Consider the following 234,354-nt stretch of genomic DNA (forward strand, 5'->3'; position numbering starts at 1 on the left):
GCTATGATATGAGCCGCTATAATAACAACAAGCTTTGAACTTCTGTTTAAAGTGCAAATCAGCTTTCCTTCCTGGAGCTCAGAGGCTGAAATATCCCGCGTCTGGCCTCAAAACTGTGAGTTACTGAAATAAATGGGTCACATAGGCCACAAAAATCGAGACATTTTAGCATTTGATGGCTGGAAACAAGAAAAATGCATACCAATTTATTTGGTGTTAGCTATGTTTGACCAAGGTAATATTAGTGGCTGGATGCTAATAGCATCAGCATCAGGTACTGGTTAGCATAAGAATTAGCATCTGCAGGTACACCACTTCCAAAATACTTCACGGGCACATACAGTATTCTGCACCTTTGTAGCATATTTATATTTTATATTTTTTTTTCCAGAAAAGCCACAATGTCCTCATTTATAAGGGTGCATTATGGTTAGCTGTATATTCTGACAAAATCATTTTAATTTTTTTAAATGAACACAAATAAATTAAATCACAAATATTTTATTTTATTTTATTCTTACATGTTTTTGGTTTGGAACACATTACTTTTAATTATTTATTTATGTATTTATTTATACAGTACATACATATGTACATACATACAATCACTGGGAAAACACAAATGATTTACATAAAATCATAAATAAGGGGAAAAAAAAACATAAATGAGGGGGGAAACACTGTTTAGTAATACATGCCACTCCAAAGTTTTATTTTGCTGCATAATTTTCACACTTCCACAAACCAGCCAAAAAGCATTAATATTCAGAATATTTTAATTTAGAGAAACAATTCAACATTTTGCAATTGTATTTATACTAATAGTACTTCTAATAGTAATTATTCATTTGGATGCCAATTTAATTAGACAATAATTCGTTTTAATAGTTCAGTTTAAATAATAACATTTACTAATTCATCAGTAATTGTTAGCCAGCTAATTAGACTTGAATAATTTTGGACAGCAAATTGTTTCAGGTCCCACTGACTTCCATTGTATGGGAAAAAAATGACTATAGAACCCAGGGGAACCCAAAACTGTTCTTCAAAATATCTTCTTTGTGTTCCACAGAAGAATGAATCCATAGAGGTTTGGAATAACAGAACTGTTATTTTGGGTTGACTCCTCCTTTAATCTAATAAACTGAACATAAATTTTATAAGTTATTTTCTTCAGTTCAGTACAAGTTTAAAAGTCTAATTAATGCCTGTATATGTGATTTTTCCCTGTCCCCTAAAACTTCATCATTAATGATGCTGCTTGATGTTAGGCTGGTGCCTGTGGGTAGGACTACATACTCATGGGACATGAGCATTTCAACTCTTGTTCATGCTTCAGCTCTTATTAGAAGCTTGATTAAAACTTCCTCCCCTGAGAGTCTTGAAAAAAATTATTTTGCCAGGATGTAAATCTCAGTACGGACAGAATTCATTCTAGAAAGTTCATAATCGCCATTACAACATGTTTATTTGCAGAAATAAATACCACCCCACAGTAACATGATCTGTAAAGATTTTGGTTAACTGATGTCATTGGAAGAAACAGCCGAAGAATGATGTTGTGTTTCCACTGTGAGTGTATTTGAATTGGTTTTATTCTTCTTTCACTGAATATGGAGTGTGCTGAGATCAACATTGCTGGAGCTTTTGATTGTCCATCTGATTCGCCTGTAGGATCTCTGATGGAGGCACTTGTTTGTTTCAGAGCAGCATGAGGGTAAAGTGTCCTCGGGTCTTGAAAGTAGCATTTCCATTGCCTCCAGCTGGACCAGAGACTCGGATCGCTGAGTCAGATGTCAGTACCCAGCTGCATATCCTCCCTTACGGGGGTCTGACTCAGCGCTGAGGCCAGCACTGTGCCGCACCACGGCCTGAACCACTGCGCCCATGGACTTCAACACCTCTATCACATGGTTCTTCGCGGCAAGACCCTCCAAAATGGCCTGTGGGTTGATAGTGAGTGGGTTGTGCTTAGCCGAAACCACATGTGTATTCAGAACAACCAAAGAAAATATCAAGAAAATATCCGGGTGATGTTTCACTCCAACAGTAAAATAAACTGTGGTTACAATAACTGAATTTTAGAGCAAAATGTGACCATAAATATGTGGTTACACTCAAAAACACTCACCACTGTAAAAAATGTCAAATCTATAATATAAATTTACCCACTTTGTCAAAGTCAGGCTCTGCTTGCGTGGTGTTTGGACTCAGCTGATTGTGAATTCTCGGGTCTGCTATCGCTTTCTTCAGGTCATAGTCAAAGAACAGTGCATTTAAGATCACCTGAGCAGAAAATGTCAGTTATGTATGAGTTGATATGGTCTGGCACAACTATCTAGACTGAAATAAAATGAAAATGCACCTTGGCCACTGCTGTGGTGATCTTTGTTCCTCCAGAGGCTCCCACAACCATTTTAACCTTATTGTTTTTGTCTAGCAGGATGGCAGGACACATAGAAGACATAGGCCTTTTATCTGAGCAAAGATGAGAAGCAACAGAGTTACCAAACATTTAAAGTAAAATCTTGAAAGACACAGTAAAGTTCATGGCTGTGTTTGAAATATTGTACTAGTGTAATGCATACTGCAGAGTATACGTGGTATAATGCTTACTAAACGGCATAATGTAATTGTGTAAAATTTGTGAGTGCCATTCATCTCAGAAATAAGCATTTTGCACTTTTAATCCAATTCTGATCTTTTGAACTCACTTGAAAAAGTCGAGAATAAGAAATGAAAATAAAATTATTACATTTATTTAAAATTACCATTCCACTTTATTATTGCTATAATAATTACTATATTAGATTTTTGATCATATGAATGTATTTGATATATATACGTTTAAAATACTGTTCATATTTAATACTTTTTAATATTATTATTTAATATTTAAGCAATATTTGAATACTAATTTTGTAGTCATTTAAAAGTAGTAATTTGCTTACTATTTGTAAAAAATATATATTTGAAACAATATTGCTAATCATTTGAGAAACAATTGTACTTATTTTTCATTTTGAATAAAAAAAAATATTTTTAACTGATTTGAACAAGCAAAGAATGAGATGTTAAAATGATAATAATTATTATTATTATATTTGATATTTATTATTATATATTTTCTTATATTTAAAATATTGATTCTATTTAATATTACTACTGTATTTTAAGTTATTTTGTATTATTAAATAAATATATAAACTAAATATTAAATTACTATGTAATATTTGAGCATTAGAGTAGTAATTTTGAATATTTGATCTGACCTCCTGTCAACAACAAAGTCACAGTAATAATTATTAGGTAAAGGTGAGATATTCTTAACATATATAAAAATTCTTACTATAATATTGTGTTTTTTTTTTTTTTTTATAAAATTGTTGTGGCTTCATCATATTGTTGTTACAGTGATTTTACCATAAGTAATTATGTTAAGAAATGCATAAGAGATGCATAAAACTCTAAAATCAAATGTAAAGTATGGCTTCACTTTGCTTTAAGTATACATACTACAAAAATAGCATGAGTAGTATATTATCGCCAAGAGCTCACGTGGGATGATGAAGTTGTTGGGAGAAGGAGGAACTCCAAAGTTATTGGTGATCAAGGGAGAACTGAAGTCATCCATCTCATTGTTCAGTATAATTCCTGTTGAATTTGACATGAACTTGGAGCCAAAACTGGGAGAAGAGAAAGAATATGATGCTATTTACAAATAATTATTATTAAATTATGTTAAATATTCAGTTTTTTGTTAAATGAGCTTCTATCCCAGCTTGAGTAGGCTAATCATAAGCTGATTTTGCTGAAAGATGTCAACTCTGTGACTAAATAATGACAAAATTTTGTCATTTTTCCTTTAAATATCAAATTAATGTCTGAATCAATCTATAATGCCTAATAGATACCTATGTTGGAGAAAACAACTAACTGGCAAAGAAAAACGCTTGAGATGCAAACGCTCACTATAGGTTGATGGTGCTGGTGGCGGCGACCGCGCTGCCGTCCTCTGCCACCACTGACACATGTGAGGTGCCGTGATCGTCGGGAAGGTAGAACTCGGGTTGGTAGTAGCTCTCTTGCTGAGTCGTATTATCTGTGATCTTCTGGAGTATCATGTCAGCGTAGTCCTTTGAGGTAATGTTCTGGATGAACTGCCAGCAAGAAAGAGGAGGGGGCAAGAAGGTCATTATTGCAGACCTGCTGGCGGCACAATAATCTACAGCTTGAAAGAAGCGCTGATCAAAAGGGTGAACGCACAATGAGCTGTTCAATAGCGCACTATTTTCATGCTCTGTGATTAGTGTGAGATGCAGCACGCCGGTTTCAGTAATGGCTTTGATCACAGCTGGCTAACATATGCCTGTGTCAGTGTGAACAGCTGCTGAAGATACATGGGAGCATTTTTACATAAGATAATGCATGTTGGTTGTGGTTTAGAGATATATATAAAGGAACCGTTTGCCTAAAAATTCAAATTCTGTTTCTCACCCTAATGTCATGTTGTTTCTAACCTGTATGACTTTTACAGAACACAAAAGAAGATATTTTGAAAGACATTTCAACTATTACTTAGACCACATAATATCAATCCAGTCCAAAATGGATTTGTTGTTAACTAAACCTATTAAGAATCAGTTTTTATTATTGAAATAAAGCTGAAATAAAATAATTGGAATAAATTGGAATAAATGAAAATCTTTAAAAAATAATAATAATAATGTTGCCTTACACTTAAGAAATGTTGCATTGGCAACTAATAAAATAAAAGAATAAATCAATGTTCTAAAATTACTAAAACTGAATTTATATTAAATTAAAGCTATATAAAACTATATAAAAAAAAAAAAAGTATAAATGACATGATACAGGAAAAACATGATACAAAATATCTTCTTTTGTGTTCCATGAGAAAAAGTAAATCATACAGGTTTGGAAAGACATGAGGATGAATAAACATTACTGAATTTTCCATTTTTTCTAATGAAATATCGCTATAATCACAACTTACACTGGAGATGTTGAGAAATTCTGGATCCCCCAAGACGCTCCTCTTGGCATACGCAAACCGGAACGCCTCTACTATGCGATGATAGGTGAGGACTTTATTTTCAGTGGTGGAGACACTCTCTGAACTGAAGTTGTAACCTGAGGAAAGAGAATGAGTGCTCAGTTACATTCCCTACATGCTGTGATTATTCAAACATGCTAACTGTTGTCATATAAATGACAGAGAACATTCCAAAGTAATACTCCTATAATGTTTGCAAAATGATACAATGAAATGTTCGCATAACATTAAAGGGGTCATCAGATGCCCATTCTCAACACAAGTTGATATGATTCTTTAGGGTCTTAAATGAAAGCCTGTTACATAGTTTGGTTAAAATTTCTCAATGGTAGTGTAAAACAACACCCTTTTTACCCTGTCAAAAATAAGCTCTTTTCAGAGCAAGCTGTTTTGTAGTATTTTCCTTTAAATGCAAATGAGCTCTGCTGACCCCGCCCCTCTCTTCCAGCTGCTCTCAGATGGACTGTTTACTTTAGCCGCATTCATCGTGAAACTTGCTAATTAGCACATTATTAGGAAAGGCAATTTGCAAAGATTCATTAAAAAACCTCAAAACAAACATAAACCACAACCCCAACAATGAATCATACACCATAACAAGTAAACAATAAATTACATCAAAGAACAAATCAATTCCAAAGCAAACATAATTCACTACGACTTCATCGGCTCAGATGTCAGGAGTAAATGATGACTGCTATGTTCATTATTACATCCAACAACAGAACACCTCAATCACATAGGAGTCATTCTTCTCTACATCTGCTCCGGCAGTGAAATGATGGCTCACTCACAGCGGGTCTAAGGTAAGACGCCAGTCCAGTCTGTGCTGAAATGCCACTGTCAATCAAACTATCGTGGGAGGGGCCTGTCTGTGTGATGTTACACAGACAGGCATCTGAGATCGGCTTGATTTGAGGAAGGGGAAATGATTTAACAAGATAAAAAAAACACTGGGTGGATTTTTATCATTATAGGGTGGTTGTGTACACACACTGCCGGCACACATTTCTGTTCAACTTGTAAAAGTGCATAGCATCCAATGACCCCTAAAAGTTCTAAAAACATTCATAAACTGGATGTTATAAATGTTCTGAGAATTTTTTTTTTTTTTAGCTGGGTAATCAATGTGTTTATTTATTGTGCGGTCAATGAAATGGTTTTCTTCAGAACATCTCATTTGTGTTCCTTAGAAGAAAGTAAGTCATGTGTGTTAGGAAATGACATGAGAGTGAGTAAATGGCGACATCATTTTCATTTTTAGGTCAACTATTATTTTAATGTTGGACAACTGACCCAGTTTTAGTCTTCCCAAAACTTCCTAAATTGTCTCGATCATTCATGCCAGACCCGTCTATTTGAAATAATTGAACAATTATGAGTGATTCACCATGGAAGATGTTTCATAACTACAGAATAAGTTAAGCTATATTGTGAAAAAAAAAACAGTGCTAACAGTGTTTATCGACAGCCGTGCCCTGTCTGGCTGCAATTTAATGACTAAGTATCTCATCAGTAAAGCTACAGAGTGGGTGTCTGAAAAAACTAAGACACAGAGCCGTGGAGAGCGTCCAGCTCGCCGAAAGAAAGCAAGACTGATGAATCTCAGATGACAGGCTGCTTCAGAGTATCCCCTACTGGTGGAACCCCAAGGAAAGGGTCTTAACATGCTGACTGCATGGATTTTTCCATGCTTGGTTTGTATCCAATTAGTGGCAAACAGCCCACGTTAGTGTTGGTGTGAGAGACAGGAGGACAGGCGCGAGGGAGCGAAGGGTGAAGGGATTTTTAATAGCTCATAGCAAAGAAAAGTTGAGACATTCTGAAGTCTCATCCTCCCCAAAACACCATTCACATGAGGAAACAGTTAAGAACATTAAAGATTGACTAACGGTCATCCTGTAATCAGTATCAACTAGATGCTTCCTCTCGCTGCTTAAAAGACCAACTTAGACCTGTAGTCATTTTCAAGCTTGTCCACAACTTGTTTTCGCCTCAGAGGAGGGTTGATTGACCAATAAAAAAATAATCATTATAATTATATAATAATGATCTTTAATATAATGTTGCATTTATATTAATGTACAGTATATACATATTAATATTTATTCATTAATTTAAATATTTTTTGATAATGCAAACATGAGTACTATGCAAGATTTATATATATTTTTTTATTTTAAAATAAAAATTGTTTACATTGTGAGATATAATGTCAGATATAAGCCCTATACCTATGTTTTAATAGTGCCACAAAAATAAATATACACTTTATACAACTATAAATTATAGTATTTAAATGTAAAAAAATTAAACACATAACCCTTAATTACTTAACACCAGGTAAAGTATTAGAAACATTAAATAAGAGGATTTCCTTACCAGGTCAAGAAAATATGATCATATTACCCCAATACTACAGTCTCTGCACTGGCTACCTATTAAGTTCCGTATCAGTTATAAAATATTATTACTTACTTATAAGGCCCTTAATGGCTTAGCTCCTGCGTACCTAGCTAGTCTTCTACCACGCTACAACCCATCACGCTCCCTAAGGTCACAAAACGCTGGACTTTTGATAGTACCTAGGATAGCAAAGTCCACTAAAGGAGGTAGAGCTTTTTCCGCATTTTGGCTCCCAAACTCTGGAATAGCCTTCCTGATAATGTTCGGGGCTCAGACACACTCTCTCTCTGTTTAAATCTAGATTTAAAAACACACCTCTTTGGCCAAGCATTCAAATAATGCATCTTATAATTTTGGACTGCAGTTATATCTGATCAAATGCGCATTATTATTCTTTAGCTTGGGTTAAAACGAATTAATTGTACTTGGCTGGAACAGCAGCTACGCTAATTATGTCTCTATTTGTTTCTCTGCTTTGCCACGGGATTTACATCCCGTGGTAACTAGGATTTACACAAGCTCCAGTCTGGATCCAGAACACCTGAGAAGAGATGATGCCAGCCCCTCAGAGGACCTCAGATGATGCTAACCCAGAGACAACATACAGAACTACCACATTTTGCTATAAGTCTGATTGCATAATTGCTGTTAATAGTGTTAATCGTCTGTTTGTTTACGTCTTTTTTATTGATTTTTCTGAACATTTCTGCTATATGCACATGAACTGACAGTCACCACTGATAAGCTACTACTAAATATTGTAGAAACTTAATTTTCTGTAAAGTTGCTTTGTAATGATTTGTATCGTAAAAAGCGCTATACAAATAAACTTGAATTGAATTGAATTGAATTGATTTCGTTCATCTCAGGGCTCCAGACTATGGCTAAAATTACTACAAAAATAAACATTTATAATAGTAAAAATGACATACAACAAAACATAATAAGCATATGTGTGACAATAATTTAAAATCCAGCATGGAAAGCTTTGTATGCATTCGTAAGTCACCTATGATCTTGTTTGAATGCATTTCAGTTATTCTTGAACACAATAAACAGCGTGAGCTGTGACGTCTGATTCGCGAATAAATGACTCTTATGAATCGGTTCTTTTAAATGAGTGAATCAAAAAGATTCATTAAACAACTTTGAACTCGCTAGCGGGTGAATCAGTGCTGTATCAGAACAGCGAGGCATTTTTTGGATATGTTTAACTTGAATTAACAGAGAACCTACTATAGGTTTGTGAGACTTCTGTTTACTGACTGGTTGATTATTTGGCAAATGGAAAAATAAAAATCAATATTCAGTTTTAAATAATAGTATTTTTTAATCAAATATCTAAACCACACAAAGAAATGATATTTGTTTTAGGGTTATTTTAGTTAAACTTAGATAAACATAACTGAAATAATTTAAAATATTAAAAAAATAACTTTTTATTCCAGCTAGTTGTCACAGCAACATTTCAGCTAAAACTAAAAATAATAAAAACTATATATATATATATATATATATATATATAAATATATATATATATATATAATATATATATATATATTAAATATATATATATATCTATAATATATAAATTAACTAAAAATGGAAAAATACAGAAATAAAAATAAAAACTGTAACAGTATCTCAATGATACTAAAATAAACTTGGTTTGGGTCAGATGTTGGAACCATAATCAAATTTTTTTTTTGTTTTTGTGTTTTTGTGTGTGTGTGTGTGCGTGTGCGTGTGTGTGTGTGTGTGTGTGTGTGTGTGTGTGTGTGTGTGTGTGTGTGTGTGTTTTCTAGCAGACAGAAATATTCTTTCAAAACAGACTGACATTTCTATCGAACATAAATTAAATAGATAATCTAGAAACCGTTTAGTTTAGGCTATATTCTGTATATTAAAAATCCTTATATAAAGCAATCCATTTGTGTCTAGGATAGGCTGCCCAGTGTTTGAACTCTGTACCTACCGCTCAGGATGTTGAGTATCAGTGTGAGGACTGGGCCACTGGCAGGCGCGTTTGGTGTCACCATTGTGTATTCACCCACGGTGGCAGTGAGGGGGGATTCATCCAGCAAGGGCTTGTAATCTCTCAAGTCCTCCAGAGTTATAATCCCCTCTGCAACACACACGACACAGACTCCCATATGACGCATGATGCTAAGCAACTTAATAAGATCAAACCTACTGAGTTATTGATTTAGTCATTAATAACCAATTGTGTGCCATCCTTCAACACCTCTGCATGGGTGGACTATTGGCAGCACTGCAGGAATTAGTGGGATGTAAAATATTTGGAAATCAATGAACCAAAACACCTCAGCCACAACAGAAGCTTAGAAACTGCCCAACTTAGCATCTTTAACACACTAATATGGGCAGTCAAGTCTATCTGACATGAAATAAAAAATGTGGCTCTATGCTTATTGTGATTTATCAAAGCAGAACATATCCTCGAATCAATATTTCAGGCAACCAATCAGATTTTGAGTTAGATTACCATGTCCAACCATGCTTTTGACTTAATTTAGTCTGTTATCCAGATTATAAATTATTGATACCAAATAATGGAATAGACATGTGTGAATAAAAAACCTGCAGCTTGGATGTCCCTCACAAGGTTCTCAGCTAGCTGTCCACTGTAGAAAGCATCAGGCCCATTCTCTGCTATGAGCTCATAAGTTGCAGCCAGTTTTGTGAAGGTGATGATGTCGTTTTCCCGCAGGATTTTGCCAGTGGAATCGCAGAACACAGAACTAAATAACCAAACAATAAGGAGAAAATCTTAGTGCATAAAAGTAATGGTTGATTATTGATTATATAAATGTTTTATAATATGAAACCCCCTAATATTACCCCACTGTCATATCAAGGACAGATTTTTTTGTGTGTTTAACATCTTGGTTGAAAATATCCATGCATGCTCACCATAACATCTTATCATCCATAATGATGTTTCTGTTTGAGTTAATCGCACTTGCCAATGCGCTGCCAATAGGAAAGCCCTTTCTGGCCAGTTGTATGCTTGGTAAAAACAGCTCTTTCCATGGAAGCTTGCCGTGCCGTTTATGGGCCATTTCATACCCCCGTATCTCTCCAGGAACAGCGATAGACAAACCACCTGTGGATGAATTTTTACACACTTCATTCCATGTGGTACTACCTAAAACAACCAACAGATCTGAGACAGCAAACTTATTTTAAAGATATGCAATGAACTGAAATACAGGTTTATGGATTTCCTCGAAAAGTTCTACAGGAACCATATAGAGCCTTATCTGCTGTGAGTTATTGATTGAAATTGTGTTGATAGTTTTGGATGCTTATCTCTCCATGCTGGCACTGTATCACGAGGCCACTCATAGTGTAAATCCTGTTTCACTAATGATTTTCCCAGTTACTGTAATGTAGTCAATAAATACCTTTCTGGGAAAGTTCCGTACTATTTCCAAACATGTCTCTGGTTGCATTTGCAGGAGCCGTCTCACGTGCATTGATGGTTTCGACTTTTCCTGCAAAATTAAATAAATAATCTTTGAACATAAATAAATCCAAAAATATAAATTATAAATAAAAGTAAAACATAAATAAGTAATATAAAATAGATTAAAATATTAAAATGTGTGAATAAAAATATATAACAATATATTTTTTGCAAATAATGCATATATACCTATCTATCTATCATCTATCTATCTATCTATCTATCTATCTATCTATCTATCTATCTATCTGTCTATCTAAATATATATATTTTAATAAATGTGAATAATATTAAATATTTAAAAATAAACATAATATTATAAAAATAGATCATTCTCCATGCAGACTGGTATATATAAAACTTACATTTTATATATATTATTTTATATTAAATTAAAATTATTATTATTATTATTTATTTATGCAGTGTAACAAATATACACACACATATATACATATACTGTATGTATAAACGCGTGTATGTGTATATAAATATATATACATATATATGTGTGTGTGTGTGTGTGTGTGTGTGTGTGTGTGTGTGTATACGCATTACATTTTACATGATTTACAATTATTTACATTTTATTCATGCGGTGTGCATAAAAAATCAAAAATAAAAGTTGCAAATATAATATAAAAATGCACTACTTTAAACACAAAAGTTGCAAATATTATTAAAATATAAATAATATTAAATATTAAAAAATAAGTTTTAAAAATAGATCCTTAAAATATGCACAGAAATTCTTTATATACACACAGACACTGCAGACTGGAGTGTCAGGTTGAATCAGACAGGAAATACTGACTGCATACCTGTTTTGGCATCATAAATAGTGAAGAAGAGCCCTCCTCCGATGCCCATGCTGTGGGCATTCATCAATCCCACGCACAGCAGAGAAGCAATGGCAGAATCTACAGCGGAACCGCCTCTCTTCAGGATATCCCTGGAGGACACACAGAGAGGGCATTTGCCATGCAATCCTGGATTTATCATTTTAAATATCAGAATGTACCAACAACTAAAAAAAAAAAAAGAGTACAAATATACTACAAATATATTATGCTTTGACAAAAATGTGCAATATGTGTGTTCATTTTATTACAATTTATCTTTATCATTAGCATCTGTAGATTTTAATTACACATCTCCAAAGTTTTTTTTTTCTGTTGCACAAATCTGAGATCTATATTCCTAATGTTTTTACAGAGGGATTTGTTCATATATCATTCACCTGATTTATAAAACATTTCATTCCTTTATTCCTGGATCATGACAATATTTTCTGATTTATGGAGTGATAAAAAGAGATATTGAAAATCTCCTCCGTAAAAACCTTCAACTAATATGCCTACAAAATGAAACAAGAATTTTGATCCTGGCTTTTCCCAGTGTTCAGATTTCTGTTCTGGAAATGTATGCAAATGAACGCATATATAATTAATTAAGTGATGCCTAATTTGCATGTTTACTTAACATTAATCAATAGGGAAGTATGATGATACATATTAGTTAATATTTTTTCACCTCTGGTGTCGTGTCTTAAGGATCTATTTCTACTGGATGTGACCTTTAAAATGATAATCATTGGTGTGCTCAGTTTGATTCAGTGGTATTAAATAATAGTTTTCACTTACACAAAACCAATTAAAGTGGATTTCACTTCATGCAGCACATTTTTAAAGTTACCTGACAAAACATTTTTACATTTTATCTTGGTTGGCTTTCCACAGAACTATTATTATGCAACACACAAAAAATTGTTTGGTGAGAAAAGTGTTTATTTGCAAGCGAACATTGGCACCTGATTCCTTTAGGACCAATTTCTGCATGATGTGATCTTTGTGAGCATAAAGTGAGGATGATTCAAATCTCTGATGTAAATAAATAGGTTACCTAACAAACATTTAGGTGTGCTCTTCATATGGCCTTCCTTACATCTTTGCTGTTTATTTACAATTATATAAATTCTGATGTAAAGGGATCTTAATGGATTCATTTTATTTCAATTTCTCAAAAACCACAGGTCATAGATGGCAAAAAGTGAATGTGCATTTCAAGAGAACAGAGCTCAAACCTGCCGATCTCTGAGCACGTCCCAGCATCTGCTGCCACAGCTGCCTTGAAATAACCATTTTCAGGTTCAGGTTCAGGAGAGGTCTTCTTGCCCTGCACCGAAAAGAAAACAGCCAAAAACGTGCCAATTGCAGCCAGCAGCAGCAAGGTGAGGCCCACCACAGTAGACTTCTGCACCATTTTCCTGCAACATGCAACAACAAATGTCTAGTTTTCTGTTGCTGATGTATATAGACTGCCTGTTGATGTTTTCATGCCACCTTATCTGAAAGTAATCATATACTTAATTAATTTCACACTATACATTCCTAAACCCTGGGTCAGTGTTCCTATTTGCATATTTGCTATCTCAAAGTCAACAATGGACTTTTCAGACTATAAAGATAAGAATTAAACAGTCTTGGATTCAGACATACCCTGATCCCGTCCAAGGTAGGAAAGCATCATAGAGCTTTTTTATATGGATGCCAAGGTGGTCAGGTAGAATTTGCAATCTCTGACCCAGTTCGTTGACTGGCTTCCATAGATGCAAATATATGGTGTTTTCAGCTGGCAACCCAGTGTGTTCAATAACTATTAGGTAAATTGGCAGTGGGCGGAATAACACAGACCAAAACAAAAACACACATTCCGACACAGAACACACATTTCAAAAGTAAAATAACTGGCTGCAGCATTGTTTTTCGTAGTAAAAAGTATGTGAACTTAGCATGTTTCCTAAATATCTGCGTGCATATATGTTCATCCAATAAATGACACTGACACCTCAAATATGCAAATAAGAAAATAACCTGGGTTCTAGCCATATACAGTGTGAAATTTGCAGCTTAAGGATACCCAGGGTTCATTGTTAACTCCAGGTCAATTATGAGCAGCGGGAATCGTGACACAAGTTAACCCAGGATTCCCTTTACCTGGGGCTTAGAATTACCATGGGTTAACTAGGTGTAAAAAGCCATTAACACTGCTTCGTTTCACACTGTACAAGTTTGACATGAAAATGTGTGGTTAACACTGCAAAAGAAGGGTATCATAACCTGGGGTTAAATGTTGGGTTTTGAACAATTACCCAAGGTTAAGCACAGTGTAAAAAAAGCCCAAGCTGAAACAATCAAGTGAACCTTCAAGTGAACAATCAAGTGAAACTGAACACAATAAATTACTGTATTTAAACAAATAGATTAGTTTTAACTGCTAAGTGAAATGAAAAGAACATGGACTAATTGCAATTAATTCCTTACATTTATATAGCGCTTTTCTGGGAACTCAAAGTGCTTTACATAGAAGGGGGTAATCTCCTCAACCACCACCTGGATGATGCAACGGCAGCCATATAGCGCCAGAACACCCACCACACACCAGTTTATTGGTGGAGAGGAGACAGAGTGATGAAGCCAATCAGTGTTTGGGGATGGTTAGGAGGCCATGATGGTCAGAGGCCAATGGGCGAATTTGTATAGGATGCCGGGGTTACACACCTACTCTTTTTCAAAGGACATCCTGGGATTTTTATTGACCACAGAGAGCCAGGACCTCGGTTTAACGTCTCATCCGAAGGACGCTGCTTTTTTACAGTATAGTGTAATTGTACCTAACAGATAAGATAAATGGGGCTTGTGTATTCTCATGTAACCATGACTTGGTCATATTAACTTTTGCAATCAATGATTGTTCAATGTAAGTTGCACTTAAAATTGCCCTTCAACCGTTTCTAACCTTTATGTAACACAATATAATTCATAAAGCAGAATACTAACAACAGATCTAACAGTTGGAGATTGAATACACTTACGTTTTCTGCTTTCTGGCTAAATACATAGTCTAGGCATAATTTCAAAAAAAAATAAAAAAAAAAAAAAAAAATAATAAATTTTACTCTGTTACCGTTAGCAATCCCCTTAAGAAAACCTCAAATAAAAATAATACTCCATTACTGCCTTACTGCTGTTTCTAGTCTAGTTTTGTTACTAAAATGCTTGTATTGCTTATTTGATCATTATACACTTGCTATTTGGTTCCAAGTGTAAATCAACTCCTGATTCTGTATCATCTGAGAACAAAATGAGCACTATAAAGAATTATAGAATGCATCCTTGCTCTTTCTTATTCTACATTTTATGTTGTTTAATGTAGTTTTATGTATCCCTTCCAAAGGCAGCAAGATTTCATGCATTTATAATTTGAAAACTTGGAATAAAAAAGCCTTGTATAAAGTGAAATCCTCCTCAGAAAAGCGCCTTTTCATAGTTTCAAAGCCCTGCTACTGTCCACATTAAATCCTGTCAGACTGTGCTGTGTGTGGGAACGAACTGCAGAACATCTCAGAGAAACCTGCTGTGACTGCAGCCAACAAAATTAAACCCGCCACACAAGAGACTAGAATTTTCTCACACACACAGAAAAGACTGTGTTATTTCCTCCTACAAATCGTAACAAAAGAGCACAAATTATAATCCATGGAGTTCAGTGTGTGTTCCAACAAATAAGACACAACAACGGGAAGGATGCTGCACAACATTTCTGCTTTTTCTCATATTTTTCTCCTTGCTTTGTGTGTGAAAATAATCTTGTGATGATTCCGTTAATTTCATAATTCATGAGTTTAATGTACATTGAGGTTTTAGTATAGGTAGTATCACCTACCTAAAAACTTCACAGGCCTCTTGTAGAGTCTCCCATAGAATGAGCCCTCTTTCCGCAGGCTGACTGACTCAAAGCTGTGAACCTCTGGCTCTCAATGTCTAACTATAATAGCCATCAAACTTTAACCAAATCAACCCGTGAAATCCTCCATAATTGTTTTATTGACACTGCAAAGGGCACAGGTTAAGTGATGATTGTAAACCACACCTGTGCCATAAAAACAGCAGAATGATGTCTGCAAAAAACAGCACTAGAAAACTTTTCACATGGTGCTTTTTGTTGTATTGATGTATCACTTGTATTCACGCATTTAATCTTTGAATTTTTAATCCATTCATGCTTTTCACATGGTGCTTTTTGTTGTATTGATGTATCACTTGTATTCACGCATTTAATCTTTGAATGGTTAAGCCGTTCATGTTGTAATCTATTATATTTGCCTAGTTCTAGTGAATGATTAACTATGGAAGTTAATGTTCCATATAATGTAGAAATCAAAATAAAAAAAAAAATTTACTCAACACACACATGTCCAGAAATCCAAATATCTCGATTTTGAATCATTAGATCTATCTTTAATAATTATATCACCCTGTACTAATCTAACCATACACAAAAAAATCCAGAAATCCAAATATCTCGATTTTGAATCATTAGATGTCTCTGTACTATTTTTTGGCAGCTCCATAAGGAATGATTTGTACTGTATACATTTAGCTGCTAACAGAAATCTAACCATACACAAAAAATAAATAAATAAATAAATAATTACACATAAAATGATAGTGCTGATACATATCCATAGTAGGCCTACTTAAAAAAAAAAAATCCTGAAATATTCCAAAGTTATACTTTGAAGGCCTGTCTTTAGCAAACTGCTTTAGCCTACTTAAGCTTAGTTTAATATAACTGATTATCAACTGATTAAGGCCGACACGAGAATAATTTTCACAGCAGCTAGTCGCGTGTTCGTATTTCCTGTCCGCTGTTTAGAATCGCAACTAACCTATTCGCGAGTGAATCACTGTAATAAATCGGTTCTTCATCGTGAGTTAAACGATCTGAATCGATTCAGTCTGAATCATTCGGACGTCTCACTAACACGCCGAATTGTTTGGAGCGGGTTTTTCGGTAAAACACATACAGAAAACAAAAAGAAAAGCTAACGCCTAAAATTAAAAATAAAAATTAATGTATTAAATAAAACACAACACATTCAAAAAAATAATAATAATAATCTACAAAATAATAAATCAATAACTAAAAAATCAAATGCTATGTAGGCTACGTCTTTTCTGAACAACCATGCACCGCATATTTTAATACTGTCATTCAATAACAAGTTTGTGTGTGTGTGAATCACTAGAAATATTTCTGTTAAATTGTTAGTTTTATGGTTGTATTGATGGTTATTATTATATTATTTTTAGCAAACCGATACCAATGCAGAACGTGCTGACAGGACAGAAAGAGCTTCCCATCATAAACACTGAGCTGTTGAAAGTGGGCGGAGCCTTGTCTCCTGTAAACACATGTGGAAATCGAGCGCTCTGATTGGACAGCGATTGAGATATGGGCGTGGCATGTGGGGAAGCCTGGAAGAACACAAACACAGCGGAGGTGCGCAGGGGCAAGAGAAACGCAGAGAAAGTGACATTTAAATAATTTCGTGCGCTCCATGTGAATTGTACTTGATTCATTTGATTCTACATGAGCAAATGAACACGACGAAGTGTAATGATGAGCGCGCACTCACTAAAGAGAGCTTATAAGATTTACTTTACACATGCTTTATGAAAAAAAAAATCTTTGTATTATTTGATACTGTGACTGAAATAGGGAAGTTGAAGCATGGGATCGAAGTTAACCAGACAAAGTAGTTTGGACAGCCAGGCGACTTTCTTTCGGAAGGGACGACAGCATCATGAGCGGGATGTGGAGAAGAGGACAGGAGGAAGAGGAGAGTTTGTATTCAGTTCACTGATGCTCAAGTCCGACAAGCTCCCCGGAATGCTGCGCAAATCCAGTCCCAGCCCATATGTCCGGAGAGTGGCTTGGGTTCGGGAGATCCAAACCCTGCTGAAGGAGCAGAAGGTGGAACAAGCCATCGATGTGTTAAAACTGCTTAGAAAGGTACAATACCTCATTTATTAATAAAGCAGATTATCTAGTTCTTACTCAGCACTACAGGTTGTTGTTGCTGATGCTGCTGCATGATGTTTTCACCTGAGAAAAGAGAAATCACAAATGAGATCTCTTTAATATCTCAATATTTAAAAAAATAAACTGAGAAATTCTAGAGTCTCAAACTGCGATCATATACTAAAGTCTGCAATGAAAAATGTGAGGTTTCATCACGAATACAATGCGAAATAGTTCTAATAAATACGTATGTATTAACATTTTATCTGGCTGTAATAAAGCATTGTATGAACTAAATAATTTGAAGTCTTACAAAAACTACTTTGGAAGTACCATGGTACAGTGTTGGTAAAACCATGGTGCTTTAATATGTGTCAGGGTACTAAATGATTACCATAATAAACCATAGTATTTTTAAGGTAAATTAGTATTGTGTATTATGGTATTTACATGTAGCCTTTTCTGAAGTAGAAGGTAATGCAATGTTACTAGTTGTTAGTATAATAGTATAAAGATTAATAAGTTTATTTTTATTAATTCGGTTATGTTGGCTGTTATCAGTTATAATCATGTTCCTTTTAAATTCATAATATGATATAAACATGGCCACTCATTTGTATCTAAAACAGAAAAGCATCATGGTATTTCCATGTTTTTTCCCATACCATATTATCATTTACCATATCATGATAGTGAGATTTTTGTACATGCGTATTTTTGTATTAGAAAACTCCTTAAAATCTCTTCTATGTGATTAAACATTTCCTCTAGGTTGATGTTAAAACAACATTTCTGATTCTCATATGATTCTCCATTATGTTTTATATCTTTCTTTTTTTGCTGTATGTTAGATCATGATGGACAAACCGCCTTATTAGCTTTTCTCTACATGACTGACAGAACCTGTCTCACATCTTCTTCACAGCCTAATCCGAAAGCATCACAGTTGCTCAAGATTTTCCTTTACATGAGTGCTTCATAAATGTTCTGATTTGCATTTACTGTAATTGTCAAAAAGGATGAGCTGGACCCCAAAAGCTGGATGTCACATACTGCTCAGAGCAAAACCAACCTCTCCAAAGCTCTTCACGTGATGTCTCGATCGCAACTGAGAGTTTTGATAGCTGTTGTTGATGAACAGTTCAGCTCTTGAGGTCTAGGTGTAGTGCTCAAATATTACAGCTGATGATTGACAGGCAGCTCAGTGCTCCGTTAGTCCATCATTTTATCCTGATGGCGAATCAGATCTGTGCAGTAAGGTCACTGGTGCAGACTCATTGATCCAGTGTATGCTAATGGAAGCGCCACAGTTCCAGCCTGAAGTGTTTACGAGAGAATCAGCACATATTATGGACTTCATGAAGGCATTGAATTGTGTTTATTGATTAGCTTGTCAAGAGGGATGTTCACAGGAACATCTCAATTTATGCAACCTGATGATGAGGGTCCTCCAGTTCCACCCTCACTGGATAAAAGGTGCTGAGAAAACCTTCGTTTATGCAACAGGAGTAATTTTAATGTGATGTTTTGTAGCTTGTTGAACATCTGGAGGGAGATTCTGGACATCTGGATCAAAAGATAATTGGAACAGAATGAAATGATGGGAGATCTGATAGCTTGAAAACAGTAAATTGGAACAAGATTGTCAGTAGGGGTGCACGATAAATATCGGCCAATAATTAATGCACATCTCGTCAGTGAAGCCAGTTCTCTAATCAGCGGTAAATTCCATCAGGTACATGATTCCACACAGATCAGCTATTACTACAAAAAATGCTATATCAACAAAAAAGTGGTTTCTAGTTCTGGGTGTGCGATATTGACAAAAAATGGTATCTCAATATTTTGGGTGTGGGTGGGGGGGTCCTCCCGGTTTTCATCCAAAATATCTTAAATTGTGTTCCAAAGACGAACAGAGCTTGTACATGGTTGGAACGACATGGGGGTAAGTAATTAATGACAAAATTTTCATTTTCATTTCACTTCTAATTAATATAAAAAACCCATAGGTAACCCAAGGTATTTTTTTGGTTTTCAACTTGAATTATAGGGGCATAAAAACATATTTTTTGGTTTTCAACTTGAATTATAGGGGCATTTTAACTGCATTCTGATAAGCTTCATCTTGCAGTGAATGCTTTTGAACAAACATGTTCTTGTTTGTTTTTTTGCAAATGATATCGATAATGTCAACTCGCATATATTTTAAACAACAATTACGATGTTATTGTGGACGATAAATATCGCACACCCCTATGGTTGTTTAGGCTAACCTGAATTCTCATGGCATGAGTCCCTTCTTCAGTGTTTGTCCATGGGAGGGTTTTTTTTATCCATTTGATTTAAAGTATCATTTGTGACTGTTGGTAGATGGTAGTTTGTTCAAATTCTTCTAGCCATTTAAATATTTGTTAGATGGTTCGGCTTTAGTCATGGTTAAGTGCATTTTCAGTCATCACTTTTGGCCCTGTCTAGATATGGCACTTTATCACATGGATGCCCAGCCAGTCGAAAAGCTTTCCAAACATGGAGTTGTCTCACTCACCCTGGCCCTGGAAGCCCTTAGTACCCTGTTGGAGGAGAGAGGGGTCACGTCAAGGCAAACCTTGCTACCTTTTAAGACTGTAGATTGCTGAAAGAAATTAATTTCTGCGCGTTGAAAAGCAGCTTTTCTGTTCAGGGAAAAATGGATTGGATGTTAATCAACTAGGGGTCAAAATGATGGAGCGGGATGCTTCCTTTTGCCCCAGAGAGAGTGAAAAAGAACCAAAGAGAGGAGGACAAAAACATCATCCCTTATCTCTGCTGTAGCTCTTCCTGTGCCCTAATGAGTGCAATTCATTTTCCGCCGTTGACTCTCATTGAGCAAACGCAAGAAACAACTCTGCTTACATGCTTTACTGAGCACATGCAGTGGATGTCAATGCTGTAAGATTTTGTGGTTGTATAATAACATTGAATTTAAAATGATGTCTCTTTGACTTTAATCTTCCAGATATGACTCTGCTTTGCCTATATTGTCTGGGTCTGGGTCATATATTTTCATGTCCCCCTCATTTATTGGTCTTAATATGCTGGATAAAGATGGAAATCAAATGAGTTAGTTAATTTTTATCACAATCAGTGTTGTTATTCTTAACTAAAACAGAATATATGAACAGTGTTTTTCGGTAATTGAAGCAAAATAAAATGTTAATATTAAATTAAAAGCTTTAAAGAAATATTACAAAAGGAAAAACTAATACAAATGACATAAGCACATAACAAAAGTACTAAAACTTAAACTAAAGTAAAATTGAAAATATAACAAGCTATTTCAAAATGTAAAAAAAAAAGACTATAATAGTTTCTCTGATCTAAACATCATCAAATAAAGATACAAAGAACAAAGACCCCCCACCCAAACAAACTCTGATCCAAAAAATTCCAAACACAAAAGCATTGTAAAGATACAAAGCACAAAGACCCCCCCCCCAAAGAAATTCCACTAAATGCTTTACACAAAAGCGTTTTTTTTTTTTTTTTAATTTCAGTGAAATTAAATATTCAAATATATTTAAATATTATATTAAATATTCATTTGGTTACAGTGTTGAAAAAGTACTGCAGAACAGAAATGACCTGTGCTAATGCTTTGCAGATGGAAAACAGAGGGCTTGGAGGAGCTTCCAGATGTCTGGGAATCCCTGAGAAACAGAATATCAGTGTGAAACCCAAAGGGAGGTTTCCACTTCCCTGGACTCAGCAGCTTTCCTCCTCCTGCCAGTTTCTTCATCAATTTCTGTGGGATCTGTCTTTGAATCGATTCACGGGGTGGTGTAGTCGTTGCTTTGTGATGCTGACGTTTGCCTGGAGGCATCAAATGTGTTTCGCCTTCTGTATTCACTTCTATATGTTCACTTTGTCCCTATTAATTGGGTTAAACAAGAAACGTCGTCTTCAGGGAATTTTTTTCTCAATTCTCCTACTTGATTTTTTTTCTTTCCCTGATGGTCGTATCAGACTCGCTTGCCTTGGCTGTTCAGTGGGGGGGAAACACTTTAGCTTTCTACGATAAGCCCAGCTAATAAGCTGTCACTGTGTCTGCACACACTTTCTCTGCCATACTAAAAGAATCTGGACTTTAAGGTTAGCAGCGCTATAGTACAGCAATAGATCAAGAAACTTATCGACTGCTATTTAGAGTTTACTTCCGAAGCAATAGCGAAGTAAACAGGATGGAAAGATTACTTTATCTCTGTGTCATTCAAAAAAGCCCCTCGATTAATCTCTCGAATGGAGATTGGAGGGGTAGGATGAAAGGATTAAGTTGTGAATATCGAGGTTTATCAGTGACCTTTACTCGCTTTTGGAATCCTACATGCTTAACAATCTCTCTCGCTCTTTCTTGTTCTTTCTCGACAGGACCTGGGTCTTGAAGGAACATCTCTCAACGAAATCCTCTACAAGAACGCTGCCTTCCTGAACCTAGTGGATCCAATTTCCCATGAGCTTTTGCTCAGTTTGGCCCGAGACATGCAGTGTCCAAAGAGGGTAAGCCACCAGCGCTAATAAACAAAGATAAACACAAACTCATGAGGTGGCTAGTCGAAAGGTTTGACTCGATACCAGCTCACAGCTGTCAACATTAACTCTGGATCCCTGCTTTAGCTTGAGCCAAAACCTGTGCACATGTTCATTACTCGGTCTCCAGATATGTAGAGCGTTTATTTTTAGCTGGCGGTAAGAGGCTTGGCGGTACAATTCTACAGCTCCGCCGCCTGGATAAGACCACAGACAGCTGTCATCCCATGGTCAGGACTGGAGTTTGGGCGCTTACGCTTCAGTCCCGTCCTAAATTAGTTTGCAAAACATCAGAAGTACAGAAAGATGGCACTGACCTTTATTTTGCTCAAGAGAGCCATCAGTGATGTTTTCATTCCATGCTGAAATTCCACAGTTCTGTTTGGACTTAATTGGACAGAAAGGGCAGCAAGAGGAGCACTTTCCAATATTAGATCCACTTGAATGGGCATGGCTTGTCCTTTTCTGTCAAGACTTTTTTTGAATAACAAATTGTATCAACATGTCATGTTTTCCAACATAGATTCTTTAGAAAAATGCGCAAAACTCCAAAAGCATAACTATACAAACAACTGATTGCATTTGAAATTAACACTAGTTGCAGTAAAACACCAACAACTTTTATTCCTTTTCACACAAATTATTATAACAGGGGCAGATTATTGCTTTATATAAAACATCTTATTTTTGTGCAGTTCCTTGCACAATACTATGCAATGACCTCAAAACACTTTTACCATAGTGCATGATTTTTAAATGAAAAGTTTTGACCGTTGTATCACATAACCAGCTCCATATGTGTGGCTTTGCTCACACAGTAAACCTGCTCAGTAGCTCACCTGGTATTTGTGTTGTATAACATTAAATATGAGTGCGTGTGAAAAAGAGCTTGTGGAAGCAAGTTAAAATGACATGTTAATTCATCAAATGCATTTTTATCTCATGTTTGCTTTTTTTAACACTATTGGTTGGGTTTAAGGTAGGGTTTAGTGTTGGTGGTGTTCTTTTCAAACCTGATCTTGTAGCGCATCTCATCTGACCTTTTATATCCAAACTAGTGTGATATGCATAACAACCAACAAATTAAAACAGATTCACATTTTGGATAAAACCAAATGTGCCTTCTGCGCTATTAACTGGACATTTCACTTTGAAAATGTTGCTCAACATGAAAGAAACAACATAATGTCATTTTTCAAGCACAGTCACATTTATCCAGTGTACCTAGGCTGCATATTTCTCATATAAAAAGTAGTGCAGAGTAAACTTTTTATCAGTCAGTTTGCATGTCTGATAAAGGAAGATTCCCAGTAGCTGACATTTTGGGTAGCCTAACGTAACCTAACACCACTCCCTGATTAAGCATGAAAGCGAGGTCACCGACTAAATGGCTCTGACTCTGACATTGCCTTTCGATTCCCTGTCACGTATTGCAACGGCCCATTTTGACAGTAAATCAATGTGATGCTTGCTAAAGTAAGAACAGGACCACATCATGAGCATAAACAATTGTAATAGACTAAATTAGGATGCAACTCATTGACTTATTTAACCTTGTAAATGTGTTGATATAGAAAGCAGGGTTGTGCGCTGTTCAGAATTGAATTAAGAATCAAAATTCCCATTTTAAATTCCAGTTCAATTCCTTAATTTGTATTTAATTTGAAATGAGGTAGCAAACGATGCAGAATTGCAATTCAAATTGGAATGGATGTAAATCAATTGAAAATCATTTAACTGTAACTGGAAAAGCAAGACAAACTTTAAATATTGGACTGACAAATCTTTGTTTAAAAGGATTGATAAAAGACTTAAAATGCCTTTAGAAAGTTTACAGGCATTATGGACAGAAGGAACAATATGACATAGCCTAGATAGATAGATAGATAGATAGATAGATAGATAGATAGATAGATAGATAGATAGATAGATAGATAGATAGATAGACTGTTCTGCCTCTGCTTCTTATTTTATCCATTTAATGTAATACAATCCAAGAAAAACATTCGGTACACAAGCACCATAACCAAAAATTTGCATTTGCACTGTAGCTTTGCATTTGCTGAGGAAAAAAGTTTGGATCAGTTCTGAGCCGGATGGTGGGATTAGAGAGAACATTTTAACATCGCAAAAAAAAGTATTCAGACTGGATTTGTAGTGAAGTTTTCTCTTATTCCCAACTGGACTCTTAGCAGGCGGCTGTAAAAATGCTTGCTAGCCTCCTTCAACAGCAGAAGCCTTGAGGAGCTAATCATGTAAACCCAGAAAACGAGAGCGAGGGATTGAATGGCTCTCAATTTTCTCTGCTTCTTTTCTTCCTCTCTGACTTAATAAACATCCAGTTACCTGCTGACAGGTAGAGCAAATCCCATCCCACTGAGCTCAGAAAAGCCACCTTGCTTCTAAAAGAAATGGATTCATGCCATTCAGATGTCTTGCCCATAAGCCAAACCGCTTTGTTATATTTATATAATCAGTATTGAGGGATACTTACTTTTATGTAGAGTTGGATTAATTTTAATTAATCCATTTGGGTACGTGAAACGGATTAAAAAGAAATTATTTACTGATTGAAAACTCACTATGTGGCTGCTTATATGTAGCTGCAGAAAGTCTGATTCATTTTAATGAATCAATTTATTCAGACAGTTTGAGTCACATGAACTGGATCAAAAAGAAATGATTCAGTGATTGAGAACTCACTAAACTCTGTAACACTTTAGTTTAGTGACCAATTCTCACTATTAAACAATTGTTTATTAGCATGCATATTACTAGCATGATGGTGGCACATAATAACGCCTTATTCTGCATTACCATATTTTAGATCCTTTAATCCTACCCATACAATTACATACCTTATTAACTACTAATAAGCAGCAAATTAGGAGTTTATTGAGGCAAAAGTCATAGTTAATAGTTAATAGTGAGAATTGATCCCTAAACTTAATTGTGACCCTAAACTCATATGTACCGTCAGAAAGTTTGATTCATTTTAATGAATCAGTTCATTTAGAAAGTTTGTGTAAATAACTGGATCAAAAAGAAACTATTCACTGATTGAAAACTCAATAAATTAATATGTAGCATCGGAATGTCTGTTTTTACTTAATTTTTTTTTTTTTTTTTCAATGAATCAGTTTGTTTGGACAGTTTGTGTTAATAAAACAGATCAAAAATTAATGATTCAGTGCTTCAGACTCAAAATAGTCAAAATACAGCAAAATAGTTACTGTTTCCCACTCATTATATTCTTTCTTTTATTTTATTAGTGTTAATTTATATGTTTAAGTTAAATGTTGTCATCTTAATCAAGATTCAATCATTTAAAAACTGCAGATTTTTTTAAAATGATAAATAATAATTATTTCTTTTTAATTCATTAAATTATATATTTATTTTATAAATAATAATACATTATTTTAAATGAATTTAATTATTTATTTTATTTTAAAGTAATTTGCCCCCTCAACTTCAAATAAGAAAGATGTTGTCATTGCAATAATATATTTCAAAACAACATTAAATTCTGATCAAAAAATCATTGTCTTTTTTTGCTTGTATCACTGAAACGCTGTACACAGGTGGCTCTGTTAACTGGAAAGCGGAGCTCTACAGCTGCGTGTGGTCTGTTTTTATGAGAGGTCTGTCTCTGGTTTAATGTCATCTACAGGGGAACATTGTAGCTTAGCTTAACTTCCCCAGCACTGCTTATAATACTGTCACTACACCAGCAACTAATGAAGTTTTGAGTCCCAGGAGTGAGCTGATGGGGATCCTCAAGCAGCAGTTATTCATGATGGGAATCATGGGAAATATGAAAAGGCATTTTAATGAGGTTTTGTTTGTGTGTAGCACATAGATTTTGTTTTTCATTGAACTGTCTTACAATTGACGGTTTTTCATTAAACTGTGGCAGTTGCGTATTGAGCTATGGCTAATGTCTTAATGTTCAGTCCCTGAATGAAAGTCCATGTAAATCCTTCCGACAGTAAAACTCCCTTTGGAGCACACGTCATCGAATGGACGGCGTCTTTATTAAGGGAGTTCAATAAAACTAGTCCGATAATTGCTGTCACTCACTGCTACCAGAAACCAACTTTATATATATTAAAGATTCAACAAACAGCTTTGTTTTGACTTAATAGCCGCCAGGAGGCCACTAAGAGGAACATGTTTATTTCCTGTAATTTCTTAGACTGATAGTACGAACAAGTTGACTCCTGTCAATGGCTTGGCCCAGTTTTTCGTGTTTTCCTGCTTCACTCGTTGTTGTGCTTTAGCACTGATTCGATTTACTCAGCTCTGCTCTGGCCAATCCGTTTAAAGAGGGAGAGGTGAGCAAAGCCTGTTTTGATGCAGAAATGGCTTTAAGCATTGATGACCGAAGGCCTTGAGATCGTTTTAAACCAACCTCTCACCCAGTAGTTCAAAATGGCATGAATAACTAAGACATTTTAATTAAACTCTCAAGCTATATGTTAAGAAAGAGTACCGCTCTTTGAAACACTAATTGCTGCTTTTGAATCTGAAGTTTTTAAGGACCATTTTTAGGAGCATAAAGATTATTTTAACAATATGACATTCTTTTCATGACAATTAAGTACATTTCCCCATCAAATATTAATTTAATGTCTCCATACATTTCATTTTAGATTTTTATTTTATTTATTTATTTTGTAATTCCCACTCTAATTGGATTCTCATATGACTTTATTTATTTAAATCATTGTAAATTCAAGAGAGTAAATTCACTCTCTTGTAAATTCATATATAGTTGTAAATTCAACAATATTTTACAAATGAAAATGAAACATATGTATTAATATACATATAGTTAATAGGATTTCCCTACTTTTTTTAAGCTAGGATTCATTAAATTGATCAAAACTGACAGTAAAGACATTTAAAATGTAACAAAAGATTTCTATTTCAAATTGATGATATGTTAAAAAAAAATCAAAGAATAATACCACTATATATATATATATATATATATATATTATATATATATATATAATATATGTATATATATATATATATTAGCAGTACAACTATGTTAAATTATGTTGATAATAATAACTCCAAATCAGCATATTAGAATAGTTTCTGAAGGATCATGTGACACTAAATGCTTGAGAAGTGATGCTGAAAATTCTGCTTTGCATCACAGGAATACATTACATTTGAAATTACATCCAAATTGAAAAAGGTTATTTTAAATTGTAATAATGTTTCATTATATTACTGTTCTTACTGTATTTTTAGCCATATAAATGCTGCCAAGGTGAGCATAAGAGACTAACATTAAAAAATCTTACCATCCCCAAACTTGATAATGAAACTTAGTTAAATATCAGTATCTTCTTTCATACCATTTTATGCAAGCTATAAACCTCTGCCATGTTGTTTCCACATTACAGTGAATTTATCATGTTAAAGGGGGTTTTAGGCTCTTTGGCTTTATTTCTTATTTAATGACACTAATCATAATCACTGACAGATTAACCTGAACAGTTTACCTCTCTGCAACCCTTAAACATTCAAGTTTTTTAGGTTCTCTGTCAGTGACCATAACCCCTCAGATTTGTGCTTTATTTGGCAGCCCGTCTCCCAGAACAGCTCTTCATCACCCGCTTCTCCTCATTCTGGCTTTTTCAGGAGTCTGATGCTCTCAAGTCCTCTGAGAAGATCTGCAGGCAGCTGATCTATCACCTGACCCCTCACTCCAAGTGGAGCAGACAGAACGTGCCCAGGAGGAAGTCTCAAGCCTGGTAAGAGTCTTGCATCTGTCCATCTGTCCCTTATTAGGATACATCTCCACAGCGAGGTCAACAACTGACATCAGAGCTTAGAAAATTCTGTGCTGACAAATTGAAATAAATACAACAAAAAAAAAACAATAATACCCAACACCGACATAAGAATAATAAACATAAACAAAAATTAAATTTTTAAAATGTTTAACTTCTAGACTCATATATATATTATATGCAACAATATATATATATATATATATATATATATATATATAGAAGGCAACATTTTCATTTCGTATAAATTGATGTACTAAAAAACAAGAATGACAAAATACAAAAAAACATTCTAACACTAACTAAAATTAAAATGAAAACAGAAAATATAAAAAATAAAAACAGATTCACAATATTAATCAAAATAACTACTTATAAAAATAACTACTTATTTACTAATTACTAAAATAACACTGCTGCTAAACACAAAAGAAGATATTTTGAACAATGTCTCAGTGTTTTTTGTTGTTTTTAATACATACAATGGAAGTCAGTGGGGTCCCATGTTGTTTTAAACTCTATTAGCTTTCATTGAATGGACAAAAAAAACAAAAAAACAATTTTCAAAATATCTTAAACCATGATCATTTTTTTCTAGAATTCTTTTATGTATAGCAGAATTGAATCAGACCCATTTCTTAATACTAAAGTTTTGAATGAGGATCTGACAATAAAAACAGATAATATTGTGAAATATTATTACAATTTATTCTATTTGAATATAATTTTTTCTAGAGCTGTATTTTCTTTACTGTATAGAAAGTCATCAATTAGCTGCTCAAGAAACATTTCTGAAAATAGTTGTGCTCCTTAATATTATTGTGGAAACCATGATCATACTGTCACTTTTGAACAATTTAATGCATCCTTGCAAAATAAATGTATTAATTTCTTTTTTGAACAATTTAATGTATCCTTGCAAAATAAATGTATTCATTTATTTTAAAAAACAGTAGTATTGGTTGTCAGACCCACAATGTGATATACAAGTCGAGCTACAAGAACATACTGCAGATTTTGTCTACCGAACCTGACACTTTCCATTATGTAGAAGTGCAGAAGATGTTATCACAGGTGCCTGCCACTTCCCAATCAAGGGATACTTACTGCCACGACTCTTGATATCACACCACATGATTGGCGTTTGAATGTTTCTCTCAGATGAGTTCTTTTATCAGATATCGTGATTTCCCAGCAAACAGCATATGAAACAAAGGAAACATCATTCCCTCTGGGCGTTGGGCAGGTATGGTGAGGAAATAATTACGAAAGGGAAAGTCTTTTTAATGATATCCATGTTCTCTCATCATCCCAGAGCAATTAACCCAGTTTGGGAGATTTCGACAGCTGCAGTTTAGTTCCTCTGCTCCTTGTTTTATCACCAACTCATCTCCAAACAAGCCTGAACAATAACAAGCCATCATTGCCATTGCTCACGTAATTCGTGAACCTCTGCTCTTTCAGTCGCTGTAATAAAAGCCTAATCTGCAGAAATGCCTCCTCCGTTAGTCTTGTCACACCCTCGGAGATGGTCGTGAGGAAAAAGATTGAATGCTTAAGCGGAACAAGGCGCCTGTTCGAGTATGAAGATATTGTCAGGCCGACCGTAGTTCTATTTAAAGGGAACACGAGGAGAGGAAAGATGCTGTGTTGCTGATGCTCTCAGCTTCTAAAGACATCCCATCTCTCTTTCTTCTGTCTAATATTCTTTAGGAGAGCTTTCAGGCTCCTTTAAAGCACATTGATTTTTTTCCAGCCTAGCACCTCTCCCAGAAAAGCTTTAAAGAGAGAGGTTAGGTGGCCGGAGGGGACAACCTGAAAGACAAAGAGTATCAGAGAAACTCAAGTAGAGAGAGAGAGAGCTGAGAAAAACTGTGTTTGTTAGCATCTGTGCTGCTAGAACCGAAGGGAAAGGGAGTCGAAGGGAAAGTTCATCCAAAAAGGAACATTCGGTCACTATTTACTCACCCTCATGGTGATCCTAACCAGTTTGTAGTTACTTTTTGAGTTTGTTTTTTCCAAAAACGACTGTGACAACTAAATGATTTATGAAAGTGGTCTGTGTGCTTTATTCCGAGCCTTAATTAAAATTTTCAATAGCTTTGTGTAAAATTTAACTTATCCTCCAATGAGCTTTTGGATAGCAGCACGTGTGGCATCAATGAGCAAGATGCAAGAGTTTCTGATGGGTGTTTTTTTAGCATAGTCCCTTCACAGTTTTGATAAATAAACTTACCCTTTAGTGAATGCATTGTAGTTCATCACTGAGTATCACTGAGCATAATTTAGTTTTATATTATTTATAAATACAGTCACTAGATGTAGATTATTTTTATGATATTATAATAATTTTATATAAATACACATATTTATTGTTTTATATATAATATATATTTATATAATAATATTACAATGCAATTTGTATGTTTTATAGTTTTACATAGTTTTATATTTTATATTTTTGTGTGTGTATATATATAATACAATTATTATAATTATATTATATATTAATTATTACAGTTAATTCGCACACAGTATATTATTAATTAAATATAATAATTATGTTAAAGATTTGGTAATGTGTGTGTATGTAAATATAATTATATATATAGTGTGTGTGTGTTTGTTTTATATATAATTATTTTATATATAGTTGTATATATATTATAATATATTATTTATAATATTTAAGACATAATATATTATTTATATAAAAACATTATATACAATATTTTTTACAGAGTTAATAATTATAATTTTTATATGTAATTATTTAAGCAGTAATGACAAATAATTAAATATAAAAATGTTTAATTTTACAAAATGTTAACGAAAATATTGTGTGTGTGTGTGTGTGTGTGTGTGTGTGTGTGTGTGTATATATATATACATATATATATACATATATCAATAAATGAGATAAAAATGTTTAGATTTTTCATACTTGTATTATTCATTGCAGATCACGTCTCTCAAGCCTCTACGCTTGAGATGCTAGTGTTCTTTTGTGGTGTTTTTTAAAGTCTGTTCTCGATTCCAGGCTAATCACCCACATATTCTTGATAGCTCCTGGAAAAGCCCCTCGTGTGAGAGCATAAAACAGCACAGCGGTGGTTGTTATTTCATCAACCCAGCACTCCTGCAAGGCAGCCGTTCGCCTCTCAGCCATAACGGCCTCCCAAACGAAATGGAATGATGAATCTGTTTAATAAAGCAGTCAGCAGGGGTGAAGATGAGCCAGCAGCAGCCCTCTGCGTAATTTTCCCCTCTCGTATGGAGATCTTGGCTCTGCTTCGGGATCGCCTGTGACGTGTTGATGTAAAGTTTATTGGGGGAGCTTTGCGCTCGCATTAAAAGCAGCGAGGAGTTAATATTTGTCAGCTAACATCCTCCTCATTCTGATAAGCATTATGTGGAGTGTGTTGGCTGCCTGCCACTGGGGTAAAACGTACACGACCCATCGCTGCCCGGTCAGCAGAGAGCCACAGTTAAGAGCATGATGGGTTGAGAATTCACAGCAGAGTGAGTCTGACCCAAATGAGGACCAGCGGACGGTCACGGTGGCCTATAAAACGGGCCTGTTTTGGCTGGTGCGTTAGATGACAGATTGAGTCGAACACATGTGGGGCAGTTTGGGTTTCAGTTTACGTGATGCATGTGCCCACTGCAGGCAGACTGTAACCGTGCGCTCACAGGCACATACGCACACATGTCCACCCGAGAGCGGGTTGACGTTTTAGCCCACATTTGAAGATGATGTCAGCCCGAGCAGAATGATTTGCATCTGATTTGTTCTGCATCCCACATCCATGTTTTGTGTCCCATATGTTCCTGCGGGCATTTACTCACTGTGGGGCTTTTAGATTATAGAAGAAATACACTTTGAGGAGAAATAACAGTTTTGCTTTTCACTTGAATTTATCTTGTTTAGATTTATGTGGCATTTTCCTAAATTTGATGTGATTTAGTTCCTTCAAGAATTGAAGACAATTATTTCTAGAAACTTTAAATTTTTAATTATATCCTTCCCAGAAAGCGCTGAGGCAGTACCATTATTCACCGGTGGTATCAAATGGTACTACAATATAATTTTAATATACACCTTGATAATTATGATTATCAGATTCATATATCATGGTATTTATTTGTGCACTGTGCGAATGTTGCATTGCAGAATAATAATTAAACATATTTGCTTCCCCCGATTCCCATTTCAAACATCTAGGTTTCATTATTGTAATACATAAAAAATAAATAGAGATTATTAAATAAATAGAAATAGAAGTTATTAAAAAGTAAGAAGTTATATTAAATAAATTTAGAAGTTATAAAATATAATATATAAGTTCATATAAAAGTTATAAAATTGATGAAGTTATAAAACTTATATAAGTTATATAAATTATAAAATAAATTAAACATAAATTCTACATTTATTTAAATGTAAAATGTAAGTTTATTTGTACATAACTGGTATGTATGGTGGGCTTGCCCTTAACTTGTGTTGATTTTACTGTAATTTTTAATTGGAAAACAAGACAAAAATACTTTAGTTTAGATTAAGTTTGTAGCATAAGATTCTTTTTTGTATCAACCAAACCTTATGCTACAAACTTAATCTAAACTTAAAGTATTTTTGTCTTGTTTTCCAATAAAAATTACAGTAAAATAATAATGTGTAAATTATATCTGTTTTTGGGTAGTACCATAATACAGTGATGGCATCAAACGGCACTACAATGGGATTTTGAATTTAATTGTATTTTTTTTTTTTTTTTTTTTTTTTAAGATGGATTAAAATGATTTTTTGTAGTGTACACTCTAACCCTCATGTCTCTGCTGTTTACTCTCCCTTTGAATCCCCCCCCCCCCCATTTCTGCTTGCTGACCTCCTTGTTGACTGTGTTTAAATGTGTTTGACCTACATATCATGTCTGTTCAGCCCTGGAGAGCTGAGGTAAAGGTCATCAACAGGTCTGACTCATGTCTCCTGTTTCTCCCTTCACTCTCCAGTCGCCATGCTTTTATTTAACAAACTGATGTTATCACTCTACTTTGTTCTCGTCCCCTTTGCCCTGGTTGAGGTGTAGAGCTACTTCACTTCGCTCAATTTAATCCTATTAGATATGCCATTCTGCAAACCTTACCTTGACAACAGTGTTAAGCAGGCATCATTAAGTCTTATCCGTGATAAATCGCCTGTTGAACCCTACATGGGGAACTTTTGGTACAGAACATTTAGCTTGTTGTAAATAACTATATAAAGACTGTTTTCCGCCTGATGTCATCCTCGTCAGGCCTGTGTTGTTTGACTGTTGTAGACTGTATAATCTTAATCTTTATTTGTATTTGTATCCTTAAAAATAAAAATAAATATTTATCTATTATACCTAATATACATAAAAAAATAATATATATATATATTGTGTGTGTGTGTGTGTGTGTGTGTGTGTGTGTGTGTGTGTGTGTGTGTGTATGTGTGTGTGTGTGTGTACATATATATGTGTGTGTGTGTGTGTACATATATATATATGTATATATATATTATATTTTTTATATATATATATATATATATATAAAATACATAATAAAAAAATAGATATCAATTAAATCACATCTCTTTCCCCAATTTAAAAATCCAATTTTCATTACTATAATGCTAATAAATGATAAATTAAAAGTTTTTTACATTTTAAGATGTATGCATGTAATATGCTTTTATTTTTATTTTATTTTATTATTATTTAATATATGTATTATATACATAGTATTATATATAAATAATAAATAATACATAATAATTAATTAAACCATCTCCTTTCCCAATTCCTGTTAAAAATATCTCATTTTCATTACTATAATATATATTATATAGATTTATTTGTATATATATTATATATTATTTTAATATATCATACATATCTGTTAAAGTGTAACAACAATAATCAGGGGCCATCGCTGATCTTTAGTTAGATCTAAGGGGTTAAAAAATAAACATACTTTTTAACTGTACCATAACTACATTAAATATTAATTAATTACAATAAAAAGAAACATATATTAATGGCAATTAAACACATTTTCCTGTAAACTCTCATTACTGCAATGCCTTAAAAACATTAGTATTAAAATTGTATTAATATTATATATACATAATATTATATTTGAATATATTTTTATTATATATTGTATGTTATGTATTTTATTTTAAAGCGAAACCATGTGCTTTTTGTAAGACGTTGAAGTCTGCTTAACAGAAATATTGAAAGACATTCAAAAAGATATGTTACAGTATTAGCATGAATACAAACAAGAGCCATAAAATCTCTGCCTCATGTTGAAAGATGCATTTGCCCTCCAAACGCTTTGATTAGCATAAACATAACATGACTGTTTGTAACCTTGGCAGAAACCAGGCGAATTTGCCGACACATAAATTCCCAGAGGGCTGACGCATTAAAAAGGCCGAGCAGACAGTCCGCCGTACATAGAGTTCAAACCGGCTATCAGCCGCTGGGGTGCATCCCTTCTGAAGTAATACATTTTAATGCTGTTTCTGTAGCTGTTTTGCAGTGACTCTGCTGGCTGGGCGCCCGCCATGCTACTGTTATATAATCCATCACTTCATTGTAGACAGGCCTTTCCAATAACTCAACTGTCACAGCCTTATACAGCCAGATAGAAAGGAGGTGCAGGCATTAGACTCTTGGTAACAAATGCAAACAAGCATGTAGCATTAGCGGCGAGCAGGTTTTGAGCTTGATCTCTGCTAAAAGCTGCACTGATGTGCTTTAGCAAAGCTTTGAAGTGTCTTTTTTTAAGGGTTTCTGCAGATATGAAGAGAGCAGTGCTCCTCATCAGCCATTTTAGGAGCACCATGCTATCACACACATCATGTTCTATTATCATCATTATAATTATTGCTATCATTACTCTTGCCCTGCCATGCGCTCTTATCAAAGGGGAGCTCTTTCAATGGCTACAAATATAACACTACACTACTACACTTCTAAAACGGGCAAGGGTATGTTTTATAATCCAATTCAGATTGTGCATAATTAGACAAACCTTTCATCAAAATTACTGCGCCATTGAAAGCACCCCACGATTATACTGGAAATGGGTCTTCCATGAAGATTCTAGGAACAATCAGTTTGATGAGTAATATGACATGCATAAACCTTGTTTATGAACTTTTATATGAATGTATATCTTTTCTGTTTTATCTATTACTTCTTATATGGTTTTTAATCCTTTTTTCTCACATTAGCAAGTACCATGTTTTGTCCATTGGCGTAGCTGGTTAAGCAAATTTTCCAATAAATTTCAGTATTTTTATGGTATCACAGAAATGAGAAAATGTCTTTAATCACTAAACTATATTTTTTAATTCAATAAAAAAAATACCACAATATAATGTTTTTATTTATTCATAATTGTTCATTTACATTATATTTATCTGTTTATTTTCTTTATGAAAATATGATTTGTTCTTTTTTCTTTTGATTTTGGAGTTAAATGTGAATAATAATTATTTATTCATTATTATTATATTATTAATTATTATATTATTTTATTAGTAGTAATTATTATTATAATTTATTATTAATAATATGTTAATTATGTATTTTATTTATTTATTTCGTATTTTTAAAAGTATTACAGTAATGAGAATTTATATGAAATGTTTAATCGTCTTAAAAATAACATCACAAAAAAATCTTAATGCGATTTGTGCAATATATATATATATATATATATATATATATAGATATATATATATATATATATATATATATATATATATATATATATAAAAAATATCACTCATTAACATAGTACAGAAACAAAAAAAGCATCATTTATCATTGTGTTTTTCTGATTTCATTATGTATTTATTTTACAATATTACAGTAATGTGAATTTAAAGGAAAATATATTAAAATGAATGCCACAATATAATAGAATCATGGCTTAACTTTCTTTATGCAAAATATAATTTCTTAATTTGTTTTTTATTTTGATCCTATTCCTCCCTATGTGCCTCTAATCCTTTAAAACATTTGTTTCACGTTATGATGTAGCATGAGTTTTCTACTGGCACAGTTGGTGAAGCTGCTGCTCAGATCCACGTGGGTGAAACCCCATGGAGAGGCACCAATGTCCTGAGATTCCTCTTGTTGGAGGGATCTCACATGTGATAGTGTTTGTGTTGATTGAGTGTTGCTATGTGTGTTAAGCAGGATTAACTGCTCCAGGAACTGGCACTACTTCAGTCTGACTCTCACCGTTAAGCCCACAGTGGCCTTCTGACGGCTAATTAAAGCAGGATGGCATCAACTCACGGTGCCACACAACAAGCGAGAGGTGGGATGATTTAGAGATTGAGGGCAATGGGGGCTGTTTATGGTAGATGAGCATTATATGGCAGGCCAGTATCTTACATGATAACTTTTAGTAAACATCCCTGGATATCCTCAGCTATGCTGATGTGACTGGAACATAAACTAAAGCCCACAGTACTGTTTAAGCACTCTTTTGATTGAACAAGTCTTTGCACCAAATAAGAATCATCAAGGGTCAATTAATTTCATAGCATAGGTCCTTGTATAAATTCATTAATCAGTTCAAAGGTATGTAGAGTGTTTTCCTGCAGGGAAATTTGCATGCTGTGTATAATTTAAATAAAGAGTTATTTTTGTGTGATTCAATAACAGTTCACCTCATTTACAACTTGTTTTAAGTTTAGTTTTTATTCGTATGTGTGTGAGTACATGTATTTGTATATATGGCTTTAATATTTTGAGAATTACCACAGCAGAACTGCAAATAATACAGAAAGCCCTGGCAGAATAGTGCTTTTATACTGAGTTTTCTGTTTACTATCGGCAGTGATATATAGCCTCAACTATATCCCACCAGTACTGAAATGGGATTAGCCAACTGGAAAGTCATTGTTCTGTGCAGTTTACATTTAAGATGGCTGGGAAAATGTGTATGTATGTGGCACTGAAGAGAGACAAAACCTGATTACTACTTGCAGAAGGCTCACAGAATGACCATAAACATCATCCCAGAGGAGATTCAGAGCCTATGGAGAAGAGGGAGAGATCTAAAACTGTGACTTAGACTGTCCATTCGACACATCGCATCGCATTACATCGCGCCTTTAAATCTAAATAAAGTCTCAGAGACATAAGTTTATATAGAGCCTATGTCAAAGTGTCAGTATGGGGCAATATTAATGCAAATGGGCCTTCAGAAATGCCACGTCATCAGGGCTTGGTAGAGATATCACCTGAAGAGAGTTTTGACAACGTTATTTTGAGTCATGGTGGCATGGTATGTAGATCTGCACTGACAGGTTTTTGAAAAGACTTTACCCACAAGTCAGTGTCTGTTGAGAAGCACTACTGAAGCTGTGCATCTCAGGTTTACTTAGTCATCCAATTTTACCTTGCAGAAAACGCAATGTATAGCTTTAGCAAATTAAACCATGTGTTTTGTGGAAATTAAGGTATAACAGTGAAATATAAGTATTAGGGCTGTCAATTTAGTGCAATTAACTTTTTGTAATGATATTGCCTGCCATTATAATTAAATTTTTTTAATTGTCTTTTTGGGGAGGCTTTCCTCAGCAATTATTGATGCATGTGATTCATTTGATTAATTTTCATCTTGTCATGTAATTAATTGTTCAAATTCATCAGAATGTGTCTTATGTAACAGCCTCCTATATTTTAATGCTTTCCTTGTAGTATCTGTTTTTGAGGTTACATCTGATAGGTCATGTAAGCTCTTGGAGAAAACATGTCAATATCCCAAAGGGCAGAGTAGATGAACAATGCAATTAGAGCCTGCAGATCTCTCATTAAGCAGGTCAAGCTCCTCCATGGATTCTAGATTGTTCCACAGTTAATTTAATCAATGCATTGATTGGTTTTGTCTACTGAACATACATATGACCCTAGAAATCACCTTTCAAATTTCATCCTTTCCCCTTAATGTAAAATTTTTAGATATTTCATGGAAAATAGGAGATAATACTGATAATACTACAGTGTATTTAAATGCAAGGCAAAAATGTGCACATCAAAACTGCCACATCACATATAATTCAGTCTTGAATGGTTTGTTCCTGATGATCAACATTGTCAGGAGATCTTGTTAACAATGTCCCTGAGATAAAGGGTGCATGATCTCAAGTCTAATCCAGGATTAGCACTGCCGTGTTACCTTGCAGATGGGCAACCAATTCTGGATTGCAGTCTGCTACCTACCCCATCCATTCCACCCCCATCCCACCAACTCCAGGAGCTCTCAGCACCCTTCCTCACGACTATGACACCAACACACACTGTTGTTTTTGAAAAGGGCTGATCTGTGCAATTTGTTTAACTGGACCTATGGCTCCTACGCAGAAAAGTGCTAGCGGTGTGCCAGCCAGCCCCTGTAGGAAAGACCTTAATCCAATCAGACAAGCCCAAACTCACAACAATAGAGCACACGGCGTAGGAAGTCCAAATCCTGCAGTCACAGCAAAATCCCCTCTGAATGTAATGCTATCATGCAAAGCAGAGGAGAAGCAGATGGACTTTCCCCGCTGCAGAGAGGTAGGGTGCTGCGGGGTGATTGAAGGAGGGAGCTGCATTGCTGTTCAGTTGTCAGCTCTCTAATTTAAAGCGTAGTTAGTGCACAAGGAGCCGTTGCTCATGCATGGGAGTCTTTATTACTACCCATATATTCAGTATATTTTATGTCAATGTAATGCAAAGAACTGTTCTGTCTTCCATAAATATGTAACAGAAGCTGATTTACAGTTATTTTCAGAAAAAAGCCAACCTTTCCCCCGGCCACTGTGTCATTCACTTCTTTATCTGCAGACCAGTTAATGGGGAGCTGCAGTAGCAGTACCTCAGAGCACACCACACACAATTGCAAACATCTCCGTGAGTCCGAGTTGCCACAATTTTCCGTTTTTGTTGTGTGCACTCATTTTTTCTGACAGCTCTGACTTGCTTGTCAACGTGACCGCTCTGGGCAAGAACAATGACTCATTGAACCCCTATCAATCCATCCTTACATCCAATTTCCATGTTTCTCTCCTTTTTTAATGAGTCTACGAGAGAATCTAATCTAAAACCCACAACATTGAGCATGGCTCGATGCTTTGAAATAAGCTTTCAACTGAGTGGCCATTTCTGTTGCTCTGGCTTTGCAGGTATGGATATGCGGCGGACGGGCTGATTGGTGATGTGCGTTGAAAGAGTGGGAAACCAACGGCATTGGTCGTCATTGTTAGAAACAGTTGCCAGAGTTAGATTTAAATTGCCTGTCACTTTCTGACCTTTATCTGAGAAAAAAGAAATCTGGTTTGAGATTGAATGATGAATGATTGAATGATGACTGATGTTTGAATGGCTAATATGTTTTATGGGAATCAAGTCAACTGTAACATACGCTCATATATTTAATGTACTGTAATAATTGTTAGAAAGGTGAAGGTGTGTTTTTGCTTGTATGTCTAAGTCTAATTTTATATATTATATATATAGGTAACACTTTATTCCGATAGTCCGATTAAGACATTCTACTAACAGTAAGTAACTTTGCAGCTTCATGTCAACTAGCAGTTAGTAGAGTATTAGAAGACTGTCTGCTTAATATCTTATAACATTTTCTTTGTCAACTTATACTAACCCTAAACCTACCCCTTACACTAACCCTAAACCTACCCTAACAGTCTACTCTGAGAGTTAATAGACATGTAGTTGCAAATGAATGAGAATTAGTTGACATGTAGTTGACATGTAGTTACAAAGTTACTTATAGTTAGTAGAATGTCTAAATAAAGTGTAACCAATGTATATATAAATATTAAATATTATAAACATGTTAAAATGCTAACGCTGTTTTTTTTTCTTTCGCAGTCTAAAAACTACACTGAAAAAGAAATTAACAAACGATACCGTGGATCTGTCTGGTATCCCTCTCTCTAGCCGTGATCTACATCGTGTGGCATACTACCTTCAGAACAATGGTTCATCTGTGACGGCAGTGGACATCAGCTTCACAGAGCTCCAAGATGAGTGCTTGCGACTTCTTTTACCATTCTTAGGAGTGCTACCCAAACTCACCACGCTTGCAATCAACGGTAACCGACTGACTGTAGCTATCCTTAAAGACCTGATAGAGGTGGTTAAGGACCCCAAAAAGTTTCCCAGTTTGGCCTGGGTGGACCTGGGCAACAATGTGGATATCTTTACTGTGCCTCAGCCGTTGCTGGTCGCCCTACGCAGACGCTTTGGAATGAGAAGCAGCCTACCTACCATCTACGAATACAGTGAGGGTCAAGGCAGCAACTACTTCCTAGAGACTTCTACTGAGGAAATAAGTGTGTTTGAGGAGGAAGAGGAGGATGAAGAGGGTGAGCTGGAAGACCATCTGGTGCTGGAACCCTGGAGTGTAGAAGAGAAAAACACGTTGCATTACTGTGAAAGGTGATGCACTCTGCTGTTCCTTGTGGTATTGTTCTTTTGTTATTCTAACACTACAAATAAAGGTTCAGTGTATCAACATTGTAAAAGCATTAAGCACCCGTTTGCCACAAAACCTAAATGGAGTGCCATGAGACAAAAACTGGTTATGTAAAGTTGGTTCCTGGAGGTGGGATTTTGAAAGAATGGAGAGGGGGAGAAAGGTCAGGACCTGTTCCTCACTCCCACAAACTTTATTCTTTAGTCCAAATGCTACAGAAAGCACGAGAGAATCTGTTGTTTACAACATTAAACTCAAAATTAGGGTCTGACCACACATAAAAAATAACAGAACAAGACAAATTTGTAAGACATAAAACATCTACCAGCCACATCAGTAACTTTCAAGCTTCTGATGTGAAACGTTCACGTTTGGCTTGTGACAGATACGGCCAAATGCTCCCCTCTGAGAAAGCTTTTGTCCAGGGTAGATTTGCCTCAATTAGATGAGCACAGAGAGCGAGAAGAGGTGAGAGAAGAGAGAAAAAAGGCTGCTAGAGTGCCTTCGGGCTAGAAGAGATACTGATGTCTGTGTGTTTGCATGTGTGTGTGATGTTTTTCTGTGGAAGCTTATGATGCAAATGTAGCTTTAGCCAGAGCTCATTAAACAGTACACACAGGCAGCTGCTTTTTTTTTTTTTTTTTTCATTAAATCGCATCCAGGTTGCAACAAGGGATGGCATTATAAGACACATAAGCAGCTGGCAATGTTTCATCAGCGCAAAAAAAATTTGTAATGTCACAGTGAAATTGATTTTAGTGTTTTTATAGAAAAATTTAGTTTGGTTCATGTCAGTATTTTGTATTTTTTAAACAAATTTGATGTAACAGAGTTCATTTATTAATTATTAATGCTGTGTGTGTGCAAATGCACAAGTGCACATAAATGTGTCTTTTTGAGTTGTTTTGTGATGCCCTTTGCTCCACAGGTGGTTTTTCCTTTACAGACGCATGTCTGATTTGTACGTTACGTGACAGGCTTTTCTAGTTGGTTGGTCATCTCCAGGTTTTTTTTTATGTTTATGACAATTTTCATTGTAGTTCAAAGATAATGTGTTCAGTTATAGTATAAATATCACAAACAGTGTGACGCTAATAGCTTGGAGCACCTGGATGTTCTTTTCCTTTCTGTTTTATAATAAACACTAATGAATGATTGTTCTTGCTGTGTGAAATAAACTCTGTTTGTAAAAAGACTGGACATCATTGTGTTTGAGATGCATTTGACAACATGCTGTTGAGATACAGACTGGACAGGAATATAACCTGTTTTTTTACCTGCCAGATGTGTTTTCCTCTAATTTGTTTCCCAGAGTTAATGTACAATAAGTAATTACAGGAGTCAGCAGTACTGTCACTAAGTATTGGGATATATAAATAACTGTTGTGGGAGTCTCTTACAAAAACAGTAACACCGTGGTTTCCATACTCATACACGATGATATTTTACTATATATGGTATTAAAAAAAGAATATCAGTGTCTGTTTTATATTCAAAACATGGTATTACCACAGTATTTTACCTAGTGAGTATATGCTTTCCAGTCTGTAGTGCTGGCCCATGCTAAACAAAAGGCTCTTTTTGATGAGGGTTTTCTTCCTCTCTACATTTCTCATCCTGGTGTGATCAATACCGAGGGTTTCTGAGTGTCTCTGTTTGCTTAATGAGAACAGTGCTCTGTGTTAGCAGACAGCACTTTCTTAATGAGACTCCATAAGTCATTTCTACAGCTGGCAGCTTTCACATGCAGCCGCTGGATCTCCACACCACATACAGAGCTCTTATTCACTAATGTAGCATTCTCATTATCTTTTTATTTTAGCTTTTCTTTTTTTTTACATACACTCAACTTATTCTTCTTCTTATACTGCTGTACAGGATTGTTTTATTCATATAGCTCCTTAATCATATAACAATAGAACAATGTTAAACAAGTAACTAAATACAAAAAGCTTGTTCAAAAAATTACAAAACCGGGAATGATTATATTTGTTTTGAAGCAAAATGAGGCAAGATTGTTACCCCTTCATAATTAATTTGCTTAATAATTTCATTAATCATTCATGCATCATATGGTTAAGTAGATTAATGGCAGTTCGAATATATAGAGAGGTGATTTAAATGAAAATATTATAAATTATAATTTTTTAAATTTGGTGTGGAATTAAACTCTCATATGTAGTAGGTTTGGATTAGTTCATTGGTTTAAATAACCCTGAAAAAGTAAATAACCTTTGATGCGTTCAACTCTCTAACTGCACAGGAAACAGCTGGAGTCATCTGAAGTGCAGATGCGCCGTATAATTGATGAGAGTCCACTGCCCTTTGTAAACTGTGCCTTGAGACATAAGTTAGAGCACTTGTGGTTGCTTTGCTCCTTGTGTTTGTAATTTGACTTTCTTTATCTTTGTTGGGAAAACATCTTTTTTTGGTCAAGGCCTGTCTCTGGGGTGCATTTCTTTATCAGTGTGTCAGTGTCTTCCGGTTTTATGTGCACCTTTTAGGGGCTTAATAAAAACAACTCAAGAAACCCAGATCTTAATGACATCAGGGAATTTCAGCATGAAACATTGCATGCAAGTTATAGTTTCCCTGGAAGACCAGAAAAGTTCTGGGGAAAAAAAATGTAGCTAGACTGGTGTGACTCTTCTTGCTGTTTCCTGTAACATACATTGTGTCATTCTGTTTATTCAGACACAACATGTGCACATGAGGTTTGAATTTACACCGTGAAGTTACTAATGACGATTACATTAAAAATGTAATGATTAAATTAAAATCAATTTAAAAACATGAAACACTTAAAACTGAAATTAGATTCATATTAATAATGGAAAAACATTTCAATGAAAAAGCAAAGTTTAGTATTAAGGTTTAAGGTACTTACAGTAGCCTCAATAAAAGAGTAAACTATTATTAAAATCTGTCTATTAAAAACACTGTCAAAATGTTTTATCCTGTCATTTAGGCTACAGAGGTTCATGAATGTTTTAGGTAAGTTTTAGGCTTTTGACTGATCGGTAACTGTAAAACTGTATCCTTCCATTCATTAATCCAGTTTCCAGTTACACTAAAACTCACAGTTTGTCTCCTGAAGGTTCACGTTTTATGGTCAATGTCGCCCCCGATTGGACAACAGTTTGAATTGCTTTAACATGCAAAGAAAATATTTTAAAAAACTGTAAATACATTTTAGAACGTCCACACATACAAACATAAATGTCTTTTAGAAGTATATCGTTTTTTTTTTTGTTTTATTCCTAATTAGTTTCCACTAAATCATTTAGTTCTCACTGAGGTTGCTTCAAAGCTGAAGGCACTTTCAAGTCTAGTCAAGTCACCTTTATTTATATAGCGCTTTATACAATACAGATTGTGTCAAAGCAGCTTTACAGTGTTAAACAGGAAAAACGTCTGCTGATAATGCAAGAGGACAATAGAAAAGTTTTCAGTTAAAGTCAGTTCATTGTTGATTCAGTGATGTCATCATCCAGCTCAGTTCAGTTCTCTTCCAATAGTGCAATCAAGTCAACATTTTGCATTAAATTGTGTTCCCAACTAAGCAACCCAAGGGTGACAGTGGCAGGGAACCAAAACCCATCAGTGACAGAATGGAGAAGAAACCTTGGGAGAAACCAGGCTCAGTCGGGGGGCCAGTTCTCCTCTGGCCGGACGAAACCAGCATGGTGTGGTTTAATTCCAGGTTGCAACGCTCTCAGATTGAGCAGAGGACTGGTCTGATTCTCGTGGACTTGTGCCGAAGGCCGTCATAACGAACTGTTAGGAATTTGTGCCTCAAGTCTTCAGATGGAATCAAATTTCATTAACTTGCCCACTTGTTTCTCAGGTTTGTTTACTTTGACAAGTACATCATGCATGACTTCACTCTGACAGATGGCAAATGTTCTGCCTTCTTTCACTTGTATCAGAAACAATCTTGCTTGTAATCTGACACTGCATTTGAATGGTATGAACTTTGTTTTTGTTTTTCTCTCTCTCTCTCTCTCTTTCAGACAGACAGACAGATGAATGTGGATGTAAACCACTGAATTTTCTCTCCCTGTGGTCACTGTCCCATGTAACACTGTGGCTCATTTGCATAATAAAGATCACACATGATCCCCAGCTATTTTCTCATTAAAACTGTACTGTGTATTTAAATGTGAGCGTACACATTCTACATGTATGTTTTAGAGATCATATCAAATATATAAAATAAACTGTAAATTAATCAGAGATGCTTCTAGAAGAAATCTGGTTCCTTAAATAATTTTGAATTCAACAATATGCTGTATCTGTACGGATTGTCTTTCACTTTTCTGGCCACTAGATGACCTGCTTTCATTTCAAAACAGTGACGTGTTGCAATGCGACGTCGAAACGTAGAGCTGTTCAGCCCTGAAGGAACTGAAATATTAAATTCATTTTAATTATGAAAGTTGATGAGCATGCTGTATTAACTGTATTAATTTATTCAAAGCATGTTATTAAATATGTATTTCTAAATACATTCTGAGTTCAAGTGGTTTGTCTTGACATGTTAAAACATTAACTGTCAGCTAATATGAGTTTTGAAACATACGGTGTTTGAGTATTAAAGTATTAAGAGCAGCTGTTTGTGAGGATTAATAATTGTGAAATACCTCGTCACTGCTAGAACATTCCAGCACGTTCCAGTGTGGACTGTAGAGCGAAGAAACTGCCACAAAATTTAGATTAAAAGTTAATCAGAGCGCGCTAAATAAACGCTAGCGGAAATAAATCGCGTTCTCCTAAAGAGGTAACCATAGCAACAGCACGCCATCGACGGAAGTTAAGCAAATAAAAACAAAACTTTATCATTTATCACAGGAACGTTATCATTTAATACTTTTTTTTAATATTCATATAGTATTGTATATGTATATATTTATGCACGTCGCAGGTATATCATAAAAAAAGTTTGTTTAAAACGTCTGACGCCAATTTAGTTGAGACACATTGAGATAATTTCCTTATTAATGAAACTGAGAGTGGAGATTTAATTATCACGCGTAGGGAAATGCTAATTAGAGCTGGACATAATTATCATCGTTTTACACAATCTGTTTGCAAATATGTTGAGAGTGAGAAACAGTTGAGGGTCACGCTAGTGTCGCTGCATCAAACCAAAGCCTGCCCACGTGAGTGTCGCTAAGACACGCCCACTCGCCGGCGAGAGCGACGCCGATTGGCTGCTATACATACCAGCGGGTCTTGCTATTTCAGGATTGGCTGAGACGCGCTTGCCATTACGTTATCTACACATACAGAAGGAAGATAGAAAGGGAAGACGTAATGGAGTGTTCCTAAGCGTCCTTACGATGAAAATCACTTTAGTATTCGACAGTATTCGCGGACGGGAGTTGCAATGAAGGTATGTAAAAAGAAACAGATGCCACATTTTTATTGTTATCGGCGAGATTTGTCATCTGCGTGGAAACAAACAAAAAAAAATCCGTAGGCTGTTTGATGTTTAATATGACAACAGCCTGACTTCTTAAGAGTTGCATTAGATTGGATGCATCAAATGACGTCTGCAAATAACAATTCTGCACGCTCTTGCATTAAGAGTGTTTGCTTGGGTGACAGCTGCATTGTATTTATTATCGTTTAGCAGGAGCTTCGCTGCTATCGGAGTCAGCAGATATCAGGACAGGTGCAGCTCGGTTTGTCCAGCGGACGCTAGGAACAGAGTGTACATCCAGCAGTGCTCATCATAACCCAGTTTATCGCAGCACTAATGAGATTGGAGGATAGACTATGCCAGCAGTCGCTGGATGAGCTGATATGAATGGACAAGCAGCTCAGACAGTCATGAGTGACAGAAGTGATTTCCTCAACTATAATGTCACAAAAAAATTATAACACAGTGAAAAAAGTCAGGATCATCTTAATGGACCAGAAACTCAGATAGATTCTCCTACAAACATGTCTCAGTTTAATTGTGTGTATGGTGATTATGATGTCAGCAGAGTTAGGAAAATGAGTGTGATTCTGATTTTGATGATTGCTAGAATCTTCTTAGAATTTTATAATGCACATTCAGTTCAGACAGTCATGAGGGAATGGAAGTGATTTCTGTAATAAGATGTCACATTCCAAACATGGCAAAGTGATTATGACATCACCGTAGTGAAAATGATTGTGATTCTATTTGTGATGTCTGGCGGAGCTGTTATAACTGGACCAGGAGTCCAGACAGTGATGGTTAAAATGTCTCCTTTTAATTATCACGTAGTGATTATGACATCACAATAGTGATGAAAATGTTTGTTATGCTTGGCTAGGCTGATATGAATGGACACTAAAACATAATTCTAACACTAAAACATCACGACTGAACTATATGATGTCTTAATAGTGGAATGTTAAGCATGAAAATAAAATGATTGAGTTGTGTTGTGATTCCTCTCATTAAAGCCTCCAAACTGAAATATTGCATAGTGATTATGATGTCAGAATAGTGGCAGGAACAAGGAGGGACGATTGTGAAAATAATTGTGCATGTGATTATGATCGTTGTGATTGGCCGAGGTGTTATGAGTTGATATGAAAAGTTGCTCAGTCACAAGGAGAAGTTGATTAGAGAAGGTTTGTTTTGATTGTGATTGCATTTGCTGATAATGTGATTTACAGTACTTGCAGGCGAGAATTGATCAGATGATTGCGATTTTTGTCAGCAATCAGCTTAAGTTGACCACATAGTGACGAAATTCTTTCAACTACACTCTTATCTCCATTAAATTATGAAGCAGTTTTTTTAACTTAGCATTGACCTCACTTCTTCAGGGAGCAGCCATGAAGGAAAGCGTGAGTGGGTATAATTAAAGGGTTAATCTCGTGTCAGATAATTCAGGTTTATGAATAATTCCTCTCATTCATAAGAGCTCACTGTCTGGCTTTGTTTCTCCCTGTGGTTTATGAAATGACACTGTGTGTTAAAAAGCACAGATTCTCCCCGGGAAGCAAAAGGAAGAACAATCTTCTGAAAGAAAGCTTTTTCTGAGAATAACCACTCTTCTGTGACAGTGCTTTGTTTAATCTGAGTAGAAAAGCTTTTCGAATCAGACACAAGACAGAAGCATCTGGGGTTTTATATGTGAATTATTCAGTTAACTAAATTAGGAATTGTTTCTGTAGGTATTTTGGAACTTTGATATTGTGTATTTATACTCACAGCAGGCAATGATGTTGAGTCTGTTCATTCATATTCTGGGTTATTTTGCTAAAAAAATATTTGATATCTGTCCACACTATAGCTGAAGTCATTATTTAAATATATGGACAAGGAGTTGAACACAAGTCTGGAAAAGTTTCAGATGGAAATAATCTGCTTTCATCTGTTTAATATTAAAAAGCGGTGGAAACGAGATGGCATATCTCCACCAGATGATCATTATTGGAAATGCCAGTCATTCTGACGAGCTAAAAAAAAAAAAATCCACTAATGATTATGAAGATTTTAAAAAAAGTACATTTAATAAAAAAAAAAACAGATTTGTTAAAGATGTCTTATTAGATCCCAGCAAGGTTCTTACACTTCTTTAAAGGAATAGGTCATCCAAAAATGAACATTTTTTCATTATTTATTTACACTCATGCTGTTGTATCATGAAAAGAGATTTTTTGATAGTCAATATGCTCTGTTGAGCTCCTATAAAACTGTAAAAACTATAAAACAGACTTTTATTCTATATTTAGTATAATTTGGATTAGTTTTATGGCTTGATTTTTTTTTCATTTTTAAATGAACTGTTCACAGCTAACAGGCAAAGTTATGAACAAATGTTCTTCCAGTAACGGTAATAGAATGTTATCTGGTCTTAATGCTATCAAAACATCAGCAAAAAAAAAAAATGTATTTATACATTGTTCATGGAATGTTTTTCTTCAATATTTTAGTTGGACATTTTACTAATTGTTTCAAATTGTTAAGAGAACATTCAAATGTAACATGAATATTAATATAAAAGTAACAAAAGTAGCCATCATATTTGCAAAATGATAAAATCGAACATTCTCTTAATGGTTTCTCTTCACATAACCAAGATTTTTTTTTTTTTTTTTTAAAACATTAAAAAAAAAAAAGAACATTTTGAATGTACTGAGAACATTCAGAAATCTTATTTCCATAACTTAATGGGAATGTTTGGAAAGCGTTTTTAGAACATTTTTGTAAGCTTCAAAAAACATTTCTAAAACCAACATGTTCAAAGCTGCCCATGTCTGCTGGTGTAATTAGTTATGCTCTCTCATGTGAATGATTATTAGACAGAAGTCATCAGAAGTCATGCTTTTCTGAAGGATTTCTACACTACTTAGTTCTTTCTGAGCTTTATACAGCCCTGTAGCTGCAGGTGCGAGGAGAGACGGAGAATTTGCTTTTCCATCATTCCATTGTAAATCAGAAGTGCTGATTCATTGTTTTAAGAAACACCAGGCTCCAGGGGAACGTACTGTACCTTGCCGAGTTGTCTTATTCCCAGTGCTTAATGCAGTTGTAAGTTTCTAGTACATGTATTACTAGATACATTACTAGATTACTAGATTACCGTGAGCGGTAAGTCTGAATTCAGTTCTCTGGAGTCAAAAATAAGCATTTACAGTAAGATTCGCTTTCGAATGAGTCCCAGTGTAGCGAATCATGACTAAAGGGGAACTGTAACACTCTGTCTTCCTTAAAGGACGTGGAGCTCTCCAAGCGCTCTTGGTCTGATGTGAGAGAATAGGTCATCAGGAATCAGACCTCTAAAAGAAACTACCAGCGCTGGTGCTGCTGGGTCAGATGTACTTTTGCAAGCCAGACGACATATGCATTTGTGCAGTTATATAAAAAAACACTCTGGAACGTGAATGTCATGGTTTTTCTTTCTATTTGGTCAGCCGTTTCTGTCATTTCTTCTTTGAAGCCTTTATATAATGCATTACAAATATATTCTTAATGCAGATACAACTTAAAAATAATCAGTTGCATAGTCTCATAAATAACCCTGATGTTCTCTGATGCATGATGTTGAATCTTTAAAAGCCATTCACAGTGGGTGACTTCTTTTGACCTTACCAATAATGTTTTTGATTTAGGACAACAAATTCATCATAGCTGATGAAAGTGATAATGCATCATATCTACTAGGCTTACAGTTGTTTATTGCACTATTCTGACATCAGTAGTAGTGCAATTATTATTATATCATTGTTGTTTCTTTTATTTATTGATTTTATTGTTTTTAAATAACACATTTTTATTTAATAATTCATCCATCAAATTATGAGAATAATTGTATGTTAATTTATGTGTAATTTGTGATCAATTATGTGTAACTGTAATCTCAAAATACATCATTTGGAATTATTATTATTATTATTATTATTATTATTATTATTATTATATTCTTGTTGTTTTATTCAGTATTTTTCATTTAATTTATATTTTGCATTTAATAATTAATGCAAAATATAACAGGGATAATTGTAACCAAAATTATAATACATTATAATACTTAATTCAATTCTACAATGAATAAAAATATAAAATGCGTTACAAAGTTTAAAAATAACACATTACTTCATTTTTTTTTAAGGTTTTGAAAATAATTTTTATTTAATAATTTTTATTTTTTTTTAAGTAATGTTTTTTTTTTTATTGTTCTAGTTTTAGTTAACTATGATAAGCCTGACAACTAACAAATGCATAAATACACAGAAAATGCTAAGAAGAGAGATGTGGTGTTTCTCTCAGTGGTTTTGTGATGGAGGTGTCTCACAGGGCTCTAATTGAAGTGACAGAGGGATGCTGTGGCACCGGCTCTCTGCCAGACTGAAGCACGAGCAGCGGCTTCATACCCTGACCTTATGTTACGCAACACGGAGATCACGCTAACTGCCATACTGTTCAAATACTGAGCGCACTGCCAGAGGGCCTCCACTCAAACCCAGCCTGCACTTCATGAACAATCACCATTATTTAGAATCTGAGAACACAGGAGATATGAGTGACCTGCCAGCACAGGTTTCAGCATGAGGGATTGTGGTTGTTAGACACTGTGTTTAGTTAGACAATGAAAATACAAATTCATTTGGTATGCTTATTACATAATAAATATGTTTGTTTCTTATAATTATAGTGATGGTTAATACCAAGTTGCCACAGTTTTGAGAGAAACTGTGATAACTACGGTAATTTGTTTTGTGTCTATATGTACACTACCATTCTAAAGTTTGCGTTAAGTACATAAAAAAAAAAAAATTAACTCTTTGATCCGCTCTAAGCCCATCTCTCTGCGTCGCTCTGCACCATAGGAGGCATGTATGCTCATTTCAGCTCATCGATTGTCCTGTTCTTAAACAGAAGAAGCATTCTTCCATCACTGACCTCCCCCCACCCCCACTCCGGAGTGTTATTCTGAGACAAGACATCACGCCATGTTGGGTCACAAGCGCTAATGAAAGCCGCCGGTCAGCAGGGTAGCCTGTCTGTCTGCGTTTGTATGTATGTATGAGGGTTTATTGATTAAAGCAACAATGAATGTTGTTGCCTGTAGAAAGTTTTTATGTTTGTTTTGAGGTCTTATGCATGTTTTTGAGCTTTAATGACCAAGCATGAATCTGATTTGCTGACTTTACACAACTGAAGACAAGGTAACAGTGAAGTAAAGTGTCCTGGAAAGTGATTTTGTGCCTCTCTGGTTGGTACCACAAGTTGTTTTGTTTGAGACACTTAAACCCTGGTGTAGTTGCTGGTTTAATGTTTTGTAACATTATACACTATACCATTCAAAAGCTTGGAGTCTGTATAATTTTATCTTAATTTTTTTTGGGGGCATATACCTATACCTGTTGTTATGTTGAAAACTCAGCTGTTTTCAACATAATAATAATAGTAATAATTGAAAAATCTTTGTGTGCGATATATATGGTCTGTGATAATATCATAATTGTTGTTTTATTAATTTGACATTATTGGCTATATCGCAAAAACCAAACAAAGCAGACCTACAGAGTGCACACATACATTACGTGATGAAGTCTAGTAAGCTAGATTAGTGCACATGCGCATTTAGAGTGCGTTCTTTCACTGCATGATTCAGTCTATTAAAATGATTTTAAAGTGATCACAAATTTCAAGAGATGGGGGCAGAAAATGTATAAATATCACATGAAGAGTGCAGTTTGTTTCCTCCAAAAATCAGCATGATTACAAATGTAATATTGATTTCAGTTCAATAAACAAGATCTTAATATTAAGAGACTTATGTTTTAGACGTTACGTTTATATTTCACCTACAAAAATTATTCCAAACAAAGCCACAGCACTGTTTTGAGTTTCTCATGACAGTGTTTCGTTCCTGAATGAATCACCCATTTAAATTGTTCGGTTCAATCACAATCAGTATCTTTTAATTTTTATTTGTACATTTTTTTTTTTTTTTAAATATCAGTATTCAACGTTTTATGTTTAAAATATCAAAATATTATTTATGCATTTGTAACTGCAGGTTAAAGCATTACATGTCCCTCTGAGCTGCATCAAAGTCCTATTCAGGGATATATATCTGTATAGTCTTTGGCTGCATTAACAGTGTAAATACATCTAAATGACACTTCAGATGCAGCTTCTGTGTTTCTTCAAGATTAATTTTGTTGATACTTATTTGATAACAGCCCAAATATATTTTTATTCTGACTGATTAAATATAAGAATTAGATGTAAAATATGATGCGTACTTTTAGAAAAAAATAGCTTTACAGTAAAAATGCCCATAAAAGGTAAAAATCAATTTTTGTCGTGACAACTCTCGGAGGGATTGGTTTGTTTATTTACATTGAGACAGATCACGATTTTCTCTAGCTGGGAAGATCATCAGGCCGTATGTCAACAGTATTATGAAACATCCAGCCGAGTGAAAGCTTACTGACTTAATCAACATCTTCTAAATTTACACCTTAAGAAAATGAAAGCTCTTAGAAAGCCCAGACCATTGAAGAGCAAGAATAGGCCTGGTAATGTCTGCTTTTTATGAAACTTATGAAAGCATTGTTTGGTTTGCACATGCATTTGGCTGAAACCTGAGAGATGTCCATTAATCTCGGCTGTTTAGCTCTCATGGCTGTTTTGCTGTACTGACACTGCTTTAACGCTACAAATGCACGCTAAGAATGAGTCGGGTCTTGTCTTGCCCTAACAGCCATTTACACTGTATCATGTTTCTTGAGGATTCACTTAAGGTCTGCAGAGCATTGATTCATTTAAGTTGATCACTAGCAGAGTTTATGAGTGTTGAAGTTGAGTGCATTCAGTTGTTTATGATGGACAAGTTACATAATGTGAAGCTCAGTGAAATATATGTGCCTGATTTCATCTGTGTCCGGCAAACAAATCAGCCCTCTGGGTAAAGTACAGGATAGTTTTTGGCTATGCTTCATAACACGCTCCATATCTGAATACCCAGGGAACAAACTTAGGTTTTAAAAACGTTGTGGGAACATTGTTTTGAAATGTTTCTAAAACATTTAAATGTTTTCTTGTTGTGATTAGAACATTATTTAAATGTTACAAAAACAACATTCTAACAACTTTATGTTCACCCACAATATAACGTTATTTGAATGTTTGTTTTAATATTCTAAGATCGTTAAAAGGTCCTGTTTTCTAGTTGTCATTATAACATAATTTAAAGGTTACAAAAATATTTCTTAGGATGTTCAAAGTAAAATTAACATAAGGATGTTTTGAGAATGTTCTCAGAATGTTTTCACAAATATTAATCAAGTTATAAGAACATTCCTTAAACATTATTTAAATTTTTTTTTTTAAACATTTATATAACTTAAATACAGTTTTTGGATATATTTTTTCCTTGAGAAAATTTACGTGCGCTTTACCTGGTATATATCCAAATAAATGGAACTTGAATTGTGAAATTTATCTCAATACCTGCCCCTATATCTGAACTTATCTTTATTAACATATCATTCTTCTCCAGGCGGGGGCCTCCTCCATGTGGGCGTCATGTTGTGGGCTGCTGAACGAGGTGATGGGCACAGGGGCGGTCCGCACTCAGCAGCCGGGCTTTGGAGCCGGAGCCGGGCCGTTCCGCTTTGCCCCCAGCGCTGGTTACTCCACCTACCCACCCAGCAGCACCACCTCAGGAAGCGCAGGCCTGGCGTGCAAAGCCTGCGGACTGGCCTTCTCCGTGTTCAGACGAAAGGTAGGACGCCTGGGGTTTGTGGAGTATGATTTTAGGATTTTTCTGATAGTGAAAGTAGAGAGATGACATAAATGACAACTGATTTCAACGCTGATAATAATAATAAATGGAGCAAATCAGCATTTTAGAATGATTTCTGAAGGATCATGTGACACTGAAGACTGGAGTAATGATGCTGAAAATTCATATTTGATCACAGAAATACATCATATTTAAAAATATGTTGAAATAAAAAAATATATTTTAAATAGAAATATTATGAAAGTTTTTACTATATTTTGATTAAATAAATGCAGCCTTGATGCGCATAAGAGACTTCTCTCAAAAACAAATAATCGTGTGTGTGTGTGTGTATATATATATATATATATATATATATATATATATATATATATATATATATATATATATATATATATATATATATATATATATATAATGTTTATATGTGTGTATGTGTATATATAGCACAGTATTGCTTGTGACTAGAGGTGGAAGAAACACTGATTTGCCACTTCAGTCTGGCATTCCTCATTTCGTTGGAAAGGACTGAAGTGATGAAAGATCAGAGCATTAACTTTTTTGAACTGATATCAGCACTTTTACACCTGTCTGCAGACGCTCCGATGTCAAGACAGTGTGATGCATCTGCAGCACACATATTCTCACATATTCAGATGTGATGGATAGAACTGACATTACGCTAAAGTGCAATGGTTTGATTGAGCAGCTCATTCATCAGCATGGTGGCATTTGATAACCACCACCAAGCTTGCCAACAGAGACTCCACAGCTGCTTCAGAGAGTTAGAAAGTGTCTTGAAAAATTAAGTTTATGCTGCTTCTGTGTCAATCAAAACAACTAAAGTATGACGTAATTAAATCGCCAGTCTAATGCACACCTATTAGTTTGCTGTTTAATGATTCATTATCTTTCTCTCTTCGCAGCATGTTTGCTCAGACTGCAAGAAGAGCTTCTGCTCGCTGTGTTCTGTGCTGCAGGAGAACCTGCGGCGCTGCACCACCTGCCACCTGCTGTGGGGCACGGCCTTCCAGCGGCCCAGGTTAATGCGGCTCCGCGTTAAAGACCTGCGGCAGTACCTCACGCTGCGAAACATCAACACGGACACCTGCAGGGAGAAAGAGGATCTGGTGGACCTCGTGCTCTGCCATCTGAGCGCCGAGCTGGAGATGGGGGAGGATGAGGAGGAAGAAGAGGAGGCAGAAGCAGATACAGACAGTCTGCCCTCACTTCCGCGCTCTCTCTCCACGCCGCCCGCCTCCGCGGCACGATCCTCCTCCCAGCAGTCGGCGCTGTCTGTAGCCACGTCTCAGGGAGAGGCTCTCAGTCACAGTGATAACTCAGGGACAACCAATCAGGTGAGGCGCTATCCGGAAGAAACGTCATGTCGGCAATGTGTTCCCTTGCATTTCAGTGTTCGTTTTACTTTGTTTATTTATATTTACTTTTAAATGTATTCATTTAGCGGACACTTTTTATTCGAAGTGACTTCAAAATAAGGAAAATAAATATTTTTTTTATTATATTTTATTTTCATTTACTTTTAAATGTATCAATTCACATTTATATTAATTTAACAGTCAACATAAAAATAATCACAACATCACAAGCAAATTGTCACAAGAGCCAAGAATATGTGCAGTACACAGTGCCAAGCATTTTGTTTTGTTTTGTTTTGTTTTGTTTTGTTTTGTAATTAAACGTATTACCTATTGTAATGAATTTTAATTAAAAAAATATGTATACATATATTTATTGTTTACAATATTTATTTATTTATTTTACATTTATTTTTTATTTTTAAATAATAGAAGTTATCTTGGGTTAGAAGTTATCTTTTTTTTTTATGTGATTTATTTATTTTTGAATAATTTTATAATTTCTGTACCACTAAATTGAGCAATATAAAAAAAAAAACATTTTTGGCTGTTCAGCTTACAAATGGCTAATGTAAAATGACATTACGTTACAAAAAAGCATTTTGACATTGAACATTTTTTTTCCAAAAATCTTGATTTCTAATGTATTACTTTACTGTATAAAATTACTATAAATGTTCATTGCATTTTGTCACATAATTTAGCATGCTTACTTTTAACATGCGCATTGCATTTTGCTTCTTATACATGCCAAATCAAAAAAAACAAACTAATTTAATTCCTGTAAATATTGTTAAATATATCTGACCATATTGTTTGATTGCTGTTATTGTTTTAGCTACTTCCGTATTGGGAGATTGGACTGTTTTTTTGCACAAGTCACGAGTTGCACTTCGTTGTTTTCACTTTCTTGAAAAAGTAGCATGTTTCTGAATACATCAAGTGAGGATTTCTTCTCAATTTTCTACATTTCTACACCATAATCTATTGACTCCTGTTGTCTGGACAGTTATTAAGCTGCTTACAACCCTCAGTTACTAAAGATTCATCCATACGTGCGTGAACAGCTGTACCCCACGAGACTAGCCGTGACGTTTAAGCCTTGCCCTTTTTTTTTTTTTTTTTTTTTAGATCTGACATGCTGAGCAGGTTATATAATGCTGGAACAGGTTGTCGGATAATTCCTGCTTGATGCGACTTAAAACACTTACACTTAAGTGCAAATGAGTTTAAGAGGCAAATGGCTAAGTTCGATAACTACGTAAAATTGGCCTGAAGTTTTAAAGAGCATCTGCGTGTGTTCGAGAAGAGACTGTGATGGTCCAGTGTGACTTCAGAGCCTGAATTGGCAGACTGACCCATTCATTATTAATACGCAGCCAGCCAGCGAAGCTGCACGCCGTCTGTGTGTGGCCCATGTGTGAGATCAGTGCATGTGCTGAGTCTTCTCATAAAGACAGCAGACAGGAAGAACACAGGGCCATTAGCTAATTGTTCTGAATGCGGCAAATAGAGAAAGAGAGAGACCAAACGGTTCTTGTGTGAGTGACACAGGAAAGGAACTCTGTAATTTGGCGTTATTTGATGTGCAGTTTACAGAACCAAGAGAAGTGATGGGAAGATGCTTTAATTAAACTGTACCGACACACACAGAGGTTACTCACAGTTGTAAAAGAGATTTAAAGCGAATGTTGATTTTACTTTATTTTTTAAGTGCCCTCAAGTAATTTCATATAGGAGATTATTTGTGTAACATGGTAAACACTTCCCAATTCCAGAAGAATGGATAATATTTTTCTGATTTACTTTAAGATTAAATTAAATTTATAATGTAATTAGGCGATTTTTAGTACAATATAAATCGAAATATATTTAGATATTTAAATGTATTTATTATTTACAATATTTTAAATATTTTGAAATGTATTTTGGGACTTTTTATATTTATTTCTGCATTGTATTATATTGTTTTATTATATTATGTATTATATTAAATTATTGAGCAGCAGAGCAGCATATTAGAATGATTTCTGAAGGATCATGTGACACTAAAGTAGTGATGCTGAAAATTTAGCTTTGCATCACAGGAATAAATCACATTTTGAAATATATTAAAATAACAAAAATGTTATATAAATATATTATGGTTTTTGCTGTATTTTTCTGTATTTTTCTTTTAAAAGTAATAAAAGATTTTACCGACCCCATACTTTTGAACGTTTTTAATATTTATAATATTTAATGTTTTTTTTTTGTTTTTTTTTAAGTAAAATGTGTTGTTTAATATGGCTTGTATTCTGAAATTTTCATAAAAATATTTCATATATTAAATCAAGTAAACTTTTATTTACATGTATTGAATTTATTCATTTAGCATAGGCTTTTTTTATCCATAGAATTGTTTTCTCCATAAATACAAACACTAAAGAGGAGAGATGGTGGAATCTGGACTCACATCCCGGCTCAGTGTGTCTGAACATGCACTCTGACTTCAACCAGGTTTTAGTCAATGAATCTGATCAAAGTTCTTGATTCTGTGTTTTGTCTCCAGGAACATGCAGATGCTGCATCAGTTTCCCTCCTCCACCTGGAGCCTCATGACGACATAATGGAGGTGAGAACAAAGCATGCCTGTGTTTCCTTCTGACAAAATCTGCATGCGATGAGTGTTTGTGCCACTTACTGTGAAGACGACTGGGTTACTGTAAAACCTCTCGATTCTCACTGAGCATCCATTATCATTAATAATTCAGCATCATCCCATAACTTTGCTTAGTGTTTGGCAAATACTTCTGCAGAGTTAAAAATGAGCAGTCTTGTGTAATATCAACGTGGACTGCAGTTAAATGCTATATGTCTACATCTGTCCCCAAGCAGGGCAGCCCAGCGACGCAGAGATGTGCACGTGCCTCCCTCTCGGACCTGTCCCACGAGGATGACATCGAGAGCCTGACGGTGCGACAGCTGAAGGAGATTCTCGCTCGCAACTTTGTCAACTACTCAGGCTGCTGTGAGAAATGGGAGCTGGTGGAGCGCGTCCATCGTCTCTACAGAGAGAACCAACTCAACAGAAGATCGAGTAAGACCCGATGTGACACAGAAAGTGTAGATCTCTCCCCTAAGTAATCCACTTGTGCTCTAGTTGTCACCCAAAAATATTCATAGGCAAAAAAGGATTGTAATTGTTAAAGCTTCCAAAAGAGGGTTTTTGGATTCTCAAAAGAACCCTTCAGTGAACAGTTCTTAACAGAATAATTTTTCTTAATGTGAAGAACATTTTAGTAATCTAAAGAACTTTTTTTTTAGAATAAACAATCTTTTGTGCAATGCAAAGTTTCTTCATGGAGCCATACATGCCTATAAAGAACCTTTATTTTTAAGAGTGTAAGATGTTGTTTTTTTATATATAGAACATGATTTAATAACATATTACTTTACTAAGCAACTTCATCTTTCTCAAAGATACTCTATATGTTGAATTATTAGAGTAGTGTGAATTAGTAGAATAGTGCATGAAAGGTTCATTGGGTGCTTTATATGACCATTTTATTTTCTACTGGCTGTATAATCAGCAGAATAATGAGAAGAAAGCTCTGGGCAGCTTTTGTAGATCTTTAGGCTAAAAAGAGCACAGCTGACAAAAAAGCTTACAAAACCAGTCTTAAATCGCTGGGGTATATTTGTAGCAATAGCCAAAAAAAAAACATTGTATGGGTCAAAATTATTGATTTTTCTTTTATGCCAAAAATCATTAGGATATTAAGATCATGTTCCATTAAGATATTTTGTAAATTTCCTACCGTAACTATATCAAAATTACATTTTTGATTAGTAATATGCATTGCTAAGAATTTATTTGGACAAATTCAAAGGCAATTTTTTTAATATTTAGATTTTTTTGCACCCTCAGATTCCAGATAATCAAATAGTTGTATCTCAGACAAATATTGTCCTATCCTAACAAACCATACATCAATGGAAAGCTTATTTATTCAGCTTTCAGATGATGTATAAATCTCAATTTCGAAAAATTGACACTTAAGACTGGTTTTGTGGTCCAGGGTCAATAAGAGTGATGGATGACAAAGAATGCAGCCATTCTATTACAGTCTCCGAATCTTTTTGACTGACTATGAAATTGAATCAGTCAAGGATCAGGCCAAGATCAGCTGTGGCTAATGTGATTTTCAAATAGGCTTCTGCTCTCCATAAAATTTATTCTTTTCATTTTCTTTTCCTTGCAGTGGAAAATGTTAGCAACAGCCTAGCTGCAGGTAAGCAGACCAATATTGTGATACATTGTACAGTGTTATTTATATACTATTATAGTAGTATTATAACACTTTATTTTAAGGTGTCCTTGTTACACATTACATGTACTTACTATTATAATAACAATTAATTATGCATAATTACATGCAAGTAACCCTAAGCCGAACCCTAATCCTAACCCTAACCTTATAATAAGTACATGTATTTAAACTGTATGCATGTGAGCTTACGTTAGCTATCCAGTGCTAATAATACTAACTCTTCCACTATTATGTTTGTCAATCAAAGTCATAGCTTACCCTCCTCCTATATGTAATGGAGGTATTGAAGGTAAGACTCTGCCTTTTTTTTTAATGTGGCTCCAACATTATCATTACCATCAATTCATTACCATGAATGAAAAGTGACTCCTCCCAATGCATGCTGGGAGAGTTTGATATGTGGTTTCCACGTGCATGATCACATTTGTGTCATGAATTGTGCTCCTAATAGGATCTGTCTGTCTTTTTATAGCTTGTCACATTACTGTAATTGCACCTTGCCTTCATTAATTATATTAACACTGCTTGGAAAACCGCCCAAAATGATTCAAAGATTATAGCTATCCGGTCTCAGACAATATGTTAAGTGGCTTTTTGGAGAAGGACCAAGTTTCATATGCTTGAGGGATGTGCACCTTTTTGTTTTGTTTTTTTTATAGAGCAATTAATAGAGATAATAAAGCAAATACTGGTTTAGTCTGCCATAGAGGAGAGTTGAAAGCACATACTGTTTCTCATGCATTAAAAGGTTTGACCGCTGATATCGACCGGTTAAAAGGATATTAAATAAGAAAGACAGTGTCTGTCCAGGTTCAGTAATACAGAAAATATTTACTTTTTGCTGAGTTTATTTTTAAAACAAAAATTACAGTTTTATAAGTAAAATGATTAAATTAAATTGAAAAAAAAGTTTTTATTAATGTCTGAATTAATTTCCTTTAACAAAAATTCACTTTTAGATATTTCTGCTTCTAGATATTTAATGTGCATTTCCTTATTTATTTCTATAACTGCTTTTTTTATTAATCAGGGATGAGCACATTTTCTGTCTCATTCTGTTTAATATAAAAATATTTCTGAATTTTCTTTTATTTTTAAAGAAAAGAAAATTGCAAATAAAATGTTTTAATTTATTGTCTTAAGTTTTAAAGAAGAATTAATGTTCTTTAACAAAAATGAACATTTCTTCTTTTACATATTTCATGCACATGTCCCTACTTATTTCCATTATAACTGCTTTTATTAAATTATGGGATGTAATCAAATCTATAATCAAAACTTTAAAATGCTTTTGATGTAGTTTAAAGTTGTATTGAACCCAGAACATTTCTTTAAAGCATTTTAACATATAAATTTTTTAACTGAATTTAAATGTAATTTAAATAATTCAATTTTTTTTTCTTTATTTTTAAAGAAAATAAAACTGAAAATAAAATTCCTTAATTGATCTTTTTTTAAAGAAGAATTAATGTCATTCACATTTTCGTGACATTTAAATATTTAACATGCGTGCTCTCATTTATTTTCACTTTTAAATGTTTTTATTAAATGACGTGACAAGTCGAAAACATTTTCTCTCATAATCAAAACATGCTTATGATTAAGTTTCAAGTTGTATTGAACCTGGAACATTTCTTTAAAGCATTTTAATTTAATTAATTTAATTAAATTTAATTAAAAAAATTAAATGTGAAAATGAAAATTATCACATTTTACTGCTCAAAATCTCTTGTGTATTTTTGTAAATTTCTTGTAAAATGTCATTGCATATGCAACTATGTACAAAAATCTTTCCCAAGGTGAAATGAAAACCTCATTACACACAAGCAGAACAGAAAAACAAGATCGATAGACTATTAAACAAGATCTCAAACCTTCTATATATTATATACTTCCAGATGGTGTGCAAGTAGCTCAGCTGGGCGGCGTTGATGAGACCCTCTGCCGTATCTGCATGGATGCCGTGATAGACTGCGTTCTGCTGGAGTGCGGTCACATGGTCACCTGCACCAAGTGCGGCAAGAGGATGAACGAGTGCCCCATCTGCAGGCAGTATGTGGTGCGGGCGGTGCATGTCTTCAAGTCTTAACGGGTGAGCATCACCTCTACTGGAAGATGCTTCCTGCTTGACCGAGCAGGCTGGTGCCACGACTGGACCAATGAACTGCCCCTCTATAGTCAAAGTGGTGGAAACCAGTACTGCGCACACCTTCTTTACAGAGCGGGCATTTCCTGCTGCCCATTTTTATTTGGTCATTCATTGACACGTTTGAAATAATTTCTGCGGTCACTAACCCAGGGAAGAAAGTGATTTTAGAGGAATAACGTATAAAAAATATGAACGTTTAAGTGGTTTACAGTACATTGCTGTAAACTTTTTGGAAATGTCTTATTGTATGTGCAATATTAGAAATCTTTACGTGTGCGTGTAGAGAAACCGATTGCCATTAAGATGCATGTTGTCGTAGAAACAGTGAAAACCATTGCCGTGAAAGGGGAAGGTACTGTAGGTGCCAAAGTAGAAATGTGCAGAACGGCTTCTGGATTATGTTTTTACGTGCTATATTATTATACAAGCGTGTTGTTTTCATGTATTAAATCGGCTATTGCTATACCACAAAATCAGCATCCACCACACCGGATCAAATGACCAGCTAGCAGAAGAGTTATTTATAGCAAGTTGATAGAAACTGTATCGTATTTTTTCACAGTGTCACTGGAATCCAGCATCTGCCACTATGTAGCTTATTACTGGATCCTCAATTATTATTTTTTTTTACCAAATTTTGCAGAATCTGCCGAATGTCAGGCGTGTGGTTGGTTTGTCTCCATTGTGCTGTGTATATAAGATAATTAAAGGTGTGCTAAGTCATTTTCGATTAATTAAATTATTTCGATAATAGGGTGGTTACTAAGGTAAAGGAAGTTAGGCTGGTCATGTGATCTCAACATTAAGAAACCTTTCTCACCTGAGTGTACAATATTAAAACATTTGTCAAAAGCACTACAGAAGTTGGTAAAAATTTCTTAGTTCACCTTTAAACCCTGGTAGGTTTTATTAGCAAAATATTCAGTTTTCAATGTTGGTCAAAAAGACAGCTTTGATTTCAATGTTCTTCATCTCCAGCAATACCATGAAAGATGTCTGTGTTTTGGTGTGTTGTGTTGATTTCCACAAGCGGTGCTACATGGATTTACGTATCACAGTTCTCTATTGCATTCGTGATTTTACTTACGTTTCTTTCCCTTTTTGTGCATATTTACATTTTCTAGATAACGATAAGATGAAGAGGAAAATAAATGATTCCTCTAGATGCCCTTTGTTGCTGTGAATTCTGTAGACAAATTCAAGTTATGATGTCTGTGGTACTGGCTAGACAAACAAATATAAAGGAAAATTTGTATCGATGAAACGTATATGATTTTATATACATGTGAAAAAAGATGTACACAAAGTATGCTATATGGATATATTTTCCTCTGTTCAGTTTTTCTTGCATTTTCTTTTAAATGTTCTTCAGCGTTCCAGTTTTTTCTTTGAATGTAAACAATATTGATTTAGTTGTTTATCATTTTAATCGGTCACAATTAGAATTGGTTACATTCTAGTGTCACATCCATGTATTTCTATAATCAGACTTTTTAATTTGCTTCTAGAACATCTCCACACCCGTCTGCCCAACACTGACACTGTGCTTATGTGTATTATGTGTTTCTGATGCTGCTATCTCTAAAAGATGTCACTTGGTAGTAGGCGACTACTCTAGCTGAGCAGACCACAGACACGATTACAGTCTAAACGACTTAAACTGAGCGCTGGAAGGCGTTTTGGGATCTGGTCTTTGTATTTTGGAATGTTGAACTTTTTATTTTGGTACTTCAAAGATGATTTATTACATTTAATAAAACATGGTACCTTGAACTAACAAAATAAGAGTTTTGTCATTTCAGTTTTTATTTTTTCCTTGGTTGCAAACGATGAAATGCTGATCTGCGCCTTCTAGTGGCTGCTAAGTGCAACACAGTCAGTCAGACGCAAGCGGATGAAAATAACTTATTCATAGCACAAATTCAAAACACGGATATGGTTGCTGATTATCCTGGAGAACAGATTCGCTGAGGTAAGTCTGTCTGTATGTGATAACCTGTCCTATATTTACTCAATTATAAGTCTTAACATGAGCGTGAGGAAAAGAGCGGCAAAAAGGTAGGTGGGAAATCATAAATGCTTGAACTGTATCTTAATTTATGAATAATAATCCGATACTCGGTGTAATTTTGTGCACCAAGTTGTTCACATTCAAAATTCCGTGAAGCAAAACATCGATACTGGAAAAAATATCAGTATTTATTCAGGTCAAACAGTGCAAATACGTTTCCCCCAGATATATACATATTAAAGAAACCCAGGTAAGTTATATATTCGTATGGAAAAGAGAATGTACCTGTAGAACATCTTATAACATTTAAAGACATCACATCTTAAATTAACATTACAAAAACATCTGCACAGTTATGTTACTATAGCTAGTATAGATAGGATCTGCTTAACTTCCTACTGTAGAAAAAAATAAACTTTGTACTGACTGAATACTGTCAATAAAGTCTATATGAGTGCATTTAATACTGCACATAAAGTGTGAAATCCCTTCTGATACAAAAATTAATACTGCATGACGCTTAACGTTTGCATGGTAACAAAAAAAGCACATGCATTTTGAATTTTTCTTTTCCGAGAAAGAAAATAACAGTCGGTTTTGTCACTGCAACACTGCACTGTGACTATAAAACCTTTTTTATAACATTTATGCAAAATATTAATAAACATGCCTTTCAACAGCATTTTAACGGCACGCTCTGCTAGCTGTGCCTTGTAAACGTAAAAATCAATAAACGTTTGCCTTAGTAGCACAACTAAACTAATTGAGAAAAAAAAAAAAAAAAGACAAAAAAAAAACAGATTGAGAGGCTGAATCGGCCACCAGAAATGAACATTTCTTCACTTGTGAGCTCTGTTGATGAAATCAGGCATTAGCTTGGAGTGTGTTTTTTAGCAATGTCATTTTTGTCTTTGCTGGTTTTCTGTTGAGTGTGTTACACTCCACCCATCCTGTGTTGAAAAAGTGTAGAAAATGGAGGGCGAGATTGTTAGTTCCCTGGGTTCTAGGTCAAGTTATTGTCACTCTCTTTGTTGACTAGCTCAGTTTGCTCAGTAGTTTTTCTTCGTTCAGTCTGAACTGCACACTGACGGACATCTCTGCGATGAACTGCTCACAACCCTCTTTGGTCACCTGTTTGCAGCACCGCAGGTCAATGTGACAAATGTTTCCGCAGCGCTTGAAGTAGGTCAACGACAGGTCTGTAACTCTGTTACAAACTGTGGAGGAAAGGAATAGGGATTTAGAGCCATAGCCGCTCAGATTTATATTAGTAGCAAGTGAAGAGCAGTGGCCTTACATCATGCTTTTCCCAAGATGCAAATGCATAAAACAGCAAGATAGCAATCCTATCAGATTAAGATAGGATACATACTTGTTTTTCAGCCCACCCCACTGTCCGTTAGCTTGTCTAACCTTTTATGTGTGGGGTTTAGTATTACCTGCATACCTGAAAGGTTGATGTGAGTGAGAGAGTCTCTGGTCGTGGTGCCGGCTGCCGTGAGGATGTTGACACTTTGGTCGGTGATGTGGTTACAGTAACTAAGATCCAACTGGGACAGTGAAGGCATATGTTTTATGATCAGCTTCAGGGACGTATCTGTGATGTCCAGACCAGCTAGACAGAGATTCTCCACATTCCTCAGTTTACTTCTACTGTCCAACTGACCTGAGAGACAGCAATATGCATCTTTTACAGTCAATTTTTACACAATATAACAGAAATGTGCCTGTACTATTTCTTGAGTACACATGGGGGCGCTATGAATTTTCAATATAAGAAGATAAAGAACTTCTAAACGGGTCAAGAGTACATAATGGACATAAACAGCAATTAATGCTATCATTCAGTACCTGGTCTGTTGTCTGTCGGCAAGGAGAGTAGGTCTCTTATATGGTTGTCCTTGAGTCCCTCTACCCATTGCACATCTAAAGTTCTTAGCAAAGGACAACTGGATGTGCATAAAGCTGATACAGCTGCCCACGAACAGCCTGCCAGCAACAGATTCCTCAGACCTGCCAGGACACCAACACAAAGGAGTCATGCAAGTATTGGACACAAGAGTGAAGTTTGCATACATCAGGGGAGCCCAATCCTGTTGTTGGAGATCTACTTTTATGCAAGAGAGTTCAGTTTCAACCCTGCTCCAAAACATCTGTTTATAATAATCAAGTGTTCCTAAAGATATTAATTAGCTAGTTCAGGTGTACTTGATCAGGGTCATAGCTACACTTGGTAGGACTATAGATCTCCGGGAACAAGACTGGAGTGTCAAGTACATAAAGGCTACACCATTAGGAGATACACGTCAAAACAGCTGGAAAGGAATCCATTTATACAGTGAACCTGAGAAGCACTGAAATAAAACAGTTTCCACCATTAAACAAATTAGCTGGTAAGTAAAAGTGTGATTGTACCAGGTAATCTGTTGATTAGCCAGCTGAGCTGCTTCTTAGAGATGTTGGTCCAACTCAGGTCCAAGGAGACTGGCTGTCTGCGGATAATGCCGCTCAGCATGAGTGGAGTGATTGACTTGCACCGGTTCAGATCAATCTTGGTCCAAAGTCTTTTATCACAACACCTGAGAACAGTGGACAGAAGACTTGCGTCTTACAAAGTTGAGTTTGCATGTTTAGAATATACATAACATGGAGGACCCAACCCTCAAGGATCTAAGTCACAATTTTTCTTTAGTCGGGACAAAGGTTAAAGATGTGGTTAAGTCTGAGAGCAAGGTAGTAAACCAATGAAAGCACCAATGGAGGAAAAGGATGCTCATGTAGTACTGCAGTATAATGCACATTCTCTACAACATATTATGATGCTTTCTTTCCTAGTTTCTGGAAGACGTACCATCTGTTCCAGGTCTTGCAGACCTGCATGCAGACACACAGGTCTTGGTGTGTGAGGTGGCTGAACACTGCCATCCACACCTCTCTCCGCATGATGTGATTCTTCCCATCATCTAAGGGCAGCCCATCCGGAGGGGGGCTGATCGGAGGGGGGCGAATAACATGACGCTCCATCTGAACACATTTCGGTGGAGAGCGGCAAGGTGTTGGCCGAATGACAGGGGTAGGTGTAGTCCTGATCCAACTAACCGGGAGCTGCTCTCGCAAGGATCCATTTAGTTCCCGCTTAGGCCCCAGCCAGTCTCTCAGATGGCTGCTTCCATTCCTCAGTGGTTTTCTGTCCTCTCCATCACTATCTGGTTCTGTTTTCACCACTCTGCCATTTTGATGTGCTAGACGATCCTCTGTATTCTGGATCTCCTGATTGAGTTGTTTGCTTAGTACTTTGCTCAGTTCTTTGTTGGGCATGCGAGGCTTACGTTTGGTTTTTCGCTGGCTCCTCAATTGTGCATCAACACCTGAGTCACTGCTGGGCCCTGCCTGGGTAAAACCGCCCTGTGATTGGTCACCTTTCCATGCAGCGGAGGTTTTGTGTTCAAGCTTCCCATTCTCCTCTGGGCTACTCTTCTCTTTCATTATCTCCTCTTCTTCTTCCTCCCCTTCATCAACTCCATCCTCCTCTTCTGAGGTCACAAAACTGAAGGCTCTCCTCTCCAATTCTTGTCTGTTATCCTCATCATACTCCTCATCATTCTCTCTTTCCGTCTTAATCTGTCCCAGGACATTAGAGGTTGAGAGATCTTCAGGCTTTGAGCGCTTCTTCTGTGGATTTAAAAGAGGGTCAAAATACATGCTTTGCAAAAAATATTATTTCATCTCTTATTTGCTTTTACTTATTCTTTGTCTTGCTACCTTTTTCTTAACATTGAAATCTGAGTCTGAGTCCTTTTCAAAGAGTTTTCTCTTCTTGCGGAGTGGGTTATCCTCCAATTTGGGAGAACGTTTCTTAAACGCGTTTTCTGACTTGCAGGTAGGATTGTCCTCTCGTTCTGTCTTCTTCATGACAGGTGAAACAGTAGAGGTGTAGGACTCTGCAGACATGTTTGATTCCAGCTCTTCCTTTACGTCCCGGTTCATTCGTTGCTCTTTGAGCATAGAGCCAGGGAGATTGGAGGCGTACTTAAACCCTGGGCCTCTTTTTTGCTTTGAGACCAAAAGGTGTGAAAGAAGACAAGACAAGTTTATATCTATTATGTATTATATCAGAAATGTAATATCTTGTTATCTTGAGAGTTAACATTGTCATCACCATTTTCATTATTTAGCTTATTTTATTTTTAATTTTTTAATCATGTTGTTAGGTAGGACAGTGATGCTTACTTTCCCTGTCTTTCCAGCATGATTGCATTTCGGACACTCCCAGCAATTTGGCAACTCGTCATTTACAACACCACCAGAATCCTTCTCCTGAACAACAGAACAGAATAAGTTTCTACTCAACAGAACAGTAGACAGACAACATTGTATGTCAAAAATTAGACTAAATATGAAAAATTGTTGATGCCATTATGGCTCAGATATCACAGTTTCCAATTGTTTGGTGGCCTAATTAGAAAAAACAACCTTCAAGCATGCTGGATGGAGGATCTCGTTGCAGATAGAGCACTCCATAAGCGTCATGTTGAACTTGTCCTCCTCGTTCTCTACAGTGTCTTCTTTCCCAGCCTCTCCACACACCAGACACACAGCAGTGTGAGGTAGAACAGGCTGCAAAACACAGAAAGTGTGGCAGTTAGTTCCTCCAGACATGTCATTCAGCAGAACAAGGGTCAAATCTGATGCCGTGTTCCCAGACTGACCGCTATGCACTGTCTCAAGATACAGGACTGCTTCATGCGGCCTGGTCCACCAAACTTCTTCATGTCCTTGCAGAAGTGGCACTCCCCACACTCTTTACGCGTACATGCCTCACACTTCCTGCAGCGTGTCCGTCTGCGCCGGGCACTAGATGAACCGCGGCTGGACGAGAGCTTCACTCCTCCCGCTGGAGCAGCCGATGGAGATGAGCCCATCTTTGATTTTGACCGATTAAGCGGTCGTGGCTGAAACATAGAACCACAGAATTATTTATACAAGAGCCAAAAGGAAACCAGATTAACTTTTCTCAACCTGTTTTACATGTAGTAAACTGAACATTTTTGGAAACCAGAACATGATGAACACGATCTGTTCATGAGCTGCTTGCTGACTTTAACAGTAATGCAATGCAATGCCAGATAGTCAAGGGAATGCAAACATAATGAACACAAACCTATCTACTTTCAGACCCCACACTCTGAGAGTGGGTTCATATGGTTCAGATTTAGTTGTATGTGCAATTATTCAAATTGTTTATATGCCCTCAGGGCACTTTAAAAAAAAAAAAGGAGAACAGCAGCACTGAACATGAGAAAGCATTTTTACTGCTCTTTGAATACCAATAAAATCTGCCCACAGTGTCAGTCAAGTAAAGTTGGAGGACATTCCCTGTTGTTATTAATTCTGAGTCAATTAAAGAACAATAAGTCAGGATACAGCTGCAGGAACATGCATTAAACCAGCCAACGAATATTATTCCTAACAGCATTTCTCATAAACGTAAACTGTGTTTCCTTAGAAACACAAATATTCCAGCACTGATTTAGCCGTGTTATGCAACAGAGGAGAAACGGCAGCAGTAGCAGGGATGTCAGAATGAATATAAGCGTGTTTTATGTTTGCCATCTGATCTCCTGAGCTTCCTTTCTGATAGAGCTTTTACTCATCTTCTATGTCATTCTTGGCCATCAGTCCAAAATGGCAACAGTGTATTGAGACTATTAATCATAAGTAAGCTTAATACATACACACTTATATACTCTCAAGAGAGTCAAAGGGAATTATTCTTTAAACAGCTATATGCCATATCCCATGGGCTGCAATGTCCCCATTACATCAAGCAGAAGCCATGCCTGTCCCAGCACCCACAGCACGACTTTCCTACGGCACCATGGGACACAGGGTGATTGATGAGAATGAATTTGGCCTCCACCCTCATTAGGAACCTTCAGTAATGGAGAGGAAAACACGAACAATCGCATTAGCCAGAGGGGGAAATTCAACCCAACCTCCTCAATAGGTACATTGCTTTTAAAAAGCCTAAGTGGATTTCTCTGCACATGAGAGTTGAAATTAGCTCTTCAGTAGGACTCAAAAATACTGTTTTCACAGAGCTGTGAATTCGATGCTTGTAGTAGACTTGATTAGTTTTTCCTACATGGATGAAATGACAGAAAGAAAAAAAATAATTAAAAAAAGACAAACACATAAATACTGTTGAGTTCTTGAAATTGTCCACAAATATCAGAAAGCAGAAACTGCTATTTCACAACATCTCAGATGTGATGCGTTATGAAACTGAGACGGAGGAAAACAGAAGCACAAATTCAAGCATGTGGTCAGCAGAGCCGGGGAAGAGGGAGACAGTTATGTGGCTTCCAGTGGGAAAAACATTCCAGGCCAAATCTAATGTCTCTTGTTAATGTGTTGGATGTTGTGAGTTTGTGTTTGTAAGAGCTGCTTTCACCCAGATTATAGACAGGACCTTCAAACTCATTAAAAGTCCCACAAGACCACCACCCAAAATCAAAGGTTCCAAGCAGAGAATATCAAATTGTTCAGAGGAGATTTTAGAAGCCAAACAGAGACTTATCAACAGTCACAAAACGGATTTCATTGTTAAAATTTAATCTTGTCAAAGTGAGGAAATGTTTCACTTCTCATTGTGAAACCACTGAAATAACAAGAACTTTCCAAGCCAACCATCATCACAGCATCTGAGTGTGTGCATGTGCTATGATTTGCTTGACATTGTTAGAGCGGGTTGCTGACAAGGTCAGAAATTAAAGAGTGCATTCATATAAAAAGTGCTGCAGAGATGGAAGATCTCTGAGACAGGATTACTGTAGATATTAAGGGCAAACATGGATTGTAAAGCTTGCTGTCTGGTATAGGTGTATGTGCAGAGTTTAAAAAAAATAAAAATACATATCCATGGTAAACATACACAAAGCTGACTCAAGCACTTAGTTTGTGATACCATCATTAAACCAGATGCTTTTTATGTAATTGTCCAACTTGTTAAGAACATTATCCAAATTAATATTCAATAAAATTATACTGCAAAAACAACAGCAAAAGTCACAAATTACACCCAGCTGTATGGACAATGGCAGGGTAAATTTAATTGGTAGGGTGTGAAGATACACTTGATATTTAAACACAAAACTGGATGAGGCAGATATCAGCAAAATAAAGCCTTTTCACTGGGGGCGAATAATATCACAAACATTTTTTTTTTGAAAAATGCTGACATTGCAAAGCCAGTCCTAAGAAGAGGTGACCAAAAAACTGGAGATTAACTGATAGAAACCAAAAACTAGCTACGGCCCCAAGAAAGTCACTTAGCAAGTAATTGTGTTTTCTTATTTTCTTATTATAGGTCTAAATAGTGGTTTATCAATATTACAGCAATACACTGTCCAATAGCATTCAAGACCAAATCTATTGACGTATGTAAGATCTAATTTCCAAAAAAAAAAAAAAAAAAAGTCTGATTCAGTATACACCTACAATTTTATAACTACAGGTCCAGGATAACAACAGGAACATGTCTGAACTGTTTTTACTCACGTTGGTTCTTTGTCCCGCCCCTCCCCCATGCGCTCATCTTGTAGGACCGGCTCAAAGAGGCCCTTGTTGGGCTGTGGCCAAAACAGTTAAAAATATCCTGGAAATTGAGGAAGTTGAATAACACCATGATCTTTACAAATATCTGGAACGAGCGGTGAGAGTAAAAATGTACGCAAACAAACATACTTTTGTACGTTTTTACAAAAGCCACAAAGATGGATTTCATCCTAATGATGGATGATTAATCGAGCAGCTACATCCTTTCCTCAGTGGCGACAGCATTTGCAGCGAAATGCATTTGTATGTTTTCAACAGAAGAGGAATACAAAAGGATTCCCTGGAAGAGAAGCAAAGATCCGCCCAACCGCAAGCATAAAACAAGCGATGGGAGAGTCTCACGTGGGCAGCCGCACAAACAGACATATGCAAAGTATTCAAAGAACCCACACGCCTTTGAAACACTGCAGTGTGCATTAAAACATCAACTGTGACTGTTAGCATTTGTAGTGACTAACACAGCATGACTATCATATGACAAAGTAATATCACAGCTTCTCCACAAATGAAGTGTCACTGATTTCACTTTCATCTGCAACTTCTGAAAGTACCTAACAAGATCTTACACCATCAAGAAATGCTAGTTTAGGTTCATGTTTCAACAACCTGCTGATATATTCATTCAAGTTCAGTGAGTAAACTGGCAAAAATGTGACCTTGCTATTGCAAATTAAACATCAAACAATGTCTAACTGAATCAAAATGAGCACCAGGCTCAAAACGGAACTCATGTGTTAGTCATATGTAGTTATCAGCGGTCACCATAAACATTTCTGACAGCTCACTTATCAAGTGTACTTCAGTTACACTTGCAAATACACACAAATAACTGCTACATGCAATCTATTGCATCTTTTGTTCTTAAGACTAAGGACCCATGGGTTTGGCTCAACGTTACTACCTGCTCAGCATCCGAGTTCTCATAATCCTCCTCGTCAGCGATCAGAGACATGGCCATGGCTCTTAGAGTCCTCTCAGCACTTAGCTAACTGACATGGCTGCAGCTCCGGCTTGCTACTGGCTGCGAGACGGCACAGCCCTCCCTTCTGTTCCTTAGCCGCTAGAGCAAGACATGCTCATGAATATGCAACAGGGGAAGTTCCAAAAAGTGGGAGGGGAGAGGAGAGCGGCAGAGCCAATGGGTGTGCAATATGCAAAACATGCTCTTTAATATGTGCCAACACAGCTTGGACACGACCACTAGGAAGCGAGCATGCAGAACAGAAGTGTTCAAACCGGGTCATGGGGTAAAGAAGAGAGGCCAGTTGGGGCAGTATAAGAACAGATGGTATTTAATCACAAAAGACAGACACAATGGAGGCGAAAATTCAGCTGCTGGGCTTTTAGTAGTCGAGACAGTTTTAGTGTTGGGGGGGGGTACAAAAGCCAACAACCAATCACGTGTCACAGTCAATAGGGAAATAAACTAAAACAAGTCTATAAACCCAGATTTGCATGTGATTGGCCAGGTCTAATTTTGGGGGACTGCCAACACTTCCCTTGTGTGTGAAGCTGATTCATCATTTCAGTGAAATACTAATGCAAAGTTCCGCTTTGTCTTTGCAAATAAAGACATTGCACAATATTTCAACTGAATCTACCTCACAACACAACTATTTTGGTAATACTACAACAACAAAAAGGGCTTTTTAAACAAAACTCATCTAAACGTATTCTTAATTTCTACATCAACCATGAATCTGAAGGGGGAAAATTAGGAAGGAATGGAGACAGCAAAACCTTTATAACATGTTTTGGTCCTTATCTGTCTTACTCTAAAGTACAATTAACCGATGACATTGCAATATGTAAATCAAATTAATGACCTTAAAATAGATGAAAATCTTGCTCAGCCACATAGTAATGTTTCTAATCACTCTACATAAACATTCATACCTTGCCTGTCTTCTTTGGCCAGCATACAATAGGAGAACCAGAGATGGCCAACTTTGGATTGTCATCTGCATGTTCCTTCAGCACAACCTGTTCAAGAAGCAGACAAAAAACTAAATTGAAAACACAAAGTACATACACATACATACATGCATATACACATACATACACACACACACATATACATATATATATATATATGTGTGTGTGTGTGTGTGTATAATTTAAAATGCATATCAAGTTAGATAGAGATACCATGTTTTTAAAAAAAATAAATAAAAATAAAAATAAAAAAATTAAAAAAATATATAGATAGACACACACACACACACACATACACACACATATATACATAAGTTCAGACACTATTTTTATTGTATTTTATTTATTTTTATTTATGGAAATCAAAACATTGAATAGTTTTGGTGTGCGAAAATATACAATGCACTTTTATACTTTAAAATATAATTAAAATATTTTAATATTCTAGAACTTATTTGAAATATTTCAATCAAATAATTGCCTACAAATAAGCCTACAAATTTAAATAAAACAGATAACCCAAAATCTTGTGCATGTTTTTAATGTTGAAGACTTAGACTTGGTGTACCAATGCCACCGTAAGTTAATGCAACAAAAACCTTTAAGTGCATTGCAATGCTTTGTTCCTGAACCTACAAGTCTAGGTCTGCAACTACACCGCACCCAGCAGGTGCTTACTTCCATTTACTATTCCTTATGAAAAGAAAACTGAGTCAGGCAGCAGCAATAATGATGTCAATTCAAGGCACTGAGTGAGAGACAAAACAAATGACACATGGAAAATGCATAAAGACCTTCACGTCATCAAGCAGTGCTTGTGGATCCTCGATGCCCTCTGGAACGCATCTCTTTGTCTCCGGAAGGGATTCCAGCTTCTCCACCAAGGCCTTGAGTCCACTCAACTCAAACTCAGTCAAGTGGGTCCATTTGCTGGAATGTTCCATTCCAGGTGAGCCAGACGGAGTCTTGGGACACTCTGAGGGCAGGGACTTGAAGCTGTCTTCAGAATCATTGGCCGGGGATTTGAAAGTCTGATAGGGAGGAACAGCTGAGGAGGGCTGGGTCATGCCCTCTGTCCTTTCTAACCGTGACTCACACGAGTCCTCCTCCATGTCCAGCCGAGGAGCAGAGACGAGACACTCAGTTACAAGCTTGGGTTCAGCTAAATAAAAATCAGAAGAGAAAACAAGAATCACCAAAAATGACACAAAGACCAGAGAGGCCTTGAGCAATCTTAGGAATCATGTTGATGAGTGGTATGACTGAAATAAGGAAACACGGGAACTTGCATGTACTTTCAGAGATTAGAAATGCAAAGAAGGGCTCACTTAGTAGATTGGCTCACTTCTGGTGGAGTTCAGTAAGAGTGATTAAAATGGATATTTATAAACCCTCTCCAATACAAATTTATGGATTGTTTCTGCAGCTTACACTACAGACCTGCACTCCCGCGGGACTTTATGGGCGGGTAGAGACTTATGTGTGTGCAGGATGCAGGGGAGTAAAATGATTCAAGGCACTTCCGCAAAATAGAAATATCTTAACATACCATATCTAAAAACAAATAAATTGTTATTCATCTATTGCAGAAAAGGCAACAGAAACAACTAATATAAAACAAAAATGATTAACAGGTGCAAGCACAGGCAGAGTTTCCTTTTGTAACGTGTTTGCAGTGTTGAGCAATGTAGCCAATCACAGACATATCTGTTGATTTCTGGAACACAATGGCCATTCAGAGATGTTTAACTTCCTCCTGCAAAGACTATAGAATACCCAAGACGTGTCACTCCTATATAGTCGTGGCCAAAAGTTTTGAGAATTATATAAATATTAGTTTTCAAAAAGTTTGCTGCTAAACTGCTTTTAGATCTTTGTTTCAGTTGTTTCTGTGATGTACTGAAATATAATTACAAGCACTTCATATGTTTCAAAGTCTTTTATCGACAATTACATGACATTTATGCAGAGTTAGTATTTGCAGTGTTGGCCCTTCTTTTTCAGGACCTCTGCAATTCGACTGGGCATGCTCTCAATCAACTTCTGGGCCAAATCCTGACTGATAGCAACCCATTCTTTCATAATAACTTCTTGGAGTTGTCAGAATTAGTGGGTTTTTGTTTTGTCCACCCGCCTCTTGAGGATTGACCACAAGTTCTCAATGGGATTAAGATCTGGGGAGTTTCCAGGCCATGGACCCAAAATTTCAACATTCTGGTCCCCGAGCCACTTAGTTATCACTTTTGCCTTATGGCACGGTGCTCCATCGTGCTGGAAAATGCATTGTTCTTCACCAAACTGTTGTTGGATTGTTGGAAGAAGTTGCTGTTGGATGGTGTTTTTGGTACCATTCTTTATTCTTGGCTGTGTTTTTGGGCAGAATTGTGAGTGAGCCCACTCCCTTCGATGAGAAGCAACCCCACACATGAATGGTGTCAGGATGCTTTACTGTTGGCATGACACAGGACTGATGGTAGCGCTCACCTTTTCTTCTCCGGACAAGCCTTTTTCCAGATGCCCCAAACAATCGGAAAAGGGCTTCATCTGAGAATATGACTTTGCCCCAGTCCTCAGCAGTCCATTCACTATACTTTCTGCATAAGATCAATCTGTCACTGATGTTATTTTTGGAGAGAAGTGGCTTCTTTGCTGCCCTTCTTGACACCAGGCCATCTTCCAAAAGTCTTCGCCTCACTGTGTGTGCAGATGCGCTCACACCTGCCTGCTGCCATTCCTGAGCAAGCTCTGCACCGGTGGCACTCCGATCCGGCAGCTGAATCCTCTTTAAGAGACGATCCTGGCGCTTGCTGGACTTTCTTGGACGCCCTGAAGCCTTCTTTACAAGAATTGAACCTCTTTCCTTGAAGTTCTTGATGAACCTATAAATTGTTGATTTAGGTGCAATCTTAGTAGCCACAATATCCTTGCCTGTGAAGCCATTTTTATGCATGTTTCTTTGCAGGTCACCATGGTTAACAATGGAAGAACAATGATTTCAAGCATCACCCTCCTTTTAACATGTCAAGTCTGCCATTCTAACCCAATCAGCCTGACATAATGATTTCCAGCCTCGTGCTCGTCAACATTCTCACCTGAGTTAACAAGATGATTACTGAAATGATCTCAGCAGGTCCTTTAATGACAGCAATGAAATGCAGTGGAAAGGTTTTTTTGGGATTAAGTTAATTTTCATGTCAAAGAAGGACTATGCAATTCATCTGATCACTCTTCATAACATTCTGGAGTATATGCAAATTGCTATTATAAAAATTTAAGCAGCAACTTTTCCAATTTCCAATATTTATGTAATTCTCAAAACTTTTGGCCACGACTGTAGTTTTGAATGGGGTAAAATGCAAAGCTCAATATGGCCGCTCTATTGAAGGAAGCCCCACCTTCTGAATAAAAGAGCCAATCACTAATTGGTAAAGTCATTGTGTCACTCCCGGTTGCTATAGAAACAGTCAGTGTTCCGAGATGCACGCTTAGGACTGCGCATGCGCACTGGCCGGTCTAGCCTAAAAAAGCTTTTTATAACGCTATTTGAGCAAAAAGACATATGAGACTTCAAATATGAAATCCGCAAAGTGAAATGACTTGCCTTAAAGGGACTCTGGTTCCTGTGCAGAGCTGAAATTTGCGTGCTCAAGAATCCTCTCATTAAAATACACGAAGTGTAAATATTATGAAAGATTCATTGTGCATTTATTCATTGTGGTATAACAGATCTTTGTGAGATCGCGACAAACTGAGATGTCAGCTTTTTAATGGTTCTTTTCAAAGAGCACTCCCTTTATAATCAAGCTGCTGTTCTTTTGGTTGCTAGCCGACATTCTATAACAGGCGGTGGATTGCGCAAGCTTTACGTCTGCGCTCCCGTTAACAGCTGGCAGATCACATTACTGTGCATTTGCATACACTTGAACTTTGTTGCTTTGCCAACGCTGTCCGTCACTTGAAAATGACTTCTGATTACGTTTGTCACTGCAAATAGCTGTCAGTTTAGCCAACTCACCAGCGTGAACGCCGAACTCCAGGCTCATGTATGAACGTCTGGTCAAGCAGTTCACATACCTCTCCAACACATACCAGCACATCTCATAGAAGAAAGGGTAGCGGAATTTGGAGTGCACCTAAAACCGATATGCAATGAATTAACACTATGACAAACCTTGGAACACTTTACAGTAAGGTTCTTTTTGTTAACATTAGCTAATGCAACTAACAATGGACTTTTATAGCAGTTATTGATCTTGGTTAAATGTTAATTTCTACTAGAACAGCATGATTTTTTTTTTTTGTTTTTTTTTTGATTTTTTTTTATGTTTTTGGGGGGGCGGGGGGTTCTAACTGTTGAAAAGCTCCAGGTTTGGTTTGTAGGGCTGCACAATTTGGGCCAACATTTTATGATTATCTATCATTTTAACTATAATAGTAATAATTAAAGTCATAATTTATTATTATTATATTATTTTCATTTTTTGTAGTAGTAGTAGTAGTAGTAGTAGTAGTAGTAGTAGTAGTAATGTTTATTTTATCATTTTAAATTATAATTATTATTATTATTATTATTATTATTGTTACCATCATTATTAAAATACAATTAAAATTATATTATTACTGCTACTACAAAATAACAAATATTAATATTGCAATATCTTTGCAAATTATTAAAAATCATATATTTAAAATGATATAATATTTTTAAAAACAGCACCATGCTTCAGTGTGATGCGCAGCATGTATATTGATTTAATTTGATTTGATAATAGCACTAAACCATTTTGTGATTATGGTTTTTTTGAAGCCCTAACTTCTACAAAAACTAATAAATTGTTAAGATTTCAAGTTGTATAAATTACCATGAATTAACATTATGAATAATAAGTACATTATAAATTAGCATTAACCTACATTTTAAAATGCTGTAAAAACTGCTGTTCATTGTTAGTTTGTGATACCGAATGCATTAACTGATGTTAAGAAATTAAACCTTACTATGAAGTTGAACCTAAAACCTACATAAAAAAACTAATATAACTGGCTTCATAATAGATGGCTCTTGCAGTATGAGAAAAACGACAACATGACTAAGATGCTTCTCATGCACATATCTTTCCATTCCGGCTCCTCTCCAGGGAGGAAACTCACATTCTCAGAGTTATGGAGGGCTTGTGCTCTCATTCCCTCATACCTCCTTCAGGCAGAGCTAAATTTAGAGCACTGCAATAATGCAGCCCCTGGAACAACACAGCCAGTGCCACGATCCATCTTCATTTCTGGCTGCTCTGTCTAGCAAATATAAAAATAGCCCAGCCCACCGGCTCTAAGCCCTGCAAAGCACATCAAAGTGTCCTGGAGCTTCTGCTAGCAGAAAGTGAGCGACCAGAACTGGTTTGTCACTTTGAAATGTCACAACACTTCAAAGGTGTCCAATGCTGTCACTAAAACATCCTTTTTACTGTCAGCATCCGAGCCAATCAGAAATCTTGTTTTAGGCTCAGTCCTCTCAAATTTATGCAGTTTGGGTCACACTCTAGTGGGAAAAGATGGTCCTTTTTGTCTCAAAAAAACTGAAACCACATCTATAGCATCAAGTACCAGTCTCAATATAAAAAGGCATTTGCAATCAGATCTGATTACATGCAATCTGGTTTACGTAATCAGGTTCTAAAAATGAAGTAGTTGTAATTAGATTATATTACATTTTTTAATAATTGTAATCAGACTACAGTTCAGCTGAAACTCTTTCTTGAGATTTTAAGGTAATGAGCTAATAAATTAAGTATGACAATTACAGTAAATGTTTATGGTTCTCTGACGTTGGTTAATGGTCACATGGCATGCAGATAAACAAATAAAACATTTCATCTTTTTTCATAAGTGCTTATTTTAATGATAAAATAACTTAAATTCACTACATAACTTAAAATACAAACACTAAAAAAACAAACACAAACCAATTTCTTCAAAAACCCAAGTTTTAGAAACAATCACTAAATCACTTCATCTCTAAAAAACTTCATGTTGTTAATAACAAAGAACAGATTCTATTTTTTTTCTCTTTGTATTTTTTATATCAATATGGTACAAGATTATCCTATTTAAAACAATGTAATAAACGAGTTAGGTCAAAAACAATCTAAAAGTAGTCTGATTATATTATTTAAAATGTGAAATGTAATGGATTCCATTATTGACTACAATTTTTGTCACGTAATTTGTAATCAGTAACGGACTACAATTTGTGAGTAATCTACCCGGCACTTTGTACTATATACTCATAAATATTATAAATGGAAACAACTTCCGAAGGATGCACATTGATCAGAATTTCCTTCCACATGCATCAAATTAAAAAGACAGATCCTTAAACGCTGACTGATAAATCATCAAACTATCTATATTTGTAAATAAATGCTTTACCTTTGTTCTGTTCTCAATTTCGTAGACAGTGAGCTGCATGGGAATGTTAAAACTGTGTAGAATATTCCCGCCAAACACCAGGGTGTCTTCTGGAGTGTAGACGGCATGGATCCAACCTACACACACACACACGAGCAAAAATATGAATGCCCAATTTCAGAAAATGGCTTAAAACTCTTCTGCTCTCATAATGGCATTCTCCGTTCTTCATCTTATTCACGTCACTAAAGTCAAACCTGACGCTATTTTCTTGAATCCGAGCGCAAACATGAATGACATTTCAGTGGAATAATTACTTACATTTCAGTCTGACTTTATAGATCATGGAATACAGCATAAATGTCATAGGAATGGCTTTAATTGTGCTTCTTTGCTTGACAAACATAATCAATGACCAACAACTGTTGTTGCATTGAAAAGAGTTTTGTTAAGATTCTTCAGAATTTCTCCTTTTGTGCTTCACAGTAAACAGCATGAAGGTGAGCAAACAAGAACAGAATTGACATTTACAATTCAGTATTTGGCAGAAACGTTTATCCAATGTTTTTATCACTGGATAAAAGGTACACATTTCATCAGTTCATGCAATCCCTGGGAATCGAAGCTATGACCTTGGCATTGCCACTGACATCCTCTTCAGTTTTTACATTAAATATATGCACTCAAGCTCAGTGCGTCACCTGAAGGGATGAAGAACGTGTAGCCTTGTTTCAGCTCTACTCGCTGGCAGCTGTCTGAACGGTCACCCAGGAAGATATCACTCTGTTTGCCTGACAGCACCCAGTCCTCATACAGAGACAGATTGTGTGGGCTTGGAGGAATCAGCCAGAAGACCTGAAGAACAAGAGCGAGAGAAATGCAGGTGTGATTCTAAACTGGGATATGATTTTTCTTCTTTGAAATGAATAATTCACAAACTCATGTCAGCATTCATCCTTTATGTGTAAGTTATTTATCTCTTCAATATATTCAAGAGCAGATAATGTGGTCCAAAATCTTGGTTTCATTTATACCAAGAAATAAATAAAGTACAAAGTTTACAAAGTTGTAGGACATTAAACGTTAACATTAAATCAAAGAAACAATATGACAAACTTAGGGGGATTCTGTACTTTGTGAAGATTTTTAGGTGGCAACTGAGAATTTTTATCTATATATCTAGAATACAAAAGTGTATTAAATAAAAAAAATGCTACAAATTGAATTAATAAGCAGACATACAGTTGGGTCAAAAAGTTTTATTTTATTTATACTTGGAAATCATCAGAAAGTTTCAGGATTTCTAAAAAATTAAAAAAAAGAAACTTGACAAAATGAAGATAATGCTTTACTATTTATAGTCTGCAAATAAAATTTCTTAGATTTTTTTTATTGTTACTAATAATATTAGCAAATAATAAAATGTGGGTAACACTTTACAATAACCTTCCTTAGTTAACCTTAGTTCATAATGCATTAACTAAGAATGAACAATGCCTTTATTACAGTATTTATGAATATTTGTTAATGTTAGTTAATAAAAATACACCTGTTCATTGTTAGTTCAGGTTTATTAATTAATATTAACAGACAAGTTTTGATTTTAAAAATGTATTAGTGCATGTTGTGATTAACATTAACTATGATTTATTAATCCTTTAGAAGAATAAACTAAGAAGGTTTATTGTAAAGTGTTACCAAAATATGTATTGTAAAATTGTATTAAATAATAAACATGCTTAATAAAAGCATTTTACTAATGGTCTCAGACATTTGGACCCCACTGCATGTATGATTAAAAACTACTAAGCTCATAACTTTGCAATTTCTTTGCAAGAGAAATTGGTTCAATTCTCGTGAAAGGAGGAGGATTACATAACAGGCATAAACTCCTACAACTCTTCCTAGAAGTTCCCCCAGACATACATGTGTCACTCATCTTTCTTGCACAAGCCACCACTCGTTTGACCTTTCAGAGAGGATATTATTTGATACCCTCCACTTACACACACACAAACACAAGCAGCATTTCTGCTGACACTGCAGCCCCAGCAGGGATGCAACAATGCAAACAGGGAAGAGATTCATTTACAGGGCCTCTAGATACCTGATCTTTACAGATCACAAGCAAAGACAATGCTGCAGAAAATCATAATAGCTGTGAAAGTAATAGCATAAACAAACCCCTACCCCAAGTATGGCCAATAATAATAATAATAATAATAATAATAATAATAATAATAATAATAATAGCACCACTAACTACCAAACACTTACCTTCCTTCCTTTGAAGACATGGTACCATACCGATGTGCCGCCAAAGTCAATGTGGAAGTCAGTGAAACAGCCTTTTACACTCATCAGACAGTATCTACAGAAAGATAGAAACAGGGGAAGTACAGGGTGATTCGCAACATCTGCATAAATGGAGAAGAACGATAAATCTTAATGCGGTTTCTAGGTCCTGACAAAAAAGACTGTATTTGCAACTGGGAGTGACCACACCATGGAAATGTTCAACTCCCAACTCAAAATGAATATTTCCTTAAACCATATAAAGTGGAATTTCCCCTTCTCAATCAACAGCAAAATATTAGGATTTCAACAACAACAACAAAAAATTGTTTCAGCATTAAAATTAAAGCTAATTTCTCTCTCAGAACATACAGAACGACAGTCATTGACATGGGTTTGTTTCAGATAAAGCCATCTCAGCAGCAGAACAGGGATGGAAGCTATTTGCGGCTTATGCATTTGTCATCCACAGCGTTTATCAAGGAGCGAAATTAATCAAACCCCAAACTGCCTCAGTGTCTGGTTATAATCTGTCCCACTGAGCCGGGAGAAGAAGAAAGTGAAGAAATCCGTTAGCTCTAATGAGCAAAACGCATCGCTCACCGCAGGGCATCATGAACTAAAAAATGATTAGGCATCAATTTAGGCAAGCCCAGATGGTTGAGGGCCTGAGAAACGAGATTTCAAAATTTAGGGTCACCAAAGTAAGGATTTCACAATGGTTAGAATTGTAATTACCAGACAGTTTTGCATGTTTTGCACATCAGACTGTGCCAGCTGAAGTTCTGGCAGTGTAAATGTCAGATGATGTCACTGGAGATGACATCATGCCACAGCATCAACAAACAAGCACATTGAGCACTTTGATTCCAGATGTTTTCCATAATGCAAACATGGCAAAATCTTTCTTAGACTCATTAACTGAAGGCTGCAGCAGGTAACACTAGGGTAATACTTTGCAACCTGAACTCTCAGAGGTTACAACCTATAATTGGAGCTCTTCGATGAAAGGTTATGAATAAATAATCAGTGACTACATAGTACCCTCACAAAAGGCCTAATAACACAGTAATAATGACCCTTTTTAATGGATTAAAACACTTTATATTGTCACGGAGGTCATGACGTAATTATTGTGACTATTAATATAAAAATGTAATATTAATAGATTTTTTTATATAAATAAAAGAAATGTATTTTAGAAAATATTAATACAATTTTATAAAATAAATCAAATTTGAAAATATTATGAACATAACATTATGAAATATTTTTTTTTTTTTTTATTTAGAAAATGTATAACATTGATGTTAACATTACCCCATGTGAAACATATTAATAAAATTTTGATAATATAAGAATTTAAATATAATTTAATATTACATGTTTTAAAAATATGTAACATTAATATAAAAATTGCCCCTTGTGTAACATATTAATAGAATTTTAAGATTTAAAGTATTTTTTAAATAATAATAACGTTAATCAAAACAAATTTAGCATTAATATAAAATTGTATTTAAAAAAAAATTATCAATATAAAACCCCATGTGAAACAGTAAACAAATATAATATTATACATTATATTTAAATAATATAATATTTAAATCTGACTCTTTATTCATGGTTGTTCACATCTCCTTCCACATCTTATTTTTGTGCAGAATTGCATTTTCTGGCTACTGGAGCAGAATTTCATATTCTATAACTGTATACATGTATAACGACACCAAAGCAGAAAGAAATGCAATCAATAGTTCTGTTAGATGAACATGGATAACTCATACTGTATTTAGTAACAAAAACGGTGACTGTTGCAGCCCGTGTCATCCATCTCACAGAGCAGTCAGTGAGGGGGATGATGCACCAAAGCAGCCAAAACAAAACTAGACCCTTGATGTGCACAAACATGCTGAGTGAGCTTATAAAATTTCAGACCACACATGCAGCCCCTCAGAAAACATGTATTTTACCAGACCGCATAATCATAAGTGGAATGACCACAAATTACTGGTCACACTTTCATTAAACTAGCAAAGAAAGTTGAGCAGACTATACCAAACCTTAAAGGGACCTCTAAAGGATTCTTTAAATTATCGCACCATAGTATTCAGTGAAAAAAAAGACACATACCCAGAAAATGTTCATCCCCATTTGAAGCACTTTGCCGTTCTGACATCTGCCCATGTAATTCAAAAGAGGAGAACTGAAGTGATTTTAGCGCTGAATTCTTCCTTTATAAAGAGCTCAATGAATACAGAGAGTCGGGAGGAGGGAGTCAAAGGCAAAGTGAGATAGAGAAAGAGAGAGAGTGGGCTTTCCTGTGCAGGAAATACTGCTATGTGATATTCTGATTGGCTGAGCAGGATTCATTGGGATGCTGCAGCAGCCCGTGAAGATCCGCCTCTTCTCCGCATTAGAAGTGTGCTGCCTAGCAACTTGATGGAGTCACAGCCAGCTGCAGGCAAAAGAAATGCGCAGCAAAACAAGGGACTGTGGGAAATGAGCAGACCTCATCTTTGACTGACGCAGGATGTCAGAGAAGAGTTTTGACTCAACAAGCTCGGAGCTGTGTCAGAAAGCCAAAATATTTCCTAAAGGAAAGTCGGAGCAGACAGGGGAGCAACAAAACCTTTATGGGCATTGAAACACGCACATAAAATTGAAAAAATAATAATGATCTCCAAATGGCAAATTTGCTTCATCTATCCAGTTCTTTTTTGCCATTTACAGAGCCTAACTCATCAGAGAGCCTGTGATTTCTCAGGACACACTCAGAAAAAAAATGGGGGACACTTTTCACATTTCTGGGATTCTCAGAAGCAGAAGTAGTCAAAGTCGGGAAGTGGTGAACAGAAACTACAACAAATATAATTTTTGCGTGCCCATTTGCTCTAATACTAACAGAAACAAAATCCACAATAGCATTTCTGTTACTTTACAAAAGAGAAAAAATACTGAGCGATTGATTACGTCACTCCCTCAGCCTCTGTATTAGAAAAACCCCCACAGCAGCATTAACTAGTATTTCACTGTAAATTAATACCAAGATAATATATCACAAAGTATAGTGAAATAAATGTACATAAAATTAAAAACAGGCAAAAAAAAACCTGATTACTTTTTTTTTCATGGTAATAACAGTAAATGCGTCATCACAGTCTTTGGAAAAAGGTCTATTCTTAATTGTTTTCCAAAAACGTACTAAAATATTACCTCTGAACTTTGGGATATTTCATCTCAGACATGACGTTTGTGGCTTCGGTTTGTTTCTGTTTAAGATGCCGCGGCCACATATTGTCCACCCAATCCACCAGATCCACCTAAAGACAATCAGAAATACGTTAAAATAAAACGACGGGCATAATAAACATTAAAACCCAAAGAGACCAAGGAAGTTTTTAAATGCTTGACAACTAGATTAATTTACAACAATAACTGAAATTCTAACTTCCACACTTTATTATTAATATTAACAGTCACCCTTTGCATGTGACAATAACAGCAGAACATGTGCACAGTTATTATTGATATACAATACTATTATAGCTGTTATTAAAAATTGTAAGTAGCTTTTATTTTTATACTTTTAGTTTCATAATAATTCTTTTTAAATTTATAGTCATTCTGTTATTTGCTTTAGTCATTTTAATTAGTTCTGGTTTAATTTAAATATTACAATTTAGGTTTAATTTGTTTTTATTTTTATTTTAGTTTTTATTTATTTCCAGTTCGTAATTTTAGTGACTCAACTTAAACTAAACAAAATTAGAAATACTGACTTGGCAACTAACTAAAATAAGCTCTTCAGCTAATATTTGTATTTTATCTTTATTTCAAATATTCATCACATACTTTTTTTTTTATATTATTTCTACCAAATAAAACAAACATTAACTTTTATATAACTTTTTAAGGAGAGATAAGTGTGATTTTTTTTTTTTTATTGTAAATAAAATACCCAAAAATTGCATGAAGGCATTAAGATTGAATTGCATTCGCAAATATCACTGGGCCATAAATTATTACTAATTTATTTGACCTGATATTACTAATTCATTTATTGAGCGGAGCATTACTAGTATCCCTGCTCTCATGTACCCAATTACTGACATGCATGATACTTTGAAGAAAAGTCACAAGTAAGATTTGCCTTAATGTCATTTTAAATCATGTTTAAATGGCAACTGCGCAAATGAATGTTGAAAAGCGACAAATCAACCAAAAAAAAAAAAAACTATCATGTTTCTTACCACAGTTGGTCTCTTGATCAAATTCTCCAGTTTGGTGTGACTGAACTCCAGGCTGATGACGTTGAACAGCTTGTCACGTTCATCCTCAGGCGTCTCAAAGTAGCGGACGAACTGTGCCATGCTCATCTCTGAGCCCTTCTGTGTGCTAACATCCATCACGTCAACAGCTCGCCTGCTGCCTGAACATCCATGCAGTGACAAACACTTTACCACTTGATAGGCTACTCCTCTCAGTTATAAGAAGTAACCAAGTTTAAACGTTTTGGTTCTAAACTGGAACCTTTATTTTCTAAAATGCACAGCCAATAAATAATCCTCACTGTTCTGTATTCATTACCCTCTTAATACAAGGATAATTCCAAAGTTATTTACCAGCATCATAAATCAATGTACAGGCCATGAATCTGTGAGTAAATATGAGGCTCAGAGAGCTTATGTTCTTCCTCAACCCTAATAAGGAGTAAGATGGACTGTGTATGTATGTGCATGACATCATCAATTTGATCAGCCAGATAAACTAATGCATATGTACTCTTCAAAATACCAGCACACAGAACAGACATGGTGCATGCGTTTAGTTTCATAATACAGCAGCAGAACATTGTCCTGTTCATGCATAATGCAAGACCTGATTAGATATTAAACAGAGAAAATGCAATAAAAGTCCCAGACAAAAGTATGGATTAACAATGTTATCAAAACGTTTTACTGCTTTTCATCTGATTACAGTCAAACAACTTTGCCTGTTCATTTTAGATGAAAAAAAAAAATAATTATTAGTACTTACCAACCAAACCCTTGATTTCACTTACAGTAAATTCTGGATCCGGCATTCTGTAGTACATTAAACAATTCAGATGAGTGATTCACAATGTAAAAAGTATGAATCTAGCTGAAATAAAACTGTTTTACTTGCTCTTACCTAATTCCCAGTCCATCTTTGGCTTTAAATATGAGTGGAGTTCGCAGTGCCTCTCTCTGAACATATTCATATGTAAAATCTAGGATGGTACAAAAGATGTGGTTGCTAAAAGTTACACTGTGTTGAAAAAACAAATCCCTGGATTTTAAAATAGAGAGTATATGAATGACCCAAGTATTACTTGTAAACCAAGACTTTAGACACAACTTCTCATTCATTATGACAGTTTCTCACATTTTAAAATAATTGTCATCAAAACTATGAAACATCTGAAATGGCAGATTGGGAACATTGTAGTGATCAATCTTCTTATATATAAACCCACACTAAAGAGGTTCATATGAATGCACACTTTCCACTAGAACAAATCTATTAAAATATAATACAATTCTAATTTTGTAAAAAAAAAAATAAAAAAAAAATAAAAAAACTGTATGTACTGTAGGCAACAATTTATATAACACATTTGATTATAGCGATGTGGATGTTTGCACAAACTCTGAAGTTCGGCACTCCAGTAAAGAAAAGTCCAGTCACATCACGTTTATTTATATAACAGTACAATTCAATAGATAGCCTTAAATCAAGCAGCTTTGCAGTATTAAACATGAAAAACCAGAGTCAGTGTCGCTTTCAGTTAAGATTATAACTTGATTTTCTGTTATAAAGCAGCTCTCCAGTGTGAAGCTAGCTAATGATACAATAATTTTATTAGTCAATTAAAAAATTAATTGTTGAAGTTTTAGTTTGGTTGATCTACTGTAGCTCAGGATTGTTTTGATTATCATAACCCTATAAAGGTATTTTAAGAGAGATTATGTTAGAATAAAATGTTTAGCCAAAAATAAAACATCCTATCACTTACCTTTATTTTGCTGCTTAAATCAGTTAAATAATCATCGATTAGTCAACTAATTGTTAGATTAATCGATTATCAAAATAATCGTTCACTGCAGCCCTATAATTGACATAATAGATATTTACATATATTCCACAAGACAAAACTAAAAAACAGAATTTACACAAATTATCCTGTTCAAAAGTGCTTTGTTATATATATATATATATATATATATATATATATATATATATATAGAGTACAGGTCAAAAGTTTGGAAACATTACTATTTTTCATGTTTTTGAAAGAAGTTTCTTCTGCTCATCAAGCCTGCATTTATTTGATCAAAAATACAGAAAAAAAATGTAATATTGTGATATATTATTACAATTTAAAATAATTGTTTTTAAATTTATTATACTCTAAATTATCATTTATTTCTGTGATGCAAAGCTGAATTTTTAGGGATCATTATCACATGATCCTTTAGAAATCATTCTAATATGATGATTCATTATCAAAGTTGGAAACAGTTCTGCTGCTTAATATTTTTTCAGAACATGTGATACTTTTTTAGGATACTTTGAATAAAAAGTAAAAAAAAAAAAAAAGAAGCTATGTTTTTAAAATATAAATATTTTGTAATAACAATATACACTACTGGTCAGTAATTTGGGGTCAGTAATTTTTTTTTCTTTCTTTTTTTTTTTAAATAAAATCCATACTTTTATTCAGCAAGGATGTTTTAAATTGATAAAAAGTGTTAGTAAAGAAAAATTTATTATTAGAATATATATTATTAGATTTTTTTTTTTTTTTTTTTTTTTTAATAAATGCTGTTCTTTTTAACCTTTTATTCATCAAATATATTAGACAGCAGAACTGTTTCCAACACTCATAATAAATCAGAATATTAGAATGATTTCTAAATGATCATGTGATAGACTAGATGTTACATGTGACACTGAAGGCTGGAGCAATGATGCTGAAAATTCAGCTTTGCATCACAGGAATAAATTATTTTTTTCAAGTATATTCACATAGAAAACTATTATTTTAAGTTGTAATAATATTTCACAATATTACTGTTTTTTTCTGTATTTTTGATCAAATAAATGCAGGCTTGATGAGCAGAAGAGACTTCTTTCAAAAAAATTAAAAATAGTAATGTTTCCAAACTTTTGACCTGTACTGTATATGTGTATAAGAATATAATACATAAAGAATATAAACACTAAAAAGTAAAAGAACATGTACCTTCTCCCTCCATAAACTGAACAAATTCACTGTTGTATGAATTGCTCTCAAGTTTGTCCTCCACGCTGAAGCCCCTGATGTTTGTAATTTCCTCCACATCTGACAAGTCCTCGTTCTCATCGTACATCCTTCTGCAGGTCGAGCGCTGGATGAAAACAACACATGATGAAGATGAAGAGAACCTGCCTCATTCTGTGCTCGGATGTGAGATATAACGCTGGGCTGGGATGCTATATTATTTGCACGAACGTCAAATTCCATAATTAACATCCAGGCCTTAATCGTCGACCATCTTGCAGCTGTTATATAATTAAAACATGTCAAATCAGCGTGAACAAGTTAAAACTTCTCGATGAATATTAGACACGAGGCTCGCGGGGCAACAATGTGTACTGTCTCGCACGAGCGTCTGTATATGGAGCATCTTGCTCTCTTTGTAATATTATGAAACATGTGCCCTTTCCTGTTTACCATTACGAGCCGAGAGTTATTGCATTTAAACTACTAGTGTGGCGTATGTCGCTCGAATTCTCGTATTACAGTGATGCGCACCGATTTAGGCCACTAAACACAATGCATATCGATGTGAGGCTGAAATCCGCGATTTAAAACGAGTCTTTGAGAGGACAGCTTCAACTACAAACCAGTTTGCGTCCGGATTCCGCACACGCCTCCATGTCCGAGCCTTTCGTCCGTGTTATTTCCCCCAGCGCTTTATTTGGACCATATTTAACGCGTAAAGTTGTGCACACTTTGATTGCTTGTATAGAAAACTATGGAAGGCGAACGGGGCCAAAAGTCTTGAAACGGAACGCGTGAAATTTGACCATGTCAACACACAATTTGCTCGCGTTAAAGGGATAGTTCACCCAAAAATGAAAATGTGATGTTTATCTGCTTACCCCCAGGGCATCCGAGATGTAGGTGACTTTGTTTCTTCAGTAGAACACAAACGAAGATTTTTAACACAAACCATTGCAGTCTATCAGTCTTATAATGGAAGTGGATGGGAATCACGGCTAAAACAGAATAAAAAAAAAAAAAAAAAAAAAAAAAAAAAACAAAACCAAATTAAACCCTGCGGCTCGTGATGATACATTGATGTGTAAAGACACAAACTGAATAGCATTTATATGTTAACTTAACAGTATTTATATTGTTTTTTATATTTACCTCTGATTCACGCAATGTCCAAACTGTTAGAAGTATCCTGAGCAAGTTCTCAGCAGCTGGCACATGAGATGTTTTCTTCTTCTTGCTTTATGGCGGATCACAGACTTATAAGTGCATTACCGCCACCTATCTCTCAAGTGGACCATTGACAATCTATCTACAATCTCAATTAGGATTGCTCACCTGCCGCGCATCTCTCCGATTGAAAATAAACTCGGGGTTGTTGTGTACACGGTGTTTGTACAGAAGATGGAGGATTAAAGGGGTGTTTCAGGGCCGCTCACACATTTGAAACAAATAGTAAGGCATAATCTAATTTTTTACCCATGAAAAAAAAACAGTTCCAATGACCAGAATATACACGGACCTGGGAGTAAGAGTAATAACTATCAAATGAAAATAAATAACAAAAGGTATTAACTAACTAGCTACAACACTAATTAATGACCATAAACTAAATAAATATGAGGGTAAAAAATATTACATGTTCAAAATTGCCACTTTAACACGGCCAAAATGTGTGCGTTGAGAAACACGTTCAAATTTGTCGTCTTAATTCAGTCAAACTGTGTGTTTTCACACGTACCAAATAAACATAGCAAAAACTGACGCTTTAACACGGCCAAAATGTGCGTGTCTACACGTACAAATGAAATGTGTTAAAAATTGCCGCGTTAACACGGGCAAATTGTGTGTGTTGATGCGGACAAATTTCAAGCGTTCCTTTTCAAGACTTTTGGCCCCATCTGCCTTCCATAGAAAACTAAGTAGGAACCATTTTTGTGTAGTGGACCGCGTGACGTCACGGTCAACAGAATCAAAACATTGCATACACATCACGTGGATCATTGTTATCATTGTTTATTTATTATTTACTAATTACTTTAACAAGCTAAAAGTAACCAAGTTGACATCAAAATGTGCATATTTGCTAATATAGTAAGGAGAAAAAATTTTTTTACAAATAGAAAAGTTTTTTAATAATGCATAATACTAACTAAAATTAATTTAGATTTTTTTAATGAAAAAAAGTTTTTTTATCAAAATGTGCATATTTGTTAAACTTAAAAAAAATATGTAGTGTTAATTAAAATAAAATTATATTTTTTATGAAAAATAAAAAGTGAATATTTGCTAGTATAGCTGTTAATGCTGATATTTGCTATTATAGGAGAAACAAAAATACATACAGACAATATATATATATATATATATATATATATATATATATATATATATATAGAAAATGCTTCCTCCTGGCAAAGTAAAATTTCTTGTTGTTGCATTCAGAAAACGCTTAAGATATTAATATTTTATACATATGAAATTACATTTTTAAAATGAGCCATTTACTAAGAATTTTACAAAAAATATAATAATAATAATAATTTTGTTAAAGTATTCAATACAAAATATTCACCTACATCGATTCTGTTCTGTTCTCACACTAATAAGCGTGTAAACAAATGTGTTGTCGCGAAGGCTTGTGGGTAATGCCTTCACGATGCATCCAGTTTCACTTGAACCAGCCAGCTGACTGTCTCGTGCAGGCGCAGCGCTGTAGATTCACCATTAACCCAGCGCAATGCCTCGGTTCAGCTGAATCTCTCGGATAGTGTCTCATAATCTCTGCTCGGATGAACATGAGTCGGAACGAGCATTCGCTGCAGGCTCTGTCCTGGAGAAAGCTTTACCTGAGCAGAGCCAAACTCAAAGCGTCCAGTCGCACGTCTGCTCTTTTATCCGGTTTCGCAATGGTGAGTTGTTTTTCGCGTCTGTTTATTTAGTGCTGTGGATATTCAGTTCGCACCGGCAGTATAAACACCGAGTTGTTAGAGAGAAACCGCGTTTAACAATGTTGTATAAGTTTAAGCGAATATTTTGGCTTCAAAAGGCGCATGACTCGCGGTTTTTGATGCATCTGCAATCACAAACTGACAGCCACAGTTGTTTAGCTTGTGCTAATGCTCAACTAGATACTGTACTTACATTCATGACCGCAGTTTGTACTTAGTAATGTTAATGTAGGGCATCACGAGAAACACGGATATTACCCGGATGCAGCCAAGACCTCAACTTCTTGATTCGTCGGGTGCACTTTAATTTGGTGCCAAACCGATTCTTGAGACGTTTTAATAATAATAATAATAATAATAATATTAATAATAAACTTTAAATTAACATTTTAATCTTCTTAAAACCTAAATGCACATTTTGTTTCATGTAAATATTCTTTGTTAAAAAAAAAGCTAAAAACATTTAAATAGATTTTAAATAGATGTTTTTAAAATAGTTTATAACACTTCCCAGATAGATAAATAGACAGACCTACAGATAAGCTCTAAACAATCTGATCACATTTAAAAATTAAATTTTATATGTTTATATATATATATATATATATATATATATATATATATATATATAATGTGTTATTTATTATAGATCTACAGGTAGATAAGCTATAAACATTTTTTTTAATAATTTTTATAACACTTCCCGGATAGATAGATGGATACATTTTAATAATTAAATAAGTTTCCTGTCTAATGGAGTTATTATATGATATTACAGTAAAATTTTTGTTGGGTTCAAAGACTATATGATGCATTTATACTGCATTATACCTGTGTTTTCCTTCCATTCAACAGGTGGCCATGGTGGAAGTACAGCTGGACACCAGTCACGACTATCCCCCAGGACTGCTGATCGCTTTCAGTGCTTGCACCACTGTGTTGGTGGCCGTCCACCTGTTTGCCCTCATGGTGAGCACCTGCATCCTGCCCAACATCGAAGCTGTCAGCAATGTGCACAACCTCAACTCTGTGAAGGAGTCTCCTCACGAGAGAATGCATTGCCACATCGAGCTGGCCTGGGCTTTCTCCACAGTCATTGGAACATTGCTCTTCCTGGCCGAGGTGGTCCTGTTGTGCTGGGTCAAGTTTTTACCCATTAAGCCGAAGGACCAGAAAAACGGTACTATATCCGCTGGGGTGGCCGCTGCGATCACGTCTACCTCCATCATGGTCCCTTTCGGCTTGGTTTTTATTGTCTTCGCTGTGCATTTCTACCGCTCACTGGTCAGCCACAAGACCGACAGGCAGTTTCAAGAGTTAGAAGAGTTGGAGGACTTACAGAACGAATTGGACCATCGAGGGGAGTCGTCTACGTTACAGTCTCCCGGTTCCCTTTACCCCTAGTTTTGAGTTTGGGAAAGAGCTTCTGTTAATGTTTTAGGTTTGTCGTGTATTGCAACACATTGTATTTTTGACCATAGTATTGATATATTTGTTGCATGTGGTCACCAAAGCATCTAGTTTTATATGTGTTGAGGATTTGTCCACTGTTTCTGCTAGATTTACTTATAACAGGCTGTGATAAATGTGAAAGCATGCACTGCATGTTTTATAGATGTTTTCTTTTCAGTTTTTTTCTCTTTTTATTGGAATAGTTTGCCCAAAAATGAACATTTTCTGAAACTGTACTCACCCTCAGGCCATCCAAGATGTAGATTTGTTTCATCAGAACAGATTTGGAGAAATGTAGCATTCCATCACTTGCTAACCAATGGATCCTCTGCAGTGAATGGGTGCCGTCAGAATGAGAGTCTAAATAGCTGATAAAAACATCACAATAATCCATTGTTAATACATTTTTAACTAAAAATATGGCTAAAATATGACTCCTATCCATAATATTGCTTTATCCAGTGAAAAAGTTATCTCATCTGAATCAGGAGAGAAATATGAGGACAACAGGGGATGGACTTTATCACTGGATGAAGCATTATTATGAATTATGGACTGGTATTTTGGCCAGAAGTGAAAGTTTAAAGTGATTTGGTTCTTACAAACACACAGCGTTTCACTTCACAAGACGTTAATTGATGGACTGGAGTTTTGTGGATTATTGTGATGTTTTTATCAGCTGTTTGCACTCTCATTCTGACGGCAGCCATTCACTGCAGAGGATCCGTGTTTTGATGTAATGCTACATTTCTCTTGTCTAAATTTCTAAAAACTGCTCCAAACTCATCTACATGAGTGACCTGAGGTTGAATAGTTTTTGAGCCAATTTTCATTTTTGGGTAAACTATTCCTTTAATTCACCACAGGGAAAATCCTTAATTTCAGTATGGCAGCTGTGCCAATTTTGTTACTTATAAGGTTTTTATTTTCACACAAGGCAAGCTACATTCTTACAGACATTAGTGTATATTACAACAACACTTTTTTTAAATACTGATCAGAGGCTGTGTTTGAAGTTATTACAGTACATGGGACATTTTAATGTCCACTTGACCAAATAATTTTGATGCTTTCTGATTCAGGGCTTTGCTGTTGAACAGCTGAATCAAAACCAAAAAAATTATAGTCTTATTCAAACTCAAATATTAACTGTTTTCCTAAATGAACCCCCTGAATGAGCACATCTTAGTAGAAACAAAGGCACTTTATCAACATGTTTATCTGACCTTTTTTGGTAGTATTTGCAACCGCTTCCCATTAAAGGGGCCTCTGTTCACTCTGAAGGTGGAGGGAAGTGATTAGAGCCGTCACAGTTAAAGAACTGGCAGGATTGTGTGATTATGCTAGCAAACAAATTATAAAGTGTTTATTAAGCAGAGGACCGTTTAAGCATGTAGTTACATTAGTAGCACTGACGAAAATGATTAAAACAACATTAAATTAATATGTTCAGTATTGCCAAATTGAAACACAATGATTTTTTTTTTTTTTTTTTCAGAAGTATGTGAAATAATATCCATCTTGTGCAAACAGCTTGTGTAAAGTTTGATTAAGAAGCTCTTTTTATTAGTGCACAGCATGTGCTGGAATTTAAAACCCCACAGTTTTATACATTTTAATTAAAGTCTTAATCAGACCAACTTCAACCAGACATCTTTTTGTGTTATTTTATATCATGTATGACATGCATTTCTTGCCAAAACAAAATCTTGCCATTTTGTTCAATACTAGTAGATGCAGAATGTACCAACAGCTTTTATGTATTGTGTGATAGTCTTTTTATTGTGCGTGAGCGGGGTTGATAAAACGTATTTCACTGCACTAGTCTGCTTTTTTTGATTTCAGGATATTGTCAAGGTACATATTGCCTAGCAACTATGTGACTTGGAATCATGGTCTCTGTTGATTTCTCCTTGTCCTCAGTGAAATACGCTTGTGCCTCCATCAGCACAGCCTGTGAATCCTGTAGGCAAACCTTTGGACATAAAAGCAGAGTTGTAATCCACAGCATTTCTGAATCTGCATTTGGTAAGAAACCATGCAAAATGATGAAACATTTTGAGCTGTCACAGTGGTCAGAACCTATGACTGAAAGCTTATATTCTCTGAAAGCTTTATGCATTACTATTAAAATGGAAATCATGCAAATGAGCAAACATCAGCGTTAATCATTTACCTTGGGAATTGGATACACTGTTGGTCTAACCGCTGCTTCCCTCCCAAAATCAAACACTGTTCCACACTTAGCAACACCATCAACCCAAAAGCCTTCATACAGCTGACCTCTGTCCAGGTAGTAGAACTTGCCGTGTCCGTTTTTCTGTCCATCACTCCAGGTGCCCACAAAGCGGTTTCCATTAGCTTTGCAAAAAAAAAAAAGATAAAAATGTCTGGATCATAATTCACAGCTCAAACTTCACTGCTTTCTTCTGCGAGAAATTGAAGCCAATTTTTTAGGACCATTAAGATTATTTGCATTACATCATTATTTTAATTAAGAAAATTCCAAATTCTCATTACTATAATACAAAAAATATGATTACTATCATTTATATATAATAATTGTATTATATAACAAATGTCATGATAAATAAAATCTTATTGTTCTTTATCATATATAAATACCAAATTACCATATTGCAAAAAATAGATAAATACAGTATGCATTATGTTTATTTTATATATATAAATAAATATATATATATATATATATATATATATATATATATATATATATTTATGTGTGTGTGTGTGTGAATTTTTTAAATAATTTTTATAATTATTACTATCATATATATATATATATATATATATATATATATATATATATATATATATATACTGCATTTATTTATTATTTAAATAAAATAAATTGTAATGCTAAATAAAATAATTTAGTTCATTGGTACTTATTGTATGTATGATTTATAAATACCAAATAATAATGCATAAAAGATATGTATTGCTTAATGTTTAAATACATATTATATATCAGTGGTTCTCAACTCCAGTCCTCGGGACCCACTACTCTGCACATTTTGTTTGTCTCCCTTATTTATCGCACCTGATTCAGATCATCAGCTCATTAGGAGAGAGATCCATGAACTGAACTGAGTGAAACAAACTCATAAACAACAAAAACATGAAGACCAATGAAACCGTTTATTATAACGTCACAACACTGTAACTGTATATATATATATATATATATATATATATATATATATATATATATATATATATTTTATGTATGTATTATAATGTTTAATTTCTGTTTATAGATATATCTGTAGTGTCTGTGGTAATGATTTTATGTGGTCTTTTTTTCTGTATGCAGAATGAGCACTTTTGTCATAAAAAGTAATGTTACAACGCGATGTTAATTTTCCTAAAAACAGGCTTCAGTTTATTTATGCAAATATTTTTTATATATTTTTTGTTTGTTTAATTTTGTGACAAATGTGAGTGATCTGGGCATGTTTTAGTGAGGTCCACCATGCAGGCTGGCTCATCTGAAAACAGTTTTTAGTCCGTACCTAGCAGAAGCAAACCCTGTCCGTGATGTTTGTCCTTCAGCCACTCTCCCTCATACAGCTCCCCGTTCTCATACTGCATCCGTCCCCATCCACTCCTCTGATCTTCCCTCCACTGCCCCTCATAGAAAGCAGACGGACTGTAGAAACATGTCCCGGCACCCTTTGAACGAAAGGCTGACAATGTATTTGTGTTAACTACAGACCATATGATGGCAAAGTGTTTGATACTTACTTCCTTCTTGTCATTTCGCCAAGAACCAACATAAACTCTCACATACTCTTTTGTTTCAGGGTCAGTCTTGCTCAGGGTCCCATAGCCTTCTCTCTTTCCACACCTCCAGTCCCCATCATAGATCATTCCTGTTTTCTTCCAAACCTGTGCTCCTTTTCCTTCAGAGTAAAAGCTATGTTCAGGAACATTTTGTTAATGGAGGGAAAATCTTTCTGCCAGATCCAGCTTTGATAAGCAGCGTTTCCAAGAAACAAATAATGTAATCTGCAGAACACATCTAAATAACAAATTAAATTAAATTAAGGCTTGTCCATTAAAATTGCCCGGCTTCTTACTGTGATCCTCAGGGCCTCTAAAGTTTAAAACATGCCATTAAATATGCAATCCAAAATAAATATTACCATGTTTCTTATTATCCATCCACTCGCCTGTGTATTGATCTCCATTGACAGAATACACAGTGTGATGAGGGCCACATTTTTGGGCCTTTTTGTCCCAAAGTTTTACAAGTGGTTCTGTAGTCTGGGGTCTCTTCAAGAAGGGCATACTGTACATAAAAAGCTGACTATTATCATTAAAATATTGTTAGCTTGAGCATGCTAGCATGCTAAAGTACTTTTTGTAGGTTTGTCTGCACTAAAAAAAGTGTAAATACAATAAAAGTTAAGTAAGGTGATCATAAAGTAGGTCTATTAGCACCTGCTCAGACCTTACCTGTGACCAAATTCACCGTCCAAATCACTTAAAACAAATTATATTTAAACTGCAATCGTCAAACTGCTCGATCTCGACCGACCTGTCAAAAGAATTCGTGTACGGTAACCTAGCAACAAGCCTTCTATTCGCGGACGCTCCAAGTCATGTAGTGGCGATGTAATCCTCGGAATCTTACGCTGGCCTGTGATTGGTGGACGGGTGAAGAAGCGGAGCTGATATAAATAGATGGCGCGCCTACTAGCGGCAGTGAGCGGCAGAGCAGCGCCAGCACAGACGGGTACAATGTCACTGGAGAGATGTCAAAGTGAATGGACAGAAATAGAGCAAGAATATCAGCAATTACAGGTTTGAACTGAGCGGATATGTTTTATATTAGTGGTCCGATAGACGAAGGATGAATCTTGTGTTAGTAAGGAAGAAAATGTGTCTGTTTTGGATGTTTATGACACGGCTAACAGGCTTTAGCTCATCAGATTAACTCATTTCCTTTTGTTACTGTACATGTGTATTAAGCCGGCATCAGTTCTCAAAAACATTTGACTCATATATGACTCAATATATTCGTGTGTATATTTTATTCTTTTAATAAATTTGGTGCGTTAGTAAAGAAGATCTGATAATGATTCGCGGATTTAACTGGTTAAACCAGGTTAGATGTTAACCAAGAGTTGTTACTCAACTGTAAAAATGATGATATCTATGTTTCGTGATAGACAGAGGTAGATTACAGGATGGCGAAGCTCTAGACTTTGAAGTTCATGGAGCTCCAGGGGTTTGAATATTACTAAAAAAGTGCTTTTTTTAGGGCAGGATACCATGGTAATACTATGTTGTTGTTGTTGTTTTAATACATACCATGGAGTACCATGAAAAATTATTCAGTACTGTGGTACAAATCAAAGAACCATAGTATTGCCATCATTTATAATTTAACCGTCGTAGGTGAATATGGTAGTCATTCAGTATTCATCACCACTCAGCTGTCATCTGTCACCGGGGCTGGTAAGAGTTGTTAGAAAGGATCGGCCCATGTTTAAAATGTCCTTCTCATGTTTGAAATACCTCATGCTTCAAATGGAGCATCCAGAGGATGCCACGTGCCCATTGAAAGGTCATGCATGTATCAGGAAATGACTCTGATTTTATTTTGACTTGCAGTGTGTTTTGTGTTTTAGGAAACGCACAAAGTCTACAGACAGAAGCTGGAGGAGCTGACGAACCTGCAGGCCATATGCAGCAGTGCCATTACCAAACAAAGAAAAGCCCTGAAAGACCTCAAGCATGGTCTTCATAAGTATGAGCCGAGTTTCAGATGTTACTAAAGATCCTGAGGACACATTCACAATGATGTAAGCGGATCTTTCTTCTTTTATGTTTAAAACAGGTGTACGAAAACTCGCAGTGACAAAGAAACGGAGGTGATAAATGACCTGCAGGTCCAAATTAAAGAAAGGCAAAATGTCTTTTTTGACATGGAGGCATATTTGCCGAAGAAAAATGGGTGAGTTGTAGTTCTTCCGTCTGAGTGTGTTATTTATAATACCACAGTTGTGAGGTTTGGTTTTGAGGCTTTTCTACTATCTGAGAACTACTGTCTTCTTTCAGATTGTACTTAAATTTAGTACTTGGAAATGTGAATGTCACGCTCCTCAGCAACCAAGCCAAGTGAGTCAGATGTGAGCATGGCCATTGAGCAGAGAGAGATTTCCCAGTACAGAATTGCTGATTTTGTGTTTTACACGACAGGTTTGCGTACAAAGATGAATATGAGAAGTTCAAACTTTATATGACTATAATACTAATGTTTGGTGCCGTCACCTGCCTCTTCCTTTTCAACTACCGGTAAGATGAGAGATCTGAATAATTTAATGTTATTAATTTAATTTAATGTTATTAATAATTTAACGTTCCATTCGCAGGGTTATCGATGAAATCTTCAACTTTTTATTAGTGTGGTATTATTGCACATTGACAATAAGAGAGAGTATCCTCATGAGCAATGGGTCACGGTGAGTTCAGTTTAAAATACATTTGATCAGTGCTATGACTTAATGGTTAGCTGTGGTGCTATTGGGAGATTCAGGTTTGAATCTCTTTTCCCAGTATTTTCCTGTCCTCCATCTATTCTACCAGCTAAAAATGTGTTTCGGGGCAAAATGCTCAAAATAAATTTAAATTAACTTTGGTGGTATTATTTCATTTGTTTGTTTGGTTGGTTGTAGTATTTTATTTGTTTGTTTATTTATTTATTTGGTTTCAGTGTTTTCTTTATCTGAAATTTTTAATAGTATTTTGTTTGTTTGTTTATTTATTTGGTTGTGGAATTATTATTTATTTAGTTAGTTGTAGTACTTTGTTTGTTTTTACTTATTTATTTGGTTGTGTTTTTTGTGTTTATTTGGTTGTAGTACTTTGTTCTGTTTATTTATTTGGTTGTAGTATTTCATTTTTATTATTTATTTATTTATTTATTTTATTTGGTTGTGGAATTATTATTATTTATTTATTTGGTTGTGATATTTTTATTTTTCTGTGTGTTTATTTGGTTGTAGCACTTTGTTCTGTTTATTTATTTGGTTGTAGTATTTCATTTTTATTATTTATTTATTTATTTATTTTATTTGGTTGTGGAATTATTATTATTATTATTATTATTATTTATTTATTTGGTTGTGATATTTTTATTTTTCTGTGTGTTTATTTGGTTGTAGCACATTGTTCTGTTTATTTATTTGGTTGTAGTATTTTATTTTTATTTATTTGTTTAGCTGTAGTATTTTGTTTGTTTTTACTTACTGTATTTGGTTGTGTATATTTGTTTTTTTGTGTGTTTATTTGGTTGTAGCACTTTGTTTGTTCTGTTTATTTATTTGGTTGTGGTATTTTATTATCTTGTTTGTTTGTTTGGCTGTGATATTTATTTGGTTGTTTTTGTTTATTTTAATGTATTTTATTGATTTTATTCAGTTTATGTCATTGTTTAGTGTATTATGAAGCATGATTATGATTTACGTTGTATTTATTTATTATTTCTTACTAGAATTAAAGGTTGGTGGGTGTCACATCACTACGTCTCAACCTTTTTATCAGGTGTTATGTTGACATGGTAAGTGTTCTGGCCACAAATCATATAATGTAATAATTTTTTCCCATCACCGGCTTGTATTTCATCAACACTCTCTGTTTCTGTCTTTTAACCAGAAGGTCCAATGTATCAGATGTTCAGAAGTCAGTTCCTGGCTTTCTCCATCTATCAGAGTGAGTATAATCTATTCATTATTTATTTGTCTTGTGTTTGTTGTTAGAACGTTTAATGTGATGGTTTATGTTTCTCTGGCAGGTTGTGTGCAGTTTCTTCAGTATTATTATCAGAGAGGCTGCTTGTATCGGTTACGGGCTCTGGGGGAAAGAAACCAGCTGGACCTGACAGTGGGTAAGAATTGTGACTTTGATTTGAATCCTGGGAGAAATGTTGATCTGGATGATGTCATGGTTTCACACTGCAGATGTTACATGTTTGGCCTGAAGTCAGACCCCAGACTGACCTCTCGTGTTACTCTTACAGAGGGCTTTCAGTCGTGGATGTGGAGAGGGCTTACATTCCTCCTTCCGTTTCTATTCTTTGGCCACGTGAGTACCAGCATTTAACTGTTGCCTTTCATTTTTGTGTATCTTTTTTATTTTTTATGTTGATTCTTATGCAACCTTAAAGTCGTCTTAAAAAGTTTGTCTGTGAAAATTGTTGTGCATTTGACAGTGTAACATCTATGGAGTTCATAACATATGACTGTGTGGATTTTTAAAAGTTTTTTTTTTTTTTTTTTTTTTTTTTTTTTTTTTTGAAAGAAATCAAGACTTCTGTTTGGCAAAGACACATTAAATGGATCAAAAGGGACAGTAGAGACATTTATAATGATACAAAAGGTTAAAATAAAAACTTTTTATTCATGAAAGAATCCTGGAAAAATCTATCACGGTTTCCACAAAAATATGAAGCAGCACAACTGTTTGCAACATTATAAGAAATGTTTCTTGAGCAGCAAATCAGCATATTAAATGTAATACTAAAGACTGGAGTAATGATGCTGAAAATTCAGCTTTGCATCACAGGAATAAATTATATTTTATAATATGCTGAAATAGAAAACAGCTATTTTAAATTGCAATAATATTTTGAAATATTACTGTTATTACTTTATTTTTGGTTGAATATATGCAGCCTTTGGTGAGCAGAAGAGACTTCTTTCAAAAACATTTAGAAGATTTACCAACCCTAAACTTTTGAACAGTACTGGTATATATTGATTCTATTGACCGGCATGTAAGAGAATTGTGTTGTTTTCTCTCCTCTGGTCAGTTTTGGCAGCTGTACAATGCTGTGTGTCTTTTTAAGTTGTCTGCCCGTGATGACTGCAAGGAATGGCAGGTAAAGAGAGCAGCTGAAGTTGTCAGACATCACTATTATTGCTCAAAACCCCAAGTATTGGTCTTCTGCACATTTCTCATCCAATACTGTTATTAATTTTGCCAGTATCGCAAACTGATTTTTGCACTTAAATGTTTCGTTTTCCAGGTGTTCATGTTGGCCTTGACGTTTCTCGTCCTGTTCTTGGGAAATTTCCTCACTACTCTGAAAGTGGTCCACCAGAAGCTCCAGAAGAACAAAGAAAAGGTTAAAAATAACTGACGAGACGCCAACTGGAAGATTTCATACGCAGCGAGGCCAGTGTGAAAGTCACAGAACTGAACTTCAAAGCGCACAAAACTGTTTCGTCTATAAGTGTCTGTTTGGAGAGGGTTGGAGGAAGATGTTGACGTCTCCGCGAACTCGTTTCAGCAGCGGCAGTGAAACTCAAGATTTCGTGTCACGTTGCCCTATCGCCTGCCATGTTGTTTTTGCTTTTATTTATGCAATCACAGCAATTAGAGGGTAATGTTTGGGCTAGAAGCCACTGACAACCTTCAGACACTGTATACTCAATAAGTGAGGAGACTTTAGTTCACTTTTGTTTTGTTCCTGTGCATGAATATGTTTACAATAAGCCACATTTTAAAGTTTATGCAATGCAGCAGAAAAGCTATAGAACTGTAGATGCTCAGTTCATTGCAGCATCTCAAAGGGATTTGTTATGAGGTTTTTTTTATTTATTTTTTAAAGCTGGATATTGATTAAAGTACTTGTTCTTATACAAGGCATTTTAGCTGAAGCATATTCAAGATTTTATGTTACGGGAAAGCATTGATGCAATGCAACTTCAAGGGAAAGGTGTGTTTTGCATGTTGTGGCTTGTTAGTACAGTGCTTGAGCAAGGCCAAACTCTTGAACTAAAGAAATAGTTCACCCAAAAATGAAATTTGATTAGAACTTACTCACCCTCAGGCCATCCAAGATGTAGATTAGTAGTGACATAAGTTGCATTTGGTTACTGGATAATTTGTTTGCCTTAATGCTCTCCTTTGCTTCTTCACACCTGGTTTAGTTTAGCCTAGAACCCAAGTGTTACAAGTTGTTTGGAATTTCATAGGCTCAGTGAACTCTACCTGAAGCAAAAACCTGTAATTAAATGCAATTCTCATGCTGGGAAATGCTTTATTGCACAATTAACCACTGCCTAAATCATGTGTAATAGTTGTCACTCTTCACAGTGTGATTTTGTAAGTGTTTTGTGTTGAAACAAATAACTGCACCTTTTGCTTGAACCTAAAATAAGCCTTGAGACTGGAGGAAAAGAAGGTTTCCAAAGGGCCGATTAGATATTAAGCTGGATTTCTATTGCCCTTCTGCTGCTATACAGCAAATAAATGAAATCTGATGCAATGGCCTCGTGTGGAAATCTGTTACCAGCAGAGGGAGCAAGAGTGAAGCATGTGCTTCTACTTATGTAATATAAAGATGCTATAACAGCGATTGTATTTATTATTTACTCGTTTATTTATAAAGCTCTGTGTAGTCTAGTGTCTAGCTATTATTAATATTATTATATCCAATTTTAGAGCTTTATTTAATGGTTACTGTTTTATTTGTTATTATATTAGTGTTACAAATATACCGTATTTATAGAATACAATATTTAAACTATATATTATAAATATTTATAATTATATATTATAATCATAATTTATGTAAATAAAATAAATTGTTATTATATTAGTGTTATAAATTACCGTTTATAACGCTATAATCATAATTAATAAAATATTTTAAAACGGTGCAGAGAATTGTCAATATGAATTCTCCGTAAATTCATATTGATAATATTTTCATGCTTAAGTAGCTTTTCACTCTTGCTTAGCTTCGTGGCCGTGACACGCTGCAGTGTTTGGAGGCTTCCGTTACCGCAGTCACATCCTGCTAAGCAGGAGTATTTGCGCTAACCACAAAAAGATCACTCTTGTATTCTGACCAAGTTCGTTTTGCTAAAGAAAGCAGAGATTTTCACTCATATGTCTGCCTAATATATCTGAAAACTGCATTATGAAAATGAAAAGTGTCTGTGTGCAGATGCAGCTGTAGATAGGCTATAAAAGAGCGACTTCATCCTGTTCACACATGATTCACTTCAGTAGGCAAAACACCTATGTGCACAATAACTTCAAATAGCACGGGTTTATTTGTGAGAGCTACACTTAGGCAAATGGTTTTCAAATGATCCAACACTTTCTGACGTCTGTGTGAGATTTGAAGAAGTTATCGAGATATAGCTACATAGAAACAAAAATGAAATTCTAGTCTATAGTTAAAACGTTGTAGCCTAAATGGTGGTGGTCTACACACAGACTGATATTTCTACAAATCTCCAGGATTTTTTTTTTTTTTTTTTTTTGCACACCACAGTACTTTTTTGTTTAGAAGGCTTTATATAATATATGGACAAAAATACTGTAACTCAAGGTTTAAAAAATGCAACTGTAACATAAATTGCACACCCAGTGGCTGTTACTTCAGTTAGCTGTGCGTTACCATTATAAACAACACAGACCAAATTCAAAGTGTGACCATGTGATGTATAGTCATCCATGAGACATCAGCAGCAGTTGTTCCATCTCCTGTTGGATCCACGATCATGCAAGACCAAATTCCATCAAGTCATATCAGTAACACCAGCAGAAGGATGTGGTGTGGACCACTACAAACTTATCACACACACCCTGGTGACCTCTGTCAAAAACTAAGCCTTGCTTGGTGGGGAGATTATGAGAAAACGCACACCACATGTCCTGAAAAATATTCCTCCGTGAAAGCTTAAACAATGAGAAGCTTTGCAGAGGGTTTTGGAATTTTTAGAAAATATCCTTGTTCATATATACAAAACTTGAACAGATGTGTTCCTTCTGGTAATGGTCACAGGATGGTGCAGCGTTTCTTCTTCTTGCGACGATGTCTTGCTTTAGCCCTGGCCGAGAGCGCTCGCTTTGTTGCCTCTCTGAAAATGTCCTCTACGTTTTCTCTATATTTAGCTGAACACTCCAGGTATATCTCAGCGTTCATTTGCTTCTTGATCTCTTCACCCTAAGAAAGAGATATGAAGGTTGCTTACTCAGTAAACATATCTATATACATACACACTCTTATATGTGTGTGTGTGTATATATATATATATATATATATATATAATGGAGAACGTTAGCTATATTTAATTATAAAATGTGTATATGTGTATGTGTGTGTGTGTGTGTGACAGTAAATTAGTTTTCACCAACATATAAAAAATACATAAATATAAAAGTAAAAAATAAATAAATAAAATTCTAAAAATGAAATTAATACTTTTATTCAACAGGGATGCATTAAATTAAAAGTCACAGCAGAGACATTTATAATGTCTTAGATAATTTGATAGATAGATAGATAGATAGATAGATAGATAGATAGATAGATAGATAGATAGATAGATAGATAGATAGATAGATAGATAGATAGATAGATAGATAGATAGATAGATAGATAGAACTGCTCTTCAGACAAGATGAATGTGATAGATAGAAAGATAGACAGACAGACAGACAGACAGACAGACAGACAGACAGACAGACAGACAGACAGACAGATAGATAGATAGATAGATAGATAGATAGATAGATAGATGTTTTTATGTCGAATATATTTATAGTAGCATTAAAAATAACAAACTTAACCCAAAAAATTGATTTTCTAAGTCAAATGTCTGCCAAATGAATGAATGTAAATGTAAAGCCAACCTGGAGGTAGGTGATGGGCTCCAGATCTAAAGCTTTGAGCTTCCTCATCTTCTCTTTGTCCTTTCGCAGGTCCGTCTTGCACCCTATCAAGATAATGGGGACGTCACGGCAGAAATGACGCACCTCTGGGTACCACTGTAGGGGAACAGGGAAAAAAAACTTTTAAAAGTGAACTTCTTCTTTTATATAAATACTTTTTCTGGTCTTTCTTAATGACGTATTGGTGTTCTGTATCTATCTTTAGGCCATAAATCAACAGTCCCTTTGCTGTGTCTTTATTTAAACAGGGCTCAACACATTCATTTGAACTGACACGACAGGAAGCTTCAAAGAAATACTGTTTGTTTTTTTAGAGGTGGTCCACATGTAATCATCTACCGTTCAGGTCAAAGTTTATCAGCTCACAGTTGCCAGCAAACAAGGTTAAAACAGACTTTCACCTGACGAACACTTCAGTTTCATTCTCAACTGGAGGTAAATGATTTCACCTTTATCGTGACATTGTCGAACGATGTCGGATTGGTCACATCGTAGCAGATGACAACAAGGTTTACTTCTTGATACGACAGAGGCCTTAAGCGATCATAGTCCTCTTGGCCTGTCAATAAACAGATTAGAAGGAAACGATGTCATTTTATCACACTGATACCTGAAAACAGCGCTGCATTATGTGGACTGTTTCTATGGCGATGCTTCTAAATAAGTCATTGAAGCCGAGGAGGTGGAGACCTCTGACCGTATACAGCATCTTCCTGTATGTCGTATTTTATGAACAAAGTATTTTGACGAAAAACAGAGATGTGGTAGAAAACCACATCCTGGCTTCAACATCCTGTTCCTGAGACGCACAGAAAGTCTGGGCAGCAGTGTGGGTCTAATAAGCAGCTTGATTACTGAAGATGCAGTTCAATTTAGTCAAAACAAAAGTTATATAGATCAAGTTATATAGACATCAGGGATTCACCGAGGTCAGTGACAGTAAATGAGTAAATGACGATTAAATCAATACGAGAACATTCCAAATAAGGCATAAAATATCTGACGAACAGTGTGATTAATAAAAATTAAACTTCCTTTTTCTATGAAAATATATTCACTGTAAGAATAAACTAAAAATGTAAAAATATATCCTAGTTCCTGAATGTACAGTTCTGAAATGTATGAACTATAAACAAACTAACTCAAATATCCAATTTTCAATCAATTTGAGTCTTCAAAACAACTATAATTGTTTTTTCTGTAATAAAATCTTTGTATATATACATATAACAAAAAAACAACAACAACAACAACTACTGTTCAAAAGCTTGGAGTCGGTAAGATTTTTTCTCTTTTTGAAAAAAGTATTTTATGGTCACCAAGGCTGCATTTATTAAATCAAAAATACATTAAAAACAGTAATATTTTAAAATATTATTATGATTTAAGATAACAATTTTCTATTTGAATTTATTTTAAAATGTAATTTATTCCTGTGATGCAAAGCTAAATTTTCAACATCATTACTTCAGTCTTCAGTGTCACATGATCAGATATCAAATGTTAAAAACAGTGGGGCTGCTTAATATTTTTTTTTGTGGAAGCCGTAATACTTTTTTTTGTTGTTGATGACTAGAAAGCTCAAAAGAACAGAATTTATTTGAAATAAAACTATTTCATAACATTAAAAATGTTACTTTTGATCAATTTAATGTATCCTTGCTGAATAAATACTCCATCCAAAAAATAAATCACACCGACAACTTTTGAACAGTAGTGTAAATGATAATCAAAGTATTACATTTAAATATTTCAATTATTAACATTTTTAAAACATGCAGTATTCATCCACAAATTTAACAACTGCGTTACACATTCAGTAGTGGCTTTTAGCATGTTGAACCACATCTGCAGAGAGATTCTGGCACAATAAGCCACAACTTACAAACTGGAAGGTGATACTTAGAATACGAATCTTTCACATTGGCTAACATTTCATTTATTTCAAGTAAACACTGTAATATACTGTAAGGAATTTATACAGCATGGTCTTAGATGTCAACGATTCAAAATTAAATGGAACACAATGCCAAAGGGAATTTGATTAGATTTTTTTATTATTTAGATAATCATGCAATGATCAAAGTGTGTGTGTATGCGGCCTGACCTAAGGGATGACAGCTGAGAAAACCATTACTGATTGCTTCACACCCATTTCACTCAACATTCCTGCCTAAATAGTTAATCAATGAAGCATGTCACTAGAGAATGGGGTGTTTGGAATCTGAGGTGTGTCTGGCGTCTGTAGACACTTACCTGCTGTATCATAGAGATTCAGCTGAATGTCTTTCCCTCCATAGGATACAGTGGTGACATATTTGTCGAACACAGATGGAGCATATTTCTGTTGATTTTCAACATAAAATTAGACAAATACAGGCATGCAATGGATGAGGGTGCATAAAAAGTTCAGGTTTCTACAAGACACTTTTGAAGTACGGTCAAGGCGTAGGCAGAAACCAAAATTGCTGTCTGGGAGTGGAAAACCTTGCTGAGGATGTTGTGCAAATGACTTTTTATACATTTTGCAATGTTTCCTTCTCTTTAAAACTGTAATTTCTGTAACTATATTTACAACTGAAGTAAATCTGGTTTACTTACACAACACACATACACACACACACACACACACACACACACACAAAACTGTCAAGCAAGCACAAGAAAATTTGTACTTTGCCAACATAAAACCCCTCAAAGTCATAATTTTGAGCTTACTCATCATCTAAAAGCTTACCTCTGGGAAATCTCCTTTGGCGTACACCATAAGCAGGGAAGTTTTCCCACAACCCCCGTCTCCGACGATCACAATTTTGAGAGAATCAGTCTGAGTGCCATTGCCGGCTACAGTGCCGTTCTGTGTCATGTCCTTTCGTGGGCCTCACCGGCCAAGTCAGTTGCTCCAACAGGTGCCCAAGTGCACAGAAGTGTCAGGTAAATTCATTGGTGAGAGTGGCGGGTGAGTATAACGTGAGACTAACACTCTGCCAGGTAAGCATGCTGCTATCCGGTCCCAACTTCCTCCTCCTCTCGCCTTTTTTTTTTTAAGTTTCAAACCATGTGACTACGTTTTCAAGAACCCCAGATCAGAGCATGTGACTGTAATTGAGGTTGTGTGACTCTTTTCTATGCTGTCTGCACATGGTCTGCACCATCACTAGGCGGGGTACATGAAGGCACTCCCTCCAGCCGGTCAGGAGAGTTTACTTCCTAACTACATGTTAATTGAGACAGTCCTCTGAAAACCTTCTCACATGTCTCACATTCTCTCATCCACAGAGGGTGGAGCAGGACAGCATGTTGCTCTGAATGGTATGCTTGAGATGATATTACAAAAAAACAAAATAGCAGTAATTATTTTAGCAATTTGTTGATAATTAAGTGAATTATGTTAGAGTGTTTCTTTGTTACTAATAATAATTACATAACTAAAAGTGTTATTAATTGTATTACTAGATTTACCCATCTATTACACGTGTTAGGCTATTTTAGTATCATTCACATATTTTATATATTTTTAATTTAAATTTTTTTGTATTTTCTGTTTCCGTTACAATTTTATATATTTTTTTATTTTATTTTCTGTTTTTGTTATTTTTAATTATTATTTTTAATATTCCTTTATAGTTTTTGTTAATATTCATTTCAGGTTTTGGTTATTGTAGGCCATCAAGTTGAACCAATGGAAAATAAATGTTGCCTCACCAGCTGAAATAAAATAAAGTTAATTTTTTATACTTTATTTTACTTCAGTTAATGTTTATTATATTTCAAGTAACAAAAAAAGTTTTTTTTTATGGTTTTAGTTTTAGTTTATGTTAGCTATAACAAACCTGCCCATTACAAAATAAATAAATAAATGTGTATAAACTAACTCATAAGCACATATTTTACTATTTTATTTTTCTCTTTAATTTAAAATTTTACTCTTTAATTTAAAGATGTTTGAATTATAATAAGAATTATCATTAAAAACATTAAAAAGAAAAGTGTTACAATGTCACATGCAAAATGATTCAAATTCCCACTTTATAAAGATTTGCATATATTATTTTGAGATTTTAAATAATGTTTTAGTAGCACATAAGTAAAGTAATGTAAGTTTATGGGCCCTGAATCCTTATACTTTATTTGTTATATTAAAATAATAATAATAATAATAATAATAATAATAATAATAATAATGGTCCTGGATACCAAATGGTCAAAATAGCATTGCAGTTGTGCTAAAATGAACAATTCAGCAACAGCTATGATGCAATAAACACCTGATTGTGTGTGTGTGTGTGTGTGTGTGTGTGTGTGTGTGTGTTGTCACTATTATTTATTTTGTTTACAAATAAAGCTTCAAGTTCATGTCTCTTTATTTCCTTATTATTATTATTATAATTTCGTTCTTAAACGACTTTAAATGGACTTTGTCTTAAATTGTTTTTAATTATGAATACAGCATAAACACTATTAGCATATCAAGGACTGAATCTTCTAAAATGGCACGTAATCACTTTGCTCAGCAGTGCCATTTCAATGAGAACGTATTGTCTTTAATATAAAACAAATTATATGAGAAGCCATGTAGAAGCAGTTCAAGGCTGTTGTTTAGCAAAGCACCTCGTTGGAGTAGGCCTATAACAACAAACCCGTATTTCTTTGACCAATGTGTGTCAGTTAACGCATCTCCCACAACATCACAGCCAATGAGAAGCTCGAAAAGCTTGTTGTTTTTCTCCTCATTCCTCAGATAGGAGGCGTCGTATTGTGACTGTGTCTGTCACAGAACTCTGAATATTACTGGTTCCAGTGGCAACCGAGAGGAATTACTCAAAATAACCCACCATGCTCTCATAAAATCAATTATATAGATTGTTATGGTACATAAAAAAGCATCATTAATGAAGGACAAAAGCGGCCTACAGCAGCAGCCATATGGGCCCGTTTGATTCGGTTATAAATCAGTTCACACACAGCGAAATGTAATAAAAATGTAGGCTAAATGAATCTTACAACAGAAAGTCAACTTCGTTTCGAGGAAACAGCTAATTAGGCGAAGATAAGAAGAAGAAAAAAATGTGTCAATGAATACAAGACTACATTAATGAATTTAAGAAGTTATATTTATTGCAATATAAAAACATTTAATTGGGTGCAACATCCCTTTGTATATATACTTACCATATGATTATATATGTTAAAATCCATCTTTATCTCAATTCTAAATAGGCTAATAATAAAAAAGCTGGAGTGAAATGTTACAAAAATAATTGTCCATGGTGAGAAATGCAATTGCGAACCGTCGTCTGGATCTGTTGAGTGCTTCCTCAGATTTAATATAAAACGGAATTTAAAAAAAGGAATATTACACACGTTACTGTCATTTAAAACCTTTTGTAGGCTAATTTAGATTTCAGACGTCTTCTAGTCTTCACATAAATTACATTAAAATATACAAAATATCACGTATAAAAGAGTGCCTCAAGAATGAACTTTTCAAGAATGTCCTTTTAAGAACTAAATAAAAGCTAACATATGTTATATGATTAATGGCGAAGCTGAACGTCGAAATCTGTCGAGGATCCACTCCAGCTGTCCAGAGCACAAATGGAGCTTTGCGCACACTTCTGCATATCGGGTAACAAACCAAGAGACTATTAGATGACAACACTGTCGACTGAGATCTCTGTACTTCTTTTCTGCCCTTCTGTCCTCGCGTTAGAAACAGCTTGCGTTCGCAGGTTAAGAAGATAAAGAGGATTTTCCTGATTAAACACACGAGTGCCAGAAAATGGCCTCATGACCCACTTCAGCTTTGTGCGGCAGGAAACGATGTGGTCACCACGTCTTCATTCCTTTTTTTTCTGGAATATTCGGACATCAGTCCTACTTTAGACTATGGCAGAGAGACAAAATCGTTTTGATGTGCATGCAATAACAAGCGTGAATCCTAAAAGCGAAAGACAGATGGTACGTTTCCTTGCGCAACACCATTCTCTGCTTGATAAATTGAAACTGACGTTGCGCACAAGGGGAAAGTGAAAAAAAAAATTACAAAATACAATGCTTGGGTTATAAATATGCCCGTTCTCTACACATTTTAGTGTTGTGGAATAAGCTACATATACAAAATTACAAAGCCATAAATTGTGCAAAACACGACAATCTGCATACCACATACCGGTATGTGTTGCAACAGTGTGGTATATTCAGCAGAAGATCTGTGAAACCTAAGTAGTGCGCAATCCTGCATGCATCACGTCAAATGATCCCCTGAATGGCTGGCGAATAAACTGCACCGAATGTTCTCGAAAGGGGGACGAGAGAGAGCACAGAGGACTGGATATTCCCTTTGTACTTGCTGATTGAAATGCCACACAGTGTTTGAGATTCTTTCTCCGACCTTAAATGGTTAGGTTGGGTGCAGTCATATCCCGGACCCGTGGCATGCGTCCAAACTCTCAGATTACTGCTGGGTTTTTGTGCCACAGGGTTTCCAGCGCTTTACGCAGCAGCGGCGTCGAGGGCGCGTTTTACGCACGAGAGATATTACTGCTAGTTTAGTGCAATATCCTCGCTTTTCAAACGGCGAGCCCCACCGACCACATCTAGTCAGTTTGTGTTTGCAATGACTGTCACGTACAAAGGCAGAATCAGTTGAAAGAGCGACCGACAGCCTCGCCCATAAATGGCGCGGGCGGCAGCCTTTCTTCTCCACAGTGATGTCCTTGTGAAGACGCCATGTTGAAAATGAGAACAACAGAGAAGCCATTAAACATCAGGCTATTTCTGAGGTCGCTTTGGACATGGGTCAGCAATGAGAGGTGTCTATAACAATGATTGTTTTTTTTTTTTTTTTTTTTGTCTTTATCTGTATATTTTTTGACAATTATAATAAATCCCAATAGGAAAAACAATACTTGTATTTTTAAAAATGAATTTTAAAGATAAGTATGATTTTATTATTACCTGTTAAAACAAAGACAGAATATTCCTAAGGCAATTTATTTATTTTTTAATCAAAAAAGGTCGTCTGAACTATTACCTTCTGAAAGAAAAAGGAATATTTCTATCTTCTGAATGATGATGAGCGAGTTGATCTCTCTTGTCATTCTGTCTTCAGGAAGAGAAAGAGAGGGATTGTTTGCATATTGCAATATCTAAAAGTGCCTCAAGATTTCCAGCAGCTCCACTCGTTGGAGACTGCGCAGATAGGTGTGTTAAATGGTGAATTATGTCGAAAAACGACGGCAGAAACATGGTTATTGTCGTTTTCTTCCTTTTAGGCGTTGCAACCCAACCCCCTCTTTAAAGCCAGTGTTAAAGGATCCGAAGATGGGAATGAAAACCTCCCTGTTTCCTCATCGTTTAGGCCTGATAGAATTATTTCAACAAAATGTTAAGGTAAATATCTCTGTTAGTGATTTAATAATTATGTATGTTTAGAGTCATATTTATTGTTCTGTACACTATGACACTAATAGTGTTATGAAATTAAAGTGTGCCCTTGGCGCAAGGTCAGATATATAGTATGTGTTCACTTACTAAAAATACCAATTGACAAAAGGCATTTCCACTCCATTGTAAAATCAGGAATACACTATTCCCAATATAAACGTCATGAAAGAAAAGTGAATTCCACATATTTCTTTAAACATCATTTTACTTTTAAAAATGTGTTTTGATAATAGTAATGTAGTGTTTTTAAAAAAAAGAAGAAAAAAAAGTGAGGCGCAACCAGGATGAGCATTAAGACAACCACAAACCCCATCAATCATACCTGTGATTCAGCATTTTTGTAAAAGGCCAATCGTCCTTTTTCTCTATGGCCTGCCTTGTTTGCTGAAATGTGAGAAGCAATCAATTTAAATAGATATTTAAAAAAAAAGAACAGCATGCAACTGAATGTTCTGAAGACAAAGCTTTACTCAAAACTAATGACACTTAGGGAGCACTAAAAAGAAATAAAGAATTCAACCAGTTTACATAAAATGCCTGTTTAATTAACAATAAAACATTTATTCAGCAGCTAAATAAGCAAAGACAATAAAGATAAACTTACTTATTGATTAATGCTTGGCCCTAAACAAGGCAGGGGCTTAAAAGCAGTTGGTAATTTTCATGTTTTTTTTCTCCCTTTCTCTTTTTACAGTCTAGTTAGGAATAATATAATCAAATGCAAAATGTTTATTCAGTAGCATTTTACTAAAGAATAAAATGCTGTTATATGGGTGTGCCATGACCTAGTTTGCTGGGACAAAGATGGTTTCCAGGAAGAGAAAAAAAGTAAAAAAAAAATAAAAAAAATGTCAAAGGGATATCATCCAACATTTAATCTTCCTTCTTCTCAGATCCTGTAAACAGAAACACTGTATGTATTAAATAGTCCATAAAAGGCTGATGAAATCAAGATTTAGATCCCTTTAGGAACAAAGGAAACCCATTTTGGCCATTGAGTTCCAATGTAGGAGAAAATGGCTGCGCCTGCATTCAGCCTTCTTTCTGCTCTCTGTAGGAAGAACTGAAGGCTGTGCTTCTAATAGCTGAATCTACTGTGGTGCTTCAATCTGATTGGCCAGTGAGTGAACTGCTGTTAACCAGCCAATTGCCCAAGCACCGCAGAATATCAAACAATGTTGGGAATGGTGGAATTGAGAAATGTATCACAACTAGTGTTAGTACAAAACATAAGATGTTTAAACACAAAAATCACCACTTTTATTTTTTTGTTTATATAAGGTGGACCCTCGTGGAAGTTCATTTTACTGATACATTCTGAATGCAAGCCTTAAAAAATATTCAGGAAGAAATGTTTAAATTAAAACAGAAACGCACATCGTTTCTAAACCGAATCATTTGGGCTTTCAGCGCGTGTCCCAATTCAGTTTTAACAACCTTCCCCAGCGTCGCTCCTCCATGTCCATCTTGTATTTAACGTCCATGTAAATCAATCGCGCAGATTCAACGCGTTCGAAACGTTGGCTTTTCTGTTCGAAATTCAAGATATGTTCACTTCCCGCTCGTTTATCGCACATAACTCGACTTGTGCGTGTTTCTGACGGACACACGAAAAATCTGCTTTAGCGTAACAATTAAAAACAATAAATCGAAAGTGCGTGTCGAATGTGCCGGAAGGCTGAGATAGTGGTGTATTGTGGGAGAGACAGAAACCCCAGACTAGAGGCACACACAATATGTGTTGGCTCGCAAAAAAGAGGCAGTATCTTTAAAATCATGTAAAGTGATCGGCGAAAGGATCAATATCTAGCCGTTTTATATACAACTACTCGATCGGGCGCACAATGTCCAGACCCGGAGAAAGAAACAAGCTAAATGAAGATCACGGTAAAAGACAGAGTTCAAGTAAGCTTTCTCTTTTTTTCTTCCTCTGTAATGTCTGTTTCGGGCACCGCTTCAAACCCCCCATTTTCTACAACGTAATGTTACGTTATTGTGTGCAAATATCAGTATTTGCCATGTCAGGATTGTGAAGCGTACTTTCTGTTTTTGTCTTCTCTTCGTTAGGTTTGGCGAACGGAATGGAGAACAGCCATCCTATCTGCAGTTCGGGAGAGAAACGAAGTCATTGGAGAAGTTACAAGTTGATTATTGACCCAGCGTTGAAAAAGGGATCGCACAAACTGTATCGCTACGATGGACAGAGCTTCAGTGTGCCGGTGAGCGAAACGAGCCGTTACAACGGCCAGAACCGGACACACCGACCCGCGAGCTGAATGGATATAACACACTCGCGTTGTAAACACCTGACACAGCACATCAAAGAGTTCCACCGTTGCTAAACTTTCACGACTGACCGCTCGTTTGTAAACTAAACTAGTGAGAGACGAGCTCTCGTTGTGCCGCGCCGGTTCTGGTGACAGTGACATGCCCGGTTTCTGTGCAAAGTGTTTATAAAAGTGCTTGTTTTGTTCGCAGAACCCCGGAATGCCACCCGTGGACATCGTCCGAGACCCGAGAATCGGTCGTCTGTGGACTAAGTACAAGGAGACGGATCTCCCGGTTCCTAAATTTAAGGTAGTCAGTCACACCCCCTTGACACATGTGTGTGTGTGTGTGTGTGTGTTTTTTAAAGTACGTTATCCAACTGCAGGACGGTTGACGTTCACACAAACGCGTCATGTACATCGAACGTATTGTTTGCGTTTGAATTCAAAAACAAGTGATTTAACGTTCTATTTTCAGTTATACTAGAGGCACGTGCAAACGGGCAGCAGATAACGGTCAAGTAACGTCAAACAAACCTTCTGTTTCAAAGCATGGCTTTTCTTTTCCTCAGATCGATGACTGTTACATCGGTCGCGTGCCCCCGAAGGAGGTCACGTTCGCCAAGCTTAACGACAACGTCAGAGAGGGATTCCTCACCGACATGTGCAAGAAGTTCGGCGAAATCGAGCAGGTGGAAATCCTGTACAATCCGAAGAACAAAAAACATCTCGGGATTGCTAAAGTTGTTTTCGGAACCGTCAAGGCGGCGAAGGATGCTGTCCAGAACTTGCACAACACGTCTGTCATGGGCAACATCATCCACGTGGAGCTGGACCCTAAAGGTAAGGACGAATTATGTATTAAAATACTAAACTGGACATTTTTAGCTTTAATATTATCGGAGGACTATCGTCGGACCGAGATACACTAAGATACAACATATGTTTGTATATTTGAATAGTTTGTTTGTGACATGAAGTCACGTGCGAAAATTTACGTTGGTTGCTTGGTAACCACTAAACTGCAAGTGAGCGGATGAGGGATTAACTGATGTGTTTGCTTTGACGTTTTCCGTGAAACGGAAGCATTTGACCTGCTAGTTAGATATTTAGCTATAGTTTGAAGCAAAATTGTCTAACCTCTAAAATATGAATGCAAGATGTGCAAAAATGTATGTTTTAGAAAAAAAATAGGAGGTGGTTAACCACGACTAAAGCGTAATTGTTGTACAAATTAAAATACTGGTAATGTTAAACCCTTCATTTATACTTTTTACTGAAGGACAAGCACACTAAACCGTCATTAACCTTGTAAAAGTGAGATCCTGAAGGCAGGATGACAGCTGTAGTGGGTCTCCCCTCTCTTAAAGAGACAGTACCGTTTCATCTGTTATCGTCAGTGACTTGAATGCATTTCAGGCATTATACTGTCATTTTCTTATTTGATGTGTGTATGTATAGATGCTTGTTATGTATATAATATTATATATAGATGTTAAATATATTTAAAAAAATTTACATACAAAATGTAACATTTTACAGAGTTGTTTTAATAACTTTATTTTCATGTGAGATTACTACTTGCATTATTGACAAACTATTTTCCTGTTTGACACTGTAAAGCTGCTTTGACACAATCAGTATTGTATAAAGTGCTATACAAATAAAGGTGACTTGACTTGACAACTGAAAATGTAACAAACTGAAATGTAAAATTTATGTTGGACAATATAAGACATTTCTTTCTTTCTTTCTTAGATTGTAATGCAACAAATATATATATATATATATATAATATGAGTTCTTTGTTTAAATGTAGCCCACACTGTGTTTCATTAATCATGTTCATTGAAGAATTGTGGGTTCTCATCCATCTGTTCAGGTGAAAATCGCCTAAGGTACTTCCAGCGTCTGATCAATGGAAGTTATACTCCGCTCACTCTTCCAGTTGGTGGTGAAGAGGCCTGTGAAGTTTCTCCACGTAGCTTGGCTGAAGCCCTGCTGGTAAAAACTAAACCAGATTATGCCATTACATGTGACATTAATTAAAGAAAGAATCAGAACACTTAAGATTGTACTACAAAACAAAAAGTTAAAGACCGTTTCTTTTACAGCTGCATGAAGAGAGCCATTATCAAAGTAGCTTTGGGTAGCTGGTTCAAAAACAATTAAATGATTCAGAACAAAAACAAAAGTTTATTTATTTATATATATATATATTTTTTTTTTTACTTCAGATGCTCATATGATGTATTTCTGAACATCATAGTTTATTACTCCATAGGACAAATTAATGATTTAAAAATTGAAATTGAGTTTTTCCTCATCTTTTGAATAGAGGGAAACTCTGCACATATAACACTGTAATTTTTTTTTTTTTTTTTGTATTTATTCCATGACTTGTGTGATAAATAATGTACATTTAATAATATTATAATGTGGTATATTGAGATTTTTTTTATCATGACAAGTAAATGCATTTAAATGGCTGAATCTATTAGTTAACAATTTCAGTACAAAAGGTATTTTACATCAGCACACTGTATAACATGCTCTCTCTCTCCAGCAGAAACCTCTTTATCTCTAATCCAGTTTATCAGTTCAGCAGGTGGTTAAATGGACACAAACTGAAATGCACATAATAACCGCCACCGGCAGAGAGCTGCATGCTATTACAACATGCACTTTGAACGGTCCCCCCCTCAGTTATGGCCATTATCACACATTGAAGCCATTTGAAAACAGAGTGCCATTAACTAATGTTTATACAATGTATTTCATTAGTTTGTTAATTGTTAATGCCATTAGAAAAGGCCAAACCAGTGATTCTGTTTACAGAAAGTTTGCATTGTGATATTCAGAAATGTGTTTAAGTTGGTCGTGATTTTGTGTCTACAGCCCTTGCGAAGACTGTCCGAAGGCAGTTCTTCTGCAGTCGGAGGCACGGGCACACCGGGCGGCACCAACACGCCCATGTCCCTGGATACGGCCTACTCCAGCCTAAGGCAGGATACGCCCCAGTCCCAGGGTACCCCGCACACCCCGCGGCCATCAGGCACCCCGTTCTCTCAGGACTCCACGTACTCCAGCAGGCAAGGCACTCCGGCGTTCCAGTCAAACCGTGCTGAATCCTCAGGAGGCTACAAGTCGAGACGGCATGAAACCAAATTCCAGGATGCCTACAACCGAAGACCGGAGAGGCATTATGTCCACGGTACAGGAGGAGGGGCACATCGTGGTAACGCAGAGCAACCGCCCAGTTTTAAGCAACATCAGCCCCCCGAGCCGCCGTCACCTGCTTTTGCGCACACGCCGCCGCCACCAGCCAGTGCAAATTTCAAGAATGCTTTCTCTCCTTATCAACCCCCAATTCCCCCAGTGTACCCTCACACAGAGCCCTCCTTCCACCAGCCTGTACAACGGGAAGTGGATTATAGGAGACCGGCTCAAGCCCCGCCTCCCCCGAGTACGGACTTCATGCCCGTCAGAGACAGGCCTGCAACGCCGCCAATCCCCGAGCCGCCACCCCCTGCCCCAGAAACCCAACCAGCCACACCTCCCCCCTCCACACCTGAGCTCTGCCCGTCGCTGGGCACCCCGACCCAGGACCCCGAGCGCAACAGCTTGGACTCGCGCATAGAAAGGCTTCTGAAACCCTTCCTGAATGAACGCGGAGACTCGGACGCTGAGGTGCGCATGGACGGGAGTCCGATTTCTTCATCGTCCTCTCAGCTGTCCCCCATTCCGCCCCAGCAGCCCTCGCGCCCTTCAAGCACCGGCCTGGAGGACATCAGCCCAACGCCACTTCCCGATTCGGATGATGACGAACCTATTCTTGGTACTGCTTCCCTGTTGGCAAACTCTAGGGCCATGTCGCCCTCCATGCACAGTAAAATCGGGGCAGGAGAACCACGGACGCCCATTGACAAAATGGACACGGTAAGACCTGAGATATGATCTCTCTTTCCTGAACTTTACTGTCAAGTCACATTTGTTTATATAAAGTAGGGGTGGGCGATATGGCACAAATATCATATCATGATTTTTTTTTTTATTATTTTTTTTTAAATATCACAATTCACGATTTGATCACGATTCTTTGTCATGTTGGTTTTACTATTTTGCAAGCTGTCTGATTATTACAACCAAACTAATTTCCCTATTATAAAGACAAAGCATTTCAAGGTAACAAAATATAAAAAAGAATGACAGATTTTTTGGCTAAGGTAATCTTTCATTATTTTATCTGCTATAAAAAATAAGAACAAGGAGACACGTTACAAATGCACATAATATACAAATAAAACAGTGCTTTATTTTCAGGTACAATATTCAGCAGGAGCATTCAAGAAATTTAATGAACACATAAAATGAAACACCATATAGATTTATTATTATTATTAAAGCAAAGCAACTGTATTAAAGTTCTTCAGTCGAGTACTGAGTGATTTTTCTCTTTGTGTTTTGTTTTATTAACAAAGGAATAGTTCACCCAAAAATAAAAATTCTGTGATCTGTCTGTCAGTTCTGTCTTAGTGTTTTATTTTTATACCATAATTTACTCACTCAAAAGTTGTTTTAAACCTGAATGAGTGTCTTTCTTTTGCTGGACATAAATGCTGTTTTGAAGAATGTGAAAAAAAGAGTTGCTGGTCCGCAGTGACTTTCATAGTATTTTTCCTACCATCAAATTTAATGGGTACCAGCAACTGTTTGGTTACCCACGTTTTTCAAAATATCTTATTTTGTATTCAGCACAATAAAGAAAGAAATAAAGTTTTGGCACAACATGTGAGTGAGTAAATAATGACAGAAATTAAATTTTAGGGTGAACCATCCCTTTAATGACAGTCGGAAGCATGTTTAGTACTGTCCCTTTAATACCTGCACGCATCTAATATACAGGCACGTATCCGAATTTCTCCAAACTGTTTACTTTCATTTGACAGTATTAGCGCAAAAGCTAATTTAGTCCAATAAACAGGAGCTGTTTGACATGGTTTTTAGTGCATGTGCTTCGGCTGTACCTCCCAGAAAAAGTGCACATCAGAACAGAGCTGAATGAAAGGTTTAACAACTCATGCAGATAGATGCAAATAATGTACTTTTGTGACTGCAAATAAGTGCAGTGTCCTGTAAGAGTAACTCTATCGCTGAGTTAACACTGATGTGAATGTATGTCGCGTTGTACAGTGTCTTGAGACGGAGGCACCAGAACTGTAGCTGATAGAATATGCACTGTAGCACGATACTACAATATTTCTTCAAAAGCAGATCGTGGAGACATTTTTATCGTCCAAGATCAAAAATCGTCATATCGCACACCCCTAATATAGTGTTTTATAAAATACAGATTGTTTCAAAGAAGCTCCAGAATAATAAAATTTAAAGTATTGTATAAATGTTGCAAAGTTCTTTTATATACAATTTTAACTGTGAAGCACCTCTAAAACACAATAGTTTCATTATTCAGTTCAATTTAGTTCAGTGTTGATTCAGTTTAGTTAATTTTAAAGCTGCACAAACAGTTCTTTTGAAATATCCCCTTTTTGAAGTATTGATCTAGTTTGTTCAGATGGAATGAACTGATTTGTAGGCCTCAATGATTCAGTTATTCAGTTTTTTAAATTAATTCATATATTTTTTAAGCAAAATGTTCTGCTTCTTCAATGAAATGCAGCTATGTTTTTGAATTGTGCTAGATTGCAAAAATAAATCATGTTGTCTGATATTTTACCATAGTATTTATAAATACAGTGACTATTTTTTTAAAGATGTTGCCTTCTAAATTGCTTTATTGTAGTTTGCTACTGTTGGCTATTAGTTTGTAGTGTATCTAACTACTCAAAAGCTTCTGATGTGGTGTTAAATATGATATTATGAGTTGTTGTATGGAGGGTTTCAGGACCCAGGAGAAATGTAAGAGGCAACCACACTAATCTTCCTTTAAGGAGGCCCTCTACTTTCCCTTTTGTTTCACATTTCAGCAGTAGAAGAAATTGTGCAATCTGGCTGCTGAAACATGTTTTTGCTTTTTTTTCCCCTTCAAAATCTCCAAGCATGTTTTTTTATTTTTCTCAATTTCATTTAGATCTCCATATGCTTTGTGGGGCTTGTATAAACCCATAGGTCTAGCCAGGAGACTTCTCAGCATCACTGGTCAATTCCTTGTGTGCTTGAGATTGTGCTACTCAACTGTTTGTAACATTTCAGCAGCATTTTGAAAAATGGAAAGTTTAGCCTGGTACAGATTAAGTGCTACATGTTAATCTATACAAAATAAGCTAAGCATTGCATTCCATAGAAAATTCAAGAATATTGGGCGTCTGCAGTAAGGACATAAGCGTTCAGTACATAATGAGGCTCTCTCTTGTAAATTAACTTGTTTGCATTACAGCCCCCAGCTCTGTATGGCAAACCCAATGAAAACTTACCCTACTGTGGATGCCGCTTATGTGCAACACACTTTCACTTCCTCTTACATATAGTACAAGACGAGAAACAATGAAAAGCCGTTTGCTCACTTTTGTGCTTTACTTCCTGCTTGAAAGCTGGACCATCAGGAAAGTGCTGTTCTTATTGAATCTCCAAAACCATAGTTCAACAAGAGCTGTGTCACATGTGAAAGTGTTTGGGTTCCTACATTCAAGCTACTTACAATGATTGTTTCAAGAGAATATTATTACCGTTGTTTAGGGTTAGCGATTTAAGTAGACTAAAAATTAAGTCACAGTGTTGTAAATATTAAAATTGGTAAATTACTGAAATAAAGCTGAAGTAAATAAAAACTGTAATATTAGATGACAAACCTAAACTTAAAATAACATGAATGAAAATGAGAAATGTTGCCTTTGCAACTAAATGTAATAAATGTTCTTTTACAAAAACTACAGATAATAAATGATATTGAAATAAATAAAATTATAAAAGCATTTAACAAAATGACAAACTAAAAATAAAAATAACTGAAAATATACAAATAAAAGCTAATTCAAATCATTAATAAATATGTAAATAATACTAAAATAACACTAACTTATAAGTTAATTTATCAAGTACTCAATATTATGATCACTAAGAACAATAGAACTTCATTTTTTCATTAACACCAACTTTGTCTAGATCAAGTTAAAAAGGAGGGGTAAAAAAATTTATTGATCTGTTCGTTGTTGCACAAGGCCAAAGGCAATACAGGCCAATAGATAGTGTTTATCTCTGCATTTGCATTGTAAATGACTAGTTTGTACTCTAAATTAAAAAAAATATATATATTTTTTTTTTTTACACAGGGCCATCAGTCATCAGGTGAAGACATGGAGATTTCCGATGATGAGATGCCTGGCACACCTAATGCTAGTGGGGATTGTGAAAGCATTGTGGTCAACTCTGCGATGTCTCCAATGCAGACCATTCCCATGCCCCCGCCAGGGTTCCCCCCACTGCCTCCTCCACAGGCTGGCTTCCCCCTTCCGCTACCTCCTCTTCCAACCGTACCGCACCTGGCTGGCCCACCTGGCGTGGCCCCCCATCCGATGCTACACCCCTTGCACCCTTATCCCCCTGGCATGATGCCCATTATGCAGATGGACCTGATGAGCTCCTTAACACAGTGGGGAAGCGTTCACATGTCCTTCCAGATGCAGACTCAGATGTTAAGTCGCATGGCACAGAGCCAGCGGCCGTACCCTTACCCTCACTTCATCAGCGGGGCTGCTGCAAGTGCCAGCGCTGCTGCTGCCATGCAGTTTGGTGGCCCGTATCCACCTTTGTCTATGGTTGGTGCGCCTGCAAGCACTGTGGGTCAGGGGCAGCCCTGGCACCTTCCCAACATGCCCAAGTTCAACCCTGCTGTTCCCCCTCCAGGCTATGAGCCCCAAAAGGAAGACCCACACAAAGCCACTGTGGATGCAGTGCTTACGCTTATTGTCAAGGAGCTGAAGTCCATTATGAAAAGAGATCTCAACCGCAAGATGGTGGAGGTGGTGGCCTTCAGGGCATTTGATGAGTGGTGGGACAAACAGGAGCGTTCGGCTAAGGTAAGTGCCATTCTACAAACTTGGGCCTGTTTTAAATGTTACATGATACTCGTTGCTGAATATGTAAATACATCTTGAAATGAATAACAACAAATGCAGTAAATTTGCTTTTTAAGCTATTTAAGTCGTGTCAGATACAAAATCACTGTCAAGTTGATAGGTAACTTTCATAAATATAATTTCCCTTTAAATGGGTTCTTGTTCAGTTCAAATAGAGTACATCAAGGTACATTCATCGTTAATGATTCTGAACTGCACTGACATAATGCAAAATGAAATGTGACAAACCCAACTCTGACTGAAAAATGTTATTAGCGTCATGTCTGTTTGATCAAAACAGTGTTTTAGCTTTCAGTAATAATGCATTAATAAATAATAATAATATGATAATTGTATTAAGTTAATATAATAATAATATTACATCTCCTAAAACCTTCCTGGGAAGGGTTGATAAATTGATATTTAATCTGTTGGTTTTTTGGAGCAGATAGTAGTAGACAAACTTTGACAGCTTAAAATTATCCCTAATTTATGTTATCTTGCTCTAACTCAAAAGTTAGCTGGTTCCAGACCTGAATGTTCCAAAGAGTTTTGGAACAATTGGTCAAAAAGAAAACCGCAGTTTATTTATCTGAGGTCATGTAATTTATACTAACAGAATTATCTGTCGTCATCATGTTTCTGCACCTGCAGGCTACGCTTACACCTGTGAAGACAGGTGAGAGCAAAGATGATGAAAAAGAACGGGCCAAACCCAAAGAGACTATATCCTCTAGCTTACTGGAAAACTGGAACAAGGTGGAGGGTCTGGGATTCGAGGGAATGGGTCTCAGCATAGGCCTGCGCGGTGTCATCCGGTTACCATCCTTCAAGGTACCAAACTATCACCAGGTGTTTTTGTTAGTTTGCTGTTATACTTTAAAAGTTGCTCATTATCAATTGCTACTCATTTGTTTGCAGGTTAAGAGGAAACAGCCCCCTGAGCCAACATCTACCAATGACAATAAGAGGGTGCGACCATCCACACCTGTCGATGATGAGCTGGAAGATGAAGGTGTGTGCTTGACATACTTGCCCAGTTAATCAGATTTCTGATCTTTAAACTGAAACTTAGACCACTTATTCAAACTGTTGGCTTTAAAGTGACACTGCTTTACATGGTCTCATGCTATTTCTGTAAACTAACTTGGTGAGGTCGGTTCTCAGAATCAGAAAGAACAGATCTTCGCACAGATGGATCCAGAATGGATGTTGGTGGTTCTTCTGCAAAGCGAAGGCCAGCCAGACCTCTAGAGCTGGACAGCGAAGGCGAGGAGGAGGAGGAAACCTCTGGCAAAGAGGAGTTATCACCTTCAGATCATGAAGAGGAGCCAGTGGAAGATGCCTCTGAGAGGTTGTCCTCTGGCACGGTGAGCACCAGTCCACAGTATTTCTTAATAAACCTTAATCAAGTGTAGGTATCAGGCTCTATACGTATATGTGCAATCTACTATGTACTTATTTGAGCCTAACATAAACATGCCTTCTTAGGTTATGGAGGACGAGGAAGATGATGAAAAGAAGAATGAATCAGACTCCAGCGAGAGTGAATCATCTGACTCATCAGACGATGGTAATGAGTTTAATGGCTTGAGGTTGATAAATATTGTGCTCTTGTGGTCACTGTAATTGGCCTGAGGTAATGACCTTCACTCCCCCACCCCCAACAGAATCTTCTAGTTTATCATCCTCCTCCAAATCTGATTCTGGTTCCTCTGGGAGTGAGAGCTCGTCCGACTACGAATCGAGTTCAGGGGAGGAAGAGGAGGAAGAAGAAGAACAGGTAGAGGGAATGGAGGATGAAGATGAAGCCGATGCACAAGCCTCATCGTCGTCCTCATCTTCCACATCCTCATTTTCTGAAGAGGAGGATGTTGACGTAAAAGCTCCCAGTACCCCCACAGGACCACCACCAGAAGAGGAACCAAATGAGTTGGGCAGGCTGGAAGCGTTAGATGAGGCAGAGATCGATCACAAACATACTGCGGTGAGCTCAATCAAGCCTGGAGTTGAAGGTGTGTGGCCCCTATCACCCAAAGGATTGCCAGGTCAGAGTCTTGACTGTTTTTAAGCCTGATGTTCCTGTAACAGTTGAGTATTCTGTGTTGAAGTCAGATCATAATTGGTTGTCATCTCTTTTCAGCTGATAAACCCGACGTAGATTTGGCCGTCAGTATTCCAGTGTCCAAAGCTGAAGCCACCCTGGAGGATGTCGGTAGCTTGCGGCCACCAACTCCAACAGGTTCGTTTGCAGACAGTGATCAGGACACCAAACCAAAGATCCCTGCAGAAGACTTTCCCCGTACCCCTGGGCGGGTTGGCCCAGTTTCCCTAGAATCAGAAGCCGCAATCCCTCGTTCTCTTCCTACACCCTCAATGCACCTTCCATTTCCCCCCAATCATGCCCTTGAAGCTCGATCCTTTCTGCCGCCACCTGAAGCTTTGCCAGATATGCCTGTCCGTGGGCGGTTGCCTACGGAAGAGGACATCCCACGCACACCAGGGAGAGATCTTATGGACAGACCCCGGGGTTTGGGCAAGTCTCAGAGCACTGATGCAGTTCCTGTCACACCAGGTAGCGACACGCCACTAACAGGTAACAGCTTGAGCTCGCCGCATATTCTCGGCAGCCCTTTCTCTTATCCCGCTCAATCCCCTGTCCTCAGCGCTGGTATCCCTCGGACTCCAGGTAGAGACCTTACTTTCGCCCCAGCTTTCCCTGACTCTGCTGCTTTATCTGCAGGCCTTCCCATTCACAGGAAGGCCTCATCGGAGAGCTTGGAGGAGAAGTCTCTCTTTAAAGAGCCTCTACTCAGCGCCTCTCCTCAGGCCAGCCTACCTAACAGTGCAGTTTCTTCCCCATTGCCTGGTCCTTCCCTTCCTGCAGCTTCACTTCAGGAGCCACCTCTGCCTCCCCAAGGCTCCTCTCCCACTTATGTAGAGACTTCCTCTTCTGCTGCTCCAAAAGACCTACCTGTTCCTGTGCCCTTAGATGCTACACCAAGCAAGAAGAAAGCGGGACGCCCCAAGTCTAAAAAGGTACCTGTGGCCACGTCTTCAGATTCTGAAGAGCCTCCAGCTCCAGTGGTGGCCTCTTTACCTCCAGATCTACCAGTAAACAACCTGTACCCAGAACACCCTTCAGAGACCTTCAAAAGAGAAGATGGTGACTCCAGAGCCTTGGAGGAAGAGGATAACCAAACCCAGACAGTCATACCTGAGGTGGAAGACAGGTTGCTTTACGTCGAGGAACCTATTCAGAAGACACGCCGACAGAGACGGGGCTGGCAAGAGTTGTTGTTGTCCATGCACTCACCTGTGACATCACCGCGCCACCCCAGCTTCCTACCCCGCTCAGAATTTGAGGAGATGACCATCTTGTATGACATCTGGAATGACGGCATTGATGAGGAGGACATCTGCTACCTTAAGATAACTTATGACAAGATGCTGCAGCAGGACAATGGCAACGACTGGCTCAATGACACCCTCTGGGTCCACCATCCTCATATCCTTTACTACTACAATGTTAAGGTGCAGTAACAAGGGAAATTTAGCAGACAAAAAAGATCCATTGTCTTATCAATGACAATGACTTTTTAATTGTAAAATCCTATTAAAGTGGTTGTTGGTAACATTTGTGACCCTAGTGGCAGCAAATGGAATTACATTGAAGATTTAGGGGTGTGTTTGGCAGAGTAATTCGTTCCTTTTTCAGTTTAGTTTGGTGCTTCTATAGCCCCTTTCACACTGCGATTACAGAAAATACATGGGTAATGTGTCCCGGCAATTGTTCCCGGGTCGCTAGATTTTGCCCCTTTCACACCGCCAGTGATTACCCGAATATGTGCGTGCGTTCACACACATGTACGAGTCGAAAACGCTAGGCACATTAACTTTCACTTAAGCTGGCGAACGATCTCAGCTTCAGCTTGGAAAGTGAGGAACTAACTGATCTCTGCTTCGTTACAGTTTGCGCACATTTGTTTCGTCGCAAAAGTTGATCGGCCTTCAAAACACGCTAAAAGAGTCGCGCGATAACGTGTGTCATCACTACGACACAGCATTAGTTCTGGCTTTTGTTCACACAGCGCTCGTTCCGGGACTGAACCCGGCAATGTTACTAGGTCCCCAACCCGGGATTGATTCCGGGACGTGTTTGCGTTCACACAGAGGGCGACCCGGCAATGTTCCGGGTCCAACGTGAAGTGTGGAAGGGGCTTAGGAGTGAAGATATTTTGCTCCTTGTGGCTCCAAGTGGAATTGCGGAATTGAATTCCAGTTCTTCGGTTAATGTTGAAAAATGTGATTTTTCTACAACTCAAATAGAACTCAAGTGTTCACATGTTTTGGGACTATCTTACTCGTTGACTGTGTTGTGATAAATAAAAATAATTACGTCCACTAAAATGAATTGCTAGTATTTGCAGACCTGTAATGTGGAGACGTATCTGTTCATGTAAAGAAAGCTGTATTTCCTTGACTCCTCTGAACCTACCAACATGGTTAGCACATCAGGGCTGAAGAAGAAGCGGAAAGAGGATGGTATTCGCGACCATGTCACCGGCTGTGCCCGCAGCGAGGGCTACTACAAAATCGACAAGAAAGACAAAATGAAGTACTTGAACAGCTCACGCCTGCAGTCTGAAGAGCCTGATGTGGACACACAGGTGGGCCGCAGTGATAAAATACTGGAGTTTACTCACAATCAATACTTCATTAAGCTGGTTTGCTGAAGGTCTTGATCTTGATTGTGTTTGTGTGTGATTTCTCACAGGGGAAGAGTATTCCAGCACAGCCACAAGCATCCACCAGGGCAGGTTCAGAGCGGCGGTCTGAACAGCGCCGCCTGCTGTCATCCTTCAGCTGCGACAGTGACCTCCTCAAGTTCAACCAGCTCAAGGTAGGACAAGCAAAACCCAGCTATTCATGTCTTGCATATACTGCAAAACATCAATCAAAATACGAGTCAAGTCAAAATCTAATGAGTCACAACTTCTCCACAGTTCCGTAAAAAGAAAATCCGGTTCTGTAAAAGTCACATTCATGACTGGGGATTGTTTGCAATGGAACCTATTGCTGCCGATGAGATGGTTATCGAATATGTTGGCCAGAATATCCGACAGGTGAGCGTGAAGCTAACCAAACTTTCAGCATCACTGCTTTTTGGCCGTTCTGTTCGTAATTTCCTCGTCTCTTTGCAGGTTATCGCAGACATGCGAGAGAAGCGCTATGAGGAGAAGGGCATCGGCAGTAGCTACATGTTCCGTGTGGATCACGATACCATTATAGATGCAACCAAATGTGGCAACTTTGCTCGCTTCATCAATCACAGTTGCAATGTGAGTTTGCTTGTACGTTTTTTTAACAAAAGGTTATTTTGAAGGCAAATACCATATTAATGTTGTCCTACTTTGTGCTTCCCAGCCAAACTGTTATGCCAAGGTCATCACTGTGGAGTCTCAGAAAAAGATCGTCATCTACTCCCGGCAGCCAATAAATGTTAATGAGGAGATCACCTACGACTACAAGTTCCCCATCGAGGATGAAAAGATACCGTGCCTCTGTGGTGCAGAAAACTGCAGGGGAACCTTAAACTAACCCCAATGTATAGGTGAGAACTTTCTGAAAAACATGCACTGCCCAACAACAAGCCCAGACGCCCCATCTTCTGGAGCTACAGAGGAAATAGTGGGTAAAATCCAACACATCCACTGGATACATCGTGCAGCTAAGTGTCTGGGACTTCTTTTTTTTACTTGTTCACGATTGTTTACGAATTACAGGTGCTCTTTCAAGCATAAAAATATGAGTTTTCTACCACTCTTCCAGTGACCTATTTGGATATGGACTTATTTCCCCCCCAAATGTTTGGGCACTGACTTTGTTGTCTGCCCATTTGGCACAGTTTGTCTTTGCCATGGAGCTCCTGCTCCTCGTCATTCCCCTTCTGTTCTGCAGTTGGGTTAGGGAGAGACCTCCCCGTCCCTGAACTTGGACCCCAAACACTTTAAGCTGCTCACGTCTGTCCCACAGGCACAAAATTCAGTTTTATAAAAGCTCCTATCACATTTTTTGTCCTTTTTCTCCCAGCCCAACTTGCATGAAGTTTAGTTTAATGTTGGACTTCACTGTAACGTGCCCACAAGGTTTAGCATTCATTGTGACACTAACCATTGTTGGGGGAATTGGGTCAATTGTCTTCAGTTTGCAGAACATTCAACAAAAGCACACCTGCGCAGGCCACAAAACAAATCAGTAGAAAAGGTCCACAGCTCAGGCAAATTTACACAAAGTGAAACGATCCTACGATATTTCAGCCAGTGCTGCACCTATGTGACACCTACTGACTGGACCTTTTATAAAGGATAAAAGCAAATCAAACAATACACTACACTTTATTCTTTCATTTATTCAAGCCATTTTTCAATCATGTCTGTGATCTTTGGATTTGAGCATGTCTGCTGCCCTCTAGCTTTTGTAAGGTGCAAAGACAGAAAGCTGCTCGTCTTCAATCAGATTCCACTTTAAAGCTGTACAGCTTAGTATTAACTCTGTGTTTGTCATGTCAGCTCACTATTTTAGCAGATAAACATGCAGAGGTCCAATTGGGTTCATGCAGATTCAGTCACTAGTGCTGAATTTTCTATTATGGAGCGAATCTCACCATGATGCTGCTATTCTGCAAACGTATGTTCCTAATTTTCTCCACCAGTTCACTTTAAGATGGCGAAATCCACCTGCACTGGTTTCAGCATGGGTTTTCATAGTATTTGGAGTTCTCTGTGAGTGAGGTAATTGGTGCACAGCACTGATGCTTTTCAAAAAGGTTGCCCAGGCACCAATTTAACTAATATATCTGGTCTAAGCAAATGCACCAATGTTTAGGATATCAGACCCTGGAGTATTAGGTCCGTCGACCTGAAACCGTCAGCAGTGGACCCAAAAAAATCAAGTACAAAGTTGAATAGAGTGCCAAACATGTACTTTAATGTGTCACGGATCTAAAGGCAAGACTTCTTCCATTTGTCTCCTCATGTGTGAGTGTTTGTACGAATGACCTAAGTTCACTGGTACTTGGGTCGACCCATCTGAGGTATTCTGCATTTTTCTCAGTATTTAACCATCAAAAAGTTTGAAAAGCTATTACAGCCTCATTCAGCCAAATGTCCCCTTTGAAAGCAGAAGACGTTCTGATCTGCAAGGCAACGTGGTCACTGTGCTTTTCTTTGTGATTTGGTTATGTTTATAAATGCACTAGAGGCTTCTATCCTCCCATCAGGCCATATGGCACTCACAAGAACAAGCTATGAAACGTGTCCTTTACATTAGTTCACTCACAGGGTAAGGTCTCCCCTCTTTTTGTTATTTTTCTTTTTAAATATGTTTATATTGTACAGGATAATAATGGTTTGTATAAAGGAATTAGGCTTTTTTATCACGATGGGGAGTGATGATGCATCGTTCTGCTTTTATGAGCGACAAATGGAGTATTTAAAATGAATATTTTTCAGGGATCATTATATGGAAAAAGGGGTTGAATAGCTAATTTAAAGAAAATGATGCATCTTGTACATAAAACAGATTTGTACTTCCTTTTGAAAGATTGTTTCTTGTAGAAACGTCTTTTTTCTGCCCATTTTCCTTTGGATTCTTGTGTGTAAATACATTAACTGTGAATATATAAATAATAAATATATATATATATTTTTGTTCCTGAGGATTTGCTACAGCTTCACAGCTCAGAAAGGTCTATCTGACAGAGTACAGAGAGCTGGTGGCAGTATTTTCAGCTTGTGTCAAGCTTTAGTTTTTATTTTTGGTTGTAAATTCTATGAAAATCTGTTTGCAGTGTGGGGGAAAAGCATTATTCAGAAATGGCAAGGGAGACTGGTAAAATTGACCTTTATCCCCTGTCTATTTATTATACCACAAATGTATGGAAAAAGATCATGGAAAAATAAAGGATTTTTTTTCAACTGCCTTGTTTTGGAACTAATATTTTAATCATGTCTCACATTTATTTATTCAAAGTTTATTAATCTGGATGGGTGAGTTCCTGTACAGAGTTAGCAGGAGCAGGATTTCGAATGTGAGTTTAATTACGATTAATAACTGAACATATTTGTGTCAGTAGGAGGTCTAAAACACACTGGGGTCTCACCATCTGCCTTTCATATTGCCTTGCATAACTCATAGCTCTATTCATAGACTGTATAGGTTTACCCTTTTAAGACTCGGGCATTTGAAAAGACTCGGCTATTGTTCGTAATGTATTTAGTTTCTATTTGCAGGGTTTAACCAAAAGAAAAAATAAATTTCCGTCATCTTTTGATTAAAAACATAAGTAGATTCCTTAACAAGTGTCAGTACATTTATATATTTATTTTGACGCGCGTTCTTTAAAAGTTGGACCTTGCGGTTTACGTAAAACGGAACGGTTTACGAACACAACGTTCAAATACGTGTGTCTAGCAAATGTTTACAGCAAACAATGCAGTTTACATGAGAAAAAAATAACATCTGGTGACGAACAGTATCGTTTTACAGTAATGTTATAGTTCAACATTTAATGATTCTTGTTATATTTCATTATCTTATAAATTTTTACCAATTAAGCTAAAGAACATTATAGGCAAGTAGTTGTTGATGAGGTCCACTTCAGAACGTCAGGCTGAAATAGTGACTGTTCTGTCATCGAGCAGCAGGGAATGACCTCACTGGCCAGATTAGCAAACCTAGTACCCTGAAAGAGACAGACACAAGGGCTCTTTTTGTGACTGAGCAGTGCCCCCAGTTTCAGTAACAGGACGTGAAGGGTATGAGCACTACAACAATACTCCTGTGTTGATTGAGCTAGACAAAATAGACATAACACACCGATAACAATGTCATTTTATTTTAACACTTTATCATTTGTAAAAGAGCACTTTGCACTATTGCTAGCTCTGCTATTGTACATACATCAAATATTTTGTCTCCTGAGGTAAGTTTGTATTTTTTTCATAACTTATTCTTTGGTTTATCTATATAGGTGTGCATACTTTAAGGTCACAAACTTCCCTTAAACTTTATTCAGTTTTATCTTTCTACTATGGGGTATTATATGAAATCCCACTGTGTAGCCTTTGTGTGTGGGAAAAGGCTTTAAATGATCAAGTTCACTAAGAATGAATGAAGGGAAATAAGTAATTGGGGATACCCACTAAGGATAATCACTCATTTGATTGCAGTTTGATTAAAAGGGTCATGTGATGTGATTTCATGTGATGCAAGTTTTCCTTTCTCTTTGGAGTGTTGCAAGCTGTTCGTGCATAGATAAGATCCCTAAAGTTTCAAACCCAAAGAGATATTCTTTATAAAAGTTAAGACTTGTCCACGCCCTCCTAAAACGCCCCCACATCTCTACGTCACTGTGTGGGAAGATTTGCATAACATCACCCAAATGTTCACGCAAAGAATGAAGGTGTATCTTTTATTCTCACTGTAGTATTGTTGCTGCCGCTGCCATGTCGTGGAGACGCTGTGTTTCATTGTGAAAGCGAAACTACTTTGTTCGCCCTTCCAAAAGAGGACACAACTAGAAATCAGTGGTTAAGTTCCAGCACTGTTCCAGAACAGTTCAAACCAAATATTTGTGTGTGTGCAACGCATTTAACGGAGGACTGTTTCCTGAACCTACAATGCCGGCTGTTCTGACTCACGACCTGTAAGTATGTTTTTCATATTTATGAACGGCAATAAAGTGACGCAACCTACAACCCAAGTACAACATCCAAAAACAACACCTACAACCCAGTACATCATAATACTATATAGAACATACTTTTTTTTTTAACAGTCATGAAGTAAATTCAAATTCAAATGTAAGCTAGTACCTACTCAGACACTATGCGATTTCAGGCTCACGGACTGACATCCAATCAGAGTCCACCTGATTTTAAAGAGCTTGTGCATTTAAAGCAGCAGATGACATATAACTGAAGTGCGTACGTATAAGAAACAGAACTTTATCGTGCATTGGTGTGGACGCTAATAGTTATCATTCTTGGTGTGAACGGACCGTAATCATAATTGTTTGAATTCTATGAGAATAAGAAGGTCCACACCACAGCTGCCTGTAACGATAATGAGGAACAATACCCCCCCCCCCGGCCCATCTGATAAACCATAAACTCATCAACAGCCAATCAAAATCCATTTAAAGTGGCGGCTGACATAACTGCAGTGTGCTTATTATATGTGAATGGGTCTTTAAAATGGCTAGTGACACTTTCTGAGTAGCCTTTGACAGTAATTGAAGTATCGGTTCAAGTTGACGTTTAATACTGTCCTTCTGCTATATGCAAAATACTAAATGTTTAAAAATCCAATATATAAAAGAACATTAAAAAAAAAAAAAAAAAATGGCAAGAGGGGAATCTCCATTGGTGAGCAGCTTAGCATCTTTGGAAGCGTACACAGGCTGACCGTAGGTTGGATGGATGTGTCTGTAGTTGTTCTGCAGGGGAACCTGTTTATCTGTTTCTTCCTCCATAGAATATATCCCGCTTACAAACAGCTAGAACTGTCAAAAGAAAGCAAATGATAAAAACATCTTATATACATGCTGTTGTTTTACAAATGTAGACTCTAAGATCCCTAAGACCCTAGACCCTTACCCTAAGATCTGCAAACAACAACACAATCTGCTCAACTTGTGAATTGCAAGCAGGTGTTCTTGCATGCAGTGTTATTGTGGCTGTATCCAATCACCATACCTCAAACATCTGCTAATAAACTTGTGTTACTTATTTCCCGATTTACAAACATGACAACTTTTTAATTTTTTTTTTAACTAACTTATTTGGCAAGGTTCCTTTAAACTGCTGCTTTGTTGTAACCGTAAAAGCTTATACTATTATCACTATAGCGCCACCTTGTGACGAGGACTTAAGACATGCAAAAAAAAAAAAAAGAGTATATATAGTAGAGTATATATGTATTACCTGAGCCCATGAGATATAGATGGGTACTTGATACACTGTGAACAAGGGCCGTTGTGAGGCTGCCGTGACAATGGTAATAATGCTTCAGGTTGTTCAGAGGTAACAGATTCATCAAAGGAAATGGTCTGATCTATTTTGTTTGTCGTACAAGAAAATGAAAATGATTTATTTATATTTTATCTTCTTCACATTCTGTTTTTTTAAATGGAAGCCTGTTTCAATCACAAAAAGAATTTGTGAATTTTTCTCTCACAATTCAATTTTTTTTTTCTCAGAATTGCAAGATAAATATAATAACTTTCTATTTATCAATGAACCTTAAAAAAACTATAATGGTCTGTTCTGTTATTGACATTGATAATGTTTCTTGAAAATTAAATCAGCACATTAGAATGATTTCTGAACTGAATACTGGAGTAATGATGCTGAAAATTTAGCTTTGCATCACAGGAATAAATGACTTTAAAAAAAAAAAAAAAAATTAAATAGAAAACAGTTGTTTTAAATTGTAAAAATATGTATTTATTAAATTTTCCCCCCTTACCTGCCTTGGTGAGCAAAAGAGCCTTTTTTCAAAAACAACTTTTCAAAAACCGCTCCCAAACCTTTGAATGATACATGAATGATTCTGTTTCAGACGCCGCTTGATTTTTTTATTTTGTATTTAATGCAATGACATTTTAAAGAGTCTAAATATAAAATACAGTTCTTATGAAACAATTTATCTCGTCAAAATTGTGAAAGAGTAAATCTTTTATTTGTAAATCTCACAACTATGTCACCGATGTCTACTCTCTCAGGGATCCAGAATTCCCAGTAGGCTTCTCTACAGTGGGGATCCCCCTGCTGGCTCACATGACATTTAACTTAAGAGTGATCCATTTCCAGGACAGACAGGGAAATCTCTGAGAAGGCATTAAAACGTTCAAAGGAGTCATCACGAGATCTTAACCCCACAAGCCCACTGTCATCATCTGAAACGAGTGATTTGAAACAAAAGGAACCCAAACGTGGCTGTCCTTCATGGTACAATTTATTTGGCATTTGATTAGATGTACAACTACTTAAGAGAAAAAAAAAAGCCCTGTGACAAAAAAACAGTACATGACATAAAAAAAGAAGAATCAACAGATTCACTGACCGTTGCATTCTACATAAAACATTCCATGGTGCTTTTTTTCCCTCGTTGCACCACAAAGTCTATCTAGAAGAAATCATCTACTTTTTTATTTAAAAAAAGTTTGCAAATGGGATGCAGATGTGGATTGAACCTCGCGTCTGTAAGCATAGCAGAAATGAAGAGTACAACAGCAGAAGAGACGTCCTCTCTGCATGCACAAGAGAAAAAACATGCAACCGGAGGTCTGCAAAACATTCATGCCAACTTTTACATTACACACGACCAGTTCTCACACACACACACACACACACTCACACACGAAAAGTAAACTGATATTCACAGGATTGTCTGTGCTGGTGAAACCCTGGGAAACAAAGACTACACAGTAAAAGAACATTTACCTGGAGGACAAAATGTCTTCATCCTCAATGATTTTGGTGCTGGTGATGGATCTTTAATGAAATAGGGATCTGCTGGCTGACTTCACATTAATTTGTCTTTGCATTTCAGCCCAACACAGTAAGTCTATGTGCTTTTGTTGTGCAAAAACATCTTTATCTTTGTACGAAATGCCTGATTGTCATTTAGTTTGGGCTTTTTTCCAGTCAGAAAAAAATTCTATTCCCTTATACAAAAAGCAGTGTTTGTTTCAGTGAGCAACAATGCAGACCAAATCTAAGTTCATAACTTACGTATTTGATTACACAATTCATTCAATAGAAATACACTGTCCAAATGGCAATTAAGTAGTCTGTAAATTGGTAAATGATGAAACACAAAAAAAGAAGTGTTTTGCTCTTAGATACATTTACATTTCTGCGCTCACATTTACTTAGTGTCAAGTAATGAATTTTTTGGTGATTTACATCTAAATAATATGAGAGCACATGATTTCAGGTGCTGAAAATGAAAATAAAAAAAAAAGTCGCACACACACTGACAGACCGAACATGAACGCAAACCTCAGAATTCATCATAGACAAGTCTAAACACGCAAAACCTAACTCAGGATCTCAACTAGAAGAAACATCTATTTCAAACACCATGATTTGCTTCAGCACTCCGTCTGAGATCAGTTTGAGAGACAAAAATGAGTGAAAATATTTAATACGCAGGTAAATGTTGAGCTTTTTTTTAACAGTTACATTCTATATCCAAAATGTATATTAGTGCCGGACTTATGAAGAAATGACCAGATCATATTACACCACAAAATAAAAAAAGTTCTAATTTGCATAAAAATTCCTCATCACAATGAAAAAAAAAAGTATTTTTAATTTTTTTAATTTTTTAATAATTATTGTAAATTTAGTACAGCAAATACCATATATATAATTGTTTTTAATTATTTTCTTTTAAATGTTAGTATTTATTGTTTATTGTTATGCTCATGAAATAATTTTAAATATTGTTTGAAATATTGTTGACCACAAGTAGTTTTGGAGTGTTTGAGTGCCATGAAAATGTCATGATGCAAAAAAGAAATCGTTCAATTAGCTTCTATGCAAAATATAATCTCTTATTTTTTCTTTCGGTGGAAACGGGTCATTTCTTCACAGCTTTCATCAGATTCACCTTTTTAGACTTGATCAAATGTGACACAGACGACACGCTAAAAAGTTCACCTCCCAAAAGAATCTTCTAGCTTCTAGGTTGGTGATGACATTCTTTACCATGCCACAGCAGGACACGTAAAAGTGGCTGAAACTCGTACCTCTATCTAAAAGAATCAAGTTTTTTTTTTTCGTACTTTTTTTAGTTTGTGCTACTGATCCGACAGACAGAAATATAAAAACCAGACATCACAGAACTCCAGATAGTAATATGGTGTCACTCACATCCAAACGGATCCTTCCCGTAGAGACGGACAGGTGAACGACCGCCCAAGAAAGCCTTCTGAAGGGTCAGTTTGGACAGAGCAGTAATGAGTCAAGGAAAAATGGCTTCTTTGTGCCAGGAACGAGTCCAGTGAGAGAACGTCAGGTTGTCTTGATTACACCACTAAGGCCTAAAAAGTCTGTTCGTCAACCGGTTCATTCGTTCAAAGTGTGGTGATTGACACATGCCAGTGTCAACATCACAGAGAGGTGCGTTACTGGCCCTCCATGACATCAGTCGATGACCGATGGAAGTATTTACATGTGACGCTCAAGCTGAATTAAAACCAGAAAAAAAGTGTCTTTTCATTCGTGTCTGAAGTCTTTGCTCTAAACAGGAAATCGTCCTTGAGTCCTACCTTCAGCTAGTAAAGTGTTCAGTCTGGACATGTACCCTATGATGCAATGATGTGCCCTACACCATGGTGCTGAGCGAGGGGCCGCTGCAGTCTGCGGTGGAGCTCTGCGTGATGCTGCTCTCTGATTCGCTGGGGGTGTCTGGAGACACCAGCAGGGTGCTGCTGTCGATGGAGTCCTCGCGCTCCTCCAGGGGCGGCGGCGGCGGGGCGGGGAGCGCAGGCTCGGGGAAATCCCTCTGGAGAGAGTCGACCGTGCCGCTCATGTGACCAGTCACCAGCGGAACACTGGTCCATCCTGCAGAGAGAACAGGAGGTCAACGAAGGGTCATCCAAAACCTAGCGAGCTGCACTGCTGTCTAGTGTTTGATATTGTTAACCAAAACTATTACAAATCATTTCCATTAATTAAAATAAAGCTAAAATAAAATGAAATACAAGTATCAGATGAAAAGTGCAAGCGTGCAAGCAAATGTAAAATTAGTCAAGCTAAAATGAAGAAAAAGAAAGTTTTGCATTTAATAGACAGAGAAAGAGAAAATAGTTTTTGATAGTTGAAATAACGTTACATAATTTACATAAATACAACCGAAAAATCAAAATGAATAAATGTAATTTAAATGGAAATAAAATAGCCAAACAGAAATAAAAAATAAAAATAAAAAAATTAAAAGCTAATTTAAAATATGAATGAAAGCTAAAATAGCATATACTGTACATAATACTAATAATTCTGAAATAGTATTTTCTTAAATCATTTAGAACTGAGCTTAACTACAAAAACAATATTCAAGTGCTGAAGAGATTTACAATTATTAATAATAATTTTATTATAGCATTGTTATAAGCTAATGTTGTTGTTCTCTAATACATAAAAAACACAGACGTATACACAAATATCATGTAAATTTGTTATAATCGATTTGACTGTTTTTATCAACACTTTTCAGTATTAAATGCAATATAATATTTGCTAATTATATTCCTCTCGACTCCATTCACCAGATAGTCATTTTGGGGGGATACGCTGCAAAATGCATTCTGGTTTTGCTTTATCTACAAAAGATACATATGATGGCAATTTACAATTTGGCCATAATCGGGTATCTTAGAATGTAGGATAAACATAATAAAGTTGTCTATATAGATTTTGGATCTGAGCTCTAGAGTGTGATCCATAAAACAAATTCATTTAAGATGATAAATGATTAATTGCATATGTATATAAAAGACTTTATTGTTAATCTTTGTAAAAACATACCAAGGTCCATGTAGAGGATGCTGTCTGGGTTGATGGAGGCCTCATATGGAGGCGGAGGGTCGTCGGGGTGGTGGATATCTGGGTATTTGTAAGCAGCATAAGGGGGTGGAGGCTCCTGGAAGTGAAAAGCTCCACTTTCACCATCATCAGAGAGGTGCAGAGGCGTCAGGCCCGTCCCGAACGCATCCGGCCCGTAGTCAAAGCCAGGGACCCTCCGACCCAGATTGAAATGATGCACTGTGAAAGACAGCGATGATTCAGAAAAACAGCCCTTTACCATGTGCATATAATCAGCTGATCACACAGGGCCTTACAGTTTCCTCCAATGAGGGTTTCGATGCGTTCCCGCCGGCGCTGTCTCAGTCTGTGCACCATGAAGAGCAGCAGCGAGAGGATGAGGAAGGACGAGATGCAGCTCACGATGAGCCTCATCCCGCTGGCCATAGAGTCAAACAGACTGCTACCGTCTGAAAACAAACACCACTGATGAGACCGCAGCATGACACTAGGAATGTGTGTGACTGAAAGTATACTGCTGGCTGCACACTGAACAGTAAATACTACCTAGAACTTATTTTCAGAAGTGACTGAAACAATATGCAGTAGTAGTACGCATATAAACCAGCAGATATTTGGTCATAATGCACAACGTTTTTATATATTTATATATATATTTATATATATATATATTTATATATATTTTTTTTTTTCAAAAAATTATTTTTTATTATTTTTTTTAAGTTATTGAAATATAGCTAAAATAAAATATAAATATTAGAATAAAAAATCTAATAAAAAAGTTCAAGCTGAAAAAATTAAAGCACATAGAAATGCTTTTAAAAAAAGACTAATAAAAATGACAACCAAAAACTTTAAATAAAAGCTAATATGCAATATCGAATAAATTTTATGCTAGAATTTATATAAAAATTTCTTAATTTTTGTCTGTCTATTAAAATAATGGTAGTTTGCCAGTCCACACATATCAAGAGAATCTTGGGCACTTCACTCTACAAAAATGGGTGCAAAATCCCATAAGGTGCACATTTAAAGATCTATCGTCATTTAAATACAGCTGAATAATAAGTGATCTGTCCCCTAACCTTCTACTGTAATACAGGTATTCATTTCAAGCACACACAAATTTGGAGAGATCATGAATGTACCGGGATCCAAGCAGGTGAACTTGCAACACTCTTTAGGGTCCTTGCGGAAATGCTGGCAGCCCTGCGGGCGCTCACACAGAGCAGCCACACACATCTCCGGCTCGCCGTCGTGGCACGTGCAGCTCAGACACGGGTCGTCCCCTTTAGGTGTGAAATAATAGCCCTCGTTCACCACGTTGTCTCTGATGTCCACACACGTTTGTCCTGGTGGAGAAACCGGTCAGATTGATATCAGTACATTAGTATTAACAGAATGCTAGCAATCTGGGCCTTCTGTTAATACGCTGCAGGACGTACTTCTCTTGCAGAGGAAGGGGAATTTTTTGTAGCAGTTTTCGGCGTGCCAGCTGTGTAAGCCTCGCTCGTTCATGTTCTTGATCTGAAAACGCTGTAGCTGGGCACAGAACACGTTATCCTGGGTGGGGTTCGCCTCGCCCAAATTAGCCAGACCCTCCGGAGGCAAAAACACCTGCATGGACCCTGTGAGGAACAGACAGACGCATGAGAGTCGCTATTATAGGGAACAGTCCCAAACACCAACAGATGTGAAAAAAAGGATTTCCTTTATAAGGTAAAGAAATAGTTTAGCAAAAAAAGAAAATTCTGTCATTGTTTACCCGCCTCACATGTCATTTGAAATCAGTGTTGTTATTTTTAGAACTAAAACTAATAAATATAATTTACGTTAAAATTTAACCTTAAACTTAACTGAAAATTATAAATGTTGTTGTGGCAACTGTAAGTTGAAAATAAGTTGAATTTAAAGTATTAAATTACTACAACTAAACTAATAAATTAAAGCACATATTAATACTTGTTATATATAAAATATCAAAAACTAACGAAAATGACAAAAGTACATATATATTACTAAAATATAAAATTAAGTAAAAAGACCATAAAAGCTCATTCAAAATGTTAATTAATACTTTAATGAAATATAAATAAAATCATAAAAAATTAAGTTGAAAATTAAATATTTGCTAAAATCATCAAAGTACATTACAGAAATAGTGATGTTTGATTGTTACAATGAATCAACCGATTCGTTTCACAAAACCAGTCTGAATGATTCGTTCACAAATCAGAGTCATTTGGTTAATGAGTTCAACTCAACTATTTTCTGTGAATAGCAACTTAAATTTTCAATCTGTCCTTCACACTAATTTATGGTAAGACTTCATAAGAGTTGAAATACAGCTCACAAGTCTTTAGGACCACTTTTATTTTTGGTAATTGTGCTGTGTAACAGCTCTGGTCCTCATTCTCTTTCATTACAATGAAAACAGGTTTGAGGGTGAGTTTTTCAGTTTCCTGTATTTCTTAAAATAATTTGAGATAAAAACCAACCTTTATATGCCACTTCCCAACGGCCCTCGATCGAATGATTCTGGTTGGTAATCACATACTGATATCCCACCCAGAACCTGCAATGACAAGAACATCCACAGCGTTGAGAACTTAAAACTGTAAAACCTCTCTCTTGCTCAGAGAACAGATTCCTGCACTCACTTGCACTGGTCCTTTCGCTCGCACACTTTCTCATCGAAGTCCACCTCGATCTTGAGGATGAACTGCAGCTCTTCATTGGTGCCGAACGTCGCGAGGGAGCCGTTGACCTTCTGACAGGTTTCCACCGCCTGCCAGTAGTTCTCGCTCCTCAGGTAGACTTTATAACAGCTGGCTGTCTTCTCATAGTGGTGCCAGCCGCTCGGACACTTCCCTGTGTTAGGAGCAGGAATTACATTATTTAAAAAACATCATTTCCACATAACTTCTAACACCCTACACTTGTATTCATATATTCATATTTATATATAAATGGCACCCTTTTATGTTTCCTTATGTTCACCAAGGCAGCATTCATTTAATAAAAAATTAAAGTAAAAACAGTATTATTGTGAAATATTATTACAATTTATAATATCTAATTTTTTATATATTTTTAAATGTTGTGATGCAAAGCTGAATTTTCAGCATCATTACTCCAGTCTTCAGTGTCACATGACCCTTTAGAAATAATCTGAATGTGCTGATTTGCTTTTTATTATTATTATTATTATTATTAATGTTTTGATGCCTAATATTTCTGTGAAAACTATGACTATATATATAACATAACATAATAAAATAACAACAAATAAAATGTTCAAAAGAATGGAATTTATTTAAAATAGAATTCTTTTTTTTTTTAAACTTTTAACCAATTTAATGCATCCTCGCTGAATAAAAGCATTAATTTCTTTAAAAAACTGATTCCAAACATTTGAACAGTAGTGTATATAATATACTGATCTATCTCTATTGTAATAAAAACAACAAAAACAATGATTATTATTATTAAAATGTGCCCTCCCGCTGCACAGGTTAAGCTCTTATTTGTGTAGGTGATTTTTTACATTTATGTGATTAGTTTATTTTAAATCCTGCATAAAATAGTTGATTTTGTAATGTTTTATGTGATTGCTAAGGGAAATGTTGACATAGCAATGCAAAAACAGCACATCTTCACAGCATACGTGTTTAAGGAGATCAGGAAGGGTCTTACTGTTGAAGCGCACTGGCTGAGCGACTCCCATGACGTCCTCCACCGGCTCAAAACCGTTGCTGTAACGATACCGCTCCTCCTTTATTGCTGCAAGAGAATGAAACAAGGAATATCAGAATGCAGTTTGAATGATTTTCTTAGAATAAAGCCAAAATATACTAGGCTGAAGCATAAACCATATGTGGAAATGATCTATATTTGTTTGGAAGGATAACATTCAATAAGATGCTACAGGGTAGGTCATCAAATCTTTTCAACGAATCAGTCGACCCAGTTCACAAAACCGTCCCAAAAGATTTGAACTCAGTGGCCTTATCCTCAAAAACTATGAACAAAACTATAACAGTTAAAGGAATACATGACTTAGGCTACCTATGAACTCACAGGTGTTTTTTTTTTTTTTTTTTGCGCTTACAAAATTCTTAAAATAAATAAATGAATAAATAAAAATAAAAGCATGTTGGAAAGGTCTATAAAGTTCATTGTTATATTATATTTAATAAAATTAATAATAAATGTTATAAAAAAATAAACTAATAATACACACACATATATACACATATATATATTCTATGATGTTAGAAAAAAAAATGTATATAAAAATATGTATGTATATATATATATATATATATATATATATATATATACATACATATACATATATATATATATATATAATATATTATATATATATACACATATACATATATATATATATATATATATATATACACATATACACATATATATATATATATATATATACACATATACATATATATAATATATATATATATATATATAGATATATATATATATATATATATATATATATATATGAGGGCACATTTTAATAATATATATATATATATGGCTCGGGATATATATATATATATTATATATATATATATATATATATATATATATATATATATTATATATTTTATAACACTATAAATGACTTTACTGATACTTTTGATCAATTTAATGCATCCTTGCTGAATAAAAAAAAAATATTTCTTTAAAAAAATAGTGTTATAAAAAAACATCAGGTATGTCAAATATATCTTTTTTTTTTTTAGACCATTTTAGTACTTTGTCCACACTTGCTGTCCAGTGTAAAATCTGTGCCCTGAACCAAAAGCAGTTGAGTATCACTGGTGGCTGTGTAAGTTAAACAATGTGCTTTTAAGAAAGTCATGACGCTGAAACACTAATCCACAGCAAACGGAAGGGAAATGGAGTGGCAATAGGTCTGCTAAGATAAAAACTGAGTTTCTAAGTATTACTAAACCAGTTCCTCATTTCCTAAGAGAAGGAGCACTAAACCCAACAACCAAACAAGAAGATTGTTGACCAATCAAGAAATGAGCCAACATCTCCTGAGAACATCGACTCGATTACAACGATATCAGAAAAGAGCAGTGCAAATAATACAAGCATGAAATAAGTACGTAACCCTGCAGTGTTTTCTGTCTAATAATGATTACAACTTTAGTCAGCATGGCAGGGGCTAGACAAGAGTTCAGCAGACAGTAGTTATTTTTTAGACTTTTGATATTTATGCATTTGCTCTGAAATGGCTTAAAATGTGATATTTTTTCAGTCAGAAGAAACCAAAAAAATAAATAAAATCACTGTTGGCAAATTGCTCCATAACATTTAATGCAAGAACTAAAATACACTAAAAAAAAAAAGAAAAGCAATAACAAGAACAAAAAAAAAATACAAAAACTATACAAATAAAATAAACATGTAATAAACAATAAAAAAAAAAATTCAATCACCAGCAAACTCCCTATGAACAAATATATTGTGAATATTTAACACATCACACATTCATCAACATATAAGTCCCATTGGACAACGTTTAAGAAATATAAAAATTATTTTATCTCCTGCTACTGAAAGTGTCACTGAAAAGTTTAAAAAACTGCTAAACACATTATAAATCAAAGGAAGAGATATGAAGACAAATCAGTTGATAAAAACCGGCAAGATTCAAACAATCACATCACCACCTCAAAAAACCTCAAATATCCCAGACTACAGCTCTACATACAATCACTTCCTCATTATCTGGCAACACCACCAAAACAAAGCCAATAATCCTCAGCGTCAGTGGGTTATTTTCTCTTGCACTCATGTGCTCGGGTGTGATTCTGATCAGCAGTGCTTGAAGGAGCTACGAGACACAGATCACATGCTCAGTAAATCCGCTCTGTAATTCCTGTTATCCCGTCCAGGAATCAGACTCTGAGCACCGTGTCTCACTCCAGGGTTAAGACACAGAAACGACAGCACACATAATCCAGGGTGCCAAGCACTGGCAAAATGACAGGACAAAACCGAATAAGCAGAAGTGAAACCGTTCCTCATGCCGACGTAAGCATGAGCGTGTTTTTAAAGTGCATTGCACAAGAATGTAGCTGTGTATGTGTGTGTGTGTGTGTGTGTGTGTGTGTGTGTGTGTGTGTGTGTGTGTGTGTGAACTTACTAGGGCAATCTATCTCATCGCTTTTGTCCTCACAGGCCGCCCATCCATCGCACTGCCAGGACAGAGGGATGCACTGCATTTTTCCGCTCCGGCAGGTGAACTGGCCAGGACTGCAGCGCTGATCTGAAACACAGACAATACACTGAGTGAAACTAATCTAGAAAGAGACAACCTGCAACAGAGACTCCGTTACGTGTGATTAGAAATGAACATGATTTATTATGCAACAGGAAAAGTCTCATAATTTAGATTAAGAGCCGTTCAACGGCATCTAGGGACATCAGTGTCAATGTCAGGCTTAGCCAAATAAGACTCAAACAGGGTCAAAGTGTCAAACCAAACCGGCTGGTAACCCTCAAGCTCATTTGTAAAAATTCCAAGGATTGCAGCTTACCTGGCAACAGTCTGGCCAGAGCGAGCCGTGGACCTGCGGGGGGGGAGAGGCAGATTTAGTGATTTCAGCAATACAACATTACCTAATCTCTGAAAGACTCAAGGGACAGTCTGTCTCCTGGTTAGCAGGGTATAAATAACAATAGATAGCACAGATACATCTACATTTGCAAACAAAAGTCAATGTTATTGACCAGAAAGCTCTAATGCATTTATTTTGTACAAATATGATCTTGCAAAGGCCCTAAAAATTTGAAATGATATCTTTCTTCAAGAAAGTAAAATATGTATATTGCATATAATAAATGTATATTTATAATTATTATAAAATACTAATAATTATAATTTATTTATTACATTTATACTATACATTTTATTAATTTAAGTATATATAATTAAGTTATATTCGCTTACATGTGTATAAAATAACAATCATATTAATAAGAAAACATACCAAAACTACCAATTCATTAAACAAGAATGAAAATAAGAATAAAATTATGTATTCTTTGGAATAATTTATTACATTTATATTATACATTATATTAAATAAAAACAATAATATAATGAAATATAATAAATAATGTATATATAATTTATTGATTACATATACAGTATCATTATTACTAGTAAATTTATATATATATATATATATATATATATATATATATAGATATTATATATATATATATATATATATATATATATATATATATATATATATATATATTATATATATATATAATATTTACATTTTATATAAATTGTATCAATTAGTTATGTTTTCCCAATGTTGGACAGTAAAACCTGAAATATTTTACATTGTAGGGATAAAATGTCTGTCCCCATGTGCAAAACGGTTTCTAAATCATGTTTTGTTTTGTTTTTTAAATAAAAAACGCAGAATGTTTTCTAGTTTTTACAGTATAAAAATCATTATGTCTATGGAGTGTCCTCATAAAACACAAAAACCTCAACATCTCTGTGTGTGTGTATCATTTTATATAGCTATATACTTCAACTTAACACCCACCTAATATTATAAACAAAATAATTTCTGTTATCAGTTAGCAAACACCCAATTAGCTTGATCCTCCAATCCACTAAACAATCTCTTGAGAAGATGAAGCATCCTACAGACATACTAATTACAATTTTAAAAAAAGAGCTTCTTGGGAGGTCCAGACATTCAGACGTTCAATCAATCACCTGTGCAACCCTTGAGTCTAAAGTTATCCTTAAACAAACACACCGACACTGAGATGCCTTCAGAAGAGCAGTGTGTTCTGTGGATGGATTACTAGAAGCAGATCTGCACCACATTCACCGCTGTAGACAGTAAGACCATTGTGAACAGGTGAACAGCTGTTTGACTGGTAAAATCCTTCTCGTCCATGTGTCCATAAGGTCTAGTGATCACCAAAATAGTATGAATAACCCATTTGGGTAGTTGACAAAATGATAAAACCTTTTCAACATTAAGATTTTAGGTTCAAATGTACATGAGGAGGAATATAAATGGTTCACTGTCCTACTATTTTGCACATGGGTTTTGCATGCATCAGTTTGAGTTTGTTATGTAGTAAAAAGTCTTCTAGGTCAGTAGTAAAGATATGCAAGAGCCTCCTTTAATGTTAACATCACAGCAATCATGTTAATATTATGCACTTTTAACAAGAGCACACATGGAGATTAAACACCAGCTGTGGGTTTATTCGATGAGAATCAACATGGAGACGGACCAAACCTTCCTGTCCCTGAAAATAAGTGCAGACCGAGCACATAACCTGTGCTTAATTAAACACAGAAAAGCACATCACAGGCCATTAACCTAAATAAATACTGTCCTATTTATTTGATCCGCTGGGTTTCCATGCATCACCTTGTATCTATAGGATTAATAAACCTCCCATCTAACATAGGAACATCAGAACAGAGACCTAGTTCTTAGATGTTTCTCCATCCAGAGCGTTCTGCTTGATCTGTCTGCTCGTATTGAACTGTGGCCTACCAGAAACACTAGATTGACTGCAAATGTATGGCAAGTTAACTGAACATTTACATTTATTCCTTAAAACCTAGAAGCATCTATTTTACTGTACTAACACATTTCACTGCTGAGTAGCTAATTTTGTCATTTATTGTATGGAAATCTGTGGTCTTATCAACTATTTACTTCCAACTATAGTATTACAATAGTTACTGATACAAATTTCAGTTTTAATATATCACTTATTTAGGGAGTGTTTACACAGCACCATTTTAACTAAAAACAGAATATTTTTATGAATTTTGGACATTAATTTACACAACGATTCTGAGGGCCTGAAAATGAAACCTGTTTTCAAAAGTTTGCAAAGTGCAAGTTTTTGAACATGATACGGTTACAATCTTCGTGCATTTTTAGGTGTTTTTGTGTTTAAATTGGGATTGTTTCGACAAGGTTGTGGTCTGTACGTGTAGGGAAAAACTTTCCATTTTAAAACATTGTTGACGTGTAAATGCCCTTATTAGTTATTAGAACCCATTTCTGAGACCCTAGTATTTAATGTTACTAATAATGCTTTTTAATTTTTCTTCTCATATGTCAGAATGGCTGCTCTATGGTGTGTATAGCAGTGTTGGTTCTGGAAGTATTTTTCACATTCAATTTTTCCATAGCAATTTAAAAAAAAAAAATTTTGTTAAAGAGTTATAAGCCATGAACCAAACCAAGGTGAATCACAACATTGATTTGAAGCAAAAAGACAAAGTTACAAGACAGCTTAACAGCTTTAAGCACTGCAAATGACAATCAAATTGATAAAAAAATGGAGAAATAAAAAAAACATTTGACTTAAAGATTACTGATATATAAGTATTAAAGTATTAAGTATTCTTTAGATGTCATTGTTTCTCTGGTCCAGAATTCTTTGCAGAATCATGTAAAATGTAGTTTTTCCACTCTGTTCAACTTATTATTTTAAAAACAAGTTGAAATAATGTGGGCTGATGGCTTCAACAATAGCATATTCCATCAGTTAACAAATCAGTGGGTTTGTTAAGGTTTTTAAGATATTGCTAACAATCAATTTCCCTGTTGAGAAAAACAGATATCCATAAAAGTACCAGGACTCTTAAAACTGGAACAGGTACCAGCAATAACTAGTTGTAAGTAAATAACTGGGTTCACCACAGATGGCAAGACTGCAAATTTGATACAAGTAATAATGGAATAGATTGGTATAGTAGCTAGAAGCAAAGGAAAAAATAAGTAATGAATAACAAACTTATTATGCATTTAAGGAATAAATGTATAAACAGCTTGCCACATGGTATGTAATATAAAAGGCTTAAAGCTAGTAACATAAATAGATACTATGTAGCTTTCAGGATAAAATGATAAAGTAGCTTGCCAAATGGAATGCACAAAAAATGCGTAAATCTTTAGACATATAAGGAACAATAATAAAAAACACAGTGGTAGTTAAAGGCCATGACGGCCTGCGAAAGAGCCTCTGCATCTCAGCGCCTGTCCATCCCCCTCATGACCGAAAATAAGCAGAGCTGCAAGCCTTCACCAGCACACACTGCAGCAAACACATGCACTGATTAAAACAACACCTTTACCTGTCCGTGACGGATATGTTACTGTCAGAATGAAGAGGAAAAGCACAAAACCACCGCTGTCAGCCTTCGGCAACATTTATCCTCCATTCATAGTATCTTACACCGGAGAAAATGTGCGAGAGAAAATGCAGTTAAAGCACCAGCCGCCGATGTTGAGAAATAAATCCCAACGAACAGCAGATTCCGCTCTCTGCGTGAACTCCGTCGATCAGAAATGAGCTTCGACACTCGGATGTGTTTATTTCAGTTGGCTAGGGTCGGGATGTAGTGTCATATTCCAGGGCTGTTTCCTACGAGGCTTAGGACGCATATAAAACAAGATGGCTCCGCCACCGTCCCATCAAAACAATCCCAAGCAACTCTGTTCTCCAGCCCCCAGACTGGAGGAGGCGCTTAATCAAGCCCTCATAATAACACATGCATGACAATTCCCTCACGTCTCGTTCACACGGATGTCTCATGGAATATTTCAAAAGCGTTTTGATAAACTCTACTGTTTAAAAGTTTGGGGCCAGAAATGTAAATGTATTTTTTTTTTTTTTTTTGAAGGAAATCAATACTTTTATTTTGCATTAAATTGGTCAAAAGTGACAGTAAAGACATTTCTAATGTTGCATTTCTGTTATATGCTGTTTTGAACTTTCTATTCGTCAGTGAATCCTGAAAAAACAATATCAATATATTACAGTATATACAATATCAAAATATCAATATTTTGTTTTCAAAAAACATAAAAAGGTAACTGTTTTCAACACTGATAATAGAAATGCTTCTTGAGCACCAAATTACTATTTTTGTTGTATTTTTTAATAAGTAAATGCAGCCTTGGTGAAGAGACTTCTTTCAAAATACTTAAAAAATTACCAACCCCAAACTTATAGAAAAATAAACAAATGAAACAAGTTTAGCCACTACATTTGTAAATAACTGTTTTTTTTTTTTTAAACGAGAAAATAGTACTTAAGTATTTCAAAATGTCATGTTTAATTCAATGTGTTCCACTCCTTTGTAAATATTTGTGAATTTTACTAGAATTTCTAAGTGAAAATAGTTTCAAAGTAAATCCTACACCATTTTCTCCCTGGTGTAATGTCTTGCAACAAACAAGCTATTCAATCCATTTACACAAATTGAGCTAAGCTTGTCACACACACTATGTGTTAAATTGTCACAGTGGATACCTGCATTAATTAGTCAATTATGTTTTCTTAAAACTTAAAACAGTAAAACAATTATGAAACACTTTTGTGTTGTTTTGGCCAACATGGATTACAACGTGACTGAAAAACAGATATTACACAAATATGGTGATCAACCTTAGTTTTGAGAAAAGAATTCGAAGAGTCCGTCCCAGCATCATATAATGCAAGTCCAGTCTTATTGGCAAAAAAAGACCTGATTTCCTTTCTTCCTTTGAACACTGCAATCATAGACTTTGTTAAAGGGATACTCCATCCTAAAATGAAAATTTTGTCATTAATCACTTACCCACATGTTGTTCCAAACCCGTAAATGCTCAGTTCGTCTTTGGAACACAATTTAAGATATTTTGGATGAAAACCTGGAGGCTTGAGACTGCCCCAAGTAAATAGCAGTATCAAGGTCCATAAAAGGAATGAAAGTCGTCGTCAGAATACTCCATCTGCCATCAGACGTGCAATCTGGGTTATATGAAGCGAAGGGAACACTTTTTGTAAACAAACAAAAATAATTCCTTTGTCAACATTCTCCTCTGTGTCTCTCCATATCACCGTATGCTGTGTATGCTCTTCTGTACCATCCGCACCATAAGGATGTGCTGTTTTATTTCAAATCAAAGCTAAATACATGTAGAAACAGCGCATCCTTGTGGTGCGGATGATACAGAAGAGCATACGGTGATATGGAGAGACACAGAGGAGAATGTTGACAAAGGAATTATTGAATAAAGTCGTTATTTGTTTTCTTCGCTTACAAAAAGTGTTCCCATCGCTTCATATAACCCAGATTGCACGTCTGATGGCAAATGGAGTATTCTGACGACGACTTTCATACCTTTGTTGGAACTTGAGACTGTTATTTACTTGGCAGTCTATGGGACAGTCACAGGCCTCCCGGTTTTCATCCAAAATATCTTAAATTGTGTTCCGAAGACGAACTGAGCTTTTCCGGGTTTGGAATGACATGGGGGTAAGTGATAAATGACAAAATTTTCATTTTGGGGTGGAGTATCCCTATAAGAGTAAATTCACTAAAGGAGTCTGTATGAATCCAGCATCCAACCCAAAGAATGAATGAAACAACAAATGAATCTTGTAAAATATGGATGGTGAAATAATACACACAAATCTGTTGAACTCTTTATTGTGCCCTTGAGATCTTGCAAGATGCTCAGATTTCAGGAGGACTGAACAAGCATTGTTCAAAACAAATCAAGAGTAGTAAAGAATTGAATAGAACAAATGATTCATTTGATTGAATTGGTTGATGTGGATGATGCTGAAAAAGTACATATATGCTAGCTAAAATAAAAATAAAAAACTAAATTCTTACAAACTGCAGATGTTTTTTGTAGACATTTTTTTCCTTTATAGAATAAAGTCCAAGAAACATGATGATTAATTCAGTTTCACAGTTTAAAAAAAAAATACAAATAAATATGTGACCCTGCCCAGGTTAGAGTTTTTATTCAGTCTTTTGTTTCAGAAGTAATCTGAGGCTTTCCTCCTCTTGGGCAGCTGGAGGAGGTCGTCTGTGATGGAGGCTGGGTCCTGTGTGGCCGGTGTTCTGGCTTTCCCAGGGGTTGGTGTGCTGGAGGGAGTGGCTGGGCCTCCGAGAGGAGTCTTAGAGCCCATGCTCCTGTGCGCAGGTGACGGGGTGTAGCTCGCCCTCAGGGCTTTATCTGTGTATTTGCTGGATGATCTGTTTACTAGACGCTGAAGAGCAGGAGACAGCGCTGCGGGACTCAGTCCCTTCGGAGTAAGGCTGCAATACATATAAATAATCATTTAGTACAAAACATAAATGCAGTTTTGAATATCACTTTGAAAACTACATCAGAAAGGGTATCTTTTGGTTTTCACGTCTATTTTTTTAAGTTATAGAGATAAGATGATTTGCATGGCTGTGTTTTCTGTCCCCCACTGAAACCTGAAACACTCTTTTATAGTAAAAATACAGCAGGTTTCTGAAGTAGTGGTCGACCGATATTCTCACAAATAAAGAAATTGTTTAAAATATAAAAAAAGGTTGTATAATATGGAAACTTGTGTATTCAGGTACTGACTTTCTCAGCACTGTCAAAATAAAAGTCCCATGCGCTGTCAAAATATGCCAATAATTTAAAAGATGCCAAATAACAATCAATATAATTAGCTTGCTAATATATCAGTCAACCAGTCGTCTGAAACCACACTGAAAACCTGGGATTTAATTTAAATGTTAAAACGTTTTGGAATTTTGAAAATAAAATACAGCAAATTAAGGTTTGATATGAAATATTAATATATTTTGTGGTTAAGCGAAATGGAGAATGAACCAAATTTGTTAATTTATCAATTCAGTTTTTCACTTAAATTGTTATCCTGATAATATAATTAAAAAGCTTACATTTACAATTCTTTCTAGTTTAATCCATATTTGAATTACAAATTTAAAAATTCTGTTAAAACTAGAAAAACACAAGGATATTTTACAATCTCAGACTCTTTTTCTTTACCTAGCGAGGTTTTCAGTGACTTTGCGCAGCGCCTCTTGTTTCTTAGCTCTGTTTTTTGCCGCGGCCTCATTGGCCATTTTCAGTCCCAACCGCTCTCTTCTCCCAGGCTCTGGAATCTGGAAAACATCCATAAAAACAACAATTCATTATTTTTATTGAAATATTGGACGATAAATGTTACACACAGCGCACACTACCATCAAACACACATTGAAGTTTTTTGATGATAGAAAATTGGGTATCAATAAAACCCCAATATTCTGTTTATATACGAAAGTGAAATGTTTGCTAACTAGAATTGAACTGGACCTTGAACGATGGACCATGACTTCTCTCCACGAGTGGTGTATCTGAGCCTTCCAGACGAAACGGAGTGCTTTCGATCTCACCCCACGTCATCAGAGGAGACTCTGCAACACCTTAAAAACAAACAAGCCATTTAGGAAAATATGACACAAGTACTTGTATATTAAGTGTTCAAAAACATTTTTTTAAATACTTCTTTAATACTAATTTGCACACCAATATAAATTGTATAATACATTTTTTTTATTTACTTGATGAGCAGATATCAATGAATAAAATACAGTGGCACTCACCAGGAGCAGGGGAGGCTTCTCCCTCAAATCCATAACCATTTACTTTGGGGGATTCGTGAGGCAGGAGCTCTTTGCCATCTGGACCAACCTTACCTTGTTTAAACTAGACAGAAAGCAGAGAAATATGCATTTAGTTTGATCACATTTCAAGTGGTTTATGATCTGATGCTGACAAATGAGATGCAGAAGTCAGTGTTACCTGTGCATTGAGTGCAGCAGCTTGCTGGATTTGTGATTTGTTCAGGGCCTTACTGAAGGGGTCAACATCAAACCGTGTGTTCTTGTACAGGACCTCCCGTGGCTTCTTGAACAGCGTGTCGTCTTTTTCACCTTGGGGAGCAAAATAAACATGCAATTTACCATATGCCTCTTTGGCTATGAACTCGAGATATATCACCAAACTCATAACCAAGTTATGAATAGTTTATTTACAAGGCTCAGAAAGTGTCATGCAATACTAAACAGATGGGGATCCTCAATGGGAGACCTTACCTTCAGGGTAGTACATGAGTGCATTTTTGGCCTTGTACTGCCATGTATCCAATCCTGCCTTGGTGCACTCAAGCGCCTGTTTCTCTGTGGATGGTAGAGCGAGGTTCTGCTCATGCCTCTTTAAATGACAGAACAATAAACATTGTCAGAACTCAAAACAAGACCCAACAATACATAACGCAATTATATGCAGTAGCTATTATTGTGCTGTACCTCATTATATTCGTTTTCTGCCTCATAAAGCCACGCATGCCTCAGCTTGTCCTTGTCCTCCGCGAGCTCCATTATCTGCTCAAAGGATGCATTGTCCTCACTCGTGTTTTTAGCAAGAAATCGGTCCAGAGATGGAAGATCCTTTTCATCTGCTTTTTCACCTGAAACATAACAAAGAACACATGTAGCATGTTGCATTTCTCTTTAAAACTCCAAAAAGCAGATTCAAAGATCCAAAATCCCCTCTGTAAAGAACTGAAAAACTAAGAAAGCAAAATCAAAAACTGCAAGTTTGTGCATATTTAATTAGATAGTGTTCTGTTTGCATAGTTAAACATCATATTTCAATAATACAATAACAGAGAACAACTATCACAATGTACTTTAATTGATCAAATGGGTTTTTATTCTCTATTCACCTGTGGTGTCTAGCCGTGAGGACTAAAAAATGTAGCAGCGGTCACTTACCATCCTCTTTCCCTGCTCTGTGTCTCGTTGAACATGATGGAGATGCACTTCCAACATCTGGGGTCCCAAATGTTGAAGGAGTCGTGCCTACATGGGAACAAAATGATTTATTATAAAAAAATAAATAAATAAAAACAGTTTTCCAATGTGCCAGCAGTTAATCGCTGATGTGCAAACACAGAAGGTAAAAAAAAATTAAAATTTGCTTGTTTTTATCATCTGTTTGAACTATTTCTTTAATAATTAATCACGAACGGTAAGAAACGTCACTCACTGGGCACATAGGTGCGTGGGGTGTATTTAGCCATCGCAGACCCATATTTGATGGCAATCTCCCTCATCCGCTCCAGATCTCCGCTCTCCTCCGCCTCCAGATAATCCTTCTGCGCTTGAAGTTTGGAAACATCTGGGAAAAAGTCCCTCTGGATGATCTTCTCCAAACTCTGTGGAGGAAATGGTGACAGGTATGCGTGTCATTAGCAAATCAAAACAGAAGAATCTATGCAGGCAGAAGCGTGTTGTTTACAGGTGACACGTGAAACTCAGTCAGCTGTTCCTGTATATGTTGAAAAACGGCCTGAGGTTTGGTATTTTGTGTAATCTCTGTGCTGTTGAAGGTCATCGTCTATTTTTTTTTAATAATAATAAAAAATCACGGCCAAAGTCAAGTGTCTTCAAAAAACACATTTCAAAACACATGGGCATTAAAATTGTATAACACAATAAATTATCGAATGATTATGTATAATACAATGAAATATGTGTTGTAAACAGTACACATTAAGACCGTCTTACCTCGATATATTCATCTTCATCGAGAATCTTCTTCGGTTTCTTAGTCTCTTTCACATGATTGTTGACAGCTACTGTAGTGGCATCAGACCTCAGACTCAAAGCTTTCTCCTTGGACTCCGTCATATTTCTATTTTAATAGGAGAAACTGTTCTTTTACAGTGATTTAAAGTCCAGTTGCGTAAGACGTTGTTTACGTTAGCCTATATGCTAAGTCCTGTTTTTTTTCTCTCTCTCTCTAACGAAATGTCATTAAGATGTTTAAAACGTATTTGCTACCTATTTTAACGATAGTTCGCGGTAAATGTTGTTTTTTAACTACCACTTAATCAAACATTTTGACCGAAAAACAATGTCAAAACATCAGGTGAACGTAGTTGAATAGCGTGCAGGAACAGCGTCTTCTTCTTCGCATAATTTCCGCTGAACGCTGAAGCAGAGCGACTCTCCATCGCCACCTATTGACTAGCGACCGCATTTGCCAATTGTTTTTGTACTGTAGACGTACTTTAATCACTTGAGCAGCTTAACATTTCTAGTACACGTAAACACTTAAATAGCACATCACCTTAGAGAATAAGGTACGCAATAAACGTATTTTTTTATTTTTTTTTATTTTCAGTCCATAAGTGCAATACAAGGAATGCTAGTTTTCAAAGCCTTTAATATAACTTAAGACAAAACACCACAGGTGAGTACAGGACACATTTAAACATAGATATCACCACACGTCCCCAGCTGATTAATCACAGTAGTTTAAGACAATTCTTTTGTATTACAAGTTTCTGAAATCTTACGTCTAAATATGCAAATGAGACATTATCTAATTAAATATGCACCTATTTGCATAAACGTACATAACACAGTATAATAAGCCTTAAATGTGTATTTTGGATATTTTCTTTCCTATAGTCTCAAAGAAGACATGTTATGGAAGGAAAATAGCCCAAAATCTCAAAATTGACCAGGGCCTTAAAAATACAATGGTTTTAGCTGTAGTGTCTTGCATTAACAGATGATATTCCAGTGAAGATATGTTTGCATTTAACTATGTCTTGATAAGATGCAAAGCTTCAGAGTCTCCAAAAATGAAGTTCACAACTACAGAAAATTACATACAAAAAATCCATCAAGTCTAACAACACTTTTAATGTTATGGAAAGCAACAGAGAATAGTTTGGCTGAAAGAACATGAAAATTAATGTCTTTGCTCCCTATAATCATCTGCATTTATGTTAACAGTCTGATACATATTAAAGTAGTTATTAAGAGATTAACAAAATCATAGTCAGACGTAAAGAATCAGCGGTTTCATTGTCATGTGTTAAGTTAAATACAAAAGCCAGTCTGTCTGAAACTGGTTGCAATGGCGTGCGAGGATCTTTTAATCAACATAAAGATCTTAAACGTTTCTAGTATAGAATATCTAACATAGAATGTCAAAAGACAAAACTGCAAAAAATGATTTACTGACTTGTTTTCCCATCACAAATATCTAAATGTCCTTAAATCAAGAATTATTTACTTGAGAAAGAAAATGACTTAAGATGAAAAATGTATTTCTGAAAAATTTAGCACAATCAAATGAATTCATGCTTAAGGCAAGAAGAAAAAATCATTATTAAAATCATCATAAATTACATTTATTTTTCTATATTTTTCAGGTTTTAAGCATAAACTCACTTACTTTTGATATTTTTTGTCAGAAAACAATTTGATTAATTTTGTTTCTCAAGCAAATGTTTAGACACTTGTATTGGAAAATCATTTTCTGCAGTGCACACTGAAATATTTATAGGTGTTTATAAGGGAAGTGTGTAATTTCTGCAACATAATTAGTTAATAATAGAATGAACTGGTTTTAACAAATGGAAGCTCACAGAAGTCGTGCATCTCTATTTTTCCATTTCGTTTTCTTGAGGTCACAACTTTCTTTATTTTAACAAATCCATTTGATGCTGCTAATGCTACACACCTCAAATTTAAGCTCCTATTGGACACATTTGGATATTACAGAATTAAACCAATAAATATAGACTGCTAAGATGCGATAATAGAGCCCCAGCTTCTATGTAGTGATGTTCAACACGGGACCTTTTTGGCCCATTAGGAGCTTCTTGGCAAGTCGCTGTGAGGTCAAGAGCAAAGGCACGTATTTCGCAGCAGCAGTAGTGATGAAATCACCGCAAATCCATCACGTTCACACTTCCGTCTGTGATGGTGATGTGTTGACTAGCCTGAGCACAAGACACAGACGCAAAACCTTCATTATGATGCACACAAGGTTGAAGGACACAGCAGATCATTCACATGGAGTAAAAGTAGTTCATTTGCTGAAAATTCACTCACTTTCAGGTCATCAAAGATGTAGATCAGTTTGTTTTTCATTGTAACAGATTTGGAGAAATTTTTCGTTATATGTAATGAATGGGTGCCGTCAGAATGAGCGTCCGAACAGCTGATAAAAACATCACAATAATCCACTCCAGTCCATCAGTTAGTCTTATGAAGCAAAAAAAGTTTGTAAGAAACAAATCGTTCATTACAATTCTATTAACTTCAAACCAGTAGCTTCAGCTTAATATGAATCTTCTATCCATAATAATGCCTGTATGTCTCATCTGAATCAGGAGATAATATTAATATTCACTTTATCAGTAAGACATTCATCATTCACTACCTCACATTGACATACTGTAAGTGTCAACCTGTTTGCACATTTGCCTCTTGTACATTCCTGTGTATCTTATTATTTAAGACTACAGTTTACTTTCATGCACATTATTTTCCACTATATATTTAATTCTACAGTATACACCTCTTTATATATTTTATTCTTATATTTTTATTGTTTACTTTTATTTCATTCTTTCATAGCTATATTTATGTATATTTTCATCTGTGTTGTATTAATTGCACTGTCCATGGAGCGGACCTGACTCACATTTCACTGCTGGTTATATATGCTCTATATAATTGTGTATGTGACAAATAAAAATCTTGAATCTTGAATCTTGAATCTTGAGAGAAATAAACACTGATAAAGCCCAAAACAGTTCTAAACAAATATGTTGCAGATTTTGATGTGAGAGGACAATAAGGGAGATTTTTTTCACTTCAGGAAGTGTATGGATTATAGATTTTGGCCATAATCAATCCATAAAAGCTAAAATAAATTAAAAATTCAATTAAAATGGACTGATTCTTACAAACACTTTTTGCTTTACAGGATGTTAATTGATGCTGTGGATTACTTGTGGATTATTGTAATGTTTTTATCAGCTGTTTGGACTCTCATTCTGACGGCACCCATTCACTGCAGAGGATCCATTGGTGAGCAAGTGATGTAATGCTACATTTCTCTAAATCTGTTCTAATGAAGAAACAAACTCATCTACATCTTGTATGGCCTGAGGGTCAATTTTTAGCAAATAAAATGTTTTTGGCTATTACTTTATGTACTGAAGTTGAATATTAAGGGTTCTCTAATCACTAATCAGGCTTCACTCACAGAGAAGAGGGGCGGCTCCCTTGGATGCGGGTGGAATCCTCTTTGTTTGCAGGATGAGATCTCGTCCATCCCGTAGTCTGTGAGCCGAAAGTAGCCCGTCCTGGAGCATAAGTTACCAGACTGTCATTGTTCTGTTTTACCTGCTAACCATCACTCAAACTAATGAAGGCAGCGTATAGCTAAAAACATACTCATTGAATTTAGGTGAGCACACAATGGCTATAGACTCTGGGAGCATGATTTGATAAGAGCAATGTGTGTGCAGGTCCACGCTGGATAAAAAGGCCGTCTGGGTCGGGTGGGTCAAAGAAAAAAAGAGATTGATTATACTCAAGACACATAATTACAGTGATACTATTGAAAAAAAAAGATTAGCCTTGTGACTATAAAGAAAACATCATACATGAATCCAGCCCAGTGTAATGAGATCATTCTGATCCTGGATTAGGAAAAGTTCCTCCTCGTTCTCTGTGTCACAGTAATCTGGTCCTCCACACTGCTTGGGCACGATCACGTGTGTCACTGTGAAGGCGTTCTTCATCTGTGGACAACAACAAGCAAACTCTTTTTTATTTACTCATTATAATACAGATTTCCTCAGATTATGTTAATATGGTTGTAATTTGGCCCAATTATATTCAAGAGATAGTAAGTGAGATTTATTTACACTTCCGTTTTAAATATTTGTGGTCAATAAGATGTTTTTTATAATACTTTTAAATGCATTCAATTGATCAAAAATTACAGTTGAGACCATTATAATGTTACAAAGATTTCATTTCAAATAAATGCTTTCCTTTTGAACTTTCCACTCATCAAAGAATCCAGAATTTTTTAACATGGTTTTTACAAAAACACGAGCACTGATAATAATTTAATATTTCACAATACTACAGTTTTTACTTTATTTTTGATCAAACAAACGCAGCCTTAGTGACCATAAGTGACATTTAAAAAGTCTTAACTGCCCCAATTAGATTTTTTTATGTTTTATTATTAATTTACTTAAATTAACTAAGAAGTTAAAAATAGTATAAAAAATATAAGTATTATGCATAAATACATCTTTATTATTTAATATTTATATTACAATAAAGATGCGCTTAAATAATGTTATTATAGTAAATTATTAATACATTATGACAATATTTTTGTATGACTTCTAATTTATGTTGTACATTACAAATTATGGTGTTACAGTAATGTATTAAAAAATATCCATATTAAAACATAAACCTTTCAGAAGCATTAAGTGAATAAGAATTTGGGGGGGTATGCTTATTGTTAATGGACTTTATTTTCTTCATGCAAAATATAAATATAATTCTTTGTTTCATAACAATAAAATCTCCACTGATTGTTATGAAAAAAAAACATATTAATGGCATAAAAAATAGTCTTTATTATCTTCTCCATTTTCTTTTGGCTGAAAGACATGTTTTAGTGGGATTTACTGAAATGGATAGTTCCAAAAAAACAAAAAAAACAAACATTATTTGGTTTGTCTCAGTCTGCTTGTGTCTGCAAATGTTTTGCACGTACCAGCTTGCCACAGAGTATCCCACAGGTCTCCACGGCTCGTGCTGTGTTGGCATCTGCAAGCTTTAAAAACCTTTGGCACAGCTCGGCAGGCACAAAGAGCTGCCGCAAGCCATTCACCAGCGCACCTAATAAAACAATGAATGGCAGTTTATGACAATAGTAATGTTTGTATCACAAGGTCAGCAATGCATAAGGAAGAGCAAACGGAGAGGCCTCACTGTGTCCTGCACTGACTGGAATACTAGGCTTCAATGAGCGGTCAAACGCTGGGAGGGATGAAGTTTGAGAGACATGGTTCGGGGTCCCTCCGGGGGTCGTCGGTGGTGTAAATGAGGCCTGTGGAGGTCCTTGGACGTCAGGCACCAGGAGATCTCGGGGAGAGGCGGGTGACGCCGGGATGCTAAACTCCTGCATGATGCGCAGGCGCTCCTTCTCCAGCTCCTGCCTGCGGATCAGCTCCTCAAAGGCGCTGAACTGCTCCTGCTCACGCATACGCAGCTGCTGCTGCTCGGCCAGTCGCTGCCTCTCGGCCTCCTGCTCCCGCTGCTTGGCCAATTCTCGAGCCTGGGCCTCATCCTCCGCTCGCTGCCACGAGTCACACACCCGTCAATAAATACGCACATGGATTAGTTTGTAGGTATCATTTCAGAAATATCTGCTCCTAAATGTTACCCACCTTTCGGACAAGATATTCAGCGTGTTCTTTTTCGTACTGCTTGAGAAGCAGCTTTTTCAGTTCCTCAGCTTTCGGAAAAGCAACTTCTTTTAATTTCTAGCATGGACAATAAGGGATATTCATTAACTTGAGACATTCTATCACATTTTGCACGCTTCGTGAAGCTTTTAACATCTTCACTTTCCCCAGGAAGAAGAAAATCACATCTTACCCTCATCGTTTCTTTCTTCTCAGGAATGTTAGCTGTTTTATATTCACGATGTCTAGGAAGTTTTTCAATAAACAACCTAAAAGGACGTAAAACACAGGAACATTACTTATTATTTTCTATATATATATATATATATATATATATATATATATATATATATTATATATATATATATATATATATATATTTTTTTTTTTAATAATAATTTTTGTATAAATCTTTGTTATTTATATAATATATTACAATTTATAATATTAATATATTAACCATTTTTATTAATATTATTTTTTATATATTTAGTTTTGATATTTCTTAAATGTTTATTTCTAGTATATTAAGAAATGTAATTTCAGTAAATTACAAAATCACACAAATCATGGTTTTAAAATGTAAGGAAGTTTTAAATGTACAATTTTTTGAATAATTGGAAGCAAAATAAGAATATTATGTAAAAATATTTTTAGAATTAAAAAATAATATTTTTATGACATTATATATGTATATTCATAACAATAAATGAAGTATATAATAGGTATTGTTTGAAATATATTTAATTTTTATGTGTATTTATTTAATGTTTTTTTTCTAATATATGAAGAAATGGATTTCCAACAAATAGCAAGATCAATCAAATCAGAGTTTCAAACTATTTACACATCCTTAATTTTTTTTTTTTTTTAAATATGGGTTCCAAAAATTGCAAATCTCACAAAATTAATAGAACATAAAACAGCTCAGCTTATATAACACTTAGTTTGACCTCCTGACACTGACGGTCAATATGTTATGCAGGTTAAGCACCTCTTTTCACTTATCAATAACTGAAAAAGAAAAAAATATAGACTTCAAGAGTTTCAGGACCTATTTTGTACCGTACTACTGGAAATCACCTTTAACATCAGGAGAGAGAATAGTATAATGAATCTGATATGTACAATCAATAACCGACCTGCCAGGCATTTTCACTTTCAGCCTGTTCTTGCTGTACTTACGTGATGTACTTATTGAAAAGTATGAACGCATGCTCGACATTCCCCTCCTCTGCATAGATGCTGGCCATTCGGATGATTTCCATCCCTGATCGGAAGTACCGGCGGGGCGGCACATCCTCGCTGACATCCACAGAGCTGCCCAGCTTGGTGAGAGCGCGGACCCTCTCCTCAGACGGCAGACTGGAGTCGCTGTGCTCAGACATCATGTCTCCTGCCTGCAGATCAATAACACACTTTCAGCACACTGCACTGAGTTCACACTGTTTGTACGCAGACTAATAAAGCTCTTTCTCTGGGTGGAGTTACTTCTATATAAGATAATGAAGTTTATACTATAAAAAAGGGGTTCAAAAAGCCTCTGGACACTTTAAAATGTCTGAAAAGCATTTAATTAGACATCAAAATATAAAATCAAGTGTAAATGCTAAAAAATGGCCTTTTCTCAGAACTGGAACAGGTGTTATTGTTTTATAAAAATAAATAAAAAAATAAAACAAATGCCAGTTGGTTTGATTTTGTTTTCTTATTCACTGACTTTTACACATTGCTAAAATGTCTAAATACTTTTTGGTACCATTCAATAATAAACATACACACATACAACATTAAAATAAAATATATTAAAATAAAATAACCAGACTACACTAACCTTGACCTTAAATCTTAAACTTTAACTTTAAATGAGTCTGGAGGCACCCATTATTGACAGGCCAACCAGTAACAATAGCGAGATAAGCCTCGCATGAAGGTAAAATACCTTTCCTACCTGCTTCCACCGCACTCCTTTACGCTTTCAAAGATGCTTTGATGTATTTATCTCATATATTTTCGTTATATTTAGACATTGTGAAAACAAAGCTTGGTGTGTTCACATTAACTGTAATACCATAACACTTCCGGCATCGCATGGAAAGACCCCGCCCACTTCAGTCAGCTGACGGTGAAGTCATGCTACAGATTGACCACTTCTAAGCATATTTTTAGAACTTTAGTGCTTCTCTCACTATGATGCATGTATTTTCCGTCAGGATGATGAAACAAATCGAATTTATGTACCGTTACAGTAATACATTATTGCTGTTGCTTTTAATTATATTTTTTTACACGGAAAGACATTGTTTTATTATTATTATTATTTTTTATCAAATATTGCCTCAAACTGTTAATAAAATTAGACACCCATTCAGTTGATAAATGCTATCTCAGAGTAGGAGAACTCAAATAATAATCACTGAAAATGCAAAAAAGTGGTCATAGGCCACTTTCAGGACATGTGCACGTCACATGAATCCATATTTTCTCCAATGAAAAGTGCATTTATCATCAGTAAAGAAGTATTTTCAAAAACTAAACATAATATGTCTTTAAAATTATGTATCATAGAAAATTACAAAAAAATGCATGTTGCCTTGAGGCAACATTGTAGTGTACTGGAATCACATAAGTATATGATATGATGTAAGAAAAAAGAGCTTCAAGGGAGCTATTGTCTAAACCTATCTGCATGTTTGCTTGATTTTGTAATGCATTTATAAGAATAGTAATTTACATACTATATCTGCACATATTCTGATTTTCTGTTTAGAGGAACTGCTTTCACAAGCAGTGAAGTGCCATGTGTTTATGTGCATGCTTGCAAGGATAAGGTTATGGTAATTTTTAATGTTTTGCTGTGAGACAACACTCATTGTAATGTTTTGATATGATGATTTGATATGATGGTTTGGTTATATTTGAATGAAATTGTACTTTCTATTAAATATGAGATGTGCAATACAATAAAAACTAGATAAATAAGTGTTTGGTTAAATAATTTTTTTTTTCAATTAATATTTTTTTTCTGCATGAAAATTTAAAATGTGGTACAATGCTGCCTTGAGGCAACAAACTTTTAATAAACACATACATTTAAAAATTATGAAAATGTTTATTGATACTGTAATAGTGTCCAATTTTAAGCAGGAAAAACATCACAAATAATCTGCTCCTCATTGATATCATATTGTGTACGATAAAAAAGAAATACAAAATGTGTAAAATATAAGGAAATAATAAAACAACTGTAATTGCACTTCCAAAAGTGTTTAATATTTCACTTCATTTAAAACGTAAGGCATGATAGATTAGCAGCAGTTATAGATGAACTGTGTGAATTACATTTGCTGGATTACATGACCTAATAACAGATAACCATCACAGAATGTAGTAGTATTAATGTTAGCAAGCAGAGTCTAATAAAACAGTCAACCTCTTTAGGAGACCAAATCCATTTACTCCGTCAAAGAAAAAGAAGAGTTCCTGCACAATTGGACTAGCAGCTTGTGTTCAGAAAAGCACAGTCCAGCAGTTTGGGTTGAACAGGTGTAGCTTCTTCATTTCAGCGAGGAGTCCTATCATTCGGACCTTTCCTGTGTCTCTGTCGAAGTTTTCTGTGAGGCCCTGGAGGTCTCGTGAATCCCTCTGGAGGCACGTGTGGATTGTGGTATTGTTGGCCAAACCTGTCGGAGGGAAGCGGATGTGGATAATGTCCGAAGTGGAATCCTCTGACGCTCTGGTTGGGAAAACGGGGTCTCACGCCCTGCGGTGGATGAGGAATCAAGCGAGGACGGTAGAACTGGCGCTCAGGTGGTTTGAACCAAGTCATGTTGTTCTTCTGGTGAAACGGTCTGAGGAGAAATTGTGAGATTGAGTAAAGAAACAGCTTTATCCAGTAAGAAAGACCATTTTGATTTCATGTTGACTGATGGGTTGATTATTTGAGCTTACCGAAACTGATTCTGGGGTTCCCTGTGCCATTGGTGAAGTTCATGTCCATTAAAAGCAGGATCATGGTTATGTTGTTTCCTTCGATGATGAGGAGCATCATCTCGTGGTTCGTTTGCAAGTCCCTGAGCAGGTTCTTTGTCTGGTTCCTCCATTCCCTCATTACTGCATGAAAAATTGCATGATTAACACTGTAAAGCCTGCCATATAAAATAAAAGTCCAAAAATAAATAAATAAATAAATATAATTCTATTGTTTTTTAAATTTATAGATATAGTGAGAACATGGAGCTATAATGAGGAGGAAAAAAAACAATTAAATTTTACACAGAGGCCCGAACTGAGGAAAGTTGCTGATATTTATATGGTCCGAAAGATGAAATTCTGATGGTGTGTAATGTAACTCAATGAGATCTTTATAACAGTATAACAGGCTATTCACATAAAATGCATATAAATATCATTTGTCACTCTATATCGCTCAAAATGCTTAAGTAAGATGATAAATGTTTTAAATGTTTAGTTTTATGACCAAAACACTGTAGTTTATATTGTGGGAGGCAAAACATGTTCAGTAAATGTTTATCTTGAATATTACTAACAATATAAAAGTTATTATTATGTCCACTTTTCAAAAATCAGCAAAAAACTTAACAACCTAAATATGTTCACAATCATACTAAAAGGCTTTTTACTTGCTAAAAAGGTATAAACTATCAATCAGATGACAGCAGGCTTGTAGTAGATTGTGTACAATAGGTTTTTCAGAAGTTTTGATCATGCTGATAATTTAGAGGCCTTAGAAAATCAGTATCAAATATGATCGAATGTGCTTTACAGGACTCTGAAGGCATGCAGAAGAGCTCACCTTCTCTTGGGCCCCGTCCTCAGGTCATCAAGATAGTTCTGCCTCTCAACTGAATGTCCCCTTGATTCATTGAATACTTGGAAGAAATCAGAGCATTCAAGTAAAAATACCTAAAAGCATGCAAATACACACAGTAAGTATAAGTGTGTATACTTACAATTAATCGCTTTTTGGGGGTTCATCCCATCAACATCGATTAGGTATCTATGACACAATATTTAACACTGACAACTGCTGGATGCACTAGCTCATCTAAAGACAAAGTTAATGGATCACAAATACGGAAAACAAGCAAAAAGAAAGAAATTTTACTCACCGACATATTAAATAGCCGGTGCGATTCAAACCATGCGTGCAATGAACACCAATCAGCTTTTCTGTTTAAAAAAAAAAAAAAAAAGTCTGTATTTTTTGTTAAACAAACATCAGCTGAACTCAATGTTTAGAACCTAATTTACTTCTCTAGTGACATATTTCTCAGTGAAATAGGATATTAAACATTAGTTAGGTTTTTGCATTCTGATGAGCATTATTTGTCTTTGGAATAACATGCACTGATGAATTGTTCACTATAAGACCAGGAACATGTACACTACTGTTTAGAAGTTTGCGGTCAAAGAGAAATTAATAATTGTATTCATCAAGGATGCATTGAATTAATCAAAAGTGACATTTATAAATGCTGTTCTTTTGAATTTTCTATTCATCAGGGAATCCTGAAATCCATAAAAATATGAAGCAGCACAACTGTTTTCAACATTAATAATAATAAATGTTTAATGAGCAGCAAATCAGCACATTATAATGATTTCTGAAGGATCATGTGACTCTGAAGATTGGAGTAATGATGCTAAAAAAATATAGCTTTGCATCGCAGGAATAAATTACATTTTAAAATATATTAAAATAGAAGACTGTTATTTTAAATTGTAATAGTATTTCACAATGTGACTGTTTTACTGAATCAAATAAATGCAGCCTTGGTGAGCTTAAAAGACTTCTTTCAGGAATATTAATCAAATCCCACCGAACGGTAGGGAATTAAGAAAGCCACTTTGATTTAATTAACTAAAATTCACCATTGTTTTCATTGCCATGCAGAAAGTGTCTGACGGCCTTCTTGAAGCTGAGAATGGTGGCATCGTTTGGCACTTCATGCCCTACTGTGGAGATCTTCAGGTGGTACAGTGTGTTTGGCAAATCCTGACACAAACACAATCACACGTTCAGAGAAAATCAACTTCACTCCACCTTGACAAAAACTCATCAAGCTCAAACCTAGACTTCAAGCTAGCGGTTTAGGTTTTAATTCCTACCTCTACGTTGTAGTAGCGAGTCGTGTTGGTCAGATCAATGATGAGACCCAGCTGCTGTCCTTCCTCTTCTAAAATACGCACAAGATCAAACGGTCCAAAGACATCTGATGGCGTTAAATGATATCTGAAAGACTAGAACAAAAAGCAATGGAATTAATTCTAAGCTCACGTGTGTCTTTCAGACAGGTGGAGGATTTGTGAATGTCTTCAGACCTGTTTTAAGGGAACTTTAAAAGCGATGAAGCGGGTTCCTGGGATCCGTTTACCCACTGCTGTATAGTCTGTCCATCTAAAGGGGACACAAACAATCCTTAAAACTTAACTTCAGTTAATAAACCTTATAAGATAAGTGAAATGATAAAAACTAACCTGTCAGGAATGGGATTTTTCCTCTCGGAATACATGTCTTCACGGCAGCTCTGCTTTGGTCTTTGTAATGCCATACACTTTTAAAACATATAGTTTGATTACATCCCATACATGATGACACTACTGTAAGCAGAATTCGTACAGCTTTAATGAACACTAAAACATAACTATTTATGAATAATTTGATTATGTGCCAGATATGGGAGTTACATAAATCAGAATCAGACTCTGGTTTCACTTTAGGTCATTACCAGAACAAAATGTATTTAACATTCAGGCTTTGTCAGTCTTTATAAGCGTATGCAAGCCCCGTATTACGTCACGATAGATATTATAATTAACTACAATAAAGAATGACACATTTTACTAAAAAATGAACCAATACCTCTGTGATGTTCTCCCACTTCCACGTTACCAACACAGTGTGGGCAACTCCTGTGATGAAATGAATGTGCTCGGGGGCTGCGCGCTCTGCTGCCGCCCTCAGGCCGGGAGGAAAACTGCAACCCAACCACAACTGAACTCAGAGCTTTTTCAGTCGCTGTATTCTTTTCCTCATGATTATTTTCTTTTCCCCCTTTGCATTCCGCTGCAATAGTATGGAAAAAAGGACAACATATACTCACTGATCTAAATATGTTCCTTAATAGATCAGTGCATGTATTGCACATTTGTGGTCTGTTCTCCTGATTTAATTTGTTTTCCATTAATAATTCAGCTTAATCCATAAATAATGCTGCTAAAGTTAACAGTCCGTCAGAGAGCGGCTCGGAAGAGAGGGGGCGGGGTCAGCAGAGCTCATTTGCATTTAAAGGAAAATGCTACAAAACGGCTTGCTTTGAAAAGAGCTGTTTTTGACAGGGTAAAGGGTGTTGTTTTACACTACCACTGAGAAATTTAACCAAACTATGTTCCAGACTTTTGATTAAGGCCCTAAAGAATCATATCAACTTGGAAAATGGGCATCCGATGACCCCTTTAAATAGCCTCAAAGGGCTTTGATAGGTTTATATTACTACAGTGATATTTCACCTGTCCATTATTGCTGAAAGAATCATGCTTTTGGGGTAATGCCTGGCCTGTTGAAAGTAACTTGTTTATGCTTTTACACTTCTAAATATCATTTTAATGTTCCATGGTTGAAGGGTGAGTAGAATAATGTCATCTCATCGTACCCAGTAAAAAAAAAAAAAAACGTATTATTGCATTCATAAAGCGAGCCTTTCACTGATTGTTTACAATTTAAGTTACACCCATAATTTCGCGCAAAGCATCATGGGGCGTAGGAAATATATTTTGTGTAACAGCTGCTAACCATACAGCACGGATTATGTAAAGAAAGCATTGTTCACACCGAGGATGATAATTATAAAATTTTAATAATCGTTCTAATTCTACGAGTCCACGGAAAACTGCCACGGACTTTCCGCGGCTGCTGTTTATGAATAAAGTTTTATATATGTAAGCTAAAATGTTTTGTTTTGTGAAAAACATTATACATGTAGTAATTTATTACATTTGCGATAATCAGCCGCCACTTTCCACAGTCGCTGTGGCAGCGGCACTTCTGGTGGCAGACTCTCTTTGTATGACAGGGGCAGTTTGTAAAAACAAACTACTGTGGACTATATGTAAATAATTTATAAACATTTACTATGCTCAGCTGCCGCTTTTTGTGGCTGCCGTGCTTTGTTCCAGCTGCCAATAACCTGTTACAAATTCAAAGTATTGCCATCAGTATACACTAAATACTTTGACCATACTTTCTTCTTTATGCGTGTGTAAATCTTTGCTTTTAGTCGTAAGTAAAAATTTACTTTCACACGTTTATGAGAGCAAACATGAATAAAGATGGCGTAATTGCCTCTGTACATTATTCTGAGTAACTTAAAATCGACGAGTAAACAAAGTATTTGAATACTATCTATGGTAGAAGAATCAGGAATTAAACTCTTTTAAGGGAGGTCTTTTTAAGGAAGTTTGGCAGAGGAAACCCACAATGTACATGATAGGAATGTTTCTCTGGAGGTATGCATTCTTTGAACTTGTGACTACCATCTAAATACTAATTTAATCTTTATTTGACCCTCTAACTCTAGCACTATTCTATTCTAATTCTATAATTAAAAAAAATATATTCTTGTTCCTTTTAGACTTGCACTCTATTCATTTGCTGCTTATTTTCTTAAAAAAAAAACCTAACTAGCTTTCTAATCTTTTTGTATTCTATCTGTTTTCATATATTATACAGTTAACAAAAGCAAAAAAAGCCATCTAACACTAGCTTACTCTATTCTTTTTCTATTCTATCTGTTTTCTAATCAAACATAAAATTATTAAAAAAAAAACCACTCTACACGCACTGATTTAACCAAACAATACATGTTCATAGCACTTGTATATCATTGCTCTTTTGTTGATTTTGATTGCTTCCATTGTCCTCAGTTGTAAGTCGCTTTGGATAAAAGCGTCTGCTAAATGACTAAATGTAAATGTAATTTCATCATCGTAATTTCTGTTGGCCAAAATAATGCTTAATGTTATTTTTGTATGTTAACTTTTTATAATTGTTCAGTACAGATGAGGTAAGTTGTTCTGAACATTATTTAGAGCACCTTTAATGCTAAATGAACCGTGACAGTGGGAATTATGTTTTTATATACCAGGAAAGATTTGGGTCGATAGACAGAAAAGAATGAGGAAGTCTGAGACAAGGGCCAGTTGAATTTAAGTTGAATTATATAATATAAAAAAGAATTTAAAACAAATGTATTTATTCTCAGTTAAAATAAAAAAGAGACTGGGACTAGTCATCAGACGTAATGGCTGTAACTATAAGGTTAAAGTGATTTTGACACAAATATTACATTTTTTGTAATATAGGTTCCAGTTTTTCTGTCACACTTAACTTGGTTAAGTTGTCACATGAGTTTTATATGTTGTAATTGCATATTCCAAGTTGGCCAAAACAAAACAACATAAAAGTGCTTCTGAATTATTTTTAAATTTGTCGAAAACCACATAATTGACTATTTAATGCAAGTTCCCACTGTGAGTTTACCACATATAGTGTTACAACATAGTTTGGTCAATATGTTAAAAGAACTCAATAGCCTGTTTGTTGCCAAGATGTTACACTAAAAAAAAAAAATAGGTGTAGGATTTAGGAAACAAAGTTCACTTAGAAATTGCTAACTGGATCTTCCCTTCATTTGCTAATATTGATTTCAATTGAAATTCACCAGTCTGCTTCCTCACAAAATCTTGCAAGAGTAAAAACCTAAAAAGCACCTGAAAGGATTATTCCCTTTAATGTTAGCAGACATTGAAGTTATTTGAGCTGTATAATCACAAAGGTGATGACACAGCATTTTTGGGGGGGTTTCTCTCTGCTTATTGCATGGCTACTCACCAAATAAATACATGCATGGATGTTAAATGATGATTTAAGCTGATATTATTTCATAATTTTACCTGTATATTTTTCTTAAAGCTTGAAACTTGTTGCAGATCCTAACTGAATGTTTATAATGAACAACTTTCTGGTGTTCAGGCTTGTCGAGGCCATGGTTTGGATGGAGGTGTGGAGGTGGAGGCTGATTCTTCATTCTCAGAGGAAGAGGACGGCATGTCTGAGCTCTTTTCCATTCCTAGTGACACAGCAGTCATGTATGCCACATCTCCAGGTGTGACTTATTAACTCCAGAACATTGTTTGCATACTTTGTAAAGTCACAAACGCTTCAGTTCCTCACTCACGTACGTTGATTCGTTTCTAGGTTACGGTGCATTCATGCATCCTCTGGGCTCGGTGTTGATTCAAACCCTCTGTGATTTGCTAGAAAAGGAAGGAGGTCCAGATCTGGAGATCACAAGACTTCTGACTCGATTAAACTACCAGGTGGCCTACAACTTTGAATCCAGAGGGAAACTGTTGGGCGGCAAAAAGCAGATGCCATGTTTTGTGACCCGCTTTACCAGAGAGGTTTTCCCATTCATGGACAGTCAGACGACAGCAGCAGAAGATTTGAGCTTGACCTTTGCAGCAACGAAGCTTATCGATGAACCCAGAAGATCACGGAAGAGCTCCATCAGCTGAAGATCGCAGAACAGAGACTGACGGCAAAGAATATGTAGAAAAACTGATTCATGTTAGATATCATATCATCTCATTTGATAAGATAACATATAATCACGTAAAGTTGCATCAGTAATAGGAAGTAAAGTGCTGGAAAACGTGCAGAATGTGACTTGTTTTATAATGCCGTGTTTGCTACTTCCTTTTATTTCTTTTCCTGAAGTAAAATAGACCTCTTCTGTTTTATGTGAAAGTGTATTGAAAAAAAAATAAATATAAAAAATACATTTATATATAAATCTTAAAGTGTTTATCTGTATTATATGTGATATTCAAATAAAACCTAAACTGAACTCGAAGCTCAATGTCTTACTAAATTCAAAAATCAATCAGTGTTGCAACAGCATTTTAACTGAAACACCATTTCTGAGAAAAACTTATGTTATGTTATGATAATCCATATCCTGTGCTGATGACCATATGCGAAACTACATTCTGTGACTCAGATTACGACATACTGATACTTTGCCCTTGCTGTTGTAACTGTACTTGTAGGTGTGAAGTGTTTATTAAGCACTCTGTAATTTTGCAAGTGCTCATATGATGTGAGTTGACAGCCAATCCAGACATGCAGGATTTCAACATGGCCTGTCTGTCACAAACACTAATGCCAGGTTTCATTTAACTGTCTATACAGTGATGACTATTATTTGTGCTTATGAGACGTTCGGTTTGGCTTTAATTGGTGTTCAGTCATTCTTTGGACTCAGGTGATCTTTTATACATTAAAAAATGACTGAAAAAGGAGTTTGAACATTTTGGCTCCCAATGATGAGACATAGAAGTCATTGAAAATATTATAGTAACCTGAACTGGTGAAAATATGAATGAAAATGAGATGCAAAAAGAAAAATAAAGAAGCATTTAACCATGTCTGGTATGCGAATAGCACAAACTGATATGCAGTAAAGTATTTGGTGATTCTCAACCTACAGGAACTTCCAGAATGACGCTGCAATACTTATCTGTGAGCATGAGAGACGTGCATCATTTTACAGAACTGGTGTACTTCTTGACGTGAAGGATCAGAACACACTGTACAGAGAGTACTTTATCACGAACGGCAGACATCAGTACTAACAAGCAATCTGCACAGAGTCGGCGTCAGAGCAGATCTACTGGAGGGGCATTGGATCATCGGCGGGGGGGCACTGTCGTTTGATAATTTTTTTTTGACGCATTGGCAACATCATAGTAGCATGGAAATCCAGACCTAAATCTGAAAGATCTATATAGAATGACAATGAAAGATTTAGACTTGGGTTTTTATCTAAAAGAGGAACAGAAGACAGCGCTAAAAATTTGCTGTTTTGCCGACCGGATACGGTTCCAATGATCTATATAGAATGACATTCTACCCTATAATGTTAGCTCCAATGATCTATCTATATAGAATGTCATTATATAATTTTTTTTTTTTTTTTTTTTTTTTTTTTTTTTTTTTTATATATATATATACCTGTCTTGATTCCTAATACACAACAGATGACGATTGTTAGGTTAAACGTTCAGAAAATTCCATATAAGGTTAGTATAGCCTAGTTCAGCACGTCAGCGAATGAAAAGCTACTCATTCTCGCGTTCTACGAGTTCAGTAGCCTACATTTTTTGTGAAAATGTACATTTTTGGGAAACGCGCAAGGAATTGCGGATAACGTTTATAACCTTGCACATAGAGAGCGCTTTTAAGAGCTAAGATAGGCTAGGCTACATCGAGGGGAAAACCCGGCCCAGAACAGATAGCCTAAACAACAGAACAGGACAGAAAATAATAATATAAATATAATATAGGCTAAATAAAAAACATAAAATTGGCCTACAATGAATAGCTATATATTTTTTATACTTAAATAATTTACAAATTACGACGACAAAAATAAAACACTGAATCAGTTTGAAGCTTTGAATAACCGGCAAAAAAATGTCCCCATCAGACAAAGTGTTTTGTATAGATGTTTCTGAAAACTTAAGGCTTTTTTTCTTAATAAAACGAGTTGGACATCATCACACAAATGTCTGCGTATGGACCAGTTAAATCAGAAGACTAAAATTCGCCTTCAGAGAATAAGGATGTCACAATAATAATGAGCCCTCACACAAGGTATAAGGTTTAACTGATTTTGTAGTTTTTGATTTGCGTAGAATGCAAATTCTGTAGAACTTGAGAAATAGATAAAAGAAAATAAAATACAGGAAATGGAAAAAATAAAATACAGAAAATACAAAGTGTGCTTCAACAAATAAAAATAATTTCTTTAAACACCGTTTTTTCTTAGGGTTTCAAGGACTTTAAATACTCTAAAGGACTCATTTTCTAAACAAAATAAATAAAGGACAAAAATTGGTACTTGGTTTTAACCCGGGTTACACACCTCCCAACAGTTTATGCACGCACCAAGCAGAAATGACATAAGCCCATATATCTTTACAGACAGCCAAGTATAAAACACAAATGCAGTTAGAACCCACAAACATTCATCAACAATTCAACTGTTTTTTTTTTTTTTTTTTTTTTTTTTTCTTTTTTTAATTAGCTGCTAACAACTGTCTATAATATAGACGGACAAACTGTTCTTCAACTTGAAATGGATTTTGCGCGCGCGCTGCAAATCAAATGTAACAAGTTTATTCGGCGACCAATAAGCATTCACCGAGTAACGTGCCATGAGCAACCAAAATTATGCATTTTCCCCATTCTTTTTATTTTATTTACTTTAAGTTACAGTTTGAACATTTAATATTAAAATAATAACTAAAAGGGATTTTTTTTGGGCCACGCCATGGCCTGTAGGAGGGGCATCAATGACCGCTAGGGGGGGCACGGCCCTCGAATGCCCCACCACAGCGCCGGCACTGAATCTGCATGAAGTCTACTTACAGTCTTACATTCATACTGATAAACATCTAAAGGCCCACACAGTTCAGCTGATATTAAAAACAAGATTTGTTGTGCACTTTTTGATTATAGTTTGAATAATGTAGTGGGGAAAAATAGCTATAAATTAAATACTTATTATTATTTTATAATTATGAAAAAATAATGCCTACTCTGAAAAATTATTATTATTATTATTATTATTATTAAGTTGACACTGACAGTATTATTTAAATTCTGACCATAAACTCAAAGTCATAAAGAGACCATAAAGTCATCTTCCACTATGAGGTGCGTGTGAGAAATGAAATTCTGAGATTTTCAAATTTAATTTAGCTATTTTTTTGTCTTTTTTGAAATTTTTAAAATATAAATATTTAAATCAGTCGATGACAAGAATTGGTTCCTTACAAACAAGTGGAAAGTCCATACTTTATAAAAATATTTCAAATTGTCAAATCCGATGTAAAACATATGTGTCAACACCGTGTTCTTCTTCAGCAGTGGTCTAAACAATGCTGTACATGCTGCAAACTGATTTACAATTTGAACACTGGCACTGAGAAATTTGAAAAGCTATTGATACAAAGTAAACACACAAAATAAGAAAAGCACCTCATTCTTTTTTATGCTAATTATCTCTGTGTCCTGTATCCGTCCCTGTCGTACAGTAGCTGAAGTACAGAACTTCTGTTGGAAGAACAGGATTGCAGAAATAATTTGAAGCTGACACAATGCTGAGCTGTAAATCATGCTGTCTTCTGTCTACTGTGTGCATACATATCCACCCTTCCTCAAAACAAATAAAGGTGTGCGATCTCACACTAAAAGCTTGTGGAAAAACTAATATATATATATATATATATATATATATATATATATATATATATATATATATATATATATATATATATATATATGTATGTATATATTCTGATTTGACAGGGAACTGCTGGTGTTGTGTAGATCAGACTGATGATAGAAAATGCTGGGAGGAAACTCCATATATGCAATAAGGCATGCAATAAGACATGTGATGAGGCTCATAAAAGCTGGACTCACCTGTTATATGACGTTCAGACAGACTCATAAAGTAGGCCTCCCCGTTCACACACAGATCATACAGCATTAGACCTCAGTATTTGACAGGAGAGAGGTAAAGATGATGTCTTGTAAATTTCCTTTCACAGCTGATAAGACTGTGAAGAACAGAGCACTGATAGTGTCTGTGGAGAACTTCTGTTCAGATGCAGGTCTGAACAAGAGGACCGGGGTGAAGAGAGACACTAGAAGACTTCACAAAATCCTCACCAAGCTCGGCTTCTCTGTGGACATCAGAATGGACATCGAAGCAAATGAGATCTATGAAGCATTTAAAGCAGGTAACAATATTTAGTCTAATTTCTTTCCAAGCAGAATTCGTGTTTCACATCTGCAATGCTTTTTTTCTCTCTGGTTTCTTTTATTTGGTGCCAAAGTCCCATGCTTGTTAATAATACTGTCCTCATTTATCAGCAGCAAGCACAGATTAAAAACAATTTACCTCTTGCACAAACTCTTTTAACTTGAAAAACAATTTGATTTTAATATGCAGAGAAATGTAGATTCGTGTTGGGTTTTGAGGAGTTGAATCACAATTTGATTTTGCTATCAATCAGAAATGAATGAGTGAATCATATGAGCAATAAAACTACTAGTCAGTGATTAAAGGTCAAACAAACTGAAATCTGAACATATGATACACAATATGAATGGAAGAGATCATGACCTCATAAGCCTCATAAACAATAGGAACAAATGAGCTCAAAAAAAGAACACATGCAAAATCTGTCCATTCTGTTTAATTACACACCACCACTGACTTTAATTCTGCGGCTTCCATCCTCAGAGAGCAAAAAGACGGTCAAAGACTGTTTTGTGGGCATCATATCCAGTCACGGTGAGGAGGGTGTTGTGTTTGGCGCTGATGGATGTGCTGTGAAACTGGCAGAGGTCTACAGCTACTTTGGAGGCCCGTCAATGGCAGACAAGAGCAAACTCTTCCTCATCCAGGTACATTTAGTGAAAACTTTCCACAGACAAACTCCTGTGACCTCTTTACTTCTTGCATACTTTAGCAAATATTGATGGCAGTGATTATATTACATTCTACTTTAGAATTCCTTTGACTCTGGTACTGTTCAGTCATTTTAAGCCAATCATTTTTTTTTCATTCATCAGAATGGTATTAAACTTGGTCAAAAAATTGTGGACATGACTCACACTTTACTGTTCACATGTCTGCTATAGGAAATGAAAATGAAATATGAAATACAGCATTTTGGGGGGGTTTCTCTCTGCTTATTGCATGGCTACTCACCAAATAAATACATGCATGGATATTAAATGTTGATTTAAGCTGATATTATTTCATAATTTTACCTGTATATTTTTCTTAAAGCTTGAAACTTGTTGCAAATCCTAACTGAATGTTTATAATGAACAACTTTCTGGTGTTCAGGCTTGTCGAGGGCATGGTTTGGATGGAGGTGTGGAGGTGGAGGCTGATTCTTCATTCTCAGAGGAAGAGGACGGCATGTCTGAGCTCTTTTCCATTCCTAGTGACACAGCAGTCATGTACGCCACATCTCCAGGTGTGACTTATTAACTCCAGAACATTGTTTGCATACTTTGTAAAGTCACAAACGCTTCAGTTCCTCACTCACGTACGTTGATTCGTTTCTAGGTTACGGTGCATTCATGCATCCTCTGGGCTCGGTGTTGATTCAAACCCTCTGTGAATTGTTAGAAAAGGAAGGAGGTCCAGATCTGGAGATCACAAGACTTCTGACTCGATTAAACTACCAGGTGGCCTACAACTTTGAATCCAGAGGGAAACTGTTGGGCGCCAAAAAGCAGATGCCATGTTTTGTGACCCGCTTTACCAGAGAGGTTTTCCCATTCATGGACAGTCAGACGGCAGCAGCAGAAGATTTGAGCTTGACCTTTGCAGCAACGAAGCTTATCGATGAACCCAGAAGATCACGGAAGAGCTCCATCAGCTGAAGATCGCAGAACAGAGACTGACGGCAAAGAATATGTAGACAAACTGATTCATCTTAACTCTTCTATAACATCTCTCAAAGTATCTCACAGGAGACTGATAATGAATCTAGGGACTTCCTGTCAAGTAAAGTTTCATGTCCAGCAGGAAATGAGCGACTGGGAAAGTTGCATGATGTGATGTGCTTTCTTAGCATTCCATTTATGTTTTTTTTGCTATTGCTACCTCATTATGTATATATTCTACTTATTCTTTATATACACTATACTGTTCAAAAGTTTTAGGTCATTAAATTTTTTAATGCTTTTGAAAGAAGTCTCTTCTGCTCACCAAGGATGCATTTATTTGATCAAAAATAAAATAAAATAGTAATATTATATATATATATATATATATATATATATATATATATATATATATATATATATATATATATATATATATATATATATATATTATTATTATTATTATAATAATAAAAATAATTACTATTTATATAACTGCTTTCAATCAATTTCATTTTAATTTATATTTTAATAATTTTTTATTATAAAATATTATAACCACTCTAATATACTGATTTGGTGCTCAAAAGACATTCTTGCTGCTTTTAATGTTGGAGACAGTTGTGCTGCTTAATATATATATATATATATATATATATATATATATATATATATATTATTATTATTATTATTATTATTATTATTATTATTTTGTGGTGGTGGTGTTAACCATGATAAATTTTTTTCAGGATTCTTTGATGAATAAAAAATTCAAAATAACTTTTTATGATCTTTTGTAACATAATAAATGTCTTTACTGTCACTTTTGATGAATTCAATGTGTCCTTGTTGAAAAGTTTATTTTAAAATACAAATTAAACTTTGGAAACAACCATTTGAATAATTTAAGTTTTAACTATATAAGTACTGACATAAGTTTTGCAAGTGATAAACATTCTTACAATTCTTGAAACAATGTTAAAACGTTAAATCTTAACAATGTTAAAATTCTTCTATTTTTTAAATACAATGAAATATGGAAGTGATGACTTGCTAGCTAGACATAACAGACCTAAATTTGAAAAAAAAAATTAAAATAAAAAAAAAAATTATAAAAAAATCAAGCAACTGTGTTTAGTGTCAAAAAGAACACATTTACATAAGGTCTGATGCAACTGCCAATTTATTGAATTCCTGATGATTCCGGAGAGAACTAATGTAATGATAATAATAATAAAAGATCGTTACATGCTGTTTGAGTTAAAAATTAAACTGAAAGAAAGGCTCAGCTGTCTGTGACTCAGATTAAGTAATCATAATCATAGTTTGCCCCTGTATATTTACTGTAATTGAAGGTGTTTACACAGGATATTGCACAATGAATGCATGTGAAGTGACAGCAGATCCAGGCATGCAGGATTTCATCAGTGCACACAGCCAGCACAAATGCTGATGTCAGGACCTATATGAATATACTTCACTCAAGAGCACTGAAGGGCTTTTGCTCATTTGAATAAACACAGATGACCAGTTTATATGCTTCAGTAGTTAAAAAAAAAAAAAAAAAAAAAAAAAAAAAAAAAAAAAAAAACCTTTTCAAGTTGTATTCTAGTTTAATCGTCTCATCAGAAATGTACACATACAATATAAACCTGAATTGACTGCTGTAGGTGCCCATTGTGACAGTTTATCAAGCTAAACAAATAGTCAAAGTGTGTTCAGTGAATTTTTATATTTCGTCTCTATATAGACTGTGACTATATAAAGACAAAAATTCACAAAACAAACCTACCGCGACAAATATTCCCAGGAGTTTGACAACTACAAACCAGTGTCCTCTATATACTGGGCTTCATTTCAGTGAATGAGAGCAAGTGCGTCACAAAAGGATCTACATCGCCATCTACTGAGTCTATAGTACTGACCGGCACCAGTGTGATATTTATGTCTGCCACTAGAGGGCGCAGTACACCAATATTAATTCCTCACTCATGTTACAACTTCAACTTGTTCAAATATAACGTTTTTTTTCCTTGTTCTATCTATCTATCTATCTGTCTATCTATCTATCTATCTATCTATCTATCTATCTATCTATCTATCTATCTATCTATCTATCTGGAGCACGGATATTAATTTAAATATCAATTTTATCCCACGGATATTATTTTTTAATTTCGCACTGTGGTGTTCAAAGCTATAAAACAAGGCTATATATTACATAGTTTAATGATATTCAGTTTTTTTTTAATTAATATTTAATTTTCGTTTACATTGACACACTAGGCTACATTCTGATATTAGGTTACATGATTGTTACATAATTTACATAATTCTGAGCTTATAGATTCCTATATGAAATAAATTACTAAAAAAACATACTTTTTTGGGTTCAAAATATCGATACTGCCATGTTATATGGAAGTAAACATTATGGTACACGAACATTATAAGAACATTGTATGCTGTATTTTAGTTATCAAACGTATTTACCATATGTTGTGGTTTTACCATCTGATGCCACATAACTATACCCATAAAAGAAAATCAAGGAGCCAGTTTCATAGCATTAAAAACAGCTTTGCAAAACAGTGACTGAATGCAATTTAAAGCCATTCTTAGCACCTCAAGTGTTTCCTGGTCAGCTCTCCCTTAGTCTGGAATGTCGTTTTTACTCACCACAATAACCACAATGAACTGTCCCGGTCATCTTGTAATTATGGGCTTCAGCAGTTTCCTTGAGAGCGGATCCATATCCTGGGACTCTGTAGAGGACATTATATTTCAGTGAATTTCTCTGAGACCCTACATGCCACAGTATAAATAAATATCTCACAAAAATGTTATGCATGGGGTTTCAAATTGGAATATGACTTTTTGTTACAAAGCAGGCCATTATTTTCATACATGTTTTCTGTAGAAGACACCGGGACTACAGCGTGTTAATCAGGCATTTTAGGGAAACACAACAAGTCAATATATAAGGAAAGAAATTACAGATTAATATTCCTATGAATTATGAGATATTATGAAAATGTTGTAGATTTATTACTCCCATTATAACACTTCTTTCTCATTTTGGTTTGCCCCAAGAACACATTATATTCAAATTAGATGCAATAGAAATGGGAATGCCACTGGCATAGGATGGACATTTTACGCACACATTGCATAAAGCAGTTACATCTTTTATAACACAGTTGGGAATCATCTTTGTACAAAGTTTGGCTAAAAATAGCCTGAAACCTAAAAACTGATTGGTGAATGAAAAAATGAAACATTGTTATTGCTTATATGCAGAGCTAACACACACTCAGCTTCACATTTGCCATCGCTGGAACGCATCTATGTGTGTTAAGTTGAATAAGTGGGTTACTCCGTCTCCTCCGTGGGAACTAATAGCTTCTTCCTGGCAAACGTCGGCATCCCAGGGGCCACAGAATCCCGTAACCTTCCTTCCATGCCGTTTGCTAATTGAAATAGCTAATAAGATCTCAGAGGACCAACTTTCCAAGCCTCTTCGTCAAAAACAGTGGCAGTGGGTCAAAACACACATATAATTGTCCTGTAAACGGGTGGAAATATTTCATTCTGGACACGGCTTCTACAATTTTGTGACCGAGTTTTCAGCCTTGATTATTAATTACAGCCTTCTGAAAACATTATATTCCTGTCCTCATCATCACTCAAAGCTGACTTTAAATCAGTAGAACATTTGATTTGATTTCTATCTCACAAGCCTGTCAATAAAGTAAACCACAGTGTAATCAAATAATGTCTGTTCTAAACACCATTTGCCAGATAAAGCACAACTGACAGTGTAAACCACAGTATTAAAAAATACATTTGTAGTTTTCGATTGTTTTTTCTTTGCATTAACCAAATGAACTGGGCATATTAAAACCAAAAAAAAAAAACATTTTTAAAAAAGTAAATTTTCATTTCACCTTTCATTATTCTGCTCCCCCAGAGTACTTTTATCAGGATAAAGTCACAGCGTGCAACACAGTGCACTTTTTTTCTTTGAGAAGCTGAGTTTTGCGCAACAGTGAATTATATGATTTAGTTTGTGCACATCATGAGTGCCAGCATTTCACACACACCACTTCACGAGCCGTAATTAGATAAATGAACACTGTCAGTGTGTGGGATACTGGCTCTATTCAGAAGATCTATGTTGCATTATTCAGCCAGTCATCATATGCAGCGTCTTCTCCCCCCAAAAAACACAATGCAGCCTTTAGAAATAACTTGAGGTTTATTAGCTATGGAGTCTTACGAGAGTCACACACACTGGGTTAGGAACAGGGTGAGGTGGTACCAAAAGAAAGAAAAAAAAGGGAGAGAATGCAGTAATGAAAAATCAAACTCCTAACTACCATTAGACTGAATTGAACTAAAACTACAAATTGTATTTTGTCAAGTACGGCTTAAAAAAAAAAAAGAAGAAATCTTTATACATTTGACTTTTATACAAGTAGCAACATTGGAGAATAACGTTGGAAAAAGGCAATTTACAAAAAATACATTTTTGTTTCAAAGACAAAAGCAAAATAGAGGGGTGGTCAAATATTGACCAATAATTATTCCTTTTCATTCTATCTTAAAAACTTGGTCTAATATCTATAAAAATGTTTTAAAAAAAGCAATATACAAGTGTAAAAAGTTTGTCTTTTTTTTCCATTCACTCCGCTGATTTGGTGACCAGAGAGAGAGGTTGTGTCTGCATCAAGGCATGATGGGAATGTAGGGCTGCCTGGTGGAAAGGCGAGGACGGGGAGAGCAGGGAGGGAGGGAGGGTGGTGAACGGGATGGGACGGGACAGGAGGGCCGCCGATTGGCTGTGGAGAGAGATGCTCGGATGGGAGCTGGATGAGGAAGAGGAATTGGAGCTGGAGCCCGATGCTTTCCCTGGCAGGGGGAAGTGTGGGTGATGGGTCCTGCCCTCTGGTTTAGTGGTGAGGGACAGGGGTTGAGCCTGCTCCGAGTGCGTGGCCGCAGGGGCCGCCGGTGAAGCCAGGGCAGCGGACGGTGTGGCGGGCGAGTCCAGCATGCTGCCGTGAGAGGAGGTAGGGCTGTCACACATTTTCTCGGATGGCAAGTACGGGACGCACTGCTTCTTGGGCTGGGGCAAGAAGTTACCTGCAGATGAGGGGGAAACAGGGTTAAATATACTCCCACAAAATGAAAACTATTTTGATGAATTCACACTGTTTATGGTTACATACATGCGGTTTAAATTAATATATAAAATGTTTAAAAATTTAATTGAATAATTATTCTTGCTATTTTTTTAATCAACTACTTTTAGATGCCATTTCAGTCAAAAATCGGCCAACATTTATGATTATGACATGAAAAAATAGGGACTAAATTTAAAGTTTATTTTCATAAAAATACAAAATCTGAATTAAAAACAACTAAAAATAACTCCCATTTGCTCCCAAATTACTTCAAACACACACACACACACACACACACACACACACACACACACACACACACACACACACACACACACAAATAGATTTGGAAAAACATGCGAGCTAGTAAATGAACTAATCCTTGAAAAAAAAAAAAAAAAATTCCAGTTAAGAAGAAAAAAGCCAAAATGTTCGTCATCTAGCTTCTAAAACATGATCTATGAGCTGAGTGATTGGACCGACAGGGATGCTGGGGGAAAAAAAGCTCAAGTTCAGCGAAAGATCATGCATACAGAAAGTGAGAAAGAAATACAGATGTCCAGTGACACTTACTCTCTTGTGGGGAATCAGGTTTATTGTCTCTCTTCCGTTTCTTCCTCTTTCCCTGAGGACAGACATGATTTGGAGCAAATTAGATGTGTTTGATTAAGCAAAACTCTCCTGGCTGCCAAAAACAATGGAGGCATCCGAACCCCACATGATTTGCATTAAACTCTGCATTCTGGGCTCACTTACGTAGTTGTCTCGCGCAGACCAGCCCGGATAAAGCTGAGAGTGCAGCTGCCGTTCTTTTCTGGCGAGTTCATAGTATTTGGCCTGTTCCTCACGTGAAAGAGAGTGCCACTGCGGAATAAAAGAACATATGGTCAAATTTCCCTCCTTTTTTCATTCCTTAAAGGGATAGTTCACCCAAAAATGCACATTTTGATTAATTACTCGCCTTCATGTCATTCCAAACCATCATGTACAAAAGGAAAAATTTCAGAAGCATGCAAGTCATACGGAGCACTTTTACTATGCTTTTGCATCCTTTTTTGACGCTCGATAGCTTCAGTGCTTATTTGTTGTAATTGCATGGAATAGAGCGACCAGCACAATCTTCATGATATCTCCCGGTGTGCTTCATGTGGGTTTGGAATGACATGAGGGTGAGTAAATGATGCCAATTTTCATTCTTAGTCGAACTGTTCCTTTAAGTCAAGATGAAGAGAACACTAATGCATCTCAGCTCTTCTCGTAATGGAGTTGTAAGCGCTCACCCTCCTGCCCAGGATCTGGTTGATGGCTGCGCTCTCTTTCAGGGTGCATTCGGCCACTACTTTGGCCCTCATTTCCTTCATGTAGAGCATAAAGGCATTTAGGGGCTTCTTGATGTGAGGCTTCCTCTCTTCCTCTTTCTTCACGGGCACTGAGGGCTTTCTGTACAGATGCAGATGGACACAAAGAGAGTCAGTTGGAGAAGAGCAGAGAATTAACTGTGAGAGAGCAACGGAGGAGATGGACTGACCCGTGTGTCGAGTTGCTGGCATTGTCGCCGTTGGGCTCCTGTTTGATGGCAGGCGACACAATGGCGGGGTGAGGGATGCCCGTCTGGTGCAGGCCATGAGAAGGATGAGGCACCATGTGAGGAGAGAAACGACTGGATACCAGACTAGAGAGAAAGACAGATTCACAGTCAATAATAGACAGTAATAAATAGATGGATATATCAGCGTATTAAAGGTATAAATTCAATGGTAGCTAGTTGAATGGGAGAAAGAAGTGCTACTTTCATATAATGGCTAGCAAATCTACAGTAATATGGTAAAAAGTGGTGAAAAATGAAGGATTAACATGGAATAACTTACACCTCTGAGTGCGTAGAGGTTTTATTTAACTAAAATAAACTTGGTCGAATTCTTGTTCAGAAGTTTGTCCATGTCCACATTTGCATTATATCAAAATTACACTATCAAATTTATCTTAAAAAAAAAAAAAAAATTTAAAGCAGCATATAAATACCATGCATATGACAATTATATTCCATGCTAAACAAACATTTCAGTGTTATCTAATAATTTTATTTCATTATAAGCATTGAGAATCGGCGATTAAGTTGTACTTTTATCTGAGAGAGATGAAACAAACTGTGTTGCATTCAATAAAAGATTTCCTTTCTGGAACGTGCACAGGGTTGAAAAAGAAAGAGAGGTATCAAGGCGCCATTACTGAGCAAAAAATACATCAGCAGTTTCCTGTACTAACTGTTCTCTGAGCCTTCGGGGAGGATTTGCGCTGTCTGCATCTCATGTCTATTAATAGATTCGAGTTTAACTTGAAATCGGCAAGTTGGTGCCGAAAAGAAGGTCTTGCCCTCTGTTACATACCTAGACATGGAGGCGTTCATGGCGAGTGCAGGGTAGGGGTGTCTGAAGCCCCCAGGAGGGATGGAGTACATGTGTTGGCCATGCCTGAAGATAGAAGAACAGCACTCAAACAACTGGCCAAAGCAAAATCAGGGACAAACAGATGCGCTTTCTGCTAGAAGAAACTTCATTAAGCCATCTGCATGAGTAAAATAAGGTTGATGTTATGTAATTTAAAGCCACAGGGTTCAGACTTACTGAGGAACCAGCCATCCTAGAGGGTGCGGGATCTGTCCAACTGCCCCAGGAGAGAGAGGGTAATATGGGGACAGCTCTGAAGGATGAGGGGTCCTTGGTATTCCTGAAGAAACAATCACTGATTAAGAAAACTGAAGACAAATATTAACATACAAGTGAAATTAAGGATGAACTTCCACGCTGCTACTGGCACCAAACGAAATTTAAAAAATTCTGAATATCTTCAAACACTCCCCCTTGCCTACAATTTCCCTGCAAACGGGTAGTCCTAACACCCCCCCCCCCCCCCAAAAAAAAACACAACTGGTTCAGTCCACAGATTAAAAATGATTGCAGTTCCATTTAATGCCACTAGTGGCGCCCCAAATCACACACTTCACCTGTAGCTACTTCTATCCCCATATTATTGCAATAAACCCCAATCCAAAAAAAAGGTCATGACTCTGCATTTCTGGATTGTACTACTTTCTCAAAGCTTCAGCAAATTCATCTGGAAATTGCTGTTGGTGGCGCTTACCCGTCTTTGGGTCAAGAATCTCCGGTGAAAGGTGAGAGGGAGGCGTCCCAGGGGAGAAGTGTTCATTGCTGTAGGTGATCAGCGGTGTAAGGGGATGAACATGATGGGGGTGTTGTACCACTGGGACCTTATTGGACTGAAAACAAAATGAGAAGGAGGTGAGGGAGGGGAAATGAAGTGTGTGTGCATGTTCAAACAACCAACCGAAAAGAAGAAAATAGCCATTAGGCCTCATTACTCGTGATCGGCGCCAGAGAGTTTTAAAGAACAATGGGTCTCGTCAGCAGAGTTTACTTTTCCCTACTTCTCCCAAAGGAAAATAAACACCAGTTGGGCATTTGACCGGCTGCATGGAGGGCGGGAGAAATCACACCTAACACCCCTAACAGGCAGCATTTCAACAAGAGAAAGACGTTTCCAGCTGCCACCCGCCATAAATGACACCAGGACAGGCCTTTACTACACCTCTCTCAAGAGGCGGCCAAAGGTGGCACCTGTTGTAACAAACCCTTCAGTTCTTCTCTTGGCAAGGTGGCAAAAGTTTAACAGATCAGGACGACTTTTGAGATTCTTAAGAAGGCACAATTTTGGAAGCCTGTAGGCAAGTCCCCTCCTGGAAAGCTACTATTCTGCAGAGTGTAGCACCAAATCTAATTAAATGCACCTTAATCAGCTAATCGGCATCTTTAGGATTACTTGAAATTAACAGGCAGATGTGTTGGAGCATGATTGGAATTGAAGTCTGCAGGAAGGCAACCACCCAGGAGCACGGTTGGTTACCCCTACGCTAGGCTAATGTAGTTTTAAGGGACATATTACCTTAGAGTTATAACCTGATGACTTTGTGAGGAGTGTTGCTTGAAAAGTTGTGTGTATTCTGGCAAAAACCAACTATCAAGACCATTTCAGCCTTTTACTACAAATACCAACACTTCAACCTTGGACAATACTGTATGCAAGTACATGAATGCAAATGTGAAGCTAAATTTCAAGTTTCACATTTGAGGAGTTCACGCAAATGCCACGCTATAGCAAGCAATAGCAAAACTTCCTACTCAGTTTTCTCTTTCAGGTCAACCAACATCATGACGTACCAGCAGTTCAAAGAGAATCGTGTTGTAGTTAAAGTTAGTTCAAATCTCGACATGTTTAAAGCTAGCTACCTGAATAATAACTCATGATTTTTTTGCAGTCATTTGAAGGCACTTCTATCACCCCACTGAATACTGAGGAGCCTATATTAGCATATAATTTACTAGCATACATCCAGAACCCTAACCACATAAATATAGCAGTAGCACTATAATAACATCAGAAGCAGCACTGCTATGATGTGTGCATAAGGCAACGCAAGGTGGTGAGCCGTAAATTGAATGGGCTACTTGTTGGCTCAGGACGTCACAAGTGAGCTAGAGTAGAGAATGCAGTCTTGTTTCCTCCATGCTAACCTTCCCCCCACCTCTATGTAGGCAGTGAGTTTGACCTCTGCTCCAACCAGCACTCTGTGAACATGAACAAGGCTTGCTTTGAGACAAGACTGGCTCTCATTTCCACAGTCCAAACACATCCCCATCTCTGGGCTGCCTCTCTATTCCTTGCCTTTCTCCTTCCATCTATCTGTCTGACTGTCTGTCTCTGTGTGTGTACATAATTTAGCATTGCATCAGCCGAGACAAGCTGAGCCTGACTTCTGGAGAAAGGTGCATTACAGGATTGTTTTAAAGAATTATCAGCAGGTTGATTGAGAAAGAAAGGTAGAGGACAACTTGCACTCTTCCTCTAAGATGGTATTTGTCTGCTGTACTATGATGTTTCTCTCTCTCTCGCTATCCTACTGCCAAGAATCTCTGCTGTGTCAACACACCAGCCGTTTTGCCTCTGACAGCAACATCCCAAGCATAGACTGCCACCAGACTGGGCTCCTCGCCCCCCTTAGAAACGGACTGGATGGGACCAGCTGACTCCAAGCATCCAAGGATCCATATCAACACTTGGTCAAGTCCTCCTGTTTGTTGTTCAAGTGGGCTCTTTACAGCTAATAGAAATGAAGTGTCCACCAGATTAACACAATTTAAGTGTTAAATGAAGGACTGGGGGAAAACACACCATGACCATAGTGTGGGGAGCATTGAAAGTCACTGGGTTCGGTAACATAAGAACAATGACACAACAACAATAGCACTTTCTCAGTCAACCGTTCAGGTTGCAATATTCAGGAATCCACCTTTAGATGGCAGAACTGGGCTCTTTTTCAATTGTGGTCTGTCAACAAGTATCTGAATCTTTTTATCTTTTGCTCAAACAAGTCCTGCAGTTCATCAAGGGCGAAGCCTGATAAATCTCCCTTAATCCACTTTTGTAAATTGGTCTATAGGAGGAGAAGACACCTGACCAGCACAGCAGTGAAAAACAGCTGACAAAACACCTCAGCAAACAGAAAAAATGAGTCATTGTGTAAACATTGTTCCACCTTTTGTATCACAGTTAAATTATGTGGACTCTAGTGTTCTCAAGCACATATTTACCAATTGTGCTAGGTCAGTCTTCTTTCAACAGCTATTATTTTGAGCGACACTCAGAACTAAAGTTAACACAATGGTAGCCAAACATTGCACCTCTTTCGAGGTTTTTTTTTTCTTTTTTTTTTTTGAGTTCTTTGGAGTGACTCTCCACAAGGACATAGCGCATCCATTTGAAAACGACAAAAGTCACATGTGTACAAAACAAAGTGCAGGGTCAGTGCTCTACACCTGCTGATTAATCTGTTGCTCCTCTCTGCCCGCTAGCAAAGGAACCCACCCAAAGATGACTTCTGGTGCCACCACATGGAGCTGTTAAACTGGAGCTCTGCTAAAACAAGCACATTGTGGAGTAAAAAGCAAATGTGGCCTGTTGTTTTTTTCTTTTGGCTTCACCTCCTCCATCTCTTTCTTGAGTTACTGAGCAAACAGGCGTTTGAGCAAGAGGGATCAAGACACAATGAACTGCTTTAGCAGTGGAAGAATGAGTTGCTAAATACAGATTCAAATGAAGGATAATAAAATAGTGCAGAGGAAAGGACAAGCCAAAACTAGCAGTATGAGCCATACAGTTTAATCCCTAACAATGGGGTGCAATTTACAATTATCACCATCTGCCTTTACAGTTACATGGCTCTGAATTAGATTTTAACATCTCCATTAAGAACTACTTTCTGTAGATGCAATCTGTATCTTGTTTTACATCCTCATACTTTACAAAACATTGTAAATGGAGGCCACAACAGGTTTAATTGAAAAAACTAAAATCACATGATGCATTCATCTGGATTTTTGCATGAACATGCAACACTCTTCCCATCAGCACAAACATCATGCCTTCACTAAGACTCATCCATTGTCAATGTCATTAGCAGGCAATTTAAATTGAATTTCCATCTGTAATCTGATTTTTGTAAATAATTTGAAAATTGCTTGTGGACTCATGACTAATGCTTGGTTAAGATTTTATTAGTTTATTATAAATTATTTAACCCATCATTTCTTGACTAGACCTAATGTGCAAGCATGCTTTCGAGTCAGACAGCAGTTAATGCACTGGCTAGCCAAGAGTGATTGCTGCGTCGACTGATGCTAATATAAGTGTTTGCTAAACACGGTGGCTTACTGTGGGGTTTAAGTACCAGGTTTTGCACTTGTGTTATCACTGTGAGATTATTTCATATCAGATACAAGACTCTGAGTGCATACAACTTGACATTTTGTGTATTTTTTTATGAAGTGTGAAGATTAGCATCAAAGTTAACACTAATGCTGCTAATCAGAAAAGCTAAAGGACATTCCATTAAACTACCTAGAGATCAAGCTTATGTTCTACCTATTAAGAGTATGGGATTGCAGAAAGTCAAATAAAGGATTCTTTAAACAGTTTTACCATATAAGACACCATGTGAAAACATGCTAATACTGTGTTTTTGGACATTACCATGCTATTCTTTGATGTACCTTACAGTGTCATGGTATATATGAACACAGGAATCAAATTGTATCATGGTATTGCCATTTGATACATGAACCACAGTAATGTCACAGGAAGTTTTTGTATGACTCTGACCAAAAAAATCAAAAACAAATCTAACACACAGCTTACAAAGGGGTTGACAAGTCTGAAGTTCCCACAATGCCTCACACATCACCTGCCCCTGTGTTCTGGTTTGATGTATTATTCATGTGGCCTGGGTCCAGATGCACTGTATGGAAGGTAATGTAAAGAAGTGGGCTTGGTGCTGCAGTATCACTCTTAAACACATTCAGAGGGATGCCAATGGAATGCTAAACAAACCTGGTTCCTGAATTATTGAGCCTTTCGGCCGCTCTGGCTCACCCTATTAGCATGTGTGCCTTCTGGACCCAATCTGTGCAGCCACAGAAATGGTTTCCACAGGTCACTCAAGCCCTCTCGGCAGCCTGGTGCGATTTCAACAGCCCATGCCATTCATTAGAAACACAATAAACCCTCTAGCATGTTGCCTAAATTATTTACTGACTCTTAATTAATCCTCTGATCACAAGAGATTCCCCCAGATCTGCATGTCAGAAATTAATCCCCACTGCCAACATCGAATGAGGAAGCGAAGTCTGTTTTTCTGACGGGTGAACAGTAGCATTCAGTGTTTCTATGTTCTGGACAACACAATGCTGAGTGTTAAAGCAAAGTCAGCATCAACAGGCTTCAATAGTCAACTCATCTCCATATAATTGGATTGAAATTCCCCTGCTGCATATTTGCAGTCTGTCTGGAGTCCCCAATCATTCTTTATGAAACACATGCTAAGTAAATAAAGACAAAACACCAGACACAACAGGCCCAGTGTCCCCGTATTATCATCGGGTCATCATAATCTTTGGCCTGAGAACTTTAAATTGGATTCTCGTTTAGACAGAACTGACCCAAAGGTCTGTTTGGGAATCTCTTGGGCAAACTCTCTAATCTTCCAGCTCAGACCACAGTCAGTGATCACTTTGTCACCGTGGCAGAACCTCAATCGTTCTGAGCTGACAATCTCCGTGTTTGGAGGGTGAAAAAAACGTGTCTCCGGAATGGATTAGCTACCATGTGGAGCGAGCATTCCTGAGGTTCTCCACCATGGTGTCTGGAAAGGGTGAAGCAGGTCAAAAGTTGGGTCGCATGAGTGGCGGGAGGGAGTGGAATGGCATGAAAATAAGTCTATTGCTTGTTGACACTTGGAACGACAAGCTTAAGCCCTCAGCCTAAGCCAGGTTTCGGCTAAAAGCTAGTCATGCTTGTGTGGGAAAAAATGTTTATGGTTGTTCATTGCGAAAGAAGTTATGCAGGACACCAATGTACCTATGCTCTTAAGGCAAGATAAGCCAGCCTATTCAGTTAAATACCAATATAATACAATATTTTATTGTTGGTTCAATGGTTTCAGATCAAACTGTTGCCTTTCAAAGCATCTGCTTTCTAAAGATGCATATCATGCAAGAACGTAACATAAGAATGGACAATTTACAAAAAGGTTAGTCTATTCCTAATTTATAATCAAATCATTTTGACTGCATTGTAAACTATACAGAATATGAAGTTGCTGATGGACTTACTAAGTGCCCTGGTGTTGGTGATCTGGAGTCTTTAAGGGCTGCAGTCCCGGGAACGTCAAGAAGCGGCCATTTCATTTGTAGATACTGCAGGGGACAAAAGAGAAAGTCACAATCAATGGATCATCAACACATGCACCAGGTTGTCTACATGTTACTGCAAAACCAAAATACTTCTATTATAGTGCTTTATATTGATATAGTGATGTTGCAGAATGTCTGTCTTGAATAACCAAAACCACATTTTTTCAAGACAGGTCGAAAGCCAAGTTAAATAAATGTTTGCCACCAGAAATAATTCAAATTAACACCTTGATTGTAAAGCACTTGGGTGAAAAGTTAATGAAGCTACAGTTGTTGACCCAAGTATACCGTATTTCTGGAGACCTGTATTTAACCTGGAATATTCATTTAAAATGGAATGGAATGGAAGAAATCAATTAAATAGACCTCTGAGTCATCCACAGATTCTAGCAATCCAGCTGTTCTTTGTCTTAATTCATTTGAAAGCTGTGGAGATGAACTCTGGGTGCTGTTTAGCACCTGGGAGCATTAGCTGGAACGGTTTGGGGGCCGAGACAGGAGCAGTCGAGCCCAGGGGGAGGGGGGGGGGGGGGGGGGGCGGGGGTGAAACGTGAAAGCTAAATATGATTTGGACTGCAGGTCCCAGCATAGTAAATGCCCAGCTGGATGGATAAAATGTGTGTATGTTAGTATGAAGAACAGCTGGGAGGAAGTCCCATAACACACTGGGAGAATAGAAAGGGGCCTTGCATGGAGCAGAAACAGAGATCTGCCTTTCTCTAATTTTGCCCCTTAATAAATCAATGGAGAACTCAAAAGCGACACTGTTAGGTTGAGCGTGGTATGCAATGAGAGAAGGAACATGGAGGAGACACGCAGTGATAAATGACTGGACTTCCTATACAGAGGGAGACGTTTATTGTGAAAGCCCTCGTAGCTCAGTGCGCGCGTGTCAAAGTTTGATATGTTTCAGCTTTTCTGGGGCCCCTCGCATCCAGCGCTTATGATTTTCAGGAGCAATTTATAAAATCTAGTTTTTTTTATCCCTTCACGGAGCTTCCCTGCCTGGCTCGGTCATCTGGTTTGTGTAGATGTCAAACCGTATCAGATGTTCCTGTGGAGTCATCATTCCCATATCTAAGCTCTTGAGTCTAGGGGCTGAAAGCATCTGCAGTTGTAGTGAGCATATATTATATATACCTCAAGAAGAACTCTTTTCACAAACCGAATTTATAGTTCTACTTAAGGGACACCATAAATGTAGACAAATCCTTATGCACTGATGTCCAAGCATATATTCTCCGGGTGGGCAATGTGATCAAAACCTTATCATCATTGTAACAGAATACCAAAATAGAGGTATTTTGGCCTGAAATTCAATGAATACAATAGTTTATATATTAAATAACCATGCTGTAATGTCAACTTTTGAATAACCCTTACTTTGAATAATCCAAACTTGATGGATGCAAATCAAAAGCTGAGTACTCATTAAAAATACATTTGCCAACAACTGCTTCACTGTCAACATAAATTAGTCAATGATATGCACACTGTCAACCATAGTCAACACTAACTATCAATACCAAAAGGTGTAAACTTACTCTAGTATAGACACATGCTATTTATTATCCAACACTGCAATACCAAAACCTGCCAATTCCATTGTTAAACAACAAAATCTCATCTCAAGTAACCCAAACATGTTCCACTATCAATCATCATGGCACATTTGGGGTTAATAAAACTTTGTTTCTCCCTTTAAATTTCATTCATCATAAGCGGAATTGTTGTGAGGAAGTTTGGATAAGGCTGTGGGCTAAAAATGGAAAAGACATTATGGTGCGGTGGATGGGGTTCCTGGGTTTGGTGGTGCGGAAAACAAAAGTAGTTTATAAAGGAATATGAGCAGGGACTGGTACAGTTTCCTTCAGCTGGCAGGATGAGCCCAAGACCATGTTTATTAAAGATGTTGGGTTCACTTTCACCTTCCATTGTCTTTAGTAGAGTTGATAAACGACAGCCACAAGTTAAACATCTAATTTGTCTAAACAGTCAAAATGAATGTCCTTAAAGGGACTTTTCACCCAAACATGAACTCACCCTAATGTTGCTCCAAATCTGTATGACTTTCTTTCTTCTGTGGAACATAAAAAAAGGTATTTTGAAGAACCTTGGGGTCCAAGCAACATCTCACAATTTCTTTTGTGCTCCACAGAAGAAAGAAAGTCAAACAGGCTTGATATGAGGGTGAGTAAATGATGACAATTTACATTTTCAGAGGGCATCTGTGAATGGTTTTTGAGAGGAACGTCTAGCCTAGTTCTTGTCAGGAGGCCTTACCCTGTTTCTGGTATTTGCAGCTGCAGTTAAAGTGGACGGATGACTGAAAAAATACAATCTACCTTCCTCATCATAACCGCCAACACCTGACTGAAAACTTAACATACTATCTTGAAATACAATCTCAGTTTTGCCTTCCCACACAAACTCAGACTACCGGGCTGCAGGGACCTGTGCCCTGCTTTTCTGGAGACACAAAGGAAGACCGGCCAAAGTAAACAGTCTTGGGGTCTGGGGATTTGTATTTGAAAGCCATAACTCCAAGAGCAGATGTTTAGCAATTTGCAACACTGACTTCTTGTTGAGAAGAGAAAAGAAATGGTGCGCAGACATGAAACTCTCAAAATGCATGTCAAATTTCAGCGACGACCTGCTAAGCAACAGCAAATCAAGCTTTACCAAGAAAATCAACAAAAACACGAACAAACACTATCTAACAAAAAAACCCTGAGTGCAACTACAAAAAGGCAATGTCTTCTTTTTTAAATTTTTAAATATCTTCATTTAGAGAAAATGATTTTTTTTTTTAATTGTATTGCATTTTTAAATTGTATCTACATTTGAACTGGCTTAATATTGACATTCACAGAAGAAAATGAAAGCAAAACTGTTTATTCTTGATACCAAAAATCTTAAAAGGGCCAAATATCAGCAGAAAAATAAAATGAATAAACGAAATAAAATGAAATGTAATGATATATAATTTTTACTCTTGAAACTGGCCAAACATTAGCAGATTAATCTGTCTGGCTGAAACTAAATGAATGTTTATTCTTGATACCAATAACCTTAAAATGGCCAAATATTATCTAGCTGATATTAAAAAAAAAAAAAAAAAAAAAATCTGGTGCATTTATTAAAATATTAAAATGTACTGATTTATGAAAACAAATATTGAATTATAAAAAATGAGTGTCACATTGCCTTGGGCAGGCTGAGACAGAAGACATACTTCTAACCAGGTTCATGCGGTTTAATTTCATAAATACACCTAGAGTTAGTTTGTAGCTGTCTACCTGATGTCAAGAGGTCACAGAGAAAGATAGAAATGCTGCTGAAATGCTTTCCGCGCTGCTGAGCGAAGATGATGGGGATCTTTAACAGGATTATGACAACTTAAAACTTCACAAATATAAATCCTGACAGTCATATGCTAGACGAAATGAAGCCCTCTGTCAAAACAAACAGAAGAAGACACTTCTTTAAGGAGATATCTGGAAGCCTCAACATGTGTTGCTGCACCCGCAAGCTTCGTTCAGGATACCAGGGATTTTAAACGCTGTACCTCAAACCACAAGTGCTTCCACAACATAGCACAACAACTTTCTTGAAAAAGGGAAAGAAAAAAAGTAATCCGGAGTTGGGTGGAGCCAAATAGGTCATGTCAATCATTTAAAGCATGGCCTACATTTAGCCCTGATGTTTCCACCCATTCCACACACCCTCCACTAGAATGGAGCAGAAAGCTGATGGCACACAAAGGAATCTATTACATCTCAGCATCAGAACAGTTAAGCCAGACAAAAGGCTCTGGATTATGTGCATGTATGCCTATAGGGCAGTGCCTTGACGCGGCCAGAGGGGTCCGACATCACCTGACTCATTTATTTATGCGAGCGACACCTCTCGCTGCTCTTTTCACTGCCGCCAGAGGCAAAGACAATAGAGGCGGCGGTTTACAGCACTCCCTCACCGCAGGTCGGCATTCAGGCCTATTGTCTGTTTAAGAGCTGCGAGAGTTTCCGATAATTAAGTAAACAATTCATAGGCAAACTACACCCCTATCTGTGCTAATTGGAAATTAATTTGCGGGGAAAGGACTGGAATTCTTGACCACCTCCAAATATGAACGAGAGATATAGCTGGGAAGAAAAGAACTTTGAACAACAAAAGCAAACAATGTTAATAAGCAAAAAATGAAGTACTTATGAAGTCTGATTTAAGAGATTAAAGTCAGAAGAGGAGGAGAAGCTCATTAAAGCAGACTTATCTTATTACAGAAACAATAAGCGGTTGGACTGCAGAAATTTGACCAACAAATCACCTATTCATCCACCGATCACATTAGGAAGTTATTCAACAGGGTTCTGGGAACTTTTAGGTACAAACGATCAGGAGACGCTAATTTGGTTTCAGAAATTAGATCCAAACCTGCGTGCTTATAAACAGCCACAGCATAACACAAATTCCTCGAAACAATACATTACTCATTTTAGGACAAAAAAAGTCTTTATTATTAAAGATGCACAATATAATTAGGCAAAGATAAATATAACAAGAATTACTATTATTATCATCAGAATAAATATATTATCAGTTTGATCAGGCCAATTTTTAATTATGTATAGGTTTATTGTATTGATAAATAAGAGATGGATCTCTGGTTTAAACTGGAAAAAAAAGATAAATATTAAATAAAAATATAAAAACATTTTTTTTTTAAACAGTTATCAGTCTCATTTGTTCAGCACAGTTAGGCTACAATGGTTCATTACTAAGTTAAGTTAAAATCATTAAGTTGCCAAAAACTATTTTTTTAAAGAATGTAAATTCTAGACTTACTTAAAAAACAAAAACAAACAAAAAAAATACATTTTAAAAAAAAATTATAATATTAGTCACTATAATGATTATACAGTCCATATTTTTTTATTTTATGAAATATCAACTGTTAAATTAACTAACAACTCTTAAAAAGTGTAGAATATAAACAGCATCCTATTTTTTATGCCATTTATAATCCGTTAAATTATCTGCTCTTGGTATTGAAAATTTAGGTCGAAATTCAGTGCATCCCTACAAAATCACTTTTAAAACCAATCCAAGCACAAATCATCCTAATGCAATGAAGCACTTATTTGTGGTTTGTTCCCGTAGTTCAGTGGCGCTGGCTGACCTGCCTACATTAGCTGTGATAAAGTGCCTCTTTTCATCAAGCCAGTGGCTTCCACACAGAATCGGGCTTCAGCTTCAACAGGAAAGACTCATGACTGACAGTTGCTCTCCGAGTTCCCATGGATACTATTGTGACCTCACTGATAACACTACTCCTTCCATTCACTGCCTACTTAAAGAACTGGTTCAGAGGTCAGCCATCCGGAGACCAGGGGTTACCATGGCAATGTGGCCCATTTAGGGATGGCAACAGAGACCAAGTTTGCATACACCAACCATCTTGTTGCAGAAGACAAAAAGGAACTACCTTTGGTAGACACCTTCAGTTTCTGTATCCCAAAGAGAGAGAAAAAAAAAAAAAAAAAAACTTACAACAAAATTTTTCACGAAATATACTTCAGAAATGCATACTACATTGATCTCTTTTTAATTATTTGCAGAGAAAAGCACAAACAAACTTTAACAACATGAGGAATAAGAGTGTTATTGTGGCGCAGGACAAAACAGTAGGTCAAATAAAACCCAACACATAATTATGACCACGGGAAAGTAATAAGCTGTCTGTTGGGAGCTCTGTTTTTCTGCAAAGGCGAAATGCAGCCACCCTCCTTAAAGTCAATTACAAGTCAGTTATGCGGTTTCCAGTATTTCAGTGTCTGGTTACAACACTGCAGTCCAAACTATACCCAGGTTTACGATGAACAGCCTGGGCTTGTTAACCCATAAGCAGCCAAGAGGGATAACAAAGCCACTTTATAACCCAAAAATGCTTGCTATAGCAATCTTCAACTTTGTTGGCAGCCAACTTATGATAACTATATTTTTCAATAATAATAATATAAATAAACTGACCAACAACAATGCAGGCTGTAAGTATTTGAATAAACTGACTAAATTATGCATAGCATATGCATCGAAAATCAGAGATCCAAATATGGTGCATTGGTTCTAAAGACAGTTGAAGATAAAATAAAATAAAGAAACCTTCATCCTTTTCCCAAATGCTGAGTGCATAATGAAGACAAAGAGCTTATTGTGTTCTCTTGGTGGACTCGCTCCCCCCAGCACACACACTAACTCAAACTTCACCCCTTCCCCGATATACCCCTCCTATAACGGACGTCTAACAGGCGTCAAAAGAGCAAAAAAATCATGTCACCTGATTGCAAAAGAACTGGAAAGTCTTCATAAAGCAGCCACTGCAGTTTGTCCGTTTAAAGTGGATTTGTTGACAAGCTTTTCCTCCATATGGAGAACTTGAGGCACAACAAATAAACAGGGTTATTTTTTATAACCTGTTGGCTGTTAAGTATAAAACTGGAATCTACCACAGAGAGGCCTGGGGGAGTGAATTTCGGAAAAAAAAAAAACCTCTGCAATTTAATGCAGGAGAGGAAATAATGCAGATTTTTTGGTAAATTGCACTAAATGACTGAAGCGTTATCTTTAGACCATTAACAACTGTTATTGTGCAATAACAGTCCAGGGGGGGCGATATGGAGGCATGACACACCGTACCTGGCCCTGACTCACAACTGTGACCGCCCTGCCTAATTTCAAAAACTTTCTGTCTTGTCAAACCAGTTCCCTTCTGCAAACAATTAGTGCCGGACCACGTACCGCCGAAGCGCAGGAGGCGAAGGAGTGAAAGACGGAGAGGGAAAAAAGGGGGAGAAAAAGAGTGAGGAGAGTGGAAGGGGGCTTGGAGTGCAATTATAGTGGGAATTTATGGCCTGAGAAACAATTTATAAATCACAGTGCATGGGCTAACACAATCCAGATTTCACTGCTCGCAGCTGTAACCAGCTCTAAAGTACACACAGTGTGTTTGTGTGGTTTTTCACGAGGTTGGGTCTAGGAGCTGGGCGGCTAGGGGAACGCACCATCAACATTGGCTGTGACAAACTATGGGAGTGTTTCAGAGAGAGCGAGATGTGATGCTAGGAATTGTTTACAATCGCAAGTGAACAGTATAAACCTAAGCAACGTGCTAACTGGCGCCTGGGTCGTGAATTAAAAACATGAATATTGATCAGAAGTGTCATGAATTCCACTAAATGGAGGAAGAGTTGTGGTTGATGACAATGTCAAGAGTTGCGTCTCTCAACTTCTCATTTTACATCAACCAAAACTCATTCTCCATATTGAGTTTCTTACGAACTTGTTGATCTTGTTAACCACTGCAACTGCCATGTCACTAATTTCCACTAACGGAGGGGTACAACGTCAACAAAGGTAGAGGACATAACTCTTGGGAAAGGTCACCACTTTCAACAAGTCTGTAAGAAACCCAAAATGACCCAAGTTTTGGTTGTGTGCAGCATCAACAAAGTCAGGGGTCACTACTGTTGGACAAGTTAAAGGCTGAAAACATTTCCTACAGTCCACCCTCAAAACTTTCAAACACTTACATCCCATAATTTGCGTGACATTGTAGTCAATGAAAACTCGTTCTCCAATTTGGATTACTTGTCAAAAGTAAATACCTTTCCGACAGTTCCTTCTCTTAACGATTTTTGGTAAGAAGATATAACTGCTACAAAATTTACCAAAGTTTTGACAGTTAGACTATGTAACTATTGGAAAAGTTACCAAAGTTCTAACAATTAGAGGACGTAGCTGTTGGAAAAGTTATAACTTTTCCAACATTTCACCCAACACTATCTGGGAGCTCGTGGTAACCATTACAACTGCTGAAAACCCAAAGAGGAGTATGAGTTTTGATTAACTACAAAACTAACATGTAATTTTTGACAAACCTTAAAGAAAACCTTGGAAATATTACAGAATGGGAAAATCTGTTTGAAGCCTACAGTTACGCTGGAAACAATGGTTATATCCCCTAACTTCTGAACAATGCTGTCAGCTTAAACTCAATAGGACTTGTAACTGTTGAAATAGTAGTCAATTTTGAAGAGTTTATAAGAAAGCGAAAAACAGAGAAAAGTCCAGAAAAGAAAAAAAATAAGTGCACTCCTGTTCAGTCAATTACAATGAGGTACTCATCTGGAGAAATGAGGAAGGCTCAGGGGGTTTTCACAAGCCCTCAACTGCGCCTCTGGGTCCAAACTGCAGCTGTGCGCGGGGAGGGGCGGCCCATGCCCTGACCGACAAGGCCCAGCTGGATAAGACATACACTCTCACGAACAAACAAAAAAGCGCGCACACACACACAAAAGCTTGTGGTCCAGTGTGAACATGTCATGTGACAATGGAGCCGCTCTCAACCTTGTGGTCAGGGTGAGAGCTGTAGAAGCGTCGTGTCTATGATGGACCCCCCAACGGCACACAATGCGCATTCTCCTCCAATCACAAGGTTGCTCTTTTGTGCCAGCAGTTATGTCACTTCCACTCCACCAATCTGAATGAGCCAGACTGTGGCGGCCCAATGAATGTCTGGAGTAAAAAGAATTGGAGCAAGGTTTTTTTGTTCTTCTTTTCCAATTAATCATTATGCCACAGACCATCGTTTTTGAGAGGAAGTGAACGGCAGGGTGTGTGAGGCTGTTTTTTATGCCACATGTTGTCTGACAGCTCTGAGCAAATCGTAATGGAGAGTTTAGCAGGGAAGGGGAGAGTAAAAGCTGCCAGGCCCGGAGTGCATCGACGACCACCCTACGGGAATCTGGGAACTTTAGTGCCCACTCAACTGTGAGTCACGTCAACAGGCTGTGAACCTTGACCTCTCACCCCTAACTGAAACAATGTGAAGATGTATCTCACTGTCAAACGCATGGAAAAATGACCCATCTCCATTTAGGATACAGGGAAATAACGTCCCACATAATTTCAGCAGCCATAGTTTGAATAAGACTCCCAGACGGACAACAAATCCAGCATTTTGACAACCATAAGCCAGGCCAATTGAACGCCAATTATGGCGTTAAACTTGTCGAAGATTTGTCAGCCGTCCACTTTGTTTACGTGACATTTCTTGAATGCGTTCGTTTGGAATGGCTGATGTCTTAGGGATTACGACTACGCCGCTGCAAAGTGAAGTGTTTTGTGGATCTACCGTGTAGCTCTCAGTCGCCACCCTCTAGGCTTTTGTTCAGCCTTTCAGAGCCATACTGAAAGACTGAAAGGCCCCTATTCATAAAAGCTCCCATACACTCCCAGCCGCCTCGGCCAAGAGTCACTATAGAACATCCCTCATTTCACACGAGAATCGGGGCTGCCTGCCCACCCCCAAGCCCCTGCCCACAAAAAGCTTCTCCACCGATGACTCTTTAAGACGGGGAAAGGTGCACAACATGGGCAAAGCTTACGGCTGACACCATGACAATAATACATACACTCACTGCTAATGCCAGCAACGCCCTTCAGTGCTTGGACAATTATTTGTGGGCTTAACAGGGTTTTGAAGATACTGCACTTTTTTTTGCTGCAAGTCGATACTAGTAAATTCCTAAAATTTCGACACTTTAGTGGCAGGTCCATCTACCAATAAGCATCGTCAATGGATAATAACAGAGAAGCACTGATATTAAAATGCCCAATTCTGATAAAACCATGATTCTTCCATATCATGGCCTATACAATACATTTCAGAAATTAAAATTCCATTCAATATAAGACATATACGACATTTAAGGTGATAATAAATTAAAAAAATAAAACACTTAAATCAATATTTAAATGCTTCAAGTGAATTTAGGAATTTAAATATCACACATTATAATGCACAGTATTAAAATGGGTATTTATTTTGAGATTTGTTAAAGATTACATTTAACACTTATTAAATTTTTAGTATTTTTTAAAATTAACTTTAAATTAGCTTTAGATGATGGTAATCAAAATGTAAAAAGACACATGAGCATGCAATATTAAATTCATAATATTGGCCAATATACATATATAATATAAAACAATAACCAATATGATACCAATTAAACATGTGCCGGTATTCGGTAATGCGATATATCACGGTAATGAATATGCACAATATTGTTATCGTGGGCACTTCTAAAGACCGTGAATAATTATATATTACAACTTATTCTGAATTTGGAAAGCAATTTAAGAATACTTTTTCCATCAACTGGTCAAAATGCACAACACTGCTGTATGCTGCTTGAAAGACGCGTGTGCACTCTGATGTAAACAAGCACGCATGAGAAACATTAGTTAACATAAAATGCCAATGAAAAATTCTTCTGAACATTCATTAATCTTAGGTATTCCAATATTTAATAACACGTTGTTAAAATCGAAAGTTGTCATTAACTGTGTTATTTAATGAGCTAACATGAACTAAGACTTGTATTTTTTAACAAAGATTAATAACTTCTATAGCAAATGTAGCTATTGCTCATTGTGAATGTTAATGCATTAACTAAGGTTAACTTATGAGGTCTTACTGAAAAGCGGTACCTACTGATCTTTATAGTTCTTTTGCACTTTAATTTGCGTAAAACTTTTAACTTTATATGTATTTCTGTATTGATTTATTGTATTTAAATGTTCAGTTATTTTTGTTATTAGAAAAAAGTTATTAAACCTGTATTATGGCCACTTTTCAAAAACTAAATTACAATACCGTGATAATACCGTGATAAAAGCATTAGCAATTAATCGCAACATGAACATTTGATACCGGCATATCCCTAATACCAATATATATTGTGCATCCTTAAAAAATTTTGCATTATAAATATTACATAAAATAAGGCTGAAACATGCTGTAGGATAGTGTGTTAATGCAGGTGCTTCTAACTACGCAAGCTGAATTTCACAAAGCATGACAGTGTTGGAATCGGCCCTCAAAAACTCCATATCAGCCACTCTCTTATTTATCAGGTTTCGCAAGTCAGAAGACATGCATTCTTTGTGCTAAAGGTAACATTAGGAGGGGAAAGACAGCAGTAATTAAAAGCACTATGATAACCATATCACAAGCAACTGATCACATAAGGAATTAGCTGAAAGTACACCTCACCCTACAAGAAAATCCTGATGCTGCTGATATCAGATCTCCCGTGGCCTTTTCAGCTTGGCATGAAGCAGCAGGCACAACAAGGCCATGTGAGACCGTCGAGGGCTGTGATGAGATAACACATTATCGCAGCGTTCATGTGCTCCAACTAAGCCAACAGGACGCATACACACACATTCCTGGACACATGCCCACTTTTTCACCCACCTGGCACCCTCATCCCCACAGCTTGCTTCGTTTCTTTCCCACAATGCTTTACCCCAACTACCCCCCACACCCTGCTCTCTCCCTCTCTCCCCTTCCCGAGGCCCCAGGAAGCTCTGACTGCGAGGTAATAACTGAAAACAGCTGTTAAAAATACCAGACTGATGAAGCCTGAAGCCCCCCCACCCCCTTAAACTTTATCCCCGGCACAATCAAGTTTTATTAGCATGGAGTGATGCATGAAGTCAGTACGCAGCTCTGAACGAGAGCTCGCCGTTTTTTGTGACCAAAATGGGGAGGTGGGGGTGAAAGTCACTGCAGGACTTGCAAGCGAACATGAAGTGGGTTTTGATGAGCGCTGACCACTGCCAGCACAATCTTATCAATGGAGAATGACGTCAGCGGCTTACACACACTCACTAAAACCAACACAGAAACTCCAACAAGGCTTCAGTCTTTTTTGCCTCAGGATTTTTGCTCCCAATGGAGTAGTCCCGAAAAGATCAGGCTAACTGCATCCATTTAAGATTCCTGATTTATCTTCGGACACTTGAAATCATATTGTTTCATGGCCCAGAGTTTCCTGAATACAATGATGAGAAAAAAAAACACACACCTATATATCAAGATATATATAAAAAAGAAAATATAGTGGCAAAACTAGGCTAACTAGGCTTATTTATTCATCAAACCAACATTCCAGCCATTAGCCTTTTTCAAGGTATGAATAAATAAATAAAACCTATTATTCTGAGTAGTTCAAACATAACTTTCTTTTTTGAGACAAACTAAAAGAAATATCGGTTTCTAAAAGGTGAAGTGTGACATTTCTGTGCAAAAATGATTAAAAAGCTTCCGTCGTATGCCATTGGTCATTTAAACAAATAACCCTGCTGAATCTTGAAACATTTTATTAACTTCAAAAACTGCTTACATACAGTTCTCTCTAAAAAACAAAAAGAAAAAAAAATAATGTGTATAATATATATATATATATATATATATATATATATATATATATGTATATATATATATATATATATATATATATATATATATATATATATATATATATATATATATATATATATATAAAATAAAAATGCACAATTTGTTATATGTATATAAAAGATTTATATACATTTAAATAAATATATATAACATATATACAAATTTTATATATATATATATAAAAAATAAACAAAAACAAATATTAATATATATCAAAATATTCATTTACAAATACATTTATTTTTTTGCTGTTTCCAGGACTGTATAAGCATAAATAGCAAGCAAATTATTGGAAATTAGTAAAAAGCAATAATAAAATAAATCGCAGATGCATTAAGATATGGAGCAGTTCTGCTCCATTACTAATTAAAACCACTGTGTAATGACGGCGCTCTTGTTATCTAAACCATACTGTAAACACCATGCCATATGAAGATAATTGGCCAAAGAGATAAAACTAAAATACAGCAAATTCAGAATGATTTTATGTGGCCAGCGCAGGACATGATATGATCAACAGGAAAGAGATCTGCGTTACGGCCTTGGGAACAGCTCCCTGCATTCCTTTATCTACTTCCTGTAGCATTTCTTTAGCCCCTTTAGTTCACCCTCACGTACAGATTCATAAACCACACTCCTTTCAGGAGGAACGTCTGTAAATTAGGTCTTTATTTTGCCTTGTTCAAAAAAAGTGATGCCAGGCTTGTGTGGAAAACCAAAGGAGGAAAATAATGTTTGGCTTGACATTTCTTTCTTTAAGGAACTTTCTGGTTTTAATCTCAGTCAATAATCAAGTAACCAGAAAGGGTCTTCAGTGGAATGCGTCCAACGGCGGGAAGGTTTTTAAATGGTCGCTTGATGAAGTAGTAACATTAAAAAGGGAAAAAGGAGAATTGGTTTATGTCTCATGCAATTCCTGGCCTCCTAACAAGACGCAGCATTCATAGCGCACCCTTCTTCTACACAGCAAAAGAGAGACTGAAATATTTCTAAATTAATTTGGATTTGCTGAGTTCATCCTTACAGAAGAGAAAAAAACATAACACATTAAGTCGGGATAAAATTGTAAAGCTGTGTTTATTTGGTCATTTGTACAAACATTCACACAGGTTTCCTGAACCGTCTTGCACTACAGGAATGCTGTCTTAACTTAAAGGCCTGGACAATGTCCCCTCTGTAGCTGAAGACGAGGAGGTGGGACAGGCTGGAGGGGGGTGCCTGGTTTCTCTCTCGCCAACTACCCCCACCCCGTCTCTGAGTGCTGAGTGTGTGGAAAAGGTTTGGGCTGTTGACAGGGCCACTCTCCTGAGCACTGTTTGTTTATGTAAAATGAGGCCCTCTCGTACGAAGGACAATTCCTCTGTTTACTTTATATTGTCTCGTAGGTCTTAAAATACCATTGTAGAGGAGAGAGTTTAAAAAGTTGAAGCAAGTTGGAGGGGAAGAGAATGCCAGTCAAAAAGGGCAGACGTGAACCCAAATCTCAGCCACACAATCAACGACCACAAACCCACTCCCTAACATAGTCTCAGCCTCAGACGTAACGCTCACAGACCGTTGGCTGAACGTCTGATGCATGGCACACAAAAGTGGAAACACTTCAGGAGTTTTGAATTATATAATGGTTGAATTATACAGGATTTCCGGGAGACGTGTGTGTCACGTTCTTTAACGTTCTGCCTGAAAACAAAGATGCCGTGACGCCAAACCCCCTCACGAAAAAAGAAAGCCGCCGTGTTTACAACCGTAACGACAAGCACTTATCAGGATCAACTAAATGCTGGATTTTCAAAAGTATGTGAAATATTTAAAGTTTGCAGCATAGAATATTTAAAATACATCAGAGAGTTTTGCTGTTATTGTGGCGACATTTCCACACCCCAAAACGTGATGCTGAACAAAACGAACTGTGATTGGTTGTTTTGGTCAAACGGCCTCATGGGCGGGCCTTGACCAATGAAAGCTGCCATGGATTCCTGACGCCTGAAGGTCTGGCTACGCAAGACTATTGCTAGTACTACTTGGTACAATAAGTGCACTTAAGTTGAATTAATATCACAGGTTAGCATGGTTCAACCCCAATGGAAGTGGATACATAAGTGCGAAGTGCTTCAACAACAATGCTTTTGTGTTAAAATTGTTCAAATGCTCGCTTTTTCACCACTGTAGCTGTTTGTCGCACCTAAATGTCCGTTCGAACCAAGGATGATAACTTTTAACTATAATTTTTTTAGCATTCTAATTCTAATTTAATAGCGAATTATGACACAGAGTAACAATATTTTCAGGATCACTTTCAGAACTTTTTTTTTTCCTCCAGTTGAAGAATAATATAAACATTGATAGCCTATCAGAAAACACCCATGAGCCAATTCGCTAACATAGCTATCAGTATAATTATCGTTCTTGGTGTGAACAGACCTTAACAAACTTGTTGTTTTTTCAGGTTGATCAACAATAAAAACATAGCCAATCAGAATCTATCCATTAGCCAATCCGCTAATATAGTTATCATTCTTGGTGTGAATGGACCTTAAACGTTGTTAGTATTTGCTAAGTTAGCTTCACATGCTACTGTGCTTTGCTACACTACATTAAGCTAGCATAAAATGTTAGCAACAGTATCTAACAAACTTTAACAGTCCAAATTAATAAACAAAACATTACAGTCACACCAAAAAGATCAAGACACACAAAAAATCAAGATTAGCCTCACAGGGCTAACAATAATATATTGACTAATCTGCAGACAAAAGCACTGGACTTTTACCCTGCTGTTAACACTCACTAGAATATAATTAAATCAATAAAGAAACATTATTAAATAAGGAAGTGATAATTAGCAAACAAAGAGCAATGCTGTTAAACTGATGGGAACATTGAAAACTACATTAGCATTTGCGAAAAGAGGACATTGTGGAAGATAAAACCTTAAGTAACTTCAACCTGGGGTCAAAGCAAACCTTGTTAAAGTCGGACAGCTCAGTTAAGGAAAAGTATCTAAAAGTCCTTTATAACTGGATGAGGGAAGCTAAACCCTCAACAAGAAGACATTTAGTGTTTTTGTTTTTCATCGTGCAAACTGAAACAAAAAAGCCTGAGAGAAAATAAAGCTCCCTGAAAAAATCTTAGCACAGCAGGTTGTGTTTACATTGAAAATCCAGTGCCAACAGTTACTGTAAACAATTTTCAGCTTCGGTTCAGTAACATTACATGTTTTTTTTTCTCCTCATAGACTGAGTGGCGCTTCACAAACTTTTGTACTCTAAAACTATACACAACCTTTTTTTTGCACACTGAGTAAGACATGGCTGAATCAGTTGCCTTCGGGCTCTCACACACACAAACACACACAAGCAAGCCAGAAGTCAGATGTTATTATCCATCTCATCTACTAGAATCACAGTCGCTCTTTGTTACAGCTGTTAAAGGTAACCTGTTTTCCTTGGTCAAACCACTCATGCAACAGCAACCATTCTCTGGCTAACACCATTTGACGAGTTAAAAAAGCCATTGTGCTGTAAACAAGCAAACCTAATGCAACATCTAATATCTAAGTATATGACCAACAGATTCATGCATTCTCCCGAGTTAGCAGCACAATGAACACAATGAACGTATGTTTATCGCCACAGGCTTGCTGGAATTCTTCCACAATGACATGTCAGCCTACGTTCGCATGCCTCATCACTTATACATTGACACAGTGGCTTTAGAAAGCAACAGGCAAACACTGTGAAAAAAAACACTCCAGATATCCTTCAATGGAGCTAAATGGAGGAAGGCAAACATATGCAGCAATTTGCCTGCGATTCAAACACCTCGGTGGGGGCTTGCTGCTCAGGTAGCCAAACTGCCCCCCTAGGTGAAGATGTCATTAAGATAATGGGCATCCAGTAGAGACCTCCGATAGGGCCATCAAGCAGTAACTAATGATAACAATAGACGCCTAACAGCCCTCTAATTGAAAGACAGTTTCACTGATGGGGAAGAACTTATCTAGAAAATCCCGATGTGGCTCAAATGAACTCAAAGGTCTTTATGATATAAACCATAAACACATGCAATCAGAACCCTCCTGCTTTCGATATCTATGTGCCGCCCAGTCGTAAATTCGACTCTCTGACCGGGTAACACACTATCACACAACAACAAAAAGGAGTAAAGACATTCCTGACACCAAGCTGGATGCAAAAGCTTGCAAAAGCTGGATGAATTCTATCTGCCTGGGCTTGCCTCCAGGTTGTCGCCTCTTATGATAATACAAAATTAATTGTGCAGACATCTCACTGCGAAAAGTAAATTTTTGTGCCGTTGGATGCGGCAAGTAAAGGCTTTTTTTGTGCTCGGGTGAGCCAAAGTAAATGACTTATTGTGCAATGCATCAGAACGGCCTCCTAATACATGCATGCTCAAGATCCAACAAGTGCTAACAAACTTTTGGAAGACAAAGCTTGCTGGGGTATTTACTAGTATTTGATACTTAAAAAGAGATTCTAAACACACAAGTATCAAACAAAAAAGAGAATATGGCGCACTCAAAGGGAACTTTTGTAACGCGCGTCTTGCAACAGAAAAATTTACGGAGTGCGGCGTGACGTCATGAAGGTGTTAGTTGCGTTTAAAGTGAAATGGCATACCGTTCGTGTGCTGGGAGATAGCGATCCGTTGGAAAGGTATGGATTCGTAATATCTGGGATCATAAGAAACGGATAACCAGCGTAAGGGGGTCCCTTGAAAAATCCTCCATCTTGTTGTCGTCTCAAAGCTTTAGGGGCGACAGAAAACGGATAATTGTCATTACTATGCATAATCACTCACACAAAACACATAAATATCGAACTGTTTTTATTATTATTATTATTATTATTATTATTATTTACCTTCCGCAAAGTATTCTCTCTGTTTCTCGTAACTTTCTAGTTCTGGTCTGGGTCGAGGACGCCAGTCTGTTTGTTGCATTTGGAAAATAAAGCATCGGTTTAGTTTTAGCACGGCTAATTAACACTTACATGCATGCATTAGTGCACTTTTGCTTACTTCGGAGTCTGATGAGCTGCTGTTGTTCTCGGACTCGTTTACTAGAGAAGATTTCACCTCATCCAGATCTCTCTCTGACGACACATTCTCTGATATTTTCTCCTCTTGCTCGCCCTCATCTTTAAAGGAAATAAGTTCATCATTTGCTCCCAGGTCATCGCCTCCTCCTCCGTTTAACTGAGGCATGTTGGCACTTTAAAAACCCAAAAGTCTGATTAAAACGAAACTTTCTTCTCTCAGCGAGAGCTGTAATCCGAACTAACCCCAAATCTTATAAACGCGATTTTGCCGAGGCTAGAAAAAACAAGACGTTCCTAGATTTCCCATGATTAGATCAGACGCCTGTGGGTTGTGGAATAGGGGTTTCTTCCTACAAAACCACACTGCAATAAACCTCCAAAACAGTCCACGGGCATCATTTGATATCCATTCGCGTGCCTGGAATCTTCCGATAGTCCTACATAGAACGTAAAGACATGCAAAAAAAAGTTTCGCGAAACAAAGGTGTGGATACAAAGTTTTCAGTCCTTCAGAGTTTCTCTTCCAAACGCTCAAATATCTCCGTGTCAGCGTGTCAATCCCATGGTTTGATTAAAGGCGCGCGAACGGGTCCCGACTGTGTGTTTAATATTGATAATTCAGCTCCGGTGACAGACTCGAATGTGGATAAAGAAACATTTGTATCCCTGAATGATAGAAGTGGACTGGGGCAGAAGGAAGAACACCCTCATCAGAATGAAGGAGGAGGAGTCTGAGATGTAAACCGACACTCTATTCACGCGACAAACCCCCTTAAAGAGACAGTACACACTTCTCAAGCAGAGAGCTCCTGAATTCAAACAAATAAGCTTCATTACAACAACAGCAACATACTATTACATATCTATCTATCTATCGTATGCATATATTTTTATCTATCTATCTATCTATCTATCTATCTATCTATCTATCTATCTATCTATCTATCTATCTATCTATCTATCTATCTATCTATCTATCTATCTATCTATCTAAACACATTAAGACTCATTAATAATTACCAATATCAATTGTTTAAATGTACATTATTTTATAATATTTGTGATCAGCAGATGATCTCAGATGTAGTCTGATTTTAAAAATCAACTGTTCAGATGTAGCAGGAACTCAAAGGCCACTTCAGCCCACGTCTTGTTTTGTGCAGGCAGGCTACAATACGGGACAATTTCCATGTTGGAGGATAAACAGGGGAGGAGGTGGTTGTTGGCAATACACAACAAAACTTCATATAGAAACATACAGTTTTACAATACTTGATCTGATTTACAACTGTTGAGCTAATTGTTGGTTGAGATAAACCTTCATATACTTCTGTGGCTTTCAAACTTAGAACAGTGATTGTTTTAAACCTTTATTTTTAAACCAGGGGGGTCTCAGTCCAGGTCCACCTGTGGATTCTGTCTCCTACAGGTGGCTTAAGACTATATTGTGAGCCAAATGACTCTTTATCTGAACATGCAGTCTACAATCTTTGCAGGTTTGTCTCCTATTGAACTCTATTAAACCTCTATTTTTCAGTCTTATTTGGTTTTCTATATCCTCCTACTCTTCCAGAGCCTTCACTGGCTCCAGCTCTCCTCTCCAGGGGCCGCCGGTGAAAGCAACTCAAATACTGTGTCCATGTTTGTTTTTTCCATCAACACGGATGGCCTTTTACAAGTCAGCCATCCATAAATCATTCAGCGCCAATCCGATTGAAATGAATATGAAAGTAACTGGGAGAGTCAGATGTAGATTGTCAGGTGGAGAGAGAGAGAAACCAAGAGAATGAATAATTCAAACGCTGATATATTAAATCATATGAGCAATGAATTATTGACATGTTGACTTTGTGGTTATCAGCGACATGGGAATTTCACTCTCAGATTTCCCCTCTGTTGGCCAAGGATAAATAACACATCTTCAGTGCCATCTCTGCATCCAACCAAAAATTTGAATAGATTTGAAACCAAATAAATAGAACGAGAGGGGTTAATCAAATCGAGCACTGGGAACAGGTGCGTGTTAAACAGTTTTGTGATTCTCGAATGACTGGCAGAACTCCAGAATATAATATACCGGCTCCCAAACACCCTCAAGCAACATAAAAAAATAAAAAATAAAATAGACATAAATTATTTCATATGCACACTGAAAAAAATGGGGTAGGTAGGATGTAGTTTGACACAATTTTCACTCAGAAAATGCTATTATATTTCACCAAAAATTACAAAGAATTAACTACAAAGAAGTACCTGAATGATGAATATATTTTCAAACATCTGTAAGAAATATAATATAAAATAATAAATATTATAAGTATAAAATATAATATATTTTATGTTAATTCGGATATATATATATATATATATATATATATATATATATATATATATATAATATATATATATATATAAAACACACACACACTCAAAAAAATGATGATTTTTCAGTTTTGTTCACTTTACCTGAACAATTCATGTTGAATTAATGCCATTTTGGCTATTTTTCATTTCAACATGATTGTGTCATGTTAAACTGACTTAAAACTGTCACTCGTTGGTTTAACATAAAGTTTTCATTTTGAAAGAACATGTTTCAATCAAGTACCTCAAAATAAGTTTTACACTTCCCATCATGCTTTGCACAGGACTGGATATGGGGAGAGAAAATGTTGAAATAAAGTGTTATTTTATGCAGTTTTTAGTAAAATGTGATAATAAGGAGACTTTTTCATGTCTAATGCTCTATTATATGGGCATTTTAAAAGACTTTATATTGGTGTATTTTGTGCGAGTTACCATTGTGGTGAAGTGTGGAGCTTGTGGTTGGGTTGAGGACCTGGTTAAAAGAAAGTCTAAAATACTTAATTTAAAAAAAAGCAACTTTAATGAGAGTGCTACTGCATGATTTACACATAATAACATCCTTAAACTGCAAACAACTAACATCATATGTGTAAAGAAAAGTTATATCTTACTTGCTAATGTTATTTTAACACTTTGGCTGAACTTGCATGGACAGTGGTTCTACATGATTTAAACATATTATCTCTACTCAGATATTTCATGTAGGATAAACTAAAGCAAATTGAGTAAAGTCAACTAAAAGTAGACATGTCCTTATAACTTGATTTATTCATGTCCAAATAACATGGTACAAACATGTGGAACCACTGTCCATGAAAGAATCATGTTCAGCCAAAGAGTCATTTTTTTGAGTGCACACACATATATATAATATTTATATAATTTATATAAAAAAAAATTAAAAAGAAATGTATAAACCCTATAATGGATATATTTTAAATATAATATTTTACACACACATGTACACACAGACTAGTACATTTCACAAATAATTGCAAAAAGAAAATGAAAAAAGAAACTAATTAACTGGGCTCATTTTGATAAAGACTGAATACCTGTTCTCCTCGATCCAGCATCTTATCCCCTACGAATACTCCTAGTTCCTGTGTTCTGTGTATTTCTTATTTTCTTGTAAAACATATGCTCCCAATAATCTTTATTTAAAATTTCAATTTATTTTTACAGTGCATTTGGATGCATTTGTTGTCACAGTTTGCTCTATTTCACATGGTGCCAAGTGGATGCTGCACGCTGGTGGTGGTTGAGGAGAGACACCCCCCCGCCACATGATTTGCAAGCGCTTTGGGTGTACAACAATACACAATAAAGCGCTATATAAATGCATCATTCATTCATTTATTCATTCATTCATTCATCTGATCTGGGAATATCCTATACAATGAACATCCTTCCACCAATATGCTCTGGACAATATGCTGGCGTATCGTTCAGTGAGCTTTAAAGGCAAAGTGGTAATATCAATTACGCTTGGTGATCAAAGATGAGTGCATTAGTGCAAAGCAAAGAAGCACTTCATTTCAAGATCAAATATGTTCCTCATTTCAATCAGGGTCACATCTCTTTTTCGAGAGAAGCTGGACTCCCCCCGATACAGCGCCACCACGGCACTATCACTTTCATCATCTCAGGCTTGAAAGAGAAATGCTCAGCCGCTGCACACTCAGGGTTAACCATGGACGTCTTTTCACTACATCAAAGAGCAGGGGAAGGAGAAGTGCATCTCCTTGATTAAGTCACATCTTCTCTTGTCTCTGAAAGTAGCAAAAAAATAACAACTTGGCATTAATGCATCCATCCTCTAAGAAGACAGGCCAGGCGAAGATTCCCCTCCTCTAATCATGAGAACTAAAGGGAAATCTGCCTTGTGCGCATGAATATTGCATTACCTGCCATTTCTTCTCTCTCTCATCCTACCCTACTTTTTTGTTCCACAAAATCCGTGTGCTTTCATGTTTTAACACCTTATTTCTGTCCTTTTGTTGTGTAATCAAGGCAAAATGAGAAGCGATGAGCCGAATCAGCACTGTATTAAATCAACCAAAGACGTGAGACGATTCTTGGTTTCGTAGGGCCCGCAAAATTTGTTTCCCACCAGCAAACTGTTGACTGTTATATTCTGAATAATCCAAGAGAAAAATGAGGAACTAGTTCCTATTTTAAGACAATCTGAAACAAAGCTTTCCCTCATTCTGCACATGTGAGAGGTCAATCCTGGGTTCACCGCTGGCTTCTTCTGCTTTCATCTTTTGTGACCCGTTCTGAGAATGTAAGTCACAGACAATTCATAATCAACTTTTGCAGTTTCATCTGAACTGTCACATGATATACAGTTGTATACTAGTGCTCTTTGTTAAGAGAAGCATAACATATTTTGCTCATACGAATGGTTATTGATTCAAATAAACCTCTAACCCACAGTTTCCCATGAAAAAAATATTAAAAATGTGTATTTTAAATACAAATCAATATTAAGGTATTTTAAGATTTAAAATATTTTCTTGCCCCATGACACATTTTAAAAATATTTAAAAATATACAATAATCCAAAAAAAAACAACAACCCCAAATACATTTCTAATACAGTTGTTTACATATTTTAAAACTACATTTTGGCATTTACTCAAAATATATTTTTAGATTAAAATTAATTATTTTCTTGCCTGGTAAAATACATTTTGTAATATATATATATATATATATATATATATATATGTATATGTATGTATATATATATATATATATATATATAGAGAGAGAGAGAGAGAGAGAGAGTTTTAGCATACATTTGATGCATAAAAATTATGCATTTCACATCAGTAGAGTTAATTTGTTTTTAAGTAAAATTAAATTATATGTGTATTATTAAAATATATTTTTCAAATTATTCAATTATGTTTTACATTTAAATGACAATTGATTCCTACTATTGAAAGTACAGATCCAATAGTTCACATTGAGACATTGTGTACACAGCAGCCATCATTACCATCAATGAGAGCTGTTTGTCACTCAGGACATGTCCTGTCATGCAAAATCCACACAAACAAATGTTCTGGGCATGAGCTAAAGCCTTCGCAAACGTGTTAAACCTCCCTTTTGACATAATTACCTTCACTTTTCTAAGCAGGCCTCCAGACTCTGGCCCAATGTATAATTAACACAATAAAACATTCAACAGCACGTGGGAACAGGCACATTTTTATACGAGCCATAAATAATAGAGTGCAGTTTCACCTGGACAGGATGTAAAAAGTCAAAGCTGTAAAACACACAAAAACAGCTAGAATGCAAAAGGGAATTATATTCATACCATCTGCGGATGCTGCAGTATAATATTTTATGGTTACGACACTTTCCTGCTTTGTAAGGAAGATGTGGGTGTTTGTGCAATCAAAGAGTATTTAGGTAATACTATTTTGAGTTGTTTAGAGGCTGTGAATGACACACGAGCCCTGATAACATTAGTCGCAAAAGTATGGACGCTGCGTTTTTCTAAGAAACGTTTGCCAGCCAAAAGATTGTAGGTTAGTTAAAATCATTATGAGTCCCCATTCACAAGCCATTTAAATTTCATAACATGACATATTTCCAAATACAACAGCATATTCAATAGAAAAAAATATAGGGCGGTACTTTATTTAATTCATTGCAAATTGGCTGCATCATGAAAAGTGGGTATAACATACTACATATATTAGATATTATAAATATAATTGAAATTTAATTAAAATTGTAATATTGTAATTTTTGTTTCTAAACATAAATACAATATTTCTACAAATATTTTATATTACATATTCAATAGTACAAATATTACATATATATATATATATATATATATATATATATATATATATATATATATATATATATATATATGCATTTAATATTGTAATTTGTACTTGTTATTGTATTTAACAACTTATTATTGAGTTTTTAATGACACTTTAATGTGATTCAGTACTCTAAATATTAATATAAAGTACCTCTAAATATAATTAAATATATATTATTTATTAAATAGTGACAAAATTTTCCAGTGCAATAAGACAAAATACACTTACATTAGTAAAGACACATTTGCTAAAAAGCTTTAATATCTTATGAAGTGTCGCTTGTCAAGTAACTTCTTTTAAGGATTTTTAGACATTTTAACTGCACAAATAGACAAAAAAAGATTAATAATGTAAGAATTTGCAGTGTGATTGGATGTTTGTTACATTTTATGCAAAAACTCATGCATTTAAAGTGATGGCAGCTGAAAAGTCACAGAATAAGAACAATATAATATATTTTGATTAAAGGTTAAAAAGACTTTATTTTACAATAAGATCTGAAATGTGCATTAGGAAAGCAAATAGAGTCTTGATTGGTGAGTTTCACATGTACTTCTGACCAATAGGAAACATGTTACAGAAAATCACACTCAGAAAGAAACACCTCTGAATGAACTGAGATTTTCTGAATTTTTGGATTAAAATTCAAAGGCGCAGCTGAATTTTACAAATATTATACGGTATATTATATATAAATTTTTGCAAATATAAATTATATTGAATTACATATTTAAATATATTCAAATATTTTATACAGAATTTAAATGAAATTGTAACAATTATTAATGTATTTTTATAAATATAAATTATCTTCATAAATATATTATAAAATATAAAATTAATATGTAAATATAAAATTTTATATATATATATATATACAGTATACCTTCATGTATATAATGTAGAATTTAAATGTAAAATATAGTTGAATAATATATTTGAATAATACACATATAATTTAATTTTAGAGTTTATTTTATTTTAAAATTAAAGGTAAATATATTATATATACATTTCATTAATATTAAAAAGTACATATATATTTAACTTTATTTACATGTTATAAATATAGAATTTAAATGTAAATGTTTTTTTTACATTTATTATTTTAATATTGTAATTTATATTTATAAATATTTTATATTAATAAAATATTTAGATTTTTATCAATTACATATGTACAGTATATAACAACTTAAACTTTAGTTATATTAAACAATGTATTTAAATTCTATAAGACAGAACTGTAATTAAAAAGAATTGAACATTATCAAGTCCCTTCCTTTTATAATGTTTAATTTCAAAATGTTCATTCAAAAATTTGCCATTCAAAAGACATTGCAGCCATTAAGAAATATATTTGCATAATACGTTTTGCACACTCTGCTCTCAATTACACACAGTTGTGTGCACAGCAGAAGTACGTGCGACCAGCTGGTGGAAACTCAAACCCACACTCAGTTATCTCCACTGGCATCTGCACTACTTCCTCTAGCCACACTCGGCCGGGGAAGAATTCACCCTTTGTCCTCACCAATGTGGGCCTCACATGAATCCAGCGTCTCCAGTGGTAGACATCCTCATTAAAGATCCTGAGATGGATGTAATGTTGTGGCTTGGAGACTTTCCTCATCTGGGCCGTAGACAGAAACATTCTCCAGCGAAGAGAGAAGCACTGTAGGTGCCCTGATTCAACAGATGTGTTTGCCTTCAACATCCATTATCCAGATATTATGGCTGCTTACAACCGATGGTTGTCTGTTTAGCGTAACTGTGGAAAATAATGAGGTTAAAATCTGATTAAGTCCATTTATATAATTGTTAGGAAAAATTAGATAAGATTGCATTAAAAATCCAGGTTATTTTGACTATTCCTGCATTATGTTCATGTGGTAGCTCATAAAAAAAATACACCAAAATAAAACTCCAATGCTATGTACATTAAGCATCCATGAAAAGCCCCCTTCTGTTCACACCGCAGCACATTTCTGGGCTTGGAGGAGACATGAACATTATTTCAGCATTTCTGTACAGGCACTAGTAAAAACTCTAATGAGACGGAGCCAGTCTGCACAATATGACTTCCATCGTTCTGTTTTATTTTTAGCTGTTAAAACATTAGGGCGTTGCACACATAAAAATGTGGCATAAATTTGAAATACTCTTCTCTGGTTGAAACAAAACGACAGTTGTTGTTGTGAAAGGAACATTATGCATTTCACAAATGAGATTATCTCTTATTTACTCAACTGTTTCTCTCCATAGCATTTCTTTTCAGATAAAAAAACAACAACAATTATATATATATAAACAGTCAGTAAATACACTTATTAGTTAGTTGTGTGTGTTTGATTCACTAAAAGGTTCTGGCTCAAGAGTCATTCGTTTGGGAATCAGACTAGCTGCGCTATATGTTTTTGATTCAGTAAAAAGAACTGATTCATTAGAGTCATTCACTCAAGAGTCAGCCTGGTTTTGCTGTATTTTTTGAATCACTGAAAAGAGCCTGCTCATAAGAATCACTTGTTCTTGAATCGGACTACACTGGTTGCACTGTATGTTTTTGACTCAGTAAATAGAACCAATTCATTAGAGTTATTTATTCTGGAATTTGACAAATCTGGTTTCACTTTATGTTTTAAATTCACTGAAAAGTACCAGATCATAAGAGTCATTCGTTCAGGGATTACACTGGTTACAAAGTATGTTTTTTATTCAGTAAAAATAACCAATTCATTTGAGTCATTCATTCGGGAATCAGACTGGTATTGCTGTATTTGTTCATTCAGTAAAAAGAACCGGCTTATAAGTATCACTGATTCGGGAATCAGACTACACTGGTGGCACTGTAGATTTTTGGTTCAATAAACATTTGTACTTTTTAGTTTCACTTTGTTTTTTAATTAAAAAAAAAAACAAAGGTGTTGTAGGGCTGTGAATAAGTTTTGCAGGAATCAATGTCAGAGTGTTTAATTATCTTAACAATGCACATTTGAGAATCATTAACTGAACCAAAAATTAAAAAAATAGAACCGATTCTGAAAAAGACTCATGAATTATATTAGAGCAACCACTCAGCTTACAGCCATGCATAATGTATCAAGACAACAATGCTTGATTTATTATGTTAAGTACTAGGGAATTTGTAACATATTTCTTGATTTAAATTGCCCCAAAGCTCTCAAATGCTTGTCAGATTAGAACAGATGACATTTTGCAATCCCAACAGTACATTAATATATGCAACACCAGAGCAGATCTGATTGGTTATCATCGCATGTGCCCCACTGGGAAAATAATGTTCTCTAGCATGAGATCCATCTCTAGACAGATTGGCACCATGCATCCGACACTTGACATTCAAATAATGCTCTTCAGGCATATTCATGTTGCCACAACATTACACAAATATTGCAAAAGCACCACATGTGGAGTCCTTATGCCTGACAATTTCAGAGCATTGATCTTAACCAAAGCTGCAAACAGATCGCCCTACTCAGGTCTGGGGCGAGAATCATTAACTACACCTGATCAAATGTGTTTGCAGATTTTCCTGTTCAAGAGACAAACAGTGCTGATAGTATGACATATCTGAAGTGTGTGCTAATCACAAACTTAGTTGAGTAACATCTAATCAAAGGTATGGATCTGTGTTTTAAGGAACCATTAAGGTATGCAAGTCAAGCGCACATTCTGTTTCATATTATTTTGGACATTTCTGTACTTGTATTAACTCAGAGGATCCATGCACAGCTAATGCAGCTGCAGTTAGGTGCTTTAACACAAACCCACAGCTGCCTAGAAACATGGTGAGAAGAGAATGCTAATCCTTTAGAGTATTTTTTTCCTCACAATCTTTCTGCAGCCTATGAGGAGACGGAATAACATGCGATGATTAATTTGTACAGCATCATAATGACATAATTTTCCTGGTTTGGCGAGGAGATTTTCATATTCTGGGTTGTTTTCCAGTGTCTGTGAGATAGGAATAGCATGCATGATAGACATTTTCCCACACATTTTAGGGGAAAATCTGCAAAATGTTGTTAAATCTATCCTATCAAGTTGCCCACTTTTCTAATCTTGTTCAATAATACTTTATTTCAATATTTTCACAAAAATAGTATTCTTATAACATTTTATTTTATATTAATCACCAGCAGGACAAAACACAAACGTTTCAGCTCAGTTTTCCTGGAAAATGCTACATTTTAAATGTAAATGAACATATTAAATGCGAAAAACTTTTAAGACCACACTAGCATTTAGACAGCATCAAAGCTAAGAAACATGGACTAAAAGCCACAAAATTTCAATTTAAGCATGGTAAATTGTGTTAAATAGAGCTGAGAATATTGCTAGCTAAAGCACTGCACATTAGCGCTAAATTAAAATTTACTTCTCTATTTTCTAAATACATGTTAAAGATCTTATCATGAACATATAATCAGTGCATAATGCATGTTTTAATAAAAAAGTCATAACTACACTTCTCCAATAATTTCATCTGCTTAAACCCCGCCCCTGCAAGCCTACGTTCACCTGCCTCCACTGTGTGCCACACCCACATCTCAACATCCAATCAACAATCAATACATAAAAACAATAGCCCCGCCCAACGTTCTTCTTTTTCGACAAACAGTTACACCCAGATGTGCATCACAATATGGAAGAAAACATCTGTCGCTACTTCTTGTTTATCGCAACTTCAATACACAAACACGAACGGGGGCCGAAAATAAGTAGAACTTATTAATATATTTTGCACATGAAGTCCAATAATGTTGAGTTTCAAGGGCCCCAATGAGCATTTATAGATCAGATAAAATGTGCAACACCATACATCCCCCCTTCATAACACAGAATCTCAGAATCAACGCTACATCTTTGCATTTTTCCAGTTACAGGCATCATGCAGTTTAGCAGCAATGATTCATTTTTTTCAACAGCGTCTGTTGTGCTAATTTCTCGGCGGTCGTATATCTTGAGAGCCAAAGTGTCAAATCCGTGTGAGTTTTAGGCACTGGAAGCATACAGGCATATGGAAATTTTGACAAAACTCACATCTGGAATGTTACATTGAGTAATTCGCTCGCTGTGACACAAAAAGTGCATCCAAATAGGGAGGGTAACCACATACCAAAACAGGCAGTGACATTAACCTAGACTCAAAGCCAACTGCTAAAGAAAATGATTGATGGAACATTTTGAAGCTATTAAAGTCTTTGTGGTTTCACTCGTTGATGACTAAAAACAGAAGGAAGAGAAAAAAAGATTCCTTAAAACAAATATAAGACAAAGCCTTTATCGTAGACTCATTTGCTCCATGAAAAGGAAGGTGCAGGCATCGATAGTGACAACAATCTCTAAATCTGAGTAAGGAAGGGTGTAGAGCAAAGAGCGACTTATTTGTTGACATGACATGGCTGCAATTAGGTTGAATAATTAGCTCGGCACAGCCCAGTTTTCAATAGCTTTAATATATGTGACCATTAAAATACTATTATTAGCCATTTTATGCAGCCTGTACGCAGCTGATTGTGACTAATCATGGTTCATTGACTAATAAATTCAGAACGCTCTTATTTTAAGATCAGCCTACGCAGTGGCGTCATTACAATTTCTTTTGCAGTTTCTATACTGCACACATTTTTATAGTTGATTTCAGCAAATTAAATCTTAACAGCTATAGGAGATATGATTGTAAACCCATAATAACTTGCTTTAGGCATACAATTATCTATAGAGTTACACATGGAAGAGTCACAGCTAGAGTATGTCAGTTTATGTTCAGCATAACCGTGATCAAATCTGCTGTATTGCATCTTCAAAGACCTTTAAAATCAACACAACCAAACTATGTTGTAAGAAGTGCTGGATAGTAATTGATTACATGTAATCTGGATTACGTAATCACATTCGAAAAAATTAAGTACCCGTAGTTAGATTAAATTACATTTTAAAATGCTCATAATCAGATTACAGTTTTTTTATGTTTTACTAACTGCAAATTTCATCATGTAATCTGTAATCAGTAATAAACTACAATTTGTAAGTAATCTGCTCAGCACTGGTTGTAAAATAATAAAAACTTGAATGTACACACCTACAAATGCCTATTAAAGCACAGGTAATTCCTTTCTAATTTAAAACTATCTGAATTTACTGAAACCTTGGACCTGTTTGTCTTCATCTCCCTATTGTGACCTCTCACCTGTGCTCTATGAATGAAACTCCAAGAGGCTATTAACCTTTAACCCCAGGCAGTGGTGAAAGCTCTCAGTCCCAGTGTACAGTGGCTGCTGAGTGCCCATTGTATATAAATACAAACCCTCTGTTTCCCCGTTTATCCCAGCGGAGGTCATAGTCATATCCCTTCCTCTCCATTTGCTGACCTTACGTTCCAGTGGGCTAAACTCGTGGCACTTACAGAGAGATGACTCAAACAAACTTTTTGAGTCGAGTTTAAGTAAAATTATCAGAAAAATGGAATATATACGTTGTCCTTCTGCCACAAATGTAAATATATTATTTACCGTAATGTATTTGAAACTAGTTACAAACTTTTTAAAAGCGATTAGACTGGATGGTTCTTGGGGCTGATTCCTGTAGCTGAACTGATAGGGCATTACAATTTTATTTTTATTTTTTTTACAATTTTTTCAAATTTGCTAATTTGATTGTTTTGAAAAGTTATTTAGCCTATTTATGTATTTACAATAACTTGTACATTTACATAACTGCTAAGGAAAAATACATTGTGTATGTGTACGCACAATGAGTTCAGCTCTCAGCACTAGCGTTTAGGAAAAGTAAGGAAGTATCTTTACCCACTCTCGCTGATCGGAAATCCAACATGGTGGCCACATGCAACTAGCCAATAGCAGTACACTAAACCACTCAGAACACCTTAGTAACAGCATAGCAATGCACTACAACCACTCAGAAGGCAACAGGAACACACTTAAACCACTCAGAATGCCTTAGCGACAGCATAGCAATACTCTAAAATAAAATAAAAATCTACATATTGATCTTAAATCTCCAACACATGTAAACATGTAACCAAATCTATCCAATTAATCTGAAATTATGACTAACTTTCTCCAAGACAGACTCCAACAGACGTATTTCATACTATTAGCATCACTGCAGTTGACATGTAAACTGATGGCGGGCAAATATTAATCCTAATAAATGACATCTGTCTAGCAAAATATTTGCATCAGTTCCCTTGACAATATTTATGAGCCTGTTAGTGTAAAAACTAGTGTCTGTGTGATGACTGCCCACCCCTCGCAAACAGGAAGTGAAAACCAGATTGAAATTATGTGGACTGTAGCAGTTGGTAAAGACGCCTGAGTTTGGGGGAGGATGGGGCCCCATGAGCTCCGTGGGCTCTTTGTGTGTGTATTCAGCTCTTCCATTGGGTCTACAGTGAACAAGGAATGTCTAAACCATTCACAAGGCTTTTCATTTTTTCAGGGCCTTTGGGATACGAGATTGAATCATACAATTAGATTACGAACTGGATGATCTCATTCTATCAGTGCTGGATAGTAACTGATTACATGTAATCTGGATTATGTAATCAGATTCCAAAATTTAACTAGATTAAATTACATTTTATATGACTTATAATCGGAAGTAACTTTTTATGGATTACATGATAATATATTATTTGCACAATGGTAACAAATTATTCATAATTTAATGATTGTCCCTAAATCTTCTTTTTTCTCTTTTTCAAATTTTTTTTTCTTTTTTTTATAATTTCTAAAAATACTACTGCGTGTCATACCAATTAGCGGAGCCCTGCACATGGCATGCAGGAAAAAAATTGTTGGTTAAATTGTGTGCACGATTTACTATTTAGTTCCCTCGATTTATAAATTGTGCGCCCGATTTACTAATTCGTTCCCTCGATTTATAAATTGTGTGTACGATTTACTAATTCGTTCCCTCGATTTATAAATTGTGTGTACGATTTACTAATTCGTTCCCTCGATTCATAAATCGTGCGCACAATTTACTAATCATTCCCTCGATTTAGAAATTGTGTGTACGATTTACTAATTAGTTCCCTCGATTTATAAATTGTGTGTACGATTTACTAATTAGTTCCCTCGATTTATAAATCGTGCGCACAATTTACTAATCATTCCCGTGATTTAGAAATTGTGTGTACAATTTACTAATTAGTTCCCTCGATTTATAAATTGTGTGTACGATTTACAAATTAGTTCCCTCGATTTATAAATTGCGTGTACGATTTACTAATTAGTTCCCTCGATTCATAAATCGTGCGCACAATTTACTAATTTGTTCCCTCGATTTAGAATTTGTGTGTACGATTTACTAATTTGTTCCCTCGATTTAGAATTTGTGCGCATGATTTACTAATTCGTTCCATCGATTCATAAATTGTGCGCCCGATTTACTAATTCGTTCCCTCGATTTATAAATTGTGTGTACGATTTACTAATTCGTTCCCTCGATTTATAAATTGTGCGCCCGATTTACTAATTCGTTCCCTCGATTTAGAAATTGTGTGTACGATTTACTAATTCGTTCCCTCGATTTATAAATTGTGTGTACGATTTACTAATTCGTTCCCTCGATTTATAAATTGTGTGTACGATTTACTAATTCGTTCCCTCGATTTATAAATTGTGCGCCCGATTTACTAATTCGTTCCCTCGATTTAGAAATTGTGTGTACGATTTACTAATTAGTTCCCTCGATTCATAAATCGTGCACACAATTTACTAATCATTCCCTCGATTTAGAAATTGTGTGTACGATTTACTAATTAGTTCCCTCGATTTATAAATTGTGTGTACGATTTACTAATTAGTTCCCTCGATTTATAAATCGTGCGCACAATTTACTAATCATTCCCTTGATTTAGAAATTGTGTGTACAATTTACTAATTAGTTCCCTCGATTTATAAATTGTGTGTACGATTTACTAATTCGTTCCCTCGATTTATAAATTGTGTGCCCGATTTACTAATTCGTTCCCTCGATTTATAAATTGTGTGTACGATTTACTAATTCATTCCCTCGATTTATAAATTGTGCGCCCGATTTACTAATTCGTTCCCTCGATTTAGAAATTGTGTGTACGATTTACTAATTAGTTCCCTCGATTCATAAATCGTGCGCACAATTTACTAATCATTCCCTCGATTTAGAAATTGTGTGTACGATTTACTAATTAGTTCCCTCGATTTATAAATTGTGTGTACGATTTACTAATTAGTTCCCTCGATTTATAAATTGTGTGTACGATTTACTAATTAGTTCCCTCGATTTATAAATCGTGCGCACAATTTACTAATCATTCCCTTGATTTAGAAATTGTGTGTGCGATTTACTAATTAGTTCCCTCGATTTATAAATTGCGTGTACGATTTACTAATTAGTTCCCTCGATTCATAAATCGTGCGCACAATTTACTAATTTGTTCCCTCGATTTAGAATTTGTGTGTACGATTTACTAATTAGTTCCCTCAATTTATAAATTGTGTGCCCGATTTACTAATTTGTTCCCTCGATTTAGAATTTGTGCGCATGATTTACTAATTCGTTCCATCGATTCATAAATTGTGCGCACAATTTTTTTTTTTTAATTTTGGATGTGTAATGTCATTGCTGCTTTCATGTTTATTAATGTTTGTTCAAGTAAACATATTACCAGCCAAACCCCTTTGACAAAAAATATTTAGAAGACTAAATATGAATATGAATACTAGAATATGCAGGTAAGCAAATGAAATATTTCTAGTGTATTTGTAATTTATTTTTTTAATATTTTTAGTGTTCAAGTGTTTTATTTAGTTTTTATTTTAAAATAATGTATTCATGGATTTATTTATTTATTTTAAATTTTTATGATTTCATTAATTATTAGCTTTTTTTCATTAACCAGTTTGGGAAACCCTGGAGTAATATAATGTTTAATGCATTTCATGACGTTGATATCAAAGAATGAAATATATTTTCTTTCTGCTTTTTTATGTCAGCGTGGGACATTTAATGGTATGTTTAAAACAAGTTAGGTAATAAGTAATCTAAAAAGTAGTCAGAATACATTATCTAAAATGAGTAACCTAGATTACTTTATTAACTACAATTTTATCATGTAATCTGTAATCAGCCGGACACCAAGGTGGAAATAGATTGAAGGGCATAAAAATGGAAATAAATCCCCATCGCTGTGTCTCGTTTTTGTTCTGTCAGCGGTCAGCAGGCTTATGTGATGAGACAAGCATATAGCTCAAAGACATTCTGTCTCCCATTATAACTCTTGCCGTTTCACTCCAGCCATGCCATATATCAGTCCAAAAGGAAATCCCTCTTTTGTTCCTCAAGGAAACCGAGAGAAGGGTTGAGGCGGAAGGATGTGTCACAGTATTTCAAACAGCTGGACAGCGCTTGCCGAAGCTGCTGTGTGATAAACCTGTTCAGATAGCGTCGGCCACTTGTTGTGTCAGATCTCCTGAAGAAAGCCACAGATCAAGTAAGTTCCTCACGATGTCGTAAAGGAACAACTGCTCTCCAGAAAGACTGTAGAGTGGATTTCAGACACTAAACAGAAGCAGATAGACTCGTCTAATGGATGTGTGGGATCTGACTTTGATTTCTGTTTAAATCAGAGGCTAATGATTAAGAGAACGGAGGAGTCCTGTTGAGCTGGATGCTGTTTGGACTGACTAATGGATGGGAGGGGAAGGGTTCAGACTAATTGCCATCATGTTGAGCTCCCTGGGGAATCAATGGCTCAGTCCAACAATGGACGAGAGGTCTGACCACCAGCACACTTCAGGCTTGATTTGATTTATCCCCACATTAGATTATGCCCTCTGAGACCAGGAAAAAAATCTCCCCCTGGACAATAATCACTAACCAGAACCACATTACACCAAAATTATGAGTCAGCCCTTTTCTTTCCTAAGTCTAAATATGACTGCATAATTACCTTTTCACAATATAAAGAATCTGAAGTAACTATTAATACTATTTAATGAACACCATTGAATTTGATATTTGATGGTATTCTCAAGTATCTATAAAAAAAAAAAAAAAAATCTTACAGTAAGACAAATATTATTACGGTAAAAATCCAGCAAATATTATGTAAAGGAAAAAAATGGCTGATCACTGAAAAAAATTATTTCAGAAATAACACAGATTGGAGTATGTTTTATAAGAAAATACTATTTCAATATTTGTACTTCAGAATATCACGTTTAATTCAATGTGTGCTTGATGTTTCTTTGTAATTATTTGTGAAATTTACTAGCAATAAACATAATAATAAATACATAACAGAATATGGCTTTTTCACTTACAAAAAACAAATCAAAAGCCAGATTTAATTTTAACAATTTGATTTAAAATATATAATATAAAATATAATTTAATGTTTTTAAAAACTACCATACTATTACAGAAAATTACATAATAATAATAATAATAATAATAATAATAAAAACTTGTGTGAATATTAAGTAAAAAAAAAAAAAAAAAGCAAAACAAATGGCTTCTGTGGTTGGCAGAAATTCTCCGTTAAAAATGAATACAATGTCTTTACTTTAAAGAATACTGATAACCACCATAATGAGCACATAGTATAACAACATAGCTTTTTTACTTACAAAATGAAAAAAATAAATAAAATCAAAAGCCTGATTAAACACTATTAAATGGCATATTATTTTATTAATAACATTTTATTTTAATATATAAATAATGCAAATTAATTTTTTAAATATAAAATAATATAAATTATAAAAAATTATATATGATAAATGCAAAAAGTTTATTTGACAATTAAATTTATGATAATTATCTATTATGTTGTACCTATTAAGCTGTAAAATTGTTTTACTGTTAAATTTAATATCATCTTTTACTGTTTATATGATAAGCTAACCAAATGACTGTAGTACTTTTACATTATTTTCCATTAAAATTACATTTTTAACATTTATCTCACATTTCTCTCATTTAGGACACGTGGACAGTAGAGGTGTTATCTGAGGTGTTTAGTTTTAGCATGCCATCAGTTTGCTTCTGTTTTGGCCAGCCTAGTGTGGAAAGGAAATGAAGTACTCTCACTGTAATAAAGCAGTCACCCTAACAAAAAAGCCTCTTCTCAGCACACCAAATAGAGCATTAAACACTGTGGGGACTGTGCTAACCACAGTCAAAGCAAACAACGTCTTTTAGACCACCACAACCCACAGGTTGTAAAAGTCCCCTGTGAAATGTGTCAGAGTGAATCGAGGTTAAATTCACGCCTCAGGGGTGCACATCAAAACTGTGTGATACAGTCATGGCCTCCTCAGTGACCTCTGATTCTGTCTGATTACAGAGCTGAACAACTAATCTGCCAGTGGAACAAAAACTATTAGATTTATATTCACAATGCATTCTCTGAAAATAAGTCTTAATATCCAGTTTTGCTTTGCAGGTAATACAAGAATCATTTAGTTCAGGCACAATATATTTTAAAAATAAATATCAATATAAATTAGAGTCAGTACAACAAATTCTATCATGATATATACAAAATTTACAATTTGAAATTATTATTATTATTATTATTATTTTTTTTTTTTACATGTAATAATGAGAATGAGGTTTTTTTGCATTGGAAAAAATTTAAAATGGGATTGGGCTCAAAATCTTGTTCTAAAAATAGAATAAAGTCTCTTTATGCTAAATATAATACATTTTTAACATACACATAAATTAAATACATAAATGTATTTTTAAGCATTTTTAGCATTATAAATTGCTGTCTTCTTAAAGATAACATATTTAATTGACTGTATAGTGAATTAACCAGCTCACTGATGCATTTTAACATGCATTTCCATTAAAATCACTACCAATTATATTATTGGTCTATTAGAAATAGCCATGTGTGCATAATCAATTATAATGAAACTGAGACCTATATGGCTGGGTTACATGCTCCATGCAAACGCACCCTATGCACTTGACTCCAGATGAATTTATTTGCAGGAAGCAGCGTGAACTCCAGATGAAGTGCTACACGCCACATTATCAATAACTCACTCTGAAGCCGTCTCACTGTTTCCTTCTGAATGGTTTACATTTTTCTCAGATGACCAGCTCACGGCCGAGGTAATTAGAGCAGGCCAGCTGTATTGTGCTGTGAAGCGATAGCAGCTGTATCGGAGCAATGGACACTCATTACTGCCGGCCTTCATCATCTGTCAAAATGCAATATTGTGAGAAGCTTTACTGGCATAATAAACAAGAAGCATTAATAAACATTACATGCCCACAATGTACATGATAAAACGCCTCTCTAACCCCTTTTGGGCAACACGTGCAGGCAAGATGGGGATCTGGCACCATCCGGCTCAGGGCCAGCATGCTGCACTCCGGCCTGTGAATAAATGTGCGCATTGCTCATTCAAGCCTGACAGCAAGGGGTCTGGAACCCGCCGAGCTGCTTGGCTGAAAGGAAGGTGTGAGAAAGAATGTTAATGGCTCTTAATTAAGGATGGCTCTGATAAGGAGGTTCACTGAGGTTGGGGGTTTGATTACCGGCCCTGGAGAGATGTTTGCACCTGAGGAGCATTTCATCGATTGGCCTAGCAGGGGGGACTCACTAGTTTGCCATTCATTTACTAACATGATGTGTATCAAATCAGATGCTAATGGGACTGTGTGTGCATGTCCGTGGGAGAAGTAAGCAGTGAGAGGGGGTGGGAGATTATTTATTCTAAACGTTTGAGTGGGAAACAGACACAAACAATCACACATTAAACAAAAAAAAGCCCCCAGGCCATGAGGCCATTGTAAGTTTACAGCGACCCGCCAATGAAAATTCAAACTTAAAGTCCTGAAAGAGCCAGTCTGACATCATGCAAGACTAGAAGTGGGAAAAATGTGACAAAGTAATTGAAAAACATTTTAAAAGTTTCAATTAAGCTTCTTTCTCAGTTGTGTGTTATACGATCCACCAGTTGACTGCTAATGTTGACACAGTCTTAAACCAGTCTGGAGGAAATGGACCGCAAAGCTGTGTTTGCACAGCAGATAATTCAAGTCCTAATTTAGAAAATCAAAAAAAACAAAGGGGGTTATAAGGGAAAAACACATCTCAACAAGAGGAACAATAATTAAGAAAATCTAATCAAAACAGCAGAATTTAAACAGAAAATGTTGGAATCATTACTTAAAAGAATGTAAATATTTGATTCAATAGCATAATTTTAGGTGAGGTGAAATTGGGGTGATACAGGCCCCTAAATATAGTATATGTTTAGGGGTACCTATATAATTATATAATAGATGCATGTTATTAAAACTAACAAAAAAAATTTGATTGTAGAAATTGTATTAAAAAATTCAATTTAATATATAAATGAAAAAGAAAGAAAATGTATATATATATAATACAATTATTAAACATATATATATATATATATATATATATATATATATATATATATATATAATACTTAATTATAATATTTTATTATACAATTTTTATGTGTGTGTGTGTGTCACTCAGAAATTGCTAGTAAATTTCACAATAAATTACAATGAAACAGCAAGAAACACAAGTTTTGAAGTAGGAAGTAGAAATAGTATTTTCCTGTCAACTGTACCACACACACACACACACACACATATATAGTACATTTTACAATTTTTTCAATGGGGAGAAATATGACCTGGTTAGATTTTTTGTAAAGATAAATCTGTTTCATCATGTTATCAAATATCACCATGCTACCAAATCATGCTCTTTACAAGTTTTGTAAAACTTTGTAAAACATTTGCATTCATGTGAGCATCCAGTGTTGGTGTTAAACTGACAATAATCACAATGTACATGAAATACTGTGTATGAGTCTGTGGAGCTCAAAAGTGAAACCCGATTACAGTTTCAAGGACAGGCAATTAATTTTGATTACGAGGGATTGGCCTCAAGGGAGAAATCTCAGAGATCTGTGAGGCACATGGCTTAGTAATGCTGAGTGTGTGTGTGGAGAGAAAGAGAAAGACTGGGGGTTGATCGTAAACTCAAACCTTGACACCAGCCTAACCATGACACAGGAGCCGCGGCCCTCCCAGCCCCACGGCCAGGCCCTCAGGGCCCCGCTCCCATTACGATCTCGCACTCAATTGTCTACTGTGTGTGAGAGGGCTCAGGGGGCAGATGCACTCTATATCATACCTGTCAACAAGCGTGCTTAGCACAGACCTGCGTGCACACACACATACACACTCACATGGCTGGGGCTGCAACACAATACCATCCGCGAAACTGGGTCATCTTAGCCAGAGACAAAGACTCTGGGCTGACAGCAGGAGTTTAAATCTGCCCAAAAGGCATTGGCAGTGCCATATCACGAACAGTCAGATGCTGGGAGGGGTCATAATGAGACCCGTGACCGCTCTGTAAGGGGAAAAAAACAGAGCGTTGTTCAAATCACGTAAATAGGAATCTGCTATTGAAACTCTCAGTGTACGCTGTTACAGAGCAGCCCGGTTCCCCTTTCACATCGAACTCAGCACTGCCAATCATCTGTTTTCTGCCTTCGTGTGAGAAAATCTGTGATTAATTCATTCGAATATGATCTTGGCTCAAACTGCACATGTGGTCACAGAAAAATTCGCAAGCATATGATTTTCTCTGGCAGATTAATTAGTGCGGTTGAAATTGTGAGGTATAGGCCTACACTGATTCGAATCCTTCAAGAAGACTGAAGCGCTGAGTTATTTTGTTTCAAATGTAGTGTAAACTAATAGATTTGGAAAACAAGTGGGTCTCCCTCACAAACTATCCAAAGATTTTCCCTCTAAAAATATTTAATATTCCCTCTAAAAACTATTCCCATTTTGTCTCTCTTTTGTTATAATAAGCAATCCATTGCACACGTTTTATCGAAATGAGGGGCCAAAATTATGAGAATGGCGACATCATGCGTTCAAACTACTAACTGCAGCTATTGTTTTGACCTGGGCAACAGAATAGAATAGAATAGAATAGAATAGAATAGAATAGAATAGAATAGATTGCTGGTTGTTGAAACAAACAAAAAGGAACAATAATAATGTAATTTATAAAATCATATGCAGCTTCAGTCTGGGAACTGCTTGGAAAAACTCTTGAATTGGTTTTGATTTATGTAATATTTGAAATCTGGCATCTGTACAACATGGAGATGTCATTATCTATAACTGCACTCAGGGGCGGTTCTAGGGTGAGTAGATATCCAGGGCTTAGCCCAGAGACATCTATGAATGTGTCAAAACACACAGGATAGCTACACTAATACAACAGCCTGCTATACCAAAAACTAAAGTTCTGGGAACATTATATTAACATTCTACAATCCAGTAGCTAACGTTCTATTTCCGTTAAGAAAACTTTCCTGGCTAACCAAAAACAAACCATAAAAAATAAAGTTCTGGGAAACTAAAAATTGTAAGCATATAGGCCAACTAGTCCACATCAACTTTGAATAAAGAAAACAGAGATTTAGAGCCAGATTTTTTTTATGTATGTAAAATGTAGCTAGCAGGAAATACAAATTAAGTTATATTTGCCTATATTCTATCTTTATAACTGAAAGAAAAGTCACTTAGAAAATGAGATTGGATGAACGTTACAAAAAAATGTGAATAAAATTTCTCTGTTGCCAAAACAAGTAAATAACATCTTCCTCAGAGGAGTAGCAAAGACAAGAAAATGCGTTGCAAAATGATTCACTGATTCAAAGCGTTCGAAACGCTGCATGCTGGCGACACCTGCTGCTCAAACCTGTGGAAATGCAACGAAAACTCTAGACTTTATTGTCCCCTTAGGGAAATTCTTCTTCACAGCATCATTCCATTCCACAGACAATGTCACCATGACACAACATCATGTCATAAGTATTCTAGACATCTAGATGTCAAGACTACATTAACAAAGTCTGCTTTATATCGATGTCCGTATCCTGGCCTATTCAGAGAGGCCTTTTGTTCAGGGCCACTATAACAGCAGGAATCAGGCTGAACTAAGTTCAAACATGTACAGTGTCATCAAACCAAAGATGCTTGTAACAAATCACCAAACATAAATACAAAATGCATGTACAATATCTGTTATTTTATTAATTTGTAGCATGTTTTCCGTGTTTTTATGAACAGCTAGCTTGGCTTAATTTACAATTAACAATTTTCTTAAACAAATGTGTTACAAAATTTGTTAAAAACATTAAATATTATACATTATAAGTAGAGTATTGAGTTATGTCATGTGGTGACATCAGCAATCGTATATTCTGATCAAATAAGTCATAATCAACTGTTTGTGTTCAGGACATTCTGATTCAAATCAAAGTGCAAACCTTGGTGTTTTAACACAGGTCAAGCTGTGTTTTGTCTCATGTCTCATGAATCAGTGAGACGGCTGTGTGAAGTGACACGTAGGTAACTGTCGTCCTGGAAAGTGTAATGCAGCTCAGTTATCCAGCGCTGGTCTCCTTTCAGCAGAACCTCCCGCTCCTCCTGATAACATGCAGTCTGAACCCATTGTGATTCTTTGAGTTATGATTAAACCCAGCTAACAGTGAACATTCTTGGAACATTCTGGCAAGGTTCTCTCAAAGTTATGAACAAATGTCCTTCCAGTAACATTAATAGAACATTTGGTCAAAGTTTTATTTCTGAAATGTTTTAGTTGATCGTTTATATGTTTTTTGAATGTTACTATACTTATTCAAAAGTAACCATAATATTTGCAAAATGATAAAATGGGATGTTCGCACATTTTAAAAAAAAATGTTTAAACGTTCAGAAATAATGTTTTCATAACATAACGGGAACATCAGCTAAACATTCTTAGAACTTTTTTTTTTTTTTCTGGGAAGCTAAGTGTTTTTAGAGATTTTGTTGTTTGTATGTTCCACTTGTTCATGATCTTCAGCGCATCCCAGATACTGAAGCACACAGTCAGAATCTGGTCAGAATGCTATATAGGCCTAGATGTCGTT

At 36.0% G+C, this 234,354-nt stretch overlaps 16 protein-coding genes across 29 annotated transcripts; 7 read left to right on the top strand and 9 right to left on the bottom strand.

Annotated features, from left to right (window-relative positions):
* Positions 1-531: 531 nt before the first annotated feature.
* Positions 532-15,825, bottom strand: LOC109044856 (glutathione hydrolase 1 proenzyme-like). The gene is made up of 13 exons (XM_042765384.1): positions 15,699-15,825; positions 13,057-13,239; positions 11,795-11,925; positions 10,912-11,001; positions 10,418-10,610; positions 10,085-10,245; positions 9,459-9,608; positions 5,018-5,154; positions 3,973-4,160; positions 3,559-3,686; positions 2,366-2,478; positions 2,173-2,286; positions 532-1,943 (listed from the first exon to the last, which is right to left on the bottom strand). Exons 2-13 carry the CDS (start codon positions 13,233-13,235, stop codon positions 1,797-1,799), a joined length of 1,731 nt encoding a protein of 576 aa, XP_042621318.1. The 5' UTR covers positions 13,236-13,239; positions 15,699-15,825; the 3' UTR covers positions 532-1,796.
* A 1,409-nt stretch (positions 15,826-17,234) lies between these two features.
* On the top strand, positions 17,235-41,948 carry LOC109113466 (leucine-rich repeat-containing protein 75B-like). Its single transcript, XM_042765385.1, has 4 exons — positions 17,235-17,831; positions 22,245-22,373; positions 28,065-28,177; positions 40,147-41,948. Exons 1-4 carry the CDS (start codon positions 17,550-17,552, stop codon positions 40,718-40,720), a joined length of 1,098 nt encoding a protein of 365 aa, XP_042621319.1. The 5' UTR covers positions 17,235-17,549; the 3' UTR covers positions 40,721-41,948.
* A 3,978-nt stretch (positions 41,949-45,926) lies between these two features.
* On the top strand, positions 45,927-63,631 carry LOC109091065 (E3 ubiquitin-protein ligase RNF34-like). 4 transcript variants are annotated; one of them, XM_042765392.1, is made up of 8 exons: positions 45,928-46,148; positions 53,758-53,982; positions 54,930-55,361; positions 57,934-57,996; positions 58,257-58,461; positions 59,627-59,656; positions 59,943-59,984; positions 61,594-63,631. In XM_042765392.1, exons 1-8 carry the CDS (start codon positions 46,143-46,145, stop codon positions 61,782-61,784), a joined length of 1,194 nt encoding a protein of 397 aa, XP_042621326.1. In that variant the 5' UTR covers positions 45,928-46,142; the 3' UTR covers positions 61,785-63,631. The 4 variants fall into 4 exon arrangements, with proteins under 4 accessions (XP_042621328.1, XP_042621326.1, XP_042621329.1 ...); XM_042765393.1 differs by having other exon boundaries at positions 45,935-46,148; positions 58,260-58,461; XM_042765394.1 differs by lacking the exon at positions 59,943-59,984 and having other exon boundaries at positions 45,927-46,148.
* A 391-nt stretch (positions 63,632-64,022) lies between these two features.
* LOC109065515 (lysine-specific demethylase 2B-like) lies at positions 64,023-92,562 on the bottom strand. 6 transcript variants are annotated; one of them, XM_042765387.1, is made up of 21 exons: positions 92,540-92,562; positions 89,378-89,522; positions 87,283-87,361; positions 87,148-87,194; positions 86,361-86,539; positions 85,324-85,430; positions 82,090-82,183; positions 80,514-80,667; positions 79,834-79,949; positions 77,423-77,540; positions 74,202-74,569; positions 73,369-73,455; positions 68,565-68,807; positions 68,329-68,472; positions 68,086-68,172; positions 67,618-67,917; positions 66,707-67,527; positions 66,271-66,434; positions 65,707-65,868; positions 65,303-65,521; positions 64,023-65,072 (listed from the first exon to the last, which is right to left on the bottom strand). In XM_042765387.1, the coding sequence occupies exons 1-21, from the start codon at positions 92,543-92,545 to the stop codon at positions 64,891-64,893; spliced, it is 3,822 nt and encodes a 1,273-aa protein (XP_042621321.1). In that variant the 5' UTR covers positions 92,546-92,562; the 3' UTR covers positions 64,023-64,890. The 6 variants fall into 6 exon arrangements, with proteins under 6 accessions (XP_042621321.1, XP_042621323.1, XP_042621322.1 ...); XM_042765389.1 differs by lacking the exon at positions 92,540-92,562 and adding an exon at positions 91,975-92,105; XM_042765388.1 differs by lacking the exon at positions 92,540-92,562 and adding an exon at positions 90,280-90,320.
* Positions 92,178-94,088, top strand: LOC109065590 (ORAI calcium release-activated calcium modulator 1b). Its single transcript, XM_019082560.2, has 2 exons — positions 92,178-92,307; positions 93,202-94,088. The coding sequence occupies exons 1-2, from the start codon at positions 92,188-92,190 to the stop codon at positions 93,748-93,750; spliced, it is 669 nt and encodes a 222-aa protein (XP_018938105.1). The 5' UTR covers positions 92,178-92,187; the 3' UTR covers positions 93,751-94,088.
* Positions 94,089-94,480: 392 nt separating this feature from the next.
* LOC109065586 (MORN repeat-containing protein 3) lies at positions 94,481-98,432 on the bottom strand. The gene is made up of 6 exons (XM_019082552.2): positions 98,281-98,432; positions 97,968-98,113; positions 97,567-97,724; positions 97,335-97,494; positions 95,975-96,159; positions 94,481-95,773 (listed from the first exon to the last, which is right to left on the bottom strand). The coding sequence occupies exons 2-6, from the start codon at positions 98,110-98,112 to the stop codon at positions 95,651-95,653; spliced, it is 771 nt and encodes a 256-aa protein (XP_018938097.1). The 5' UTR covers position 98,113; positions 98,281-98,432; the 3' UTR covers positions 94,481-95,650.
* Positions 98,433-98,484: 52 nt separating this feature from the next.
* LOC109065572 (transmembrane protein 120B-like) lies at positions 98,485-103,881 on the top strand. Of its 2 annotated transcripts, none has more exons than XM_042765396.1 (12): positions 98,485-98,628; positions 99,459-99,577; positions 99,668-99,784; positions 99,889-99,948; positions 100,030-100,125; positions 100,203-100,292; positions 101,324-101,390; positions 101,481-101,541; positions 101,624-101,716; positions 101,849-101,913; positions 102,641-102,763; positions 102,857-103,881. In XM_042765396.1, exons 1-12 carry the CDS (start codon positions 98,509-98,511, stop codon positions 102,968-102,970), a joined length of 1,125 nt encoding a protein of 374 aa, XP_042621330.1. In that variant the 5' UTR covers positions 98,485-98,508; the 3' UTR covers positions 102,971-103,881. The 2 variants fall into 2 exon arrangements, with proteins under 2 accessions (XP_042621330.1, XP_042621331.1); XM_042765397.1 differs by having other exon boundaries at positions 102,641-102,709.
* A 994-nt stretch (positions 103,882-104,875) lies between these two features.
* Positions 104,876-110,104, bottom strand: LOC109054974 (rho-related GTP-binding protein RhoF-like). The gene is made up of 5 exons (XM_042765402.1): positions 109,259-110,104; positions 108,778-108,865; positions 106,971-107,080; positions 106,483-106,617; positions 104,876-105,793 (listed from the first exon to the last, which is right to left on the bottom strand). Exons 1-5 carry the CDS (start codon positions 109,385-109,387, stop codon positions 105,626-105,628), a joined length of 630 nt encoding a protein of 209 aa, XP_042621336.1. The 5' UTR covers positions 109,388-110,104; the 3' UTR covers positions 104,876-105,625.
* Positions 110,105-112,038: 1,934 nt separating this feature from the next.
* LOC109065597 (histone-lysine N-methyltransferase SETD1B-A-like) lies at positions 112,039-132,291 on the top strand. 3 transcript variants are annotated; one of them, XM_042765400.1, is made up of 19 exons: positions 112,039-113,336; positions 113,799-115,875; positions 116,038-116,189; positions 116,449-116,547; positions 116,810-117,080; positions 118,120-118,241; positions 119,136-120,176; positions 123,527-124,273; positions 124,967-125,146; positions 125,234-125,327; positions 125,480-125,682; positions 125,804-125,885; positions 125,983-126,360; positions 126,456-127,820; positions 128,807-128,982; positions 129,090-129,215; positions 129,319-129,438; positions 129,517-129,654; positions 129,740-132,291. In XM_042765400.1, exons 2-19 carry the CDS (start codon positions 115,815-115,817, stop codon positions 129,911-129,913), a joined length of 5,529 nt encoding a protein of 1,842 aa, XP_042621334.1. In that variant the 5' UTR covers positions 112,039-113,336; positions 113,799-115,814; the 3' UTR covers positions 129,914-132,291. The 3 variants fall into 3 exon arrangements, with proteins under 3 accessions (XP_042621334.1, XP_042621335.1, XP_042621333.1); XM_042765401.1 differs by having other exon boundaries at positions 113,799-113,916; XM_042765399.1 differs by having other exon boundaries at positions 112,039-115,875.
* Positions 132,292-136,315: 4,024 nt separating this feature from the next.
* LOC109065563 (integral membrane protein DGCR2/IDD-like) lies at positions 136,316-150,513 on the bottom strand. Its single transcript, XM_019082525.2, has 11 exons — positions 150,128-150,513; positions 146,520-146,552; positions 146,126-146,248; positions 143,629-143,715; positions 142,593-142,803; positions 142,431-142,507; positions 141,378-141,560; positions 141,081-141,284; positions 140,229-140,381; positions 139,915-140,151; positions 136,316-138,951 (listed from the first exon to the last, which is right to left on the bottom strand). The coding sequence occupies exons 1-11, from the start codon at positions 150,201-150,203 to the stop codon at positions 138,713-138,715; spliced, it is 1,623 nt and encodes a 540-aa protein (XP_018938070.2). The 5' UTR covers positions 150,204-150,513; the 3' UTR covers positions 136,316-138,712.
* Positions 150,514-152,454: 1,941 nt separating this feature from the next.
* On the bottom strand, positions 152,455-156,836 carry ess2 (ess-2 splicing factor homolog). Its single transcript, XM_042765403.1, has 10 exons — positions 156,392-156,836; positions 155,871-156,039; positions 155,597-155,683; positions 155,129-155,289; positions 154,916-155,033; positions 154,623-154,753; positions 154,424-154,526; positions 154,134-154,243; positions 153,825-153,940; positions 152,455-153,091 (listed from the first exon to the last, which is right to left on the bottom strand). Exons 1-10 carry the CDS (start codon positions 156,512-156,514, stop codon positions 152,809-152,811), a joined length of 1,401 nt encoding a protein of 466 aa, XP_042621337.1. The 5' UTR covers positions 156,515-156,836; the 3' UTR covers positions 152,455-152,808.
* Positions 156,837-156,970: 134 nt separating this feature from the next.
* Positions 156,971-164,253, bottom strand: LOC109065601 (STAM-binding protein-like A). 2 transcript variants are annotated; one of them, XM_042765406.1, is made up of 10 exons: positions 164,078-164,253; positions 163,321-163,535; positions 162,329-162,404; positions 162,118-162,213; positions 161,660-162,026; positions 161,442-161,566; positions 160,303-160,440; positions 160,091-160,203; positions 159,900-159,999; positions 156,971-158,625 (listed from the first exon to the last, which is right to left on the bottom strand). In XM_042765406.1, exons 2-10 carry the CDS (start codon positions 163,524-163,526, stop codon positions 158,569-158,571), a joined length of 1,278 nt encoding a protein of 425 aa, XP_042621340.1. In that variant the 5' UTR covers positions 163,527-163,535; positions 164,078-164,253; the 3' UTR covers positions 156,971-158,568. The 2 variants fall into 2 exon arrangements, with proteins under 2 accessions (XP_042621340.1, XP_042621338.1); XM_042765404.1 differs by having other exon boundaries at positions 164,087-164,252.
* Positions 164,254-165,227: 974 nt separating this feature from the next.
* Positions 165,228-169,199, bottom strand: LOC109065567 (RNA/RNP complex-1-interacting phosphatase-like). 2 transcript variants are annotated; one of them, XM_019082532.2, is made up of 10 exons: positions 169,022-169,199; positions 168,637-168,759; positions 168,481-168,556; positions 168,268-168,399; positions 168,031-168,154; positions 167,268-167,328; positions 167,109-167,155; positions 166,952-167,027; positions 166,087-166,248; positions 165,228-165,986 (listed from the first exon to the last, which is right to left on the bottom strand). In XM_019082532.2, the coding sequence occupies exons 2-10, from the start codon at positions 168,708-168,710 to the stop codon at positions 165,698-165,700; spliced, it is 1,041 nt and encodes a 346-aa protein (XP_018938077.1). In that variant the 5' UTR covers positions 168,711-168,759; positions 169,022-169,199; the 3' UTR covers positions 165,228-165,697. The 2 variants fall into 2 exon arrangements, with proteins under 2 accessions (XP_018938077.1, XP_018938076.2); XM_019082531.2 differs by having other exon boundaries at positions 168,637-168,713; positions 169,022-169,197.
* A 2,966-nt stretch (positions 169,200-172,165) lies between these two features.
* Positions 172,166-173,117, top strand: LOC122146508 (caspase-7-like; the record flags this gene model as incomplete). The annotated part of the gene is made up of 2 exons (XM_042765719.1): positions 172,166-172,322; positions 172,415-173,117. Coding segments are annotated over 2 exons (477 nt in total), but the record flags the coding sequence as incomplete, so codon positions are not given.
* Positions 173,118-176,712: 3,595 nt separating this feature from the next.
* Positions 176,713-179,054, top strand: LOC109065583 (caspase-3-like). Its single transcript, XM_042765407.1, has 4 exons — positions 176,713-177,030; positions 177,537-177,700; positions 178,149-178,281; positions 178,374-179,054. Exons 1-4 carry the CDS (start codon positions 176,811-176,813, stop codon positions 178,691-178,693), a joined length of 837 nt encoding a protein of 278 aa, XP_042621341.1. The 5' UTR covers positions 176,713-176,810; the 3' UTR covers positions 178,694-179,054.
* Positions 179,055-182,935: 3,881 nt separating this feature from the next.
* Positions 182,936-210,812, bottom strand: LOC109065562 (transcription factor 7-like 1-A). The gene is made up of 12 exons (XM_019082524.2): positions 210,073-210,812; positions 209,916-209,988; positions 209,673-209,800; positions 192,621-192,704; positions 187,021-187,156; positions 186,504-186,606; positions 186,267-186,350; positions 185,408-185,551; positions 185,160-185,319; positions 184,636-184,743; positions 184,453-184,504; positions 182,936-183,838 (listed from the first exon to the last, which is right to left on the bottom strand). The coding sequence occupies exons 1-12, from the start codon at positions 210,256-210,258 to the stop codon at positions 183,381-183,383; spliced, it is 1,716 nt and encodes a 571-aa protein (XP_018938069.1). The 5' UTR covers positions 210,259-210,812; the 3' UTR covers positions 182,936-183,380.
* Positions 210,813-234,354: the final 23,542 nt, after the last annotated feature.

The sequence above is a fragment of the Cyprinus carpio genome, chromosome A10, assembly GCF_018340385.1.
Source record: "Cyprinus carpio isolate SPL01 chromosome A10, ASM1834038v1, whole genome shotgun sequence".
Lineage (NCBI taxonomy): Eukaryota > Metazoa > Chordata > Actinopteri > Cypriniformes > Cyprinidae > Cyprinus > Cyprinus carpio.

Excerpts from the sequence above, each read along its gene's own strand:
- LOC109065586 (XM_019082552.2), bottom strand. The coding sequence starts at position 98,112 with ATGCCCTTCTTGAAGAGACCCCAGACTACAGAACCACTTGTAAAACTT. Across the intron at positions 97,725-97,967 it reads GATGGATAATAAGAAACATG|GAAAAGGAGCACAGGTTTGG; the intron begins GTAATATTTATT and ends TTTACTCTGAAG. Across the intron at positions 96,160-97,334 it reads ACAGGGTTTGCTTCTGCTAG|CTAATGGAAACCGCTTTGTG; the intron begins GTACGGACTAAA and ends TTTTTTGCAAAG.
- LOC109054974 (XM_042765402.1), bottom strand. The coding sequence starts at position 109,387 with ATGACACAGAACGGCACTGTAGCCGGCAATGGCACTCAGACTGATTCT. Across the intron at positions 108,866-109,258 it reads CCAAAGGAGATTTCCCAGAG|AAATATGCTCCATCTGTGTT; the intron begins GTAAGCTTTTAG and ends GAAAATCAACAG. Across the intron at positions 105,794-106,482 it reads AGCCCATCACCTACCTCCAG|GGTGAAGAGATCAAGAAGCA; the intron begins GTTGGCTTTACA and ends TCTCTTTCTTAG.
- LOC109065590 (XM_019082560.2), top strand. The coding sequence starts at position 92,188 with ATGAACATGAGTCGGAACGAGCATTCGCTGCAGGCTCTGTCCTGGAGA. Across the intron at positions 92,308-93,201 it reads TTTTATCCGGTTTCGCAATG|GTGGCCATGGTGGAAGTACA; the intron begins GTGAGTTGTTTT and ends TCCATTCAACAG.
- LOC109065567 (XM_019082532.2), bottom strand. The coding sequence starts at position 168,710 with ATGGCATTACAAAGACCAAAGCAGAGCTGCCGTGAAGACATGTATTCC. Across the intron at positions 167,028-167,108 it reads CCCCCAAAAAGCGATTAATT|TATTCAATGAATCAAGGGGA; the intron begins GTAAGTATACAC and ends ATTTCTTCCAAG. Across the intron at positions 165,987-166,086 it reads GAACCCCAGAATCAGTTTCG|ACCGTTTCACCAGAAGAACA; the intron begins GTAAGCTCAAAT and ends ATTTCTCCTCAG.
- LOC109113466 (XM_042765385.1), top strand. The coding sequence starts at position 17,550 with ATGGGATCGAAGTTAACCAGACAAAGTAGTTTGGACAGCCAGGCGACT. Across the intron at positions 22,374-28,064 it reads ACATGCAGTGTCCAAAGAGG|GAGTCTGATGCTCTCAAGTC; the intron begins GTAAGCCACCAG and ends TGGCTTTTTCAG. Across the intron at positions 28,178-40,146 it reads AGGAGGAAGTCTCAAGCCTG|TCTAAAAACTACACTGAAAA; the intron begins GTAAGAGTCTTG and ends TTTCTTTCGCAG.
- LOC109091065 (XM_042765392.1), top strand. Across the intron at positions 58,462-59,626 it reads CCAACTCAACAGAAGATCGA|TGGAAAATGTTAGCAACAGC; the intron begins GTAAGACCCGAT and ends TTTTCCTTGCAG. Across the intron at positions 59,657-59,942 it reads TAGCAACAGCCTAGCTGCAG|TCATAGCTTACCCTCCTCCT; the intron begins GTAAGCAGACCA and ends TGTCAATCAAAG.
- LOC109065572 (XM_042765396.1), top strand. The coding sequence starts at position 98,509 with ATGGCGCGCCTACTAGCGGCAGTGAGCGGCAGAGCAGCGCCAGCACAG. Across the intron at positions 99,578-99,667 it reads CTCAAGCATGGTCTTCATAA|GTGTACGAAAACTCGCAGTG; the intron begins GTATGAGCCGAG and ends TGTTTAAAACAG. Across the intron at positions 100,126-100,202 it reads CTCTTCCTTTTCAACTACCG|GGTTATCGATGAAATCTTCA; the intron begins GTAAGATGAGAG and ends TTCCATTCGCAG.
- LOC109065583 (XM_042765407.1), top strand. The coding sequence starts at position 176,811 with ATGATGTCTTGTAAATTTCCTTTCACAGCTGATAAGACTGTGAAGAAC. Across the intron at positions 177,031-177,536 it reads CTATGAAGCATTTAAAGCAG|AGAGCAAAAAGACGGTCAAA; the intron begins GTAACAATATTT and ends TTCCATCCTCAG. Across the intron at positions 178,282-178,373 it reads CATGTACGCCACATCTCCAG|GTTACGGTGCATTCATGCAT; the intron begins GTGTGACTTATT and ends ATTCGTTTCTAG.
- LOC109044856 (XM_042765384.1), bottom strand. The coding sequence starts at position 13,235 with ATGGTGCAGAAGTCTACTGTGGTGGGCCTCACCTTGCTGCTGCTGGCT. Across the intron at positions 2,287-2,365 it reads TCACCACAGCAGTGGCCAAG|GTGATCTTAAATGCACTGTT; the intron begins GTGCATTTTCAT and ends TTTTCTGCTCAG. Across the intron at positions 1,944-2,172 it reads CAGAGCCTGACTTTGACAAA|GCCATTTTGGAGGGTCTTGC; the intron begins GTGGGTAAATTT and ends ATCAACCCACAG.
- ess2 (XM_042765403.1), bottom strand. The coding sequence starts at position 156,514 with ATGACGGAGTCCAAGGAGAAAGCTTTGAGTCTGAGGTCTGATGCCACT. Across the intron at positions 156,040-156,391 it reads ATGAAGATGAATATATCGAG|AGTTTGGAGAAGATCATCCA; the intron begins GTAAGACGGTCT and ends TTTCCTCCACAG. Across the intron at positions 153,941-154,133 it reads GTCATGGTCCATCGTTCAAG|ATTCCAGAGCCTGGGAGAAG; the intron begins GTCCAGTTCAAT and ends GATGTTTTCCAG.
- LOC109065597 (XM_042765399.1), top strand. The coding sequence starts at position 115,815 with ATGTCCAGACCCGGAGAAAGAAACAAGCTAAATGAAGATCACGGTAAA. Across the intron at positions 125,147-125,233 it reads TCCGGTTACCATCCTTCAAG|GTTAAGAGGAAACAGCCCCC; the intron begins GTACCAAACTAT and ends ATTTGTTTGCAG. Across the intron at positions 126,361-126,455 it reads ATCACCCAAAGGATTGCCAG|CTGATAAACCCGACGTAGAT; the intron begins GTCAGAGTCTTG and ends ATCTCTTTTCAG.
- LOC109065563 (XM_019082525.2), bottom strand. The coding sequence starts at position 150,203 with ATGTTGCCGAAGGCTGACAGCGGTGGTTTTGTGCTTTTCCTCTTCATT. Across the intron at positions 140,382-141,080 it reads GTTCACCTGCTTGGATCCCG|ACGGTAGCAGTCTGTTTGAC; the intron begins GTACATTCATGA and ends GTTTGTTTTCAG. Across the intron at positions 140,152-140,228 it reads AACCCTCATTGGAGGAAACT|TGCATCATTTCAATCTGGGT; the intron begins GTAAGGCCCTGT and ends TGTCTTTCACAG.
- LOC109065562 (XM_019082524.2), bottom strand. The coding sequence starts at position 210,258 with ATGCCTCAGTTAAACGGAGGAGGAGGCGATGACCTGGGAGCAAATGAT. Across the intron at positions 192,705-209,672 it reads TATCTCCCAGCACACGAACG|TATCTACAAATGAAATGGCC; the intron begins GTATGCCATTTC and ends TGTCCCCTGCAG. Across the intron at positions 186,351-186,503 it reads CTAGGATGGCTGGTTCCTCA|GCATGGCCAACACATGTACT; the intron begins GTAAGTCTGAAC and ends TTCTATCTTCAG.
- LOC109065515 (XM_042765386.1), bottom strand. The coding sequence starts at position 90,054 with ATGGAGGCGTGTGCGGAATCCGGACGCAAACTG. Across the intron at positions 89,523-90,021 it reads CGGAATCCGGACGCAAACTG|CGCTCGACCTGCAGAAGGAT; the intron begins GTTTGTAGTTGA and ends GTTTTCATCCAG. Across the intron at positions 68,808-73,368 it reads GGCCAAAGAAGACAGGCAAG|CCACGACCGCTTAATCGGTC; the intron begins GTATGAATGTTT and ends TCTATGTTTCAG.
- LOC109065601 (XM_042765406.1), bottom strand. The coding sequence starts at position 163,526 with ATGATGTCTGAGCACAGCGACTCCAGTCTGCCGTCTGAGGAGAGGGTC. Across the intron at positions 162,405-163,320 it reads CTTTTCAATAAGTACATCAC|GTTGTTTATTGAAAAACTTC; the intron begins GTAAGTACAGCA and ends ACGTCCTTTTAG. Across the intron at positions 160,204-160,302 it reads TTACACTGGGCTGGATTCAT|ACCCACCCGACCCAGACGGC; the intron begins GTATGATGTTTT and ends TTTTTTTCTTTG.